The sequence below is a fragment of the Myxocyprinus asiaticus genome, chromosome 31 (assembly GCF_019703515.2).
Source record: "Myxocyprinus asiaticus isolate MX2 ecotype Aquarium Trade chromosome 31, UBuf_Myxa_2, whole genome shotgun sequence".
In the NCBI taxonomy this organism is placed as follows: domain Eukaryota; kingdom Metazoa; phylum Chordata; class Actinopteri; order Cypriniformes; family Catostomidae; genus Myxocyprinus; species Myxocyprinus asiaticus.
The window spans coordinates 14,815,441-15,103,798 of NC_059374.1; the positions used below are offsets into that span (position 1 = coordinate 14,815,441).

The following is a 288,358-nucleotide window of genomic DNA, read 5'->3' on the forward strand; positions in this document are numbered from 1 at the left end:
TATCACGCTGATGCCCAGATGTCTTATCCTTCTGAAACATTTAATGCCTGATCAGCCCACCACTGTTACACACAGGCCAAAAACACATGGCATTGAGTTTGTCATATTAAAGGCTTGTTCATCTGATGCTCTAGATTTTAAAACAAAACTTCTCTGATGGAGAAGTATTTCAGATGAAACAAGATTTCTTGTTTTAACCTGATCTCTTTAGTCAATTCAGGGGAGAATTTTTTTTTTTTAATAAGTCATTAACAAACATATTTCTTGATAGATTAATAATTAATGTACATTCAAATATGAATATAATAATATAACATTTTAATCATCGTGACATTTCTACGGAACCCCTTAGAGGACAGGTCAATAATTTGTTTTCTGTAATAATTCTGCGTGCCCTTGCAATAGATTGCGTTCCCTCGCAATAAGTTTACCATGGTTCTACTAGGCTACAGTAATCATACTTTAACCATGACATTTCTGTGAAACCATAGTGATAATACAGGAAAATGAAAACTATTTTAGCAAAAGTCATAATTTTGTGGTTATTGTGGTTTTACTATACAAATACCATAGTATAAGTATGGTTTTACTATAGTAATATTGCAGTAATAATGAAAAGTAACCAACCATGTTTTTTGGTGGAAACCATGGTTTTAATACAGTATACTGTATCCATATAGTAAACATGGTTTTACTATAGATTAACCATGGTATTTGTAGTAAAACCATAATAACCACAAAATTATGATTTTTATTAACATAGTTTTCTTTTCCTGTATTATTACTATGATTTCACTACGAATATCAAGGTTAAAATATGGTTAATGTGGTAAAACCATGGTAAATGTATTGTGAGGGTGCAAAACTTATTGCAAGGAATGCCAACTTGCGAGGGAATGCAAAACTTATTGCAAGGGAGCGCAAACTATTGCTAGGGCACACAAAACGTACTGTGAGGAAACGCTAAACTTATTGTGATGGGAATGCAAACTATTGCAAGGGAATGCAAAATGATTGCGAGTGCATGCAAAACTTATTGTGAGGGAATGCAAAACTATTGTGAGGGAACGCAAAGCATATTGCGAGGGAACACAAAACTATTTCAGAAAAAAAATTCCCGCCCTGTCTTCTAAGGGGCTCCGTGGAATGCAAACTATTGTGAGGGTACACAAAACTTACTGCGAGGGAACGCAAAACGTATTATAAGGGAACGCAAACAATTGCGAGGGCACACAAAACTTACTGCAAGGGAACGCAAAACTTATTGCGTTGGTAACGCAAAACTTATTGCGATAGGAATGCAAACAATTGCGAGGGCACACAAAACTTACTGCAAGGGAACACAAAACTTATTGCATTGGGAATGCAAAACTTAATGCGTACCTCAGAGCCAGTGTTTACACTCTTAGTGGGTCAACCTACGAATGGCTGAGCAGGGAAGAGCGGGGACGGTTGCAACACTTTTTGCATTTCCTTCAGTTTCTCAGAGACTGTTTGTATTGGAAAGCCAAAATTTTAATACATTAAACCCACATTTCTCAACTACCCACCCACACTGCTGTAACATGCGTACATATGATAATATACATACGATTTATACTTGAATAGACAAAGTAAAATGTTGCAACTGACCCCATAAGAGGGGACGGTTGCAACAGTCCACAGGGACAGTTGCAACATTCATTAAAATGTAATAAAAATAATTCTTTAACATCATTTTGCAATTCCTTTATTTTATTTGTGCACAGACAGGGTCTTCACTAAGTTAAATTAACTGTCTAAAGACAAAGATTAGTAAAAGGAAAAACATATTTTCAAGTAACAAGTAACAACCATGTTTTGGTTCATTTTTACAATAAATTTGAACTACAAAATATTTTTTTAAATCAAAATCGAGACACTGAAATTCACTGAAATACTTTTGTGTACTTCTCTGAACTGTGTGTGTGTGTGTGTGCAGTTAAATTGGCTGTATTAAGACAAAGACTAGTAAAATGAAAAAACATTTTCAAGTAACGAGGAACAACCATGTTTTGGTTAATTATTACTTTTTAGAGTAACTTACACAATACTGGTTATGACAAGCTTTTACATCAATGTTGTCGTAGGGGATAGTTGCAACAGCATGTTGCAACTGTCCCTACACTGACAGCCGTGATAAAACTTGCTATGCTAGCTTGACACAAAAGCCTTGACACATGGTAGCTATGCCTTTTAGAAGCTAAGAAAACACTGATTAAAATGATATGGCTTTAGAATGCTTCACGCAAACAGTTTAGACAGTATGACAAAAACTCTGAGCATGAAAAAAATTACTTTTTTACCTTAAAAAGTATTTTTTGCAGAAGGAATGGTCACATGTGGCTGATTTCTTCCAGAAAGGAGGAGGGGCTAACTGAGCATGTACAGTATGATGTACTCACTCTAGCTCATTCCTGATTGGAGGAATAAGCCATGTTGCAACTGCCCCATGTTGCAACCGTCCCCGCTCTCCCCTAATAGTTTTCTCTGCACATTAAGCTAAGACAGCAGAAAATATTTTAACATTGATAAAATGACACAATTTACTTGAGCATTATATAATGTAATGAGGTTTATTTATGTTAAAGTTATTATGGGTTAACAAAACAGGATTTGGAAGTTCAACTGAGTGAGTTTAACTCCTCAAAAAAAAAAAAAAAAAAAAAGCATATTTAGGCATATAAATATGTTATATATACAGTAGGTAAATTTGTTAGCAAACTAAATGGCTCCAAACTTATTAAAAGGACCATAGACGTGCTATTTTAGGAGAAGATTAAATTAACTCTTCTGTAAATAATGAAGTCTTTTGAAGATTATTAATCTGTTTTTTCTGTCTATATAATCTTTGATGGCGGAGGTACAGTACAGAAAGTGTTTTATCGCAGAAGCCGATGCAAATACAGAGTAAATGCTGGACCTATGCCAGGGCTGAAATGGTTGAGGACACAAGGAGAGGACATTGCTGTGTGTGTGTCTGTGTGTAAAAGCATACAGATATTAACATTCTCTGTGTTAAAACACTGTCTGAGTCTGTCCCTCAAGGACATTGTACCTTGTTACGGTGTAACATAAGGCTGGATGGTAACTTCAGTTACACACTCCTCTGTACTTTTCATTCTCTCTTATGACTTTGTTCATGCTTTTCCCCTTCTTTTTTAAAAAGGACAGGAGTTTTGTAATCCCATGTGGTAGGTTTAATTAACTATACTTTAATCAGACTAAACCTCCCAAATGATTCATATATAAAGTAAATAATGTTTTCTTGTAGGGTGAATCTTTTGAAAACATTAAAAGAATAATTTGAAATGATGCATTGCTTAAATGCCTATTTTAAGATTTTTTGCATTGTGACATTAATATCATGACATTTGTGCACATTTCCCCTCCTAATTGTCATTACCTTAATGCATCTGGATGTTTTACTGTAAAAAGTATTAGTAATCAGAATACATTACTGTCACAGAGCGAGAAAAAAAACTCAAGAGCAGAGGAACCGTTCAAAGAATTTATTTACAATAAATAATAACTTAGGCAGATCTGTGAGCAGTTCTCCATGAAGAGTGTGCCCATCGCGCAGTGAGGAGATCCTCCGCTGAAGATCTGTGTGCGCTGAGAACACACGCACCACACTCCTGACATGTGGGCAGAAACGAGGAATTGAAGATTTGTGAGTGTAGAGAATAAGCGAACAGCAAACTGGAAGGCAACCACACTCCCGACACGCGGGCAGAGACGGGCAACCAAACAGATACACGAGATAGGACCAGCTAGGCAGAGAGAGTGAGGTTAGTTGCTTCTACACACTAACACACATCGACACTAAACACTACAACATTTATTCACTAAACTACATTCAACAATACAGCGCCGAACATGACACACGAGGGGATTAAAATAGGCAGGAACAAACAAGGGACACGTACAGCTCCCTAGCTGAGAGTTGGCATGATCAGCGTTCCCATGGAAACAATCAGGGTTCCCATGGAAATGCTGATTCCGCGCGCCAACGGCACCTGAAACACTTGAGGGAGAAAACGTCAACACAATAGGAACAAAACAAACAGAACATGGAGCATGAGAGTCCGGATCACGGCATAGGCTGACACCGAATCCAGACACCATGCTCCAGACACAAACAAGACCGACCGAAGAGCGCACAGCGGTAACTCACAACCGGATCCATGCGCTCACACAAAGAATGTACACAAAACACAAGACATGAGATGATGATGTCACGATCCCTTCAGATAAAAACCCAACCTGACAGAATAACAGGACCGCAACATCACCGAAGAGCGCACTGCGGTAACTCACACCCGGACCTTTGCGCTCAACACAAAGACAGGACACGAAACACAAGACGGAACATGAGGTGATGATGTCATGGTCCACAAAAACCCAACCTGACAAGGTGACAGGACCGTGACACATAAAATTTTAAAATGTGCATAATCAGATTAGTTACTTTTAACATCATTACATGTAACTTGATTACATTTTTGATCAGCCAACGGCAATAACTAGTGCATCATTTACTGATTATGCTCCTAGATTTTAAAAGAGTGGTCCAAGCCAGAGCCTGAAATATGTGCGACAGGCCTAGCCAGCCCATACATTGAAGACAGTGCAGTTCTGTTCCTCATTTGACCACATACACGGTGGAAAAAAACCGTGTGCAATCTTTGCCTTACAAAAATTACTTTTCAGAAGTAATCTATCCAACACTGATTATAGTTAACATTAGTATATTAGAATGTGTTTTTACTTTCCTTTAAAAAAAATTAGTTCTGGCAAACTTTCTGCAAATTTGCAACACATTTTTATCCCAAGCAAATGAGCTTGCGATTTGCCACAGATTATTGCCAGAAGTTTGTAGCTATTTACCGGTAGTGGTGAACCTGCAGCAAGCCTTTGGCCACTACTGGCAAACACTTCTATGGCAAACTTGTGGCAAAAATGAAGAGTTTTCCACAAAGCTCATTTGCATGTGAAAATAATCAGTGGCATATTTACAGCAAGTTTGCCACAGGGGTTTAACAGAACTCTCAATTTTGTAAGGTTAATTTAACATGAATTAAAGGCAGTACAACTACTACCATAAAATTTGAATGGGAATTGAAACTCTTTGCAGTTTAAATAATAATTAATTAAATTAAATTATTTCTCATTTCATTTGGGATGAAATATGACCTGGACATGTTCTTGAAAGATTCATGAAATTTATTCTTTAAGGTGCATTCCGTAATTTGCGGCTAATTTAAAAAGTTTTACAGATTAACATATGAATTGTGTTTTTGTGAAATGTGATCTGAATGGTGTACACTCACATGAGATGAAGACTGTACTCATAATAGTTTTGTATAAAAAGTGTTTTCACTATACATGGTGTGGGTCACCCCTTCAATGTGTTTTGCCATGTTGGATCACAAGACCCGTGGTGTTTCACTAAACGTCGAAGAAGCGAATCCTCACACTAATTGACTGCCACCTACAGTATGTATAGATACTCTTGATTATGCCTAGAGCAGGGTTGTTTGGTGATGCGAAGAGCAAAATGAACACAGTGGAACATATTTATTATCGTGCTGTAGCAGCGGAGACAACGGGAGATTCAGTATCTGTACTGCCAAAGAAGCAAAAAAGGTCTGAAGCAAGAAGACAGAAAGACCGGCACAGGCAAAAACTAGACTAAACATCGGTACGGCATACACAAGGTGGGAAGATTTGATGACGGAGAAAATCTGAGTAGTGATGCCGATGTTGCTTCTTTTTTGTTGGAAAGGTAAGAAATTATTAATTGTTTAGACCACTCTCCAAAATAGTATCAGTGGAATTTACAGCAGAGACGATCATGCTGATCCACGTCGATAGATGGCAGTACAGCGTCTAACACCACTGTTATATCAGTACTTAAATTACACGAAGAAGAGCAATGCTGATGCTAGCTAGAGAACTAATGAATGCTCCTTTAAATTCAAATTGACTAAACAAAGCAATTTTACTGAGGACAATTATTAACCTTGTGCGACCCCGCGCACACATGCGTGGATGTTGTATTTTGGCTTCGCTATAAGAAAAACAATTTTAATTAATTTAAACTGATCTCAGTTCAGGAGACTCTGTGCTGTCAGTAAAAAGGCTTAAAGTTTTGACGTACAAAACAACATGGCGTGGACCACAGCAGTGTTTGTCTTTGGAAGAAACGCCAACAAAACTACACCTGGTAAGAAACATAATTACGTTTTTACATTTTGAGTCCAGTTCTGTATTCCAGTTTGAGTCTCTAGATTCATTCGATATACCATTTTTTAAATTTGAGTGATTTATTGTGAGTCTCCACCCTGCTAAATACAATGTACTCTAATGTGTACTTTAGCACATTTTTTCCTTAGAAATCCTATATTTACTGTGCATTTTCACATCGAGAAGTAATGTGTTTATCCAAAAGATGATACATTTTGCTTTCAGAGGCTTTATATGGAGTTAGGATGAAAATAAGGTGCATTTCAGACTGTTCTGAGACCAGTGCAGACAGAAAGCACACTGGAGGTTAAGTCATTCACTAAATAGGGAGCAAAGGAGCATCCTATAGCTTTCCTATGAAGCCAAGTGCATTCATTCCTCAAATCTGACCAAAAGTTTAGTTTCAGGCTGCAGATGATGTTTGGACCAATCAACATGTTTGGCAGACATGGGACGATAGTAATCAGTAAATAGATTCAGAATTTATAATGTATAATTTTATTTTAACATGGTTGGCAGCGACTGCACCATGTTGGCCATTATTTTTATCATTTGTAAAAATGAATAACCAACACTCCTGGAAACATTATAAACAGTTTGATAAAAAATATATATATATATACCTATAGCTTAATACTTAGACTTTCTATAGCTTGGAATTATTAAATATTTCACAACTTAGTCCCGCTGTCCACATACAGTATATTGCCATACATTTTTAGGAAAATGATTTGCTCTAGATTTTTTTTTTTTTGTTTTTTTTTATGTTTATTAGGTGCTACTAGTTAAAAATCAAAAAGCAAAATGGATAATGCCTAGAGCAGTCACGCTCAGGTCTCAGGAGGTTAAAACAGTTGTTGAGAGGACTCAAAATTCATACTGAGTCATGTTGTCTTGATTTTTTAGCTTTGCTCAACAATTCCTTTTTTACTATCTAAATGTCTATCTAAATCTATCTATTTTCTATTTTCTATATCTATTTTTAAAACGACTTTTAACTAGGGGGCCTGGGTAGCTCAGTGATTATTGTCGCTGACTACCACCTCTGAAGTCGCAAGTTCGAATTTAAGGTGTGCTGAGTGACTCCAGCCAGGTCTCCTTAGCAACTAAATTGGCCCTGTTGCTAGGGAGAGTAGAATCACACGGGGTAACCTCCTCGTGGTCGTGATTAGTGGTTCTCGCTCTCAGTGGGGCGCGTGGTAAGTTGTGCGTGGATCGTGGAGAGTAGCATGAGCCTCCACATGCTGTGAGTCTCTGCGAGCCACAACGAGCCACATGATAAGATGCATGAATTGACTGTCTCAGAAGCGGAGGCAACTGAGACTTGTCCTCCGCCACCCGGATTGAGGTGAGTAACTGTGCCACCACGAGGACCTACTAAGTAGTGGGAACTGGGCATTCCAAATTGGGAGAAAAGGGGATAATAATAATAATAAACTACTTTTAACTTTCAGACAAGGCTTTTTGAAGCCAACATCAAAGTTCGTTTTGACAAAGTTTACCTACAGTACACTGTAAAAAGATTTCCGTTATTTAAACGGTGAAAGACTGTAAAAATACTACAGTAATAAAACTTGAATTTGGTTAACTGGTAGTTACTTTAAAATATACGGTAAAAACATATAATATTTTTAAAAAGACAATACATGTAATTTTACAGTAATTTTGTACCTTTTTTTGATGTAAAAAAAATTATGATTTTACCATATAATTAACGGTAAAAAATTATATTATGTTTAACAAGAGAGTAAATTTACTTTTTACAGTAAAATATTGTTAAAATTACGGTAAAAAACTATAATTGGTCATTCCCAGACTTCCCTGCATGACCCATCATATTTCATTGTATTTTATGGGAATAGTTATGTTTCTTCTTATTTTTTAATATCAGTTATGTACATTGGGGTGTTCTGTTTTATATTTAATGTAGTTTAGTTAATGTTTACTGCATTATTTATATTTCACATGTGTTACCCTGATGGTGTTTAGTGTTTGTGTGAGTGACACTGAGCACTGTCTCTACATGTTTATTAGTCATTGCTCCAGGAATGGTCTCTGTTGGTGAACTTCATGTCATCATATGCCCTTTTGTAATTACTACTGTGATTAACAATACTTTATAAAGTGAAAAGCAGATTTTTACAGTTTCAGGAGGTTAAAGTATTTAGTTTATATAATTTAATCATATAAAAGGTAATGCACAGTAAAATATACAGGCATCAAAATTACATCCCGTAAAGCTTGAAGTGATCTTACCGTATTTTTTACAGTGAATTTCTGGCAACCACAGCTGCCAGTTTTTTTTACCGTAAATTTAACAGGATTATTATTTTTTTTTAATAATTATTCTAGCTTTATATAAAAAGAATAGAACTCTATAGAGTTATATATATCCTTGTATGACCCTACTGAGTTAGCTAAACGTGTATGTGTGTGTTTGACAACTTTACAGTCAGCTGTTTAAACTTCTGAGGGGGTCTTATCTGGTCTGGACCGTCCAGCTGTCTTTATGTCTCTCTCTCTTGCACACTTCCTCACAATAGCAAAAGTGAGAGAATGAAACACCTCTTTTCTCTTGCACATTTCCCACACTCCATCACCATGTTTTACAGCCACATTCTTTCCTCCTCCCGAACACTTAAGTCCATTTTTAGCTTGACATAATCTGAAATGGTACTTAACTGAATTTATGTCGCTGCCCAGTGCATTAACTTCTCCCGTTTTTGCCTTTACGTTACGGAGAACTTTTTCTGTGTGTGAGTGCACGGAGAAGGAGAGAGAGAGAATGAGAATTTGAAACCCAGACCACGGAGTAGACAGCCTATCAGTATTCAGCGGAGAAAGTGATGATGGAGAGAGAGAAAAACGGAGGAAAGAAAGGAGGGGGTGATGTATCAATATTCCGAGTAGCGTTTGAGGGCAAGAAGAACGAACCGAGCGGAGAAGGAGGGGGTGCGGGTGCGTGCAACAGCCCGAGTGGGTTTGTTAGTGTGTTGAAATTAGATGATATCTGTAGATATACTCTCTCAGATTTTGACTCAAGTATGTGTTTGTCTGAGAGAAGTGTTGCTGAAGGTTAAGAACAAGTCAAATGTGAAGGAATCTTAGCCAAACGCTAGCCATCTCTCTTTTACTCCGTGTGCTAATCAGCATTTGAAAGGCAGCTTTGACAGTGAGAAAGAAAGTGAGGGGCAGCGGGGAGGAGTGAGTGTAAACGAGAAAAAAAAAAAAAAAAAAAAAACGAGAGCGCGAGAGAGGCTGGGGCTGTACAAGCGTTTCTTTTATATTTAGTAGCGATTGGGGAGGAGAGAGAACCGGTGCGCGCGGCTTCCCCAAGAGAAAATGATAGAGAGAGAGAGAGAGAGAGAGAGACAAAGAGAGGGTCGCATCCTTAAACTCGAGTCATATCTAAAGCTATCCTGAGCCGGATTGTCGAAAAGTGAGAGAGGAAGAGAGAGAGAGAGAGAGAGAGAGAGAGAGGGCGCGCGCGCGCGATAGAGAGTGTGGTCACCGCCGCTGCGCGCACACAAACACACGCGCTCTCACACTCTTGTGGCAGCAGACCGCTCTGTTCTTTTGTGCAAGCAGTTGGGATTGTTCTTGGCCCCTTCTGTCACCCCCTGAGTGTGTGTGAGTGTGCTGTGGAGTGAGTGGAGGGGAGGGTCACCGTTCGGTTATCCAGACGGGTCCTGGGGCATCTGAGGAAGAGGAGGAGGGAGTGCACCTGCCCCCGAAAACAGCTGCTCAGAGCTGGACATGCACATCAGGTGAGTCCCGTAACCGGGAAACGCAACTTCCTTCCACTCTGGTTGGTGTTTACAAACACGCGCGCGATGATGACTGCCAATAAATAACTAAACTGATCAACATCCGACAGTTTTAGAAGTCTTTGAACTACAAAGTAGTTTTAACGACATATTTGTGTACTTGAAAGTGATACATATGATTTAGAAGATATTTTCCCGCACAAAGCGGAGTGTTTTCGAAAGGTCCCCCATAAGCTTGTTGAGTTCGCTTCCTGGGAAAGTTTTTGGGAAGGTGGGTAAGCCTCATAAGTGCACTTGTCTTTCTCTCTCAATGTCGGAGGAGGGTTAATCATGCGGACCGCCTCAGCTCGCTCTCAAACATCATCTCTCACTTAATTAGCGGATTTTACAAGAATAGAAGTTTTTGCATTGACAGCGTGGTCTGTGGAAGTTCCTGAATGGTTGAGGGCAGAAAGTCGTGTTCTCTTATCTGATGTCTTTGCATTTAACAGCCTTAAAGTTAATAGCTATTAACTATTTTTTAATCTATTATAATCTATTAATCTATTATATTAGCTGTTAACAATTTGTTAACATAACAACATTAGTTAACATGAACTAACAATGAACAATACTTTTACAGCATTTATTCATCTTGGTTGATGTTAATTTCAACAGTAATACATTTTTAAAATCAAAAGTTAACATTAGTTAATGCACTATGAACTAACATGAACAATGAACATTTGTATTTGTATTAACTAACATTAACAAAGATTAATAAATGCGGTTAAAACGATTCATTGTTAGTTAATTATATCTAATGCATTAATTAATGTTAACGAATGGAACTTTATTGTGTTAATAAGTGTCACCAATATTTCTTGAACAGAACTGGAATTCTGTTTCTGTCTGTTTTTTAAATGAAAGTTTTGCTAAGAAAAAAACACACGCAATGTTTAAACAGATTTCATGGCACTTTTGGAAACATATACCACCTCTATAATATTTTAACCATTGATTTATATATATATATATATATATATATATATAATGATAATAATTTGCTAGCTCTTGTGAACTATTCCTAATTTGTTACACTTATGAGAACATTGTTTGATTATTTTGATATTTGCATACAAAATATTGACAACACTATACATATGCCCACACATATTACTTATTACATGTTAATGTATTTAATTACTATAGTAGTAGCAATATCAAAGTATACTACAAATTACATTAAGTACACGTTGTTTATTACAGTATGTAGTTTATTAGCCTACATTTAGTTGATTGTTTTGGTATTGACATATATATATATATATATATAGGCCACACTTACACTTTAGTGTCCAAGTTATTATATGTAAATATACTTAATTGCCATAGTAGTTTTTACAAGCAGCTCCATAGAATAGTATGTTATTAACACATCAATAGAACAAATTACATTAAGTATCTACATGTATGTTATTAGTGTTCTTAAATCAGTACTTGATGTAATTACACTATAACGAAAGCCTATGTTAAGTGTGACCATAATATACATTTATAATGTGGGTAACACTTTACAATATGGTTCCATTTTTTAACATTAGTTAATACATTAGGAGTCATGAACTAACAATGAACAATATATATTTTTACAGCATTTATTAATCTTTGTTATTGTTAGTTTATAAAAATGCAATTGTTCATGTTAATTACTAACTAATTAATAACTAACTAGTAACCAATGTTAACATATACATCTTTTGATTTTAAAATTGTATTCTTATATGTTGAAATTTACATGAACCAAGATTAATGAATGCTGTAAAAAATTGTTAATTGTTAGTTCATGTTAAATAATGTGGTTAACTCATGTTAATAAATGTAACCTTATTTTAAAGTGTTACCATTATGTGTATTTTTTCTTCTAAATCTCTTAATAAAGAGGAAACTTGTACTATTTAGTCTTACATGCTGGACAATTGGAATTATATAGGAATTATTTTGAAACAGTGAGCCGCTCTCTTTCCTTTCTCACTAAGTCACAGCAGTGTTGAGGGAAATGTTTAAAGTGAGAGAAAAACTTGTTTGGGGACACGTAGTTTTATTTTAGAAGTTTATGTTGAAGTCTGTTTTTCACATATCATAGAAATCTGGAAATCTACTTGTTGCTCAGGAAATGCTTTCAGTGTGGGCAATGGTCAGGTTGATTCAGTCATGTTAATGATAAAATGTTTGACTCGATTAAAACCAGATCATTTAGATGTGATGAAGGACATTTTTAGAGTACCAGACAAACTCTTTTTTTTAAAGTGTAGTACAGCACACACATCCAAAGACTGGATCCGCATAAACATAAGAGATAAGGGACGTCTTTGAAAAGAATGTGAATTTAGAATTGATAGAAGTTATACAGGTATGTATGATGGAGCTCTAGTAGCATAAAACTCATCTCACACACACACACACACACACACACACACTCAGAGTGGGACAGACAGGCCTGGTGACAGACAGTGTCAGCGGGGTGTCAATGAGAAGCTGTTGGTGTCACACTTGGTTGACCTGATCTGTGGTCAGGCTGTCCATTGTAGCCCGTTGTGACTCCTTACATAACCACTTCCTGCCACTCACACCCAGCTCTTCAGGGACACACGCAGATATTTATATACTCAACATACACATACACACAGACACACACACACACACACACACACACACACACACACACACACACACAAACAAACAAACAAACAAACAAAAGCCCTTGTCAATATACAGATCCCTCAGCCATATCCAGCCAAAGAAATGTGATCATATGAACCAATTTTGATCTTAAAAATAATATGATATCAGCCTTGAAAAACACTTAAAAGAGCCGTACGACAGTCATATACAGTCAAAAAAAAAAAAAAAATGTAACACAAATTTATATACATAGTGGGGTCCAAAAGTCTGAGTAGCTAGTGAAAAGGCTTCTATTTTGCATTTTTCTAATTTATTAACATTGTTTTTTCACCAAAAACTATATAAAAAGTACAACAATTTAAGTGAAAAGCTGAACTGACATGAATTTCTGAATTTCTTAGTGTTTTGTATGTCACTTTTGCTTTAATGACAGCATGTACTCAAACTGCATGGACTCACTCCACAAGTTTATGCAAAACCTGATGATCCATGTTATCCAGTAGGGCTGGGTATTGATACAGATTTCCCGAATCAATTTGATTCTGATTCACAAGCTTTTGATTCGATATCATAATGTCCCTTTTGCTTACATACAGTATGAAAGAAATTCTCTCCCAGCTAATGCTGTGAATTATACTGGGGACCTTCTAACTAGGTACATTTTGAAAATTTAAATATGACTAATTATATTTGATTCGTTTTTCATCATTTTGGTCACATTTTGGCTTTTTAAAAATAAACAAATCCATGTATTCAATCAATAAATAAGATATTATATTTCATATATAATTTTTTTGTTACATTATTGTTTAATTGCATAATTTGTACTATTTACAGGTATTTATATTGATTTGTTGAACACGTGCTAAAAACCAGTACTACCTCTTTAAGAAAACCGGCTTGTCTGTAAATTAACACATGTTAACAAGAGAGGATTCAAATGGCTTTATCTCATCTGTGCTGTGTGTGATTAGAATATAATGTTTATTTTTTGTTGTTTTTGATCAACAACTGACCATAGAGAACAGAAAGGATATTACTGTAAAAGAGACATTATTCAATGACAAATCGTTCGCGTGGATCTCGTCTTTGGACATGCAGAACAACTTTTACTCTCAACACACAGTGAAAGGATCTCGCTGCTGAATAATTCACCACTATACTACACAATTACTGGTGAGTGAAATCTAAATATTTACCAGCCAGTTGCCAAATATATAGATTTTAGTCGCATAACGTGAAATTTGGTTGCAAATGCAAGTGATTTCCTCTTATAGTGTAGAGGGTTGCGCATAGAGTCAAATATTGCGATGCATTGGAACATCGATATTTTTACCCACCCGTATTATCCAGCATGATTTGAGAATGTGCTTCAGTGGAAGGAATGCAAGGATATCTGACCTGCTATACAAAGGATTTAACATTATCAATGTCACAAATTTGCTTATTTGATTAGTGACCTAAAATAAATATATACATACAGTATATATAATGAAAAGGAACCATCCAATAGTGTCCTATGTTATTCTCTTTGGCACAGGTGTATTCAATGATACAGGCACATTTAAATGCAAGGATATGGGTGCATAACAGCCGACAGACCCTGGACTTTTCTCTGACATCATCTGCTGGGATGTGTTTGGCTATTTGACCCTGTGTGTGTTTCGTGCCCTGCCTGAGGGGGTAATACTGTGTGTGTTTCAGATATACACGCTGTATTTTTTTACATTTTTTTTATTTTTGCAGTATTCTGTATGCTATAATATCAGCAGTCTCTCGTATTTTGAAATGCTGAAAATGTGTATCGCTATTGCAATGCACTGACTCATGCAGCATTTGGGAGATTTCCAAACATATCCCTTTTTATTGCAGACTATGGTATCTTGGCAAATCTGAGCACAGTTTGTGACGTTGTTGAAGTCTGAAAGTCTAGAGAAGACACATGTGCGATCAATGGGGTGTTTTGCTCAGATGAAAAATCTAAGAAGCAGGAGACTTATGTTGTTTTATGTTACTTGCTGTATAGGAGAAACAATTGAGATACTACAGAGAACTCTACAGAGATTTTTTCTTGCCCTAAAATATATAGGGCAAGGATGTTGGTCTTGGATCAGTCTTTCTTTCCGTGCACATTCAGATTTTTCACTCGTGAATGACAGAACTATGACAAATTTGCAGTGAAGGAATTTGCAATTTTACATTAACTTTTTTTTTTTTTTTTTTTTTGTACATGGTAAGCTTGAAAAACATAATTTCTGGAACATGAGTTGTAGTGATTGAGAAAAGCAGAAAAATTACCGATTAATTGCAGTGAAATCTCATAAGTATTCACAGGAATTCATACATAAAATATGGTTGTTCTAGAAAACGTACATTTTCATAAGTTTGGATACAATATCATCATATAACATACAATATCAACATACTGAACAACTTTCAAGACGAACAAATGTTACAAAACAAATGTTAAATAAACAACGTTTAACTCATTTAATATTTTACAAGCTTTGATGATAATTTAATTCAGCTATACAAGTGCACATGACTTTACTTTTATTAGTCGGATCTGGATTTCATTTATATATAAATATGCCATTCAAAAGGTCTTTTTCGGACAAAGTTTCTCCATCATATAATGATAAAAAAGAGTTCTGCCATGGGATTGAACTTGGTCACTTGTGACCACCTCCTCGCAAAGGTTCCTCAGTAGTGGAATGTGCTTCCAAACCCCACCCGCTCTGTTGAGACCTTGTTAACATTCAAAAAACAGCTGAAGACTTCCATGAGTACTTAATCTGTCCACAAACATAATGGCACTTGTTTTCTATGTTTATAAGAAAAACATCTGTTCCTTTCTTCTGTTCTAACTTCTGTGCTACTCCTGCTATGATTAGAATTTAGCTGTGCGATACGGATATTGTTGGCTTTTGCATGACGAATTGCTTATGTTCCTCATTTTGTAAGTCGCGTTGGATAAAAGTGTGTGCTAAATGACTAAATGTAAATGTTTCGGCAATTTCAGTTCCAAACGAGTCTTTGTAAAAGGATTCGTAAAGATGTTCTAACTCTCTAAATTTGTTCATATGTACAAGGAGTTACATTTTAGATGCTGTCAATATCTTGATATTGTATGTTTGTGTGTCTATCCAAACGTACAAAATGTACGCGTTCACTTAACGTACGAATACCCACAAATACGAATGATATCACCCTGTCTATTTCCTTCTCTTTTGTTCTATCGCTTAGTGCAACTTTGCTATTTAAAGATTTATTTCAAAATCAAACACAGGTTTTTATAAACAAGCAATATTTCGCTTCCTCTGAGAGACAAATGTAACATCTCAGAGGCCAAGATCACTGCTTCTCTATGCTGGTTGGTTGAGCACCCTGTACGCCTATCTTTTTACCTTCCCTATGCAGGTCAGGGGCATGTAGGGTCAGTTTGATCTAATCAAATGGTGTATTGATTCCATTAGATAATTAATGGGCCAGGTGAAGATGTAAAAGGGCTCCAGCTCTGAGGATTGAAGAGGAACCTTGGACTGGGAGAGATGGGGAGGTGCCAAGGTCAGCGGCAAACCACCAGAGTCATGTTTAGCCGGAACACAGGGCGAGAGACAGGTCCAGTTAAATGAGATAGGGAGAGAGAAATGGTTTTGACCAGAGCTGATTTATCAGCATTCAAAGAAAACAAGACAACATCTGACTTCCTAATGCTGTACTTCAAATGTGGAGAGATGTGAAGAGAAATTAGTATTCTGCAGAAACAGCAGCTATATTGCTGGAAAACAACATGTAGTATGTGTGTGTGTGTGATATATATATATATATATATATATATATATATATATATATATATATATATATATATATATATATATATATATACGTAGGTGTGTATATACAAAGATGTTTGATTAATAATTTCAAAAGCAAATATAATTGAATGTTACATGCTATAACATCATTTTTGATAGTAAATAGTACCTTGAAATGATCTTTATACTGTAGGTGCTTCAAAGGCAGAGAGGAGATGAATTATTGACATGTTCCACAACATTATTTGTAGCTGAGTCTGATATCGCATACTGTCTGTATGTACTGCATTTGATGAAGGACAATCATGGTAAAAAAAAAAAAAAAGGTATGCCGAGTATTATGAATAGATTCCGGACATACTTCATCTGGGAATGTAGGCATTGTTGCATGACCTGAATATATGACATAGTAACAATAAGCACCATTTAAGCACAAGGAACAACTTTCTAGGTATATATATCACAGTTGAAAAGAGACGTCCAGTTCGCGGTTCTTGGTTTTGTTTTTTAATTTAGCCTTTGTGATGCCGCCTCAGCTCCCGAGGCATTATGGGATAGTAAAGTGTCCAGTTGAATCGAACTTCAGAATCTCATCAGAAATAGTTGGTCATCCGGGTATTTCTTGTCATACTCACAACCACAACCTCACGATTCATCTTGGTTCAACTACACTAATGCCAACCAGGACAGCTCGAAACCTGAGAGTGGTGGTAGATGACAAGCTCAACCTCACTGCCTACATCTCATCAACCACCCATTCTTGCAGGTTTGCGCTTTACAACATCTGGAAAATTAGACCTTTCCATATTGCGCAGCTCCTGATCCAAGCTCTGGTCATTTCAAGACTGGACTACTGCAATGCTTTGTTGTCAGGCTTCCCAGCTAGCAAGATTTAGCCACTGCAGATGGTCCAGAATGCAGCAGCGCATCTGGACTTCAATCAGCCCACGCCACCCCAATATTGATTTCACTCCACTGGTTACCTGTAGCTGCCCGCATCAAATTCAAAGCTTTGACACTGGCCTTCAGGACAGCCTGTGGAACAGCACCCTCTTACTTCAATTCACTCCTCCATGTCTATGTCCCAACTCGCTCTCTGAGGTCAATGAACGAGTGGCGCCTGGTGGTCCAATCGCATACAGGTACGAAGTCTATTTCATGATCATTCACTTTCTTTCTTCCTCTGTGGTGCAATGAGCTTCCAACCTCCACACAATCTGCTGATACCATCTTAACATTAAAGATCCAGCTGAAAACACATCTGTTCCGAGAGCACTTAACCAATCCACAATAACTGCACTTACTTAATATTTAACTATATATATATATATATATATATATATATATATATATATATATATATATATATATATATATATATAATCATGTCTGTCTCTGTCTTCTACACTAGCTTCTACATTACTCAAGCCACTTTGAGAACTTTGTTGAATATTGTTGACTTTTACGCGATAAATTGCTTGCTATGTTCCTCATTTATATGTTGCTTTGGATAAAAGCATCTGCTAAATGACTGAATCTAAATGTAAATACTGTTTTTGGCATACTATATAGTAGGGAAGTATGCATTATGTATTCAAACGCAGTGCCTGACTGTAATAATCTTTTAACACTTAAATGCATACTTCGGGTCTTTAGAGACCCGGGACCTCATTCCACCACCTACCTCATGCATTTTTTGGAGTTGTGCCCACACCTCTTTAGTATATCTCAGTATATCAACTCTTATAAATAGTGACACACCAAAAATGCCAAAATGGCATTTTATTTTTATTTTTTTAAACTTTTTATTTTTATTTTTTAAAAATTAAACTTTTATTTTTTAAAAATTAAACTTTTATTTTTATTTTTTTATAATAGTTTAAGTACCAAAAGTGTATAGGGTCTCTAGAGACCTGAGGTATGTAAGAGTGTCAGGTTTTTTTGCACTTCCATAAATTATATATTTTTATAATTATTTCATATATTTTTAGTTTACAATCACAGGATATCTATTTCTTTGTGTATTGCAATATAAATTAGTACTAAATTAATACAAAGAAATACTATATCATGTTGACTTTCTGTGCAACAATGAACTATCAACAATGGTGAATTATCAGTATTTTATATGCGATACACATACATAATATATATATATATATATATATATATATATATATATATATAATGTTATTTTTTACTCAATGTGGCACTGATGTTTCAGTGATTGACTTGATTTACCTTTGACATTGCTATTTGACAAAGAAACAACATCGAAGTAAACGTATACCAAGTGTATTATGGAAGCCGAGGAGTGCCAATTAAAAATAGAATAAAGCAATAAATTATCAATCTATTTATTTGAAAATAAAAATGTGAATAAATAAACCAATTTATAAATGGAAAAATAAATAGACACATTTAAATGTGTAAATTAATTTGTTTAAAAATGTAATTATATTTAGTAATAAAACAGCACATTAATGAGTCATTTTTAATGCACCTTTTAAAGTGCATTTAAAAAAAGCATTTGGCAATTGCTTTTCTTCATTCATTTGCCAATTGCTTTTCATGATTGTCTGACTTTTTTTTTTTTTCTTTTTTCAATATCCATTCCATACCTGCTGAAGCTGAGGGGTGCCAATTAAAAAAGAAAGAATCAATATATTAATTAGAAAACAAAAACGTGAATAAATAAACCAATTTATAAATGGACAAATAAATAGACACATTTAAATGTAATTATACTTAACAATTAAATTGTGCATTAATAAATCGTGTATTTAATTCATGTTTAAAATGCAATTAAATATAGCAAGAAAATAGCACATTAATAATTAATTTTTAAGTTTTAAAAAAGCATTTGTCAATTTCTTCATTCATTTGCCAGTTTCTTTTCTTTGTCTATTTGCCAATGGCTTTTCTTTTTCGTTTTTCTTTGGCTTTTCTTTTTTGTTTTACTTTGGCTTCCATTTGACAATCGAGTTTAAAAATACCATTAGACAGTTGACACGTGGGAGCGACCAGTGAACTTTCGACTCAGTTTTAAGACACACACCTTCTCCCACATCCCACTCGAAGGAGATGTAAGACGGTCTGTCATTGGATGGCTATTGATAGAGATTTACGTGGTCTATGAAGCCCGCGCAAAGAAACGGACGCGAGGCGCATCAGAAGTTAATGGTCACTTGTTGCTGCTACAGTTAAATGCAGAGTGCGGTCCTCCCCGAACGTGGACAGTGGTACGTGTCCAGGAAGGGAGCCGGTAACTGTGATGCCATCAACAGAACCGATCCGTGCCACTGACTGAAAGCATGTGGCCACCATGCTCGCGCTACCGAGCAGCTGGAGAAAGACGCCGGACCTCTGGGCTGCAGCGGCCGCTAGATCCTACCTGAAGCAAACGCTTCTCTGTGCGGCCAGACCTTCTCTCATCAGCTCCTATCAAGTGGTGTCACCACGTCCACTTTCAGTGATATCACATTCCACTTAAGACAATTTATGTCCACCTTTTTTATATTTTAAGTAAATTTTTTGTTGAAAGAATTGTGTGAGTATGATCAGGAAAAGGTGGACCAGCTGATACACAGAAGGCGAGCACACTTTGTTGAAAATTGTAGAGCTTAAACTACTGTTGTGTTTTACTTGTTGTCAAGCATTTAAAAACGGTCTCTGGAATGCTAATTTAAAAATATGCTTTTTACACAGTTTTAAGTTTTATAGTAGGTCTGGTAACAATAATTGCAGCAACTGTGCTATTTTGGCAGAAACAATGGTTACCATGGTATGGTTCATTCATTTGTGAATAAAAGTTTCAACAGAACAGAAAAAAAATAAATAAAATCAATATATTTGTCAAGCTGAACATTATTCATCATACTGATGTCTTTCTATTTATTTAGGATTGGACTGTGAAAAATTAAGTGCATAACATACAACAGCAGGCTGCAGAGCGATCGTTTGTAAGCAACACTTTGATAGACAGTACTCACGTATTTCTGCTCATGTTCAATGTTACATCAATTCTTAACTATTTTCCTAACTTGGAAAAACTGCTTTTCGTCTTGTTCTGACAGAATTTTTGTAGCTTCTTCTTAAGCTGCGGATACCACGTGAGGAGTTTGTGTATTATGAGTGACTTATTACTTTGAACTTGCCCATAAAATGCATTGTTGGCCCTCCTCTCCTCACCTTTCTGATCCTTTATATAAAACCAAGACAAACAAATTAATCGTGGAAGTTGTCATCTTTATGCTTGGCTAGTTTTACACGTTAATCGCGGTGTCATGAAAAATCTCCAACTGAGTAACCCGTTGACCGCAGCACCTGATAGTACTCTCAACTTGCCTGATTTCACGGAGAAAGAGAGCGTGCCTATAAAATTATATTGTGGAAAAAAGCCAAAAGACAGTCCTGGCGAGCGCAACAGTGTGAAAGAGTTTTCTGAACAGTTTCAGTTACACTTACTTTAAACTAATATTAAAATGCATTGCGACCCAACATGTATGGCTATGCGATCCAGTTTGGGTTGTGACCCATAGTCAAAGAAATGCTGCTTTAGGCTAAACATTTTCTGAATAAAAATGATAAAAAATCAACAAGTGTTTTACCCCCATTCTTCCCTTTTACTGCTTGAATTGTGTGAAATGAAGCCATGTCACTTAAAAGGTTTAACTTTAATTGAAAGAAAAACAACATTTCTGGTTGTGTAAGTGAACAGCAGGATCACTTGATCAAACTATATAAATAGAAACAGTTTAGTAAAGTTTTATCGAATACCAGTGGTTGTGGATGATCCAGGTACAGTATATGGGGGGTTTGTTTACAAATATGGCTGAGAGAGTGGTCATAGAGTAAAGTCGTATGAAATATATTAATAACTGGAAGGTCTGGCCGCACAGAGAAGCATATGCTTCAGGTAGGATCTAGCAGCTGCTGCCTGGAGGTCTGTCGTCTTTCTCCAGCTGCTGTTGGAGCACGAGCATGTCGGCTGCATGCTTTCTGTCAGTGGCACGGATCAGTTCTGTTGATGGCATCATGGTTACCAGCTCCCTTCCTGGACACGTTCGGGGAGGACCGCACTCGGCATTTAACTGCAGCAGCGACAAGTTACCATTAACTTCTGATGCGCCTCGTGTCCATTTCTTTTGCGTGGGTTTCATAGACCACGTAAACCTTTATCAATAGCTGTCCAATGACAGACCGTCTTACATCTCCTTTGAGTGGGACGTGGGAGAGGGGGTGTATCTTAAAACTGAGTCAAAAGTTCTTTGGTTGCTCCCATGTGTCAACTGTCCAACGGCATTTTTAAATTCAATTGTTAAATGGATAAAGAAAAGCCAAAATAAAACAAAAAAGAAAAGCCATTGGCAAATAGATGAAGAAAAGCAACTGGTAAATGCTTTAAAACGCAATTTAAAAGGTGCATTTAAAAATGACATATTAATGTGCTATTTTATTGTTGCATTTTAAACATGAATTAAATACCTGATTTATTAATGCAAAATTTTATTGTTAAATATAATTACATTTTTAAACGTGAATTAAATAACAACATAAAAGTGTCTATTTATTTGTCCATTTAGAAATTGGGTTATTTATTCACATTTTTATTTTCAAATTAATACATTGATTCATTTATTTTTCAATTGGCACCCCTCGGCTTCAGCAGGTATGGATTGGCTATTGGAAAAAGAAAAGGAAAAGTCAAACAATCATGAAAAGCAATTGCCAAATGAATGAAGAAAAGCAATTGCCTAATTCTTTTTTTAAAATGAACTTTAAAAGGTGCATTAAAAATGACTTATTAATATGCTGTTTTATTGCTAAATATAATTACATTTTGAAACAAAAATTAAATAAACACATTTAATGTGCCTGTTTATTTGTCCATTTCTAAACTGGTTTATATATTCACATTTTTATTTTAAAATTAATAGACTGATCATTTATTCCTTTATTCTTTTTTAATTGGCACTCCTCGGCTTCCATAGTGTAACACATGAACAGTATGATAAGACTATTGTTATTTGGGTGTACTACTGAAATTATGCAAGTTGTGCATCTATTTAGACTCAACTGCTTGGGAAAATACACATAAGCTACACATACATTACACATGTGTAGATTATGTGATATGTGTAGCTCAATATGTGTTTGACAGCCAGTTGCATCTCATGAAATTTCAGTGTGAAAATAATGAATCCCATTCTTGATTTGTACTGATTTGTTACATTATCTCTTTAATAAATGAAAAATAAAACATCACAATATATTAACATATATTGTATTGTTTTCTAATTGTCTTGTACATCCATTTTTGATAGATGTAAGTGCCTGGTCTCTAAAGACCCAAATATTTAAGAGTGTTTGGGAAAACTGCCATGCATTTAAGGGTTAAATGTGATATTCCTCTCTTGAATTCTTGATGACAGTTCTCAAATGTTATTTTAGTGACATATGGCCAAAGCCTATTTTGTCTTTCACTTTGCAACTTTGTCTTTGGCTTGTAAATTTAGGCCGTGGAAAGAGCAGACTCTGTTTGATGTCAAGAAGAAATAGAGGAAACTTGATTTCTTAAACCACAATTAGACCGACCTGTCTGAAATTCCGATTGGCCAACGAATGTCGACATCAGAGTATTTTGGTTGCTTGAGTGTCACTTTTGCAAACCCTTGCATTTATTCTTTACATCAAAATATAAGGCAAAAATTAGAATGCATATATAGGTAAAAAATGTACTCAGGTGAAAATGGAAAGTTTATGCTTTTTAAAACATTTTATTTTTTAAAGGAAAATTAATTACAATTATAATTTTAATTGATATATTTATTTATTAGCACAGTATAATATAATAATTAAATATAATTAAATTATTTTTAATTACATTTTAAAAATAATAATTAAAAAACTATAAATGTTCAAATAGTTCACATGGCCATAGACACACCTTAATTGAGGCAATACTGGAGTGTCAGATGAAAAGACCACTTCATGTAAAAATTATGGTCAAAAAGACATCCGGGTCATCTTTGACCCATATATGCATTTTAGGGATTTATATTCTATACCTTTATATTCTATACCTACTGTGATTGGTGATCGGATATAATGTTTCAGATAGAAAGCTGTGTGTTATGACTGGCCCACCACAGCTTTTGACTGTTTACATTTATTAAGAGAAAGAGGGAAAAGGAGGAGGAATGTGTTAGGAAAGAGAGAAAGTGCCTGATGGTCACATGTAGGAATTGTTTTCTTCTTCTGTCAAAGCCATTCAAAGGTCAAAGTCACCAGAATCACCCTGCATTTAAAAAAATTGAATAATCCAGAATGTTCCAGAGGTCCTTTATGCATCCTCATACCAGTGCATGTGACATTTAAAGCCGAATGGCAGTGTTATATCTGGCCTGAAATGTGGGACCAATAAATGTTGTTTGAGAGAAAGAAGAGAGGGAGTCTGTGTATGTGTGAAAGAGAGTCTGTAATAGACGTGGTGCATTGTCTGCGTGCAGATTGGCTTAAATGTGTTCATTTTCCCCATTTGGTGGCTCCATAGGGAGGGTCGGAGCACACTAACGAACCTCTGACAGCTGGAGGCCCTAATTAACGATCCCCTCTGAAAACAAACAGCCAAAGGCTCGCCAAACACACACTCGGCTCTAGTTTGCTCCCGCACCCTGGCCTGAGCCAATACCCAATGCATTCTTATTAGGGATGGGTCTCGATGGGGTCAGCTAGTAATTCAGCAACGACTAGTCGATTAGCATGTCTACATTTTTTTTTAATGTTTTGATATTTTGATCAAAAATGTCTGTGCTTTAATTTGCATGATGATAGAATGTAGTGCTTAAGCTGTTAGGCTAGTTAATAATAAATAATAAAACTTAAATACTAAAAATTTTATTGTGCATAATAAAACCCTCACGGAAAAGTTGTGTCTTTAAATTCATCCCCTTTAAACGCACTGCTGCTATAACCATACACATTCAGACAGACGTCTTTTGTTATTGCATTGTCTCAGTCTGTTTTTTGAGAGTCCCACCATGAGCACTGTGTTTAAGACAGAGTGTCATTTTAAAAATAGTAAACTTTTGCATTCTGTTCCATTCCATTGCACTCTGTCTAACTGTTTTTAAAAGCAAGAATGCGCCTTATGTAAATGCGGCCCAAGAAACCAGTCTAATTATTCAAGGCTTCCTTAAGACCGATTAGTCCACTACTCAGTGGTGTCATAGTCAATTTTGAAAATATGTCATTTTGCACATTCCTAATTTTTTCTTTAAGAACTTTTGCATTTACAGGCTTACCGTGATTTCACCAAGTAAGACATCCTTGTTGGTCCTGGAACAATATTTCTATCATCCAATCAAATTCTAGCGTTAGGGTTAGGGCAGTGGTTGGGTTTGAACAACATTGATATCAACCTTTTTATTTCTCTCTGGCTTATAGTTGGTAGGGTTGAGGTACAAGAAAGGGTTTGGACTATGTTTTTTGGCAGGAATGTTGTTCCAGGACCAACTAAAGATGTTGGTCCCAGAGCACCTCCAACATCCTTCTTCGTCCTGAAACAACATTCCTATCAACCAATCAAATCTGAGTGATTGGGAGTATGTTACACTTTGCCAGCAATGTACTTGGCAAAACCATGATCGACTTTCTTCACTGTATCATTGATCATCAAGTACATTCATGGATGCAAATCCACAAATGCATGAAACATCCTTGAAGATAAAGTTATTTCTGTGCCACTAAGGGCACCAAACAAGATTGCAAATTCCATTAGTTGGATGACCACAAACTCAAAGACTGGAGAAAGTATTTCAAAATTGAAGTTAGATTTCCTGTAACACTCCAGTACTTCAGAGGAAGACACTGCTCCGATTGATGATCGTCTTTCTCTCCTAGTCTTGAAGAAGATGTGATATTCTTTACTTTGAAGTTGACTTTCGCAGAAGACCGTGACCTTCTTTGATGCCATTGTCAGTTTGCGAAGGGCATGAATACTAATGCACCTTGCAACAAGGTTATGGAGTTAATTGAACAATTATGGTGGACAGGACCTCCATCATGTCTGTGAAGATAGTGAGGATGGTGAGAGAGAGATCCTGCACGCGATTAGATGACTAAAGATAAGCTAAAGACCACGAATCACTATGTGTGTGTGGTAATGTTTTAGCGGGAGAGTTTGCTAATGCTAATTGTGTAGTGTAGCTGTGTTCACACTTTTACATGTGTTCTTCCGATTGCTTGTATGTATCATGCACAATTTAACAGCAATTTAGAATGTGTAATTTTATAACTGAGGGAGCTCAAACAAGTTTATCACAAAAACAAATTTTCAGAGGTTGTTTCTGTTTCATTGCTCAAAAGACCTATGGAGTTCTCAGCAATGTTTCACTGAGATATGCACTATGTTTTCCTAAAATACATTAATGGATAAAATAAAAATAAATGTGAGATTGCTGAAATTTTTTTCTCAGGACAAAAATCTGAGAATCAGGAAACTTGATCTCCTAGATAGCAGTAGCACTGCTATCTATGAGAAGCAATTTCAATATTAAAGAGATCTTGTTTGTGATTTTTCATTCCTATGTGATCTTTGCAACAGTACAGAGAGTCAAAGTCATATGTGGAGACTAACAAGCTTAAACCTCATCTGATACAGTCTCTCAGCTCATGGCTAAGCCATGGTTAGCCATTATGATGTTGGTAGTGCCTGACCCTGAGCTCACATGAAATTAACCTGGGCTTTATACAAGTTCAGTGTCATGTCAGAGGTGCCATCGAACCAATTGATGAATGTGCTGATGTCATCTTGTGTTGTTAGTGGTGTGTGTGTGTGTGTGTGTTTATAGTGCCAGGTCAGGTCAGAAGGGTGGTGTTTGGCTGTGGCATGAAGCCAGTATGACAGTGTTGTGATTTACCCAGAGCTGGCCAGCGGGCATCTCCTGCCTGTGGGTATGGCACCATGCAGCTGGAGGGCACACTGGCCCTTTAAATGTCATAGAGATGTGTCCAGAGCAAGGACTGAAGCCAAATAGACCTGGAAACGTAACAAACTGGACTGAGTTTTTGCATTGTGTGTGTGCATGTATGTGTGTTATTTGTTATTTTGGAATTGCTGTACAGTCACAAGTCCAGTTTAATTTAAAGAGAGAAAGCTGTTGTTTTGGAATACTAATTTAAACTAAACTAGTCAATGCTGTCAAAACTATAATACAGCATTATAGTATACAGTATATTGTAATGCAGTAGTGTTTTTATTCAATAATAGTTGAGGTATTAAAGGTGCTTGCTATGGCAAGTTGTTCCAGAACACAATATTCTAGACTTATAATGTTGACACATGATCATACTCATTAGTCTCCTACCTCTTCTGTTGTCTCTTTCCCTTCTTGTTCAGCTCTTCTGCTGGGGGTCTAGGACTGACATAGCCTCGGCCAATCACAGCCTGAGTTAGAGGTGGCGGCCCGTACAGGGCGTGATGGCGGCCATGCCGTTCGTCAGCGAGGGGAAGTGTGTGAGCGTGGAGTGGGACTTCCTACAGGGGCTCCTCGCCAAACCACCCACCTTACCCTGGTGAGAACAAACACACTTTGCAAACACTCACCTCAATCCAGACTAGGAGACCAGCTAAGACCAGCAAACCAGTTTAGGCTGGTTAAAGCCTTTTCAGCAGGGAGATTTTCATTAAAACATTATTTTTTAAAGCCTTCTTGGTTGCGGAAGTATTTTTCCCATTAATTTTTTCCATAGGGATTTAGTTTAATCCTTCATAAAAGAGTTCTAAGACATGAACCAATCCAAACAGCTCCGAGGTGAATCACAACATTACAAACTGTGATTTGGTGTAAAAAAACTATTTGGAAATCAGACAAAAAGACAAATGTACAAGACCGTGCACTTAACGTCTGAACTACAATCCCATGAAGCGCTGCAAATGACATAATTGAAATAAAAACTATGGAAAAAATATAAAACTATTGATTTTAGGTTGTTGATTATCAGTAAAAATGTATTTATATATTATTGCAAAATATTCCATTATGGGAGTGGATGGCTGCACAGCTCTTTTGGCGCACTTTGCTTGCAGCAATTCTCTAATTGGTGGATCATGGGTATTGTAGTTCTGTAGATTTTAAAAAAAATTGTGAAATAATGCAGACTGATCAACATCAACAGATGCATATACCATTGATTAATAACCTCAGAGCTCATGGTAGGTCTTTCTTTAAAGGTTTATAAAATTATTGTTAAAAATAATTTCGCCTATGGGGAAAATGAATGGGATTTTTACTTCAGGAACCAGACTGTTGCACTCTATTTAGCAGATTTCTTCAGTACCATCCTTCCGCCAAAAGATATAGTTCCTGACATGTTAACCAAGGTTAATAGTTGGCCACTAGGGGTGCTGCACAGTGATATTCACAGGAGCTTCAATGAACAGCTTTTTACCATCATATCTGTTAAAACTATATTTTACGATGGCTGAAACAATTACATTTCTCTTTCAAAAAGCCGTAGGTTTCAATTAGTGGGAGCTTAACTAAGTTTTTGTAGAATTATTAAAGTCTACACAGCTGTGGAGGATATAAAACTAAACCGAATCAATGGCTCTGTATTGACTGAACTCTCCAGGGTCGTCTTAGTACATCGATGAGATGTGCTAGAAGACTTTTTTTACACACTAAGAAATCACACTGGGGTGAAACACCGATCAACAGACTTACAATGACAGATATAGTGATATAGGGTAAGACAAACACACACAAAATCATAAACTATCGTTAAAACGCCAAATCCCATAAGTTTGCAGATTTATACACTTCGTCCCTTAAAACACAGCCCCATCTTGTCTAAACAAATAAATTAGTCTCTTTTCAATTTAAGGAACTGACTCTTTTGTGGAAGCGTTTTGGCAGTTCCCTTCCATTAACTCAGTCCCTCTTTTCACACACACACACATTCTTTCCGAGCCCTCCCTCCCTCGCTCATACCACAGTGCATCTGCAAGATGAATGAGAATCAATGTCACAGACACAGAAAGAGCGAGTGAGAGAGAAAGAGAGAGAAGCGCATTCGGCTCCGTCTTCCAGCGCAGACACAAATTGTGGAGTCGCCGTGACAACATAATTCCACCACTCAGACCCCATTGAGAGCGAGTCGATATCCAATCAGAGCGAAAGCTCCCTGGGCCTGCCTTCGAGACAGCCCCTCCCTCCATTGATCCCTCAATCAAGACTGGGGCGCACCACCCAGGAGGGAGCCTGGGAAAGAAACGGAGCGATTGGATTTGGGGTAGAGAGTGGAGCAGAGTTCTGATGTAAGATCAGGCCTCCCAACAGCTACAGTGAACTAAAAAGCTGATCACAGGTCAGCCATCAAGCCGTGAGATGCTTTGTAGAAATGAACCCAGTGTAGAGGTATAGTTGATAAAGGCAAAAAAGAAATAGGGTGACACTTTGTTGCTTATTGTTGACCTCTAGTGGGGATACTGCTGGCAAAGACACAGAGAGAACATGTAGGGTTCAAAAATCAAAGCACCTTAAAAATGTTTAAGAAATAGTGTAGCAAATATTGGAGGATACGGAGGGTGTTTTGAAGAATCATATTGGTTGAATCGGTAATGAGAAATAAGTACAAACTTGCATGTCTTAGATATTTTTGAATACTTTAAAATGAGGCAGACAAAAGATTGCCTGTTACAACACTGTCAACACATTTTCAGTACAGAACTGCGTTGAATATAGAACATATATGAAAGCTTTAAGCTTATTATTAACATCTTTGCCATCCTGTTTTGTAGAAAATTGAGGGCCATTCATTCTGCGTTCCATTCAAAGTCGGTTGTGGGATATTCCTAATTGATATCTCCGATCTCCGACAATAAAGGCATTCCATTGCCAGATGCTCAGATGACAATGTGTAAGGAAACAAAACTGCAACACTCCCGTTAGCTTAGCAGGGGTTTGACTGTCACCAGAGTTGTCTCCTATTAATCCAATTGATAAACAATGCTCCATTGCTAGCATTTGTGCTACAGGTGTACGATTTTCAAAAGAGAGTACAATTTACCATGTTTTGTAGACCTGTTTCTGCAAACGTTTGTTAAACAAGCTTTATTATCATGCAATGTAGGAACTTTGAATTATTTATAGATATTATTTTATAAAAGGGATTGTTTATCACTTACTTTGTATATCTCCCTGTGTGCCTACATGTGTGTGATGTCACGCACTTGTATATCTCCCTGTGTGCCTACATGTGTGTGATGTCACGCACAGAGTTTTTCCTACTGGGAAGTCTGACTTCAAGTGGCATTTCCTTGCACTTTTCTACTAGGAAGTTGGAAATTCTGACTTTCCGAGTTGAATGGAACGCAGCATTACACTCAATATGTTTACATGCACTTTAAAATTTTTAATCTCAATTAAAGGTCCGTTTACACGACAACGTTTTTAACTGAAAACTTTGTATGCGTTTTGGCTGTTCGTTTACACGACAACGGTGTTTTGGGGCAAACTTTTGAAAATGGGTTTCAAAGTGCAAGTTTTTGAAATGATGGCATTATCGTCTCCATGTAAACATACAAAAACGTGAATTTGTGAAAACGATGACGTCATGCGCACACGTATTACGTATTCAGTCTATAGGCATGAACTTCGCGAATTTCATCCTTACCTCCAGTGTGAACAGACCAACATGAGGTCACCAGTTGGAGTCCTTAAAAAGGTGGCGTGCTTTATAGTCCAGGGTCACTTGTAATATAGCAACCTCATCGTCCATCCAGACAAAACTGCTTGATGCTTTCGCCATCTTCACTGTTGTATTCACCGCTCTGTGGAAGAATGTTGATGTGCGCAGGTGCGTAGTGTTTCTTTACAAAGTGACATCGCCAACTACTGGCCTGGCATGCATAATACAGCGTTTTTAGTCGTTTTCGCAGATCCGTGTGAACGGAGATCATTTTGACAACGTTGTCGTCTATACTGTACCGAAACTTTTCAAAAATGCAAAGGAAAAATGTTTCCGTTTTTAGTACATCGTTGTCGTGTAAACGTACCCTAAAAAATTTAATTACTTTGACGTCAAAATTAGGCACCATGTGGTTCTTCAGAGTAGCAGATTTTAATGGTGGATATAAGATGCACTCTTTTTAAGCATCTTAAAAATATTTGATTTTTGATTAGATCATATTTGGCCTCATCAGTTGCACTTTGTAAATTAAAAACAGACATTTGCGATTTTGTGCGATTCGTAAAAATTTAAAATCAACCAATAGCAGCACTCTCTCGAATGCTCTCATTAAAAACGAAGCTGTATCAGCTTATCATCAATTATTAACACTGCGTCTATGCCTTGACTAGAATGGGAGCGTTTTAGTTTTGTCATGTTGCTCCTTTGCAGTGTATTTACCATCTACGTTGCAAACGAGCAGCACAACATGCAGTTAATTCAAAATAATACAAAAAAGTACTTTTCGCTTTTGGAAATCCAATGACTAATTCTTACTCAATAGCGCATGTTGTATCGACCCAGTACTTTGTAAACACTACTTTGTTTCCATGCGTACTTATAAAAAAATCCTGTGTGCTCTTACTCCCAGAAGTTCCGTAAAGTCAGCCAATCAGATTAGAGCTTTCCAGATCGAGAAAGTACTTTCCAGTTTTGTGTGTAACATGCATCAGACGGTCAGTGAACTGATTGTGGGTGGTCCGTGGACACGTCATCTGAAGCTGAGGCTAAATTACTGTCATAATCACTCATTTCATGTAATTTCTTTCTGTCCTGTCTTACCTCTCCCAGCTTGCAAAACTTGAGGAAGGAGAAGTCACGCAATGCAGCTCGTTCTCGGCGGGGCAAAGAGAACTTTGAGTTCTTTGAGCTGGCGAAGATGCTGCCCCTCCCTGGCGCAATCACCAGCCAGCTAGACAAAGCCTCCATCATCCGCCTCACCATCAGTTACCTGCACATGAGACACTTTGCCAGTCAAGGAGACCCGCCCTGGAGCCCCCTACTGGAAGGAGAGAACAACTGCAACAAGGGTAAACTTGCTCTTGACACTTAGAGAATTAATATGTTCAGAATGGTGTACTATCTACTATTTTTGAAAGCAAGCAGCATGCAGTATGTATAAATTTTTTGCCCACATTCTTTTGACAAATGTGCAGTATACAGCCACAACACTCTAAGAGGTACTGTCTCCCACAATTTCCAGTGTGACGAATGAACTGAAATATCAACCACAATTTGTAAAGTTTCCATACTTTTTTCCCCTCAAATTGGATTAAAAATACAAAATAACCATATTATTTCCAAGGTAATAATTGGACACATTAAGCTGCATGCTAGTATTCCCTCACGAGCATACTGAAGCCATTGTTTCTGCTAAAGGCTTTGAGACTTGTGTATCCCTTCAGTAATCTGATGTATTTCTGAGTAAAAGGGGATATTCAATGAGATAAAATGTAGGGAAGGACTTTTTTCCATTGCCAATTGGTTAGATTGTAAAAAGTGGGCGTTATATACATAAATGGAGCCAGGTGGTTGGAGGCGATGGGTTGAAAAGCAAGAGGGATACATGATATCAACCGAAAAGGAGATTTACACTTTGATCAAAGTTTATGACTTTTTTTTATATTATGGAATAAGGCGCACCACTGTATTAAGAAAGTAAATAGTCAATTTTGATTTCATGTTGACTTTAAAAGAGCAATCCTTACTTATTGTTTACACAGGAAAGGAAATTGTGAGGTCCTCCACTACATGTCACATATTTTGAGGCAGATTTAAATTTGAGGCTTTCATCGACAGCATCAATTCTGACGTCGATTTTTATTTAAGGTGCCATTAACAGAGGAGATGACTTTGAGTGAGCCACAGCGAAACTCAATTAGAACATGACTGTGGCAGACTGTCGATGAATACAAATGTGTTATTAATTTAAATTATGAATTGAAATGGAATAGGCTATTATTGTCTTATAGGTCGCTTGTGTTCGTCGCTTGGGTTCGTCGATTGGGATACTCTCACGTTGAAAATTGCAGAGAAGAATGCAGAGAGAGAGGTCTTAAACATGCACACACACAGCAACATACCGACAACACACACACACAGAGAAAAGTAAATGAGATTGCGCCACAGGAGTAATCACTGGCAGTCATGCGGAATTAAACACTGCTCATCTGAAATAATGCATTTGCTAGTTCACCACCAACTTCCTGCTGCACACCGGGTGTATGGCTATGTTCGGAATTGAGTACTAGCTTACTGCTAAGTATATACTGTATACTGCCTACTATTTTGTTTTATTTTTTTTTATTGTTGTCACATGACCTCACCTTGCATGTTTAATTCAGAGTCTATTCTGAACTTAGACTCTCTGCTATGATGAGGAGCAAAATCCACACACAAAGTCATCATTGGGAGACATATTCCTTTCTTATGTCTCTTTTCTGTCATTTGAGTTTAATTTGAGAGCATGGAATTTGGCTTCTCATATGCAGTCCCTCATTCATTTCATCCTCTGATAGGCTCATCTCAATTGTGAAGTGAACAATAGATCTAACAGCCAATTAGCCGCTGCCTGTGCGTAGGACTGTGTGGAAGCCAGCAGGGATGAACAAAAGAGCCAGAGTCCTCGTCGAAGCTTGTTAACAAGTGGCCAGACCGAGGAAGTCTGGGTCTGAGAGATGGTTCTTTTGTAGGCCGCCTGTGAGCCTCATTACACCTGCTGCATCAAAGCAATTCAGTCCTGTTAAAATACCTGGGTGGATTTCTCTATCTCTTTCTGTTCGCTGTTTTTGTCTGTTTCTCTGTCACGTCTGTCTGTCTCTATAGCTCTTTTTCAAAACGTAGTGAGCTGCCTTGCTGTCTACATATTGAGCTGTCTTTAAACCTCATGATTACTTATTTGGAACACTCTACATAGGCAGCAACTATGAGGGCTACATAAATAGTGCTCACTAGAAAAATTGGTCTGCTTATACAAATTCGGGGTGAAATAGTTCATTTTTTGTTAGACTTTTAATGTTTTTTTTTTTTTTTTTATCTATACCCTTCAGTATTGAATGAAATGTATTTAAGATCCTCACAATGCATTCTGTGATTGCATTTTTCACGAAAGATACATGCGATTCTGCCATAGGAGCCGTTCACAAAGGATGCGTTATTTAGCTAATAACAGCTATATGCAATGCAAGTGGATGATGTGTTTATAGGCTTCTTACTGTAACTCACATACACCAGTGGTAATATAAACACTCATTACGCTTTTCCATTTGTAAATATCCTTATCCCACCTGATCTGATTGGTCCATTAGTTTAAAATTTACATTGATGATTTGACATTATGCTGAATGTCAAAAGTTGAACTATTTATAACTTGACACGGCATCTTTGTACGGATCCCCTTAGAGGACAGGATTATTTTTTTCTGAAATAGTTTTGCGTGCCAATACTATACGTTTTGCATTCCCCAGCAATACATTTACCATGGTTTTACAACAGTAAACATATTTTAACCATGATATTCATAGTGAAACCATAGTAATAATTAGGGCTGGGTAAAAATATTGATTTTCCGATGCATCGCGATCTTCGTTTGAACGATCTCGAAATCGGTTCTTAAATCCCAGGATCGATCTTTTTCTTTATGTGGCAACCCTCTATAATGCAAGTAAATCACCAAATCTCGTGAAATCTGACTAAAATATCTGTGATTGGCCACAGGCTGGTAAATGTTCAGATTTCACTGAGCAGTGATTAAGTAGTGTAGTGAAGAAGAGTCATTCTGTGAGTCCAAAGACAAGATCAAGGGATCATATATCATTGAATAATGTCTCTTTTAATACCCTTTCTGTTTTTTTCACAGTCGATTGTTGGTTAAAAAAGAAGAAACATTTAATTCTAATCACACATGGTGCACTAAAGAAACCACACACGTCTTCTCTCATTATATGCACATACAGGGTGACGCCAGTAGTCTTAAAGAGACAGTACCGATTAAGCACGTGTTATACATATCAAATACTTGTAAATAGTACAAATTATGCAAGTAAACAATACAAATTTAACAAAAATATATATGCAAATAATATATGCAATTTCAAGACATTAATTGATGGAATAGACTGAATTTGACAATTTTCAAAAAGTCAAAAGCTAAAATGTGATCAATTTGATGAAAAACTAATAATAAATTAAAATTTGTAAAATTTATATTTTTGAATTGTACCTAAAAGGTTCCTTTATAATTAAGAGCATTAGTTGAGAGAGAATTTATTTTATATGTAAGCAAAATGGACATTGGAATCTATTCGAATTGTGAGCTTGTGATTCGGAATCTAATCGAATCGGGAAATCTGTTTCAATACTCAGCCCCTCTAATAATACAGAAAAACAAAAACTATGGTCATTTATGGTCATTATGGTTATAAGTTTGTGTACTACTATGGTTTTACTACAAATACCATATGTTTACTGTAGTAAAACCATAGTAACCACAATATTCACCATGGTTAATCTATAGAAAAAAATATGGTTACTATATGGATACAGTAACCATGTCATTGTTACAACAATAATACTATAGTAAAACCATGGTTTCTGCTAAAAAAAAAAAAAAAAAAAAAAAAATATGGTTAGCCTACTACAGTCATTTTTACTATAGTAAAGGTTTTACTATAATAATATTGTAGTGATTACAATATTATTATAGTAAAACCTTTATTTCTGTAGTAAACTATGGTTACTACAGTCTACAATATTACTATAGTAATATAATGGACTCCATACTATACTTTTGCATTTACTGTAGTAAAACCTTAGTAACAATAAAATGATGATTTTTGTTTTTCTTTACAGTTACTATGGTTTCACTACAAATATCATGGTTCAAATATGCTTACTGTAGTAAAACCATGGTAAATGTATTGCTTGGGCATGCAAAACTATGGAGCTAAATTTATGACTAAAGTCTTTGAAGCATAAAAGCATGTTGAATTGCTCTAATCGAAAAAAGAAATGCATTAAATTTACAGTGCTTGCATTTTGGGAGGCTGAAATTTAACATGGTTGTATTTTTAAGCATTGAATATTTCATTTGGAAACATTTCACAACTAATTTCATAAAAATTAAACAATAAATATTCATTTGAAAATACCATCTAGATTTTTCGACAGGTAAATTTCAGCCCATTCTAATTCACTTCCTCAAATTCAGTGGTTCAAATTTGGTCGGAAATTCAACCTTCCACATCCAGGAACTGCAGGAAAAGCAGCAGAGTACCGATGTACAATCTCAACCTGGTGCTATTCGTTCTCACCAGTAGGTGGTGCAGTGCGATCGGGTGTTGACTGCTGAAGACCAAAGCTACAGGGAGAGAGAACAGCCATGTATGTTTTGATAGTTTGTTTTTCAATTTGAAAAGAAAGGAGCAGAAACAAGAAAAAGAGAAAATTAAATTATATATTACAATAAAAATAATAAATGAATGAAAAATTAATTAGGCATAAATCATTAAACAATAGGCCTACCTTTGTACATGAGTTGGTACAAAGTGGCCACATGATATAGTATGAAATTCAGAAGCAATGATGTCGATGTTATACTGTATCTACGGGGAAATTGTCTATCTTGGCATGTCTTCCCACATTCCTTCTCTTTACATACTCTCATCTTCCTCTCTGACACTGAAGAGCGCTGTCACGCGCATATTGTTATGCATTGATGAACAGTTTGGGCGCAAAGCGCAGGTCTCCGCTTAATCAGTTAATGTTTGTGCATTTACCCTATGTTAGTGCTTCCACTGCCCTATTGTGCACATGAAATAGGCCTGCCAACATGTTAACCTCTTTATACTTTTTATATAGTCTTCACATACCCTAGAAGCTTGCACCCCGATGGTTGACCCACAGATGATAAATTAAACATTGCAAACGCACATTTGATGAACAAAGCAGTGATTGCGTAAAAACAGTAGATCGTAGCCTCCAGCATAAAAATAATTACAAAACTATGTATTTAATTATGTAGTTTATTAGTTTAATTATTTAAGAAAATTACTTTCAACATTTCTCAGTGAGCTAAATTACAAGTATTTATAAAGTTATGCACAAATCTATGAATGAGCGACACTATATGGTCAGATTTCAGCACTTCACAATGGACAGCAAAGAAGCAATTAAAAGTGTGTCACGTGTTCGTGTTATGTGTAGGTTTGGGAAATGCACGTGAAAAAGGATAGAACATTCGCAACTTCACATGTAGAGAATGCTCTTAAGAACTAAGACCCATAGTTATCGGAAAAGCATGCTTTCTCATGATCAATGCACTTGGCTGGAAGAGCGCTCTCCATTTCAGTTTTAAGTGCTTAGAAGCAATGGCAGCTTAGAAAGAAATGGCATGCAAAGAAAATAATGCAAAACAACGTACATAAATTAAGAGAAATGTCAAGAGATATAAAGCTCTCGCTCCCTCATTGCACATGCGTTTTGTGCAATCTAGGCAGTGCTTGCGTCGCGGTTTCACCAACTCCATTGCGCCAAGTCACATACACATATTTGTCTTTACTAAAACCATACGTAATTAAACACAAATTTCGTTATCCAAAGTCCAAACTTTTTGGATCTGTTTTACATTACCTCAAGGAGAAGTGCCCTTTCAACACTCTTTAAGATGCTGTTGACCACAGATTTTAAACTGGGCTCACTTTGTTTCTTTAACCGTTGCACTTCATATAGTAGTTAAATACAATCAGCAGAGAGTCAGTTAAATAATAGAAGTCAGTTGAATCATAATTGGTTGTTACATGAGATAAACAAATGATAAAATAAAAACGGCACTTGTGTTTATTGTTGATTTGTCTGTCTTTGATTTGCCTATGAGAAAACCTGATGCAAATTTAGTGCAGCATTTATTTTTATTTGCTGTTTATAGTTTCATTATAATTAAGTGAAATATTTTTGTGTATGGTTTATGATTAGCATTGACGACATGTCACCCATTGAAATTAGTTCATTTTAAAATTGGTTTCATTTTGCAGTTTATTTTAACCGACAAATGTACTTGTGCACTCATATGTTCCCAAGCCCTGGCTTTCAAATAATATCTCTTTATGAGATTTTCGAAGGATCGTGTAGTTTGGGAATTTTAATGACATGTATCTTTTCTTCCTTTTCAGCAATCTGATATGAACTCAGTAAATTGTTGTATGATTGGCTGTGAATAATAAGACTTTCAATGACTGCTGCAGCGGCTCAGAAAAAGATAAAATATTTTACCTTTCGCGGCGCCTGTCGTGAAGAGCTGTGCACATGTGCCTCTCATTGAAAATTAACTAGATACTCGTAAAAGCGAATGTTCTAAAGGCTTGATAATGTGTAACGGCCTTTAGAACGTTAGCTTTGATGTGTCCAGTGTAGACAGCTTCAAGCCATCTTGCATTGCGCACCCGATGTAGACAGCAACATTGATTATGCCAGACAATCGACCAGAAGTCTGAAAAAAGGACAGGCTCTAGTAAAAGAGGATGCGGTCAGCCTATTACTGCTCATATGTGGTTGTTTTTTGTGTGTTGGATGTTAACTATGTCGATAGAGACAAAACGTGATCAATTATCTGCTGAGCGGAACCGATTCGATGAGAAGCACAACATGACCCATTTCAATTCACCAAAACCATATAAATGATCTTATTTGAAATAAAAACAATTGTCTAACTACATTTTCTAACAGGAATATGATTATTATCATGTGAGCTATTTTGTGTGCGACAAAATGAAGTTTATTTTTATTTGCAAACTATTAATAGGCCTATATTCTGGCAGATTTGATTGGGTGGACCAGCTATCAATCTGGGTGGACCAGTGCTGCTCGTCATATAAACATCATTATATTTGTGCATAACTTTATAAACATTTGTAATTTACCTCCCTGGAAATGTTTAAATATATATTCATCCTAATTAATTACATAATTACATTATGTTTTGCAATAGTTTTGTGCAGAACGATTGTGTATTTCTTTTACACAATCAATGCTTCATTCATCAGGTGTGCATTTATGTGCATTTGTAATGTTTAGTTTTCACAAATTGCTCTGTGGGTCGAGATGAAAGCTTCCAGGATCAATGAACACAGTGGAGGCCATATAGTCCTGCCAATGACATTAATAGAATATAACTCACCTTGTTATTGCGGAGCACCAAACAAGGAGACATGTGGAACCTACACTTTAGGGACATTCACCAATAGAGAGGTCTACTCTATACTCCTAGAGGTGATAACAGTGACAGAAATGTGGTGCTGCTCAACACGTGGTGCGTGCGAGAGCACACTTGCGTGTCAGAAAAGAAGAGGAGACGATGAGAAAAGTCATTGACATTTTCTGCTCTCTGATTTTATTTTATCTATTCATCCATTTATTTATATATATATATATATATATATATATATATATATATATATATATATATATATTATTATTATTATTATTATTATTATTATTATTATTATTATTAACCTTGGCTGGGTTTCCCGAAGCACTAAGTAGGACATTAGTAGCACTTAAGTAGTACTTAATCTCTAAGGCGCATTTCCCAAAAGCATTGTTATCTAAGTAGTTCGTAAAAACGTTTGTAAATGAATGCTCTTGAACCGCTCTTAAGTCCATTAAGTAACTTAAACCGCTCTTAAGTCCATTAAGTGCAACTTTTCTGGTGTCTTTCACAGTTTATCAAAGACAAAGACATTTAATACATTTTATTATTTTGATCATTGGAAAGCCATTGTAAATTTTTCAGAGGATAAAATGTTGAAAAAGTCACTATGAAATCAATAGGCAGTCTCCGCGGTCTGTGCATGCAATGTGATGGGTCTAAATTTACAAGACACTTAATACTGTACAACATTATATTAGCCTTCATTGATAGGCATAATTGAAATGGCAATAGAAAGACGATATGTTCTTATTAAACATATTATTTAAGAAGACATGTGAGTAATGTGACCACGCAGTTTAAAACTTAAATAAATATACCTTAATAAATAATTAAAATATGGTTAACAGAGGTGATTAGAGCGAGAGTGTGCAATGAGAGATTCCCTCTCTCTCTTCCTCCTCCTCTTCTTCCTTCCTCCAATGGCTGATTCAAATCGGCTCGCCAATAGACTTTGTACAAGGCAGTAACAAAATGCATGATGCATAATAATGCCTAATTTCTTTAATTAAATTCTGTAATAGTTAGGTAATTCATTTTGGCGCCTTGACAAGGTTACAAACAACTACATGTTTGTCAGTATTTCCACCTTATTTTCATGTTGAGGAGACAAACTCCTGGACATACTGGCCAAAGTGATCAGCACCTTTGGACTGGATAGCTCCCGTAACGTAGCACTTAAGTTCAACTTTATAACCAGCGATATTCGTGCTGGTTTGGGAAACAGGCGTTACTGTATTGTAAAATAACTAGCGACATTAGTTAAGATGATCGTTAAAGCTTAAGTTGCAATGTTATCGGGAAACACAGCCCTTGTCTATTAAGATGCTCTTATCTGTAGGATTACTCCAGAGCACTCGTAAATCTACGAGCATTTTCAAGTACTACTTACATTTTTATGGCTTTGGTAAACAGGAGGCAAAACTAAGATGAATCGTAAGATGTATTCTATGATCTAGGCTTACGATGTTTTTGGGAAACGAGGCCCAGAGCTGCGCAGTGCGCTCACATCTGCAATTAAAAACTTGCGATTAGAAATTTGAACCCATTCACATGTGAGCAATAAGCTTCGTTTCTATCTGGGAAGATCCACAAATGTAGCATATTAACAGCGTTTCAACAAAAAAACTTGTAAAATGCGTCTGATGTCTTCTTTGCTATCGCAAAATCTCGGACACGTCTTCTGGGTGGAGGTAATGTTCCCTCTGCGCTGTATTGAGAGGCAATCAAATAAATGGCTAAATATTCTGTTTGCCCAACAAGTCATGCATGTGAGTCCTTTATCTAGATGTGAGACTTGACGAGAACAAGCTTAAAGATGTTGAACTTTGACACAGTAACAATGAATTCAACATGTTTCTTGTAGAAACACTATGCCATGTGTTCCTCTAATAGACTATTCATAGTAGTTGACAAGTAATGTATAATTAATATAATAACATTATAATGGATATAATGTATAATGAATATTAATAAAAATATTTATTAAAATGGTTGTATTTATTCTTGTAGTGATACTACAAAGCAGGAAATAGGAAAATGCATATGCTTTGTTGTGTTGGAGTTTCAGAAATTACTAGAATTTATCTGAACATGAATATTAATAGTAATACAAGTATGTCATTATTATTTTAAAACGTGGTATGGATATAGAATTGATTATTTTGCACTATTTCGTTTCTGTACTTGTAAAACACTAAACAATTAAGTCAAGAATGTTGGAAGGTGAATTTAATTTGGTCAATGCTAAGGGTTAGTTTCAGTCTCAGATGGCATGAACTCTGCAAGAGATGTCAGAAAATCTATTCTGATTGGCTGGCAGCTCTTATGAGGTGCACAGGTTTTTATCACTTTATCAGATAACAAAGTGTTGTTTAGAAGTTACCAGGCTAGAACAATGAGCACCTCTGTGGAAGAACAATCTAAAACTACTTGACTTTTGATTATATTTGCCAAAGCTTGCAAATAAATAAATTAAAAAGCAGTTAAGAGTACTGCTTTAAAACGATTGTTAAAGCGTTTATTTGAAAGAGTTACCACTTTATTGTATGCCTCATTAAATTATAAAAATAAGTTAAAAAAATAAAAAATAAAATAAAAGAACCGGCCCTGAATCACTGATTGCTGTGTAGGTAGACATAGGCATAATGAAGTAGGGTGACCAGAGTTTATTAAATTAATATGTAAGATGCAATTATTCCATTAATATGATTTGCTGGAACATATTTCTTTTTTTATTTAACACTGTACCATGGTGAAAATTATTTATTTATTTATTTGCGTTTCCTGAACTACATCAATATCTGCGTATTAATGTCCGGTGCTGAAGTAAATAATTCCAAAAAACCAAGGACATCTACACAGTTGAGGATTTTTAAAATCAGAAATGTAATTGACAGGAATAATTTTTTTTTTAATAAAGATTCAAATAAACTTATCTAGGCTAACAGTATATACATTTCTAGAAGATACATATCTGCCTATCTTCATTTGTAAAAGTCAAAGCTCAGTTTTCAGCTTTTCTAATGTTAGATAAAAAAATAAAAATAAAAAAAAAACATGTTCCTGGGATAGCCTCCAGTACCTTCGTTACCTTACATAAGATAAGTGTGAATAAATGAATGAGTAATTTTTACAAAATATAATATGAATGTGTGTATATATATATAGAGAGAGAGAGAGAGAGAGAGAGAGAGAGAGAGAGAGAGAGAGAGAGAGAGAGGCTGGAACTTAAACTTTTATGATCATCTTAACGCCGCTTGTTATTTTACATAGAGAACACCTGTTTCCCAAAACAGTACTTAGATCACTCGTTATAAAGTAGAACTTAAATGCTTCGTTACGGGAGTTGTCTGGTCCAATGCTGAAACCTTGACCAATATGTCCAGGAGTTTGTCTTCTCAACATGACAATAATGCAGAAATACTGACAAGCTTGGAAATTATAAGTAAACTTGTCGAGATGCCAAAAGTTAATGACAATCACAGCATTTAATTAAATTAAATAATAATGACATAGGTAAAATGGGGTTTCAGACTGATGCTCACCTTTATAGAGATTAAAGATAGAAATGCATGCATGTGAATGCATGCAATGTGAATCATAATAAGGGTCTCTAATGTTGCCAAAAGTTTGTTTCTATTGCTGGAAACTGAATGCACATGGAATTGTCATTTTTCTATTTTATAAAATGCATCACATATTTATTTCTTTTCCTAAAGTTTTTGAATCAATGAATTTAAAACCTGGTGTAGTACTTTTTGTCAGTTAGTGCAAATTGTCCCTTCATTTACCTGTGCATTTATCTTCTGGATTTTGGAAAATAATTATGTAACATTCTAAAATAATTTAATCACATTTATGACTAAATAGTAAGCCTAATATTTTGATATATTAACAATCCTACATCATTAATTTGTTTAGGCAAATAAATTCATTATAATGTAATGCGGGGCTAAATAGAAAAGACATTTAGTGCTAAAATTTTTACATTTGTGGATGGCAGTTGTTGTTAAAGTTACAAAAAAATTCACTTCTTTTGTGCTTCAGTTTTTCCTTGGCACACCCAAAGCCTTGTTTCTGGCTATGGCTTTCCAATGATACAAATATATCAATGCAAGTTATTAAATATTCCTTATTTTTTTTTATTAACTGTGAAAATGAGAGAAAGATACATTTAAGTTGCACTAATGACTTTAAAGCGGTTCAAAGCCTTCATTAATTTACAAAGTTTTTACTGTACTACTTTGATGCTTTTTGAGAAACGCTCCATAGAGATTAAGTACTACTTTAGTGATACTAACATTCTACTTAGTGACTCGAGAAACCCAGCCATGGACAAATAAATGAAATGATACAAAAAAGTTTCCAATTCGGGACTGGTCACCCTACTACATTATACGTAATGCCTACCTACACAGCAATCAGCTCTTCAAACATCTGAGTTATGTAATAACCTGGACAATGTATCGCAATCTTTTTATACATTTTTTTAAAAGCCAGTGCATTCCACATGCTGGTCTGCGCTTCACTACAACGTAAATGCATCCGCTCTGCCTGGTCCAGTGGAACGCACTGTGCTCAGCTTCGCCACACCTTTTGATAGAGATTTTGATAGCTGACAGCTAAATAAAACAGGCTGTGTGTCTAAGAAATAGGCTAAGGAATTTTGCGTGCAATTGCAAGCGACATCAATAGGATATTTCTAAAACAGACAACTAATATATCTCTGGCACAAGTAGGTTGCAGAATCCATGCCTACACAGAAGAAAGTTGTCACGAAGCCCTGTCTATAGACCCTTCCCTTACTGGTATGGTTTGTGTGTCAGGCATTCCTTAGTCCGGTTACTTGATGAGAGAGAGATACAGTAATATGTAGTTGCATTAAAAGTTGAGCAGCGGTGGATAATTATTCTGTTGAACAGCATTGAGGAACTGATGATGATGCAGGTTGACCAATCTGTGGAAAGGTGTGTTTCATGCCCACCCACATGTGCAAATCAAATATGTATCTATTTTCTACCCATGAACAATTTTGAAAAACAAACTATCAAAACGTGCACGGCTGTTATCTCTACCTGTAGCTTTGGTCTTCAGCAGTCAACACCCGATCGCATTTCACCACCTACTGGTGAGAACTAATAGCACCAGGTTGAGATTGTGCACCGGTACTCTGCTGCTTTTCCTGCAGTTCCTGGATGTGGAAGGTTGAATTTCCAACCGAATTTGAACCACTGAATTTGAGGAAGTTAATTTTGTTAAGCGAAATAGAATGGGCTGAATTTTGCCTGTCGGAAAATCTAGATGGTATTTTCAAATGAACTGAATATTTTGGAAACGAACTCTGGAAGGTGAATATTTATTGTTTAATTTTTAATAATGAAATTAGTTGTGAAATTTTTCCAAATGAAATATTCAATGCTTAGAAATACAACCATGTTAAATTTCAGCCTGATAATTCACTGCATTTATTTTTTCGATTAGAGCAATTCAACATACTTTTAAGCTTCAAAGACTTTAGTCATGAATTTAGCTCCATACAAAACTATTTCAGAAAAAAAGTTCCTGCTCTGTCCTCTATCTTTGAAATGTGCCACTCATGCACAAGACTCTGAAAAAACAGTAGAGCACACCATAATGGCCAAAGATGTTCTGAAAAATGTGTACGTAGGCCTACATTTATTCTGTTTGGCATTAGAATTTGAAGTAAATTAGAAGTGCACAATTATGCTCCCTACCTTTTGGAGCTTTTGCCTTTAGGAGCGTCCTATGGTGCCAAAAAATGCTGTCTAGGTAGGCAGCTCACTAGGTTTTGGAACAGAGCTTGTGTCTCGCACATACCCACTCTGAAACACAAAGGGTGGAAGAAATTATCCGTGTGATTTGTAATTATAGAAATTAACTATATAACAAGGAGTGCGTAATTACAAGGGTTGTCTAATTGCTATTATTACTGAGGGGAAACAACTCAGAAACAATGAGATGTGTGTTTGTGTGGATAAACACCTGTGAGGAAGTGAATAGCTAGGAAACTATGATATAGGTCTGAATGTGTAGAGATAGACAATGCCAGTGTGTTGATGTTGTAGGCCATTATATAAGTGTGTGTTTGTGTGACCTTCTTTTTTCAAGCAACACAAAAGGAGATGTTAGACAGAATGTTAGCCTCAGTCACCATTCACTTTCATTAAAAAAATTTTACTATGAAAGTGAATAATGACTGAGGCTAGTCTAGCAACTCTTTTTATGTTCCAAAGAGGAAAAGAAGAAATATAGGTTTAGAACAACACAAGGGTGAACAAATGATGACAGAATTAAACATTTTGGTTGAAGTACAATATCCCTTTAATTTCTGTTTTAGAAGAGTTATTTAATTAGTTACATTAGACACCTCATGCTCTACATTTATCTGTAGTATAAAAGTCATGTCCATGAATACCAGCTCATACATAATTAAACTATTAATAAAAACTATCAAGTGACACAGAAAAGGCACGGCGATCTTTACCCACTAATGAAATGATGTACTCTACAGACTCACTAAATTGTGGTATCTTTGTAGGTATCTTTGTGGTCTTGCGGTGCAGATCAGCATCAAGTGTAAGCTTATAGTCAAAGAAAAATAAAAAATTAATATTTTTGTAAAAGCAGTTACATAAATTATTCAGTAAAACATGCTTTTTATTTGAGCTGAAAGTCTAAATCATCCTTTTTGAAATGGCACTGTTCTACACTACAAAATTTTAATCTAAAAACTTCATGTGGTAACATCTAAATTGGTTTCCGCGTGAGGCACTTACAATGGAAGTGAATGGGGCCAATCCGTAAATGTTAAAATACTCACTTCTTTAAAAGTATAGCAACAAGACATAAACAATATGTGTGTTAACATAATTTTAGTGTGATAATATTGCTTACTAACCATTTTAGGTAAAGTTATATCCAATTTTACAACTTTGTTGCCATGAAGATGTAATGTCAACAAACCCTTAAACCCTAAAACGACTGTAAAAATTATGATTTAAACAACTTTACAGCTCAAATAATACACATGTTTCAACAGAAGAATTAATGTGTGCTTTTATAAATTTCACATTTCTGCCTTTAAACCCTCCAAAAATTGGCCTCATTCACTTCTATTGTAAGTGACTCACTGTAACCTCGATTTTTCCTTTTTTAAAGAAAACGAGGGACGAGTCTAAATAAATTTTTGTGGTAATCAACATTATGCCACAAATGCTGTCGATTGAGCTTAACTTGTATTGAACCCAAAATATTTCTTTAAATAAGTATAATTCATGTAATTAAAATGCATTACATTATTTTGGCAGAAGAGTAAAGCTTTGATAAGACAATACAAAAAGTGGCTTCAGAATTCAATATATTATTTATTTCCATATTATTGAACACAAGCCTATCAATGGCCTACAGTCCACAGTGATCCATTTTGCAGTTGAATTCGTCAATCTGGACGCTTTCGGTTGTACTTCAAGCTTGAGTTGCTCCATTGGTAGGAATATTCCTTATTATGGGCAGGGGACATGATTAATTGCATTACGTTTTTTAATACATTATTTTTAATATAATTAATCACTCTGAATTAACCCTTGTGCGTCAATAAAAAGTTACTCAGAGGTCCTTCGAGGACAAAAATGTTTGCATCAAAAAACTCCCATAAAAATATGATATATTAATATTATTTTCCACTTACACTGACTTAGATTTTTTAACCAAAATCAGTCCTGATCATAACTACCAAATATTCATACATTTTCAGGATTTCAACCCTTTAAATGCCAGTTTGTTTATATAATGCCACTGTTGTTTTTTCACACACACACACACACACACACACACACACACACACACACACACACAAATTTCTCAAAACATACATATAAAACACACTCTGACATCCATACCAACACACCCACACAATTTTAGCTGCATCATTTATTCAATTGGCCTGCAGTGCTCTATAATACAGCAAACAGAAAATAGGAAAAAAGCATGTATTTGCTCCATAGGCTAAACATGAGAAAAATGGCACCATCTGGTGGAAAATATTAAAATGTTTAATTTTGAAGCGAAGGCTCCGGAGTGAAATACAATTGAATTCATGATTTTATGCTTTAATGGCACTGGGATCAAATATTGCAGTTTCAATGGGTTTCAATGGGGACATTTTTGTCCTGAAGGTCCTGAGTGTAACTATTTGTGTACACAGTGTACTATAGATGTATTTTAGGAACTGAGGTTGAAATATCAAAATTCCCCCAAATATACACACCTTTGGCAAAATGTATGCCGTTGGCGTTAACACAGCCAAAATAATTGAAAAAACTAAAATGAAAAAGAAAACAAATTCCTGAAGGTCGCACAAGGGTAAAGGGTTAGATAATTTAGAAATAGCTACTACTTTTTACAGTTTAGATGGATGAACTTTTGGTTATGCATTACCAGTGTAATTCCTGTGAGTTTTATGCCTAGTTTTGTCATGTCCTTTGAACGTATGTGAAAGTTACCAGGATTACAATGCATTTCATAAAAAAATTTAAATGACATTGGGAATTAAATAACATTGAAGTCTTGCAGTTTATTCTGGCCAAGAACCCCCAACTTGGACAGGAAGAGATTGTCTGACTGAAATGTAAAGCATCCAACCACAGTTTGTTTTTATGCAACATTTAGAGGCAGGTTAATATAAAAACAATTATAACACAATAGACTGATTTCACTATGAAGTTGGAAGTTGGAGCCACTGTGTGTGTGGGGGGGTGGGGGGGGATATGCCTTTGGCTTTTGTCTGCTTCCCACGTTTCAAAACCAGGACTGAAAAATGAATAGACAGAGGAAAATCAATTGCATGACCTTCACACGGGGCGAGAGTAAAAGAGAGGGAGGAAGAGAGAGGGAACAAGGGATGGGGAGCAGGGGGAGCAGAGGAGTAATGGAGGGACGATGAGGGACAAGAAGAAGAGTAAAATGGCTGTGACATAAAAAAAGTGATACTTTATATCTCTTTATATGCTGTGTGCATGTATGTGTTGTGTGTGTGAGAGTGTGCAGTTGTGCAGGCTCTGCCAGCAGAATGACTGTCTTTATAGATAATGGGGTGATTAAACCTTTTATGTCAGACCGTCAGACCTATGGCCCTTAAAAGGATACATGCACATATATTAGCCCTCAGTGTGTGCGGATCAAGTACAAAACAAGCTATTTTTGCACTGTTCGCTATTAGTGCTGCTTACTCACTATTGAGGCAAGCGTCACTGTTACTATTGCTCATACTTTAGGTACAGGGGACAAATCAACAACCCTAATCATTAAAGGAATAGTTTACCTAAAAATGAAAATTCTGTCTGTACACACCCTCATGTTGTTCCAAACTCATATGACTTTATTTCTTCAGTGGAACACAAAAGTATATGATAAGCAGAATGTTAGAGACTGACAGCCTCGTTAAAGAAAGAAAAAAGATGCAAGCAAAATAAATGGTGACAGAGGTCATACATGCTTGGAACAACATGAGGGTGAGTAAATGATGACAGAATTTTTTATTTTTGTGTGAACTATCCCTTTAAACTTCAGCACTGTTATTGCTACAAACTGTGACATTGATGATTCCTCAAATTGTGTGGCTTGTTGAGGAGAAGTGAGCTATTACTTTTCTAAGTGATCAGAATTACGTTTGTTGCCAAGCGGAAGATAAAGCTGATGAGAAAAAAAACCATAGACTTTGAACATTTTAACTTTGAAAATTTTGAAAATAATAGGAAAGGCCAACTCTGTCAACATATTAGCCGAAATTTAGCATGGGTAAGCACCACTCACATCTTCTGTTGAAAAAGAAAAAATCAGGTTATTAAAGGGATAGTTCACCAAAAAATTAAATTTTAAATAAAATGTTAAATTCTCTCAATGTTTACTCATTCATGCCATCCCAGATGTGTATGACTTTCTTTCTTCTGCTGAACACAAACAAATTTTTTAGGAGAATATTTCAGCTCTGTAGGTCCATACAATGCAAGTGAATGGTGACTAGACCTTTAAAGCTCCAAAAATCACATAAAGGCCACGTAAAAGTAATTCATACGACTCCAGTGGTTTAATCCATGTCTTCAGAAGCGATATGATAAGTGTGGGTGAGAAACAGATAAATATTTATGTTCTTTTGTACTATAAATCTCCACTTTCACTTTCACATTCTTTCCACATTGTGAAAGTGAAAGTGGAGATTTATGGTTTGAGTACTTTTATGCTGCCTTTATATGTGTTTTGGAGCTTCAAAGATCTGGTCACCATTCACTTGCATTGGAAGGACCAACAGAGCTCAGATATATTTCTAAAAATCTTCGTTTGTGTTCTGCAGAAGAAATAAAGTCATACACAGCAGGGATGGCATGAGGGTGAGTAAATGATGAGATCATTTTCATTTTTGGGTGAACTACACCTTTAAGATTTTAAAAAGGACAAAAAGTATCATAGAGGTAGTCCATGTGACTCCACTTGTCCATCATATTCTTTGTCATAAAGCTTTTGTAGGCATACGGTTTTGATGATAAACAACCGGGAAGTAATTTTTCTGTGAAATTTTGACTTCCCAGCAAATTATCAGTGAAAAAGCTTCTCATATTGCTTATGAAAGCACAATGGATATCAAGATTTTCACTGAACAATTATGTATATTTCAGTTCGTTTCTTACCAAAACCTGTCGTATAGCTTAAGAAGACTTGGAATATGACGCACAAGTCACGTTGACCACTATTGGGTCCTTTTTTAAGCTTTAAAGTGAGGCACTATCAACTGCCATTGTATTGAAAAGAAGAACTGCGATAGTCATTAAATCATTTGTGTTTCACACAAGAAAGAAAGTCATATGGGTGTGGAACAAATTATAACAGAATTTTAATTTTTTGGAACAATTCCCTAAATATAACTTTTAACTACAAATATTATCAGCATTGGGTATTGTAGCATGAAATATTGGGGCTATTGTAACTGGTAGAGCAAGGCGCTAGCAATGCCAATGTCAAAGGTTAAAATCCCATGGAATACATGAATACCTTTAATGTTCTTTGCCGCTTTAGATAAGAGAATCTGTGAAATGTTATTTTATTACAGTTTTGAATTTTGAGAAATTAAGAATTTCACACATTTGTTACTGTTTTACTCTCTCTTTCAATCTTTCTTTCTTTCTTTGACACAGTCTTTTGCGTTCTCCTCTCATTCGTTTCTCTTACTCTCCCTCCTGCCAGCTTTCAGTGTCTGTCTCTCTCTCCTAATTTCAAGCATTTAAAGCACTGAGGGCTTTTAAGGGACGTTAATTGCACTCAAATTATGTTCGACCGTGCTAGGAGAGAGGTAACAGCTGAGAGAGGGAGGGAGAGACAGTAGAGTGAAAGGATAATTGCAGCGGAGAGGGACGTTGCGACTGAAGACGTGTTCTCCCTCTCTTTCCATCTGTCTGAGACTCATTCCTCTTGTCTCCATTCGCAAGGTGGGGTGAGGGGGAGCTTTGTCCATAACCCTGTAAACAAGTTGCTTGGTGATCAGCCTACGATTCCCATCAGCCAACTGGATTGAGCAAACTAATGCAGAATAAAAGGCCAACCTTGCAGTTCCCATAGCAACCTTCTAACATCTAAAATGTTGTTGGCTTGAAGGAGGGGGGAGAGGGGAACAAGAAGGAGAAAGACTGAGAGCAAATAAATGAAAGAGAACAGGAGTGAGGAAGAAAGTATTATTACTGTAGTTATTTTGTTCTTTATTGTGGTGGAAGGTTGATGTCAAAAAGATCCTCATAGCTGAGCCATAAGTCAAGCAGTGTCTAATACAACCCAGAAGAAAATTCTCTCATAGATCAGGGGAACTTTGGGTTCATTTAAAATATCAACTTTATATCTGATGTTTCGCCAAAAACAGTTGTTGACATAGTGTTGGACTCTCAGTGTTAACACAGTGTTAGGATTAGGGTTAGGTCAGGGTTAGGTGTTCATGGCTACATGACCTAACCCTAATTTGATCTTGGAAGAATTTGATGACAAACGTTTATATTAAGATCTCTGACTTTTGATTGCAGATTTTGGTATATTGGCAAATGCCCAGAGGACAATGTTATTACTCAGAGGTTGCAGGAGAATGTGGATATCTTAGTTATGTTCCCTTTAAAATATCAACTTTGTCTCAGTTGTTCTCCTAAAATTCCTTTGGAGAAATAAAAACAAAAATAAGTGAGACATTTGCTAACATGCAGTAAGACCAACCTGCTCTCATAGAATTACATTACTTAAACCATATTTTTGCTAAATGATTTTTATGTGGCTTGTTGTACCGCATCAGTTTCCTGGTGAAATAAACATTAGAGGCGCTACAGCAACAATGACTTGTATTCACTTTTTACACAAATCACGAGTAAAACAGCAGATTATCAGTTCATAAACATACTTTTCATCCTGTTCCTTACACAATGCTATCTTATGACATCAAAACTCTTTTACATATAGTGCATGACTTGTATGACGATAAATTTCAACGTTTGCATTACAGAACCAACTGTATCTACAAGCTTGTTTAAGCATCATTAAATTTGACAGAGCGTTGCACTTGCAATGCAAAAAACCGAGGTATGACTCCCGAAGTGCACATGAGTTGAAAGTGCCATAGAAAGACAATAAAATTACGTGGTTGCTTCAGAAATTGTTTTTCATCTGACATTTGCTTTTTATAACACTATCGGTTAGGTTGAAGGTTTAGGGTAAGGAGGTCGGTTTGTTCATTTAAAACTCGATAGAGCACCTCATCTGTTTGGAAGAACATATATCTTTATTTTAGCACCACTCAGTGGACATTTCACCTCAGAACTGCTGTGATACGTGTTATGAGCCATGTAATGACATTTTGCAAAAATTATGCCTCAGTGTAATTTTCATAAGATCAGGCTGATAATATTAAATATAATATTATAATAAAAAAAAAGACAGGAAAAAAGACTTACAACTCTTTTGTATATAAAGTGTAAATTAAATGTCAAACCGTTAAATACACACAGCTAAAGTTTGATTTGCTTTGTCTAATAGATCCTATTTACCCCAAGGCTGAGAAACAACATTGTCATTCTTAACCTCCGCCCTATTGGGCCCGGTTCGATTTTGCATTAGCCTTTACTGTTGTGGCTGACTTTGGGAAATGAGGGGCCTGCCATTGTCCATCCATCAGGGAGTATGGCTCCTGTCAGCTCTACCCTATAGCTGGACTGCATCACTCACAGCCTCTGTGGGAAGACCCTCTGTGTTTGTATGGGGGTGGGGGGTTAACCTATTCAATCCCCAACGTGCATGTGACCCCCAAAGACGAACAACCAGTGCTCTATGTACCATCCCTCCTCACACACACACTCATACACACCACAAGTACTGAGTGGTGATCCCGTCCTCTGCGCCAATCCCCCTTTTCAGGCCTCTGAATGGGGCAGACTCATTGATATTCCTGTGAGGGGACCCCATTTTTATAGCGCCACTGCTTCCTGGAGTGTTTGGTTAGGGTGCAGGGACACATTTGTGCGTGATTGTGTGTTATGGTGTGTTTTCTTTCAAATGTTAAAGGAATTGTTCACCCAAAAAAGAAAATTCTGTCATCATTTACTCACCTTTATGACTTTCTTTCTTCTGTGGAACACAAAGGGAAATGTTTCAAAGAATGTTCACTGTGCTCTTTTCCATACTTAGAAAGTGATTGGGGACTAATCGACAAAAATGACAAAAAGCACCATAAAAGTACCATTAAAGTAGTCCATATGACTTGTTTGCTATATTCCAAACCTTCTGAAGCCATATGTTAGCTTTGTGTGAAGAACAGTCAGAAGTTTAAGTTGGTATTATCTGAAAATCTTTCTCCCTTGTTGCTCTTAAATAACATTTGCACTTCTGCATATTCAAATGTGACAGGTCAAGAAATGGTACGGCAAGTTTAACTGCATTGACGCCATTGGTTCTTGAATATCTCATCGAATTTGACGCACCAATTTTGAATATGCAGAATTGCAATTGAGATTTGAGAGCAACAGTGGAGGGGAAGATTTGTTTAGTAAGTAATGACATAAATTTGCCTGTTCGTCGCACAAAACTATTGAAATGGCTTCAGAAGACTTGAAATATAACACACAAGTCATATGGACTACTTTTTTTGGTCATTTTTATTTTTCTACAGCACGTTCCTTTTAACTTACATTGTATGGAAAAGAGCAGCTCCGACATTCTGGAAAATTTCTATTTTGTATTCCACAGAGAATTTCTTATTTTTGGGTGAACTATTCCTTTCATGCCTGTATGTGTGAGAAGTGAGACAGGAGACTTCTTCCCGAAGGTGTATACTTTGTCAGGTGCACACTTTGGCCAGAAACAGACGCGAGTGTTTGACCAACGTATTGCTAACACGTGGTCCGGCTGAACATACCCAAGTCCAAAACGTGCTCTACACGAGAAGTGATTGCAGACACTTCAAGCTATGCAAGCTCGATTTTTATGCACAGTTGTATTCCAAAATATTTAAGACCACAATTTATAACAACGCATGTAAGTGTTGCATTCTCAACGTTGCCACTTGGGGCGCTATTTGGGTGGACTGTCTGCTTCCATGTTGAGTTTTCTCTTTCAAGTCAACTATTGTAATGACGGAGCAACAGTTTGAAGAGAATGTTACTAAGCAAGTAAGCTAAAGTCAAAATATTTATAGCAATTTACCTGAATAATAACATGCAGTTTTATGGCACAAACTTTTGAAAGTAACTCTATCACCACCTGTAGTACTGAGGTTTGTTACCGACACAGTAACAAACCACAGTTCTCAAGGGGGCAGTAAGTTACATTCAGAAGTCTGTGCCATTAAGCCGGATGTGTTATTATTCAGTAAGTTGCTATAAATATATTGACTTTAACTTATTTTCTTAGCAAGATTGTCTTCAAACTGTTTCTCTGCCATTATAGTAGTTGACTTGAAAGAGAAAACTCACCGCAGAACTGGACATTTCACACTATTGTCGTCCTTTGCGCCCCCCTGAAACAACGCGTACTTGCGTTGGGTTTTGAATTGCGGGTTGACACATTTCGGAATACAACAACGCACAAAATTGAGCTTACATAGCTAGAAGCGTCTGCGTTCATGTACAGTACTTAGGCAGAGTATGGTTCGGACTTTACAGTATATTATGGCGGGAACATTAAAGAGAAGAAACAATAAAGAGGCCTGTGTTCCGTTTAGTAGTAACTCAGAACAATCCTGTCATACTCCTCACAAAACAGTTATTGATTTCTACAAGCATCCCAGCCACACACGCATACACAACCTGCTGTGAGTGCAGGGAATTTCAAAAGGGCTTTCAGAGTGTAAGATCAAGTGAGGCATGTTTGAAATGCACCATGAATGTCATTTCTGTGATTTGTAAATTTGTTTATTTTGTGATGACAAGCGGCCCAGGATGCTATTGTGTCAAGAGGGTGAATTAGCATGTCTCTGTTGGTGTTATCAGGCCAATAAACAGCAGCGGTTCTAACACTTGCTGTCTTTGATAGTTTCTCTGAAACACCAGCGAGGAAGTGGGTGTATTGAAAGCAGTTTAATCCTAGTAGAAATTTCTTTGTCCTGTATTAACCAAATAATGTGACTTTGCTGCCTTCTATGTGTTAAAGGGATAGTTCACCCAGAAATTTCAATTCTCCCATCATTTACCACCCTCATGTCATCCCAGATGTGTAGGACGTTCTTTCTTCTGCTGAACACAAATTAAGGTTTTTAGAAGAATATTTCAGTTCTATAGGTCCTTTCAATGCAAGTGAATGGTGACCTGACCTCTCAAGCTCCAAAAATCCCATAAAGGCATCATAAAAGTAATCCATAAGACTCCAGAGGTTTAATATATGTCTTCTCAAGCGATGTAATCACAATATAAATTTTTGTGTGAACTATCTCTTTAATGAGAATTTAAGATATTATATCTTAAAATATTTTAAAGTTTATGTTAAAGAGGTAGGGGGTTCTTTTTATGGTTATGATCAAATAATATTCACACTATTACTACTTTAATGTACAGTATATGTCTATTTATAGTATGTAGGTTCTTGGTAAATACTTTTTTTTTTTTTTTTTTTTTTTTTGGCCATATCAACAATATTCAATATTGAAAATATTTTTTTAATGATATATATTGATAAAATTCTGAGCCTCTCACCCTAAGAAACTGCTAAAAACAAATCACAAAAAAACTTGAGGCAAAAATGTACTTTATTTCTTGTTTTTCTGATTTGACATTATATACCTCAGGGTGTAAATAAGGTGGCTCTGAAAACCTTTTTTTTTTTTTTAATTTTCAACTGTAACTGAGTAAAATTTTGTGTTGATATGACAAATCAATCAAAAGTTATAGCATTACAAAAATTATTCATCCTAGTGTCCAAAAAAACATCTCCAACTGTCCAAAAGCCTCTCTGAACAAATAAAACATTATAATTGTACATAAGAACTCATTACACATGCAAACACAACAACGACTAAAGGTTTGCATAGCATGCAGACATGATTTTAGTTATGAGATTGCACAGAATGAGTTTTATTCTGTGCCATTTGAGTCATCATTGAGTCTATGTCATGTACTTGGCGCCATCTCCTGGTGGCCATGTGTAACAGTCACTAATCACATGTCTCTCTGCCCAAATATGGATGACTTTTTGCACGGAACTGAACCCAATCCAATTTGATGAGTCTGATGTTTTTACTGATTACAATAATATGTACAATGCAAAATTACTAATAAATTATCAAAACAGAACACTTCTGATTTGTCTGCAAATTTCAAAGCACTTGTTCAGTTTTGGCCATAATGCCTACATGCATTGTGAAGTAGAGCTTCTAAGCTTTCAAATGATACCTCAATGATTATTTTGTGTTGGTCAAGACTGCAGTTATTTATATTTTGTTAATAATTTTATTTTCTTGTGGACCGAAGGGTTAATGTAGATTGTAATGTAATGTAATTTACTCTGTGATAAATTACATAAAGCTAATTGTTCTGTTATAGGAATAAGATCTAAAGACATTTAACTCAAGACATTGAAATGTTTTCATCTGTGCCAATGTCTTGTTTTGGTGTAGTGAGAAGAACAAGTCATTCATTGGTCACAGACATATTTGAGCAGCATCTGGGAGCTCATCTACTACAGGTAAACATACACGGAAGTGTACAGTGTGTATATATATATATATATATATATATATATATATTACATATGTGTAAGTCATTGTTATTAATTCTAGTCATATTATGTGGATATTTTTTGTGGAAATAAATGTCCTGGTTTTATTGTAAAATGATGACTGTTATACTGTTACAGTGTCTAAAAAGTATTTGGATCCTTAAGTCACTCTTAATGTATGAATGTCATTGTAATAATATCAAAATATCAAAATAAAAGATAGCACAAACACATTTTTAAGCAAAACATTTCACAATGATGTTTTTTAGGTTTTAAATGATAAAACAATAGATAAAACAATAGCTATACTTCACAATGAAGACAAAAGTATGGACATTCTGGTTGTCAATGTTAGTGGAACGTGTCCATTGTTAATGTGAAAAACTACACCTTTAGTTACTATGCAATAACAACTGTGAGAACTTGAGGGGAACTGACTTCATACATCTACTAAAAATCACCTTGAGACCAGTTGGTCAAAGTAACTGCAAAGTTAGCGTAATTTTTTACAGATGCCACTTTACACTTCTACAGATGCCGTTTGATATTGTGTTATCTAATGCAATCACATTCATACATTTTTAATTGTGATTTAATTTTACAAATACTTTGTGGGGCCACTGAGAAGTTTAACACTTAATTAGACATTTAAATGTAAGTGTTTTACAGCAGATATTCTCTTGTAGATATTCTCAGCAGATACATTTTTGTAAATGAGCTGTTTAAGCTGATCAATACACTCTATGGGTAATTGACATGAAATACTGTACTTTTGGGATGTTGACATGCTAAACTTCATCAAAAACTATTTTTAAAAGCATTTTGCTAATTATTTTATAATTATTTTAGTGCAGCTTTATTGAGAGACTACATGGAAAATGAGTACTTTTTACTTCATGGTCATAGTCATGGACAGCAGTTACAGAAAGATATACACTTTCCTTTATACAATCATATAAATGAACCTAAATCTTCATTTTGTTAAAAATAAATAAATAAATAAATAAATAAATAAATAAATAAATGTGCCAACTACCCATATGTACTGGAATGTGCCCCCTCTGACCCCAGTGAAAAAATAAAGCTCAAAAAATAAAAAACTGTAAAAGACAGACACAATGCTATTAGAAGGTCACCTTGAGACAAATGTTGGAGAAGAAGTGCACTGATAGAAATCAAATTAACACTTCTGAAAATCCCTATGATTCTATGTCTCGTCCTCTGTCAGTAATAACTAGATAATTGTGCTTTATTTCCACCATTCCACTCTCATTTGCATAGTGAACTCGTCACTTGCATAAATTTCCACCGCTACAACATCAATCAGTTTCAAACAAAGTGCCCACTCCACTTCTCATTCATGCCTGTGTTATTACAATTAATATAATTCTTTAAAGGAGTTTTTTAACAGAGTGGCTGTATAGTTTTCACTTGAATTCATACAGATGGCTATAAAAAGGTTGACAAGGGTTTATTTTAAAGCAAGGTGGATTTGTGTTTTCTCTCAATCAAATCAATCTGATTTTCATCTGGTGTTATTTGGGTGCATTTCTGCTTTGATGCTGTTGTTTATGTAATTAACGTTTAATGATTCACACTGTTTATACTCAAACCTGAATTGTCAGATTTTATTTGCATAGTTACAAGGTAAATAATATTGATTGGAAAAGTACAGAACATGGGGGCACCCAACCTGTTGCCTGTTCATCTGTGTTAATGACACCACGTAAATCTGCTTCTAGTTCACCCAAAAATGAAAATTATGCCGTCAATTAGTCACCCATGTTGTTCCAAACCTGTATGACTTTCTTTCTTTTGCAAAGCACAAAATTTGTTTTAAAGGATGTCCCGTTCGCTAATTTCAGTACAATAGCAGTTTATAGTGACTCACTTTAAAGCTTAAAAAAGGACCTAACAGTGATATAAAAGTAGTCCATTCGACTTGTGCATTATATTCCAAGTCTTCTGAAGACATACGATAGGTTTTTTGGAGAAACAACTAAGCTATTTCACTGCAAATATCTTGACTTTCCGCCATATCTTAATTGTGCGTGTTCATAAATTGACGAAAGCTTGTTCACAAGTGTTTGAGTAAACAAAAAACAGCACAGGTTCTCACTTGAACACATATTGAAATCAGCAAATGGAATGCTCTTTAAAAATTCCTCCTTTTAGGGAGAAAGAAAGTCATACAGGTTTGGAAAGACATGAGGGGGGAGTATATGATGACCGAATATTCATTTTTGCGTGAACTATTCCTTTAAATGTACAGAAAATAATAGCAAAAAGCAATAAAAAAATAAATAAGTAATAAAATAGTAGTAAAATGGTGAAATTAAACCGCAAATTAACGTTTCTGCAACTGTGAAACATTAATGATTATTTAAAGTGGCAAGAATAGTTTAGTTTATGATTGGTTGTATGTTACTAAACAACTCGCTGTAACATTCTGCATTGTTTCACACTGTATATCTTTGCCATTGTAATTTAGAGTTAGAGCCACTTTTGCTGGACCAGGGCTTTATAACCCAGGTTTAAAAGCTGTGTTTTCCCCGTTTCAAAATAACAAACATCACTTAACCCAGGATTAAGTATATTGTGTCAAAAGGCCTTAAATTTTTTTGTTGCTTAGGGTTGCTATGTTTTTTAGTCTTAGTTTGAGGTTTTAGTGGGGTTTTTAATGTGTTTGTGAGCATTTTTGAGAGAGGGAATGTTTTTAAGTAATTTCAGTGTGTTTTTCTCTTTGCAGTCTCTGGATGGATTTGTGTTTGTTGTCAGTCAAGAAGGCAGATTCCTTTATATCTCTGAGACTGTCTCCATCTACCTTGGCCTTTCACAGGTGAGACCTACAGAACATACTTCATCAACGGTCAAGAAGTAAGGTCTTCATCGAATCAATGGTCAAGAAGAAAAGTCGGCATCGAATTCACAGGGTCCCCATGGTCATGTAAAACCTGAAATATCAGGAACTTTAAAATAGCGATTTTCTAGACCTGGGAAAGTCAGAAAAGAGGTAAATCTTAAAGTCATCAAGTGACTTGGAAAAATCATGGAAAAGTCTTATCACAGAAATTAATTGGCCAAAAGGTGCGGGAACCCTGAAATCTGTACATACTATAAAGGGATTTTGGACACAGCTATTGTGGTGTACTGCAAGGTATAAAACACAAAAAAAAATAATTTCCCCATCTCTCTGCCTCTCTTGAGCCTCTCGCCTCTCCAGGTGCTTTCTGTCTGTTGATTGCCTGTGGCCTCTTGTACAGGGAATGTTAAGTCCTGCCATTTCACCCAGATGCATAAATAATAACAGTAATTACTCGCACAGCAATCAAAGCATCGCTCCAGCAAGCCTGGGTCTGTCTCGGGAACAAAAATCGATAGACATTTTAAAAGCCACATTGATTGTGTGGCAAAAAAAAGAATACACACAAACACACACACACACACACACACAAGGGGGGATGGGAGGACAGATAGTGAGTTTAGGAGGGAAAATAGATGTGAATGGGATCGGTTGGTTGAGGAAAAGAAGGGATTGCTCGCAGACAGCGACATATGATGGCCAAGCTTGTGTCTTTGCTGGGGCTGTCCTGCTGTTGTTTTAGAGGTACGCTGGGTAATTTTATTATACCGGATCAATCAACACTGTCGTGGCCTTTACTAAAGACAGCCAAAACAAATGGGCATAAACACAAAACATACTGCTTTTCCTTTAGCACTGGTTTGCTGTCTCCTCGAAAATAAAATTTGCCACCTCCTGCATAAATAACCAGGTATTATCAGAGGTATCCTTTCAAGCCAAAAGAGCGCAAAAGTGCACGCTAAAATTTTTTGCCGTCTTAGTTCCAGAAGTGTTTTTCCCATTAATTTTTTCCATAGGGATTTCATTAAATCCTTCATAAGCCAAGAACTAAACCAACCAGCTCCGAGGTGAATCAAAATTTTACAAACTTTGATTTAAAGCAAAAAAGTATTCAAAAATTGGACAAAAAGACAAAGGTACAAGATTGTGTACTTAATGTCTTCAGTAAGGAAATGAACTACAGTCTCATGTTGCATTGTGAATAATGTAGTTAAATGAAAAATTATGGAAAACTATTGAGTTAAAGTTGTTTAATATAAGTATAGAATCAATATATTTAAACTATATTGCAAAAAATTCAGATATATACAATACAAGTACAAATTAGGCTTTTCAAATTTTCCTGATGATTATCGATATATATGTTGGGATTTTTTTCAGATATAAATTGGGCTGCTTGTTGCACAATAGTCTTTGTCTTTTTAAAAAATATTTCTCAACACAACTTTGGTAAAGTGTAAGCGGCAGGGTAAATTAAAGGGACACCGGACGTGTCTGCTGGACAACATGGCATGTTGTAAAATTTGAAACAATCATTTTCTAGGAAGGTACGTACGCACACACACCGACAACGCTCAGCGTCAAAATTCTGAAGTGCTACGGAGTGCAACTCGCATAGTTTTCCATTAAATACCCAAATTATTATCAAAGGACAAAGATTATTTATTCTAGTCATTACTGGATGATATATTGTGTATATGTATCTTTCATATAGCCTACACAATGTATTTTCAGTCACAAGTATGTCGTTTTGTGGTTTGACCACTTGAATGAAAGACCTATTCAAGGCTACATAGAGAAATTGCATAATAAATGTCACCATTTCTAATCATGCAGATTGCTCAGTTACACCAGTTTCATACACTAACCTGCAAACTCATCGTCACTTTGTTCATTCATGAAAAAATTACAAAAACCTTTGTAACTTTGGACTGCCATCTGCTGCTCCGCATCCACTCATCCTGTGTGTGTGATATCTGTGCCTTTTCTACCTGGCCCGTGAACGGCTTCAGTAAATGCTATATCCCCTCTTGTGGTCTCCCAGTGCTATAACGCCAGACTGTTAAACAGAGGCTAACTGAGTGAATTGGAAAGCATGCAAATAAGGCTTCTAATTTGTAGGGCTTTACTGGTTGTTTAGATCAGTGTTACTATCAGAAATAATTAATAATTATTTATTTAGTTATTAATTAATATTTAAATGAATTAATTGAATCTAACTCATTAAAACCTCATATGGGGCTCCAGTAAATGTAGTGTGCTACGTTTAGGAGCAAGTTTGGTTATTAGCAATAATTAATAATTATCAAAGACAATTATTAATTATTAAAATCAATAGAACATTGATGAGAATCAATGTTAGCTTTTTTAATCCTTTAAATCAACAATTATCAAAGATAATTGTTAATTGTTAACATCGATGAAACATTAATTAAAATTAACCCTAGCTTATTGATCATTCAGATTCAACAATCATCAAAGATAATTATCAATTATCAAAAATCAACAGAATATTAATAAGGATTAACATTGATGGGGCACCACCCTGGAATCAGGGACTAATAACCAGATAGTATAACAGTCACAATATTAGATTGTTTTCTTAGGAAAATCGACATCCGAAGAATATCGATTTTCGGGAAAAAATACAATGAATGAAGGCTTGAATCCGAGCACTGACATCCTGTCAGCATGACACAGGTGTATGCAAAACAAACCAAAACACCTCTCTTTGTAATATAAACAAAGTTTATTTATGCAGTAATATCAATTAATAATTAATACAATGCAGTCAATAAACTTCCGACTTACAACTACAAACTAAACAGTGATATGATTAGATATGGAAACTAAAATAATCCTATAACACATAGGGTGTGTGTGTGACAGTGTGTGTGTATGTGTGTGTGTGTGTGTGTGTGTAAGGAGGGACGCGCACAAAATGCGCGTCTCGTGGAGAGTATGTCACGCGAGACTTCCGGCCAGGGAATATGACCACGAATGGGGCGGAGAGAAACCAGTCAATGGCGTCTACCAGTTACCGCGTGTATCCGCTTGTACAATAGCTTAGGGACAAAGCTGGGCTTTAGCATTAAGCTATCTAGGAGCCAAAAATGTGTGCCAGAATGTTTGTGAGGGGTCGCATGCGTGTGTGTGTGTGTGTGTGTGGTTAGTACGAGTGAGAGAGAAGTGATGGCCCTAAAGCCGATTTCGTGATCTTGGGAGAGAAAGCAGCTGTTAGTTCATCGCTCAGAGACACGGTGGACGGCTCGTAAACAGTCCCACGTTCTTTGACTCTTTAATGGATGAATTCAGTTTACCTGTCTCACCCGCGATGGCGAAATTGCACAACAGTCCAATTTGGTTGGACCACAATACAGCAAAACAAATTCATGATAATTAATACCCTGAGTATTAATAATGAGCGGACATGGCAGTCTGTAAACTGTACAAGCAAAAAAAACCTTGAAACACAAGAATAACACACTATAATATTCTATCTCTGCCCAGACGTAAACCTCTTACTTGAATCGCATGAGGACACAGGTAGAATGTGTTTTCCTCCGTCCTTTAACTCTGACCTGGTTCCTTGAGGCTCGGGTGATGACGGGAGGCCGTTTCCTCACTCTGACGGTGGGCGGTACGGCTGTTGATTCTCGGCGGGCTGGCGGAGAACTCAGAAATGTCGACTTGATTGAAGATGGAAGAGAAATCTTTAATCTCTTCACTTCTGCAGGCAAACGGATGAAGATGAGGATTGCTCAGCGGTCTCCTTCGGATCCTTTGGAGTGTTCGGTTGAACACAGAGTAATCTCAACTCATCCAGCGAGATGGAGATTGTATGGCCACAGTTTCAAGTCGGACGTTACTTCCTTGTGCCACGAGGTTGCACATGAGAGCAGCAATGAGCTGCGTCTACACACGGCGAGCAAAGTTGCTGGAAGCAAATCCCGGAAGCATTTCAGAGGTATTTCAACTCCTGATGATATCATGTTTGAGGGACGTTCTGTTGTGTGCCTCATCCAATAGGAGTTGAGAGTTCGATCCTTTAGTGAGCAAGGCTTCATGGGATTTGTAGTCTGTTTTGGACTCCCTTTGTTTGATTTTGGCACGGTTTTTATCAGTATAATTTACGACTTGGAATGTGGGGGTTTGAGTTAGGTTTTCACGACTGTGTTAGGCCTGCCTTTGTCTTCTATCTGAATACATGAGGTCCAACAAATTCAAATGTCTGCTAATTTTAATCTATCGATGCCTCAAAAATATATTGATAAAATAACGTGCCAATCAATAATCTATATATTATACATTTTATCAAATATATAAGTAGTTTGAGTGTAGGGAGATCGACTGGATTGCGTCATTCACAGTGCAACATGGGAGTTGCTGGAGAGCTCTTTTGCTGCGGTTTGCTTGCTGTGATTTTCTGATTGGTAGATTTCCCCCTCAGGATGATGGATAGTGTAGTTCTTCACCAGGAATTCTGCTATTAATCATGATAACTTCATTTGAAAAAATGAAGTTGAAATAAAGCAGACTGATGGCTTCAACAGAAGCATATACAATACCATCGTTATATATACCATCATATATACCAATATACCATTGATTAACAACCTCGGAGCTCACTTCAGTCTTTTACTATGGACTTCAGAGGAGGAACTGATGTCAACTCCAACTGTAAGACATCGGATACTTCATATGCCACTGCCTTATCCATGGACTTATGATGGACCCCACCGAACCCCACTGAAATGACCTGCCGGTTGAACTATGATGCACCTCATTGATCTCTGCCTGCATCACCTTTGTCTATTGATGGACTACACTCTTGAAATGGAATACATAGACTATCATTTAACTGCCAACAAAAGCATTCATCAGCCAACTAACAAAAGACAAAGCATCTATGTGAACTTCTGCAGTTAATCCAGGATGGACTTCAAAGACATTAGTCATTAATCTTAAAGTTAATAAAAAATCTTTTTTTTAACACTGGCCCTTAACACTTACTTAGTTTACAAATTTAAACCATGACTTGCACTGCACACAAATAACTAATATTGGCATTATATTAATGTTGTTTAGGCAGAGAGGAACTGGACCCTACAGTGAGCCTGGTTTCTCCCAAGGTTATTTTTCTCCATTAACCAACATCTTATGGAGTTTTATGTTCCTTGCCATAGTTGCCTTCAGCTTGCTCTCAGGGGTTCTAAATATAATTAATATTTAATTATTTAATTTTTATACACAATTTACAATCATATTTAATCAAACTACACAATGATGACTCTAAGAATTTATAGATATTACAGTTTCATTTTCTGTTAATGCATGATTTTCTGTAAAGCTGCTTTGAAACTATGTGTGTTGTGAAAAGCACTTTACAAATAAAAATGACTTGACTCATGGTTGGTCTGTCTTTAAATGTTTAAACATTATTGTTAATAATCAATTCCCCTATGGAAAAAAAATGTATAGGATTTTTACTGCCAGAACTACTACTACTACGGTTACACTCAATTAGTTTTCAATATCACTTTAGTACATCCTTAAGCCTGCTTGTGGTTAACACAACAGGTGAGGAGACACTTAAATGTAGCCAAAATATTGATGAAATCTAAATTATTGAAGGATCTCAACACAAGTGAGAGACTGACGACAATGTCATATATGTATTCTATTCTATAATATAGATTTACATATCAGCCTCCCTGGAACATTCCCTCATGGACCACAACTTTATTTAGACCAACTTTATTTAGACCAAAATTATATAAAATATTACATTAGTTTTTTTTTATTTAGTTTTTTAATAGGACTTGAAATAAATCATTACTTCTAATTTGAGAGGCCACAAAATAAAACACAATAGCTCTGTTCCGAAACCTGGTTAGCTGCCTTGCTGTCTACGGCCCATATAGGCTGTAACCTTCCAAGGTAGCATTCTAACTGAGGCCATGTACACACTAATACATTTTCAGTTGGACACACATTGATTTTGCTATGTTTATGCCTCTCATTCACACTGGAATGGCATTTCCCTCCACTGAAACGGAGACTTTCGAAAATGCTTTCAATCACAGCATACTTTGGAAAACAATAATGATAGGAAACTGAAAACTGAGTTTTCAACACAAAATTTATTAGTGTGGATGTGGCCTCAAAAGGAACCTCATTGATTTGGAATAACGTAACTGCCTACCTTTTCGGAAAAGCCTCTGTTTTGGGAGTTCGTCTATAATGCCTTAAAATGCTGACTAAGTAGGCATCTTGCTAGGTTTTGGAACAGAACTAATATCTACATGCAGACATGGACTAGAGGGATGTAAAATGAGAAAATGCATACACTATCAGACAGTTTGGATATACCTGCACATCCCTTATTATTACTATTTTCCACATTTAGAATAATTGTTCAGAGTAGATTACTATCACACTACAGCTGAGGAATAGAGTTAAACTAACAGCTTCAGCATTACTGTTCATTGCTGTAGCAGACACAGGTAATCACATGCCCATCACACTCTCTCTTTCTCTCTCTCACTCCCTCACTCTCTCTCATACACACACATATCCTTGTTTCTCCAATAACTTGTTAGAAACAGCCCAATCTGTCATTACTATTTCTAAAGTGTTGTTTTTCAATTAGTAATGGAGGCTTGGATGCATCTTTCAAACTAGCAACGGCCGATCCTGAATCTGTGGTGTAAGAAAGTAGTTCCACACACAAGTTTTTTGTTTTTTGGGACAGTCAATAGTTTTTCCCTACTTAGTTATTTACTTGTTGAACTGTTGTATCAAAGCAGTATCACACTCGCAATCTTGCTGTATTGTCCATCAACCAGCATTGCTGTGATTACCTGCAGCTGAATCACAGTGGTGCTGATAGATGGACGTACAGCACTCTTAATGCACAATTTTTTTTTAACACACAAACAGTTTTTTGTTTTACCCGTTTGTAATCACTTGACTGTGTTTACATTAATACTGTCTGATGGGCATTTTGACCATGAAGCACACTTGACCATTCGTGCGCACAGCCGTGTGACCGCATTTACCGTGAGGCGCTTCTGATCGCTTCTCAAATCCTCCGGTCGAGCACCGGCTCTTACATAACAATCAGCAGCATTTTGGTGTTAAAGGAGTAACAGGACAGGCACAAAAAAAATGTGTGAGCATTTTAAAGCAGCCGTGTGTCAGTCAAACAGTTTGCGGGTACTGCACTGAATCGGTTCTCGGTACTACTGGTACAGCAGAAAAACTGATATCGGTAGAACTTTTTTTATTTTAGTATTGACTTGGTATCAAAGTACCAGTAATTTTGACCCCTACTCTGGACATTCTCTCAACCAACTTCCTGAGGTGCCACCTAGGATGCTTTTTAAACAGTATTGAAGGAGTTCCCATATATGCTGGACATTTGATGGCATTGTTTTTAATTCATTATTTAAATTAAAATTTAAGTTTTCTAAAGTTAATGGAAATGTGTACGTGCAATTTAAATGTACTTTATCTACAAAATTAATTTCAAGCCTTTAGATCAAAAAGGTTTTTAATATTCTCTCAACAAACTTAATGAGGTGATACCTAAAATGCTGTTTAAACAGTACTGCAGGAGTTCCCATATATTCTTGGCAGTTGTCCCACTTTCTGGTCTCACCTTCACAAAGAAAATTCTTCCATTAAAAAAAAAAATAAATAAAATATACAATTTGGAAGAAATTCTTACATTGGGACTATATTTAACCACAAGAATTTAACCATAAGCCTTTAGATTGAAATGTTTTTTACAGTCATGGGACACATACATTTAGTCAAGTGTCCAAACTTTTGACTGGTACTACCTCCATGGTCCTTCACTCCAGCCTCTGTCTGGGCCTCTTTGAGGTCAACACAAAAGGAAATAAATGAACTGTTAAGCAAGCAGCCCAACTTGTTACCATGTGTCAGAGGTCATGACACCCCAGCTTATGCCACTGTAGATGGACCCATCCACTCTGGTTAATCTTTTTGACCTATTGAAAGACAGTAGGGTTCCTTAGGCAGATTACGTGGGGTCAGGAACCTTGAGATTGAGATGATATGCTTGCTTCCAGGCTGCTTGCCCTACAGAACCCAAAGCTCCTGGCTGAGATGAAGGTCTAGGTGCTTAGCCTCTCATCTCCTCCCATGGCCAAAGCCACACCGTCAGGGAAATGTGGAGGGGTGCATGGGGTGGGAAATTGATCCTAGGCTGCTTAGTATGCAGGCCCATCACCTTTCCTCCTCCCCATCTATTCCTCTGCCTCCTCCTCGTCCTCTTCTCGTGCTCTTCTCCCATCAGTCAGAATCAGACTGAGAGAGTGTTGTGGACAACTGCCTGGACGCCTCATACATATTAAAGCCTAGCTATTATTTATATCATGCCTTTCTCTTGCTCTCTCACAAATTCTCTGTCTCTCTTGCTCTTCTTGACCCTCTTCTTAACACTTACCAACATGCGTTTCTTACCATCTCCTTTCAAAGTCATCTTCTTTTCAGAATCATGTACATGTTGTACCAGTGGTTTAAGTGGAATAATGGATTCCGGACCATTGAATTATTGAACATTTATGCATGTAACCACATTACCACCTCGGACGTGCATTCTTTTTCAATAGTTACAGTAAATTGTCTGTAATACATTTTTTATTTAAAATGTAAAATGTAATTTAAAATGTATAATTTCTATATTTATGTAGCAAAATACTTATTTCACAACTTAAAAGAATATATGTGCAGGGACGTCTTGGAACCCTTACGATTGTTGAATCACTGAACCGTTTTTTATTTAAAATGTAAAATGTAATTTAAAATGTAAAATTTCTATATTTATGTAGCAAAATACTTATTTCACAACTTAAAAGAATATATGTGCAGGGACGTCTTGGAACCCGTACGATTGTTGAATCACTGAACCGTTTCCTAGAACTAGTTCAAAGAAACGAACTGAACAATCTGGTTCACTAAAATAATGCTATTGACTTCCCAAATGCTATTCTTTTCCCCCTCTCTCATGCATTCTTTTTTGCGATTTCAGTACATATACAGTATGTATTCTTACAAACCAAGGAAACTGTCAGATCCTTCTTAATGAGATTTCCCAAAATCTCCCTGTTGCACCTTTGGTTCTTCAGACCCAGCGCTACTTCCAACAAGCTAAACAACCCTCTCTGAGGCATTGTGGACCAGATTAAGTTTGCCAAGCCAGACCACCTGTCTGTTGGATTTACCTCCACCTTTACCTCTCAATTAGTCTACACAGGCTTAAAACCCCAGACTCTTTACAATTCATCCCTCAATTGATCCCCAATTACACAGCTCGGCTCTTTACTCTGGCACTCCATCCCTCTTCTCTCTGCTCTTCCCTCTGTTTGCACCCAACCTGCCTCGCGCACATACTTTAGTGTCCTTGACGGCCAGCGGAAAATCCTTTAAAATCCCTCCGTAAATGGATCTAATCCCATAATAAATGACTGTGTCCCACAGACAAGGGTGTGAGGGAGAATCCAGCCTTTTATCAAGATGGAATGAAATCTGACCCACACAGATTAGTTCTTTATAGTTCCAGGGGTCACAAGAATGCAAATTGTACCTTTTTTCACTCTTACTTTAACCCTAGAATGCATATGTACATTAACTTCACCCCCTTAAAATGAATATGTCTTGTCAAAAAAGAGGTAGTGATGCAAACTCTCTTATAATTAAAAAAAAAAAAAAACAGTAAACTAAATATAAAAAAGTCAGTTCACATGATCGAAAACACCTTAATTGAGAAATACCTGAAAAGACCACTTCATGTAAAAAATATGTCTTAAAAAGATGCTGGATCATTTTTGACCCACATTTGTGTTCTAGGGTTAGACTAGTTAAGTGAAGTATTAAAGAAATAGTTCACACCAAGATGAAAATTCTTATTCGCTCACCCTCATGTTTTTTTAAACCATGTTTTCTTTCTTCCATGTAGCAAGAGACATTTCCAATGTCCATGTTGCTGTTTTTCATACAACCCAAAAGGATGGGGATTGGAACTGTCAAGCTCCTCAAAAAACACCATAAAAGTGTCATAAGAGTTGTCCATAAAAACATTGCTATATTCCAAGTCATTATATGCTGAAAATCTTTCCCTCCGCAGTAGCCCACAAATCTCTCATCACTCTTGCAATTGTAAACATTCAAACTCGTCGCATCCTGATTGGTCATGAGACATGCAAAAACTAATTACGTTTAACGTCATTTCAGTCATGACAACTTCTGGAAAGATTTAGCAAGTTAATGTGGGTATGACATATTGATAGGATATTGATCTTGGCGGACTAGATCTGCTACGCTGCTGCTGCAGAGCAAGTACGGAGACTTGTTACTGCTAGAACACACACAGACATACTAAGTTAAGCATGTGGACATGCTGCTGCTGCACAATTAGAAAAACACAAGACATGCTGCTGTGCAATTAGACATAAATACAATCCCCCAACAAAGCAGGGAAGCCGCACAAATGCATAACACAAACCCCTAAACAAGCAGATCTACTGCCAAGACTTGTGTACTACTGCTGCTCTGAAGAGCCATATGCACAGAGTGTATGCTAGCTAGGTGTGCCTTGGCCTGATGGCCAAAAGACATAACACTAATGAAGTAAAGGGGGGGCTGTCCTTTTCTGCATATCGCAGCACCGTTTTGCGGCCCTCTTCAGCCAGTCGTGGCCCGTTCGGCATAACACACCAGCTCATTTCAGCTTATCGCTGCCCGTTTCGCGGCTGGCTGACCTTTTTGCTTTGCTTTGCTAATTTGGTTGTGTTGTCTACCACTGAGCCACTGTAACCTCCACTTTAGCTGTATTAAAAAGAAGCTTGGAGAATTATTTTGTGTTCCACACAAGAAAAAGACTCGTACATGTTTGGAACAACATGAGAGTGAGTACATGATTACAAAATGTTCCTTTTTGAGTGAACTATTCCTTTAAGAGCATTAATGATTTTCATTGATCTTGTAGTTTCTTTCTGTTGGTGTAATGTTCTTTGCCTTGTGTGGTAGGCCATGGTAGTGTATGTTTTATGAAGCTCACCTGTTCTGAATTTCTTTGACATTTTGTATATTATGTGCAGCAGATATAATATTCAGTGTAGGTCATGGTAAGCTGTAATTAATGTTTTATGTGTAGCTTTGCTTTTATCTCACTCTGATGTTTGCTTCTACCAGTGTAATGTTTTAGAAATGTGTGTGAGTATGAGTGTGTGTACACTTGTGCATTACAAATCTAGGAATAGCTATGGGTGATTTTGTTTTTCAAGGTCTCTCATTGGTTGTTAGCCAGTATGTAATGATCCTATGTCATGTTTCTTACATGTACTGCAGTTCAGCATCCCATGTTACTGATGTTTTATATTGATCTTTGTGTTTATTTATGGTTTTGTGTGTGTGTGTGTGTGTGTATGTTCAGGTTGAGTTAACTGGCAGCAGCGTGTTTGATTACATTCACCCTGCGGATCATGTCGAGATGGCAGAGCGTCTTGGCATTAAGCCACACCTCCGGGCGGAGGCAGGCTGTCAAACGTCCCATGAGAGTGCTTCAAGCTCTGCATCCACATCTTCATTGGCAGGGACTCCAGAACCAGGTAACGTACCATTGAAGTTCAGCAACAACATGTTAAATCAACATGTTATCCTGGGCACAACATGTTAAAGGGGTTATATTATGAGAAATATATTTTTTCTTTACAAATTAATTAGCTAAAAGAGTTTGATGTGCAATTAAATATATTGTAATTTTCAGAACCAGAGGTTGTGCTGCAAATAAATACTATCTGTAACATATACAGTACTGTGCAAAAGTTTTAGGCACTTGTGAAAAACTTTCAAAGTGAGGATTTCTTTTAAAAATAATGACATAAATAGTTTAATCAATTAATCAATTAACATCATACAAAGTCCAGTAAACATAAAAAAAGCTAAATCAATATTTGGTGTGACCACCTTTGCCTTTAAAACAGCACCAATTCTCCTAGGTCACCTGGACACAGTTTTTCTTGGTTGTTGGCAGATAGGGTGTTCCAAGCTTCTTGGAGAATTCACCACAGTTCTTTTATTTATTTAGGCTGTCATAATCACTTCTGTCTCTTTGTGTAATCCCAGACTGACCCAATGTTCAGTGGGGGGCTCTGTGAGGGCCATGCCATCTGTTGCAGGGCTCCCTGTTCTTCTATTCTATTCTGTTCTATTCTATTTGCAAAAGGAATGTTTGGGAGTATAAAATGTATATTTCCTATTGACACACTAAAGTAGCAGATATAAATAACCATCTTAAGACAAATGTTTTTGTGAAACATCTTACATGCCTAAGTACTGTATATTAGACCCCTTTAATAATTATAACATTTGTATCTTTCCTGCATATTCATATACACACGTATTGGTTGCTCTGAGGTATCCAGCAGTTATTTTTTATTGGAATATTGAATCTGTGGACACGTAGTATTATTATTAAACAAGTATTATTAAAATGGTGTATGCCTTCGTCCTGTGTGTGTCTCCACCTTTAGCCCCATCCAGTCCTTGTTCTCCTGTCAGTGAGTTGGCAGAACGTGGCTTTTTCATCCGGATGAAATCCACCCTTACCAAGCGTGGCCTCCACGTAAAATCTTCTGGTTATAAAGTAAGATACTGATATGCAACATACTCGCTCATGAGTGAGACTCTGGCACCAACTCAAGGATTTCGTTGTGTAGTCTTATTGTTGCAGTGGTGGATTGTTCTTTAATAATTAGCTTTTAGCCATTTTCATGAGTGTATTATTGACTGATTAATTTGTGTCATTTCTTTCATAAACTGAATTGCTCATTTAATTCCTTATCAGGTGATTCATGTGACAGGTCGCATTCGCTGTCGTCCTGCCCTGGTGCCTGGCTCCTTCCGTCCTTTGCATCGGCCAATGGGTTTAGTCGCTCTGGCTCACACGCTTCCGCCTTCCATGGTTAATGAGGTCCGCATGGAAAGTCACATGTTTGTGTTCCGAGTCAACATGGACTTACAAGTCACCTACTGTGAGAACAGGTAACTTCTCAGCATGCATTGCAAAAAAAAAAACATTTTATTACGTTATTTCATTTTATTATTTTTCAAAACAACATACATGTACTTGTGAAGATCTAAAGTCTTGTTTTCAAAGAAAACCAACCAAACTGTGTACGGTTTATTTAAAAAGCAAGAAAAAAAACTATTTGCCAATGGCAAAAAACAAAACAAACAAACAAAAAAAACTTAATTTGCAAGTAAAACAGTTATTTTTCTTACTCCATTGTCAAATAGCTTTTCCTTGTCTCAACTACTGAAAAAAGCAAACTGGCCAAATATGATGGCAACTTTACACGCAGTGTTGTAAAGACTGTCACTCTAATAGGAAAATGTGCTTTTGTAGGATTTCAGAGTATATGGACCTCAGTCCAGCAGAGGTGGTTGGACACACCTGCTATCACTTCATCTATGTGGAAGACCTGGACACCATCAGGCAGAGCCATGAAGACTGTAAGCCTTTCAGGATCTCAATTGTGGTCTCTCTCTCTGCCTCCATTCCTTACATAATTATATAAGTAATCCTGGGTTTAATCCTGGGTAGTGGACGACTGATATCGGTTTTTCAGTGTTCGATGTCGGTACCGTTATCTAGCAGGATGGCCGATATAAATGCACATAAACTTATTACAATTTAACAACAGAAAATTAGATGTACAAAAATTCTAAAGTGAAACAAACAATTATTTTATGCAATATTATCGCAAAATGGCCAAATATTGTCCGATTAATCGGCCTAGCCGATATATCGGTCTATCACTACAGTTAAACTGTATACTTGACTGTTGAACCAATCCTAATTTCATGTCTTTCGTATCACTCTGCAGTCACTTTCTTCTCGCATAATACTATAATTTAAACTCAAATCAATATTTCATGTACATTTGTTTATTTATTTGGTAAGTTTCAGTGTTATAAGTTGGATAATGTACAATCAGCTGATCATTAACACAAAATAAAACCCATTCAGGATGATTAAAAACCACTGTTAGGGTTTATTTTACAATAATGACAGATTGACTGTATATAGTCCTAACCTATATTATAGGACCAGAAGGAAATGTGAATATACAGTATATCAAGCGCTTTTGTGAGGGCGGCTGTATAATAGATGGTTAATAGATATGGATAGGGGAAAAACGTAGAGTCTAAATTTTAGGTCATGTTTATACTGTAGAACAGGTGTCTGTCTGTTTAGCCAGTGTTATAGGAAAGCTGAAGACCTTAAAAACTGCTATTTGCATTTTGACAACAGTGCCCCCTAGCCATATAAATAAATTGTGTATCTCACCTCTGCACCCAGGTTTTAGACATTTAGCTGATTTTTAGCTTTCTTAAAGTGGCTTTTGCATTTTCAAACCTAAAATTTTAATATTTACTAACTTTACTAACTCTATATGTGTTTCTTTGTTAATTTGTTCTCCTAGTGCTGCGGAAAGGGCAGGTTGTGACGGGGTATTATCGCTGGTTGCAGAAGAGAGGAGGGTATCTATGGATTCAATCTTGCGCTACTGTGTCCATTAACAACAAAGCACCCCATGAGCGCAATGTCATCTGGGTTAACTATGTGCTCAGGTGAGCTTCATACTGGCCTTTGTGTGGTTTTGTATAAAATTGTTGCGTTAAAGTCCCCATGAAATAGCTTGATGAGCATTGTTTTCTGCCTTGTTGACATCAAGGTTATAATAGTTTAAAAAAATATATTTAGTTTTGAACTTTTTGCTCCAATTTAGTTTAGTTTTTGTTTTGTTTGTTAGTTCTGTTAGTTTTAGTTTAGTTTTATTTTTTAAATATTTTATAGTTTCGTTTTAGTTTTTCATTACATTTAGTTTTTAATTTAGTTTTAGTTTTTATATCAATTGATACATACAGAATGGGGAAAACAGGCATTTGTGCAGTGTGGGTTGTATAGCTGGACACCCAAATGTACAGTTTGTAAATAATACTTATAATGTTAAAAATCTTCATTTTTAATAAGAGAGAGGAAAGCCCATATAATTTCATTACTGATATTACAGTAGAAGAAAAAACATAATTTTGATTTAACTTTACCTCAAAGTCCTCTTTAGTGCATTTGACATGAGAAAGTAAGTCTGGTCACAATTGAAAACTGAACATCAAACAAAACTCTATACCAATTCCAAATTAAATGTGAAACAAATCACTGATTGACGGTGTAAAACAGAATGAGTGAAATGACTGTGTGTGTGTGTGGGGGGGGGAGTCAGAATAAATTACTGGATATTATATTGTTTCTGTTCTCTTTGTTTTAACATCATGCATTGGCAACACAACGAACAGTCATTCCAATAAAGGTTCAAATGTGTCATAATTGAAATCCCAGACACGGCTTGCGCATTTTCTATAGGGTGACCAGATTATGAAAGTCTCAAACTGGGACACCTGGGGGGTTTGCGATACATGCATGCATATATATATATATATATATATATATATATATATATATATATATATATATATATATACAGTACATACATATACATTGTATTAAAATATGTAGCTAAATTCAATATAACATCTTTTAGTATATGAAATGTTATTTTATTTTATTATATATTGTTTCATATGATTTGAACCGCATTTGAGATATTTGTAAAATGTACAGATTCCATGTAGCATATTCTGTCTATATGATATCATATTACATGTGTAATAATGATATGATATTCTACCTGCTTTGCTTTTCTCTATGATGTACTGTAGTGATTCACTCCCGCTCTGCCTTTGCTAATGTAATGAGGGCAATAGGCCATCTTCTAGTGCTATCGCCGCTTAGTGGCATCTTCATGTTAATGTCATTGCGGGTTTAAAGTTTTAAAAACCTATTATTTTTATTTTAGTTTTGTTTTTTCAGAGCCATGAAAATGTATTTTAGTTTTGTTTCAGTTTTTCTAATTATGTTTATTTTTATTTTTATTTCAGTTTATGAAAATGTTTTTTTACATTTAGTTTTCCTTTTAGTTAAAGTTTACAATAATAACCTTGGTTGACATACAGTATATCTTATTGGAACAGGAAGTTTGGGTGTGACAAAGCTTGCACACACGGACTAAAAACCACAAAACTCTAATTTTGATTTTATGGGATCTGTAATGTGCACAAATTCTCCTCAAAGGCCCTCATAAACACTCTTCCTCTCTATCTATCTACGAAAATCTTTTTTCACACAAGCGTGCACATTAAAAGAAGTCAGACAAAAACAGGCCAAAAAATGGCTACATTTCAGTGATAATTGGACTGGTGATATATAATTACACTAAATGGATGTCAAAGTTTTCTGGCTGAATTGTGTTTTAGTTAATTAGCTTTGTAATTACGATAGCTAATTAACTTCTATAGCACCCTGCTGGGCCATGTTCATTGTTGTGTGTGTGTGTGTGTGTAAGAGGTATGTGTGTACCTCTCACCTCTCAGTCATTGCCTGTGAGAAATAAATTCTGTAGTTCTTCCAAAACCATCCAACTACCGTCTAAAGCCAAGGTCACCCTGGGCTTTGAGCTTGCAAAATTACTTTGGACACCGCAACGGACAGGATATGATGTCATGCTTCTGGTTTTTATTAATTAATCACAAATAACAAATAATATTATATTCAAACATTGGGGGGTTGCAGTGCGAAGCATTTACTTGTTTCCATTAATCATGGTATAAATATTGGTAGGGTTACCGCCCCCTGCCCCCCATCCCCCCTGGAATCTACACCCCTTCCTCCACCATCTACATGCGATGCTGCTTTAGAAATTGGCCAAAATTAGGTATCTAAGAAGGCAGGATCATTTTGCTGCCTAACTTTTGGAACAGCTTTTGTTGCAGAGGAGCACTTATGCCTTAAAATGTTATCTAGATTCGCAGCTCACTAGATTTTGGAACAGGGACTATATGGAGTAGAAATACAGGCCAATTTGAAGTTGAACCTCCTTTTGTGTATTCAGCTATAATAAATCATTGGAAAACATTATGTGAAATGGTGTAAAGTTATGGTTAAGTTTCTGTGTAACACTGAAGCAAGGTTTAGCGTTAAGATTGTCAAATGTGTAAAGCTCCCCAAGGAGAGCTGCTCACTCTCTTTTATCTGTATTTTCAGTCGACCAGAGCTGGCAGACATGCCTCTGGACTTATTACAACTCCCAGAAAGCCTGAGGGCAGAGCGGCATCAAGCATGCTCCTCCCCACGCAACACTTCCCCACATGCACAAGGTATGTTCTAATGCTGCATTTCATTCAAACTTAGATGGGTGGAATTTCTAACTTTCGTCTTTGAAAAGTGCAAATAGCTTACCACTTTAAGTCAGACATCAAACTTTGTTGGAAATTCTACACCCAGATTTTGCCCCGATGCAGGTGTATAACGTCGTACAAACTTGGCGAACCCAGGGAGAACATGCACAATTAATGATACATTTTTAGTATATAAAATTAATCAATGAGTCAAAGTTCCTACATAAATTGATAGTAAGGGTGCTTTTACACCAGTACTTTTGGTGCACAGCCAGGTTCGTGCCAGTGTAGTTGGTGTGAACACTGTTTGCTGAACTTGCGTGCACACCCAAGTCTGGTTGAACAGGTGGTCTGGGGTACGGTTTGTGTGGTTTGCTGCTGCTATAAACACAATCCGCACTATTTTGCAGAAGTGAATCGTTATTGATGATGTATAATTTGCATCTTTGCATGCTCCTGGTCGCAATTATTTTGGTAAGGATTTCTCATACCTGCTTGTCTCCAAATAAAGTCTGGTTCACACTGTACGATTTTCGCTGGGATTCTGTGGTCTGAGACAAATTTCGGGAAACCTAAAGGATTTCTGTCATCGTAGGGTGAAATCTTACAACATTTAGTGTGACATGCTCACCGATGGCTGATTAATTGCCCTTACGATGATCTTTAGCCTACGAAGAAGTTCTGACACTGTCAGAAATTTTGGGTCGAAGTCCTGCGGTGTGACCCGACTAATAAAGAACCAATAGAAACACATCGTCTGATAACGCATCAACTACAATCAACAACAATAGAAGGGAAGGAGCACTACTTGGAGCAAGAGAGAGAAATGTTCAGCAAGAAATGTTGGTACTAGCTTGTCTATGTGATATGCCAACACAAATAAGGTGTTGGCTAGCATTATCTTCACATTATGATCATACCATCAAAATTACCTTGAGCTTACGTTGTAGAATGGGCATTCCATGGCGTCTTCTTTTACCCAGCCATGACTTACTCCAAACACTCTGTCTTTTTCTTTTATTGTATTTTTGTTTTCCAGGCAAAATATAACTAAATTAGCGCTATAGCTTGTTTTTGATTGTGCAGCATCATTTTAATGATATAGAAGACAGTTGATGTCACAGTCTGTCTTGGCATATTTGCTGGGATATCATACAGTCTGACATACAGCAATCTTAAAGGACAGAAAAAAATCTTACAGTGTGAACTGGGCTTAAATTGCCTTCAGAGAGCAACTCACAATCTTAACATCTCTTGCAACATATCTACGGGCCCGCGGCAGACAACTGGTAACATTTTTCACATTTTTGCACATCATGTGTATCCGTAGCAGACAAACAAACATGCCGTTCTGTGCATGTAAAGTTTTGGTGGTAAATCCAAAGAGACAGACACCCACTGACCACTTTATTAGGTACACCTGTACACTTACTTATTCATGCAATTATATAATCAGCCAATCGTGTGGCAGCAGTCATGCAGATTACGGGTCAGAAGCTTCAGTTAATGTTCACATCAACCATCAGAATGGGGAAGAAATCTCAGTGATTTCGACCATGGAATGATAGTTTGTGCCAGACGGGCTGGTTTGAGTATTTCTGTAACTGCTGATCTCCTGGGATTCTGATGAACAGCAGTCTCTAGAATTTGCTCAGAATGGTTCAAAAACAAAAACATCTGGTGAGCGGCAGTTCTGCGGACGGAAACGCCCTGTTGATGAGAGAGGTCAGCGGAGAATGGCCAGGTTCAAACTGACAGAAAGGCTACAGTAACTCAGAAAACCACTCTGTACAATTGTAGTGAACAAAATAGCATCTCAGAATGCAGGACATGTCAAACCTTGAGGCGGATGGGCTACAACAGCAGAAGACCACATCGGGTTCCCCTTCTGTCAGCCAAGAACAGAAAGCTGAGTCTGCAGTGGGCACAGGCTCACCAAAACTGGACAGTTAAGGACTGGAAAAGCCTAGTCTGATGAATCTCGATTTCTGCTGAGGTACACAGGTGCACACACTGCAGCCTCAGCTTTCTGTTCTTGGCTGACAGAAGTGGAACCCGACGTGGTCTTCTGCTGTTGTAGTCCATCCGCCTCAATGTTCGACGTGTTGTGCATTTTGAGATGCTGTTCTGCTCACTACAATTGCACAGAAGGCTTACCTGAGTTACCGTAGCCTTTCTGTCAGCTCAAACCAGTCTGACCATTCTCTGTTGGCCTCTTTCATCAACAAGGTGTTTCCGTCCCAAGAACTGCCGCTCACTGGATGTTTTTGGCTCCACTCTGAGTAAACAATAGAGACTGTTGTGCATGAAATCCCAAGAGATCAGCAGTTACAGAAATACCAAAGCACCAAAAATCATGCCACGGTCGACATCACTGAGATCAAATTTTTTCCCCATTCTGATGGTTGATGTTACTAGTTGATGAAGCTTCTGACCCATATCTGAATGATTTTATGCACTGCACTGCTGCCACACGATTGGTCCAAGTGGGAAATACCCTAAGTAAATGCTTGCAGAGGTGTGTAAAACACTATAAACAATTTTATCTGTTGATAATTGTAAATCTGCTAAATAAATATTTCTTTATATCTCATCTTTCGATCATTGGAAAACAGACCACTATATGATCAGAATCAAGAGATACCAACATCAGACTTTGAATGGAACGCAGCATAAACCTCACACAGAATTATCCACATAAATACACCGACTAACTGGATTTTAGTTAAATTAAGTTTCTCAACAGTACCAAACAGTAGTGATATACTTTTTCCAGGTTCAACAGTCACGCAGCCATTGAAAGGCAGTGCAGTTAGGACTGAGCCAGACCGCAAACGGAAGGAACCCTACTCGCACTCTGCTTCCAGCCAATCAGAGGACACCAGGAAGAGATCCCACCATTCCGATCCTGAAAGTGGTCCTCCAGAGCCGAGAAGGCGGTCGGAGGTGTTCCGGCAGAGAGAGGAAAGCCCATCTACCTCCTTGGACCAAGTCAGTGACAGTGAGGTAGAAGAAGAGGAGGAGAGGGAGAACGAGTGGGACCATACTCCGAGCAACAAACGGGTAAAGAGTGAGAATGGGGCATTGAAACAAGGCAATGGTGCCAATGGAGCAGGTGAGATCCATAATGGCCGAGCTGTGATCCAGCATCTAAAGAGCATAGTAACCAGTTCTAGCTCGAGTATCAAGACGGAACAGGAGGTGATGGGGACAAGTATAGGTTCAGGGTCTGGGAGACGCTGGAGCCAACCTCCGCCCAGCTTGCATGCATCCAGTGGAGGAAACAATGGCAGCAGTCCACCTTCCCAGCCCCCAAATTCCACCCCATCTGAAGCTCAACCCAAGGGTCTGTTCAACCCACCATCCCCAACCATGTCTCCACCCATCTCAGCTTCGCCCCTACCTAGAGATGATCGGTCCATTCACGGAGGGTGTGTTCCGGACTTTGAGCTACTCCAGAGACTGACTGCGAGTGGGGCGGCGGGACGTATGCTCTTTCACCCCTTGGCTCTTGGCCCACAGGGGCCTCAGAGTCTCTATGCTCCCAGTACTATTCGTTATGCCCCACCTGAGATGCCTACAGTGCAAGGACACCGCTCAGACCACACTGCCAAAACTCCAGCTTTCTTCCCCCACCTCCAGAGGATCACTTCTCTGCCTCCCTTCAGTGGCTTTTCCCCCACGGAACCGCCCTTTACTCCAAATCTGCCCTTCTGTATGAATGGACTGAGGGGGGCTGCTGGGACAGATGAGGATTGAGAGAGAGAACATAGAGAGAGAGAGAGAGAGAGAAGATAATGAAAAGAGGAGTCAGTGGAAGAGATAAGGAATAGGGCACAATGCTAAAATATTAAAATTAAAATAAAAAAAAAAAGGGACTAAAAGTTTTTCAAACAGTCTTCCCAGTGTCCTTTCCAGTTTCTTCTGTGTAAATTTGTTAGTGTGTCTTCCTCTCTCTGGACAAAACAGTTAAAGCCATACTGAATATATGAAGGACATCAGGCAATGACATGTTAGTGGTCATCAATAGGGCCAAAGGGTCTGAGCATTTGGATGTATGGAGGAGTTTCATCGTGGGCAGGGGGAGAACTAAGAACATTATCCTGTACAGTAAAAATTTAAAGATACTCAAGCCACCATTTGGGGTTCCTCAGCTTCCACACCAGCAGAACCCTCTGAAGAACCTCTGGGCACCCTTTAAAGGAGCATCAGATATTCTATTTATGTACTCTAGGAACTTAAATACATAGCTCAAGCATCTTGAAGCCCTTCCCTTATGATGGGGTTACTGAAGGGACCATTGACAGACCTTAAGAGTTTTTTTATAGTTCTTGCAGGAACTAAGACTAAGTTTCTTAGGGAACTGAAAGGGTGTCTGGAGGATCTCCAAAAGGCTCCACCTGTGAGGCATCTGAGGAACCACAAATGGTGCCTTGAATATCTTTTATTTTTTTACAGAGTGGGCCCACTAAGGTGGCCTACTCATTGGGCAGCGGTCCTGGGAATATGCAAGTACGGACAAAAGCAGCATGGCAGGCAGTTGCCAAAAAAGACATTCCAATGAAAAGATACACAAGAAAGCACAGTCCACAGAGGGATTGTACTAATAATGCGAGTTTAGAACTTTTGAACACTGTAGAATTTTGATTTTTGTAAAAAAAAAAAAAAAAAAAAAGATAATTGTCTTTAAACAAAAGAATCACTTAAAAAATGAGTTATTCAAAGTTCACAGCCATATATAGCAACACTGCATTTGGAGAATACATATGTTCAAAGGCTCCAAAAACCTATGACCCACAAGTATCATAGACTAACTTTCCTATCAAGTAAATTTGGGTCTGTTGGGGGTGGTGGGTGGGTTGGGTAAGTGTGTCTATTTGTCATGTATCATGTCCAAGCACTTATAGTATATTGTTGCATACATGTGGCACTTCATCCATGACCATGCACTCTAGTTCTCCTACTGTATAAAACCACAAGAATTGAGTTTACAGCAGTTGGGTCAAAAACAAGAGATTCTAGCCATGTGCGAGAACATTGTAAGTAATATAAAGGTGAGATATTAAAAATAAAACCCCACTATGTAAAGCTAAGGCACAGGAGCTCTGTTCCAAAACCTAGTGATCTGACAATCTAGAAAACATTTTGAGAACTCGTAGGTCAGTTCCAAACAGTAGCAACAAAATTATGCTGCCTTCTAAGATTGCTTGTTTTGGTCAAATTCTAAAGCCATGGGCATACTTCGGATGACCGCGTTCTGGATCAGATCGTGCCCGATTGACCGCGTTGCCTTTCAAAGTATACTCTTTTGACTGCGAGTGAATACGAACGCGTTTGATGCATGCACACTGCCACTGCTTTGCGATACACTCCACACAATGGCTGGTGGCTGCGCCGACAAAGCCCACAGACTAGGATTTTGCACATATTGAGAAAATCTGGGCTGCATGCCGACAGTCCGCTCAGACTGTGCTGATGATAAAATTTGCTTAACGCATACTATGCATGGAGCGATCAGTAACGCGGAACACCGAAGTATACTTTGGGCTTAAGGCAGCATTGTATGAATCCTTCACAGAGAAGACAACTCCAGAATGCATTTTGATGAACTCTTGTGAAGAAATTCATCCAAAAAAATTAGTATAAATATATTTCATTCAGTACTGTCATTTTTGTGCTGATTATAGTATTATGTTGTTATCTTAGCAACATGCTACCATCCAAGCAAGGCAGCTCACTCAGGGTTTGGAACGGAGTCAGGGTTTAAGACATGGTCTACTTTTAGATGTGTTTTTATAACATTCTTTTGTTTCAGAAACCTTCAACTAAAATAGACCTATTTTGAGTTAAAGTTGTAAGTGCAAAAATCTTTAAAGACTTATTCTTCAAGAATCAGTGGCTAAAGTTCCAGAATTGGCTTCCTCGGACATAAAAATGTAGGTTTGTACCTGGCATGAAATGGTGGTCACTAAAGGACTGCAGAGCTAAGGGATAGTTCATCCAAATATGAAAATTCTGTCGTCAACACAAAAGTAGTTTAGCAAAATGCTGAGGCTGTTTGTTTCCATTTTCCCCATTGTTTTCAAGCGCAAAAAAGGCCAAATGTGTCTACAAACTCAAAAAAGTAGAGAATTTTCATTTTTGAATTTTGAATTCCTTTAAAGGGTCAAGAAACCCCAAAGCACATTTTTTTAGATGTTAACGGATATGTACAGGTTGCACATCATTAAAAACAATTATAGCCTTCGTTATATTTATTGTTAAGGGGAAAGTGGTTATTTTTTCATTTTACTGAGCCATTGCCTTTTTCTGGTTTAAAATCGAAAGTTGAAGCAATGTCACAGAATATAAGGTAATGTGTAAACTCTGAGTTGTGGTTGGAAGTAGAGTACACTAATATGTCATTATTCATAAGAAGGAATGCTTCCATCCAATCACAGTGCTGCCTCAGCCTGATCTCGCATTACAGTGAGAATTCAAACTCATTCACAGACATAACAGACCATGAAAATTATCAAGTTTTGCTAACTAATGAATTCACAATGAAGATAACAGGATTCAATAAACAGTAATTGCATCAATCATGAGGACAAATAAAAGCTTCGCCATTTTCTGGGTCTTTGGTTGTTTGTTTTTGTGTATGTGCGTTTCTCTGCCCATGCAGTATTATCAGATGTAAGTGGTTTTCAGTAGCACTAAATGATATGAGATGATCTTTATTTGTATTTGTGACTTGAGGATGAATGTGTAAATAATTACGAGAGTCAGTCCTATAACATCAGCACATGGTGTTACCTTAACCTTTGCCATCACTGTGACTCTAACTTCTTTATGATGTTTGTGAATATACAGCGCCATGAGCATTACATGAAAATGATACCCTGTAAAGATTATTATGATAATCCAAATTACAACAATAAACTTTATTCCAGTAATGGAGCACTTTTTTATGTCATTTTTGTCATCAGTCTTGTTTTGAAGCCGTTTTTCACACCAGTTGCATGCTTCAAAACTTTCAAACATTTGAAGTCAGTGTATGTCTTGAATAGCGTAAAGGGGATTGCTTTCCGATTTGAAAAGTGAACATTCAAAAGGATTAACAATCAGCTATTATCTTGTGTAAATTTGGCAACCCACAGCGGTCCATGTTAACAAGTTCAAAAGAGGAGGAAAAGAAAGAAAAGATGAAAGATCATGGATTGGATTGATGTGATAAGCTGCTTCTACAACAGCTCCCTCTGGGAGAACATGTAAGCTACCCAACTCTGTCAACTCTTCCTCTGCACTCACAATAAAGCCTTCTGATTGGCGTTCATCATAATTCGTGTACAGATTCATAACTCTCGGCCCGTGTCTTTGAAGCGGAGTCGGTGAGTAGCCCGCTGTCAGATTAATAGGCCGGAGGGTCAAGACAAAGGCAGACGTTGTGATTGAAACGCAGAGCGTGCTGCTGTAAGCGATGGTGTTGTGTTGTTTCAAGAAACCCCAGGGAGGGGCTCTGACATTGAAGACAGGTTTAAACCTGTTTTACATTCAAGTGGCAGGCCTCAGTTCATTAGTGTGAGGATCATTCCCTCTTGACGAGTAAAGGAATTGCATACCAAATAAGCACAGTTGTTGGGGAGAAAAGGCGAATGGCCGGACCGTGTGCGTGCGCATACAATAACTCGGCTGAGACCCAAAGTTTCTCCTCTAAAATATCCTCCACGCTCATCTTAACTGGCATGTAAACAGGAGTCATTTGACTTTTACAGGCAATTGAGGTGATAGAGCAATACAGAAAAAAATTATATATATATTCACGTTTTCAGTGATCTTGTTACAAATTCATCTTTCGACAATGGCAGTTTAATTTTCAGTTTAAAGCTGAAGTGTGTCATTTGTGCACCACCAAACGGAATTGCAAAAATAATCACCAATCTGTTTTCAAACAGATTCCAGAAAACTCACCGTCTATCATTGGCTGTACAAACAGATAGTCCCGCCCCAAACTCATGCCATTAGTCGAACCAGTGTTGCTGTGTCGGGCTGGATGGGATGCTTAAACAGTGTTACACTAAAAGGTGAAATCAACCTAAAAATGGGCTAAAGTTGGGATACATTAAGAAATTTTAACACTGAAAAAATTACACACATCTGCTATAACATACTAGTTCCTACATACATTTATATGATATAAATGCAGGTCTGTGTGATTATGAACTGTTCATGTAACACAGGTGAGAAGTTTAGGTGGTGGAGATCCATGTTTGGGCACTGTGCCCTTTAGCCATTTGGCAGCCCTTGTAGACGCCCTGAATGTGAAACAGAGATGAGCCCACTCGGAGAGAGACAGACAGACCGCGGGCCTACTGCACTGAGACAAGCCCAGAATCAGTAACTAACAAACTGCACCAAAACACCAGACGATGAGGAGGAGCTTTAAAATAGGCAAGAATAGAGAATGTCTGGCATGGTTTCACTTCCCTTCTTTAGCTTGCAGTGTTGGGGAATATAACTAAAAGTAGCAGCGCTAAATACTTTATTTACTCACCCTCATGCCATCTCAGATGTGTATGACTTACTTTTTTCTGTTGAACACAAATGAAGATTTTTAGAAGAATATCTCAGCTCTGTAGGTCCATATACTGCAAGTGAATGGTGGCAAGAACTTTGAAAATCAAAAAAGCACATAAAGGCAGCATAAAAGTAATCCATACGACTCCAGTGTTTAAATCCTTATCTTCAGAAGCGATATGATAGGTGTAGGTGAGAATCAGATCAATATTAAGTATTTTTTTACTCTAAATCTCCACTTTCACTTTTACGTCTAAAAGCCACATGTGGTAACTGTTTAGTTTCACTTTCTTATCTGTAAGTGAAAGTGGAGATTTGTAGTAAAAAAATACTTAAATATGTATTTAACCACTGGAGTCATATGGATGACTTTTATGTTTCCTTTATGTGATTTTTGGCACTACAAATGTCTGATCACCATTCACTTGCATTGTAAGGACCTGCAGAGCTAAAATATAATTCTAAAAATATTTATTTGTTTTCTGCAAAAGAAAGTAAGTCACACATCTGGGATGTTAATCCTTTTTTACTACACTCTCACTTTCACATCTGAAAGTCATATGTGGCACCGGTTTAGTTTCACTTTCACATCTGAAATTGAAAGTGCAGATTTATAGTAAAAAAGGAAGTGTGGACCAATCATTCAAAGTCCATGCTGGATGGAAACATAGCTACTGACACTTTTGTCAACTTGGTTAAAAAGTACAAAAACTTTTTTTTAATTGTTTGGTAAAATAGTTTGGTGTGGTGGAAATTGTGCCACAACTATGGAACTGTCATAATTTTTGGAAAAAAAATATGGACATAATTTTCACACAATACATGAACACTGAAATGGCTTATGTTTATTTCACTCTGTTTTAATTAGCATAGTTTTAAACATGTTATAATTTGTATAATGGATTTTGATAGTTTAATATTGAAACTCTGGGTGTGGGACAAGGCTAAAACAATCAAATCTGTGCACAAAAGTGAATTAAAAAAAAAAAAAAAAGTGAAAAGTACCAAATGAAAAGCAATGATGGTTGAAAAAAACAACCATAAATCACTTGTAAAACCATCTAACATAAATGGTCACATTCAATTTACTTAAGCAAGTATTTATCAATGATTAGTTCTGAACAAAGAAATTAGTTCTGCATGTGTGTCATGAATTTGGCCCATTGCACTTTATTACATCTTTTTTCTAGTTAAAATATTTAGTTAAATACTGCTATTGGTGTTCATCACTTTGTTAGTTAAGGTGTTTTATATAAAAATAACTGAAAAAAATTCAATGAAACAATGGGGGTAGTACATGAACTGAAAATTAGACTGAATGTCTATGGACGAGCACATCTGTGAGGGCTAAAATGTGTTAGAGCGCCACCTACATTTCAGATCAGTATATTATGATGGAGAAAAAAAAAATTCTAGTGCTTGCTGCCATCTAGTGGAATGAAATAAGACTTTTCAAAGTGAGGCAGAGTGAACAGAACTAGAATTACATGTTTACAAAGTTGGGACAAAAAAAAATATATATATATATATATATTACATATATATTTTTCAGAGAACCCCCAAATAAAAAAAAAAAGACTCCAAAAACTAATAAATAATATTGTATGTTCTTTTTGAAAATAATAATAATAATTAAAAAAGATTATATATCGATCTATCTATATATATATATATATATTATTATTATTATTATTATTTTTTTCAAAAATCACATTTTCAATATTATTTATTAGTATTTGGAGTCTTTTTTTATTTGGGGGTTCTCTGAAAAAATTGACCAATTTATATCCACAGTATGTGTGAATGGTGAGCTTTTAAATTTGAGTGTGAAAAATTGCAGGCAGCAGCCCAAAAATTCACCAGAGTATAAGGGGTTAAATACTGCTATTGCTGTTCATCACTTTGTTAGTTAAGGTGTTTTATTAGTTGTATTTTGTTTAAGTTTAATGATGTCACTCTAATTGAGATCCTTATTGTAGAAAAATTCTGCTAGCACACATATCTTCTAATAGGCGCATATATATTCGAGTTAAAATTGAAAATTAGGAGCAGTTTGTCAGCTGTTAACCTCTAAAGTGCACCAACATGACATTTCCACCTTAAGTCATGCCACCTTTAACATCAGACCCTTCTTTCTCTGAAATGGGGGGTGACAAATGTGCTTGCATAGTTGGTCCTGTTGCCCCATTTATGTACATATTTATAGACTCATTATGTACAGTAAATAGCACAGAAGGTCATGCATAAACAAATAGTCTGTAACCTCATGATAATAAACTCTCGCAATCAACGTCCAATGAATGTCATCGGATTAAAAGAGTGCTGGATTTTATAGAATGGTTCTGCATTACACGTTAACATAGAAATACACATGAAAAAAGTCACACATGTGAATGTATGACAGAGGTGCAAGTGTGAACGTCTCTTCAGCCAATCTGACTTTAGATTCAGAAGTCACATGGCACTGACAATCACTTTCCTCTTCACGTCTTCCCAAAGACCCCTGAAATCAAAAGAAAACCTAACAAAATTCTAAATGTGTTTCAGAAAATTTTCAAAACACGACCAGCAACAATACCTTAATCCATTTATATGCCGACAGGTAAGTGCTATAATTTCTCCGAGGATTCGTACAAGGTCTTTGATTACAACAACAGCAACTGTGACAAGAAATCACCAACAACACAAAATCTTTTGGATGAAAATGATTACAATATGTAATCAAATAAATAAGCAGACCTTTGAAAATGTACAAACAGAAGTGGAACGACTAATGAAAGAACCGATGCGCATGTTTCAGAGTCCCCGCAGGCTCGCACGCATACAGATCAACACAGCTGTCGGTTTACGATGAATCCCACTCTCCAGAGACTCCACCTGCCCTTGATATCTGACACAACTTGCACTCATGCTTTGTTTTTTAACTTTGTACTATTTAACCAACTTTTTGTTACTGCAATTGCACAGTTGTAATTCATTAACCCCTAACAGTTAACAAAATAGCACAAAATGATGCATTTGTATCTGTCGTTGGAAGGATCTTAAAGGAATGTTCCAGGTTCACAACAATTTAATTTAATATTTTTTACATCAAAAAATAACTGACATCCCCCATTTATAAAAAAAAAGAAGAAAAAAAAATCATGGTTACGGTAAGGCACTTACAATGGAAGTGAATGGGGTTTAAAAAATGCCCTTTTAATATCTTTTTTTGTTGGCTTTTACGTTTAACAGCAGGATGAGTACAAATTATAATCCATGGTAATCCACAATATGTCACAGATCTTAATCCGTTTTGAACAAGGAACATTCCACCACTAACAGGTTTTCAACAATAGCAGATAGGACAAATGATTATTCAATAATGCAACTGACAACAATTTAATTAGGAAAAGGTCATTTTACAAGATTGAACTATTCCTACTTGTATTCTAACAATTTTTGTATTGGTTTAAAAAGGAAAACTAGCCAGCATGGATAAGTCATACATTTCACAGAACTGATTAAACGTAAACATGCACAGGAGTACAAACACTCCAGACAGATGCTCCCATACAGTGAATCAGTGTATCTCAAAAAAAAGGTTCACTAATATCTGGACTTTGGATTCATTCATGAAAAATGAGCAAAGATTGTTATGGATTGGTACCTCTGTTGAGAGAAAACTATAAGTTAGGACATTAAGATGTCTAGAAGTCTATTCGAAGCAAAGTTCAATGGAGAATGCCATCTCTTCCAATTAAATATGGAAGGCATGATTGTACAGAGTTCGACTGCGTCCACTAGCGCAGAAAATCAGAACTGAATTGTGACAGACATGAGGTAATTATAAAAAATATTTTTTTTAAACTCAACCTGATCAGGGTGTAAAGGGATGAAAAATAGTTCGCTTGGAACCATTATACAGAAATGCTGGTTGAATAAACAAGTTCTATGTGAGAAACGTGTGCAAGGCCACGTCCTCACTAATCCACACGTCCACAAAAACTCTCAAGTGTCCTAACGTCATTGTTTTACAAAGTATGCTGTACTAGAGAGCTTTTTCGAAAACCTTCATTTTCTGGGTGAGAGACATAAATGTAGCAAAATCAATGCCTTTTCAAACTAAAGTGTATTAGTGTGGACGACGTGGCCTAAGATTATAAAAGTGATTATGTCAGAACTGTTAGTTGTGGAGCATTTCACTAAATAAAATCTGTGAACTTACTCAGTAGTTTTGTCTTGTTTTCCAATAAAAATATGTACATTTTTTTAAAACAAGATAAATGTATTTTGTTTTCAGAAAATTCAGTTAGTTTTTTGTACCCCACTGGCAAAGTGTTTTGAACTTTAGTGAGGTTTAGTCTTAAAGGGATAGATCACCAAAAAAAATGAACACAAACAAAGATTTTTGAAGAATATCTCATCTCTGTAGGTCCATACAATGCAAGTGAATGGGGACCAGAATTTGAAGGACCGGAAAGCATATAAAGACAGCGTAAAAGTAATCCATTCCATCTGAGTGGTTAAATCCATATCTTCAGAACCAATATATTAGGTGTGGGTGAAAAACAGATCAATATTTAACTATGTAAAATTGAATTCTCCTCCCTGCGCAGTAGGTGGCAATATGCATGAAAAATGCCAATCGCCAAAAACAAAAGAATAATGTGGAAGTTTCTCACCCACACCTATCATATCACTTCTGAAGACATAGATTTAACCACTGGAGTCATATGTGTAACTTTTGTGCTGCATTTATGTGCTTTTTGGACCTTCAAAGTTCTGGTCACCATTCACTTGCATTGTATGGGCCTACAGAGCTGAGACATTTTTCTAAAAATCTTTGTGTTCTGCAGAAGTAAGTCACACATCTGGGATGGCACGAGGGTGAGTAAATGATGAGAGAGTTTAAATTTTTGAGTGAACTATCCCTTTAAAATAAAAAAAATAAATAAAAACTAAAGTCTGCCAGTGGGGTTAGAAAAAAGAATTACTGAATTCAAGATAAATTCTCTTTTATTCTAAACAAGTCTTATTACCTTTTCTTTGCTATAATTTTAAGTCTTGTTAAATTTTAAGTAAAAGTAGGCTAAAAGAAAGCAAATGTATCTTGTTTAAAGAATGTTAAGATATTTTTACTGAAAAATAAGACAAAAACACTGATAAAGGAATTTTTTTTGTGTGTGCAATTTTACATTTACACTCTTTTGTTTTCATGTTCCTGCATTCATATCCTACAAAAAAAAAGTAATGTTACAAAGGACAAATGTGCACTTATGGCTCTGACCCTTTTGTGGCCAGAGAGACAGCCCATATTTAAGAGTATAACAAACACCAATACTCACTCGACCGAATAAATCAAGCATTAGAGTACTGCGAAACAATGTTGGTAGAAGCCGCCACTCTACACTGACCTGAAGGCAGTTTTTGCTTTTCTATTAAAGGAACGGTTCACATTTACACATTTACCCTAATACTGTTTCAAATCTGTGTGACTAACTTTCTTCTGTGGAACACTCAAGGCTTTCACTGTATGATAAAAAAGATGCTATGAAAGTGAATGGTGACTGAGGCTACTATCTAACATTTCCTTTTGTATTCTACTGATGAAAGAAAGTCATACAGGTTTTGAAACAACATAAGTGCATGATGGCAGAATTTTCATTTATGGGTGAACTGTTCCTTTAAAGCAGTTTAAACAGCTTATGAATAAAGAGGTCTGGTCCTTGGTCAGAGTACAAAGGTTATTTCAACTTAGATTCTCCTCTTCTCTCACTTCTCTTGGCCTTTATTTTCAGCACCACGTCTCTCGCGTCGCGCCCTGCAGTCGGCACACTCCCCAGCGTCATCTCCTCCACGCTCGTCTTCATCGTCGTGAATAATCTCCACCTCCAGGCGGCCGATGTAGAGTGATACCGCACACAGCCAGAAGAGGGCAGCGCTGGACACCACAGCCGTGTGAAGCAGCACAGCGGGCAGCGAGAGCAGCATGATCCTCCGTAGGGTCAGAAGACTGCCAATGTATGACGCGCCACCGAACGACACGCACACTCCTCCCAGGATGAAGAACGCTAGGAGAGGAGAGGAAGTGATCACTCAGGACTGTTGAGTTTGTTTTTCAAATGGAGGCTTTTAAAACACTGATCACACATGAAAGAAAGAGCTGAGAGGGAACTTTGGAGCTAATATAGGGACTAAATGTTTTTTGAAAAATAAAAGAAAAAGAAAAAATAGTGCTGTTGAAGTTAACGCGTTACCGCAAAATTAGATAACGCCACTACTTTAACGGCATTAACACGTAATATGACCCTTTGAATAAACTGTAGTTCATGAGAAGCAGGTGAATTTGAGCAAACGCCGCTAATGTCACATGCATTGACCGTCGGGAAAACAGATGGTGGGGGACATTATGCTGAGACCTGCGGCAAGAATTTTATCAGTGTAGCACAGCAGTAGAACATGCCCGCAAAGCACAGATAGAGCTCCTAACATTGTAACATCGTTGTAGCGGCAAGACAGCAGCCATTTGAGCACCTGCCTTACACTGTGAGGCGCGTTACGAAAGTTGCGAGGCGCGATGCGAGCGCAAAATGAAAGTGTGAGCGCGAGGCGATTGTGTGGTCCTTGAATAACGTTTAATGTGCCAGTAAAGGCAGCCGGTGGAGTTTCTGGTGCCTCCCTAGGGAGTTGGTGACTTACGTAGACTAGGTAATATGCGTATAGGGAGCGGCGGTTCTGATTACCAGATAACGGAAACCCTGCTGCTGTCTCCAAGGTTCTGTCACAGTGTCTCTGTTTGATAGTGCACTAGCAATTGCAGAAGTTGGAGACATTGCTGGAACCCTGCAGGTAATCTACGCTGTCATTAACCCATTTAATCCTACTGGTTACAATTGTGACCGGGGTCTAAAAGGAGTTTTTGATGTATTTTGCACAGAGTTGTCAATTGTAAATGACAGTGCAGACTTTTTTGCATGTCTGTCAAAACTCCATAAAAAGAAGCAAATAAATCCTGTCATAATACACTTACAACTACCATATTTTGTACATAATTTGAACTGAGTTCAGCTCTGTTAGTGGGGTAGGTTTTGTGTGGATGACTGAAAAATACATCTGGATGAAGCATATTTTGTCCACTCATGTTTATAAAGATATTGCGATTAATCGCGCTTAATTTTTATTTTTTTTTTTTTTTATGTGCGATTAATCGCGATTAATTACAAAAAAAATGTGTGTGATTAATCGCGATTAAATATTTCAATCATTTGACAGCCCTAAAAAAAGTAATTTTAATCTCTTTTCAACTAGGCTGCTTACAAGTCCTCAGTTTCAAGTCTTATTTTCTTTTTTCAACAAATATTCTATTTAAAGTTTCAAATTTTTTTTTTTTTTTTACCCAAGTCTCAGGTTTTAAAAATTAAAGTTTTATTTTCAGTAAGCAAATATTTTTCCTGTAACATTGTTTTTCAGATAACAATTTTAATACTTTCACTTTTTTTTTCCTCTAGAAAAATGTTGCCCCTATGTTGATGTGAATAGTAATTAGCCAGATAACTTCACCCATCTATGATGAAACATGGCCGCAGGGTGGCAAACAAGAATAGATGGTACAATTTATACTGTAAAAAATTATTTTACCTTTTAGTTATCATAACTTAAAATCTAGAGTTAAAATAACAGCCCTGGATTGATCTTGAGATACCTCAATTATCCAAGATTTTGTTGGATAAACTTGTGATAAATTATTGAACTAAGTAAAACTATTCAGCTGAAATAAAAAATATAAGTCAAGAGAACTACGCACATCACACTCACGTAATCGGATTCCCAACATGCACTGCGGCATGAATAAACTATGCAAATTGCAGTTTAACTGTCTTTTTTTTTTATTATTGTTCAGTGCTTTTATATATGCTGTAGTTTGTTGTCATTTTCAGTTATTTGTCATGTAGCAATAATTCAAAGCTCATATTTTCATCAAAAAACTCGGATCTAAATACAAGAAAAGGGATCCGAAGTTTGTCTCTGATCAACAACTGGCCATTTACCATCAAATGGCAGTTTATTATACCTCTGACAATGGGTATCAATATTATTAACTTATAATATAAGTAACTGAACTTGATTGAAATAAGTATGTCAAGTTTAATCAAAAAAGACTTTAAGCTCATATAAGAATTTATATTGATTTAAGTCATCTCTATGTTCCGTTTAAACAACTTTCGCTCATAAGTTGACACAACTTAAAATTTTAAGGCACACGAGCACTTACTTTTTCAAGTTGATACAACAAGATTTTTTTTTGTGTACAAACAACATATCAGCCAATTAAATTATTTGACATAGGCTAATCATTTGATATGTAGTTTGCGAGTTAATCCGAACCTTTACCCTCTTGCTAGTTTTCTAACTTCGTAATATTACAAAGGTGGGTGACATCATCTAGCTAATTACTATTCAGATGCCACGCCCAGTTTTCATATCCACACCCCCATTTCAAAATAGCAAAAAAGTAAAATTATTTTTTTTATTTTTTTATTTATATTTAAAATTGTAACCTGAAAAATTATGTTTGCTTACTGAAAATAACTTGACATTTGAAACCTGAGACTTGGTGCTAAAAAGAAAAATTAAAAAAGATTTGATGCAGTAAAAAAAAAGAAAGGAAACTTAAAGGGGTCATGACATATTCTTTTGTTATATACATATATAATTCTATTATCTTCCCTGAGGTCCACTGATCATTTTAGTAGAGTTTTTTTTTTTTTTTTTTTTGCACCAAAACAGTCCTTATTAGGGATGGGCATTTTAGTCATTTTGTCTACTCGAGTACTCGTCGAGTACTTGAGGGGCAATGACATGTTCATAACTTTATATTTATAATAGCAACATGTCTGACAAACGTCTATAGCTGCTGCATTGTGTCTTGTTGTTCCAGTGTATTGTCTATTCATTATTATAGGCTGTTATAAAATAATCTGTTACAAAATGTACAAAAGATTGCATAATCAAAACATAACGCATCATATTTTGTCTTTATGTGAAGATTCTCTGCCAAACGCAATAAAAGAATGTGCACAATGCGCGTCTGTCTGTTCATCCTTCAGGTTACCGTAGTAATTTTAGTAAGCGCACACCAGATTTTTTAGAGACTGTCTGAATCGTCTATTTTCAAAATCGCATTTGGCATATGAGGAGACGCCATAACCATCGCATTTTTAATATGAGTGTTAAGTTGAAGTTCAGTTTTGAAGATGCTGCGTTCTGTTCCATTCAGCTGCGCTCTGTCAAAGTGTTTGAAACACTCACCTGCTGTATATGCGCTGCTTCAGCCCGTTGAGTCCACTGCCATACTGCCTGGTGTGTGTGTGTGTGTGTGTGTGTGTGTGTGTGTGTGTGTGTGTGTGCGTGCGTGCGTCCAAGTTTTCGCTCTTGTGGGGAAAGCCTTGATGCTCCGTATTGTGTTTGCTGTGATTCATGAAGTGTTCCATTCAACTCGGAGAGTCGGAATTTCCACCTTTCAACTGGGGAAAGTGCAACGGAATGACACATTATATCGGACATCTAACTTGGAAACTCGTGCGGAAATCTTCATTCATTTTGTCGAGAGGCAGGTGTGTGATACATCACGCAAACATGACGCCACCCAGGGAAGGGAGGTTTACAGTCAGTGACAAACATTCACTTTTATTAAATAATATCCATTAACAAGTCAAAGTTCTTACATTAAATGATAATAAAACGTGTTTAGCAAATGTTTTGCAGAGGCAGGTGTTCAAAACATGGTTAATTACACTTTTCATTATCATAACAATAGCATTGCAGCGTCGTATATCAGTTTGGTTGCTATGAGACGTCTCTGATAATCAGTGTACCCCTCAAAATCACAACGTAATCAGTCTCAAAATTAAAAATAAGCTCCCTCTTTGAGATGTTTGTGTTTAGTTGTCAGGTAATTGTCACTGAATTTCGAATTAAGTGAAAAGTCATATCATGCATGATCACTATCGATCATCGTTTTCATGATTGATCATTGCTGCCACGTCCGAGTACCCGAGTACACAACTACTCGTGCCCATCCCTAGTCCTTATTTAGAAATATATGATAATTTCTATCCTGTCTCTGGCTCTCTGTCTGTAACGCTTGGTTTTGGCCTTAGCACCTCCTTTTACTTCAATGAAAACGATCATTGGCTAACAACGTGCAGCCCCTTGAATACAGCCATATTTGAAACTCAGTCGGAAGAGAATGAACAAGCTCCACAACATTATAAAACTAAATTTCAGGGTTTACACATAACGGACATTCAGCACATTGCATCAGAATATATTAAACTGCTCACTTACTATAAGCACAGCAGCGCCATAAACTATCAAATAGTCATGACATATGAAATATTCAGAGCAGTTCTCGCAGTAGAGAACGAGGCGTTTTTGCACCTTGGATTTAATAAATGCTTTTATTGGGGATTAAATTTTGAGTTCTGAAATTTACAACATGTTTTAATACGTAGTAGAATGACCTCTTATATGTCAAAATATCAAGGAAAATTTGATTCCTCATGACATGACCCCTGTAAATCATGAGACTTGTAACTGAAAAGAGAGCACTTTCATTCACATCTCTTTTTTTTTTTTTTACAGATTCAAATGACTTTTCAGTTCAAACTTCTTTAGATAATGCAAGAAAATAAGGAGAGCAAAAAGAATTGCCAGAAGAAAAACATAGGGGGAAAGAGTAGAAAGAAAGAAATAAGTACCATATCCCGCCTCTCTGCCCACATCACTCTGTACAAAGGCAATAACTCCAATGCCTGTCGCCAGCAAACCATTCCGGAACCAGGACAAAAATCCTGCAATAAAAACAAACCATATTTGCTTAGATTCATTGCATAGACAAGATGAAGCATGAAAGGAATGATCTGGGTTCAATACAAATTCAGGCAGTGAGTAAAAACAAACAAAATCGCGTTTACAGTAATACACTTACAATGGAAGTCTATGGGGAAAGGCGTTCCGGATGGTTAAAAGCAGAAATGTGCAGCTCTTATTTTTGTTGAAGCGCTTATATTAATTCTCTGTACCAAAAAAAAAAGATATTTGAGTTACAAAATTGTCTGAATCTTCATTTTAGTGATTGGACTACAAAGAATGAAAACGAAATTTTTTTTTTTTTTTTTTTGTAGAACGTAACCGAAAACCGGAACAAAGTGATTTTCAATTGTTCCGGAGTGAAAACTTTATTTTTAAATGCTGGTTATAACTGGTTAATTTTGTTCCGATATTTTTTTTTCATGAAACTAAAGGTCAAAGGGTTTATCTCAGTACATTATTTAACTACACCACTTCATGTTGCCCAAAATATATGAAATATGTGCTTTGATCCTTAAGGAAACTGCTGAATCACACATTTCTTTGTTTAATTGCCCATTGTGGATGCCACATTCTCTAAATGAAGAACTTTTTAACAGCTATCTTCACTGAATAATTGTTAGATATGATGCATTAATACAGATTTGATGCTGCCGGGTTTTGACTCAGAAGCAGATCTGTAATAAAAATTATTCTTAACTTTTAATTAACTGCTTATTATGATTTCTATGCTGACAAATCCACCACACCAGGAAAAAATGGCTTATTTTGGGCTTGTTAGATCACTGATCTAATTTGTGATTCATTAATCCATATTGTTTATCATCTCACCTGTTTCATGAGACTTCCGCAGCATCTAGAAAGATCACAAAATATAATCAGAAGGTTTTAAGACAGACGTAGATGTTGTTTGGACATGGCGCCACGGTAATGACCTAAATAACATGGTATAAAAATATGTTTATAATTCAACAGCATGGTATAAAATCAAACTACCATGGTGTTACCATCTGATACCATTTCTGTACCATGTACCACCACAGAGCAAATATAAGGGAAATATACATAGTACATACATATCCATTTGTTAAGACACATTTTAAAAATAAGTTTCTTTTCATTCTCTCTAAAGAGTATGTATTTGTTTACCAGCGCGTCGGCTTTATCTAGTTCAGTGAGGAAGTGTTGCTCCGGTACTCGTGTCCGGCTCAGCGAGTTTTTCTCCGCCGCACGCCGCACACTCCCCCGGTGAACCGACCGCGCTGGAGCCGACACATACTGCAGAACCGGCCGCCGCACAACAACCTGAGCGAACGGAGAAACGAGTCGAGACAACCGCCTACCCGTTAACCAAATGATAGAAGCCATTTCTATTAACACGACATGTAAACGGCCTCTGAACTCTCACACTGCAGACGAGTGTGTATAAAGACTGTGCTGTGTGTTCACATGACTGAATGTGAACTCAAGTGGCGCCATCTATGATGTCGTCCTCGTGTGTCTTCAGTTCAATTTTAAATGGTCTGACAGTTTTGTTACATTTAAAAAAATGTCTTTGTCACATACTGCTACATTTTCAACAAGAAATATAAGCCTATGTCATTTTAAATATGTATCTTTGCAAATTCTTGGGAGTGATTCGGTTCCCAGTGTGTCCACCAGATGGCGCCAAAACGCAATAAAGCTGATGTAGGTTTGTTGACGTCAGGTTGTGAAAAATATCAGTTAGGCAGCTACTTTCTATGGAAACAAGCGGAATTAAAGTACAGCTCTTATCTTCTTGAATGGGGGAAAGAACAAAATCTTAAAAACGGTTGGTCAAGATTACGATGAAAGGACACATTTCAAATCAGCAGTGAAATCTGACAAACATACATTTATAAATTGCGCTTCTTAAGCTCAGATCACGCTAAAACGTAATTTTTCAGGCTGGTCTAGCTAATGCGCATGCGTGTTCTAGAGTTGATTGACAGGCGATGTCTGTAATCTGTAAACGTGCTGTAAAAGGTGATTGGCTCTTTTCCCTGTAAGGCGGGACTTTCTTTTCAACATCGGCCATATTAGGCTTTAAATTTCTCTCGTTCATTTTAATACAAGTGTTCCATCTGGGGATAGCCTAAATAGTCTCTGAAAATATGTATTATACTCAGGGTTGGGAGGGTTACTTTTGAAATGTATTCCACTACAGATTACAGAATACGTGCTGTAAAATGTAATTTGATTACTCAAGGATCGCATCATTTATATGTATAAATGTTTTTCATCTGAAAGGACTAAATATTAAATTAAACAAAATGCAAAGTAATCTCTTCAGTAATCAAAATACTTTTTGAATGTAACTGTATTATAATTACCAATGATTTAAACTGTATCTGTAGTGGAATACAGTTACTTATATTTTGTATTTTAAATACGTAATCCCGTTACATGTATTCCGTTACTCCCCAACCCTGATCATACTAACCATAAATTCCACCAAAATACCAGTTGTTGTTACTAAAATTAAAATAAAATGGTAACACTTTACAACGAGGCAGTACCATAGCAAGAAATTCTGGGCCCCCTGACAATATATTGCTCTGGGGCACATACCTATTAAAAAAATACAGTTTTGTATTTGTTGTGGGCCCTTCTGGACCTTTGGGCCCATAGAATCATTACCACCTTTCACCCCACTAGCTACGGCCCTGCAACAAGGTTCCATTTGTTAACATAAGTTAACAACATTAGTTAACATTAACTAACAATGATCAATACTTTTACATACCGTTCATACCGTTCATGTGTTACACTTGCTGTAGTTTACTTCAGTGTTGTTTCTACATCAGCTAGCAATGTCAAATGTAAATCAAATCAATCACTGAAACATGAGCACCACCTTGAGTAAGAAATAGCATGTATAATATGTACTGTATGTGTACACGACACGTATATATGGAATACTGATAATTCATTGTCACACAGAAACTCAACATGATGTAGTAGTCATTTGTATAAATATAGTAGCCTACTCATTTTGTATTGTAATAAACAAAAAATATATACATTTGTGCTCAAAAGTTTGCATACCCTTGGAGAATTGATCATATATTTACCATTTTTAAAGAAAACATGAGTGAGCAGGCAAAACAAATTTTTTTTATTTCTAATGGGATTCATATTTAACTGTAGGTTATAACAGAATGGCACAATCATAAAACAAAACATGGCAACAATGAAAAAAATGAAATGACCCCTGTTCAAAAGTCTGCATACCCTTAGTTCTTAATACTGTGTATTGCCCCCTTTAGCATCAATGACAGCGTGCAGTCTTTTGTAATAGTTGTCTATGAGGCCCCAAATTCTTGCAGGTGGTATAGCTGCCCATTCGTCTTGGCAAAATGCCTCCAGGTCATGCAAAGTCTTTGGTCGTCTTGCATGAACCGCACGTTTGAGATCTTCCCAGAGTGGCTCGATGATATTAAGGTCAGGAGACTGTGATGGCCACTCCAGAACCTTCATCTTTTTCTGCTGTAACCACTGGAGGGTCAACTTGGCCTTGTGCTTAGGGTCATTGTCATACTGGAAAGTCCAAGAGCATCCCATTCGCAGCTTTCGTGCAGAAGAATGCAAATTGTCTGCCAGTATTTTCTGATAACATGCTGCATTCACCTTGCCATCAATTTTCACAAGATTCCCCGTGACTTTAGAGCTCACACACCCCCAAATCATCAATGAGCCACCACCATGCTTCACAGTGGGGATGGTATTCTTTTCACTATAGGCCTTGTTGACCCCTCTCCAAACATAGTGCTTATGGTTGTGACCATAAAGCTTTATTTTGGTCTCGTCACTCCAAATTACAGTGTGCCAGAAGCTGTGAGGCGTGTCAAGGTGTTGTCGGGCACATTGTAACCGGGCTTTTTTGTGGCATTGGTGCAGTAAAGGCAGCTCATTTTTGACGATCAAGTATCGTTGTATTGTGCTCCTTGAAACAACCACACCGTCTTTTTCCAGAGCAGCCTGTATTTCTCCTGAGGTTACCTGTGGGTTTTTCTTTGTATCCCGAACAATTCTTCTGGCAGTTGTGGCTGAAATCTTTCTTGGTCTACCTGAACTTGGCTTGGTATCAAGAGATTTTCCACTTCTTAATAAGTGATTGAACAGTACTGACTGGCATTTTCAAGGCTTTGGATATCTTTTTATATCCTTTTCCATCTTTATTTAGTTCCATTACCTTGTTACGCAGATCTTTTGACAGTTCTTTTCTGCTCCTCATGGCTCAGTATCTAGCCTGCTCAGTGCATCCACGTGAGAGCTAACAAACTCATTGACTATTTATACACAGACACTAATTGCAATTTAAAAAGCCACAGGTGTGGGAAATTAACCTTTAATTGCCATTTAAACCTGTGTGTGTCACCTTGTGTGTCTGTAAAAAGGCCAAACATTCAAGGGTATGTCAACTTTTATAGATATGAAATAATCATAAAAATATGATTTATGGAAGGGGGAAAAAACGACACTTACATATCTATGGTCTTTAATGGCCCTATACACTTTTGGTAAGCAAGCAGTTATAAAAAAAAAATATTATTATTATTATTATTATTATTTTTTACACTATTCAGAAGGGAAAGTTGAGGAATACTAAAGAGGTGTGGGCGTAACAGGAAAGACGGGACAGTGTGTGTGTGTGTGTTTGTGTGTGTTTATATGTACTGTATGTGTGTGAGGAATTGCCTTTGATATAAAGAGTCACAAAGCTTTGAGTCTCTGGGTTGTCACACAATGATGCAATCCCTTCACGTTGACAGCAGACTTTTATTTAAAAGTTTATTTAAAACACCTTATAAATGATAAGCACTCCCGAGGTTTCTTTTGCTGACTTCTTTCCAAAGTATGTTTATAGCCATTATGTGAACAAATGTTTGTGTTTATTTGTAGATTATACAATGGCCCCAAACATTTTAAGTTATCTAAGCCACACTTAAAAATTACTGTATTTCATTGCAATAGGAAACAAAGTATCAAACCAAGTGGCACATGGAAACAACTGGTGCTTGACTCAAAAGAAGTTTTCTCAAAACTAACTTCACTTTTCCTAGCCATTTCTGTCATAACTTTTAATCAGCTGGTCCCAAAGGGATTTTTAGTGGATGTACGAAGTTAATTTTAACCATATACCACTAACATTTGAAATACCACATCCAGAAAGTGTCCACATTATTTTTACAGGCCTGGAAATATGTTACAACAATGCTTGCCTTTTTATTTGAGTTAATGTTTTCTCTCCAGGCATGTTGAAACAACTAATTCTTACATATAAACTCTTGCAACTTACATATAAACATCATGTATGAGACAAAATGGTCAGCTGAGAAACATCCAAACCCCAAGAGCAAAGAGCAGCTTGCACACACACACACACACACACACACACACACACACACACACAGAGAGAGAGAGAGAGAGAGAGAGAGAGAGAGAGAGAGAGAGAGAGAGAGAGAGAGAGAGTGTGGACTCAGCACTCAGCACTCCATCAGTGCTTGGACCGGATAAGGTTAAACACATACCAGGACTGATATCTCTCCTGCAGCTGAGTAACTCAAAACTAGACTGATATAGAACCGGCTTTCTGTTTGAAAATACAAGCACTTATCAACTGAAGCATCGTTTTTCAATGTTATCAATCCATTGTACTAGTTAAAAGATAAGCAGTACCCTGTAGTTTTGTAGTAGTAATAGTTAATATTAGGTAATAATAGTTAAAGGTGCACTTAGTAATATTTTTCCTCATTAAAAAAATTTGCAAAGCAATTTTAAAACATATAGGTGGCTAAAGAGGCGGTCACACTAGGCTTTGAGCACGCAAAATTATTTCGGACAACGCAACGGACCAGGATAAGATGTCATGCGGAAGGACTTCTGGTGTAAGTAAATAATAAACAAATAACAAATAATATTACACTTAAAATGTTAATATATATTGTCTACTCACTTTCCTGCAACAATAAAATATGCAGCTTTGAAAATGTATTATTTTATTGAGTCAAGAGGTTAAGGTGTGATGTCCTGATCTTCTATTGGTCACACGTCCTCTCGTCATATGGTTTTGCAGGTCAGATTTCGCCAATCTTGAACACTTTTACGCAGCGGAGGACAAAATTTCTTATGTTTTCGACATTTTCGATGAGCTTGTGTTTTCGGTCTCGCACATTCGGATGCATTTGAATGGTAGCCATTTTCAACAGACATGGATCGGGGGAGGGTTCCTGGGCCGGTGCGAATTCTGGAACTGTTCCACACGTTTCCACCGCAGAAAAGACATGGCCACTACAAATTACACCCCCCTTTAAATAACCAGCGAAATGCTTGAGTCTTGCAACAGTTGGATGTCAGAATCATAAATATTTTGTGTTTGAGTCCTGCAGCAACCCTACACTTACCCGTATGCCTAAACCTAACCCTAACCACAAAGATTAAAAAATAAAAAAAGTTCGTAAAATGATTAACCCTTGTGCGTCAATAAATAAAGTTACTCAGAGGTCCTTCGAGGACAAAAATGTCTGCGTCAAAAAACTGCCATAATAATATTATATATTAATATTATTTTACACATTCAATTAGTTAATTTTTTTACACACTCTAACATCCATACCAATACACCCACACAATTTTAGCTGCATACAATTTTTAATTGGCCTGCAGTGCTCTATAATACAGCAAACAAATATAATAGAATTCATGATTTTATGCTTTAATGGCACTGGGATAAAATATTGCAGTTTTAATGGGTTTCAATAGGGACATTTTTGTCCTGAAGGTCCTGAGTGTAAATATTTTGTGTACACAGTGTATTATAGATGTATTTTAGGAAATGAGGTTGAAATATCAAAATTCCCCCCAAAATACACACCTTTGGCAAAATGTATGCCGTTGGCATTAACACAGCCAAAATTATCGAAAAAACAAAAATGAAAAAGACAAAAATGTCCCAAAATGTCCCAAAGGGTTAAATATACAGCAACCTTTTTTAAAATATACAGCAAAGTTCTAGTCAATACAATCATACTGCCGTGTCACTAGGTGGCGACCGTGATTAGAAATGTTATGAAAATTAAGAGGAGAATAAGCCAGCGGTATACTAAGCTAACAGGCTAACTGGCTAGCTCGTGAGCTTACTGGAGAAAACAGAACAGATAGATGTTTAATTTCACAATTTACATATATCTTTGGTTTAATAATATGATATGTGACATATAATTTTAAAGTAATTTTTTGTTATATTTTCACAGTTAAGACAGCTTAAATTATGAAGCAATTGCATTGGATTTTAATTGTTCTTTTTGCCAATAGAATCACTTTATTATCCAAGGGGGGTGTTACTTAGAGTGGGCGTGTCATGTCGTGGGTGTTTCTTGTCATCTTGCGGGACACAAACAGATACACTTGGAAAAACTGGTTCCGCACTGGCCCCAATAGCTTGCTGATCTCTTAGCAGGAACCAATTACACCAGGGTGCGGAGGGCGGGATACTGTTTTGTCACCAGATGAAGTTTTATAAAAAAACAACAATTTGGCTAGCTTCTGTCTGCAGCAAGGAGTACTTCTTTACTCTATAACAACAATAAAAATGACATCAAAAGCATTCAGGAAACGCGGAGGTAATGAGCACTCTACTTGCTAATGGTCTTCTATGGAGATAAACTAGAGATCGCAAAGGAAAAAAGAGTCTATGATGACATACAGCAAGAAATGATGCACACCGCCTTCAATCGGACGATTGACCAAAACATAAAAAATTGAAAAAAATGTAAAAGAGAGTACAGAGACCATGGGAGTTATTGGAGCGCAAAGTGTAGTGTGACCGCCCCTTTAAGAGAGATGGGTCCCCTGGCAAATGCACTGCACGGTTTAATCGGCTAGCGCCGTTTCGACACACTTTTGGAGTATTTGGCTTTTCGTGTTTCACGTGCGCAGTAGAAAATGACAGTGCCTAATAATAAAAGTTGGACAAGCATCTGATTCTTGATTGTTTCGTGCTCCGATGGGGGGAGAGTGGCCCACTACTCAACCCAAAACTCGACTGACCGGTCCACTTCTCGACCGGCCCACCTGGGAATGTCCCAATGGCCAATTAAGTGCTCTTTAACTACTATGTACTTAAGCATTTGCTACAATGTACTTATTATGTAAATACGTGTAATTACATCTGTAGTTACACTGTTTACCTTACCCCTAAACCCAACCCTAATCTAAACCCTAACCCTAAACCTACCTGTACCTCAACCTCAGTAGCAGCAAATGTGAGTGTAGGCGGTTTTGATCGGAAAAATGGCTCTGGCTTTTTTGCAACACAAATCTCTCAAAACATTTGACAAGCTAATCTGTTTTGATCCAGTCATTTTACCACTTTGATTAACAATCGTATATAATGAGTTTTGTCTTTTAACATTATATATATATATATATATATATATATATATATATATATATACACACACACACACAATAGTTAGTTCCAGTCCTCGAATCTGATTGGACAAGAGATGTTCAATGAGTACTTATGGTCTCACACCATCAGCACTCGGACGCTTCACTGTGTGTATCACTCTGCTTGTGTTCGTGCCATTCCAAACTAAAGTGTAAGAGCAGTGCAGATGTGTTAAGAGCCATCTGTCTCTTTACATTTAATTTTGTGACATTACATATTTTAGCCAGCAGGTGGAGGCAAAAGACCATTTTTGTGTGTAGTATGAGCCAGTTGGTGACGTGAAGTGAGTCAACATCACTCAGTGTTTATGTTCAACAGTGCTCCTTGATCGCTCGTATTACTACTACACTACTAAAGCTAGGAAATAGCTTTAAACAGCTTTATACTAACAACTTCAGCATTGAGGCTCATCACAGCTGAGAGACACAACAGACTGATAAATTACATAAACTCAAGGCACTTGCTTACCTCTTACCAGATTTTCCACCTTGGAGAGGACAAAATGGCAGAGGAGATTGCGGTTTCTATAGTGAAAGATTCTTGAACACCAGCTACTGTGAAATAGAGAGGTATACCCCCGTTCAGACGGCTATTTTTCCAGTGAGAAAATAGGATACATTTCACCAGAATGACATTATATTCAGAAAGCTGACAAACAGACTACAGCATCATCAACAGGTGATTGCGCACGCTCCATCTCTCTCTCTCTCTCTCTCTCTCTCTCTCTCTCTCACACACACACACACACACACACACACACACATCCTCGTTTCTCCAATAACATTTTAGAAACAGCCCAAGCTGTGATACTAGTAGTTCTGTGAAGTGTTTTTGAGAGGCTTGGATGCATCATTTGGTTTGAACGAGCAACGGCAGATTCTGATCCATCGCGTAAGAAAGTAGTTCCAAGCACAAATGTGTTTTTTGTGACCATACTCAGTTTTTCCTTATTTTTTTAAATGTACTTGTTCACTGAACTGTTGTATATAAGCAATATCACACGAGCAAAAGTGCTATATGGCCCTAAATCAGCACTGCTGTGATTACCTACAGCACTCAACCTGCAGCTGAATCACAGCAGTGCTGATGTAGGGTCATGTCGCACTCTTGCTCACTGCTGTGATATAAATATATAATTAATTGCACTGAATTAATGCGTTAAATCAACAGTCCTAAAAATCAGACACAAAAAATGGGCCATATGAAATGGTGCCATTTGTGTGCTATACTGTACGTACCCCTATGACTACTGATATAATTAACAGAATACTAAAATTTAGGCACATTATGTTATAGATTTAACTCTTTAGTGTTTATTTCAAATTAACTATTAAAATATATATATTTTAAAACAAAATAATCAGAGTGTCAGCCATTTTGCCTGGTCCCTGTCATTACAATAAGGCCTACATGATGGTGCCGAGGATGGCCGCCTTGGTGTGGAACGCTTCTATTTTTTTGTTGTTTTTGTTTGTTTGTCCTGTGTTTAGTAATCTTTTTTTGTATTAGATTGCACTACGTATGTGTATGTGTGTATGTATGTATGTATGTGTGTGTCTGTGTGTGTATGTACCTATGTGTATAACTATTTTTTATTATTATCTATGTCTTGCTGCTGTTTTTGTATTGTTGTACACTGGAAGCTCCTGTCACCAAGACAAATTCCTTGTATGAGTAAGCATACCTGGCAATAAAGCTGATTCTGATTCTGAATTAAAAGGGCTATAGGTCTTAAGAACAAAATATTTAAACCGGTTTTAAAAGCTAAATTATATGTTTTTTTTTTTTTCTCAATTCTAACCAATGAGTTATTAGAAGGCATACCAAAGCATACAACCTGAGTTTACTCACTCTTTGACTATTACAGCCCTTGTACTTCAGGCCTGAGGTGCAAAATATAAGTTTGTGAAAGTTCAGCAGTAACCTTTTCAAATAAAAGGCTAAAATTCACTTTATTCACTTTTCTATTCAGATATTTTCTGGTACACATGGCAAGGTTTCCTAAAAACCATCCAACGTATATCAAAGTAAGAGAAAAAGGACATATAGGTCAGTTGTACAAAATCTGACACATTTTAATTAAATACTGCAAAACTCAGAAAGGTTAAGCAAACATCTTTTTTGTTATCAGTAGATTTAGGTTTCATATTGTTACACGGCACAATGCATTTTCTTTCCATAGCTTTTGTTTCATTCGCTCTCATTCAAACATCACTCATTCTATGATAAAGTGCTTTACAGGTCACTTCTCTGGCAACCTTTATGGCACCCAAACACAGAACAGGTCATTACTACTGTATACTCTCCATCTGTTATGGTATGCTTGGAGAATAATTGTCCAGTTGTTTTCTTTTTGAATAAAAGCATAATCTTCTGCTCTGTGCCGTTTCATTGCGTTAAGTCTTATCTACTGTGGCTTTGTTCGGAACAGCATACTAGCATACTGTTTTTACAATTTCAAATGCAGTATATAGTATGTATACTTTGCATTGCATAGGATTACCTACATTTGCAGTGTGTCGAATGAACCGTAAGTAATATCAGCCACAATTTTTAAAAATCTTTTTTTTTACTTACGTTTGATCATACTGAGCATTTTTTAAAAAATCCAAAACTGTATTTAAAAAATGCAAAAATTAACCATTTTTATTTCCGAGATGATATTAAATATGCACGTAATGAGGGATATCCTTTCGGCATACCTCTGTTTGAAATATTTATCTTTGCACAATGCCTCCTGTTTAACATACTATTTAAAAAAAATAATAACTAGCCGTGTATACAGTGCAGTGTGCTAGTATTCTATTCCAAACATAGCCCTTTAAAATATCGAACCTGCAATGCCCTCTGGAGAGTTGTAGGCACAAGGGTAGTGCACAAATGGACACCTGGTAGAATGAGTTTGTTGTATTGCCCGGGTCACCTAATAAGAAACGTTGCCATAATCTGTAAAGAGCCCTATATTCATCCATTTTGATGTATAGCGCCTCTCTGAGGTGAAAAGGAGATTGTCAGCTCTCCCTTTCATAAGTGCATCCCTATACACAATGAAAAACTCTTTAAAGCCGAGCTAGCATGCAGCAGTATTACACTCTATATATGTAGTATAGAGAAACATTGTTACAGGCAGAGCTAAGCAATAAAGAGAGGCTAAGAAACAGTTTTACATTATTTCACAAACACACGCATGATAAAAAATGGTCACAATCACCCTGTTTTGAACTTTGTGCTACACAACATACATCCTGCAGATTGTAAATTAAGGAGCGGCAATGGGCTTCAATTAGCTATCGGATGAAAACTGATGGGGCGAACTCACTAAACAGTTGCGGCACTGTGGTGTGTGGTATTTCGTCACACAATTTTAAAATATAGTTCACCCAAAAATGAAAATTCTGTCATCATGCACGCACCCAACATGATCACACTGCAAATCGACATGCTGCTTTCAAATGTTCATGTACCCTGAATTCGACCCCATTCTGCCAAATTACTGACAAATGGCATCCCCCATCAGAAATTTTTGCATCTATTCAAATATGTTTACGGCCAGGTCGCCATAGTCTTCTACTGACATCACGTTGCATTTTCACTCTGAAATTACATTTTTACTCCACTTGCATTTAGGTTTAGGGTTAGGGTTTTGGTTAGGGGGTAGAGTTAATAAATATTCATCGCTTTTGACTGTATGACAATTTATAAATAAAGATACAACTCGCTTTTGGTGCCCCTCTGTGGACATTTCACCTCACAAAATCCGGCTTCGTCCACTGGGGGCAGTGTTTTGAATTTTAACCAGCTGTTGCCAAATTCACAGTGATTAGTCTGACTCACCCTAATGTTGTTCCAAACCTGTTGGACTTTATTCTGTGGTGCACAAAAGAAGATGTCAGACAGAATGTTAGCCTTAGTCACCATTCACTTTTTATTTTGTGGATTAAAGATGCAATGAACGTGAATGGTGACTTAGGCTAAACTACTGATGGTAACATATTTTGGGATGAACTATCAATTTAACCATCTATTTGTACAAATACAGTGCTGCTCCGTGTATATCTAATTAATTATTATTTATTTCTCGGCAGAAACGCCTCTCTTCTATGCAAATTAGGCTCATCGCAGATTGCGCAACATTCACAAACGTCAGTGCTATTTTTCTGCCGCACTTATTGTGACGTTATCCCTGGCCACAGAAAGCAGGCGTTATTTTTTTGTAATTGTGTTTTAAAGTTAAGTTAGTATACATTTTGGAGCGATCATGGCAGCAGTAATTTATCAAATGATGATCAAATGATGTGTGGTGTAGTCATGTGCCTTTTGGCAATTTAAAAAGCTGATTCAAATATCTGGATCACAGTGGTAGAGTGACGCTGTACAGTCCCAGTAAAGCTGTAGTCTTCTGTATCCTCCACAACCTATCACTCAGAACCGATCTGCAAGATCGAGAATTGCATTGTGCAAATTGCATTCCGCATTAATTTTGTGGGCGTGTTTGTGGCATCAACTGATATGCATAATTTATTAAGCAAAGCAGACTGCACTTACAGATGCTATTCATTTTTAGTGAATTCACCACTGAAGTTTTCCTATTTCTCAGGCCCCAAAACAGGCAATCATTATGGATTACGATCACTTCTGAAATGTTCTGTACAATGTTATTGTTTATTATTTTATGTTATTATTCATATTTTATATTTATAATTTGTTTATGTTACTATTAATAGGTAATTATTCATGACCTATTGAGAACTCAGTGTTAAAGTAACAGCTCACGCAAAAATGAAAATTCTGTCATCATTTACTTCTCATGTCGTTCCAAACCCGTACGACTTTCTTTTGGTGGAACACAAAAGGAGATGTTAGGCAGAATGTTAGCCTCAGTCACCACTTCATTATATGAAAAAAAAGATACAATGAAAGTGAATGGTGACTGAGGACATCTCCTTTTGTGTTCCACAGAAGAAAGAAAGATTTGGAACAACGTGTGTGTGAGTAAATGAGTAAATGACAGAATTGTCATTTTTGGGTGAAATATCCCTTAAAGCTGGCTGCACATTCACAGAGTTAAACAGGATATGACACGTTGAGTCTTCCAGTCTCACCTCCTCATTTCCTGTCAATCTGAGTTAGCTCAAAGGCCACTGGAAAAGCTCATCTAACCCACTTACTCACAGGGGAGTACATTTGTGAAAAGCAAGGGTGAGCTTGGATATTTTAATTCTTATTACAGAAAATACAGCAATTACTCAATACAGTAACTTGGGTCCCTTCTTATTCTGTTACATTTCTGCTGTTGACTTTCCACAGGGTGAGAAAAATCAGCAATTCCCACCAGCCTTTCAGAGTCGTGACCATCCCAAGTTTGACAGACACCTCTGTTAGTGGTCTTCATTCAAAAACAGTCTTTTGTGCACTCAGAGGACCAATCAAATCAAAGGAGATGTCTCCAATTGGGTGTTTGATGCCACAAAGGCATGTTTGTTGTGCTTCCTGCATCTCCTCTTGAAACGGCCAATCACGTAGCTGCATAGGTTGGCATACACAAGAACAGGATGCACTTGAGTGCTCCCTCAGCTGGCTGCGATTCAGGTCATGTTGCTCTGAGTGACAGGCACTTGAACTCCTTTCTGTCCAGTAGCTGTGAAGAACAAAGTGGTATTCAAGGCAAAACAATTATTTAACATCACTGAATCAACCTGAATACATTAGGCTACATTAGTAAAACTAACTTTAGAGGTTAGTTCAGGTAGAAATAGCAACTTAGGGTAACAATTGCAGGTAACATTGGCAAAGTTGTTCTTAAAAATAAGTTGCTAATGATGGGAATCGCAAGGAATTTAACGATTCTGGTTATAATTCTGATTTATTTCACTTAATAATCCTGCCCCCCAAACTAAACAAAATAATAAACAAAAACTGCAATATTTGGTTACATTTATTACAGAACTCTCTTCTGAATATCTATCTTCTACTACACATTTTCATATGAACAACCAGTCAGAAATTACACTAAAGTAACTCTCATGAAAGTTAAGTACCCAGCTAAAATTTAAGACAGTCTCTCATTAAAAACAAATTCAGCTCATTAGAGTCAATCGTTTGTGACTCAGACTACACTGGTCACACATTATGTTTGTTTTTACATGCAACCAGCAAGGACAATTCAAATGAAACACCAAATTGTCTTTTTATTGTCTTTGTGTTATTTCACAGCACTCAGTACTTCTTTCATTACAATCAATTCAGACTGCATGCTCACATCTCAGCTTCTCACATTATACCAGCTTCCGATTTTTTAGACTCAAAATCTAATTTAAACCCTGAAATAAACAGGACCTTTTAGAATTCTGAAAAATGTCAAACAAAGTAACTGTATGATGTCAAAAAGAAAATATTTTTAAGATTCTGCACTTTTTCTTGGTCACTAATCAGATTTAAGCAAAAAAAAAAAAAAAAAAAATATCACATTAAAGGGATAGTTCACCCAAAAATGAACATTCTCTCATCATTTCCTCACCCTCATGCCATCCCAGATGTGTATGACTTTCTTTCTTCTGCAGAACACAAATTAAGATTTTTAGAAGAATATCTTAATGCAAGTGAATGGTGACCAAAACTTTAAAGACCCAAAAAGCACATAAAGACAGCATAAAACTATTCCATAAGACTCCAGTGGTTTAATCAATGTCTTCTGAAGCGATCAACTGGTTTTGGGTGAGAACAGACTAAAATATAACTCCTTTTTCACTGTACATCTTAACATTGCAGTTTCTTGGCATGATCATGATTTCAAGCTCGATTATACTTCTTAGTGCTTGAAGCATGCCCAGAGCGCTAGATGACACTATAGGAAGCATAATTGAGCTTAAAAACCTCATGATCGCCAAGGAGACTGCAGATGTCAAGATTTATAGTGAAACATTTTTTATTCATCTATTATTGATTAGATCGCTTCAGAAGACATGGATTAAACTACTGAAGTCTTATGGGTTATTTTTATGCTGCCCTTATGTGCTTTTTGGAGCTTCAAAGTTTTGGTCACCATTCACTTGCATTATATTGACCTACAGAGCTATTCTTCTGAGATATTCTTCTAAAAATCTTCGTTTTCATTCTGCAGAAGAAAGAAAGTCATACACATCTTGGATGGCATGAGTGTGAGTAAATGAGAGAATTTTGTTTTGGGGGGTGAACTATTCCTTTATTTCATGGTCAGATTTTCTGGCTTCTATTAAAGCACACAAGATGATATTTTAAGATTTATTTATTTTTCTCCCCTTTTTTCTCCCCAATTTGGAATGCCCCGAGGTCCTCGTGGTGGTGTAGTGACTCACCTCAATCCGGGTGGCGGAGGACGAATACGCACATCTTATCACATGGCTTGTTGAGCGCTTTACCACGGAGACATAGCGCGTGTGGAGGCTTCACGCTATTCTCCACGTCAACCACGCACAACTCACCACGTGCCCCACCGAGAGCGAGAACCACATTATAGGGACCACGAAGAAGTTACCCCATGTGACTCTACCCTTCCTAGCAACCGGGCCAATTTGGTTGCTTAGGAGACCTGGCTGGAGTCACTCAGTATTTGAAGCATTTTTTAAATCATTCTGGATAGCATGGATCATCAGGTTTTGAACAGCTCGAGTACATGCTGTCATACCAAATACTAAGAAATTCTGAAACTTATTTAATTCAAATTTTCAATTGAACTGTTATGCTGATAATACATTTTGTGATAAAAATGCTGCAAATAGCACCGCAAAAACTGTGCAAGAGTTTTTTATTTAATTTGAGAGGTACAAAACTCACCCAGTCTGTACTTCTCCTTGGCTTCTGCTCGCTCTTTTGCATCAAAGTACCAAACAGTGATAGCGTAGCTGTGACAAGAGACACACAAACAAATTCAATACCAGTTGAGAGAAGACAGTTGACTACCATGTGCAAATCTGATAAGAAGAGAAGAACACAATTGGGGATTATTTTAAAAGGAGTTAGTGATGTGTGGAGTCTTCTGGGTATTTAAAGATCCAGAGATTAAAGCACAGAAAGGGTTAATGGGCATAATATACTTTTCATTTCAAACCTATATGATTTTCTTTCTTCCGTGGAACACGAGGAGAAATTATGAAGAGTATTGACGGCACTGAGTGCTCAGTCAGTCCCTAACATTCAGCCAAACATTTCTTAGTGTGTTCTACATAAAAAAGCCATACAAGTTTGAAACAACGCGAGGGTAAGTCAGTGATGACAGAATTTTCATTTTGGGTGAACGCTCCCTTTAAGACAATATTAGCTGATCTCCGCAGATCGCTGAGCCACTTAGCTTGTCTTTATTTGTTTATTCCTGCCACTCTCCTTCCGGCACGAGTGCACCAAATGAAACGGTGGCTGCTAGCACTCAGGAAACACGTCTTTCCTGTGCCCCACCTCGCCCCCCAGCTGTGACAGGGGTTGATAAACACAGGAGACACCTACCATTATCCTAAATGTAGCATATAATGTAAAACCTAAATGTAAATGTAAAAACAGCTCTTTTTTATTGTTTAACAAAGAGCTAAAAACACAGATAAAGGGTTTAATGTGTTTAACAAAACTTATTTCAATACAGACACTCTTCCTGAGGAAGACCAGCAGAAGGTGTGGCACTTACAGAGCAGGATCAAATAAAACCTAAATAGTGTTTGTAGCGGTGTGAGAACAATGGTGGTGGACGACTGAGGGAAGGGAGGTGAAATGAGTGCATAAGTGTGTACATGAGTGTTGGAGTGTTTATGTATGCGTGTGTTTGGACTGATCACAGTTTAATAGATGAGGAGCTCGCATGAGAAGGAAACATGTAGGAGTGAGGTTAGCAGAAACCCTCGAGTACAAAGGTAATCAACTTTAGAAGCCAAGAAGGCCACATTCAAACAAAAACAGATGCAAGCCGTGCAATTATTGAGTGGGCTTTAAAAGTCCATTTTGAAAATCTTGGATTTCAAATCAAATTTAAACCTGGAAATAAACAGTAGTTTATTATTAATAGTATAAAAAAAAATCACGCAAAAACAATGCTGTCGAAATTAAAATGTTAATGCAGGCGATTAATTACAAATAATTCATGCATTAATTAACCCTTTAGCTCGGATGGGCCTGTCGGCATGTGTAATTAGTTCATATGTACCATTATTATGTTTTCTTTGTTTGGAGACATTTTTGGACACATGGAGACGTTTTTGGACACTAGGATAAAGCTATAACTTTTGATTGCTTTGTCATATCAACACAAACTTTTCTCAGATACAGCTGACTTCACTGATTGGGAACAAAACAAAAGCAGTTTTTCAGCCAGAGATGTATAATGTCATATAAGAAAAAAAAAAAAAAGTTAATGTTTGGCTCAGGGTTTTTTTGTTGTTGTTTTTTTCAGCAGTTTCTCAGAGAGTATCAGAATGTATAATGCATAATCTATATCATTAATATATATTTTTTAAAGTTCTCTTTAAAATGATACCAAACACTTGACCCTTCTTGTTTTTTTGTTGAGTTATAAGCCTTTAATTTTGGGTATGCCACTGAAAAAGGAAATCTTTAAAAACATATGTCTTCAAAAGACTTGGAATATGACACACAAGTTGCATGGACTATTTTATGATACTTTTGGGGGGGTGGTTTTCACCCTTTTTCACCCAATTTGGAATGCCCAATTCCCAATGCGCTTTTAAGTCCTTGTAGTCGCGTAGTGATTCGCCTCAATCCGGGTGGTGGAGGACGAATCGCATCTGCCTCTGCGTCTGAGACCGTCAACCCACGCATCTTATCACGTGGCTTGTTGAGCGTGTTGCCACGGAGACAAAGCGTGTGTGGAGGCTTCACGCCATCCACCGCGGCATCCATGCTCAACTCACCACGCACCCCACCGAGAACCAACCACATTATAGTGACCATGAGGAGGTTACCCCATGTGACTCTACCCTCCCTAGCAACCGGGCCAATTTGGTTACTTAGGAGACTTGACTGGAGTCACTCAGCACGCCCTGGGATTCGAACTAGTGAATTCCAGGGGTGGTAGCCAGTGTCTTTTACCACTGAGCTACCCAGGCCCCCCTTTGGGTGCTTTTTTAAACTTTAAACTGAGTCACTATCAACTGCCATTGTATTAAAAAGACAGACCAGCACATTCATTTACATTTTTCCTTTTGTGTTCTGCAGAAGAAAGAAAGTCATACGGGTTTGGAATGACATTAGGGTGAGTAAATATGACAGAATTTTCAATTTTGGATGAACCATTCCTTTAAATCGACAAGTTGCACCACTGGAAACAGTAAATAACCTACAGTTCAATCATGACAACTCTTGAAAAGATTTAGCGGGTGAATGTTGGTATGACATAATGACAGGATATTGGTCTTGACAGGATATTGGTGGACTAGATCTGCTACGCTGCTGCTGTAGAGCAAGTACGGAGATTTGCTACTGCTAGAACATACACAGACATACTGAGTTAAGCATGTGGACATGCTGCAGCACAATCAGATATAAATGCAATCCCCCTGTAGCAGATCTAGACGTGTGGAGCTGGGGAGGTGGAGGGTTTCAGAGAAAACTCTCTTAGCGTGCTGCAGTGAAACTGGCTTACTTGCAAACTGAGCACATTTAAATGTTAGGCAAAGAGAGAGTACATAAGTTCATTGGCTACCCGATTACATATCAAACGACCTATCAACTTACACCATGTGAGCCGACTGGCTTGACATATCACATGTGAGTGAGCTGATTGAGAGTTTCATGCCTGAACTTAGTCATTTACGCTGTGTCATAACCAGACGATGGTGAGCGTGTTTGTTGTGAAGTAAAATGCTAATTCAGACCTGCAGAAACAGGAAAACTCACCGTGTTGCAAAAGCTGGTTTCACCTCATGTGGGTTCCGGCGGTCTGACCAGAAAATGAGCAGACGGTCAAATAGAGGCTCAATGTTAGCCACAACACTACGACCCTCAGGGTAGATCTGTAATAAACCTCCATTAACCTGTGCAAATACACACACAGACAGACTGATAAGATAAGGTCTGGCTTACATGTGGAAAGTACACACAGAAGTTCATTATGTCACACTTGAATAATCTAAAAACTGAATAATCAAGTGAATTGAGGGTAAATTTCATACCTTCACATCCCAGTCTTTGTTCAGATAGTAGATGCAGGTTATGCACCGTCCATCGCCGTTAGGATTGTCCACATGCCGCACATATCCTGTTCCCTTACCAGGATAACACGCCACCATAGCCTTGGGGGCCAGAAAAGAGAGGTGGTTTAAGAAACACAGGATTCATAAGAGAGTTTACATTTGACACCACACTGACATTCACTTAGGCCCTTTTAACACCTGGTATAAATCATCCATCCAGGGTGATCCGGTAACACAAAAAATTCTGAAGTGGCCAGAGACACATATCACACTGCCATATCATATCTGTAGTGTAAACTAGCATTATCCAGAGTACCGATACTTTTTTTTTAGTGTTACGACACTGGCTTTGACGTCACGATGACAAATGGCATTGGCTCTTGCCTATCACAAGCTCAAGCTCAGATGTATCTTTTGAATGTGAAGTGACCGGTAGAGCTCCTAGCTAGGATCAGGATGTCACTGCATTCACAGAGGGAAAATATTTTTAGCGATTAAAACCTTCAGTTTCACTCTGTTTCTTACACAAGGCTATTGTATGCTTTAGAATAGTACACTGCCTGACCAAAAGTCACTGTTTGGATTTAAATAAGCAGATACTTAAGAGCCTATGATAGAATCATTATTGCAGTGATTAATATGTTTCAGCTGACAACAGTTCTTTTAACCCTAACTGATGCAGTGTGTAGCTTCTCATTTCTTAAACAATCTTGTCGGAAGATGTATCGTGTGTTCGTGGAAAAGATGTTACTGTGTTTCAGAAGGGGCAAATTATTGGCCTGCATCAAGCAAAGAAAACAACTAAGGAGATTGCTGAAATCACTGGAATTGGGTTAAGAACTGTCCAACGCATTATTAAAACCTGGAAGGACTGTGGTGAACTGTCAGCTTCCCTGAAGAAATGTGGTCGGAAAAAAATCTCGAATGATCATGATCAGAGATCACTAAAACACTTGGTGAAGTCACATCGTAAAAATAGTGAAAGTAAGAGCATTTCCACATGCACAATGTGATGAGATCTTACAGGATTGGGACTAAACAGCTGTGTGACCACAAGAAAGCCATTTGTTATTGAGGCTAATCGGAAAAAATTACTTCAATTTGCAAGTGAGCATAAAGATTGGACTGTGGAGCAATGGAAAAAGATCATGTGGTCTGATGAGACAAGATTATTCTCCTATTCCAAATCAATGGCCGTGTCAGGGTAAGAAGGGAAGCACATGAAACGATGCATCCATCATGCAAAGTTCTAGGGCTGCCCCCTGATAGTCGACCAAAGGTTAGTCCATGAGAAGAGCCTTGGTCGACCAAGTTTTGATTGGTCGGTTGGTCGCAGAATAAACTCCACATAAAAACGACGAACACCGGTATTAGCGCTGGCTGGACGCTAGGTGGTACTATGGGGTAATTTTGTTAAGCAGGGTTAGGGTTAAGCTTACACAATAAAGCAAGACACCTTGATTTCAAACTTAGAACTTTACTGTTTATTTATTTTAACAAAAAATTCAAATGAAACTTGAAAAAAAAATAAGTGCAATTAAAAGTGCAATTAAAATGTGTGTTGTTCAGCTTTTTGAAAGATGGTTTTACAACAGTTGACAACATCTCTCTGGCAAAGAACCTACTTCATCTGTGCATTCTCTGCCGGTCAGGTATTTCATTATCCGTGAAAATACATCATGTGTGTGAATAAATTCGTTCTGTTTCCTCCTTCACGATATATATATATATATATATATATATATCGCAATATCCAATTACAATATCCAATTACATCGGCAACCCATGGTTGATAATAAATTTGATAATAATAGCTTAATAATAATAATAATTTAATACATGGGAAAATGAGCCAAATATCGTCTTGGCATCGTCAAAGGCATCAGCTACTGGCGATCATTCTGCCTAACCCTAATGTGCATTTCTCATAAATTAACAAAATGTTCAGACAGTCTCCTTGCTGGTTTTTCCGACATATTCAGAATCATTACCGCTTTTGCCGGTGTCGCTGAGGCTCGCTTCGTGCGTGTGCTTGTAAAATGTATATTTTAAAGGCTCATTATTACAGTTTAGAATTTCTCTATAATGTAGAACAGTGTTAGCAATGTTACTTATAACATTCTTTCTCAGCCCTGGAACTCATTTTCTGATGCCCCCCCCCCCCAAAATATAGTCAAGTAATTAAATTAATATCATAAATATGCAACTAGTTAACTAATGGCTTAAATTAACTCCTACTAGTCGACTAGGAAAGTCTTTGGTCGGGGGCAGCCCTACAAAGTTCCCACTGTACAAGCCTCTGGAGGCAGTGTTATGATCTGAGTTTGATTCATTTGGTCAGGTCTAGGCTCAGCAACATTATGCGGCAATAAAATTAAGTCAGCTGACTACCTGAATGTACTGAATGACCAGGTTATCCCATCAATGGATTTTTTTCTTCCCTGATGGCACGGGCATATTCCAGGACGACAATGCCAAGATTCATCGGGCTCAAATTGTGAAAGAGTGGTTCAGGGAGCATGATGAATCATTTTCACACATGAATTGGCCACCACAGAGTCCTGACCTTAACCTATTTTAAAGTCTTTGGGATGTGCTGGAGAAGACTTTACGGAGTGGGTCGACTTTCCCATCATCAATACAAGATCTCGGCCAAAAATTAATGCAACTCTGGATGGAAGTAAATGTTGTGACGTTGCATAAGGTTGTCGAAACAATGCCACATTAAACGTGCCATAATCAAAGCTAAAGGCGGTCCAATGAAATATTAGAGTATGCGACTTTTTTGTTTTTTTGGCCAAGCAGTGTACTATAGTGCCTTTGTATCATTTGTTTTAAAAATAAATTATTGTGACTGTGTATTTTATCTGCTTATTGTGTTAAGAATTGGTTAGATTTAGGTATAGAGGTGGGGTCGGGTGCTCATAAATATCTATATAATAATGTAATGTAAACCAAAATATTGTGACTAAATTTACCCATTTGTTACATGTTTTATAATGTAACAAATAATAATAGATAATTGGTTAGGTTTAGGAATGGGGTTGGGTTAGGAGATCTACATGATTGCAATATCCAAAGATTGAAAGTGAAGCCTTCCTTATAAAGCTGCCGTGGTCTTACCTGCCGCTTGCGTCGGAACGGATGCTAAAGGTGCTCTCGGCGTGAAGATTTAAGTGCTGCTGACTACCACCCCTGGAGTCACGAGTTTGAATCCAGGGTGTGCTGAGTGACTCCAGCCAGGTCTCCTAAGCAACCAAATTGGCCCGGTTGCTAGGGAGGGTAGAGTCACATGGGGTAACCACCTTGTGGTCGCGATTAGTGGTTCTCGCTCTCAATGGGGCGCGTGGTAATTTGTGCGTGGATCGCGGAGAGTAGCATGAGCCTCCAATGCTGTGAGTCTTGGCGGTGTCATGCACAACGAGCCATGTGATAAGATGAGCGGATTGACGATCTCAGAAGCGGAGGCCACCCGGATTGAGGTGAGTAACCGCACCACCACAAGGACCTACTAAGTAGTGGGAATTGGGCATTCCAAATTGGAAGAAAAAAAAAAGATTTAAGTGCTGGGCTCTTGCACAAGCGGCTGTATTTAACGCCTTGGGAGTAAGAATGGGTTTCAACATGCAGAAACACACTGATGTAAAGTGATGTGTGTGTAGTCACAAAATCAGTTGCTGGCCCTTTAAGAGATTTACAGCCAGCTTTGGTGTCAGAATGATAAAGCGTTTCTGTGGCACCTGCCAAAGTACACGCAGGCCTGCACTTTAAAATAGCACACACTGTGTGGCGTGTTTGCATAGAGCGGTCACTCTGTCTGACCGCCTGCAGGCTTTTGCATCAATAAGCTTTGACCTGTCATCTTCAAATGACAGTGCTGTTTATGAGGGTGACCACATGCCTGTTACTCACCCAGCTCTGACTTATAATATTAAAGTTTAACTCATGCACAGCCACAGTGATGAACACGTCAACCATTCATGCCAAGCTGGAAAGAGCTTCTTTTAACAGACCAAAACTTGACACAGTCTAAAATAAAACTCAACAATAAGGATAGCCTCTGGGAAGTTGACAGCACTATCACTTGCACTATTGGACCAGTGCTATGTTGACACTACATTTTATATTAGGTTATCTAGCTGCTTGACATAGATAAAGTTTTGTTAAAATTTAAAGACTTATTTGTGATATGGACTGAAAATACAAATCAATAATGTTAATGTGTACTACCATTTGCTATTGAATTCTACCTTAGTTAGATTATAATTTTTTTTAAACCTTGAAGTTTAATGAAAACTACACTGGCGGCCAAAAGTTTGGAATAATGTACAGATTTGCCGTTTCGGAAGGAAATTGGTACTTTAATTCACCAAAGTGGCATTCAACTAATCAGAAAGTATAGTCAGAACATTACTGATGTAAAAAACAGTACAATCACTATTTGAAAAAAGTCATTTTTGATCAAATCTAGACAGGCCCCATTTCCAGCAGCCATCACTCCGACACCTTATCCTTGAATAATCAAGCTAAATTGCTAATTTGGTACTAGAAAATCACTTGCCACTATATCAAACACTGCTGAAAGCTATTTGGTTTGTTAAATGAAGCTTAACGTTGTCTTTGTGTTTGTTTTTGAGTTGCCACAGTATGCAATAGACTGGCATGTCTTAAGGTCAATATTAGATCAAAAATGGCAAAAAAGAAACAGCTTTCTCTAGAAACTTGTCAGTTAATCATTGTTTTGAGGAATGAAGGCAATACAATGCTTGAAATTGCCAAAAAACTGAAGATTTCATACAAAGGTGTACACTATAAAGGTGTACGCAAAAAAAACTGAATATTTTAACATGTAAATATTTAAATAATAATTTAAATTATGAAGTTCTTTGAGTCAAAATATAAAGTAAACATATTTATGATTGTGTTTTAATGTACCATGTACCATGGTTAATCGCAATTCACAGAAATCTGTGCAATTAGATAAAAAAATGTAACCGATTCATAGCCCTAATTTTTACACATAAAAGTATGCTGCTAAAAATAACTAGGCTAGCTATTATACTTGTGTCAGGGCCAATGAATATGTTGACAGAGTGAGCCACAATGTCTGAATTTTCTGAATTAAAAATCATTCTGACATTTATAATGGGGTATAAAGTAAAAAATGGCAAAGTGGTACAACCGTTCTTAGACAAAAAAGTTTAAAAAGTCTAAATATTTCAAAAGTTTTGAAATTCTAGAATATAAAAGTTTTAAAATATACTAATTTTTGATAAACTTTTGTTCACAGTGTAAATTCACTCAAAAGTCAGTGTGGTGTCACCAATATGCAGAAGGTCTTTTGTTGTCATGTGACAAAAAACAGGAAATGATATATCATAAGAGTACCCAACACATGACTGTCGAAGTCAAAGCCAATACATTTCTTAAAAATCATGACATGTTTATGCTATAGACCAAGAAACCTTTCCTTCCAAGTTTTAATAAAAAAAACCAAAAAAATGTTCAAAAACATTTTAATTTAAAAATAATGATTTGTTTTGGAAAATACATTATTGACATTTTTAGTCATTAAATAAAAATTTTGATGAAAATGGTTTAAAAGAATTTCAAAAACATATATGAACCCAACATGAATACAGATAAAAATAAAAATAAAAATAAAAATGAAATTTTTTCTTTTTATAGAAACGTATTATATTAATCTGTCTATAGCCTTGTCACTGTCCCATTTTGTCTTTGGCCTTGTCGACACTAACACGTTTTTGGGTTGGAAACGCATTGAATTTGCAACTCAGTTCATTTGCCTCTCATTCACACTGGAGAGACGCTTTTAATCAAATATGTATTAGTGTGGACATGGCCTTTGTGTTCAACTCTGTATTGGCACACATGTTTGTTTCAGCAGGAATGTGAGTCATCAGGGTCTGCTGTTAGCCGACAGGCTCTGTGATACGGTCAGCACTTTATCAAGCCTTAGAGAGAAAACTCTCCCTCTGACCCTTATCTTAGCCTTTATCACTGGAGTGCAGTATAGCAGTAAACACAACGTGTGTCACATGGATTAAACACAGGCACATGGAGCATAAGCACGACAGACAGCGGAAGCAGCGCATACGTCACACCTATCTGTCGCAGCCCTGCACGCACTCCAGCATGCTGAAGAGAGCGGCTCAAGTTCTGCTGTTATTTACAAAAGGTTTGCTTGACGATCCGCAGCTATTTCTATTCGTACACAGCCAAAACACACCATGATTTTGTTACAGGAAAAGTACACCCAAAAATTACAATTCTGTCATTATTTACTAACTCTAATGTTACTCCAAACCCATGACTTTCTTTTTTTTGTGGAATACAAAAGGTGATTTTGAATTTTTTTTGCCATAATATAAGCGAATATTGACTTTGGTCTGTCAAGCTCGAAAAAAATGCAAATGCTGTAGAACCACAGTAAAAGTAATCAAATCAAAACATTAATAAAAGTGCTTAAGTTAAATGTGGTGCCAACGTTGATAACATAAAACCTCACTGGTTGTCATCTAGTGTCATGACCAAACATCATGACGTCATGTTGCACACATTTGGTAACAAGATGCGATGAGAACCAATAGGGTTTGGTGTTATTGATGTATTCCTTCAAACTGGTTTAGGTACTTTTGACTTGATTTAAGAGGGAATAACATCTTACATTTTGTTCTATTCATCACACAAAGTGATCGTCTCACTTCAAAAGACTTGGAGTGCATGAGTTATATTGATTACTTTTACTGTGGGTTTATGGTATTTTTCTGTCTTCTGTCTTCGACACTTACAGGTTTCCCTCAGATGGAGAATGAAAACAGAGCGTGAAAGTTTCAGCGACTGTACAAAATGCATGAACTTTAAATGAGGTAAGTACTGAGGCTTTATACGATTGGTTGTGTGTTGCTAAACAACTTTCTGAAACAATCTAACCCTACATCCTTTCACATTATATTGTGTATTCACTTTCGTTGTATGGAAAAAAAGATACAATAAAATCGAATGGTGACTGAGTTTGTCAGTCTCTAACATTCTGCCAAACATCTCCTTTTGTGTTGGACAGAAAAAAGGAAGTCATAATGGTTTGGAATGACATGAGGGTGTGTAAATAATGATAGAGTTTTTATTTTTGGGTGAACTATCCCTTTAAGCTGGATTTTGCAGCAGATTCCCATCCAAAACAAGCCAGTCATAGACTTTAATTGGCCTTTGACTTGGCTGAAGCCAAGCGGTCAAACTCCTCTCATTAGAGAACAGAAGACATGACCTCCACTAGTAGACTGAAGAGTTCACAGGACACCAACTGTGACACCCAAACAGAACAGATTCTCAATTACCCAAGTACAGAGGAACAAAAATCAAAGTGGGCACAAGAGTGCAAATACACAAAGCTAAATACTGGTACAAGTTGTTGTTGTTTTTCCCCATTTCTCTATTTCTCCCCCAGAATCAAAAAAGTGTGTTGTGCTTCTTTTTGTGCTTTTTTTCTATAAGCCATCCATGTTATCACCAATTTTGAGGTGTAACAAATAAAAAGTAGTGAACGCTACTAACTTAATTTGTAACATTCTTAACATTTTTCATTTTTTGCCGTTTTCAAAATAGTGCATATTGTACTGCAACAAATTCTTTGTCCAAGAAATGTAGTACCTGTCATTTGACAGTTATACTGTATATTTAAAAAAGAAACTACTTCAAGTTTCAAAGTAGCTTCCCCACCACAGGTCATCACAGTATATGGCCAGATGGCTTTTTGTCTTCAGGTAATTAACCTTTAATTTATTCCTGTTGGTCCTTTATAATCTGAGGGGTTTCCTCCTGAATATCCTTTATGAACCAATCATAAAACCAGCATATGTTGTGTTTTTAATACTGGTCCACAACATGGGATGCTGGTGTTCTGGACACTTCCTTTGATTAACCAGCATTAGCTGATCGACCAGTTTCACCAGCTAAGATGAACAACATGGTTATGCTGGTCCACCAACATAAACATGCACAAACCTGCATAAACCAGCTGTGACGAGGAGGAGGGCGTGGCCGGGTCGTGATGATGCACGGGCAGCGCTGAATCAGCTGATCAGCGGGAGAGCAAGACGCATGCGGCCGCGTTGCATGTGTGTCTGTGTTTGTTTACGTTTGTTTTAAGTTTGACATTAAAACTTTATGTTTACTGTACAGCCGGTTCCCGCCTCCTCCTTGCCCATCCTTTACCTGTTACACCAGCCTAGACCAGAATGGGAAATGCATGCTGATAAAGCTAGTCTAGTTAAGCAGGAAGAACAAACATGTACAAACCCCACACACAAGTCTTAGCTAACACAATACGTACAATGCCCATCAAGAATCGGGCCGGATTCAAAGCCTTTTTCATCATGTGATCTCGGAGAGCATTATCTGAGACACCCACAAAGCTTATGGCAGTTCACCATATATCATGGTCTTAATGACTGTAATTAACCACAATTAACAGGGCATCATGGCATGAAAAAGACTTAGCCTCCATGAGATCTTAGATCCTTGATTATTTGAAACAATCACCCAGCCTTAATTTCAAATCTATGGGGATATTTAGACTTGGGCTGCAACTAATGGTTATTTTGATAATTGACTAATCTAATGATTATTAGAACGATTATTCGACTATTCGGTCGATTATTGCAACGATTAATCATTAGCTCTTAACCGACTATTCAGCTTGTGCCCGAGTTAAAAGGTTGTATTAAACGTGCTTACTAACAATAAAGAGTACAGAATCATCTTTTAAAAATACATCTAAATGACATTCGCTGAATTAAAGGGAAACATTTTTTTTTCGTTTAATTCAGTAAAATATTCACTGCAAAAAATCCTATTGTTATCAAGTGTTTTTGTCTTGTTTTCCATTTAAAATTGTCTAAAAATCCTTAAAACAAGATACATTTACTTGAGAAGCAACATATAAAATAATAAGAATTGCTTTCAGTGAATGAATCTTGAATATAAGTGTATTTTGTATATGTGTATTTTTCACGTTTACAGTATACTTCGGCCAGTGCATCAAAAACAAAATAAACTTATATTCAAAATATATTCTCTGAAAGCGCTGCAAACTTATATGCTGCTTCTCAGGTGAATGCATCTTTTTTTTTTTTCAAGGATTTTTAGATCATTTAAAATATTTGAATTTTTCATAATATATTTAACATTCTCATATAACAATTGTTCTACTGCAGTATAGCTCCTAAAGTAAATGTATGTTGTTTTAAAGGAGTTTTAGATATTTTTATTGGAAAACTAGCCAAAACAAAAACAAATCAAAACGTCTCGGTCACGAATGTAACCTCGGTTGCCTGAGAAATTTCGTCATGCTGACGCATATGGGAAATCCTTTTCCGACAACCTAGTTTAAACCCTTCTACAATATCGCCAATCCTAAGATTGGCTATGGTGTTTAAGCCCCTCCCTTTTAGGCGCTGTCTGGTATATAAGCGGGCACGCGAACACCATTCCTCAGAATTGTCTGACTGAGGGACAAAAAGCTCATCGCTCGCACCTCAAAAAACTCTGAGTCTGTAGTGCGGCCAGCTTACGCAATGTCTCGTTCCCTTCATCTCAGGAAATCGAGTGTTCCCTTACGATTCAGTTCGCTCAACATTGCGTCATGCTGATGCATATGGGAAAATGAGTCCCATCACGCCACACGACATAACCCTCCCAGAGAGGGATACCGAAGCATAATACTCAAAAGAACATAATGCACAGTCCTGAGGGACAGCGACTGACATGAGTATGCCACAAGTGAATAACCCTCATGGTGAGCCAGGAGGGGAACACTTAGAATGGATATATGAACTATAGTCATATAGTAAGAATTAACCCCTTCACGAACCCAGTCAACGGAAATTTTATTAATAATGAAAGTGCTCGGGACTTTATGGAAAATTACAACGGTCTGAATGCAGACGGGTGTGCAAATTGACAGGGGAGCCGTACTTAAAAAGGGCAGAAGTAATGTTCAGACAAAGAAACAGCAATCTCACGAGCCATCACGTAATAATCTAGCTGCAGCGAGTGTGCACGCAAGGGAAGAGCGTGCCTGCCACAGAGTGTGCATCAGCCGGGTGCAGTTTCAATCTCTCTCCCCTTAGATCGGTTCTCTTCACACGACTCATAGAAGCAGCACTGACCGCACAGAGAAATGCCAGTTTCGGAGTTTATATTTATTTACATGATAGGCTTCCTTATTATTTAAAATGTAATAAAGGATGCATTAAAGATATAACGCCGTGGTGTTTCCTTTAAAGATGCTCGACACGCAAGTTTTGCTTAAGTGGAACAGCAACTCCTGCTCCGCTTCATTTCACAACAAGAGCGCTTCTGTATTTACTTATTTCGTATTTTTGTATAATTCTCTCATACTTTGCGATCTACATCACCTGAAGCTGTTTGGAAAGTTTGGAGTGCGTGTGCGAGTTGTCGTCCTTCTCTCCTCAATCAGGCGCAAGCTGAAATGCTCCTCTCGTGCCATCATTAGAGTTTCATATGATCTCATGTTACGTTAAATGAGATCAAACGACTATTCAACAACGAATTTTACATGAAAAGTGTAAAGGTGCTCATATGTAAACTTTATTTCTCTCAAATGGAACTACGTCAGCATAGGGAAGATTGGGAGCCCCAGTATTCACAAGTCAGCAAGCAATCATGGATGAGAAACAAGGATGGAGCAACTACAAAACTCAAAAACTGATTGGCAATTGCCATATGAGCCAAAGAGAGTGTTTAAGAGAAACTCTCTCAAATGTATAAAAACAAAATGGAAGTGAACTTTAATGTGGCCAAGTGTAACTGGAATGTGCAATCAGATTAATCAAGACACATGTAGTGACTAATTGTAAATTGGTCCTAAGACAGCAACAATTTATGAGAATTAGTCTTTCAAATAAGAAAATATGATGCTTCAAAAAGAAAATGTATGCTACAAAACAATTGATGTGAGACCCTGATATTATTTTGTTGTTATAGGGTTACAATGCAACAACTCCTTAAAACGATTTTGTTTGATTATGTAACATCCATTCATGCCTTGATTGCCAGGTAGATATTGAGCACAGGGTGTGCTGAGATAAAAGAGTGTAAACCTTGATAATGAGAAAACAGACGATAAGGACATAGGGGTTAAAATCAAATCAAATCATAAATTCTCATTCATGTGCTTAACAATAACACCGAAAAGCATGATGAATTGCAAAATGTAGGTCATGACGTTTCTTTTAATGTTTGTAAAATGTTAGTAAAACAAAACTGAGTCTTATAATCCAAAAATGTGTCTTCAATTGGTTGAATTTTCACACCTGTCTAAATTGATTTGTTTGGACATGCGCGGATATAAATAAATGTTCAGTTAGGGTGGAAATTCTAAATAAGATGTTTATATGATCCAAACCTCTCATAAATACAGGCATATTCTAGCTTTCTTATTCAGATTTCTAGAAACCATTTGCACAGTACGTGTGGACTGTCTGTGTGCAGCCCCGTTTTTCTAGACCCGTGGACAGTCCAAGCCTGTGCGTGTCATTTGCACATGCGCCTGCCGTTGACTACTAATGATTATCATAAAGCAGTTGTAGTACACAAGCATCCATATAGGCTTGCGGTTAAAGGAATACATACATATATATGGTATATATACCAGCATGCGTAAAAATGAAATACACCCTAGCCTTTAGCCAATCAAAGGGCCTCATTCATGATACATGACCGGAACAAATTTTTGTGTCAATTATTCGTAAAGCTGGGCTTCGTAAAGTATATTTTTTCCCAACTCTGCTTATTTCCAGCAGAAGTTCTTGACATGGGTTTTATCGAAAAAAATTAAAAAATAATAATGCCCTCTAATGTGACTGGCAGGATTTGTTTTATTTGTATTTTATATAAAAAAAACTTATTCAATTATCTATTATATAGAATTCATAATTTAGCATAGGCATCGGTAAATTGCGTTCAGTTGACATATGGTCAGTGGTAAACCATAAATGAACATCGCGGGCAGGTGCATAACAATACAACGGGGAAAAAAGCACGCACACTTTGTATAGCTTTTAATATGTAATATCTTACAGCGTTTTGGTCAAAGAACTTCTTCAGGCATTCTATACATTTCTTTGAAGATTGTTCCTGTTGCAACGGAAGTATATCACTGTACAATCTTGGATTTACTCGAGAAGTTGGCGATGCGCTCAACTGAACCAGAGAAGGTAAATGGTGGTGGACATACTCCTGTCGGCATGAACTGATTTTTTTTTATACTAAAGCTTCATGTCAAACCATTTTCATTGACTTCTTGGTTTTAATTCACAAAAGAACCTGTGATAACATCAAAAGCATGTGATAACGGTATGTTCCTCACTTTCTTTTTAGATGCGAGTATTTGCTAAATCAATATTTTACGATGTGAATGCACTCCATTAAAAACAAAAAACAACTTTTATTACTGTTGGCATATATGTTAAAAAAGCTTCATATTCTCATTTACTAGCGAGTCTTAAGTCTTCCTTATATGACATTTCATGGGCGTGGATTATGATAATTATCAATGAATGTGCATGCGCGCTCTATTTACGATAGTTTGGAAATCACTAACATACGCAAGTTGTACTAACAAATCTGGGGAATAGCAAGCGTTCTTGAATTTTTACGCAGAAATTACACCTAATTCTTTGGTATATTTACAACATTTTCATGAGTGAGGCCCAATGTGTGTACTACATTTTTGTCTTGCGTTTAAACTGTCTCAGACATTTAAAGGTAAATTGTCTCACTGAGGTGCGCTACGAGTTAAGCCCTCTAATTGTGCTGCAGCAAAAACCACCAAGTCTGCCAAGACCAAACCTACTAACTTGTTATAAACCATTAATACCTTAAAATTCATTCAGAGAGTTGTCATGACTGAAACTGTGTTCAACAGAAACAATTCTACCTTAAGCTACCTTAAGGGCTAAAACTGATGTGTGGGAAGGTTTATGGGTGTATATGTCCTTGTGTGCGCATTTACATGCTATTCTGTGTGATTTCAGATTACAATCTTCACGTTGCCTCTGTCCTGAAATCTGTCTGTATAATACAGTATACATTCAGTAATCCAGAAAAATTTCCATATGAATTGTGTGTCAATGTTTTGAGTGGAGGGAAATGTTAAGATGGTCTACAGTAAAAAAAAAACATCATACTCTATATGTACAAAGCAGTCAGAAATAATTCAGACTTCTTCATTTTTTTCACATTTTGTCATGTTGCAACCTTATGCTAAAATGCTTTAAAAAAAAAAAAAAAAAAATTACAAAATCACACCAATCTACACTCCATTCCCCATAATGACAAAGTCACAACCAGATTTTTGATAACTTTTTTATAAAAAAGCAAATTTATAAAAAAAATACAAATAAAAAACCCTGAAATATCACACTGACATAAGTATTCAGATCCTTTGCTATGACACTTGAAATTTAACTCAGGTGCATCCCGTTTCTCTGCATCATCTTTGAGATATTTCTACGCTTTGACTAGAGTCCACCTGTGGCAAAGACTGGAGTCCACCTGTGGCAAATTCAATTGACTGGACATGATTTGGAAAGGCACACACCTGTCTATATTAGGTCTCACAGCTGAAAATGCATATCAGAGCAAAAACCAAGCCATGAGGTCAAAGGAACTGCCTGCAGAGCTCAGAGACAGGATTGTGTCGAGTCACAGATCTGGGGAAGGCTACAAAAACATTTCGGCTGCATTGAAGGTTCCCAAGAGCACAGTGGCCTCCATAATTCTTAAACGGAAGACGTTTCGGACAACCAGGACTCTTCCTAGAGCTGGCCACCTGGCCAAACTGAGCAATCAGCGGAGAAGGGCCTTGGTAAGAGAGGTGACCAAGAACCCGATGGTCACTCTGGTTGAGCTCCAGAGATCATGTGTAGAGATTGGAGAAACCTTTAGATGGACAACCATCACTGCAACACTCCACCGATCAGACCTTTATGGCAGAGTGGCCAGACGGAAGCCTCTCCTCAGTGCAAGACACATAAAAAAGCACCTAAAGGACAAGAAACAAGATTCTCTGGTCTGATAAAACAAAGATTGAACTGTTCCAATATGTCTGGAGGAAACCAGGCACCGCTCATCACCTGCGCAACACCATCCCAACGGTGAAGCATGGTGGTGGTAGCATCATGCTGTGGGGGTGTTTTTCAGCGGCAGGGACTGCGGGACTGGTCAGGGTTGAAGGAAAGCTGAACGCAGCAAAATACAGATATATCCTTAATGAAAACCTGGTCCAGAGCACTCAGGACCTCAGATTGGACCAAGGGACACCTTCCAGCAGGACAATGACCCTAAGCACATAGCCAAGACAACGCAAGAGTGGCTTACAGACAACTCTGTGAATGTCCTTGAGTGGCCCAGCCAGAGCCCGGACTTGAACCCAATCGAACATCTCTGGAGAGACCTGAAAATGGCTGTCCACCGACGGTCCCCATCCAACCTGACAGAGCTTGAGAGGATCTTCAGAGAAGAATGGCAGAAAATCCCCAAATCCAGGAATGCAAAGCTTGTCGCATCATACCCAAAAAGACTTGAGGCTGTAATTGCTGTCAAAGGTGCTTCATCTAAGTACTTAATTTAGGGTCTGAATACTTGTCAATGTGATATTTCAGTTTTTTCTTTTTAATAAATTTGCAAAGTTATCAAAAATCTGGTTTTTGCTTTGTCATTATGGGGCATGGAGTGAAGATTGACGTGAAAAAAATAATAATTTAAAGCATTTTAGAATAAGGCTGCAACATAACAAAATGTGAAGAAAAAAAATGAAGAGGTCTGAATACTTTCTGAATTCCCTGAACTGTACCACTGCACTGCAGAGGAAAAGAACAAGTTTAGCTGCTGTTAGGATGCTGATATAACATTTCCTCTGTACACCTCTCTTTTATTGTATAATCTAATTGTTCCTTCTACTCAGATAAGCCACTGCCAAGGACTTCGTAGCTTAAAGGTGATGTCTGTAATGTTTTCAGTGTTAAAATACTTTCTCCTATCCCAATTTGATCCACAGAGGCAACTATAAGTAAGTCATTTGTAAGTTGATTTCCTGGAAAGGTGTAACACTGTGGCTCTGTGGTGCAATTGTAACCATATAAAACACACAATGTGTCACCTACTTATGTCAAACACCACTTTAATTAAATCATTGAAATGAATTCAGACACAACAGTATCTCCAACTACAATTTTACATTTTCTGAAGAAAATCTGAATGGTCCTTGCCCTTGCAAAGATCGCAGCCACTTTGCAAGGATGTTGTGGGCAATGCTATGCGGTTACTAAGGTCAGTTGAGCCCACCCCAATTTTTTATGCTTTTCTGGTCCCTAAACATTACTCGGCTCCCTCCTTCTGAAGTTTAATACTAAGCAGACTACTGTAAAAATATTACATTCACTACACATTATTGCTCCTACCCCAATTAATTTGACCTTATGTAAGTAACTTGAGTGCGGATGTCTATTTAAATAGAAGTCTATTTTATGTGCTAGTATCTCCTTTTATAAAATGCATGCAGATTTTACAGTAATCTATTAGTCTATATGAGCTCTGCCAGGTAATGGTTTGTTTGGCTGTATATAGATGGTTGTTGCGGGAGCCTGTTACTCTGGGTGCGCATGCTGTCCTCTGGGAGGGGCATGTGAGGTCTACTGCAGACACTACTGCCATGTGGCCGGTGCAGCTAAATGCTGGTACTCGATGTTCCCTCATTTTTATCCTTCGTTTATCTGCAACTGTCCATGTGGATGCGCAACATATTAGAGACTGAATGATACGTATTTGGACAAGGACGAAACCACGGACTTCAACCAAAAGCACTGGTTTCAACAGAGACAGATAGGGAGCGTGCGATAACTGGGCATGGGTACCGTGTCTTGTTTCCAGGACAACGGCAGTGGAAATATTTTGGCCAGCTAAAAAGTGAGGGGTCTGTGATAAGGCATGGAGAGGAGAACGAGAGGAAAAAAGAACAAGAAAGAAAGGAAGGAGTGATCAGGGTCAATCAGTGCTACGCTAATTACTATCTATCTATCTATCTGTCTGTCTATCTAACTGTATGTCTGTCTGTCTGTCTATATGTCTGTCTAAATCATAAGCTACATGGTCTGAGATGAAAGCAGTACTGAGAAGGCAAATTTAAGACTGATACTGGATTTAACCATTGCTCAGAAAGTCCTCACTGCAGATTAAAAACTATTCACTGCAGAGAGACGTGAGTCCAGTGACTGCAGTCTGACTGATCTGACCCACTGAACAGAAGACTCATGCGGGTCGTGGCCACTCCATACTGAATTACTCTCCCGAATGAGCTGAAGTCAACATGCTGACACTGTCGTCAGATCCACAGGAAGGTCATTCAGCTCAGGTTTCTAATGGCAACAGCAATGAACAGACTGTGATCACAAGGAAAGTCCACGTGTCTCTGAGATGTTAATGCATATGTCTTCACATTCATTACTCAGGCATATAACGCTCAAACAACAGCTCTAAAACTTTTAAATATTCAGAAATAGAGACTCAATATTTAGATAACAAAAGGTATAAAAGATACACGATAGATGTTGTATTTCACCAAAATCTATCGTTTGCCTTGTGTAGGCTTGGAATATGATCCATAAGTGACATGGACTACTTTTATGATACTTTTGGGTACTTTTTTAAGCTTTACATTGAGATGTTATCAACTGCTACTGTATTGAAGAGACAGACCAAGATATTCATTAAAAAAATCTCCTTCTGTGTTCTGCAATAGAAAGAAAATCAGAGTACATGTAAATACGGGTTTAGAACAACTAGTGAGGGTGACAGAATTTTCACTTTTGGGTGAACTATTCCTTAAAAAAAATAATAATTGAAATACGAAAAAAGTTTTTTGAAACTCAAGAAACAGAAGATTAAATCTGTCTAATTTGCGTCTGGAAAATGCCATAGCCTGAAGATCATATAACAGGACATACCATTGGACACTGGTTAGTCCTGGCAAGCTCAAATAACCAGACCTGCGTCATAGGGGCAGTTTCACTCTGACGCTTGTAACAGGCTGACATGACTGATGCAACACTGAGGGCATACGGGACGATGACTCCATCGAGGCACAATGTTCAATCTTCTCTGCCAAGCTAATTGAGCAACAGAATAAATTCTCAAGTGTCTGTGATGTCAGAAAGTCAGAATTAAACTATTTTTAACCTATATAAAATTTAAAACAATTCAAACAGATTTCTTTATAAGATCAAGGGCCTATTTTTAACCCTCATTTTCTGCAGAGATTGACTTTACCGATTAACTTAAATATAATTTTGAAATTAACCTCTTATTAACTTCAGGAAAAACAAAGTTTTTTTATTCATGTTTTATACATCCCCAAAGATAACATAATGTATATAAGATATGTATAATATAGGGATGGGATATTTAACATGTTCATTTCTGCGATTAATAGTTGACTGTTTAAATCGTAATTTTGATTAATGCAGTATCCATTTTTTTTTTTTCACTTCCTGTAACTTCACTAATGTTATTCCCCACTTCATGTAGCTAAAATTGGCATATAAAAATTTTCAGGAGGTACACGCTCAACTCAAGTACACATCCTTGCACAGAAACTGATTGTGTGGAGCAATGCACGCTTATTTATGACATGCAATGCATATCCTGGGCATAATAAACACAGGTGCAGATTTACTGTATGGAGAATGGAGACTTCACCAGCAAGTGGTGAGCCAAGTGTGGGAGAGATAAGGGCAAGCTGCTGTATCTCTTTGCATCATCCAAAAACACCCACACACTGTCATCTGAACCAATGTCAAAAAGCAAAACCACGCAAGAGAGACCCAGCGTGTGCATTATTAGACTGAATGGCGGCCAGAGAAAATAATAGTTTTGAGATTTTAAACTTCAGCAAATTAAACTTCAGCATATATATGTATGTATAGTGTCTAATAATGCATTGGCAATGTACACTTAAGTTTCTCTTGCCAGTAAAGCTTGATATAAATTGAATCTGCCCATATGATACATTTATTAAAAAAGTCCACTGGAAAACACCAGAAGATTTTCTAACTAACCAATAACTAACCAATTTCTTGCAAGTTCTTTGAGACACAGTAAAAAGTAAATATATTTTTTGATAATTTTTTTTAATGTTTTTTGTAATGTACCATGATTAATCGCGATTCACAGCCCTAGTATAATATGTAACATTTTCATGGAGAACGGTTGAAGTGCTTTATCAAGTGGAAATTTATTTTATAATCAGTCTTCAAAAGAGTATTAACCTGATCCTTTGATGTAAAGTAATTTTTTAAAGCTATTAAAACAGCCTAGGGCTTTCTCAGACCCCAAACAGAAAATGTTTTTTTGGTTAAAAATTAACAAATTGCCATTATTAAGTACATAAGAGTACATAAACAATCAGTGTTTAAAACAATGTCCTTACCTTACCACGATTCACTGCTGTAAGCCCATAAAAATGATTTGTATTTTGAGCTATATTTGGTGCACTCATCTTAATGCACCAGTGTATTTCTTCTCTATATTTCTGAGGTGACATTTTGAAATTATAATAAAATGTATTATTCAAATAATGGATTATCACCTGTAGGTAATGTATTCATCTTATTAATTATTGTTATTGATTACATCAGTACTGTTTGTGGTCAGATGAGGACACTATGCGCCTGTGATCTTTCTCTAAATGCAGCACAGTTTGGATGGGAGAGTTTTGTGATATTAAATAAATAATTATATAAAATATAATATACACTTGTTCAAGTGTAGTTTTTCCCTGTTGGCAGTTCATTATGAACATATTAAACATGTCAAATAGAATGAAGATTTATTGTATTACTGTAATATACCATGAATGAAACCACAACATGCCGTATGTACAGATACAAATTAAAGCTGTTATTATTATTATAATCATAATCATTATTTTCCAAAGTGTGTGTAAGATGAAAATACACATGGAAAGTACACATGTGACTAACTTGTTTCTGCGATAGCTCCGCAGCAATCTCCAATTCACAGAGTATATTACATAAGTGTTGCTCACCCTTTTTCGATCTCTCATTTCTAATATTGTTGCACTTACATCCGCTATTTTAGTGAATGAGGGGATATGGGGCAATTTCGGACACAGCAATGGTCTATTTGTAGTAAATTGCCATTGTTATTTTTACCATATGAAAGAGATACATTTTTGAACAAAGCATTATCACATTGGCATATTACCATTGTGATAACTTATGGCATATGAAGGCATATTATTACATCAAAAGAATATGAACATGTTTAGTCATGTTTTTTATTTTTTTATTGAATACGGTTGACTGTCTATTGAAGCTGGTTTGCACCACAGTTGATTAAAAAGTGATTTTGTAATCATAATAATGAGAATGTTTCTCATTGTAATGAGATACTAAGTCATTATTATGAAACCATTTCTTAGTGTTTTGAGATACGGTACTAACTTTGTCTACAAAATTTATTTTTTATCAACTTTTATCACCAAATTTGTCTCCATGTCTCACTTATGGAAGTCATTTGTCTTTTTACCCTTTAATATGTTCAAAGCTCAAATTAATAATGCGCTGAAGCATCATTTAGTAAGTTTACATTTAATGGAGAGCAAAATATTGAGTTAGGAGCATGATTTTCGGAATCAACTAATCTACCGCTGGTCATTTACATCTGGTGCAAAATGGAAGAAGGTTTCCAGTTAACATGAAAACCAGTTGAACTGTACACTTGGCCATCTTGATTTGTTTGACCTGAATGAGCAATTGGCGGAAATAACCTGCAGCAGTGAACTGGTCTGGCCAGACTCAGTTCATCATTGGGTGCGAACACATCAAACTTTACTGGCTGTGAAAACCAGCAGGCGGGGCTCATTCTACTACACAGAAAACGCCGTAAAAGGTGCCGCTTTTGTGCAACCAAAAACAGCGTTTTTTTTTACAGCGTCATATGCCAAGCCAAACAGCGTAAAAAGCGGCGCTTTTCACATACACTAAACGTCGTCCAATATGGCATTTGAGACTATTTTTGTGTGTTTTTTACGCCGTTTGAAATTACCACAGTGTATTTTATGGCTTAATGGTTGTTTAGATTTCCGCAAAATACGCCGTTTTAGATGTACACACATTAAAACTATCGTGTAATTCTGAGACTCGTGGCTTGCCGTAGTTTAACATGCATGCGCTCTCTTAAATGTTCCCTCATTAATTTGCCTTTAGAGATGAAGTGCGGAATGAAACGTAGTTAAACGTTAGTTAAACCCCGTTTACACACATGGCTGAGAATCATGAGCTCAGTATCCAAAATGTAAATATGCATTTTAATAGGTAATATTTCAAAACGTAAACATTAATTCGACACGATAATGGCCTTTGATATGAAAAGAAGCAAAATCACTCTGGTTATTATTTTCAGAGCTGTTCAGGTGCAGGGTGAAGATGACTATTTAAAACAGTCTACTTTATATCATCCTCATTACGCACCTGTTGCATGTCTCATTTCTGGACTGTACTGGTATTTTCTTTCTGTGCTTTGTGTTTCAGTCAGTGTTGGTCTTGTTTGGGTTGTCTAATTTCATGTTTATATCCACATTCTTAATTCACAGATTAGGCCCAAAAGTCGACAGAACAGATATAGACATACTATTGTAGTATTACGGTTCAACTGCCTTATCAGCTGAGGCTGTACAATATAATAAAAAAATAATAAAGTCTTCTATTGAACTCGTATCAGCCATAACACGAATTTCACCTCTTAAATTGATGTGTAGTACAATACAAACATTAATATTAGATAAAACACTTGAATAATCATATTAAAATATACTGCTGGCGATTGAGGTCCCCTGTTATGTCTGTAAAAGTGCTTTGAGTGTAGTTTCAGAAAAGTGCTATAAGTGTAAAATTCATTCAAAATATGTAAATAGGAGTGTTTTATGTCTTCATCGAAGCAAGTAATACTTCAGTTTTAAATGTTTAATTGTATAACATAATATCAACATGAAAATAGCAGGTTATGACTCCAGCTATGAATATCACCCAATCATGATCAGATACAGGCGATGTCCAGGTAAGCTTAAATCATGAGATTCATCCGCCAGAAAAGCAGTGCCGAAACACGACTGACGTAAAGTGTTCTTCAGCAAATTGCTTGCAATTTTAAGTTTTAACCACAGATGTCGCTAAAGTGCACAAAGTTACTAGCGCAGCTTTAAGATTATTATTATTTTTAAATACTTATATGTTTGAATAATAGGTTACGCCAACATGATTTATATAGCAAATTCATTTGCCGAGTACAACTTTGTGTTTTTGATATGGTACATGATCAGTTGCTTTGCATGTCAAGTTTTGATTAGGTTTTACAATCCCACTATACAAGCATACGCACACACATTACTAACAAGCACTGCATTTTAGTGGCAGTAAGAATGCATTGTTTGTGTACAGGATACAGATCCAAGATTGACAGAGCTCTTTTTTTTAAGAAAAGAGATTACCATACAAAAAGTCAACATCTTGGGTATCTCGTCTGATAAACCTAACCACAACTTCCTGCATGTAGCTTTGCATTGCTGGTGACAGTGCATACAAAGTTTGCCCATGAACCTCTACTGGTGAATGACTCAGATACTAATGTACTAAAATACTTACTATGATAGTCCGAACAAAAAGACTCTATATTAATTCACCTAAAAATAAAAATTCTGTCGTCATTTACACATGTCATTCCAAACAATAATAACTTACATTCTTCCACGGAAGACAAAAGAGAAAATTCTGAAGAATGTTGATGCTGCTTCTTTTCGTTAACATTCGGCCTAATATCTCCTTTTGTGCTCCAAGGAAGAAAGAACATCATATGTTTTTGCAACCTCATGAGGGTGAGTAAATTACGTCAGAATTTTTTTTTTTTTGGGTGAACTATTCCAAAATCTGATTACAAATGTGCCATCTCGTCAGTTCTCACTCACCTTGGTGCGGCCGTTGATGACATAGTCACCCAGCTGTCCATTGGCTGCACTACGCATTATGGCCTCATCAATGTGAGCCATGAGGCCGCCGATATTTTCACAGCCCGGCTCATTGCCTTCAACCCAGGCTATCTGGTCTCCACGGATGTTCTTGGAGGGGATGCTCTTTTGGCTCACCAGCTGGCCGCCTCGAAACTTCCCACTGCGATTCAGAGTCTCCACTTCCTCCAGAACCTTATCCCCAAGTCGAGACCCCAGGAAGCCATCTTTAACACAAATGCCATAAAACTTCATACAGGGCACTAAGTACTGCTGAGCCATGTGCTCTGGAGACCAACCTGCACTGATGGTCATGGACTGCACCTCAGCCTGCTTGGCCTGCCCTGGTGCATGGTTCATTGCAACTTTATGCCCACTGTGGTGAACCCAACCAGAAGAGGATATGGGGCTCGTCACACTGCAGTTTTTGTGTTGGTGATTGGCTGCAAGGGGCGCAATCGTCCATGTGCTTTTGCTAGTGTCTGTTTTGGGGTCTGTTTCAAGCCTCCTCCTTTTGCATTCAAGCTGAGGGTAAGCAGTTTCCGGTACATGGGATGTTTCCGAAGTACCGCTGGATCCGGCCCCCATTCCAGGACCGCCACCAATGGCCCCGAACCCTGAGTCACGGTTTTCCTCATCTCTTCTCCTCTGATGCTGGAGGTGTCTGAATCTAACATCTCCACAAGGTCTTTTCCCAGGCAATAGAGTCCTGTCTGCATGTCCCATGTGTGTGGGACCCCCATTGGGGGTTTCCACCAGTCCATTCAGATGTGAATACCCGCTGTGCTTCTGCACTGGAACATCATGATAACTTCCTTCAGTAGTAGCGGCCTTGGACACTCGTCCTTCGCCATTATACAACGGCAACCCGCTTTTAGACTCGTTCTTCAGAACCGTAATACCGGATTCCGATCTGGACGCCTGACCTGCCAGCAGCTCCTCCGCCGTGGTCGCGTTCAGACCCATTTTACTCACCGCATGAGTCTCACAACAGCCATGCGTGACTCTCTCTGGCGCTGGACAGATATTCTCGGTTCTGTGTGCTTTTAAAAGGTCCGTATTTTCCAGCCTCTCCATGTCATCTCGTCTACCCCTGGATGCGCACGTAGCTCACGTCCAATCCTCATTTTCTGCAAAATCCTCTCTGCACATGCCTGCCTGGCGGCGCTGTTATCACAAACCTCCAAAAACTGTACTTATTAAGTACTAACACGGTCCTTTTCCTCGGTGTATTAGTTGTTAAATACTAGATTTAAGTATCTATCAATTATGCATAGCTGTTTGTTTCCAGGGCACTGGTTTATGAATGCCTAAAGACAAAGAGTAACAACGAACGTGTGAGAAAAATCCCTTAAAAGACAACACATCCACACAACAAATCTGCCCTCGTTATTCCGTTGTACTTTTTTAATGATATAATTTTATGGAAAATGTAATCGAATTTAAATTAAACTGGCTAGTTTAGTAGTAATGAAACTAAACTAATTCGTTTATCTCCGGAGCAAAGTCCAGAAAGCCCCTACACTTGTTTGACCTACAATAAAGAGATTAAATAAGACTGTTTGCGTGTGTTTCAAACAGCAACAATGAAAGTGTATGTCAAACATTTCTTATAACTGTCAACCAAATAAAAACTGTACACACCTTCGGGCGAAATACTCGACAAAAAAAAAAAAAATATGTCTGTTGTATTAAATATGTATTTAATTTCGTCTAATTTCGTCTATTTTTCAAGCACATACCAAAATAATGACAACTGGTGACAACTTTTAAACCCAAAAAGTTATCTACGAAAAGTACATGACAAAACGCTCTGAAATGTAGGTTTTACAAAAGTAAATAAACAGTTTTTATTTAGTGAAGTACAGCTAATATACTGAGATAATGAACAATCCCTCACGCAATTTGTTGGGAAATAACCCATGTCGTTTTAAATATCAATCAAAAGGCTATAATACCATGTATACTGGAAACTATAGCCTGATTTGTCTGTTTATAAAACATAAACCCAAACCTATACTACGGAGACTTAAATATTGGCATATTAGTCTGCTTACCTCTGTGTGGTAAAGTCACTGTAAATGAATGACCAGCCGCGATTAAACTGAATTTCCGAGGATCTCTTGCCCATATAATACACATAATTAAAACAACGTTTTCACAGGAAAAACTCTCATTTTTGCGGCGACAATCGTTGCTAAACAAAAATTAAACGCTTCGTATCTGTACTAACAGCGAGAGGGTGGCATCCTACTATGACCACGGCTTAGCTTATGAATATAAATAAACAATGCTCCTGAAGAGTCCAATCACGTAACCTAATTAATATTAATGAATCAGCGCTCGCCATAGTAGGATTAGTTGGAAAGCTTCCGGGTATGAGAGCGAGCCCTTCCCTCTCCCTCTCGCGCTCTCTCCATAAGCGCCTCTGTCACTCACACGTGCGCATATTCGTGTCACGTGGCCCTGCGCTCACAACAATAATAAAGTAACAGTCACGCAAGATGTGGACATGTAAATGTATGTAATAATTCCGCCTAATCTGTATAGAGAGGTAATATGTTATAACAATTTATTCTGAATTGTTTACCTCTAAAATAATGAAATTATTAACCGTTAGCAGAATAATTTTAAAGGGTTAATTAACCTCAAAATCTAATAATTCTGTCGTCATTTACTCACCTGTAAGACTGTTTTTCTTCTATGAAGCACAAAAGGAGATTTTGGTTAGAATGTTAGGGACTGACAGCCTCAGTCACCATTCATTTGCATTGTATGGAAAAAAAAGATGCAATGGAAGTGAATGGTGACTAAGGAATATTCGGTAGCCTATAAATATCAACAAACTCTGAAGACTTCTGAGGCTCCAGTCTGGATTCCTGTGAGGTAACTGCTGCTGGCATTTTCCTTTAGGTGGACTAGATGAGACCAGATAACCTCTCTCATGCACAGGGTCAGTCGAACACGTCGAGTTCAGGTCACAAATGACAGGCATGCAATCAAAGAATGTGGATTGGCTAGTATGTACGGTGTATCACAATCATTGTTAATTAATATCCATAAGAAGATACAGATTCCTGCGTCTAACTTTTGGAATATCTTCAGCGTCAGAAGTATTTCAAAAAGCCGTTGCACAGATGATTGAATATCTGGATGGTGTGATCAATATTGCAGATGATCTGTTAGTGTGGGGAGAAACCATACAAGAACATGATCACAGACTAAAAAAACTCATGCAGAGAGCAAGAGAATACAATCTTAAGATGAATAAACCAAAATGCCAGATCCGAACATCACAGATCAAGTACATTGGTCATGTACTCACAGCCGATGGGCTCAAACCAGATGATGAAAAAGTAAGAGCTGTAGTCAAATAATCACCACCAGAAGACAAGTGCTACAGAGATTTTTGGGTATGCTGCAGTATCTTGCCAAGTTCATTCCCAATTTGTCAGAAGTAAGTGCACCACTCAGAAAGCTGCTTGAAAATGACACTGAATGTCACTGGGGACGTGAACAAGAGAAAAGCTGAAAACACTGGCAACCAACGCACCAACACTAAAGTACTATGATGTCAACAAACCCCTAAATCTGTCTGTAGATGTTAGCTCTGAAGAAATAGGAGCAGTCTTACTGCAAGATCAAAGACCAGTAGCCTACGAATCACTTGCACGCACAGATTACCAAAGTAGGTGTGCTCAAATTGAAAAAGAGCTACTTGCCATTGTCTACGGATGTGAGAAGTTTCATCAGTATGTATACAGCACAGAGATTCAAGTAGAAAGTGATCACAAACCACTTGAGAGAATCCTCAAAAAGCCACTCCATCAAACTCCTTCTAGACTCCAGAGGATGTTGCTTAGACTTCAGAAATACAGTCGTAATTGTCATATACAAGCCAGGCAAAGAAATGAACATCGCTGATGCATTAAGTTGTGCGTACCTAAATGACCATATAGAAGATCTGCTCGAAGAGGAGTTAGAGGTTAACTGGATCACGCCTCAGCGCCCATCTCAGAAAAGAAACTACAGTTGTTCAGGAAAGCTACAGCAGAAGATCCTGAAATGCAAATGCTGAGAGATATCACCATGAGTGTATGGCCTCTTGAAAAAAAGTGCTGTTCCCAAAGAAATTCACACATATTGGACATTCAAAGAAATCATTTATACACAAGGGCTGATGTTTAAAGCTGCAAAACACATCGTACCATATCAACTGAGACAAGAAATGTTGAACAAAGTCCATGAATCACACCTCGACATTGTGAAATGGAAAGAAAGAGCTAGAGACACCATCTACTGGCCAGGTATGTCAACTCAGATAGAGAACATTGTATCTCAGTGTGCTATATGCAACGCTCACAGAAATAGCCACCCATGAGAACCATTCATACAGCACACATTGTCAGGGTGACCATGGGCAAAGATTGGTACTTATATTCCATCACAACGGATCTGAGTACTTACTCAGTGTAGATTATTACTCCGAGTTTCCAGAAATTGCAAAACTGAGTGAAACCACAATTCGAGGTGTCATTGTAGCCATGAAGTCCCTGTTTACTAGACATGGCATACCAGATGTCATCATAACTGACAGTGGACCACAGTATGCAAGTATGGAGTTCAAGTGTTTCACAGAGAACTGGGAATTTGAGCACAAAATTTCCAGTCCAAGATTTGCTCAATCCAATAGACAAGCTGAAAGAACTGTTCAAACAATCAAGAACATGCTCACAAAGGTACAAGGTGAGAATGGAGATCCATATATTGCATTTCTGGAATATCGAAACGCACCACTAGATGGTATTGGACTATCACCAGCACAGTTTCTAATGGGACGAAGACTAAGTCAAAACTGCCAACTTCTACCACCTTGTTGACTCCTGTTGGATATGGACAAGTTCATGAGAAACTAAAATCAAGACAGTCAAAACAAAAGTTGTATTATGAGAGGCAAACAAGACAACTGCCAGATATACTTCCAGGAGACAAAGTCACAATACAACAAGGACAAGTGTGGAATCCAGCAATTGTCCTGAACATGAACAGCCAAGATCATTCATTGTTTGCACACCAGATGGAAGAAACTTCAGAAGAAACAGAAAGCATTTGTTGAAGACAAGTGAGCAGGAGTTTCCACCATCAAACAGACAGACATCAATACTGACACAAGCACTAACAAAACACAAGAAAACGGCAATGATCAGTCAGTACCTGCAGTGGTAACTCACATGCAGGGGCGTAGTTTTCAGGGGGGCTGATCAAATCAAGCAAGTACAACATAAGTGTAATTCATGTGTTGTGAATCTGTAATGTCATATTAACACAAAGTAAATGTGGTCTGTATTCTTCTGAATTCCTTTTTTCCACGCTTACACTTTTGGTACTGTTTTTGCACCTAAACATGGCCAAAAACATTGCAAACCTGCAATCAGCAATATGCAAGCAAAGAAAGGGTGTCATGAACAGCAAAACGGATTGACCGCATAGAATCAGTCTGTATGTGTAAAATAAACTACTGCAAAAATGCAAATAATTTAGGCACTATTTTACCTTCATACTCTCCAACATTACAATTATGCCTGGATGCAAAAGTTTTTAACAAGACAAATAATTAACTCACATAAGTCAAGAACAAAATATCTTCCTCATTTAGACTCTGTAATCATCGAAATAACAGCTGCCAGAGTATTTGAAGATGACTCATCCATATATCATGTCTGAAAAACAACCACTTGTATAACATCTGCAAGTTAATCTCTTACGAATGAGTCAGCTGCTTTTTAAACTTAACAAGAAACAACTTTATCAATAACACACACATATTTTGACCATTCCACCAAAGTAAGGAAAGCATAAAAGAACCAATAAAATGTTGTGTTCATTGCAATCACTGAATGTTTTAACCGTCACACCGGTAATTCCTACCCCCTCCTTAAGAATTTCCGAGTTCAATACAAGGTAAGGTCAATCAACAGCATTTGTGGCATAATGTTGATTACCACAAAAGTTCATTTCGAATGGTACCTCCTTAAAAAAAAAAAAAAAAAAAAAAAAAAAAAAAAAGCAAAAATCTGTGTTCCAGTGAGGCACTTACAATGGAAGTCATTGAGACCAATCCGTAAACATACTCACTGTTTCAAAAGTAAAGCTACAAGACATAAACAGTATGTGTGATAACATGATTTTAGTATGATAAAAATCACTTACGAACCTTTTCTGTGTAAAGTTATATCTAATTTAATACCTTTGTTGCCATGACGACACAACACTGTTAACCCTAAAACCAAAAACAAAAACAATGATATAAACAACCTTACAGCTCAAATAATACACTCGTTTTAACAGAAGAATTAATGTATTATAGTGGTTTTATAAAATTATATGCTTCACATTTCTGCCTTTAAACACTAAAAAAAATTGGCCCCATTCACTTCCATTATATCATTGTAACCTCGATTTTTGCTTTTATTACAGAAAAGGAGGGACGTGTCGAAATTATTATTTGTGGTAATGAACATTATTCCACAAATGCTGTCAACTGAGATTAACTTGTATTGAACCCAGAATATTCTTTTAAGCATAATTTCTAGCGTGCCAGTTTAAACATTGAGTGATTACACTGAACTTGACATTTTATTTGTTCGTTAATGCTTTTGTTACTTTGGTGGAATGGGCACAAAAAAAAAAAAATATGTGTTTGTTATAGATAAAGTAATTTCTTGTAATGTTTGTTCATGCTAATAATAGCAGAGTTATTAGACAATATAGCCATGGGTAAAGCAGAAAGATAGGACAAGGACATTAATATTATTAATAGAGTATGGCTTGTTTGTCTGCTGTCTGACCCATGTCTTCATGCTGTTTTTATAGCAGGATAACATAGTAACCAACGCCAAGGTCATCACTGTTTCGCAGCTGGGATGAAGGTCCTCAACATGCATCACTCTGAAGAGTGCTGGACTGCACGTATACATTTTCTTTCTCTTTAAAGCTGATCTGTATAATTTTCTCGATGTAAAAATGAGTTATTGTATCCCATCTTAAAATGCAGAGTCAACTATAGGTAAACCATTTGTAGGTTGATTTCACCCATAAGTGTAAAGGCCGCAATATACTTCATACGAAATTGAAAAATGAACTGGTGTGACATCATTTAGAACAAAATCTGGCCAATAAGAAGGTGTTTTTGCATAAACACCTGCTAAACACCTTCTTACTACCATTGGTCCATGTCATCAGTTGGTTTGACCTAGAACTCCACCTACCTTGACAGCGACAGCTAATTCTGTTTACATTGTTCAGTCAGTCAAGATCTGTCAACATGAACTCACCGGTGTGCAGAGTTATTAACAAGCTGGTATAGATTTACTTACATCTGTACGATCTTTTGCTCAGAGACATTTTCCAAGACCATGTCATGCGATTTCTTTTGTTTTGTTTAATTAGTCCACAAAAGAAGTTAAATCTACTATAATACTCTTAAGTGCCCATTCACTCATGTGCCATCTGCAGCGAAAGCTATTCACACATCTACCCAAAATAAGATATGCCTCTATCACCATACTTTGTCTGTATTTTGCTCATTAACACTCATCACATAACACTCAACACTCATCATATAACACTCATAAAATTTTAGACACTCATCTTTGCAGTAGTATCAGTGTTATCTGCAAATGCAATCGGTGCATATAATTGCAGCGTACAGCATGTTAGCGCATTAGTGTCCTGAATTCAGAATGTAAATATGACAAATTAAAAATGTTCTACTGCATATATGTTACTTTAAATCATCATCTAGTGATTAAAACCATAGATATCTATACGTAGATGTCTTATTAGCAGCTAGATACGTCTCCGCGTCCAGCATATTGGAACAGTCAGGAGCCGTTTGTTTACACATGACTGTAAATTGATAAATATAGTCTGCAAAAGTCTATTGTCTTTTCCAGCCAACTTTCAGATTATCTGATTTTCCATAAACATTGGACAATATTTTAGATGATATAAAAAAATCCTGACTTCACTTCTAAAACAGGTCCCCCGCCCCCGCCCCCGCCCCCCCGTAATATTCTGCAAATAAAGTCCTCTACAAATGAATATATCATGGCAAACATACTGAAAATTAGCACCCAGTTAGTCAGTTAATTACATAATGAACTGTTTCCACAAAAAAAGCAGTTTATGTAGCGGTCTGAGGCTTCTTCTCCATTCACTTACATTTAAACAGCTCTCCTTGTTGACTGTTCCAAGATGGTGCCACGGTTGACGTATTCGAAACAGCCGAATGAGGTATCTACATATGTATATCTATGGTTAAAACAGCTTCTTTTTCTGACCTTGTGTGAATTCTACTCATAGAATGAGGCATAAAGTCATTGATAACACATTTTAATGTCACATTAGTTAAGGTTTTACTGCGAGTCCTCATATTTAAATGCTCCTCTAAATGCCTCCCACAGCGGTGTAGCAGGTGTCTAAATGTTCGCAAACAGTATACCACTGCTCAGCTGTTTAGAACTTCTTTTTACATCTGAACGAAGAACAAAGAAGAACTTCTCCATAAGAACTGTATATCAGGGCTTTAACACTGTGGCTCTGTGGTGCTATTAAAAGCATTTCTCTGTTTGTTTGAGCGGCACATCCAGCCCGACACAGCAACACTGGCTCAACCAATGGCGTAATGACTGTTTGTACAACCAATGAAAAAATTTATTTTCTGAAATCTGTTTGAAAATAGTAATTTTTTTATTTTTTATCCCCTTTTCTCCCAATTTGGCATGCCCAATTTGCACTACTAAGTAGGTCCTCATGGAGGCACGGTTACTTACCTCAATCCCGGTTGGCGGAGGACAAGTCTCTGAGATTGTCAATCCACGCATCTTATCACGTGGCTCGCTGTGCATGACACCGCGGAGACTCACAGCATGTGGAGGCTCATGCTACTCTCCGCGATCTACGCACAACTTACCATGCGCCCCACTGAGAGCGAGTACCCCTAATCGCGACCACGAAGAGGTTACCTCATGTGACTCTACCCTCCCTAGCAACCGGGCCAATTTGGTTGCTAAGGAGAACTGGTTGGAGTCTCTCAGCACATTCTGGATTCGAACTCACGACTCCAGGGGTGGTAGTCAGCGTCAATACTTGCTGAGCTACCCAGGCCCCTGAAAACAGTAATTTTTAAAAGTGCACAGAAATGACACTACAGCTTTAACACTCATTTGGAATTTAGTATACATTTTATTAATGTTTGTAATTATCATGGAGCATTAAACAAAATATGTCACTGCTCAGTAATGTGGTTGTGCAGAGACATTTTTAACAGTTGAAAAAATGTTGTTTAAAATCCATTTGGCTTTCTTTTGTTTTACAGACCACAAAAGGAGATGTTAGGCAGGATGCTCATACTGCTCTTTTCCATACAATGAAAGTGAATAGTGACTATGCCCATCAAGCTCCACAAGCCAGATCTCATCTGTGATTTTTTTACATGGTAAATATCAGAAAAATATCCATGAAAAAATCTATATTTTTGAAGAAGCCTTTACAATCATTAGTGCTGTTACCCTGATACACCTACCTTTAATTACAGATTGTGAAATACAACGTAATAAAGAGTATGCCAGCAAATGGTAGAAATATATATTTAATTCTACAGTTATTTAGCATGGGCTATTAAGTAATTATATGTATCTTCAGATGTCTGCTGATGTCATGTAATCCTTTTAGAGCAAGTGAGCACAGTATTTTCATTCTGAGAGTATAGCTGGTATGTGTGCAGGGTAAGGCAAGTGTATGGAATTACAGTTCCGGGTAATGTAGTGCCAGAGACATTTACTGACATGGTTCAGTTTCAGTTTACAGTTGAGCGTGCATTATTGGAATGACGAATGAAATACATTAGCTACAAACAATGAAAGTCGTGACCTTGTACATGAACTAACTTAATAATACATGACAATATAAACAAATCTGTTTATCACAAAATTGTTATTATAATGTTTTTTTTTGTTTTGTTTTTTTACATGTATAAATGTTAAAAATGAAATATATACAGAACAGAATTCAGAACACTTGTTCTTGACCTAAATTTTGAAATAAATGCTCTCTCTGAAATGTGTGTGCGAAAAAGATTGAAGTGTGTACATGCTTGCTGTTAAATCAACAGAAGGGAAATTCCTTCTAAAATGTACTCTTCCCTGCCCATTTTATCAATATTTCATCAATATATACAGAGTATATCATATAGCCACAAGAGGGAAGTATTAAGTTAACATTAAATGCATACAGCCTGCAGGATGCTTTTGACTGATCTTATTTTCTCCCTGGAAGAGCAAAGAGTGGATACTGATTGAGTTTGTACGACATCTTCATCTGATTAATTCCTTTTTAAGATACAATAGTAAATATCTCCAAAAATCAAAAAGTATGTCATTTTCATTACATTCATTTATCAGGGGTATGACTAGCTCTTTTAATAGGATATGTGAGATTTGACTCTTAGCCTCTGGCCCTCTGGCTCTGTCACCTAAATTTTGGGGGAGAAGCGTAAAATATTTATTACACTAAATATAAAGCGACTGTTGACATCTTTATTTAACAGATATATTCAGAATATTGCAATGCTGTATTAACTGTTATGCTTGTGCACAGTATTTGTAAGTTTAGGTCAAATACTGCGAATATGTTTAAAATTAGTTTTGAGTACATTTTAAGTGATCATACATTGGTTTTAGTGTCATCAGAACCTAGGGTGACCAGACGATGTAGAAGGCACAAATTAAATGTATTAACTGGTCCTATAATGTAGCTAGCTAATAAAGGCCCTAAACACGGACTTTTTGGTCCTAAATGTAATAACATTTGGTCCTAAATGCTATAGCTAACTTTTGGTCATAAATAAAGACTCTAAATGCAATAACTTTTGGCCCTATATACTATTTAATAAAGGCCCAAAACATAAATACATTTAGTCCTAAATATAGTTAAGAGGTTTAAATGTAATGACTTTTGCTCGTAAATATAATAAAAATCCTTAATAAATAATAATAATAAAAAAATAAATAATTATAATAAAAAACATCTAAATGTTCTAAATGTAATAAATGCTCTAAACACTTTTGTTCCTTAATTTTTTGAATGTCACCTTGGACTTACACTGACACGTAATGGCGTGGACGCAGCATCATTCTAACTAAGTGTAGGTTTACATGACAACGATGTACTAAAAATGGAAACGTTTTTTCCTTTGCGTTTTTGAAAAGTTTCACGTACAGACGACAACATTGTTAAAACTATCCCCGTACACAAGGATCCGCAAAAACGACTAAAAACGCAGTATTATGCATGCCAGGCCAGTAGTTGGCGATGTCACTTTGTAAAGAAACACTACGCGCCTGCGCACATAAGCGTTCTTCCACAGAGCGGTGAATACAAACAATGAAGATGGCGATCGCTGGTCGTAGTAGTGATGCAGTAAATCTACACTTTGCTGGAGAAGCATCAATAAATTCAATCTTGAGCAGCACAAACACAGTCCTGTAGTTCGCCATTGTAGTTTTTAATGTCTCGCCCATTGTTTTGAAGTACTCGCGCGCATGCCTATAGGCTGAACACGTAATACGCGTGCGCCTGACGTCATCGTTTTCACAAATTCGCATTTTTGTATGTTTACACAGAGACAATAATGGCATCGTTTTCAAAAACTTGCACTTTAAAACCCGTTTTCAAAAGTTTGTGTTTTCAGGCCCCAAAACGCCGTTGTCGTATAAATGAACAGCCAAAACGCACAAAAAGTTTTCAGTTTTTAGTTGAAAATGTTGTTGTGTAAACGGCCCCTAAAGCAATAGTTTTTAGTTACCGACGCCATTGAATTTCAGTATTCACAGTCAGCCGAATTAATTTAATTTACTGAGATTAAGCGAGTAGTATTTGGCTGGTCATGTGATTCTAAAGGGGGTCGCACACCAGACGCGTCTAGCGGATGACATGACGTGTTCTAAAATTCAAAACTGTTGTTGTTCTATGAATGTATGCACATGGCCGGCGCCGCTCGCCGTCTGTCAGTGGCACCCACCTATGACTCCGGAGGTTGTTCAAATTTCTGCCGCGCCACGGAGCACAACTCTCATATTTTCCATTAAGTTCGACCCAAATCATTATCAATGGAAGAAGGGAAAAACTTGGTAATTGTAATGAGTAATGTCTGCCACCTGAACCGCATCGACGTGCCCTGTGTTTGATACCTGTGCCGTGTCCTTTTCTCGTCTGGTGTATGACTGCTTAACATGGCAGCCCCCATGAGGGGACCCTCTCCATGTAGAATTAAAGAGCTTTTCCCAATTTTTTCCCAATTTTAAAAGTTTTACTCCTAAAGAAACAAATTGCAATTTTGAAACATACGTATAAAATCATGACCACTCACATTAAATTGAAGACTCCAGTCATATCAGAAACCTTATAAAAGCTGTTTTATTCTAACATGGAGAGGGTCCCCTCATGGTGGTTGCCATGTTAGAATCACATGACCTGCCGAATACTACACGCCTAATCTCAGTAACCGCCCTGTTATTGGACATTTTCACTCATATCACTTTCACTCGTGTGTAAAAAATAATTAAGGCTGACTGTAAAAAGTTAATTTCTATAATGGCATCGGTAACTGAAAACTTTATTGTTTTTAAGTCCAAGATGACAAATTCAAAAAATGACTGAGTGCACCTTTAAGTGTCCACAAAATTCACACATATTACCACAGTTTTTTTTTTTTTTTTTTTTTCAGATTTGTGGGTCAGCTAGAAACCTAAGGTCAGTTATAGATCAGGTATTGTAGGAGGCATTGCTTTACTTACTGCCTATTGTTTAATATATTGGATGTTTTCATGTAATTTTGTTGTTGCACACTGGGTGGCGTTTGACATGACGTGTGGTATTTAGGTGAGCACATGGGAAGAGGAAGTTAAAGTAAGTATTGTTTAATGTAGCCATTATGGCCCATATTAAAGGGATAGTTCACACAAAAATCAAACTCTGTCTTCATTCACTCACACGGGTTTAGCCCTAAAAGTGGTTAGTATTTGAAATAGCTGGGCAATTCTTGATTCACTGGCAAGACAATTGCCTAAAAAACAACTTAAAGCTGTGCAATGACTATTTGACAAGGTAAGAAATGTGAGATAATGGCATGACCCACCCAGTTTCCAAATCCCACGGGATTTGTATAGAATAAACAGTGTAGAACGTAAAATCCAAAATTTGCAACATATTACAATGACTGCATCATTCAGCAGAGGGCAGACTGATACAAAGAATAACAGATAATGTTGACTTAAAAGGCAGCACTGACCTGCAGCGTGCATGCAAATAGGATTTTGAAGGAGAACAACTGCTTGTGTATGATATGTGCATGTATGTGCAGTGTTTGTTTGTGAAGTAGTTCAGGTGTGTGACAGAATGATAGAAATAGTTATCTATTCAGAATTTTGAGAATTCTGGTTTTACAAGAAGATGCTTCTCTGCTTTGCTGCCCTTATTGAGGAAATGCACAGTATTTCAGCAAACCCCCACAGCAAAAGCCCTATAAGCAGATTACAGATTCCATTCATATTTATCCGTGCAAAATGGCACATCTTCAAAAGAATCAATTTCATAAGTATTTGTTGTATGTAGGATATTCGTAAACCAGTACAAACAATACAAATGGCAATCCTTTAACGATATCTATAGGGAACGTCACTTTTAACTACCTTCCTATACATGCATTTAACGCTAAATACAGTATTTTAGTTGACAATCATAAATGAATCGCCATTTTTTAAAATGGGACTTTAATCTTAAACCCAGGCAATCTAATAGGCTGAAATATACAGAGTTATACATTTCTGAATGTAGTGGATCAACATATTAAAGGGGGGAAAAAGCAAAAAACAAAAACAACCTGTTATAGTTTTATAAAATACAGAACAATCTGTCAGACCTTTAATACTAAACTCTGGAAGTATGTTTATGGACTTTGCATCCAAAAAAGACGAACAAGACCAGGCAGGCCAAGGATAACCATGAAAGTTCACAAGTTTTAATTAATTTAAGTCACAAGTCTAAAAAAACAGCAAAATGCTACAAAACTAATAGTTGTTTTTAAGATCCTTTCAGTTAAAATGTATAGTTCACCCAAAATGAAAATGCTCTCATCATTTACTCACCCTCATGCCATCCCAGATGTATATGACTTTCTTTCTTCTGCTGAACACAAACAAAGATTTTTAGAAGAATATTTCAGCTCTGTAGGTCCATACAATGCAAGTGAATGGTGACCAGAACTTTGAAGCTCCAACAGGCAAAAAAGACAGAATAAACGTATTCCATAAGACTTCAGTGGTATAATCCATGTCTTTAGAAGAGATATGATAGGTATGGATGAGAAACAGATCAATATTTAAGTCCTTTTTTTTTTTTTTACCATGAACTCTCCTCCCTGCCAGTAGGTGGCGATTTGCACAAAGAATGTGAATCAACAAAAACAAAAGAAGAAGAATGTGAAAGTGGAGATTAGCAGTAAAATTTGACTTAAATATGAATCTGTTTTTCACCCACAATCATATTGCTTCTGAAGACATGGATTTAACCACTAGAGATGTATGGATTACTTTTATGCTGCCTTTATATCCTTTTGGAGCTTCAAATTTTTGGTACCCATTCACTTGCATTCTGAGGACTTATAGCGCTAAAATGTTCTTCTAAATATGTTCATTTGTGTTCAGCAGAAGAAAGCAAGTCATAAACATCTGGGATGGCATGAGGGTGAGTAGATGAAGATAAAATTTTCATTTTTGGGTGAACTATTCCTTTAATGATCCTTACCAAGCCAAAAGCTGCATGGCTATCATATTATGTTTTAAAGCAATGGCATTTCATCATGAGTACAGGCAGTTAGCCACACCTTCATTCTTCAAGTCAATAAGCTGTACTATCTGATAAAGAAGGAAGTGAGGAAATTCCTCAAACAAATTCCCCCAAATTCCACCAATTCCAAAACTTGTTTGGGACAAACAGCACAGAACATCAAAGCAAAGTAAGTTAGGAAGGCTTATCAAATAATTACCAGCAAAGGAAATCAGTTATACTGTATTTTGCTACCTGCATTGCAGGTTTTTATTTAATTTTATTTAATTTATTTATTTTTTTAACAAAAGTTACAGTATATGTTGTAAATTATGACTGTTATGAATTATGTAAATAATCTAGTTTCAAATGGGTGTATGAAAAGTTTTAACAGGTGTTTTTTTCTTCAGTTTGTGTACTTCTGAAATCACTGAAATGATCAACTGAACATGAGAGAGAGTGTGTGTTGTGTGTATTAAACAAGATATTATTCAGTTCATGAATGAATAATTTTTTAATGACTCTTATGTTATACTTGTTCGCTTCCACAGTTTTGGTTGGGATTTTTTTTGCAAATCAAATGCAAATTTTTGCCACGATTTCTCACCGCAATTAACATTTTGAATATAAACAATGGATTCATACGAAGCCATTCTCACCTGGAGCGAACATTCGCGTGCAGACAAAACTAGTTTTAAATTTTTTTTTACAGTGAGTGTGTACATTTTTTTTCTTTACCCAATGATAAAATGCCCTGACCAAATTTTTTTTTAGCTTTGTATCACATTGGAGCCCAAAACCAATGCAAAAGCACAGAAAGCTGTTTTGACCACCGAGATTAAACTCTGAAGTAACTAAGGAAGAAATCCTGAACCAGCAGTGAGGATGTGTTCATTTGCATAAAATTCCTTAAAAACTGAAAAAAAAAAATAAAAAAAAAAAAATAATAATAATAATAATAATAATAATCTCATATGGGTTCTCTTAAAATGTGATTAATATGGCTGCATCACTTGCATTCCATTTAAAAAATAAACTCAATGATCTTACGTGGATTGTCTACATTATATATTCCATATTGCTGCATTTTTGGTATTTTTATTTAATCTTATGTGAGTTCTCTTATATCTCTTATATAATATATATATACACTACTGGTCCAAAGTTTTGAAACACTTGACCGAAATGTTTCTCATGATCTTAAAAATCTTTTGATCTGAAGGCGTATGCTTAAATGTTTGAAATTAGTTTTGTAGACAAAATATAATTGTGCCACCATATAAATTTATTTTATTATAAAACTAAAATTTAATTTAAAAAAAATAAAAACGTTTTGAAATGGATGACTTGGACCAAATAATAAAGAAAAGCAGCCAATAAGTGCCCAACATAGATGGGAACTCCTTCAATACTGTTTAAAAAGCATCTCAGGGTGATACCTCAAGAAGTTGATTGAGAAAATGTCAAGAGTACACGTCTGCAAATTCTAGGCAAAGGGTGACTACTTTGAAGATGCTAAAATATAACACAGTTTTGATTTATTTTGGATTTTGTTTAGTCACAACATAATTCCCATAGTTCCATTTATGTTATTCCATAGTTTTAATGACTACTATTACTCTAAAATGTGAAAAAAAAATAAATAAATAAAATAAAATAAAATAAAATAAAAAATAATATATATATATATATATATATATAAAATAATAATATTAATACTATTGCTGTGACCTGCAGTGCACTCTATATGACACTCACCTGCCACTTTTTTAGGTACACCTATACGTCTACTTATTCATGCGGTTATCTAATCAGCCAATCATGTGGCCGCAGTGTATAAAATCATCCAGATATGGATCAGGAGCTTCAGTTAGCATCAGAATGGGGAAAAAATTTGATCTCAGTGATGTCGACAGTGGCATGATTGTTGGTGCCAGACGGGGTCGTTTGAGTATTTCTGTAACTGCTGATCTCCTGGGATTTTCACACACAACAATCTCTAGAGTGTAAACAGAATGGTGCGAAAAACAAAAAACATCCAGTGAGCAGCAGTTCTGTAGGCGAAAACGGCTTGTTAATGAGAGAGGTCAACAGAGAATGGCCAGACTGGTCCAAGCTGACAGAAAGGTTACAGTAACCCAAATAAACACGCTTTACAACAGTGCTATGCAGAAAAGTATTTCTGAACACACAACACTTCAAACATTGTGGCAGATGGGCTACAGTAGCAGAAGACCCCCTCCGGGTACCACCACTAAACATCGCCTGGTCTGACAAATCTGGATTTCTGCTGAGGTACACAAATGGTAGGCCCACTGCAGACTCAGTTTTCTGTTCTTGGCTGACAGAAGTTGAACCCGACGTGCTCTTCTGCTGTTGTAGCCCATCCGCCTCAAGGTTTGACATGTTGTGCTTTCTGAGATCCGATTTGGTTCACTACAATTGTACAGAGTGGTTATCTGAGTTACCGTAACCTTTCTGTTAGCTCAAACCAGCCTGGCCATTTTCCGTTGACCTCTCTCATCAACAAGGCATTTTTGTCCGCAGAACTGCTGCTCACTGGATGTTTTTTGTTTTTGGCACAATTCTGAGTAAATTCTATTTAGATTGTTGTGCGTGAAAATCCCAGGAGATCAGCAGATACAGAAATACTCAAACCAGCCCGTCTGGCACCAACAATCATGCCACGGTCAAAATCACTGAGATCACATTTTCCCCATTCTGATGGTTGATGTGAACATTAACTGAAGCTCCTGACCCATATCTGCATGATTTTATACATTACACTGCTGCCACACGATTGGCTGATTAGATAATCGCATGAATAAGTAGATGTACAGGTGTTCCTAAAATGGCCGGTGAGTGTATGCCATTGTATCAAAGTGCCTTTGTATACCAAAAACGTGGTAAAATTTGTGTTTTACTGTGTGGATTATATAGACTCTTGGAGCGTTTAAATGTTGTCATGTTTAATTCGTAGCAAATGTATAATACAAGTAGATGTGTATGGCAATAAGATACAATCAGGATTGTTCCAGTTGATAACATGTTTAACCGTAACTCACTTGCTTGTCTTTCGTATTGTGATTCTATGGTTGTTTAATATTGAACTTGTTAAGAATTCTTCTTTTCGTCCTTGATGGGCGAAGGGCAGACCATCTTAAAAATTGTTTTGCGCCACCTACTGTACTGGGGTAAAGTTGCTTGTCGATTAACGGCACCTATTTTAAAGGTGTGAATGTGCTAACAGTGATCGTTTGCCTCGGTTTTTAATGTGAAAGGGCCGTTAGTCTGCAATTCGTTTTGCATGATCGTGTCGCTCTTTGGTGTGCAAAGTACTTTACTCATAACACATTAAAAAGGCTCAATTGTCCCCACCTATTGCCGTAAAGAAGTCATTTGCAGAAAATGAATCTGTGAATGATGAACAGATTCAAAAGATTTGAGTTAGTGGGATGAATCAAAAACCCCACCACTATTAAACATATGAAATGCTGCTACACCATAACTGACTTTATACATTTACATTTAGTAATTCAGCAGACACTTTTTTTCCAAAGCTACTTACAAATCAGGAACATATCAAAGCAACTTGTCGTACAAAAGTCAACAATATCTGCAGTATCGCACTGCCAAGTGGCTGGAGTAGTATAGAAGCTAGCGTAGAAGAAGGAGACAGACAGGATTTCTTTAAAAAAATATTGTTAAATATTAAGTAAGTGCAATTAGTGTCGATTGGTTAAGTGCCTACAATAATAGAGCCTGCAAAGTAATTCACAACTCTTCTAGATGTGGTCACGTGTGTGAATGTGTGTGTGTGTGTGTGTATAATGAAACCATCATCTTCCATGTCCATCATCCTTCTTTATTTATCATTTTAACTCTACTTGTGCCTTAATCTCTCTTTTGACCGCAAGACAAAAGCACTCAAAGCTTGTTGTATTTGGATTAAGGTTCTCTTTAAAATTCCTTAAATTTGACTAAGACCTATAAGTCAGACTAATAGTATAAAATGATTAAAGAGTCTTAATCCAAAAGTCTGGCTTTCTACAGTAGTACATTCTCTGTGTCTTCTTGGAGTGATTAAATCAAATAATTCTAAAGAAACAACAGTTTATATTCCAAGGTTTGTCTAGTGACCAATATTTTTCCAAATTTCATTGAGCTGCTGTAGTGTGACACCCACTATATACGTATGAATATACTGTATAAATATACTGTATAAATATACTGTATAAATATATATATATATATATATATATATATATATATATATATATATATATATATACTGTATGTGTGTGTGTGTGTGTGTGTGTGTGTTTGTGAATTGAAATATTAATTGGATGACCATCTTAGTAATAACACTTCCAGAATGCGGACAGTTGGCATGTATTTAAGGCAACGTCCACACTAATACGTTTTCATTTTAAAACGCATCTTTTTCTCTATGTTTTGGCCTTTTGTCCACACTGAGACAGCGTTTTCGACAGCAAAAACTAAGCTTTTCGAAAATGCTCCCTCAAGTGGATAAATGTCTTCATGTTGTAGTGTGAACAGGGAAAACAGAGATATCTGAAAACAATGACGTATTTGTTGTCATGTGACGCAGTCATGTGATCTATTCAACCCAAAGCAATCAAGATGGCATTGTTCAAGATTATGTTGCAGCTGCGTTGTTGCGCCTGTTATTCACATTGATAGCATTGTTAAAGATAAATGTTACTTTGTACAACCTTCACATTGCATCCCTTCAAATGTGACGGGAAGTTTACTCTGAATTGCTGTCCAGCGACAGAACACAAGGACAATTGCGTTTCAGACCATACATGGAATGCCGATTTTTCACATGCACAGTAGTGGGATTTAAGAGTTTTCATAAGTTTTTAGTGTGGATGACCAACTTTTGGAAAACGCTTGAAACCGGCAGTGTGGACAGAGAGCGTTTTGTAAATGAAAACGCCTTTTTCCAATGTATCCAGGTTAATATTGATGTAGCCTATGATGTAATCAACATGGTCAAATACCCAGCACAAGTGCTGGGTAGTAACAGATTACATGCAATCTGGATTATGTAATCAGATTACAAAAACCAAGTACTTGTAATTGGATTAAATTAAATTTTAAAATACTCATAATCGGACTACAGTTACTTTTTATGGATTACATGATTACATATTAAGAAGGCAACAGCAGTAAATTGTTAATGAAATAATGAATCATATTAGATTACCCCAAAAATGTAATCTACAAGATTACATTACTGATTGCATTTTTTGTCCTGAAAAATCAGTACCTGATTACAATTCACAAGTAATCCGCCCAGCACTGCCCAGCACTGTATACAAGCTGAGTCTAAACGGACACATATGGACTTACCGATTTTAACTGGCTTACTGCTTCTGATATCCACATATTGCAATGAATATGATTGCTTTTGTGTTTTTTTTTTGTTTTTTTTTTCATTTCACAGGCTGAACCTAGCTATTTACTATAGTTTTCATTTCTCTTTTTCTTCTAGACAACACTTGGGGGCTTTTATTCTCAGAGCATAAAACCCACAGATTATTGCCCACATAAAAGGCAATGGCTTAGTCAGTGAAATTTGGTTCAATTTTATATTCTCTGTGGGTTTTAATGGAGGGTTAACTGGTGCATGTTCTCATGGGACAGAACAGTGGAGCATGTTCCCCCACAGCAAGTCTCACACAGAAGTTTCAGACAGACTGACCCTTGCTATGACCCTCTGACTGTTACGCTTCCCACATTCTAACAGTCCTCTTTTCCTCTCTCTTCCTACATCTTTAAATTAAAACCTTTCAGTTATTACCCATATTTCTAGTCATGTGCTGTATAAAGCTCTCACTTGTTTCTAAATACTAAGGGGCAAAATTCACTGAACAGTAGTGCCACTTTTGTGTGTACATAAATCTTTACACAAGATCTCACTGAGGTCATTTCATACAATCTTAAAAGCAACAATTAAAGAACAGAAAAAAATTGCACAGTTTACACCCTGGTTTAGCCTGTGAGTTCCCTTTGCTTAGGCTTGCAGGCCTTTATACATCAGTTGTGCTAGTATTAGTCTAGGATTAGCACTGGAAACTGGGCCACTTGCTCGAGTAGCAACAGTGGCATTCACATCTGACCTGGCACCTTGAATAAGGGGATTAAAGTTCCAGGAGCGACATAGAGATACCATCACTCTCTCCTACATTATATCTGTATTATTGTTCTCCTGGGGAACTATCAAAGGCTTATCAGGGTTTATACAGTTAGTCTCTTGCACACATCGCTTTATACTAACAAATCTAATTGTTGTGCTTTCCATGGGCCGCAAAGAGAACTTGATTCATAGTTAGATTTGAACAACAATAGCTAACAGTTTGATCAGACTGCCTTCAATCTGTCATTATCAGAGAGTAAAGGCGCTAATATACTAGAAGCAAAATAGAAGAATGGGTGTTTCAAACTAAATCTGGACAAAAAGAAGATGTTTTTACAGTTTGTTGCAGTGGTTCGAAACAGCTCCCCAGCGCAAAATTTCAGGAAAACTTAATACCAGCTGTTAAACACCTTACTGCCATTGGTTCACTGTCCCTGTGCTCCACGTACTTTGCAAACATCTTTTTCTGGTTGATTTTTGTTCACATGGTCAAGATCAGTCAGTATTTACACACTGGAATGCAGAGTTGCTGAGCTGGTGCAAACTTACCTACATCTGTATGATCGTTTGCGTAAAGACATTTTCCAAGACCATGTCGTGATTTTATTTTTTTATTTTATTTTTTTTAAGGACTATAAAAGTCTATAAAATACAAAAGCAGATGATAACTGGTTCATATTATGGACGTGTACTGTGTGTTACCGCATTAGGGCCATGAATGCAGAATGTAGACATAACAAATTACACATTATTTACTGCATATATATAACTTGAAATCATCATCGAGTGGTTAAAACAGCTTCTTTTAAGGCTCTCATGTGTAGGGGTAGCTCAGTGGTAAAAGACGCTGGCTATCAACCCTGGTGTTCGCTAGTTCGCTAGTTCGCTAGTTTGAATCCCAGGGCATGCTGAGTGACTCCAGCCAGGTCTCCTAAGCAACCAAATTGGCCTGGTTGCTAGGGAGGGTAGAGTCACATGGGGTAACCTCCTCGTGGTCACTATAATGTGGTTCGTTCTCGGTGGGGCGCGTGGTGAGTTCAGCGCGGATGCGGTGGATGGCGTGAAGCCTCCACACGCGCTAGGTCTCAGTGGCAACGCGCTCAACAAGCCACGTGATAAGATGCGCGGGTTGATGGTCTCAGATGCGGAGGCAACTGGGATTCATCCTCCGCCACCCAGATTGAGGCAAATCACTACGCGGTCATGAGGACTTAAAAAGCGCACTGGGAATTGGGCATTCCAAATTGGGTGTAAAAAAAAAAAAAAAAAAAAAAACGATCTCATGTGTATTCTGTTCATAGAATGAAGCATGTTGTAATTGAGAAAATTGTTATCAATCGGATTGCTATTCTATTAGATATGCACATTCCTTTTAAACATGGCCATATAAATGTGACTCTAAACAGATATAAATCAGATCTACTTTTCCCATGCTATATACATAAATAACAGAATTCACTTCTTTCAGACTTATGTCACAGGAAAATGTATGTAAAATACTCTGTGCTTTACGAATTTCCGTACTGCCCCCACTGGCAGAAGCTGGAACTACAGTCATGCGTATGCGCAACAGTACTGAGACCAAAACTGCATTCTTTCGATTACTTTTTTAAATGGATGTGACAAGAAAGACATAGCACATCTGATTTTTCGGAAATATTTATGTAGTAATTTCATTAATATAGTTCTTAACCTAAACCCTAACAGTACTGAGAGACCAAAATGCATTCACCTACTTTTTTGCAAATGTAGTATCTCGTTACCCGGAGATCAAAAGAGATGTGACGAAAGCACACTGTGGGCAGTTTTTGGGATATGAACATTCGTCGCACAATGGCACTTGTATGGCTGAATTCGGACATTGGGTCTAGTCTCGCATAGCCAGACCTATGACTACAGCGTAGGTCTGGGTTCTATAGCAGCTTCATTTGGCCAGGAACTGCCCATTTAGACAGGAAAAGCCATCTAACTGACATGTTAAGTGACCAATCATAGTCGGCTTTGTCATTATGGGGTGTTTAGGGGCGGGGTTATTGGAGATGTTTCATACCATAATAAAAGACCGACATGGGGGAATAAATCATTTATGTAATGACACATGAGTCTTCACGAGCGTTTGCATAAAAAAACACATGGTAGAATAGCAGAAAATGTGTAGAGAGTCTAAGATAAAAACGGTGTGAGTGCGTCTACTCGTGGAATTGATTGAGATTTGATTGAGAAAGCGTTTTCCAGTTTTGTGTGCTATACTGTATGCATCAGATGGTTAGAGAACGGACTATGGTCAGTCCGCGGGCGTGCCTTCAGAGGCTGAGACACTGGGTCTGAATTTATATAAAAAAAAATACACCTAGTACACCGATTTCCTTGTGATCATGTTGCTCCTGTGATAATGCTAATGACAGACTGCGTGGCTCCACAGTAGTTAGGTTTACATTTTGGGACCTGAACAACCAGATATATTTACAAGTAGCCGAGTCACGTTCTGTATTTTGTGTGATCGGATTGCTATCTGTCTCGAAAGCATCTTGGTGGGCATTTATACATAATCTTTTCATAATCGTTTAGCTGTCCAACAGGTAAAAACAAACTGTAAATGCCCCCTAGCTGGCTGAGTTAGATAAAGTTCCCAGTGGTCCGGGAAAAATTAATGGTGCCAAGTAATTTACAAATGCTACAAAGTGTTGTGCAAGAACCAAAAGTCCAGCAGCGTGAACGACATGAACATCATCATCAGTCAACAGAAAGGTCAGTAATTGAACAACTCTTTAGGAATTTAATCAAAGCAGTAGGAGGCGTTCTCTCAAACGAAATTATAGCATTGATGCCCTGACAGTGCTCCCAAAGCTGTTTTACTTGCTTTACAAACTAAATAATGACTCGCCAGTTTTTCCAAAAGCCAAGCAATTGTCTCTGTAGTTTAGCAAGGTCAGAGCTGACCACCTGTGGATTTCTTGGGAGCACAGACAGCCTAGTTCTTCATTTTACTGCATATCCCCAGGGCTGCAGAAAAAATACACAACAAATGAAATCAGAGCATCTCCCTAAGATAATGTTTTTTTAAGCTTTTGACTTTATTAGCTGCAGCATTAGGTGTTTTAGTCATAGCATTATAGATGTTACTGTACTTTTATACAAATGGTGTTTCATAAGGTTCCCATGACCTGAATGCTTGGGTTTAGTGTGGGCAGAAATCAGACCATGGAACTGAGACAATATGATGAATCCCAACCAGATAGAAACTGGAATGTCTGGGAAAATTGGTAACTCTGTCCATGTCAGACATATTATACATTAATGTAATTATGAAAAAAAAACAAAAAAAAACATTAAGATGACTACACAATTCATGTTTTTCATTACTATGCTTCAGTAATCTATTAATGTAATTACACTGTACCGTAGGCTTCAGCTATATTCAGAATAGCATAATATCTCTGCAGTATATATATATATATGTAAACAGTATACAGTATATGTATGCATAAAATACCTCACTGGTTCTCATCGTGTTTTATGACCAAAGGTCATGAGGTTGCACGTTTGGTCACAAGACGCAATGAAAGCTAACTGGACCCTACTTACACACAACGTGATGAGGTAATTTGACAATGTAACATACTGTTGTTTAAAATGTTAAGCATTACAAAATGCGTATTATTTCACTTACTATCACTTACTAAAAAGGACACTTACGATGTGCACTGTTGTACACTGAATATTTTGGCTAGTAGCAAGTAGCCAAAATGTAGGGTATTTCATGCACAGAGTAAATGTTCATACTTGGCACAGTATACATACTATGTACTGCATAAACAGTAGGTTCCAAACATAGCCATTTATTTATAATGGATGGATTTATGGATTTGTAGAAAAATATGTACTGTAAGTTCAATAGAGAAGACTGTTTTCATAAACTTTCAATCCAAACACTCGATTGCAAGTAATTACGACCTGTTGAGTAGAAACAAATGGAGACATGCACTAAGGTGACATTAGGACTACAGGGGCAGCTGAGATCCATGGAAACAGGTCACTATAGCTACCAGAGGTGGTTATGGCAGCCAGACTCATTAATCCCTGCAAGTGGATGCAGCGTAAGGAGCCAAACCATGGGAACACAGTTAGCATCATGACTTGATGCAACTCAATAAAACAGACATTTTAATGCCTTGATTGTTGTGATATATCAAAGTTTTTTTTTAAATAGATCAACCTAACCATCCCATTGATTTTGTTACTTTGATCATTAAAGAAATTGTGAGAAACTGAATTCTATGAACACTGCCACAGCGGATGGCTAATATATAATAATATGATATATATCATTATTAACATAACATGTATGATGGTATGTATTGTATTGTTTGTATGTTAATGCCCAGAATGCAGAAAAAGCCTTTAAGTTAAAGGTCATACAGTGTCACTATATTGATTTCCTGACACATCCCATCAGTCTCAGGGGAGTGGGAAGATGGAAGTGATAATGCAAATCGAACGGGATGAAGGAAAGAGGGGGAGGGAATGGGAGAGTCTATGGATCTTCAGAAATGTATAAATATGTGGGAAGCAGTGGAATATTGGGACTGGTGGAATGTTTTCTATGAGTATGGGTCCAGGAATATCTTGGAATTTCCTCTTATGATTAGCAGTTTTAATAATAGCAGTCAGCAGCAGGATGTCAGAGTGTGTGTGTGTTTGTGTTTTTATTTAAATATTAAGCTTCGGAAATAATAAGGCAGTTCCACTGGTATTCGTCTTAAAGGGAAAAGGTCTGGAAAAGTCCTTTGATGAACAATAGGTTGTGAAATTTAGCAGAAGATTTTTAGACTTTTATAAAAATTATCATCTTGCAAATTCTATTGAATTAAATTCACTTTTGATATAATACATACAGTAATACTTTGGGGGGGGTTTGATTGATGGCTGAGTGTTTGGAGGTGAATAGTGCACATGACAAGTGAGCAATTCACATGTCTTTTGTGTGTGTTATTGAGTGCATGATTAGAGACATTGAAATGTATATGTTTACTGTTCTGCAGAGCCATGTATAATGTCATGCAGCTGGTGTGTACAGTAGTCAGATAAAAGGGCAGTAATGGTGCACATACTGGACCCTGTTTTAAGAACACTAGCATAAGTGCAGCGCTATGCTTTAATTCATAAGCTCAAAGTCAATGGGCATGGTCATGAAGTTTTGGTATTTTCATACAAGCATGTGCATAGTCTAAGCGCAAGTGGGTTTTGCGAAATTGCACGGGCAAAGCGCTAATGGGCTGGGTCAAGTGCAATTTAATTCTGATATTGTTCTCCGGCACAACTGCGTCCTATTGTATAGTCCATTTCCTGCCAAGCACCAGTGATATAATCAAAGACAGCACATTCATAAGAAGTTGGCAGTGTAAATGGACTGTATGCAATGAATTAGAAGAATAGAAATATAGACTCACGTTCTTTTGTACATTTACTGTGTCCTTGTTGAATGTCAGGCATATTCTATGACAGTGATGCTCCTTTTATACGCATGGAAAATGTGGTTCTCATCAGGATTTGTAGGCTCTGTTAAATTACATAGAATGTAAGTATTATTAATCATTTTCATCTACTGACAGACAAATCATGGCTAGTATTAATAGTGATTGTATCAGTACACACTTCAATTCTACCAGTCGACATTGATTTTGAAAAATGTAATTCATTTATTGAAACACGAAAAAATATAATACAAAATATTTCTAAATTCAAATTACACTTCAAACGAAATTAAAATATAATCAAAATAATGAAGTGGTCTAATAAATCATACCAAATCCAAACATTTTCCTCTATCAAACTTCTTCCACTGGCCCCTTTTGCAGTGACTTAAAATCAATCTAGGCCAAGAGGTGGAAAAATAACAATAGAAATGAGATCATAAATACAGTTGTAAATATAAAAATAAATACAGCTGCAAGCAGCAATGATTGGGGCCAAGCCAGTTATACCGGGTATCAAATCAGGGTTCACCCAGTCCTTTGAACTGAAGACCAGCTCTAACCACTGCGCCACACAATCGACAAGTCTAACTGATGTCAAAGATAAATTCTTGGTTTAGAGTATACAACAATTTCTGAGAAAATAGTTACAGCTTAGATTTTTTTTTAAAAATTGAGGCAGGAATTACGCAATAAAGCACAGTCTGCATTGTAGTAAGCACAATATGAAAACTCAGAGATCAACAGAAGTACAAATTTTAAAAACTGCTCTTTCCTGGACACATCCTTTTGACCTGTATTCCAATGTGTTAACCACTGGGCCACTCAGCTGACAGTTCAAAAGTGCCAAAGAGACATTCCAAGCTGAGAGCAGCAAGCAATGATACATTAAAAGTTTTGTTTAAATTGAGTAAGCATTGTCTCAAAACTGCTTAGGTACACTCGTGACATGATGTCAAAGACCCCTTTCAATTTTCATTCAAATCAGACCATATTAAATATACATTACCTTTCATAAAACTCAAAATGGCAGGGACGTTATATTGCTGATGTTGGAAAATTGTTGAAATACTCATGACCCAAGGAATCCAAAGACACCAAACTCATAATTTTAGGACAAATGGTTCAAAAGTTACAGGAAAAATTAGCCAATTTTGATATTTCTTGACCCATAGGTGGCACTGTCACCAAACTTTGCATGTTACCTCGAAATACGGTCCTGATGAAGCATGCCAAATTTCGTTTCAATAGGACAAAGCTTTGCCGAGATACAGCCTCAAATCCATTTTCACGTTGACCTCGTTAACTTGGAGTTGGCATAATTTCTGAATGGTAGCACTAATTAAAATGGACATTATTTTGAGCCATCGTTTGAACAAATTGAACAAAGTTTGAAGGATGTGAAAAGTTTAAACTGTAAATGTCATAATGCAAGATGGCGGCCACTGTAATGGGCAGAGTTTTAATGTAATTAAATTTGAATCAACAGTAGGAGAATAATCAGACAAAAAAAGAATGGTGTCAGGACAGACCATCAAAAGATACACAGAAAAGAAAAGTGCATTTTTGAACTGGTGGTGGCGCTATAGAATATGACCTAGAGAACAAAAATTTGGAAAGGTGCTATTCATGCCCACCCCTATCAGTGTGCCAAATTTAATCTTTTTCCTATGTAAGGTTCATAGGGCTGTCATAGACTCCCAGCCAGAAGAATAATAATAATACTAATGGATAGAATAGGGGCTTCGCACCTTCAGTACTTGGCCCCTAATAATAATAATTGAAAAACAAACCATGACCTATTTATACTTTAACACAAATCTTATACATTTTTGTTTCATAAAACGGCTTTTGTCAGGGACATAATTTGATGTTACACTATATTTTCAGGGTTTGGACATTAACTTTATTACCATCTGCTGGTGGAATCTCCAAACTGCAAATTCAGGAATTGAATTTGGACTTTGGGCTGAGATAAGATCTGCTTTTGAAACATCTTAGCGCAATTAACAATTTTTTTAGGAAAATAGCAATTTGGGATTTGGGACCAATTCATTACCATACAATACACCCACAGTTTGCATGCATACACTCACAGATAAAGCAAACACTCCCATCCATGGCCACTTGCGTTTGGCACTGGCATGAAAATTGTGCATAGAATTAGCACTTTCACGAAAGTATGTTTAGAGTCGGTTATACCTCAACTTGATGCATGGAAACTTTTGTCATGGTTTGTAACATACAAGATGTCTCTATCACAAATGTAAAATAAACACAGCAATATTTTGAATTATAGAATGAGTACAACAGAAGTGTCACTATTTAACAGCAGGGATTAAAAGGAATATTTCAGGTTAAATACAAATTAAAATATATCAACATCTGTGGCATGCACTTGATTACCACAGAATTTTTTTTTTACTTTAACTCATCCCACAGTTTGTATATATATTTAGTAATAATAACTTTCCTTTTCATTTTCATTCATCCCAGTGACATTAAAGATTTGAGCCGACAGATGGCAACTAAAATCTTGTGCGTGCTATGAGCGAGTTTAGCTGACGTTGACAAACTGTGTCAGTCAGTGCGTGAGTCATCAGGAATTGTCTCTCATTCCATGATCATTTGGATTACTACTACACTACAGCTGAGAAATAGAGTTAAACTAACAGTTTCAGCATTACTGCTGATCACAGCTGAGAGTCACAACAGACGGATTAATCAAACACTGGGCGCCTACATGATTCCGAGTTGGGAGAAGACGTAAACTTTCAACATGGCGGAGAAGAGAACGCTTTCTGTGTCAGTGTCAAACTAAGAGAATATACAAGAATGAAACTGGCAACCTCCATGTTTTCTCTCCGACAACAAAACACTTGAATGTGAGGGAAATACTCATGGGATAATTCTGATAGCATGTATGGCAGCATCACTCCACGATCAGAGCAGATTACTATTACAATACAGCTGAGGAATAGAGTTAAACTAACAGCTTCAGCATAACTGTTCATCACTGCAACAGATGCAGGTAATCACACACTCAGTTTCTCTCTCTCTCTCTCTCTCTCTCACTCTATCTCTCTCTCATACTCATACATGTCCTTGTTACTCCAATAACTTGTTAGAAACACGAAAAAAACTTTTGAACTAGCAATGGCAGATCCTGAATCCTTGGCGAGAAAGAAAGTAGTTCCATACACAAGAGTGTTTTTTGGGACAGTTCTTAGCTTTTCCCAACTTATTCATTTACTTGTTCGTTGAACTGTTGTATAAAAGCAGTATCACACTCACATTTGTGCCGTCTTGTCCATCTATCAGCACAGCTCTGATTACCTATGGCTGAAATCACAGCTGTGCTGAAAGCTGGACATACAGCACTCTTACATTGTGCAAAACTAGATCTTAATGTGTATTTAACCCAAATTTATTCCTTTCCTTTAAACTATGACTAATTTCGCATTCACAGTTTACAGTATATGACAATAAATAAATCTTACTGTTGCGGTTTTATAAGCTTCTATTTTATTCTATTCCATTCCAATCTATTCTATTCAATTCTATTCTATTCAAATGCACATTTTTTCATCCTTTCATATCATTAACGCACAGTCATTTCACTGCCTTTGTACTCAAGTGAACCACTGTGTATGTGACAAATAAAACTTTGAAACCAAAAGACAACACATTTCTCGCTTTACTATTGTCTCTGTCCAGATCTCTGATCTGATCAGATTTATAGTGCCTTAAATTAAGTCACATCATTGTAATTTAGTCAAAGTAAAGCAATATCTTTCTCCAAGTCATCCGATACCTGTTATGGGTGCTTCGCATTTGCTTGTGGCTTTATTCAGTTAGTCCAGTTGAGGCATTTCTAGGAGTGACTTGACTTTACAGACTTTTCACTTGCTTGTCATACCAAAAAGACCATAGACTGGTAAACCTGACATTTTTTAGAAATCATTAAAAAAAATAAACTAAACTAAATACATGCCTAACCCCCAGCTCTCCTCAATGTTTTCTTATAATTTTTAATCTTAACTTCATGTAGTCCGGGGGGTGGGGGGGGGGTGGGTTCTCAGGCTCGAGCCCCTCTTTTACGGACAGCAAGCCAAATGTGTTTCCCCTTAACAGTTTGTTTACAATTTCCACTTCAAGGACTAGGTTGACATGCGAACTCATGAAACTAAACTAAACTATAATAAAACTAAGGTCTACGGGTGTTAAAATATGATACTGCGTGAGGAGGGCTGAGGTATGAAAGGGTGGGCGTGTTTTTCTCAGCCAATCATATTACTTGTTTTGTCGCCCAGTAACACAGCAGCAGTCATATATTCCTCTGTGACTTCCTCTGGAAAGATTGTGTTCCTTAGATCCATGTGCTTTTACAGATCTGCTTCCCTCTAACACAAATTGCATGTGCTTTCTGGCATTAGTTTTGAGTTCTCTGTGAGCTTGGCAGATCTCTCTGGGCTAATGCTGGGATGATGAAAGATACACTTGGAGCCTGGATATCCACTTTGTGTGGAAAAGAGAGAGAGACAGAGAAGGTCTTTAGGTTCTAAGAAAAGTTGAGAGCACTGTCACAGAACAAAAAGGAAAGAGTGAGTTTTTTTTTTTTAGTATAACATAGCCGTGCTATTCAGAACAACAGCACTCTTGCCTGTGTGATATTGCTTAATTATACAACAGATCAACAAACAAGTAAATAATATTGAATAACTTCTGTTTCAGACAAATATTGGCCAGTTAGTTTGTGCATTTCTTCTACATCAGTGAAAATAGTTCCAAAGGCGAAAACATCAAGCAAAGCCTGCTTTCTACTCTCATAATTTGGTTTCAAACTAGTGGTGTTTCATTTGTGTGTTTTTTTTTTTTACACAAATCTTTCAAGTAAACAAATCACACTTGTTAAATCCATTGTTTCTGTCATGAACGACTTTTTAATGAATCAGTTCAGTCAATGATTCAATTACTAACTAGTAACATAAAAGACGCTCAATTTTCACCACCTACCAAGGTAAGATGTAATCTGCAGATATGGTCACTGAACAAATGAAGTGAATCTTTTTGGTGAACAGATTCAAAAGACAGGAGACACTGGGATGAATCAAAATCCCCACCACTATTTGGACCATCACGAACACAGACAATCGGATTGATACAAACAGAGAAGCGTCCAAGTGCTAATATACTAGATATCTTGGAACACAGCTTGGCCAATAAAATTCAAGGACCTGAACGAACTGTTGTATAAAAATGCATGAATGTCATTGCATTAAATGTGCTCTCAGTAATTTGTTCCTCATTAAAAGAGTTTAGTTCCTAAAAACATGTTTTGCAATATACAGTATGTAGGTAATCATGACCTCTCACATTAAAATGAAGACTCCAGTCATATCAGTAACATTATAAAAGCTGTTTTATTCTACATGGAGAGGGTCCGCACATGGGGGCTGCCATGTTTGAATCACATGACCAGTCAAATACTACTCAATCTCAGTAACCGTCCTGTTATTTGACACTTCCACTCACTGATTAAAGTTATCATGGCTGACTGGGAATATTACATTTCTACAATGGCAACTGAAAACTGTTGATTTTAAATGGTGCTGCATCCAAGCCGCTAGGTGTCAGTGTAAGTCCAGGATGACACAAAGACAAAAGTTGTTGAGAGCACCTTTAAATAACCAACTGCCATTTATTTTAAATATATGTTTGTTAGGTTTTCAAAACAACAGGCATACAGTTTGAAATTAAGACAAATCCTATGTGGACACTTTTTGGTTTTCAAACTTAGAGGAACATGTCCATATAATGTGATGAACTACACCTGTGATATGTGGTTCCTCTGTTAGTGCACAAAAATGTGAACTGTCAACATAACTTTTTCATACTCTAAAAATAACAATGGGACCAGTTGTTTTAAAAAGGTCTAGCTTCATTTGTTTATATGTAGATGCCACTTGGTGCAATATTTTATAATGTAATGCAATGAAATTCATACTCAAATGTCAAAATACTGTATATGTAATGTACAGTATATTGCAGATGTACCTGTGGTATCAGGTTTGAGCCACAGACAAGCATGCTGTAGATGTCATGCAGAGGGCTCAAATTGCTCTGCTTTGAATTGACTGAGGAAAGATCAATGACATTCCTTCATGGATGTTGAGTCTACATGCAGAGAATTTCAAATAAGCCCACATGACATAACCTGTGCAACCTTTAATGATGCCTAGAAAGTGGGATATGCATATAAAATGCATTATCTTAATCTTACATAAGTGAGATGATGAAAATTGGTTTCTAGTTAAATAAATGTAAAAATATATAAATGAACATGGCAAATCTGCATTAGTTTCTGTCCTTGGTATTGACAGACACAATTCACACATGCTCTACATCCAGTGTTGGGCAATAACAGTCTACTTGTGATCTTGATTCATTTATTAGATTACAAAAACCAAGAAATTGTAATGAGTTTACATTACATTTGAAAATGTGCATCATAAGATTAGTTACTTTTGATTGATTACATGATTACATATTGATTACATTACCTTTCAACCAACAACAATCTTAGATTGAAATAGCTAATGTTTGATTTGATTGAAGTGTTGGTTACATAGTACATTTAATATTAAAGATTGGATTTTCATCAAAACATGCAATGAGTGTAATCCAAACATAAAAGATTACATTAATCTAAAAGATTACATTACTGATTATAATTTTAGTCATTTAATTTGTAATAAGTACCTGATTACATTTCAGAAGTAATCTACATCAAGTGACAGAACCGTTTAGATTTGGCAGCGCATCTCTTATAACAAAGTGAGGAATTGTGTGACCTTCATCAGGTCATTCATCCTGACAGCCTGCAGTAAAAGTGAGAAAAGTGGAGCGAGAGGAAGTGAAGTGGGGGTGTAAGACAGACCAGAATTAAATACAGCTGTAGCCAAAGGCTATTTTTATCAGCAGTAAGGAGATGGCTAGACAGTGGCGTGTGTGTGGGACAAGAACAGTCCTTACTAATCAACATACCTACGTAGATACTTTTTTTAGTTCTTGTGCAGTGCATCGAAATACTTCTGTGCAAAAGCCATTTTGAAAAGTTTTTATTTATTTATATTAATTTAATTAATGAATATATAATTTACAATAAAAAATATAAAATAAAATATACGTATTATTTATTGTAATATATGTATTTATTAATTATATTTATTCTATATTTTATTTTAACTTTGCCCAGTGATTATCATCAAAAAGAGCTTTATCTACGTTTTTTTTTACTATATCTGATAAGGCAACTAGACAAACAAGTGACAACATACAGTACCTTACATATGCATTTCCAATAGACCTTACACTTTGGTCACTAATAGAAAACTAGCAGAGAAATGAACAACAACAAAGATTAAACTATATACACTTATTAAAAAAGGAGCCACTGACATTTGCCAGTAACTTATCTGCCTATGTCAGCTTTTCATTCTTAAGTTAAGCATGAACCAGGCCAAAACAAGACACACACAAACACACACACACACACACACACACATGTTGGTCTACCTATCGTTATGAGGACTTTCCATAGACATAATGATTTTTATACTGTATGAACTATAGATTCTATCCCCTAACCCTAACCCTACCCCTAAACCTAACCCTCACAGAAACCTTTTTGCATTTTTACATTTTAAAAAAACATCATTTAGTATGATTTATAAGTGATTTAAATTATGGGGACACTAGAAATGTCCTCATAAACCACATTTATAGAATAATACCCTTGTAATTACCAGTTTGTAACCTAAAAAAAATATCCTCGTAAACCACTTAAACCTGCCCACACACACACACACACACACACACACACCCTCTGGCACAAACAGACCACCAAAACATGTACTTTACCAGATGGTTTATAATGATCTGAAAACACACGTAGGTATCATCTCACTACAGGAGAGAAATGAAAATCAGTCCTGCAAAACAACTGGGCCTTATCTGGTTTAGTTTCTTCCCGCTCATATTAGTATTCATTTGATTAACACCACAAAAACAACTGAAGACCATAAGGATGTTGTCTCTGTTTCCTTCTAAAAACACACTTGCTGGACAGTTTCTACATTTCTAGTATCAGTTGGAGTTTCTGGTAATTAACTCTGCCCTTCCTGTCCTTGCATTATGAAATAACTCAAAATCCAGACATTTTTTAATTTTAGACACATATTCAACTGGCCTTCTGTAGAAGTCAAATACATACACATGCCAGGGTGCGAGGTAGTCGGGTTACAGCGTGTACATTTCTTGGGCGGCGTGCTGTTCAACCACAGCTCATACGAGATTAAACTGGATTTAGGCGACTGCAGCACCTCTCATGTGGGTAATATACCACATATTGAGTGAAGCTGCAAACTTTATCAGAAACCAAACAGCTGTAGATGTGATTACATTAATGGATTTCACATTAAAGGGTGTCTACAAACATGCCATACATTTAAATCACATTGAATTTATTGTGTTTGGACACATAACAGTTGTCACTAAGGGCTACATCTCAGTTAAGAGTTAAAAGTCCAGTTACACAAATGCATTTTCTCTAGCAGTGTCTTAAAGGGATAGTTCACCCCAAAATTAAAATGTTATCATCATTTACTCACCCGCACGCCATCCCAGATATGTATGACTTTCTTTCTTTAACAGAACACAAATGAAGATTTTTAGAAGAATATTTAAGCTCTGTAGGTCAATATAATGCAAGTGAATGGTGACCAAACCTTTGAAGGTCCAAAAAGCACATAAAGGCAGCAAAAAAGTAATCCATATGACTCCAGTGGTTTAATACATGTCTTCAGAAGTGATCCAATTGGTTTTGGGTGAGAACAGACCAAAATATAACTAATTTTTCAGATCTGCAGTCTCCTTGTGATCATTATATCAAGCTTGTTTACACTTCCTAGTGCTTAATGCTTGCGGTAAGAAATGTAATCAAGCTTGAAATAATGATTATGCCTAGAGACTGCAGATGTACAGTAAAAAAACCATTATATTTTGGTCTGTTCTCACCCAAAACCGATGGGATTAAACCACTGGAGTTATATGGGTTACTTTTATGTTGCCTTTATGTGCTTTTTGGAGCTTCAAAGTTTTGGTCAGCATTCACTTGCATTGTATGGACCTGCAGAACTTAGATACTGTATTTTACTAAAAATCTTTGTTTGTATTCAGCAGAAGAAAGTAAGTTATACACATCTGGGATGGCATGAGTGTGAATTTTTTTGGGTGAACTATCCCTTTAAATTAGAATTCTAATTTTGAAGAACCAAACTCAAATTCCAATAATCCATATTTTTGCTATAGCTGTTGGGTAACCAAGTGAACGCGATAAAACCACACTGGCACATATTCAGGCAAGGGTCAGCTATATAATGAAGATAGATGTTAACTGAAAGTTTGAACTATGTTCATATATACATAATGCATAATAATATAGGACATAATGACTATAAATGGTAGGCCAGGGCAAACTGTCACATTTTATTGCGGCATGTTGTCACGAGTTTGAATTGTTATACATTTATAGCTTAACGTGTTGATTACAAAATTTGTTGGCTAATACAATAGTTTGTTGTTATATTGTACAAAACATTTATTGGTTTTTCATGATGTTTTGCATTTCACCATTTTTTCAGTTTTGCTGAATAGCCTTTAATGGGCAGTTTAATGGCAATTCAATGTGACAACTCACACACATTAGCCACAAACACTGAAATGTTTTTATTTTGTGGTGAAGTAAATATAGCAGAAAAGATTAAGTACTTTCTACATTAAAACAGTTAGTTTAAGCGTGAACTTGGAAATATTAAATAAATTCTACATTCAAACATATTAAAAATTAATGCTCTAGCTTGTAAATAAATATTATTTATGACTATTTTTCTTTTAATTTACATGGTGTTATCACATATTCAAGTAGTAAACTTTGTCTTATTTATTTGCTTATTTGAGTCAATTTCAGTGGTAAATAAATAAGTACATTTTATTTAACTTTTCAAAGCTGGTATTTCACGCATGCTCCGGGCTTGAATAATTGATGAGCTTGCATGGATTCACTGTTTGCAAGTTTATTTACACCATTTTATTGTTAATTTTAGTTGTTACGTTTGGTAAATTCTTGTTTTTTTATTTTATTGTATTTGCACAACAAAAGAAATAAGAAAACTAATTAAAACCAATAAATTATAACATTGTGCAGGAGAGGTTTGAAGACAAAATGGCTTATAAGATACCTCCCCTATAAAAAATAAAATAAAAAAAACAATAAACGTACAAAATATTAAAACAAAAATGTGCTTCTTCAAAGTTTCAGGTCTAAGCAGCAATACAAAGATGATAGAAGTACCATTTACACAAAAGTTTACAGTTTGAGATCTAAGCAGAAATACAACATATATAATAAAACATAATACAAAATTATATTGAAGTACAAACTCCAAAATTGAAATCCATAACAATGAAATCCATAAACATTTTATGAATCCTTGTTAATTAGAGTCCTTTTCAGATGTTTTTTAAAGAAAGATAATGTAGATGCAGATTGTAAAGGTGAGGGTAGATTGTTCCAAAAAGAAGGTCCTCTGTATTTCAGTGAATATTGATTTAGGGAAGTCCAACAGTACGGAAGATGTAAGTCCTTAGAGTGTCTTGTGAAATAACAGTTAATGTCAGAGGAGAAAATAATTTTTTTTTGAAAAACACTAGGCAAATCATGAGATAGTTTTACATATTTATACATGAAAACCCAAGTTTGGTATAAATTCACATTAAAAATTGATAGTAGTTTATATTTTCTGAATAGAGGAATAGATGAGTCGCATCTTTTGGCAAAACTAATCATTCTCAAAAATTTCTGTTGGATTAGGATAATCTTATTAAGGTAAGTATAATCATATCATTTGATTTTTTTTATATTAAGAGAATGTTTGTTCATCTGAAACCATTTGGAGACAAATGATAGCTCCTCATTTACTTCTCAAAACAGTGTAATAAAGTTTTCATGTGAAGCAACAAGACATGTGTCTTGAGCAAATAAAAGAGGAAGTACATTATTACAGACCCTAGGTAGGTCATTCATATAAATCAAAAACAATAGAGGTCCAAGGATGGATCCCTGAGGAACTCCACAAAGTAGCTTAGCTCTATTTGAGTTGTGCTTATTAATAGATACATACTGTTCTCGATCCTTTATATAATCAACCAGCAATTTAAGAGCAACATCATGAAAGCCATATATTTGTAGTTAATTTTCTACTCAAAATTACCTGTTAATGATCAAAAAAATGATCTTTTGATTGTTACCATCATGGTGTTTTGTGCAAGTGTTGAGCTCTGTGTGTGCTGCTCTTGATCTTGTATCGATTGCTGGTAATGCTGGATGATGTTGTCTCATAGACTACATAGCATGCATTAAGTTTCCCTGTGGCCGGCTTCCGCATGTTCTATATGATTAAAAATTTTACTAAGTTTAAGTACTATGTATAACATATGTTTTGCCTGTACTTGCTTGTTTTGATTACTGGGTGGGGGGGTTACCGTGGCACTGGACCCACTCCACCGTCCCCTTTGGCAGCCGGGAGACAAACTGCTTCAGCACCATGAGGTTGATGACATCATCACGTCGCTCTCCTCCCCGTCAGCCTCAGCCACCCCTGCTCAGCAGGTCGGCTCAACTGGAGCATGTCTGTGCTAAATCTCAGTTCTGTAATAAGCTCCATTCCGAATTGTTTCAATGTCAAATGTGCTGAAAGAATGGAGGAGATGTCCATTGATTCACCTCAGTAATGGTGACTCAGCAATTTACACCGTCTGCCTTCAGCTAGAAGCCCAATTCCACACAGGGGACTGTTTGCATGGATAGACATTTACATTTGCTTTTATTCATTTAACAGATGCTTTTATCCACATTAGAATAAAACAAGCAGGAAAGATTATTATTACAAAATTACAATACAAGTCATGCGACCATACCAAATTTCAATAACTTTCACATTTTGTTCTACAAGATAAATCTTAAAAGTCCATTTTAAAGCTGCTGGGTTTTTTTACAATGTAGTTGCAAACAAATTGACAAGCAAATAAGACAACTTTAGTCAGAAGCGCCATTTGACATCATTCAAATGGATATATACAATATATGCTAGTATATAATACAGAATGTTACCTTATTTTTCGCTTTTCATTGTCTGTTTTTAGACCAAACACAAGCATTTTGTGTTTTCATTTTTTATGTTTGAAGAAAATGAAATTGTCCTTATGAGTCATGGTGCCATTATGTTTCGTTTACATTTGAACATGACTTAGACCCTATGATTGACTGGAACCTTTTGAGTACTAGAATAGTACAATGCTCTATTTAAAATCACATGATTCTATGATGTACTGCATTCTTAAGCACATATAGTCTTCACAACAACATTCAAAACATGCTGTCCAGGGAACATGTTGCCACATCTCCATACATAATTAGTCCTTTTTGCTTTGGCATACATTTGTAGTGTAGTTCTCTCAGTTGCTATCTAATAATAATAATAATTAATAATTGTATTTATTTATCACACATTTTCACATATACAGTGAAATTCTTTTTTTCACATATCCCAGCTAAGCTGGGGTCAGAGTGCAGGGTCAGCCATGATATGGCACCCCTGGAGCAGATAGGGTCAAAGGCCTTGCTCAAGGGCCCAACAGTGGCATCTTGGTGGTGCTGGGGCTTGAACCCCCAACCTTCTGATCAGTAACCCAGAGCCTTAACCGTTGAGCCACAACTGCCCCTATCTTGTACCTTTATACAGAGGAATAGTCCAGGAGAACAAAAAGAATGATGCCAGGTTTTAGAGATAAATGTACAGTATCTGGTTCTCCACCGATGCCATTCTGCTGCTTTAATTCACAAATTCTGTGCCAGGACCTGCTTTCCCATGACATGAAAACCTGCTGTATTGTGTGGCGCTTTCTTCCTTTGACTGTTGTAATAGGCCATGTGACTCTCAGGTCATTTTACCCTGTACAATCTGTTTTGCTAGTGTGGTACCTAATGGCAGCATATGTAAGATGAAAACGGTCCACGGACATGCACGAACATATAATTCTGGCACATTTTAACAGACTAAAATATAATAATAATGGTTATATGAGGGTCATTCTACAATTGCTGTGACAGGTGCTGTTGCTTAATTACAGATGGCAAACTGCACAATTCATATACACTCACTGAGCACTTTATTAGGAACACTATGGTCCTATAAAGTGCCCGACGTGGTATTCAGCTGTTGTGGCCCATCCGCCTCAAGGTTCAACATGTTGTGCATTCTGAAATGCTATTCTGCTCACTAAAATTGTACAGAGTTTTTGTATGGTTATCTGAGTTACCGTAGCCTTTCTGTCAGCTCGAACCAGTCTGGCCATTCTCCGTTGACCTCTCTCATTAATAAGGTGTTTTCATCTGCAGAACTTCCACTCACTGGATGTTTTTTTTGTTTTTGGCACCATTCTGAGTAAACTCTAGAGACTGTTGTGTGTGAAAATCCCAGGAGATCAGCAGTTACAGAAATACTCAAACCAGCCCGTCTGGCACCAACAATCATGCCAGGGTCGAAATCACTGACATCACATTTTTTCTCCATTCTGATGGTTAATGTGAACATTAACTGAAGCTCCTGACTCGTATCTGCATCATTGTATGCATTGCACTGCTGCCACATGATTGGCTGATTAGAAAATCACATGAATAATTAGGCAAGGCAATGCAAGTTTATTTATATAGCACATTTAATACACAATGGCAATTTAAAGTACTTTACATAAACAGGGTCTGATTAAACCGTTTGACCAAGCTGTCCATTTGCGGGTGGTACACGCCTGTCCAAATCGATTTAATCCCCAATAATTTGTACAACTCGTGTAGTGTACGTGACATGAAATTAGTGCCTTGATCAGTGAGGATTGCTTTCGGAATCCCCACTCGGAAGATGATTCTTAAGAGTGCCTCCGCAACACTACGTGCTGAGATGTTGCGCAGAGGCACTGCTTCCGGATGTTGCATAGTCCACCAGAACCGACACAAAGTGATGCCCATGTGCCATCTGCTCTAATGGCCCGACGAGGTCCATGGCAATTCTTTCGAAGGGGACCTCAATCATAGGAAGCAGACGCAAAGGTGCTCTTGGGGTGGGAGGTGGATTCACCAGTTGACATTCATGGCATACTGCACACCATCTGCGAACATCCCCGTGAATACTTGGCCAATAGAAATGAGCCATTAGACGGTTTAGTGACCCGCCATCGGATTATAATGATCCATCTGGAATAACATTTTCCGAGACTTCCCCCTCCCTTATGTCATTCTGACGCAGAGCTGATGTAGACGGCCCAGGCTCCGCCTCTCCAGCCAGTGAAACACACCGAGACACTTTGTTACAGGACCCATCCACACAAATTTCCCTCAATAAAGCAGTAAATGCCAGCCAATTTGTACCCAAAATTAGTGGATGAGTGAAGCGGGGACTAACCGCAGCCTCGAAGATATGCTTTTGTCCCCGAAATTTAATGACGACCATCACTAAAGGGTAATCATGAATATCCCCATGCACACACCTCACCTTCACCCACCTACCTGTATCCAAAGCCTCGGACTGAATCAAGCTTTGGTGAAGGGAGGTTTGATTACAACCAGAATCCACCAAGGCTTGATATGTACCCCCCTTTATACGCACAGGTATCCAGTACACTCCTACTCGATCGGGGGCGGCCCGTGGTGTGTCGGGGACCTGGACCAATGTCTCCACCTCCCTCTTGGGGCATCGATCCTGGAAATGCCCAGGACCCCAGCAACACCAGCAGACCGGCCCAGACTTCACGCCGACACAGGGGCAGTGGATTCACCAGCCTGTGGGGAAGAGAGGAGAGGGTTAGGGGAAGAAATTCCCCATTTCTGGGGAACAGGAACAGGATGAGAGGAAGGGGGGGGAGGAAGAGGGAGGGAGAGAGAGAGAGAGAGAGAAAAGGGCTCACCGGCCACCGGATACGCCGCTAGATGTTCCTCAGCCAATTGGATCGCCGGACAGTGGCACTGGACCCACTCCACCCTCCCCTTCGGCAGCCGGGAGACAAACTGCTTCAGCACCATGAGGTTGATGATGTCATCGCATTGCTCTCCTCAGCCAGCACCCACCGCCGGCAGGTGTCATGGAGCTGTTGTGCAGAAGTGAACAGGCGGCCAACCTCGCTCAGCGTCAGGGAGCGGAACCGCTGGCAGTGCTCTTCTGGACTGTGGCAACCTGTTGCAGGATGGCTTTCTTCAGATGGGGGTAGTCCAGGAGACTGGCGACCGGCAGTAGTTGTGCCGCTAGCTGGGCTTCCCCGGTGAGCAGCGGCAGGAGGTGAACATCCCATTGCACCTGTGGCCATCTTAGGGCTTTGGCTGTGTGCACAAACAGCTCCAGGTAGGCCTCTGGGTCGTCCTGAACCCCAATTTTAGCAAGCCTCACATGGGGGTTTGCTGCTGCCAGGGTCGCGGCAGATGCCCCCTCCTGGGGTAACAAACTCCGCAAGACCCACCAGTCCACCTGTTGGGCCTGAAGGAGCATCTCGAAGTGTTGTTGCTGCTCCTTCTGCAGCTTTGTGAGGGCCTGGTGGATGCCGGCGAGGGTTCTGAAGACTACTTCCAGCGGCGAGGACTCCATAGCAGCGTATCCTTCCTCCTTCCCAGGTTTCGGCATCAGTGTGACAAAGTTCTTAACTCTCTTGACAAGGAGGAAGCAGAAGTTTTTAGTTTTTATTTCGCACACTATTTTACTGCAATGCACACACTAATGGCTTTTCAGCACAGGCGCACACACAGCCAACTTCGTGTGTCGTTCTCTCTCCCCCCTCTTGGTCTGGACTGCCCCTTTTTATCCCTCTCCACTGTCACTGCAAAACACAAACAGCTGTTAGAGATAACACCCACAATTGGGACTCCTTACCGCTCTCATCTCCCGATCTCGCTCTCCATTCACAAATCAGCACTCGACCACGCCCCCACATCCACAATCATTAACGCATATTATGTTCCATGCCAGCATTTTGATTTTGTGATGAATTTTTCGTCTGTCTGTTACTGGATCTAATTACCTTTAATTAGATGTACACGTATCAAAATGACCATGCCAACCAATACATTTTCATTTACTTTGACTTTGTAAAAAATATGAAAGAAGACATAGATTAATATAGCACAGTAAGTTTAATGAATGATTAATCAAAGTGTTTAGATGGAAATGCCACTGCAATTGTACAATGACCCAGCAAGATCAAAGAAGTACAATAAGATGATATTGCAGTGGCATAGAAAACCCTTCAACATCCTTCATGAATGCAATATACGGTTAATAAACACATGGGATTTTTCAGCTCTACTCTACAATCCCTTTGTGTCTGAATGTAATAAGCCCCAGACAGAGCAGGTTTTCTCTAGGAGGTCACTTTATGGAGCCAAGCAGAGCAGCAATGTTTATTCAAGAGCATCAAGGTCACAAGGTCGTGGCATCTGTGACACATACAGAGGAAAGAGCTGGTGTGTGAGCAAATGCTGTGTTTTTAGAGCGGAGGCCCCCTGCTTCGAGAGATCCTCACACCATCCCCTCTCGCTGTATGGATTTTCGGTACTCAAATCTCTCTCTCAGACCAGCACAAATCTCTGGAATGTTGTGCTTCTGTTAAATATGGTTCACATGGTTCAGTACAGAAAAGATTAACCTTATGAAAGCAGACCCTTGGGTTTCAAAAGGGGACCCATGATGGGTGCACCAGCACTGTTTGTTGAGCGTGGACTGCTCTTATTAATATAAAAGCGTTTCCCATAATGCGTTACATGGAAAAATAAAACCTGTTTAAAGAAAATGAGGGGCTATGTTTATTGAGAATAAACTAACTGGAATTACTCTGGCTCCATGCGAAGCTCTCAGCCTTCAAAATATTTGAGTACTCACAGTGCTACGACAAAAACGAAGACCAGATTTCTGCTAACAATGAGATATTGTCATTTTTTTCTGCTATAACATTTCTTGGCAAAAAACATAACATAGTTTTTCCTGGTTGTCTGGAGGTTGGGTCAGGTTTTCTTTTAAGACTGGGCTGACTTTTTCTCTTTTTTTCACAATCATAATACAAAGGGGCACCTGATACCATAATCACATTTATAAAAGACATTCTGAAGGACTCAAAGATAGATTCAAAGTAGTTATGACTCATATTGTCAGTGTGTTGGAACATCCCCATCATAACCAAAAAATGATGAAACATGTCACCATTCATTATTACACCATTCATTATTACATGCTCTCTGGAATACTTGATTCTAATTGGTTAGTCAGAGCATTTAGTAATAAAATATTTCGGAATACTGACCGTTGGCAATGGCAACACTATGAAACTGACCACTCGTACGAGAAATCTGTTTCCTACTACAGTACAGTACCTTAGCTCTGGCACTTTCATAGTCATATTCTCGGCTAAATTATGTCTCGTTGATGTTGAATATAAAAGAAAATATTGTAAAAGAACCTAGATAAAGTGCATGAGTTCCTCTTGCATTTACATTCATACATTTAGACCCCCCCCCCTTAACAAAAAAGAATACAACATACAGTAAGTGATACTTTGAATAGTGATAATGAGAAGGCAGTGGCATGAGAGGTGCCACAATACAAAATTTCAAAATTGCTCAGAATGAATAATTCAGGCAAGTATGATTAATTACTTTTTCAGAACTAACTTCTCTTTTCTTTACCTAGCCATTTTTTTAAAGTTCATTTTTAGTGGATATACAGGTGCATCTCAATAAATTAGAATGTCGTGGAAAAGTTCATTTATTTCAGTAATTCAACTCAAATTGTGAAACTCGTGTATTAAATAAATTCAATGCACACAGACTGAAGTAGTTTAAGTCTTTGGTTCTTTTAATTGTGATGATTTTGGCTCACATTTAACAAAAACCCACCAATTCACTATCTCAAAAAATTAGAATATGGTGACATGCCAATCAGCTAATCAACTCAAAACACCTGCAAAGGTTTCCTGAGCCTTCAAAATGGTCTCTCAGTTTGGTTCACTAGGCTACACAATCATGGGGAAGACAGTTGTCTGACAGTTGTCCAGAAGACAATCATTGACACCCTTCACAAGGAGGGTAAGCCACAAACATTCATTGCCAAAGAAGCTGGCTGTTCACAGAGTGCTGTATCCAAGCATGTAAACAGAAAGTTGAGTGGAAGGAAAAAGTGTGGAAGAAAAGATGCACAACCAACCGAGAGAACCGCAGCCTTATGAGGATTGTCAAGCAAAATCGATTCAAGAATTTGGGTGAACTTCACAAGGAATGGACTGAGGCTGGGGTCAAGGCATCAACCACACACAGACATGTCAAGGAATTTGGCTACAGTTGTTGTATTCCTCTTGTTAAGCCACTCCTGAACCACAGACAACATCAGGGGCGTCTTACCTGGGCTAAGGAGAAGAAGAACTGGACTGTTGCCCAGTGTTCCAAAGTCCTCTTTTCAGATGAGAGCAAGTTTTGTATTTCATTTGGAAACCAAGGTCCTAGAGTCTGGAGGAAGGGTGGAGAAGCTCATAGCCCAAGTTGCTTGAAGTCCAGTGTTAAGTTTCCACAGTCTGTGATGATTTGGGGTGCAATGTCATCCGCTGGTGTTGGTCCATTGTGTTTTTTGAAAACCAAAGTCACTGCACCCATTTACCAAGAAATTTTGGAGCACTTCATGCTTCCTTCTGCTGACCAGCTTTTTAAAGATGCTGATTTCATTTTCCAGCAGGATTTGGCACCTGCCCACACTGCCAAAAGCACCAAAAGTTGGTTAAATGACCATGGTGTTGGTGTGCTTGACTGGCCAGCAAACTCACCAGACCTGAACCCCATAGAGAATCTATGGGGTATTGTCAAGAGGAAAATGAGAAACAAGAGACCAAAAAATTCAGATGAGCTGAAGGCCACTGTCAAAGAAACCTGGGCTTCCATACCACCTCAGCAGTGCCACAAACTGATCACCTCCATGCCATGCCGAATTGAGGCAGTAATTAAAGCAAAAGTAGCCCCTACCAAGTATTGAGTACATATACAGTAAATGAACATACTTTCCAGAAGGCCAACAATTCACTAAAAATGTTTTTTTATTGGTCTTATGATGTATTCTAATTTTTTGAGATAGTGAATTGGTGGGTTTTTGTTAAATGTGAGCCAAAATCATCACAATTAAAAGAACCAAAGACTTAAACTACTTCAGTCTGTGTGCATTGAATTTATTTAATACACGAGTTTCACAATTTGAGTTGAATTACTAAAATAAATGAACTTTTCCACGACATTCTAATTTATTGAGATGCACCTGTAAGTCAATTCCCCTCAAGTTCACACAGGTGTCCTAGCAAAGTAACCACAAGTGTAGTGCATCGCATAAACTATGGACATGTTACATTTCACATTCAGAAAGTGTCCATATACTTTTCATGTTAAATTTGAACAATATAGTCTGTAAGTTACTTTATAATTTATTTATTTATTGTTATTTGGTTTTGTTTTTTACTTATCTTTGCTTTTAAAACTTCCTTTAAACTAAATGTAACTTAATTCAATAAAATTCATCAGTTTTTATAAGTTTTAAGAGTCCAAATAATTATTTGGGCCATTGTTTACTATACATAGGCTACTATAAGCTATCTACTATACACCAATGAGCCAAAACATTATGACCACCTGCCTAATATGCTGTTGGTCCTCCTCCTGCCACCAAAACAGCACCAATCTGCCGAGGCATGGACTCTACAAGACCCCGATGGTGTCCTGTGGTATCTGACACCAAGACATCCTGCAAGTCCTGTAAGTTGCAAGGTGGAGCTGCCGTGGATCTGACTTGTTGGTCCAGAACATCCCACAGATGCTCATTCGGACTGAGATCAGAGGAATTTGGAGGCCAGGGCAAAACACTGATCTCTTCATCAAGTTCCTCAAACCATTCCCAAACAATGTGTGCTGTGTGGCAGGGTGCATTATCTTGCTGAAAGAGGCCACTGCCATCAGGGAACTGCCATGAAGGGGTGTACCTGGTCTGCAACGATGTTTATGTAGGTGGCACGTGTAAAATTGATGTCCACATGAATGGCCAGACCCAGTGTTTCCCAGCAGAACATTGCCCAGAGCATCACACTTCCTCCACCTGTTTGTCGTCTTCCCACAGTGCATCCTGGTGCCATCACTTCCTAAGGTAAACGGCACACACGTACATGGCCGTCCACGTGATGTAAAAGAAAATGGGACTCATTGGACCAGACGACCTACTTCCACTGCTCCAAGGTCCAGTTCTGACGCTCGCGTGCCCATTTTAGACGCTTTCGACAGTGGTCACCATGGGCACTCTGACCGGTCTGCGGCTACGCAGCCCCATATGCAGCTATGCACTGTATGTTGTGAAACATTCCTCCCGTAACCAACATTAACATTTTCTGTGACTGGTTTGGACCAGACGGGATACCCTTCGTTGCCCTCGTGCATCGATGAGTCTTGGGCGCCCAACACCCTGTTGCCGGTTTGTGGTCTGTACCTCTTCAGTCCACTGTCGGTATGTACTCACCACTGCTGACCGGGAGCACCCCACAAGCCTTGCCATTTCAGAGATGCTCTGACCCAGTTGTCTGGTCATAACAATTTTGCCCTTGTCAAAGTCGCTCAGGTCTTTACTCCTGCATGCAACATGTTGACTGCGAGAACTGATTGTTCACTTACCATCTAATCTACCCAGACCTTGATATGTGGGCTTGTTAGGAGATGATCAGCGTTATTTGCTTCACCTGTAAGTCGTCATAATGTTTTGGCTCATCAGTGTATATACTATATATAGCATATCTAAATGCCAAAACCTTTTTGCTAGGTATCAAGAGGATATTAGAGATAGAGAAGTAACATCTATCTTTTCCATACACCAATGTTCACTATACTAAAAAAAAAAAAAAAAATACAAATAAAAATAAAAAATAGGAAGATTTACTTTCTTTTTATTTTGCAAGTTTTTGCACACACTTCTTAAAGTAAATTTAACAGCTGTGAAAATAAGTAAAATCTACTCAGTTTATTTAAGTAAATTACTACAAAGATGTGAGAAAATCTAACTAGATCATTTTACATAAAATTGATCAAAAGCTATGAGTAAATCCATCTTGATTGTATAACACAAAATTATTTATGTAAGAAAATCTACTCATTTTATTTCAGTTAATCAATCAAAAGTTATGAGTAAATCTAACGTTATATAACATTAAATTAATTAGAAGTTATACGTAAATCAAATTTGATCATTTTAAGTATAATTTATTAAATGTTATGAGTAAATATATTTTAATCAAATGTATTCAAAGTTATTCTTGGATCACCACACGACGATCGAGGCACTAATTTCACCAACAAACCTGTCCATCTGGTTGATGCCACCATCTTTGATTGTTCTTTCACGCATGCGTCCTAAAGATTAATAGGAATCCTCATAAATTCTACAATGTTTTTCTGAATTGTTAAGAAGAAATCAGTGTAAATGTAAAAAACACTTTCGAATGTAATATTTACCTCTCTGTTTCTACATGCATACATTAAATACATGTTTAGTTTTTACTTAATATTTTTAAATTCACAAACTAACTTGTTCTATGTAGAAAAACAAGTTTTTTTGTTAATTTGTATATTTACTACCCCACAAAATATCCCCCCCATGTATGTGCAACTCAGCCTTGGATCAATTTGCATGACGCTCCGCCCAATGACGTTGTGGTCAGAACTCTAACGTATTTTCCGCGTGTTTACGCACAGTCAGTCATCATTTCCAGGCTGCCACTTACACAGGAGAGCTCAGACAATCAGCACAAACTTACCAAAGACTCATAAAGCTTTTACATTCTCTCGTTCGTCTTCAGTAGTCCTTCTGATCACACAATGGCAGAAGAAAATATTTGCATTGAAGTTGGAAAGGCTTCCAATGGTGAAGCGCACCTGGATGACCCGACCCTCGCCAATGGCTTGAGCGACCACAAGAAAAGTGAACCGGAGACTACCGCGCAGAGGTTGAAACGGATTGCCATGGCTAACCTGCTGGTCATCCTGACAGTGTCTGCTGTCATCATCGGCGTTTTCATCGGGCTCGGCGTGCGGAGCGCCGGACTCAGCCGAACGCAGATCATCTACTTCGGATTCCCCGGCGAGCTCCTGATCCGCCTGCTCAAGATGATCATCATTCCCCTGGTGGTCTGCAGTCTGGTGTCAGGGGCGGCCAGCATTGACCCCAAAGCCCTGGGCAAGTTAGGCGGCTGGGCGATGCTCTTCTTTCTGGTGACCACTCTGATCTCCTCTGCTATCGGCGTTATCATGGCTTTCATCATACAGCCCGGTTCAAGTGACGGGAACTCCATATCCCAACTCAACACACTGGACGATAGCAATGTTCCCCAAGCTAAAGAAGTCATAGATTCGTTTTTAGACTTAATAAGGTGAGTCATAAATACCCCAACATGTGGTCTAAGTTATTCCTTTTTTCGTGCTGCCTGATGCGAAAGTTACGCCAGCTTATGAACATGTATTCACAATATGTAGGGTGATTCGGATTCGCGCCGCCACGTTTTTAACGCTTTTATACTGTTAACTGCAATAAACGCACTGGCACTGTCAGAGTCGATGCTGAATCCACCTTTTTTACGTACAAACAAACAGTCAAAAAGGTTGTCATATTACTCGATTATTAGTTTAATCCAAAATAAAATACCGGCCAACTATCCAGGTCTGGAAAGCAGATGTGTTGAAGGGCTTGTGGGATTACTTAATACATATAAAAAAACGAGCGGATTGATGATAGTTAAATGCAGTCATTTTATAATCATTTTGTAAATTGTATTAGTGCTGTTAGGCCTCTAAAATGTGCAGTAGTTCAGTGGTCGAGGAACTAAACACAGTCCGAAAATATCAACCGGTTTTCCCGGAAGGAATCGACTCCAAAGCTGGATCGATTCTCGATTCCCAACGCCTCAGAATCGATTCGTTTTGGAATCGGTTCCTTGGGTGTAGGTCAGTTTTTCAGGGTGCTGTGTAAACGCATGCGTGAAATGGTGACACTCGGGTAAGCGTGACGTTGACAGCATGTGCTGTAAGCAGACACTTAAATTGCATCAGCTGCACGCGGCGGGTTGACGTGCACGATCCGGTCTGAAGAGGATGGTCAGACAAGGGTTTGAATGTGCTTAGTGAACAGCAAGTGCTGCTATTTAAACAAGACACCCAGAAAAGTGAGGGAGAAGTTATTTACGACTTTTTAGGGGTGGGTGGTGGTCTGTTGCATGAGATAAGATGAGATGTATGCCTAAATGGTAATTAATCTTGAAAAGCTAATAAAAGAGTAGTTTCTATAGATTTTTTTTTATTTTTTTATATATTAACAGGCAAGTATCCCTGACATCTAACAAGAAGACCTAAAACTGTCTGTTTATGGAATGGGTAAAAGGGTCAAATATCACCACTTGTTTCTGAGAATGAGGGGAGAACATTCTGTTCTTGGTTGCCCTTCAAAACAACAACAACTAGAAAACATGTTTACACAGACATAAATGCACGTTCCTGCCTCTATCCAAGGTTTTCAGCGCTTGATTGCAGACTAGACATGTACTGGTAATGGTTTAAGCTGCTTAACACAAGAACAAATTCAGTCCCAAGTGACCCAGGAACTACACCACTAAATCCTGTTTTATAATGGCCTTGAGACCTTTTATTAGACTAATATGGTATAATTTGAAAGTTGAATACAGTTTTAACTACTTTTAGCAGTAGCTAGTTAACCACTAAAATTACTTGTTTGTTTTTTTCTTAAAGGAAACGTTCACCCAAAAATGAAAATTCTCTCATCATTTACTCACCCTCATGATATCCCAGATGTGTATGACTTACTTTCTTCTGCAGAACACAAAACAAAGGTCCATACAATGCAAGTGAATGGTGACCAAAACTTTGAAGCTCCAAAAAGTACGGCATAAAAATAATCCATACAACTCCATTTGTTTAATCCAAGTCTTCAGAAGCAATCTAATCGGTTTTGCGTAAAAACAGACCACAATAAAACTCTTTTTCACTATAAATCTTGACATCAGTCTCCATGGCGATCATGATTTCAAACTCAATTACACTCTCTAGCGCCATCTCTGCGCATGCATCAAGCACTAGAAAGTGTAATCAAGTTTGAAAACATGACTGTGACTAGAGACTGCAAGGGCAAGATGTACAATGAAAAATTTATATTTTTGGTCTGTTCTCTTGCAAAACCAATTAGATCTCTTCAGAAGACATGGATTAAACCACTGGAGTCGTATGGATTACTTTTATGATGCCTTTATGTGCTTTTTGGAGCTAGAAAGTGTTGGTCACCATTCACTTGCACTGTATGGACCTACTGAGCTGAGATATTCTTCTGAATATAGCTGAAACATCTTTGTGTTCTGCAGAAGAAAGTAAGTCACACACTTGGGATGGCATGAGGGTGAGTAATTAAGAGAATTGTTATTTTTGGGTGCACTATATGGGATCAAAATCCCGCCAAAACTATTGCGGTCACGGTTCCAAAAATAATATAATAATAATTTTAATATATATATATATATATATATATATATATATATATGCAGCATATTGTAAATGTTTATATATTTTTTTTTATTCATGCTTGTTATTTTTTGATCTGCGGTAATTAATTTGATCTGCGCTTATTTATTTTTGCGCTTATTTTTTAATCTGCACTTATTTTTTGATTCACACTTATTTTGATTCACGTGTATTATTTTTGGATCCGTGACTGCAGTAGATTTGGCGGGATTTTGATCACATAGAACTGTCCCTGTAAATTTGAACAAATTTTGTTTTTTTATAACCACCCGGGTCACAGCAATTTTAGTTTCCACAAAATATGTGATTTTTCTGGTCAGTTGGTGCGTCATAACCAGTTCTCCAGAATCCAGAAGTAGATCATTATCACAATTCGTAGGCAGGCTTTTTTTTAAATGTAGTTTTCGTCTTTGTGTTTCATACCCTGGGTGGTTTTGTAGTTTTCTGTGATCACACTCTTAATTTAAAGCTGAACTGGAACATTTGTAGCCTTTGCCTTGTCTGGCCACATCTCCAGGGGAAGTCAGTGAGCCATGTGCAAACGCCTGCAGACACGCATGCATAGAATTAGTGTTAATTAGGCAGCTTATGTGGCTCGTGTCATTCATCAAAGGCTTCTCTCTCTCTCTCTCTCTCTCACACACACTCACTCACGGGTCATTATTTGTCTTCGTTTAACTAAATGCTTCCATAAAGCTGCAAGGACTGTCACGGATCCTTTCTAATTTCACTCTCTATAAAACACATAGTTGGACAGCCTTTCTATAGAGGGTCAACAAACAGCGGGTGCTGGCATATAGGTCAGTAGCATATAGGTTTTTAAATAGGCACATGTTTTGCTGGCCTACGCTAAATTTTGTTATCTGCTGTTTCATTGTGAAACAAGCCCCCTTCTCCCATTTTATTGCGAAACATAACATATGTATACTTTTGTTTTTCCGTGTATTGTTATGTCTCTCAGACTGTCGAGCGCACTAGCCTTTTTTAAGTACACTCTTTTGGCCATGAGCTCGTTAGGGGTGGTAAATCACAAGTTTCATCACGATACAATCTTATATTGATTCTCTTAGCCAGCGATCCGATGTTTGCCAATACCTCAAAGTCTACCACGACACTATTTCTATTAGATTCATTAAATAATATGTGCTTATTTTACACAATTTGTTACATTTCTATTAAAGGGATAGTTCAACCAAAAATGAAAATTCTCATTTACTCACCCTCATGCCATCAAAGATGTGTATGACTTTATTTCTTCTGCTGAACACAAAGAATTTTAGAAGGATATCTCAAATAAACTTCCAAAACTTTGAAGCTCAATAAGCACATAAAGGCAGCATAAAAGTAATCCATATGACTCCAGTGGTTAAATCCAAATCTTCAGAAGTGATATGATATGAAGTGAGAAACAGATAAATATCTTTGTCCTTTTTTACCATAAATATCCCCTTTCACATTCTTCTTTTGTTTTTGGCGATTCACATTCTTTGTGCATATCGCCACCTACTGGGCAGGGAGGACAATTTACATTAAAAAAGGCACAATTCGAAGAGGATGTGCACTTTTACGGAAATTAGAACAAACGTAGGCATGCACAGGTTGTCGTGTGTTTCTGGGCTGCGCGTACTGTGCTAATGATGAAACTTGTGTGGCACGCACAAAACCAAAGTATACTTTGGCCTTAAGCCACACATTTTTCCTTTGCAAATACAGTGTTTTTGTGTAAACCCACTTTTTGAAATACATTTGAGAGACACTTTCTGTTGTTTGCCAACAAAGCGAGACATTGAGAAGACTTGTAATAAAGCATTAATTAAGGTGTAGAGTGCCATAGTCACTTGTACCCAAAATAAATTCTTGCACGTCCTGTTTGACGTGTCTTGAAGAGCAGGAACTTCTGTCATGACTCAAGTGGAATGTCAAGTGGAATGTACAAAGTCACTTGATCATTAAACATCTACACATTTGTTCTTCCATGACGTTTGTAAACAGAATTATAAATGCAGAAAGTGCCTTGCCCAGCCAGCATGCTGAAACTTTATTGCTTTGATTGTCATTAACCAGATTTTTCAGTGGCATAGATTGGTTTCACCAGTGCTGTTATGGTTACTTGGTTCTTTGTTGGGTCAGCAACACATGAAATCATATTTGCGTATCTAGAAGCATCTGCGTTCATGTACTCGCAGAGTATTTTTCAGCCTTTAAAGTTCAATGTAAAATCTGGGTCCAAAAGCAAACCAGTCGTGCAGAACTGCTTTAAAATGTCGTGAAATAACTGGCCCTGGTTGACTTCTTTGAATGTTCAGACGAAGGAGAATTTGAGAAGTAGAACCCTGGCATCGACGTGGGTGTTTGGTACTCCTCTCCCAGTTTTCCAGTTTCATCTTGCTATGATGTTAATATGATTAGTCTCTCCTCAAACATTCTTTGCTGCTTTAGTTGTCAGCAGAAGATTACAGCAATTTATTGGCGGGCTCGCTTTGGGCAAGGAAGTCCGATTAGTTATTGGTGGTTGTGCAATTTTTGGAAATGTGATTCAAGCACAGCTGTTTTTGCTGTTCCACTGGAAAAAGACACTGTATTATAATTTTTAGGTAATCGTACTAGGGATTATCATTCCATCAGAGTGAAGTCTTCCTCTTTAAGTGGAAGATATTAAGGTCAGGGATGCTGAAATATTACAAAGTAAAATTCAGTGTTGTTCATTAATCCCCATCACCAGGCAGGTCCTGGTGTGCTCTAGTTCCTCTCCATTTGAGGGAACAGGGTTAAAGGGGTAGGAGGTTGTGTAGGGATGTGTGGAATTGGGATTAGTGGAGGGATATAATCAGACTAAATTTGCCAAGTTATTTCCACACGAGGCACCTCGTTAGGCCAGGTTGCTCAGGGATTGGCTGATTGGGACTGTAAGGATTTTTATTGCAAGTAGGATTAATGTATAAGAATGTATAAGGACAAGAATTGGATCTTTGTTCTCCCAGTTCCTTGTTTGTGGCATTGGCATGTCATCATGCCAGCAGCCATATCACCCTGTAGCTCAAGACCGGTTGCCCACTGAAGCTAAGTAGGGTTGAGCCTGGTCAGTACCTGGGTGGGAGACCTCCTGGAAAAACCTAAAGTTGCTGCTGGAAGAGGTATTATGGAGCTCTGCAGGGTGTGCTCACCCTGTGGTCTGTGTGTGTCCTAATGCCCCATTATAGTGACGGGGACACTATACTGTAAAAAGGCACTGTCCTTCGGATGAGACGTTAAATCGTGGTCCTGACTCTCTGTGGTCATTCAAAATCCCAGGGCACTTCTCGTAAAAGAGTAGGGGTGTAACCCCGGTGTCCTGGCCAAATTCCCCCCATTGCCCTTGTCAATCATGGCCTCCTAATAATCCCCATCCATTAATTGGCTCTATAACTCTACCCTCTTCTCTCCACCAATAGCTGGTGTGTGGCGAGCGTACTGGCACACTATGGCTGCCGTCGCATCATCATGGTGGATGCTGCACACTGGTGGTGGTTGAGGGGAGTTCCCTGTGTAAAGCATTTTGAGTGTAGTGTCAGAAAAAGCACTATATAAATGTAACGTTCATTCATAATGAGATTAAAACTTCAACTTCTTGAATTTAACCTTAAGGCCAGGCTTAGTTTGAAATAATGTACTTGTGCAAGTGCTTGAAAAAATGTGCTTGTAAAAATGTTCAGATACACAAAAAAAAAAAAAAAAAAAAAAAAACATAATTTCAAATAATCACTTTGGGTTACTTAGTGACCTGCTTTTCCGGAAATGAAAAGCTACAATCAAAATCACACAGAAACAGAAAGGGCTTCACCTCAAAAGTTATGTAAAAAAGTTTAGTTATGTAATATTGATTGTAATACTACTACTATTAATAATAATAAAAAGTCAATAGTAATTATATTTAAGCAATATATCTGTCATGCTCTGTTATGCAGCACATTATTTGACAAAAATAATACAATATTATGTTGAAATGTAAGTTTTAATGAATTCATTTATTTAGACACCATTTTGATAATAAAATATAAATATACAGTTTTTTTTCCTTATCAGTTTATATATCAGCAAGTACTGAAAAGGAATGATCAGTATTCGACTCCTTATCAAAAAAATGGTATCAGGACATCCCTAGATTTAATGTCCCCATTTCTACCTGGTATTACGATGTGTTTTGGGTGATCGGACACATCGCTGTTTACACCTGGTCACTTAATTGAATTATGTGTTCGAATTTGGAGGGCAAGGTCTCTGTTTATGACGACATGCATCAGTCACTATGTCAGTGTGTTACTGCATGATATTAAATCTGAAAAGACAAAGAAAGCACGAAAAAGATAACGGTGTGCTGTTTCTCCCAGCTCTCGTGATTATGTATGTATCAGCTTTTTTAATTTTCCGATCGAACGGTTATTCCTTTTAAAGCCGCTCGTAAACGACAAAGTTTAAACTCTTGTTTTAGCGCAGCGGTTGATTGACATGTGAGGGGTGGCGCTTCACTGCTGCCAAGATGTATACAGGACAGATTACTGTTTACACCTCAAATGCGATGTGGACACATGCATTTTTGACCACATTCTTTTGTGGTTTTTGTGATCCGATCAAGAAACATTTTAGACCATGTTTTGACCTGTATTTAGGGCTGACCACATGTGATCGGAAGCCTGTTGCGATTGTGGTTATTTGAGATGATCGCAATTATTATACACTTCAAAATCACATTTTACTGTCCAAATAAGGGAATTATAAGCGAATGTACAGTATAAATGCCATGAACGGCACACTTGTGTGGAAATCTTATATATCCCTATTGTATTATATGATTCCAAATATCATTCGTTTAATGGCAAATTCAAACTTGTTGCGTCAAAATGTTTCAACTTCAAAAAAAATTAAAATCCAGTGATTTTGTGTGATTTATGGCCTGATACTAACAGCTGAATGTCTCTTTTGAAAATCTATCAGATGTATAACAACTCCTCATCTGTGTCTTGCAGAAACATCTTCCCCTCTAACCTGGTAGCAGCTGCCTTTCAGTCGGTGGGTGCTATTTGAGATTTTCAAAGCTTTACTTAACATTAAAAGAAGTAAATGGGCTTGATGTGTGTGGGATTTTTAGATTTCCAGTCATAACATTCTTCTCTATCACAGTATGCCACTGGTTACAAGTTTGTGAAGAATGACACCAACTCGACCAACATCTCTTTGGAAAAGGTGCCATATCCAAAATAACATTTATTTCATCATTAAAACTTTATCATTAGAATTTGGAAGTTAATATAAATAGTTATCTGTGGATATAGATCATTAAGTTTGTTTTGTCTGTGTGTGTGTGTAGGTTCCAGTTGGCTTAGATGTTGATGGCATGAACATCCTGGGACTTATTGTGTTTGCCATGGTATTTGGAGTGGCCTTGAGGAAACTTGGAGAGGAAGGAGAGATCCTTATTAAGTTCTTCAACTCTTTCAACGAGGCCACCATGGTTTTGGTCTCCTGGATCATGTGGTAAGGGAACGAAATACACTCACTCTGTCAGTACGTTCACGTGCACTTTAAAAGTCGATTTCATTCAGACTTATACAGTAGTAAACACTTTAGTCCGGCTGAAATCGTCGACTTTTGTGAAGTCTGACTAACGAATCTAAATAATGCGATTGTAGCTCGGCATCGTCCGACATTTATACACGTTAATCTGACCACAGCTGGCCTCAGAGATGACACGCGATGTGTAATACTGGCACTTCTTCAGCAGACGTCCTTCCTTCAAGTATTTAATTACTCAATGTGTCATGTATACTTGGACAGACTGATGAAGACGAGCTCGACTTCACAAAAACCTGCTTTAGCTCGATTATAACTGCACGTAATCATAATTGATATTTGTTGATGTTCGTTCCATTGAAATTCAGATTTTGCATACTGATTTGTAGAGATTTGTAACTTTGCTTTTCATTCTTTGTATCTGTTCATTTTTGGTTTCTTTGTCTCACTTGCCATATCTATGTATCCATTTCTCTTCCTGCCTGAAGGTATGCACCATTGGGTATCATGTTCCTGGTTGCCAGTAAGATTGTGGAAATGGAGGATGTGGGGTTGTTGTTTGCCAGCTTGGGGAAGTACATTGTCTGCTGCGTGATTGGCCATGCTATCCACGGCTTGCTGGTCTTGCCGCTAATTTATTTCGTGATCACTCGGAAGAACCCTTACACGTTCCTGCTGGGATTGGTCACAGCTCTAGCTACCGCCTTTGGTACCTCATCTAGGTAAATCAGTCCCAAAAGTATCAGTCTTTGCTCAGTGGTTAACTTTGATAGCCCCAATTTTGTAACTTGAATCTGAGGATTGAATAGAAACACATTGCCTGTATAATTAGGCAAAAGCAAGCGTTAAATAACCATCAGCTATTCTGATCAGCTCTGCCACATTGCCCCTAATGATGAAGTGTGTGGAGGAGAACAATGGTGTGTCCAAACACATTAGCCGTTTCATCCTGCCCATCGGAGCTACAGTCAACATGGATGGAGCCGCCTGTTTCCAATGTGTAGCTGCAGTCTTCATCGCTCAACTTAACAAAATCCCTCTGAACTTCGTCCAGGTCATCACCATCCTGTGAGTTCATTGGTTGCCTATAACCCACCTCCATACTTTCCCTTTTCTGGTTGAAGTGACCTGCAGATTACTTATTGGGCTGACTTTTTTCATTTCCAACATTTTTCAGAGTGACTGCTACGGCGTCCAGTGTCGGAGCTGCTGGTATCCCTGCTGGAGGAGTGCTGACGCTTGCCATAATATTGGAAGCAGTAGGTCTTCCCACCAACGACATCTCCCTCATCCTGGCTGTGGACTGGCTAGTGTGAGTTAATGGTTTTGATGCTTTTTTAGAGTATGGTGTGTGAAAGCTTTAGTTTTGTTGGGAAGAGAAGTTTGTTTGGTTAATCTGTTTGTCATTCTTACTCTGATATTGAGTTTTAATATGTGGTCTTCCAATAAATGCCATCTGGTAGGTCTCTAAAGAATTTAACCTAACAATGGCTTCACAACACTGTACATTCAACAGGAAAATTACAGTGATATTTGGTTAAGATTTAGAGTTTTTACATAATAGCACATTTAATTGACACATTGCATTTTAAGCTAAATTATTCCTCATAATAATAATAATAATAATAATAGTTTTATTATTATTACTATTATTTTTTATTTATTTACTGTTAGTTTATATTTCTGTAAAATAAAATCAGACACTTGAACAAAAATAATTGGTATCGGACATAAATTTGATCGATCTCTGATAAATCTTTAGATATTTGGATGAGGTGAACAAGAACTAATTTAGTGCTTTTTAAGTCCTCGTGGTCGTGTAGTGATTCGCCTCAGTCTGGGTGGCAGAGGACGAATCCCAGTTGCCTCTGCGTCTGAGACCGTCAACCCACGCATCTTATCACGTGGCTTGTTGAGTGCGTTGCCACGGAAACATAGCGTGTGTGGAGGCTTCACGCCAGCCACTGCGGCAACCACACTCAACTCACCACGTGCCCCACCAAGAACGAACCACATTATAGTGACCACGAGGAGTTTACCCCATGTGACTCTACCCTCCCTAGCAACCGGGCCAATTTGGTTGCTTAGGTTGCCTGGCTGGAGTCACTCAGCACGCCCTGGGATTCGAACTAGCGAGCTAGCGAACTCCAGTGTATTTTACCACTGAGCTACCCAGGCCCCCGATATTTAAGAATTTTAACAGCAAAATTAATACATTTTCTTTTTCGTCTTTTAGTGACCGTACTTGTACCGTCATCAATGTTGAAGGCGACGCCTATGGAGCAGGTCTACTGCAATACTTTGTGGATCGCACAGCCAGCAAAAATGAGCAGACGGAGCTCAAAAAGGTGCAGGTGGAGGAGGAAGACACCATGTCAAAGCCAGAAAGTTCTCCGCTTATCGAGAAACGGGGGAACATTGAGTTGGAGGCGATCGCCGGACCTAAACCTTGTGAAAAAGAGTCCGTCATGTAGGCTTGCACAGGTTTTGAACAAACTTTCCTTCCCTACCTGCCAAAAATCCTGCAATCACCCTCTGCAACTACACCAAGGCTATTGGGGAGATGCAGGTTTAGTTTAGGACAAGACTAAGACTACATCCTTCTGACCTTCCTCTATGCCCAACTCTTTATGAAAGGACTCTGCAGAAGCACATGCACAGATATTTAGATAGAGGACCTTGGAAAATGCTTGAACAATTATTTATTAGATGCTGATCAGATAGTTTGGAAATTGTAATATCTTTTTATTTTGTATTTTATTTTGTCTTTTTAAGCCTTTTTTCGTTCGTTTTACTCCTTTATATATATACAAAATCTTTCTGGGTGCAGACAGCTCAGTCAGGCCTTCAAAAGACTAGGTTGTTTTGTTTTAAATTGCTTTTGTTTTGTTTTTTGTTCGTTTCGTGATGTTTCTTTTTTTTTTCTGTTTTGTTTTGTTGTTTTGTTCTCCGTTTTGTTATTGTTTTTTTTGTTTGATTATACCCCTTAGCTCCCAATTAAAATGCTCAGAATTCTCTCCGCACCGTTTTCACTCAAAATAAGTCCCTCAAAAGCCAAAACAAAACCTCTGTGCATCCTTCACTGTCTTTAAACACACCAAATACGTTTTTTTAGTAGCATGATGTTTCATTATACTGCATTGAAATACCTCATTTATGGAGACCTGACTCCCTTAAAACACACAACCACAGGCTTCTCAAATGTTGGTCCATCTAGCAGGCCGAGATATCTTTAGATCACTTGCTGTTAGAAGAGGCCTAAGAGGGTTCGAAACGTGAACTTTGACCTTAGCTGCTAAAAGACTGTTTAGTACTTTCAAGTTTCTTCTTTGTCTTAATGCAGATAGCATTACTTTTTAGGGTCAAGTTGCGCTCAGAAGGTCAGACAGGGCAAGCACAATAAAACATGGGTCACGTGCAAAGTACGCCTTGTGTTTCAGGGCTGTTTGGATAAGGTTGTGGAAACCACAGTGTAGCCTGCAGATGATAGAGGGTACACTATGCGCTGTTCTGCAGGTTGATAAGCAACTATCTTTTGTCGAGAGGTACAAACAGCTCAATTTTGAAAAAGACAATGCCTGAATGATCAGTTTCAGAGGAAAGCCATAGATGTGTGCATAAAAACAGGATGGAACTGAGATTTGAACAGTTGTGGTGTAAATAAACTAGAATAAAGCCAGGCAACTAGATGCTATTTAATATTTTTATATTTTGTCTAGTGTTGGCTTAGAATTTATTATAAAAAATCAAGCTGTTGCATATGCAGTTCTTTTTAAAAGAAAAAAATAACATATCCCCTATTTGTAAAATAGACTCTAATCCTGAGATCTTGTAACAAAAGATATTGAACAGCCTGTTGAGTGCTATTTTTTTCTCTGTACAGTATGTTATTGCAGAGGAGCACATATGTCTGACATTTCAGCGTTCATTTTATAAGGTGGAATGGTGTAAAATATGTTCTGTGAACATTTACTGGATGACTGTTTTAACTGTGCAACTAGTAGTTGGACTGGATTACTTATTCACCTATTTTACAGAGATGCTTTGTAAATGTATCATTTAAAAACGCAATTTGTGATTTATGTCTCTATTGTGTTGACCAAATATGTCACTCATTTAATGATACCAGTATGGAGAAACACTACTTAGAAACCCATTTTTGCAGAAGTCATCAACAGTTTGTCTGCTAGTGAGCGATTAAAACAGACCAAACCAGAAAACTTTTTCTCTCCGTTTAAATTTTTTGACCCGTTTATGGAGGGATGGGAGGGAATTGGTGCTCATAATCTGCACTATTAACACTTGCATTTCCATTCTCAGTTTGTGCTCAAGATCTATTATTTCCAATCACAGGATTTGTTTGTAACTGACATCACTCCTTAAAATATGTAGTTAAAATGTATTTAATGAGACCATAGTAAGCAAAACACTGCAATGGCTTATCATTCCAGGTCGTGTTTGTGTATCTGCCCCATTGATGTGCATATGTGTCTGTGTGTGAGTTCTAAGGATGATTACGTCATAAATGGCTGCTTGATTTCATCAATGGAGCCAAAGATTACTGTTAAGAAAACCATTGAATGTACTCCACACTGACTACAGAATAAAATCTTAAATCAAGTTTGGCATATTCTCATTCTTATGAGTTCAAAAAATAAAAGGAGATATATATGTGGGTGGGAAAAGATTTTGCTATTAAATGTCTAATATATATATATATATATATATTTTTTTTTTTTAATAGGGTTAGATTATTTTTGTTTTTTGAAGTTGCCTTTGTCAAACATTAAGAACACATTTAGGCCTATCATGATACATTTCCCCCCCTCATTAGCTATCCAACAGGTGTTTATTAATGACTTTTTAGGTTTTATTCAGTCAGAATGATACTTGTGTATATACAATTCTTGAACGCATTCCTAATGCACTGAAAAAGCCGTTACGTATATTTGTAAATACAAACATCATTTTTAAGATGTTATGCATTTTAATGTAAGAGGCTTTTAAGATCTGATTAGTAACAATATTATATAAAACAAACTGGGTAACATTTCAGAAATCAGCATGTTTGAAGGGTCAGCACATCTGAGGGCTCCAAAGCTTATTGCACCACCTTGTGGTTTATGAAACATTTGGAAGTTACTATCAGTGCTTGCCTGCAACATATGCATTTTTCTAAAATGAACTATCAAAATACAACTCATTCTGTGTGGTTGTTTATTTGCAGACAATTGAGATAGACTGACACATGTTAAGAAACAAGATATTTGGTTTGTCACATGGTTAGTTTGATAGTTTTTTCAAAGTTTAAGTATTTCAAGAACCGAATCAGATTATTAATTTATAACGTATGAACTTGTATTACATTAAACACATGTAATAATATGTGTAACTTAACCAAACAATAAACAAAAAAACAGCTTTATCAACATTTCCATTGAAACAAAAGCCCTCAATGTAAACGAATACTCAATATGGGGACACTTAAAACATTAAACATATTGAATGTATGAGGTTATTATGGTGGAACATACTTTACATTTAAATAAAAATAAAACAGAAAAAGAACAGAGGGAAAGACCATTTACTAGACAATGTTTGGACAGTATTCAGTCAAAATAACTAACACAAAATTACTTGTGCACATATCAATCAGTAAAGTGAATGTGTGCCTAAACAGTAGCTTCTTTTCAATAGCATGTGTAACAGTTTCCTTCCAGTCAGAACCATAATACCATTTTATCTTAAAAACAAAACATGAAAGTCAGAGTGACCTTACTTGACATCAGAATCCACCAATGTCATGACACATGAAAAAAAAATCCAATATGGTGGTATAATAATGACCATTACGCCAGTGGAGTTGAAAAGCAGTTGAGTCCTTTTAAAGTTCATGTTTCAATGAGTTTGTCTGGGTTTGTTTATTAAATGAGTCACATGAGCACATATGATCATAAATCAACAACTTGTCCTCTGAATAAATGCACTTTGAGTTCTACCGTCAACTGCAGATTTCCAAACGCAAGCACTTAATTATTTTGAAGTGATGCAATGATGCAGGCTCTTTCAAATTGTGGCATTGATCACCATTCAATAAAAAAAAAAAATGCTAACTTTCTTTTCAATAAAACTGCTATAGAAAATGTGGATGTTAATACACAGTAGGTGTATTAATGCAAAAGCTTTGATCTTTCAAGTCATTGTGCCACTCCTCAGACGTTGCAGTGTCAAACATTACATGGACTTACTAAATAATCTTTGACTTTATCAGCCTGTTCACATGCTGTATATTTAGTCATGATTACCCAAACCAAACACACACAAATAAATACAATTGCCAAGAAATACTGACATTCGAGTGTTCAGATATGGTCTGAGACCTATCTTGTAGTGATTTTCTACAAAGTTTAAAAGAATTCAGAAGTCAGAAATTCAGTGAAGTGTGATTGTAGCACACCTTCAACATTACTGCTTGCTACGATCCTAACGTGCGACTTCTGTCCAGCCTTTTCTTGGCAGGGTTGGGATACTGAGGGTTTTTAATAACTCCTTCCCCAAACTTGAGTTCCAAGAAGTCACGGTAGTTGTTAGGACCATAAGCAGTGATGCCGGCGAATGGCACTGGCACCAGAGGTTGCAAGAAGTGCTCTGGGAACTCCACGTCTTGCTTGTGCTCAGTCCAAGTGTCCCTGGTCATGACACCATTTCGGGGATAGAAGGGCCACAAGTCCACATGCAGATGGTTAGCTTCACTGTACTGAATTCGGTAGAAATCGGCCTCTACCGCTCGCTCCCATAAGTAGCCGTTAGCATCGACCAGCGATCCAGAGTCCAGGTTTTTAAGGTAGTCGCAATTCGGAACATCTTCCAGGTAGATGCCCAAATCCACATCATAATCCCAGGGAATTATGACTTGATGTCGTGCGGCTCCCAGCAAAGAACCCCCTTCCAGCCAGTAACGCACACCTGAGCTCTCCAAGATGTTGATAACATATGTAGTGGTCTCTCCAAGGGCACGCAAGCAACAAGGTGGAGTCCAGCGCTCTAGATAAAGGTATTCAGGAGTGTCATCACGCACTGTTCCAAAGCATCGCGGCGTCTCCTTGCTGCAACCAAACCACTGATCTCGGCCATCAGGCAGCACAATGCGCTTTATGCCAAAACTGTGCATTAGGTGATTGGTGGCATCTTTTAAGCGACTGTCCGCCTTCCACTGGTTATGTGCCGAGCTAAACAGCGGGCGATGACTAGCCGAGAACGAAGGTCCTTCAAGAAGCTTGACCTTCCAGCCCCGCAGTGACGTCTGTACAAACAAGGAAGACATCACGGGGCGCCCTAATGGAACCGAGAGATTGAAGAGGTCCTCGGTACGGATAAGAACTACAGCGTCACCCTGCAGGGCTGTGCAGACCCTATCACTGCTCCCCGAGGCTGCAGGGGTGTATGTGGCCGTCCATTCCCGAAGATTAACTCGCAGTTGCAGGCACTGCACTGCCGAGCGGGCCAGCACAGGGGCAGCAACCAGCCGAACTGGCCCGCCACCCTCCCCTTCTAGCTCCAAGATAAGCCGCTCCACTTGTCGGCCATGGTCCAGCTCCAGACCATCTGGAACCAACAAAGCAAACTCTGTCTGCACATTGAACTCAGGCCGGTGAGTTTGTGGAGGCTGATCAGGGCTCGGGGACAACACCAGGAGACGAGCTCCCTCTGGAAGATCCAGAGGAGGGTACGGTGGAGTGACGGACACTGCAAGGAAGGGCACCTCTGGTCTCTGGCGCAAAAAGGAGCGTGCCACATCAACAACATAGTTCTCAAAGTCTTCAAACTCGCGAACAAGGATTGTCACCCGGGGTCCACGCAAGTTGACATCAAGGGCGCCAACTTTAATGCCGCCAACCATATTTCCACCTAACAGACTACCCATAGCTCCAAGTCCTGAAACAGGCAGAGAAGCTTTCTTTAAGCCCTTCCCTTGTTCTCGACTCTTCTCTATCATCTGCTGCTGGGCCCGTGACACATAATATAGGATGAGCAAGTTCAAAACGATTGCTCCAGATAACAGAGCCTGGCAAAAACTGATACGCCAGGAATAAATCAAGGTGGAAAGTGAATGGGAAGTGAATATTGTTATGTAGTGGCTTCATTTCAGATTAGCCACTGCTGTTATCCTCCTGTGTCAGTGGATTCCATCCAGGAAAAATCTTGACAGGCAGATTCAATTTTCGATCTGATTTCCTAGTCCAGTTCATTACAGTCCGTTAAATGCTGAAACATTAAGAAAAACAACAACAACAACAACAACAAAACATGTTAACAATCTTAACTGGAGGTCTTCAAAGTCCAAAAATTCAGAAAAGGATGTGTTTTGGGAGTTTGTGCTTCTAAAGGCCAATTACTCCAAGCAATCACTACCTCTTAAGTCTAGCCAACAAAGATGACCTAAAAAGGTATGGAAATGTTTAATACTTCTGTCCCAATTAGAGATGCGCTCTTGATAACCTACATTCATATATTTGAGCACGTCTAATTTGATCCGTCGTGTCAGTGCCTCCAAAAATAGAACAAGCATGCAAAGTTAAACCCCAAAAATGACAACAATGACTGCCGCAAATGTTAATAATAAGCCTTGCTTTGTATGAAAGTATTAATATTTACACTGAATCGCGATTTTACGCATCGTCATCATGCAAAACGGTATGATTCACTAATCTGAAAACTAACATTTTACGGTTGATTCTGTATGTCCCTCATCAGCAGATCGTTTACTGCTTGCACACTATTCTTGCCATTTCCCCCATGCTGCTTCGGAAATGAGCAAAGGAAACTGGAGAACAGAGCACAATGTAGCAGGAAGCTCGCGCTACTGGGTCACATCGTACAATCCCATAGTAATTGAGCAAGTGGTTTGAGTGGCAATGAGCGTGAATCAGGGTTAAAAAATAGGCGTGGTTTAGCGGCCAGTACGCTGTCTCTAATAATTGGTCAGACATAATAGGTCTACGTAATATTTTTCGGTTTTGTCATAATTTACCTCTAAGTGTCGTAATTTAGATTTATTTTTCCCCAGAGCGCTGCAGCAGGCGAATTTCCTAAACATAGTATGACGGTGGACGATTCATTAATATTCATGAAGAAAGCGCATTAATATGAGTCAGAAAAGCGCTACCTGGTTGGTCAGTAAAAGCCTAACACTACCTTTAAATCAACCTCTAAAATTTCACCGACCAATCAGGTCATGCGTTCGGAATGCTCACGTGAAATATGTAACATTTCTCACCGCTGGTCAGGATGGACCAATCACAGTCGGTTGTGATTATTAGATCCGTTTGTATGTATATATATATATATATATATATATATATATATATATATATATATATATATATATATATATATATATATGAGAAATTGCTGAAGCGAATTTCCAGCTTTACGACCGAAATAAAACTATGAAATGATTCGATTTTAAAGATTATACTTTTTGTGTACAAATATCTTCAGTAAGACAAAAACTTGCCCGAGATTTGAGTGTAGCGTAAGGGAGTATTCGGCTTTCTGAGCCGCGACGCGCCCCCTTCAGGAAGACAACTTTAAGTCCCATAGGGAACAGTTGTAAGCCAGTAGCATTTTCAGCGGATCACTATTTGGCACCCTTCTGTGTGAGTACTCGCCTATCTGTATAGAAGGAAAACGGGAGAGGGTTTCGGTGGAGACTGCAAGTAACGGGGTGGCTTATACTTGAAATTCTCGCTGTTTTTTCCACCTCCTGGCTCCGGCGACAGCTCGAACGCTCTGATGGAGGGGGAAAGATCCGGCGGGGTGGCGGGCGGAACGAATCAAAGCCCTGCAGGAAGCGGATCGGGGCGCAATCCGAACGGCCCGAAGGCTGTGATCGGTCCCGCTCCCACCGCAGCAGCCTCCGCAGCAGCCGGGGCGATGTCTGGATACTCCCAGCCACGGGATCCACAGGACGGGGAAGCGGGCCTCTCGCTGCCCGGGATCTTACACTTTATCCAGTATGAATGGAGTCGCTTCCATGCCGAGAAATACCGTTGGGAAGCCGAACGAGACGAGCTGAGGGTAAACAGGGTTTCCTTTAATCTCTCTTGTTTTGGTCTCTTTAAGACGAGTTCCTTAAAGAAGAGTGCACTATTGCCTGTTGTTATTATTAATATTCGGGATTAAATTGGGCTGCTGTATTAATCTGATGTGAAGTGAAATAGTAACAGTGTGAAATAGTGTCTTTTTGTTGGATGTCCATACTTACTACCTTAGTGATTTAAATGGGGGTCCAACTCTACTGGCTGTAGATTTATTGCACGGTCGAGTATAGGAATTTTTATCATTATACTCGACCCGATTCACTTCACTAGACTCCATTTTTTCTATTATTGTCTTTAAAATAGTGCATTATTGCATCGTTATCATCCCTAGCATTACATACAGGACAATAGAATCATAGTAACGTGATTCTAGAAGTCTGGACGACGTTTATTGGAAATTTGAATTTCAAATGAACGTTCTATTAATTGACTTTGGCGTCACGTGACCCGTTGACCACTACTGTAATTGAGTTCTGCTTGTAAATGGTAAGCGCTTCTGTCAAAAGACATGACGTAATGCAATGACGTCCCGATGGAGTAATAAAGCAAGTGCTTTTTTTCAATCCCTCAGGGAGCCAATCTGTGTTTATATCATATTTCGATCCCCAAGGCTCTCTTTAGTGCTATCACAATAGCGGATGTCATAGCAATTTCATCATTTAGCCTAGTGCTGGTGTTTTCACTAGCATCTATTGCATTGCAATGTACAGTGGCCCCAACATTTTGACACGTGAGGGACGATTAAGAATTCATTGTATTAGATACAAAATATCAAACTAAGTGGCATTTCTTAAAAAAAAAAAAAAAAAAAAAAAAAAAGGGTATCACAAGCACACCTTTTAAACAACATTTAATACAAATTTAAATTATAAATAATATATATATATATATAATGTTCAAAATTAAGATGAGTATTGGCACACTTTCTGGTAGTCAAACGTTAGTGGAACATGTACATACTAGTTAATGTGCTGAACTACACCTGTAGTGTCTGCACGGACACTAAAAATGACCTTATGACCAGTTGGTTAAATGTATCCGCAAAAATGGCTCAGAAAAAGTTAGTTCTGAGAAAAACATAATTTGCTTGCAGATGCCACTTGGTTTGATTATTTTGTTATCTAATGCAGTGAAATTCATACATTAAAGGGATAGTTCACTCAAAAATGAAAGTTCTCTAATCATTTAGTCACCTCATGACATCCCAGATGTGTATGACTTTCTTCTGCTGAACACAAAGAAGAATATATCAGCTCTGTAGGTCCATAAATGCAAGTGAACGGTGACCAAAACTTTGAAGCTCCAAAAAGTACATAAAGGCACCATGAAAGTAATCCATATGATTCCAGTGGTTTAATCAATGTATTCTGAAGCGATCCAGTCGATTTTGGGTGAGAAAATATCAAAATATATCTCCTTTTTCTTGACATCAGCAGTCTCCTTGGCAATAATTTTTTCAAGCTCGATTACACTTCCTATAGCACCATCTAGCTCTGCGCATGCGTCAGACGCTAGGAAGAGTAATCGAGCTTGAAATCATGATCGTTCCTAGAGACTGCAGTGTCAAGATGTATGGTGAAAAATGAGTTACATTTTGGTCTTATCTGTCCCAAAACCGTTTGGATTGCTTCTGAAGACATGGATCAAACCACTGGAGTTTTATGGATTACTTTTATGCTGACTTTGTGTGCTTTTTGGAGCTTCAAAGTTTTGGTCACCATTCACTTGCATCGTATGGACCTACAGAGGGATGGAATGAGGTGGTGAGTAAATGATGAGAGAATTTCATTTTTGGGTGAACTGTTCCTTTAAGGCTGGCTTAAATGTCCATGAGTAATGCATATATTTTCAAAAATATAAAACCTGGCACATTAAATCTATTTCAAGAACATATTGGAAAGGGGAGAAAAAAAATGTCTGACCTAGAATTGGAGATTAGCCCCCAAGAAATTTGCTTAGACCGTCTTTTTGAGTCTGGAGTCCACTTGCTCAGTTAGCAGCAGATCTTGGCCTAGGAAAAGCTTTGCAATTAAGTGACCCCATTCAAACAGCGCCTGTGAATTACATAAGGAGTTGCCTGCGGCTCTCATGAACGACTTGTGTCTGTTCTTATGCCAGGCCTCTTCTGGACATGCCTGTGGAAATGTGCTTCAAGGACCAACTGCTATGTTTTCCATGTGGCACACACACACACACATACACACATTTCTGACTTGGCCTATAAAAAGGATGGTAAGGGACAGTTGTAGTGACAGTAGCTCGCCTATTCCGTTTTTATGTGGAACACCTGTGCCATTGTGTTTCCCTTGTGACAGGCAGGACAGGATTACTCAGGTATGACATTCTCTGAAGTGCAGCTGGTTTACAGAGGAACATAGTTTGATAGGAGTGCCTGATCTTTATGTTGAGCTTCTATTGATGTTTAATGAGCTACACAAAATGTTATAATTAAGCAATAGTAAGGGATCGTGACTGTAGTCCTGACTAAAGGGTGTTGTAAGGCACAATGCACCGTGCACCGTATCTATAAATATTTATAATATAGCATGGCCTCGAGTTCCTTATTGCTTGGTTACTGCGTAATTAACATTTTAAGAACACATTAAAAAGTTATTTTATAAAGCGAATTCGTTAAATGGTTAATTCACCAAAAATGAAAATAGGAATTATTAATTCACCCTCATGTCGTTCCAGACCTGTATGAGTTTCTTGTGTGGAACACGAAATGAGATGTTAGGCAAAATATTAGGGGCTGACAGCCACTTAAAATAATTGTTTGTGTTCCTTGGAAGAAATAACTGTTAGAATGAGTAAAATAGGACACACTTTTTATTTTTGAATGGACTATTGCTTTTAACCTCCTGGGACCTGAGCGTGACTGCTGTGTGCATTTTCCATTCCCCTTTTTGATTTGTAACTAGAAACACCTAATAAACATGCAAAAAATTTAGAGCTATCAGAATTAACGCGTTAACGCGTTTACAATTTTAAAATCTTAACGCGTTAATTTTTCTTAATCGCGAATTAACGCATTTACCGTTAACACAGCATAAACAGTGGTGTGAAGGGCGGAACCTTTGTAATGTGTCCGCCCGGAGTCATTACACTGATGCACACACCACAAACACCCACATACCAGAGCCCTTCTACCAATGGAAGCCTACAAGCTTAGCATTAAATAGCGTAACGCGGCGGTCCCATAGACATTCCATGGGTGGTACCAACACGCTAGTTGACCGGAATAGAGCTGCGGAGGTTGTTATCTAAGTAAATAAAATAATCTTTACACACACACATCAGCACTTCCATGATAAAATGATGGAGAAAGGACCTCGTAATGCTATTTGCTGTACAAAACAAGCCCAGATGGGATAGAAATCAAGTATTTTTTCAGACTATGTAAGGTGCATTTTAATTACCACAGAAGCACGTCAAGTCTTAACTATCACCAAAACGCAGAATGCGATGTTTTTGTTTGCAAGCGCTCGTCATGTGGATTTCAAAGCAATGATTACGCCCTGATGTGAATCATGAACGCAGCTTCAAGATTGCTGTAGGAAAACGAATAGCCACAGTCTGCCGGCTGATTAATATTTTGGAGGATGAGAATTTAAGGGATTTAATGCGCATTGCAATAAATATGCAACCTATGTGGAGACTAGTTCTTTCAATTAGTCAAACTCCCTCTTAGACTTTGGGAAACGTTTAATGTTACTTGAATTGGGGATATTTTAATGCATTGTCTTTATATTGTGGGAGGTTTTGTTTGGAAAATGTTAATAAAGCATTATTTTACTACATATTGTTTTGTTTTCTTTCCTAAGATGGAAATAAATGCATTCTGACAAGAAGTAAATATAGTGTCAAATTTCAGCACTTTTAAAATCTGTGATTAATCGCGATTAACTACAGAGAATTATGTGATTAATCGCAATTTTAAAAAATAAATAAATCGACGGACGGCATGATTTTTTATTTTTTATTTAGACCAAATTGTTTTCCTAAAAATTTATGATCACATATGTGGACTGCGGGACTAAGTTCTGGAATTTTTAAAATAATGCCAAGCTATAGAAAGTCCGATTTGATTTATTTTGATCAAATTGTTTATTATGTTTCCAGGAGTGTTGGTTATTCATGTTTTTGAGACATTACATCCATTACATCAGAAATTAGCTTGAAAAAAATTCTAATTCAAAGTAATGGCCAGCATCATCCAATCACTGACAACCATGTTAAAATAATATTTTGAAAAATAAAAAAATTCTAATCTTTGTACTGATTACCATTGTCCCACGTCTGCCAAACATTTTGAGTGGTCCAAACATCATCTGCAGCCTGAAACTGAACTTTTGATAGGAGGTTTGGATTGAATGCACTTAGCTGCATAGAGAGCTATAGGATGTTCCCTTGCTCCCTATTTAGTGAATGACTTAACCTCCAGTGTAATGTCTGCATTGGTTTCAGGACAGTTTGAAATGCACCTTATTTTCACCTTATTAACTCCATATAAAGCAATATTGTCCAGCTTTTGAATGCATCCATTGATTCTCATTGTGATAATGCAGAGTAAATATAGGATATTTTAACAGAAACTGAGCATACAGTCCACGTATGTGGTCATTGTGTTTAACAGTGTGCATTCGCGATTAATTGCTATAATTTAAAAAATGGCATATTGGATGAAACTAGAGACTCTAATCTTTTGACTCAATCAGGTTTCAATGGAAAAACATAATTATGTTTCTTACTAGATGTAGTTTTGTCAGTGTTTCAACCAAAGACAAGCTCCGCTGTTATCGGCGCCATGTCGTTTGGTCACATGACTCTGTATGTGGAAAGTTTATCCCTTTACTGACAGCCCAGAGTCTCCTGAACTGAAATCAGGCAGTTTAAATGAAATTAAATTATGCGATGCGTGTAGCGAAACCAAAATGCAACGTCCCCGCATGTGGACGTGGGGTCACACAGGGTTAATGCCATGCCATCCCTCTGCTAGAAGCTCCCTGACATGTAAACAAAAGATAAAATTGGTGGTGCACAGTGATGTACACAGTAGCTAGGTGAACAGGTGTTTAGCTGTTACTATATTGTGTATTTTAGCAAACTGAATTGCTACATTGAACAATCAGCATTCAGGACTGGAACTTATCTGTTTTATAATTAGCCTTGTGTGGTCAATAAAGATTTATAAAGCAATATTTTGCCATAATTAGTTTGCCATAATTAAGGCTCTTGCATCATTTTATAGTCAGATTCTGCTCTGCCACATTAAGAAAAAGAAATAGAATTTATGTGTGTTGTTATTCTTCACATGAGAGAGACACATTATCAAACAACAGGTAACCTCACCATGTCAACTCCTTAAAAGTCAATATAGACATAGTCATCCTGTTCTGCTTTTAAAAGCATCTCACTAATAGATCTTAGAATTAAGAACGAAAACATACCAGTAACATTTAAAAATGGAAAAGTTCACAGAGTAAATACTCTTAAAAAGACTTGTCCCAGAAACAGTCTGCTGCTCTACTTGTTGGAGTGAGTCTCAAAGGAGAGTTTAAAGGAGAGAGAGAGAGAGAGAGAGTTTATATTTGCCCTTGACCTGTTCTCACCCATAGGAAGTCACGAGATGATAAATGTGTCAGTCCTATGTGTGTATTTGTGACAACCAGAATCACCATTTTTTTCAATTGAACTTCTTTTCATTTTCTTTTGATTTATACTCATTTTATCTGCATAGAGTAAGCAGTTGAAACAAAGAATCGGTTGAAGGATACAAATATTTGAATGTTAATTTTCACTAATTATGATTAAATATTGTCATTAGAATATTAAGCTCAGACATATTAAAGGTGCTGTAAGCGATTTCAGCTGTTTTACTTCCTTGAGACTGAGCTGTTGGATTAGCCACGCCTCCTCTTTCCAAAACCCTGAACTCCAAAGATACCAAAAATGAGCTTTACTGAGAGCCGAAACGGTTGTTTAAAACAACAGCAGCAAAATAGCACCCTCAACTGACAACTGTTATTAGCAACATGGCATAAAAGTGCATCATGCCTCAATAATTTGCTGCAACTACTATAATATGAAAATGCGCAAAACGATTGACAGGCAGAAAGCGTCATTGTCCGCGGAACACAGACACATTTTTGTTTGCTGTTTACAGAGTCTAGAGCTGTCACTGAGACTGATGAGATATCTCCGGTCATTTATTTCATTAATATCTTTCAGGGAGTAGAACATTTTTTTTGCATACATTTCCTTGAAAAAAATCGCTTACAGCACCTTTAAGGCTGTCAAATAAAAATGTGAATATTTGTAGAATTTCAGATAAAAATGCACATTCCAATGCTAAAATGCATTCGAATTTTGGATTCGTGCCAAGCGCTGACCATAACTTAATGGGCCATAATCGTTTCAGACTGATCGCATTCTTGGGCTAAAAAAAGATGCAGCGTAACAAATAAAACAGAACACGGGTGTCTTGAGATGTGTTTGAAAGGCTAATTTTCTTTTGAAATTAACATGCCGTCTAAAAACAAAACGCAGCACCCCTGTGCGAAACGCTGAAAAAAAAGGTGAGACAGCACAACAGTCAAAGACGTCCGTCTAGTGCGTGTGTTTGGAGTGAATGGCCCCTTGGTGTTGTGTGTTGCTCTCTTAGGTACATACAGCTGTGTTTAGTGAAAAACACTGTGTATTATGAAGCTTGAGTCTGTGGTACTCCAGTATAGGCTACTGTACACTAAGTTTACATAGAACCATCTATTTAAGCATTTCTTTTCTCGTTTTACTTTTTTACTTAAGATTTAAGAATATGTACTGGCTAAATCTTTTTACTTTATCATTTTATTTATTTTTGTAAACAGCAAATTATGTTCTTTGCAGTTTAGTTTAAATGAATACATTGCGTCCTCTTTAAAAATCAGATGTCTCACAGCTACATTTTCCCCTACCTGAAATAATGTCTTTAAAATTCTAATTTAATAAGAATTTTGTTAATATTTAAAGGGATAGTTCACCCTAAAATAAAAATCTTCTCATCAATTACTCACCCTCTTGCCATCCCAATATTGTATGACTTTCTTATGCTGAACACAAACAAAGATTTTTAGTAGAATATCTCAGCTCTGTAGGTCCTTTTAATGAACGTGAATGGTGGCCAGAGCTTTGAAGGTCCAAAAAGCACATAAAGGCAGCATAAAAGTAATCCATATGACTCCAGTGGTTAAATCCATGTCTTCAAAAAGAGATATGATTGGTGTGGTTGAGAAAAAGGTCAATATTTAAGTCCTTTTTTACTATAATTCTCCTCCCTGCCCAGTTGGTGGCGATATGCTCAATGAATGCGAATCACCAAAAACAAAAGAAGATTGTGAAAGTGAAAGTGGAGATTTATAGTAAAAAAGGACTTCAATATTGATCTGTTTCTCACACACACTTATCAAAATGCATCTGAATATATGGATTTATGCTGTGTTTATATGCTTTTTGGACCTTCAAAGTTGTGGCCACCTTTCACTTCCATTGTAAGCTGAGATATTTTTCTTAAAATCTGCATTTGTGTTCAGCAGAAGAAAGAAATACATACACATCTGGGATGGCATGAGGGTGAGAGAATTTTCATTTTTTGTGTGAACTATCACTTTAAGTGAAAAATTCTAATTGAGTTTTTCGGTCCTGTTGATTAGCCCTAAGGCGTGTTACTGTTTTTTAATAGGTGAATTGGAATAGTGTTTCTAAATGTTCCATTTGCTAAACAGTCTATTTCCTTGAAGGACGATGATGTCATATTCACAGCCTTTGTTTGACGAGCATCCCAGCATCAAAGGTTTAAAGCATAGGCAATTACTTTCTTTTGTGAAAATGCCATCAAAGTGCTCTAAAGACCTGCCATAACAGGTTTCCTGCCTACACCATGGCAACCACAGTGGAGCCGGTCTCCATGAAGACCTGTGCCAACTTGTCATGTTTTACTTTCTCTTGCAAGTCAGCCTTAGAGACAGGGAGTGATTTGGAAACAAATGTTATCTGTTGTTATCTGTTATCTGTCTCTTCTTGATTTTAGGAGGAAAGCATTCTGTACTTTAAGTTAACGACTTCCACTAAACATAAATACCTAATTTTTTAACAATGAAATCATGATAACAGGCTTGAGTTATATGACTCATTTTTAATATGTAGTATTACTAAAAACATTATAAAATTATATAACTATGTATATAATTTTGTAACTAATTTTGTAAATATTAATTTTTAATATATTAAATATTAAAAAGAATGATAGTTGTTCAGTATACACATTCAAAATATAAATAATGTTTGTAATTTTTTTTTTTTTTTTTTTTTTTTTTTTGTGGTACACTGTTTGTGTGTAGGTGTGTGCCATGGAGAAGTGAAAATGAGGATATGATTCTGCAAACCTGTGTGCTGGCAACACTTTTAGGTTGTAAAGTAGCACTTTTGTTTAGTAGATGACAAACTTGTTCACACACTCTGGCCACACAGCAGTACCATGGTACCATAGCCGCATGGACATGGTTGCATGGGAATAACATGTTTTTTGGACATGCACTGGAAAAGTCATGATCAATTATTGACTTTTTCTTTTTTTTATTTAGTAAAAACCAACCACCCTAAAAACAAGATAATTTTACTTTAAAGATATTTTGAATTTGTCCTCAAGAGAATATATCTTGGCAGAAAAGTGTATTTTGTCTTACTGCACTGGCATATTTTTTTTTTTTTACTTAAAATAAATGAAAAGATCTGTTAGTGCAGTAAGACAAAATACACTTATTTTCAAGATATATTCTCTGAAAATGTTCAAAATATCTTTCATGTAAAATGATCTTGTTTTAGGCATTTTAGATAATTTTCTGGAAAACAAGTAATAGACTAATTAAAAACTCATTAAGAACTCCTTTTTGCAGTGTGGACCATCTAAATACCATGGTATTCTTTTAAATGCCTTGGTGTGCCATGTTAATACCTTAGTAAATTAATATGGTAATCATTGGATACCATTATATACTGTATATTCAAATACTATGTTATTACCCTGATATCATCGATGTACTTTTCTTGTAAGGGTTGTAGGAAAAGAGAACAGAGATACTGAGTCAAAGCTAATGGAAAAAAAAAACTGTTTGTAATTTAGCACTTCTCATTGATGTGGGTTGTTCAGTGGCCTCAAGGAGGCGTTAGAGGCCCATTGTTATTTATTTATCTCCTTTTTCTCTCTCTCTTCACATCCACGACTGAGTGGGAAATGAGCGGTTTGTGGTTTGACCCTCTTTATAGTTTCTCTGCCGTCAACATATTTGATTTTCACGACTCTGGTCAGACATCGGTCAGCAGCAGTCTGAAATAAATACTGTGTAAGTGGAGGCCTGTAGTTAACTCTTGTCATCAGTGGTGGTACAGTCAGTGAGCTTCAGGATATAAAACCTTTTTAATTTGCTCTCAAATGTATTTTGTTTTAAATCTGTACCATATTTGATAAATCTCTCTTTCTCTGTCTTTTGTCTGTATGTGTCTCAGGCTCAGGTGGCATTTCTGCAGGGCGAGAGGAAAGGTCAGGAAAACATGAAGCAGGATCTGGTTCGACGAATCAAGATGCTGGAATACGCGCTGAAACAGGAGAGGTGAGCACGCACAAGCTTTTTACTTGAGGGAAGCACAAGATAATGTGAAAGATAATGCTACCCTGAAGCACTTTTTTAAGTAAGTGAACCCCTGGGCTAATGACGTCAACAAAAGCTAATTCGAGTCAGAAGTTGGCAAATCTGCCATCCAATTAATGAAATGAGATCGGAGGTGTGGGTTAGTGTTACTTTGAGTTATAAAAAGCACACAAACATTTCGAGTTTGCTATTCACAAGAAACATCTGCTGAAGTGGACCATGCCTCACCAATAAGAAATCTCAGATAACCTATGATCAAGAATGGTTGCTTTGCATAAAGCTGGAAAGGGTTACAATGTTAACTCAAAGAGCTTAGATATTCATCTGTCCACAGTTAGACAAATTGTCTATAAATGGAGACGATTTAGTACTGTGGTTACTCTCACTTTAAGTGGCTGTCCAGCCCAGATGACTTGAAGGGCACACCGCAGAATGCTCAATGAGGTAAAAAAGAACCCTTGAGTGACAGCTAAAGACTTGAAGGAATTATTGGAACTGTTAACATCTCTGTTCATGAGTCTACTATACGGAAAACATTAAACTGGCATGGTGTCCATGGCAAGACACCACGAAGGAAGCCGCTGCTTTCCAACAAAAACATTCACACCTGAGGTTTTCCAAAAGACCACCTTGACCCTCCACAACGCTACTGGGAAAATGTTTTGAGGACTGATGAAACTAAGGTTGAATTGTTTGGGAAGAACATGTGGTGTACAAAGGGCACCGCGTACTAACATGAAAACATCATCCCAGCTGTGAAGTACGGTGGAGGCAGTATCATGATTTGGGGCTGCTTCGGGGCCTGGACCGCTTGCCATTTTTGAGGCAAAAATGTATTCCCAAGTTTATCAAGGTATCCTACAGGATAATGTCAGGGTGGCTGTGTGCCAGCTGAAGCTCAATAGAACTTGGGTGATGTAGCAGGACAATGACCCTAAACATTGAAGTAAATCCACTACAGAAAGGATAGAAAAAAAAAAAGAAAATCCACCTTTTGGAGTGGCCCAGTCAGAGCCCAGACCTTAACCCAATAGAGATGCTGTGGAATGACCTCGAGAGATGTTTACACCAGACACCCTAAAAATATGGCTGAGCTGGAGCAGTTCTGGAAGAAAGAATGGTCCAAAATTCCTTCTACCGGAAATGCTTGGTTGAGGCTATTGCTGCCAAAGGAGGATCGACTAGTTATTAAATCCAAGGGTTCACTTACTTTTTCCACAGCACTGTGAATGTTTAATTGGATGTGTTCAATAATGAGATAAAATACTATAATTGTTTGTGTGTTGTTAGCTTAGACGCATTGTGTTTGTCTATACTTGTGACTTTGAAGATGAGATCACCTTTTATGACCAATTTATGCAGAAAACCAGCTAATTCCAAAGGGTTCACATAGTTTTTCTTGCCACTGTATGTGCAGTTATATTAAAATGTACTTTTGAAGTGATTACAGGTAAAATAGGCATTGATGTGTTGTTGTGGAGGCGGTCAGATGCAAATGTCTACCACAGTGTGACATCACAATGTAAAGAACAAGTCGGTTTCAACATATACTCTTTTTGCAGTAAGGAGGAAGTTTTGAGTTCTGAAACTTGCAGTATGATTTTATAGTACAATGACCTCTTATGTCAAAAGATCAAGGAAAATTTGATTCTTCATGTCATGACCCCTTTAATTAGTCCCATCCCCAAACCTCTTCTTTCAACAAGAAATGCATCAACTCTAGGGCTGAAACGATTAGTCGATGTTAAAAAAAAATTGTCATCAAAAATGTTCGTTGTCAAATAGTCGTTTGATCTCATTTAACGTAACATGAGATCACATTAAACTCTAATGATGACGCGCGAGAGCAGCACTGCAGCTCGCGCCTGACTGAGGAGAGGAAGAATTACACAGCTCACAGTTCAGATGCACTCTAAACTTTCCAAACAGCTTCAGGTGATGCTGCCGCTCCGCTGAAGCAAAACTTGAGTGTCGAGCGTCTTTAAAGGAAACACCCCGACGTTACATCTTTAATACAGTTATATTTATTGCGTTATAGCTTTATTAAAGTTCAAATAATAAGGAAGCAGGTTATGTAAATAAATACAAACTCTGAATCTGGCATTTCTCTGTGCGGTCATCGCCTCTTCTATGAGTTGCCCAGTGTTGCCCAGGCTGAAATCTGTATCTTGACTTATTTAAGTCTATGCTCCCAGTCTCTTCATTTTGAGATCTTAGGAAATTTGCAAGCAGTTGCTATCATTTATATTCTGGTGTTTCTTATTGTATTTTATTTTATTTTTTATCTCAGGGCCAAACATCAGAAGCTAAAAAGCGGCACTGACCAGAGTCTTGGAGAGAAGAAACCAGAGACAGAGGCTGAACCACGTAATAACCTACTAAAAAGCCATCATTCACACTGTATCAGATATATGAAATCTGATCCATATTAGTCATGTCTTGTTTTATGCAGGGTTTTAATGGAAAACCTGGACATATCAGGGAATTTTAAAACTGTGATTTCCAGGCCTAAAAAAGTCTGGAAATGAATACAAATATTTTAACGTCATCAAAAAGAGACTTCTGTAGTAAATCTAACATCTACTAGTTGTACTTCGATTTAAAATATTACATTGGCTAGAAATAGAGAGCCACAGTCTGGTTCTGAACTCACATAAATGTTTTAATAGGCAAATAGATTTTTAACAGTAACTTATAAACGTATAAAGACAGACCTACCATAAGCGCCAAGATTGTAAATTGATGGTAGATGCTTCGGCTGAATCCATCAGTCCTCGTTATTTCATCTTCTTTAAAAAAAACTCTGGATTTTACTAGGGGTTTTTATAATGGTAGTTTTGGATTTATGAGTAAAATAAGGTCTGTGGTAAACCCAAAAATGAAAATTCTCTCATCATTTACTCACTCTCATGCCATCCCAGATATGTATGACTTTCTTTCTTCTGCTGAACACAAACGAAGATTTTTAGAAGAATGGTGACCAGACCAAGCTCAAAAATCATATGATGGCAGCTAAAAGTAATCCAAATACAACAAAAGTTGCTAAATATGGACTACGATAGATTTCTTTTTCGTCAGGCACGCACATGATTGTTGTAGTTCTAGTCCTTATTAAGCAGCTTGTTAGATTGTTTAAAACACGGTATCTTCAAAATTCACATTTGAGGAATGACTGTGTACAATTTATGTTGTAGAACAAAACATTGAAGTATCTTTAAGTAATGTTTACCACAGACATTATTTTACTCATAAATTGAAGAAACCCATTCTAAAAACCAATAGAAAATTCCAGACGGAATCCATTAGCCTTTCGGGTGTGGCTACAAATTGATGTCATGGCTTAACAGCTCTAGAGGAATTACTGGTTAAGAACTACACTTCCCATGAATCCTGAAGAGGACCACAGTTGGAGAACTGAGGTCAACAAAGTGTACCAAAAGAGCTGTGTATCGACCACACATTTCCACGACACAAACGGTGTATATATTTTTATATTTCTGAATAAAATTAAAATATATTGTTATACACTTATAATCAGTAATGTTCATTGTTTTTAATTAAATTACATCATTCGCAATGCTTCAAAGGATATTAGTTCATGCCCTCATAAAAGACGTCAAAGGTGCACGCAGTAACTTTTTGGTTTGTGTCATCCTGGACTTACATTTCTTTTTCTCCCCAATTTGGAATGCCCAATTCCCAATGTGCTCTAGGTCCTCGTGGTGGCGTAGTGACTCGCCTCATTCCGGGTGGCGGAGGACGAATCTCAGTTGCCTCCGCGTCCGAGACCGTCAATCCGCGCATCTTATCACGTGGCTTGTTGAGCGCGTTACCGTGGAGACATAGTGAGAACCACATTATAGCTGCCACGAGGAGGTTACCCCATGTGACTCTATCCTCCCTAGCAACTAGGCCAATTTGGTTGCTTAGGAGACCTGGCTGGAGTCACTCAGCACGCCCTGGATTCGAACTCACGACTCCAAGGGTGGTAGTCAGCATCTTTACTCGCTGAGCTACCCAGGCCCCCATCTTGGACTTACATTGACACCTAGTGGATTGGATGCAGCATCATTCAAAATCAATAGCTTTTAGTTTCAGATGCCATTGTAAAAATGTACTATTCACAGTCAGTAAGGATTACTTTAATCAAGCAACAGGGTGTTTACTGCACACGAGTGTATTCGGCTGGCCATGTGATTCTAACATGGCAGCCCCCATGAGGGGACCCTCTCTATGTAGAATAAAACTGCTTTTATAATGTTAATGACTAGAATTTTCATCTCATGTGAGTGGTTATTATTTTATATATATATTATTTCAAAATTACACTTAATTTCTTTAGGAGTAAAACTTTGAGGAAAAAATTACCATGTGCACCTTTAAGTATTCAGTCTTGTACCTTTGTCTTTTTGTCAGATTTTCAAATACTTTTTTGCTTCAAATCAAAATTAGTAATGGTGAGCTTCACCTCGGAGCTGGTTGGTTTGGTTCATGGCTTACAACTTTTTTTTTTTTTTTAAAGGAATTTATGAAATCCCTATGATAAAAATGAATGGGAAAAGTATTTCCAGAACCAAGATGGCTGAAAAAGTAGCCACTGTTGCACTCTATTGCTCTTTTTGAGTGTAATCTTTATAAAAGAATTTTTTTAAATCCTTATCCATCAATCGTGAACGACTGGATAAGTCTTGGAAATTCATTAGTCAAAAGGTGTAGGAAACCTGTTTATAAGAACAAGTGTGTATCTTGTGTATTAGCTATATGTTTTCTTTGGGTTTAGTGACACCATTCTTTGCTTCTCACAGTACCCAATGGGCCTGCAGATTCAGACTCTGAGCCAACCAATCAGATGCCTTGGAAAGAAGGGCGTCAATTATTGCGCAAGTTAGCATGCTTTGTATTCTTTAATCCTACCTGCAAACTCAACTTTACATATTAAAATATGCTGACCCTGTGCATGTGTGTGTGTACATGAGCAGGTACCTGGAAGAGGTGGGTTACTCTGACACCATCCTGGACATGCGCTCCAAACGTGTTCGTTCCCTGCTGGGACGCAACAGCCCAGAGGCTAATGGACCTCCTCCCAGTGAACCGCCTGCAGAACCAGAACCACCCCACAGTGGAGGAGAATCACTACTAGTACGCCAGATAGAAGAACAGATCAAACGGTTAGAACAACACAGACAAGATATTTATGTCATCTAAATAAGGCCCAGTATAAAAATGCAGAATCTGTATTCAAAAGCCAGCTGAGTTTGTGTAATTTTGTTTAATGCATGTCTTATCCTCTGTTTTGAACATGTTTTTTAGGCGTGCTGGGAAAGAGAGTTCTAAAGAACGGATGGGTAGCTCTGTGCTAGATAAAATTCCCTTCCTCCGTGGCTGTGAGGACGATGATGAGGATGACAGTGATGAAGAGGAAGATTTCCAGGGCATGACTACAGATTGCATCGATGGACACCGCAAAAACAAGAAGTCCAGGGGCAAGGTCGGTTGTTTATTTACAGATAAGGCCCTCATGCACAGATCCTGTTTTGTTGCTTACAGAATGAATTCCTCCACATGATCATATGTTGTGTGTTGGGCAAGTTACTTTAAAACTGTAGCTTGCCAAGCTACAAGCTACACATAATTTAAAAGTAGTTCAGGTAGTTCAACTACAGTCAAGCTACCCTATTGAAAAGTAGTTAGCCTCACTAAAAGTTACTAACAAAAAACTAAATACATTCAAGCTATTTAAGTTAGAGGTCGACTTATAGTGGAGTTTGCCGATACGATAACTAAGGTGGTGAAAAAGGTAGATAACCGATTGTTTTTCAAATTGATTTATAGAATTATTTATAAAAAGTTTCTTAGTCTTTCCTTACTGTGACGGCCACAGACACAGAGGCTACAAGAGTCCAAAATAAATACATTACCAGATGTAGTTAATTGTTCAACAAAAACACACCGCTGACTCATATTTTGAAATGATGGAGACTTGGCTCCCTTACAATGTTGTGTTAAGTAATAACCAATTAAGCTTTTTATAGCTTATATATTCACCAGATGAAGGGGTTTGTGTATATATACTTGACCAGATGAGGAATAAGGTTTATTATTATTCACAAGATATGAAGTTCGAGACAAGATTTAAGTGCTGATGTGGCACGTATAGTCGCATTTTTTGTTCCATGTCCTTGCTTCAATTTAGATACTTGATTATCTAATCAAAATAACAAAATATGCATTGAAGTGAGGATAAAAATAGGGATAAATATTGTAAATGATGTTAGATTGAGGAAAACTATTGGCAACTATCGGCAAATATATTTGCTGATAACTGATAGTGTTCTAAAAAGCAACTATCGGCACCGATTAATCAGTAAAACCGATATATCGGTCTACCTCTAATTTAAGTTGAAATAGGCTTTAAAATAATTCATTTATAATTTAATCATATAAGTATATATCTGGCTAAAAAGCATTGAGGGTTTTGAGTGAATGAATCTTGATTAGGGTGACGGCATAAAACTTGAAAAAATAGATTTACTCAATGCATAAAAAAACAAAAAACATCTGAATATAACTTCCCTTACAAACATCTAGAGTTCCTGGCATATTCACTACTGATAATTTTCACATGCAAATGAGCTTTCACGGCAAACGTTCATCAAATTGTCTATTGTTGACAAAGGTTGCCGGCGAAGAGCTGCAAACTTCTGGCGAGCAGAAAATTTGCGGCAAGTCTGCGGTAAGTTTAAGGCTAGTTTAGATACTTTGTAAGGGTTAGTCCACGTCCACACCAATACATTTTTTTGAAAACACATTGATTTCGCTATGTTTATGACTCTCATCCACACTGGAATACCGTTTTCCTCTACCGAAAATGGAGAGTTTCGAAAACGCTCTCTACTACTGCGCACTTTGGAAAACGAAATGGAGATGGAGTTTTCAAATGAAAGCTAGGTCAAATGAATTTATTTTTATATAGCACATTTAAAACAACACGAGTGCTGACCAAAGTGTTGCACATCAGGCATAACAGCAAATAAAATACATTTAATGGTAACTTAAATATGTTAAAAATAAAAATATAAACAAATAATTACACTATTAGAAACCAAACCAGATGGAACTTAACCAGAAAATAGGCAACTAAACATTGAGAAAAAAGGCCAAAGGCCAGAGCAGATTATAGATAAGCCTGAGAGAAAAAGTTTTAAGGGATGATTTAAATGAGTTTATTGTAGGTGAGAATCTGATAGAAAGGGGCAAACTATTCCAAAGTCTTGGTGCCATTACAGAAAAGGCTCTATCGCCTTTGGTTTTTAATCGTGACTGAAGAATGGATAGTAACAGCTGAGAAGAGGATCTGAGAGTTCGCTGAGAGGAGCGAAGGCAGATGAGATCTTACATTTATATGGGGGCGAGTCCATGCAAACAGTAAAATCTTAAAATCAATTCTGTATTTCACAGGCAACCAGTGGAGTGAGGCCAAAACTGGTGATACATTCTCTCTCCTTTTGGTCCCAGTCAAAAAGTGAGCCACAGCATTCTATACATGTTCCAAGCGTGAGAGTGAAGACTGGCTAATTCCGGCATACAGGATATTGCAATAATCAAGCCTTGATGTAATAAAAGCATGGATAACAGTCTCAAGATCTTTGAATGTGAGAGAGTTTTTAGCTTGCGAATTCCCCTTAGCTGGTAAAAACTATTTTTGACAACATTATTTATTTGTCAAATTTTAATTCTGAATCAAAAATTACCCCAAATTTTTGACTTTAGTAAGAATGTTGGCTTGTAGGGGGCCCAATCTACTGCTAAAGCTATCTAACAGATGTGAAGGACCAAACAGGAGTCTTTTTCTCATTTAGTTGGAGGACATTTTTATCCATCCAGCTTTTAATGTCACTTAAACAGTCTATAAGAGGAGCCAACAAATTGATGCCAGATTTTAATGCGAGGTAAAGCTGTGTATCGTCTGCATAGCAGTGGTAGGAAACCTTGTGATGCTCAAGAATGGAGCGAAGCGGGAGTAAGTATAAAGAAAATAAGATCGGACCCAGAATGGAGCCTTGTGGCACTCCACAGGTGATGGGAAATGTGGTCGATGTGAACTCTCCAATTTTCAAAGAAAAACTCCTATTTGTGAGATATGACAAAAACCAGTCTAGTGCAGCATCATGGATGCCGACCTCATATTTAAGTCTATTTAGGAGGATATGGTGATCAATGGTGTCAAAAGCAGTGCTGAAGTCCAACAGTAGAAGGGTGGCACAATTTCCAGAATCTACAGCTAATAAAAGATAACTCACTGCTTTTAGGAGGGCAGACTCTGTACTGTGTTTAGCTTTAAAGCCCAGTTGAAAGGGGTCCAAGATATTGTTACAAACTAAGTAAGGGGAAAGCTGAGATAATACAACCTTCTCCAATACTTCTGATAGAAATGGCAATTTTGAGATAGGTCTGTAATATTTGGGATCAGTGGGATCAAGATTATATTTTTTTAAGCACTGGCTGAACTAAAGCATGTTTAAAGCATAATGGAACAGCACTGTTTTCTAAGCAGCTATTGATGATGGAAAGTACACAAGGGAAACAGTGTCCAGTACATCTTTGAACAAATTAGTAGGAATTGCATCAAGAGAGCAGATGGATGGTTTCATGTGAGAGATAATATCTAACAGATCAAAATGAGATATGGGCTGAAATTTGAAAAGATGAGGACAAGTGGTTGAGATATATGAATTCTGACCTGAAACAGAAGAAATCTGTGATCTGATACCAGTGATTTTATGTATAAAGTAGTTACAAATCTTCTCACAATACTCCGAACTTGGATCAGGGCCTGCTACTGTGATAGGGCTTAGCACAGAGTTTAAAGTGGAGAACAGAAACTTAGGGTTGTGGGAATTTTTAAAATTTAAATGTAAAATTAAATTAGAAAAGTATTTTGATTTTTGCAAAGAAACAGCTTCCTGGTATTTAGACAGGCTATTTTGCAAGAGTTGGGTCCTTTTTCCATTTTCTTTCTACCTTTCAACATTCCTTCCTTAAGGCAGGGGTGTCACTGTTAAACCAGCGCTGTTTTTTAAGTTTGGGTTTCTTAGTTTTTAGTGGAGCGACTAAATTTAGAATGACTGTATAAGAGGTAGTAAAACTGTTAACCAACTCTTCGGTATCCAGGCTAAGTGATATCGGTACAGTAAGATTAACCAGAGAAGTTTGAAAAGCATCCTTAAACTGTACAACAATAGAGGGGTTAATAGGGCGGGAAAGGTTACTACAAAGCTGATTAGGTGGACCATGGCAGGGAAACATGCAGTCAAGCACAACAGGCCAATAATCAGACAGACAGTCATCACCTAAATCAGTATTCCAAACAGGAAAGCCTGATGGGAAGACAAGATCGAGTGTGTGACCAAGCTTGTGTGTAGCACCTTGGTCACACCTTGGGTCTCCGACAAGAGGCTTTGAAGGACAACATGCGACGCCCCCACCCCGACTAGATGTTCTGGGACAGCTAAAATAGTCACAGTTTACAGGGGAAATTTCAGAAAGAGGGCCTAGCCCATTAAGCATGAGCCAGGTTTCAGTGATGAATAGAAAGTCCAACTTGCTAGATGAGAAAAAGTCATTAAGAAGAAATGTTTTGTTCGATATTTATCTCGCGTTTATCAATGCTGTTTTTATTGGCAATGTTCTGTTCTCTCGCAGTAAGGGACTGCGCAATTAGGCCTGATTATTGTGAATGTTGCCTTAGTCCAAAACTTTAATAAACATCAGTATTTAGCTAAATATTTTGCGCTGTAAAAATGGCGCTCAGGGACTGTCCAAGACTTTTAACTGGCTCATGTACAAACGATCTAATTCCCTAAATAAATACTACAAATGAGAGAGATAGGAAGTTTAAGAAGAGGGTGTATTATTATTGGCTATAAAAACAGTAAAACAGCTTTTTGTCACATTACAGAGCTAATATCTCACTACTGAAAAATGGAGTTACTGATGTGTTGTTTGTATGCATGCAGATGGGTGGAGAGCCAATGACCACAGATCTTGACCCTGAGGATGACGACGATGAAGACGACTCGGAGGACGCTCTGGGCGAGTTTGATTTCTTGGGCTCGGGAGAGGAGGGAGAAGGGGCGGGAGAGGCCCGTATCTCTGGAGACGGACGGGAATTGGGTACGGAAGACCGTATGGCTCAAATGGTTCTTACTATATGTATTAAACATGCACTCAGTCATTGCATGAATGTGCACATGTCGATCGGCTAAGCCTTTTACGACCTTACACCGATAAAGGAAAGCCTTTTAATGCGTTTGCATGACCACACATGTTGTCGGCTTATTAAGCATAATCGTTGTAAGAACGTGCATGTAATCATTCTTACATCGATTATGCTTAATAAGTCGACAATTTGCAAACGCATTAAACGGCTTTCCTTTATCGGTGTAAGGTCATAAACGGCTGAAGAATAAACCGATCGACACGGGTAGATTTTTGCCCAAAACCCTGATTTCGCGTTGCATGTAAACGGCATTACCGGTGTTCTCACCGGCTTATCCAATGTGCGTAATAGTTGTGTGCGTTACTCTTCACGGTTTGATGTCAGAAGCAGAGAATAACTATTATTTGAAGTCTCATGTAAGGGCGGTTTTCTTGCATTGTCGGATTTATAAATGAAGATGATTTTGGGGAGTTTTTTCTAGTGGTGTGGATGCAGCATGACGCAAATGTGATTGTGTTTGGTTTAGAGTTGCGCTATATACCGGTACTAACGAAATATTGCAATACCAAAAATGTAAAAATGGTACGATATCATCTTGTTGATTAGTTCGGTACCGTAATCCAGTATAGTGCTATTGGCAAAATTTTAAGGGATTTGACATTTTTTAAATGAAATGAAAATTTGACAATTCACCAAATTCGGCCAAGTGTCATCAGCAGAAGGGTGTCATTTTATTAAATAATATACAGTCTGCATGCGCTGCGTGCTTCAGAATGAATGAGAGGTGCTGCTGTGCTCTCTGTCATACTTCACATACACACACAAACACACAGATGCACACAGATCCCGCGTGATGCTCAATGCAGTTAGTGCTTGAGCAGTTTTGAACACTTCAATGAATTTCTTCTCCAGTGAAATTTCAGATCGTGAGTATTTTAGTATTTCATTTGGAATGCGGAGCTTTTTAAAAACTACCATCAAAACACACAGACGGAACTCAAATGTCCAACAAAATAAAAGTTTTGCCAAAATAAAAGTTCTGTTTAACTGAATGCGTGAAATGGTAATCAGACTGGTAATCAGATTTTTTTTCATTAATGTTTTCATTTATACTGTGAAGCTCTGTTGTGTAGCATTTTATTTGACCAAAAATTAAATTGAAATTTTTTCGTTTTATTTTCATATTTTCATTTGATTCAAGTTTTATGTGTTCCTTTGTTGAAACACTGTTTTGATCAAATATGGAATCCAGGAAAATTCAAATGGAAAACAGAATTTTGTAACTGCAAGACTTACGCAGTTCTTTTAATCAAGTTCTTTTCTGCGTGATTTAATCAGTAATTTGAGGCTATTGATGTGCTGCCTAAGGATCGATTTAGTATCGATAATGAGGTATCAGGGATGGTATCGTACCAAAGCCAAAAATTGGTATCGAGCAACCCTAGTTTGGTTACCAACGGCATTGTAAAATTGCTTTATTCGCAGTCAGCCATGATTAATGTATTCAGCGAGCGAAAGTGTCTAATAACAGATTGATCGTTATAAAGCGAGCAGAATTGTTTTTCTTTCAGGCTACTGATATTACTGGAATCTTTATCTTATGCGAGTGTAAATATTTGAAACATATTTTTAAAAAAATACTATTAATTTCATTTTTTTTAATGAGGACCAAATTGAGTCCATCTTTTAAATTAAATTTTTTGTCAATTTCGGTTGGAAAAAAGTATTACTAAGCAAGTTGTCTCTCATAAGTGTGTTTATGAAAATAGATGTGAGAGTTTCCCTTTATCGTCATGCTGTGACCACTCATTGTTTACTTTTAATTTGCTTTTGTTTTTAACTTCCTGTTGATAAAATCTTTTGACGGGGTTGCCATTTGGTTCTAACGTCACTACACGCTTGTCTGTTTCCCTGATATTTTCTTGACCTCTTCCAGACATGTAATCAGAGCACAGAATGAATGACTGGCAGCAGCCAATATTGAGATATGTCTGTTGGTATGTTTACTACTCTCGCTTCCTCTGCTCAGGTTCAGAGAACCGCCGGAACAAGTTGCAGGGCATAATGTCGGATTTCCCTCCCAAACCCACTTCACCGACTTCTATACCAGGCCAGGCGCGCTCCAGTGAGGGTAAGATTCTCTGAATGCATGGCTGTATCCCAGTCTGAGCCCTTTTCATCATAAAAGATCACACAGTACTTAGCAGTGATAGCTGTTTTATGACAACCATCTAGTTCGGTGTAAAACTTTTAAAAGATTATAGTGTACCTATACCTATAGTGGACCTCATATGCCCTATGTTATAGTACATCTGTACTGAATATGCCAATTTCAGTGTGTAAAGTAAGAGTAATTACTCTAATAGTGTGTATATCTGTACTCTAGGGGGCGCACTAGGCTTCTCGTCTGACGTCTTCATACTAGATGCAGTTGGAGGAGGGGATATGAACCTTGGAGAGCTGGCTGACCTTACTGTTGCCAATGACAATGACCTCACCATTGACGTTAGTGTTATAAGTACTTTTTCCTTCCCAACTGCTGTTTGAGAGTGTGTTTGTGGATTAGAATGTGTGTGCTTTAGCATTGTAAACAGGATATGTTCAGATATCATACTATCATACTACTCCCTCTTTCTACAGTATATGCTGTAGTATGTATACTGTTTATAGTGTATGCATTTTCTGTATGCATTGAATTCTTGGATGATCCACTACATTTGTCAAAATTTCTTCTCTTCTCAGTTGCAGGAAAGTCGCGAGGAGTTCAAGAAGACGTGGAACCCTCGCTTCACACTGCGAAGCCACTTTGACGCCATCCGAGCGTTGACCTTTCACCCCAATCAGGCCGTGCTGCTGACTGCCTCTGAGGACGGGACGCTCAAGCTGTGGAACCTTAACAAGGCCATGCACTCCAAAAAGTATGAGCCACATTCCAAGCCTTCATCTTTCCTTCAGAACAAGATAAAACACACAAACATTACTGAAAAGATCCATATGTATGGTGATCACAGTATGCAAATAATAATTGTGTTAGAATAGGCATCTTGTGATGTATTTTTAGAAATATTGATGTGTGAATTATTCTTAGTTCTTTTCTTGTTTTGTTAACATGGATCCCTGTCTGGTTTCTGCTGTTTCAGAAATGCAGCGCTGGACGTTGAGCCCATTTATACATTCAGAGCACATAGGTGAGTGGGACTGGTTTGTTCTGAGGTCCAGTTAAAAAATAAATAGCATGACATCATGAGATTTTAGTTCATTCCCTTATTAAAGATGTTAAAAGCACAGTTTTGTACCTTTTTGTATGATATTCAAATAATCTTAATCTAATTTTCCCATTAAATCAAAGCTTGTAGTCTTGTTATTCACTCCCAAGCTGGTTGGTTAGATTCATGGCTTAGAAATCCTTTATGAATTGATGATTTTATGAAATCCCAATGGGAAAAATGAATGGGAAAAATACTCCTGGAACAAGACGGCTGAAAAAGTGTGCGGGCACTATTGCTTTCTATTGAGTTTGACGTTAACATGCTGTTAAGCTAATGACACAGTATCATGGTATATGAATATGGTAATCAAACAGTGGTATTTCCATGTGATTTTTATACCATGGTACTCCACTGCATTTTTTGTAAAAGTTTTAAGTGGTGGTATTTTAATGTGTTTTGTGTGTGTTTTAGTGGTGCTGTTCTGTCTCTGGCCATGGGGATGGAAGGGGAGTCGTGCTTTAGCGGTGGTCTGGATGGAACTGTGCGTGGCTGGAAGATTCCAGATCTTAATGTGGATCCCTACGACAACTATGGCAAGTGTACCAAAAAGTGCACCTGCGAGTTGGCTTTTTTTTTACACTTTATTTTTTTTGTAATGTGGAAACACTCCTTTCAGGTCATTCCAGAAATGATGATGTCAGCTGTGCGTCTCGTGTGATTGGTGATTGCATTTGACGCGTAATGTCATGTCGATGATGATTACCAGCAACCATCTATTCAAATTAAACAACACTATACATTTAGCTGCTTATTGAGGTGTTTCTGTAAAATGATATGTGCATTTAGAATCTTCACTGCAAGAAAATCTTATCAATCAGTATTTTATTAGTTTAGTTTTCCAGTGAAAATATCTAGACATCCTTTAAACAAGATCCATTTACCTAAGAAGAAAAATGACAAGATTTTAAAGGGTTATTTCACCCAAAAATGAAAATTCTCTCGTCATTTACTCACCCTCATGCCTTCCCAGATGTGTATGACTTTCTTTCTTCTGCTGAATACAAATGAAGATTTAGAAGGATATCTCAGCTCTGTTGGTCCATACAATGCAAGTGAATGGTGGCCAGAACTTGAAGGTCCAAAAAGCATATAAAAGCAGCATAGAAGTAATGCATACGACTCCTGTGGTAAAATCCATGTATTCTGAAGCGATATAATGGGTGTGGGTGAAACACAGATCAATATTTAAGTTCTTTTTTACTATAAGTTCTCCTCCCTGCCCAGTAGGTGGCAATATGCATGAAGAATATGAATCTGCAAAAAACAAAAAAAAAAGAAGAATGTGGCAGTGAAAGCGGAGCTTTATAGTATAAAAGGACTTGAATATTTATCTGTTTCTCACCCACACCTCTCATATAACTTCTGAAAACATGGATTAAACCACTGGAGTCGGATAAATTACTATTACGCTGCCTTTATGTACTTTTTGGAGCTTCAAGTCCTGGCTACCATTCACTTGCATTGAATAGGCATACAGTAGCTGAGATATTTTTGATCTTTGTGTTCAGCAGAAGAAAGAAAGTCATACACATCTGGGATGACATGAGAGTGAGTAAATGATAAGTTAATTTTTTATTTTTGGGTGAACATTTGCTTTAAGTAGTTTTTGTATAGAAACATAACCGAATTTAGTGAGGTTTATGCTTAAAAATAAAGAAAATTGGGAATGGAACTAAACTTGTTTTGTCTATGTATTTATGTTTTTCTTCCACCAGTGGGAAAAATATTTGTCTTGTTTTGTCTAACTAAATTTTATCTAAGATTTCTCTCAAAATAAGACTAATAAATTGTCATTTTGTTTCTCAAGTAAATGTATCTTATTTTAAGGATGTTTTGCATATATATATATATATATATATAATTTATTTTTGTATTATTATTATTTTTAATTTAAATTTTTTACCAGAAATTAATACAAAAATACTGATCAAGGAAATTATATTTTGCAGTGATAAACTCCTAAGTTTGGGAGCTTGCACTTTTTATTACAATCCACTAGAGGCTGCTCTGTTTATAAACAAATTAACAGGAGACTTTGGACTGGAAGTGAATGTGTTTGGGTGTGTATAAACAGATCCGGGTGTAGAGAGCAGTGCGCTGTCCGGTCACGAGGATGCAGTGTGGGGTTTGGCTTACTCCTCCAGCCTGAAGCGTTTGGCCTCGTGCTCAGCCGATGGCACTGTGCGGATCTGGGACCCCCACAGTTCCTCACCATGTGTCTCTGTCTTCAACAAGGAGAAAGGTGAGGTGTAGAGAGAAATTAGTCTTTTGAGAAAGGATTTAGAGAAGTATAATGATTCGAATGACTGAAATACTTGTCTATCTAACTCTCTCATGTTCTCAGAACACGGCACTCCCACCTCAGTTGCCTTTGTAAACACTGACCCGTCTCAGGTCGTGGTGTCCTTTGATGGGGGCGAGACTCTGCTTTATGACCTCAACACAGAGCAAAGCATCATAGTCCTGGAGACCCAGGCTAAGGATGGTAAGCACCAGTTTATAGAGAAATTAGTGTCCAGCAAAATGTACATTTAAATCCACAAAACGTTTTCTATTAAGAAGGGTGTTTTCCAAGGCTAGCATTACTTTTACTAATGCTCACACCTGAGCCCCAGTCACACTAAACTTCGGGCTCCATTCACTCCCATTCAGATGCATCAGAATGCGGAGATCAGTAATGCAAGCTCATCTGAAGAAATATCGCATTTTAGTTGTCGACAAAAGTTCAGTTTTGGTGAACTCTGTTCTGTGAATCTGTATGACGAAAAGACGTGTGACCAATAGAAGATCAAAACGTCATGCACTGACCTCTTGGCTTAATACCAAGAAGGGTTGTTATATCAGGTGTTGCACCATAAGATGTCATATGTCATTACATATGCCACCCTTTCACATTTTATGCTGTTTTTATGCTGAAAAACTATGGCGAAACATCCATTGCAGAAGTCTCACGCATGGTGAACCTATGCAAGTTTGTGTTGTGATTATGATAACCAATGTGGACGTGCTTGCAAAAGTTACTGCAGAATAAAAGTGTGTGAACAAAGCCTTGTATGATGATATACCATAATATATTTTGTTTGTATTTTCTGGCCTCCTGCAGGCAGTGAATTGATTAACCGTGTGGTCAGCCATCCGTTACAACCGATTTCCATAACAGCCCACGAGAATCGCACCATCCGCTTCCTGGACAACAAAACAGGTGTGTGTGTGTGTGTGTATTTGTGTGTCAAGAGCTTGTAGCAATTTTGAGGGATATCCAAGGCCAGTAATAACACCACTTATTTTCCCACTGTGCACCGTTTGAACTGTAAATACACCAGCAAAGCCATTTGACCCCAACCGTGCAGTCACAATGGATCGCTCAAAGCAGTTATAATAGCACCGCCGTATAAAAAGCCTCAATCGAATGTGTGCCAGTCATCAAGCTTTACTCACCAGTTTATATAGAAAAAGCACTTGCTATAAAAGTGAATAGCATTCTTGGTGTGAAAGATTAGCTGCTGTAGAAAAGACACTTCTGAAAAGTGGCGTGTCAGCAATGGAATTAGATGGAATTCTTGCCCTCAGTCAAACCTAGTCATATTTGAATGTACACAACTGCAAATGAGATTTAAGAGCTGCAGCATCAAACAAAATTATAAAACAAATTTATATATACTGTGTATATACAGTTGTGCTCAAAAGTTTGCATACCCTTGGAGAATTGATCATATATTTACCATTTTTAAAGAAAACATGAGTGAGCAGGCAAAACACATTTCTTTTATTTCTTATGGGATTCATATTTAACTGTAGGTTATAACAGAATGGCACAATCATAAAACAAAACGTGGCAACAAAGAAAAAAATGTAATGACCCCTGTTCAAAAGTCTGCATACCCTTAGTTCTTAATACTGTGTATTGCCCCCTTTAGCATCAATGACAGCGTGCAGTCTTTTGTAATAGTTGTCTATGAGGCCCCAAATTCTTGCAGGTGCCCATTCGTCTTGGAAAAATGCCTCCAGGTCATGCAAAGTCTTTGGCTGTCTTGCATGAACCGCACGTTTGAGATCTTACCAGAGTGGCTCGATGATATTAAGGTCAGGAGACTGTGATGGCCACTCCAGAACCTTCACCTTTTTCTGCTGTAACCACTGGAGGGTCAACTTGGCCTTGTGCTTAGGGTCATTGTCGTGCTGGAAAGTCCAAGAGCGTCCTATGCGCAGCTTTTGTGCAGAAGAATGCAAATTGTCTGCCAGTATTTTCTGATAACATGCTGCATTCATCTTGCCCTCAATTTTCACAAGATTCTCCGTGCTTTTAGAGCTCACACACCCCCAAATCATCAATGAGCCACCACCATGCTTCACAGTGGGGATGGTATTCTTTTCACTATAGGCCTTGTTGACCCCTCTCCAAACATAGCGCTTATGGTTGTGACCATAAAGCTCTATTTTGGTCTCGTCACTCCAAATTACAGTGTGCCAGAAGCTGTGAGGCATGTCAAGGTGTTGTCGGGCATATTGTAACCGGGCTTTTTTGTGGCATTGGCTTCTTTCTGGCAACTTGACCATGCAGCTAATTTTTGTTCAAGGATCGTCGTATTGTGCTCCTTGAAACAACCACACCGTCTTTTTCCAGAGCAGCCTGTATTTCTCCTGAGGTTACCTGTGGGTTTTTCTTTGTTTATCAAGAGATCCCTGAATTTTCCACTTCTTAATAAGTGATTGAACAGTACTGACTGGCATTTTCAAGGCTTTGGATATCTTTTTATATCCTTTTCCATCTTTATAAAGTTCCATTACCTTGTTACGCAGGTCTTTTGACAAGTACAATCGTTCTTTTCTGCTCCCCATGGCTCAGTATCTAGCCTGCTCAGTGCATTTACATTTATGCATTTGGCAGACGCTTTTACCCAAAGCGACTTACAGTGCACTTATTACAGGGACAGTCCCCCCGGAGCAACCTGGAGTTAAGTGGCACAATGGTGGTGGCTGTGGGGATCGAACCAACAACCTTCTGATTACCAGTTATGTGCATTAGCCCACTACGCCACCACCACTCACACTGCAATTTAAAAAACCACAGGTGTGGGAAATTAACCTTTAATTGCCATTTAAACCTGTGTGTGTCACCTTGTGTGTCTGTAACAAGGCCAAACATTCAAGGGTATGTAAACATTTGATCAGGGCCATTTGGGTGATTTCTGTTATCATTATGATTTAAAAAGGAGCCAAACAACTATGTGATAATAAATGGCTTCATATGATCACTAAACTTAAATAAAAGACAGTTTTTTTGCATGATCAGTCATATTTTCAAAATCAGTGCCAACATTTCACAGTTTCTGCCAGTGTATGCAAACTTTTGAGCACAACTGTGTGTGTGTGTGTATATATATATATATATATATATATATATATATATATATATATATATATATATACACAGTGGTGTGAAAAAGTGTTTGCCCCCTTCCTGATTTCTTATTTTTTTGCATGTTTGTCACACTTAAATGTTTCAGATCATCAAACAAGTTTAAATATTAGTCAAAGATAACACAAGTAAACACAAAATGCAGTTTTTAAATGAAGGTTGTTATTATTAAGGGAAAACAAAATCCAAACCTACATGGCCCTGTGTGAAAAAGTGTTTGCCCCACCTGTTAAAACATAACTTAACTGTGGTTTATCACACCTGAGTTCAGTTTCTCTAGCCACACCCAGGCCTGATTACTGCCACACCTGTTCTCAATCAAGAAATCACTTAAATAGGACCTGCCTGACAAAGTGAAGTAGACCAAAAGATCTTCAAATGCTAGACATCATGCAAAGAACTCTGATACAAAGAAATTCAGGAACAAATGAGAAAGAAAATAATTGAGATCTATCAGTCTGGAAAAGGTTATAAAGCCATTTCTAAAGCTTTGGGACTCCAGAGAACCACAGTGAGAGCCATTATCCACAAATGGCGAAAACATGGAACAGTGGTGAACCTTCCCAGGAGTGGCCGGCCAACCAAAATTACCCCAAGAGCGCAGCGACGACTCATCCAAGAGGTCACAAAAGACCCCACAACAACATCCAAAGAACTGCAGGCCTCATTTGCCTCAGTTAAGGTCAGTGTTCATGACTCCACCATAAGAAAGAGACTGGGCAAAAATGGGCTGCATGGCAGAGTTCCAAGACGAAAACCACTGCTGAGCAAAAAGAACATTAAGGCTCATCTCATTTTTGCCAGAAAACATCTTGATGATCCCCAAGACTTTTGGGAAAATACTCTGTGGACTGACGAGACAAAAGCTGAACTTTTTGGAAGGCGTGTGTCCCATTACATCTGGCGTAAAAGTAACACCGCATTTCAGAAAAAGAACATCATACCAACAGTAAAATATGGTGGTGGCAGTGTGATGGTCTGGGGCTGTTTTGCTGCTTCAGGACCTGGAAGACTTGCTGTGATAAATGGAACCATGAATTCTGCTGTCTACCAAAAACTCCTGAAGGAGAATGTCCGGCCATCTGTTCGTGACCTCAAGCTGAAACGAACTTGGGTTCTGCAGCAGGACAATGATCCAAAACACACCAGCAAGTCCACCTCTGAATGGCTGAAGAAAAACAAAATGAAGACTTTGGAGTGGCCTAGTCAAAGTCCTGACCTGAATCCTATTGAGATGCTGTGACATGACCTTAAAAAGGCAGTTCATGCTCGAAAACCCTCCAATGTGGCTGAATTACAACAATTCTGCAAAAATGAGTGGGCCAAAATTCCTCCACAGCGCTGTAAAAGACTCATTGCAAGTTATCGCAAACGCTTGATTGCAGTTGTTGCTGCTAAGGGTGGCCCAACCAGTTATTAGGTTTAGGGGCAATCACTTTTTCACACAGGGCCATGTAGGTTTGGATTTTGTTTTCCCTTAATAATAACAACCTTCATTTAAAAACTGCATTTTGTGTTTACTTGTGTTATCTTTGACTAATATTTAAACTTGATGATCTGAAACATTTAAGTGTGACAAACATGCAAAAAAATAAGAAATCAGGAAGGGGGCAAACACTTTTTCACACCACTGTATATATATATATATATATATATATATATATGCACACACATTCTACCGGTCAAAAGTTTTGAAACACTTGACTGAAATGTTTCTCATGATCTTAAAAATATTTTGATCTGAAGGCGTATGCTTAAATGTTTGAAATTAGTTTTGTAGACAAAAGTATAATTGTGCCACCATATTAATTTATTTCATTATAAAACAAACATTTTATTTAAAAAAATTTTTTTTTGAAATTGATGACTTGGACCAAATAATAAAGAAAAGCAGCCAATAAGTGCCCAACATATAGATGGGAACTCCTTCAATACTGTTTAAAAAGCATCTCAGGGTGATACCTCAAGAAGTTGGTTGAGAAAATGTCAAGAATACATGTCTGCAAATTCTAGGCAAAGGGTGACTACTTTGAAGATGCTAAAATATAACACAGTTTTGATTTATTTTGGATTTTGTTTAGTAATAACATCATTCCCATAGTTCTATTTATGTTATTCCATAGTTTTGATGACTTTACTATTATTCTAAAAGGTGAAAAAAAAAAATATATATAATAAAGAATAAGTGTTTCAAAACCTTTGACCAGTAGTGTGTGTGTACACATATATAAATATATATATATATATATATATATATATATATAAAATATGTATGTGTGTGTGTGTGTGTGTATATATATATATATATATTTATATATGTGTACACACACACACAGGCGACTAAAGTTTGGAATAATGTACAGATTTTGCTCTTATGGAAAGAAATTGGTACTTTTATTCACCAAAGTTGCATTCAGCTGATCACCATGTTTACAATTACTATTACAATTAAAAAAAAAAAAAAAAAAAAAAGAACTACTTCAAAGAGTTCTCATCAAAAAATCCTCCACGTGCAGCAATGACAGCTTTGCAGATCCTTGGCATTCTAGCTGTCAGTTTCTCCAGATACTCAGGTGACATTTCACCCCACACTTCCTGTAGCGCTTTCCATATATGTGGCTGTCTTGTTGGCACTTCTCACGCACCTTACAGTCGAGCTGATCCCACAAAAGCTCAATGGGGTTAAGATCCATAACACTCTTTTCCAATTATCTGTTGTTCAGTGTCTGTGTTTCTTTGCCCACTCTAACCTTTTCTTTTTGTTCTCTGTTTCAAAAGTGGCTTTTTCTTTGCAATTCTTCCCATAAGACCTGCACCCCTGAGTCTTCTCATTACTGTTGTACATGAAACTGGTGTTGAGCGGGTAGAATTCAATGAAGCTGTCAGCTGAAGACATGTGAGGCGTCTATTTCTCAAACTAGAGACTCTGATGTACTTATCCTCTTGTTTAGTTGTACATCTGACCTTCCACATCTCTTTCTGTCCTTGTTAGAGCCAGTTGTCCTTTGTCTTTGAAGACTGTAGTGTACACGTTTATAAGGAATATTCAGTTTTTTTAGCAATTTCAAACATTGTATAGCCTTCATTCCTCAATACAATGATTGACTGACGAGTTTCTAGAGAAAGCTGTTTCACTTTTGACCTAATATTGACCTTAAGACATGCCAGTCTATTGCATACTGTGGTATCTCAAAAACAATCACAAAGACAACGTTAAGCTTCATTTAACAAACCAAATAGCTTTCAGCTGTGTTTGATATAATGGCAAGTGATTTTCTAGGATCAAATTAGCAATTTAGCATGATTACTCAAGATGAGGTGTTGGAGTGATGGCTGCTGGAAATGGGGCCTGTCTAGATTTGATCAAAAATTACTTTTTTTTTTTCAAATAGTGATGGTGCTGTTTTTTTACATCAGTAAAAATATATATACATATAATACATATAGCCGCAAGTGGCAATTATAAAAATAGGCAAATTTATAAGAAGAGATGTTGTGGATACGGTTGTTTTGATGTCAAATTTCATCTTTTTTTTTATCACAGTTGCACAATAAGATTAAAGTTATAAAGCCCCCTTGTATCGGAAATAGATAACATTTGGCATGTGCCTTCAGGATGGCCACGTTTACATGCAACCAAATAATCAGTTTAGAATCCGACTGATATCTCAGTCGGATTGAAAAGCCTTCTTGTAAACACAAAAATGAACCGATTGAGCTGGATCCAAATTAAATTTCCAACCGATTGAAGGGGGTGGTGTAGACCTAAAATAATCTGATTAAGAGAAAAATATTAGCCATGTAAACCTTTGAATCTGACTACTTTCTCAATCGTATTCTAAAATACAGAGTGCTCATGCGCAGAGATGTGGTGCGTATGTATGTTTATACATGATACTCTTCGTGGGAACCTAATTTATGCAAATCAGTGACAAAAAGCATTATTAAGGGTTTGCGGCCTCGCACTGAATTTACTGCAGGGCACATACAGTTGAAGTCAGAATTTTACATACACCTTAGCCAAATACATTTAAACTCAGTTTATCACAATTCCTGACATTTAATCGTAGAAAACATTCCCTGTCTTAGGTCAGTTAGGATCACTACTTTATTTTAAGAAGGTGAAATGTCAGAATAATAGTAGAGAGAATGCTTTATTTCACCTTATAATACTTTCATCAAATTCCCAGTGGGTCAGAAGTTTACATACACTTTGTTAGTATTTGGTAGCATTGCCTATAAATTGTTTAACTTGGGTCAAACATTTGGGGTAGCCTTCCAAAAGCTTCTCACAATAAGTTGCTGGAAGTTTGGCCCATTCCTCCAGACAGAACTGGTGTAACTGAGTCAGGTTTGTAGGCCTCCTTGCTCACGCACACTTTTTCATTTCTGCCCACAAATTTTCTCTCGGATTAAGGTCAGGGCTTTATGATGGCCACTCTAGTACCTTGAATTTGTTGTCCTTAAGCCATTTTGCCACAAATTTGAGTTATGCTTGGGGTCATTGTCAATATGGAAGACCCATTTGCAATCGAGCTTTAACTTCCTGGCTGATGTCTTGAGATTTTGCTTCAGTATATCCACATAATTTTCCTTCCTCATGATGCCATCTATTTTGTGAAGTGCACCAGTCCCTCCTGCAGCAAAGCACCCCCACAACATGATGCTGCCACCCCCATGCTTCACAGTTGGGATGCTGTTCTTTGGCTTGCAAGCCTCACCTTTTTTCCTTCATACATAATGATGATCATTATGGTCAAACAGTTCAATTTTTGTTTCATCAGACCAGAGGTAAAAAGTAAGATCTTTGTCCCCATGTGCACTTGCAAACTGTAGTCTGGCTTTTTTATGGTGGTTTTGGAGCAGTGGCTGAGCAGTCTTTCAGGTTATGTTGATATAGGACTCGTTTTACTGTGGATATAGATACTTGTCTACCTGTTTCCTCCAGCATTTTCACAAGGTCCTTTGCTGTGGTTCAGGGATTGATTTGCACTTTTCGCACCAAACTACGTTCATCTCTAGGGGACAGAATGCGTCTCCTTCCTGAGCGGTATGATGGCTGCGTGGTCCCATGGTGTTTATACTTGCGTACTATTGTTTATACAGATGAACACGGTACCTTCAGGCATTTGGAAATTGCTCCCAAGGATGATGCAGACTTGTGGAGGTCCACCATTTTTTTCTGAGGACTTAGCTGATTTATTTTTATTTTCCCATGATTTCAAGCAAAGAGGCATTGAGTTTGAAGGTAGGTCTTAAAATACATCCACAGGTACACCTATAATGCAGTACACACATCAGAAGCTAGTTGTTCATTTTCTGGAAGTTTCCAAGCTGCTTAAAGCACAGTCAACTGTATGTTCTTTCATGACATCACATAAAGCAAAAAAGAATGTTGTGTCACTCTTAATAGGGACTTTAAGAAGCAGGTGAGGTTATGGCATTCTGTGTTCCATTGCGTGTATGCAACATCACTCACTTCCTGATGTCAAAACCATAATTTCTAAAGCATTTCTTCTTTGCCATAGCGATAGTCGATTGTACTTGACAGATTAGGAAAGTATATGTTAGAATATGTTTTTGAAGAGATGATTCAAAGTGAACAGAGTAAATAGCCTAAACATCCTTCTCAAAACGTATGTTAAATTATACACGGTTATAGGCTTTGAATAAAAAAACCTACAAAATATTGATAGACTATTAATAATAATAATATCAAGGTTTTAGATATAGGCTATTTATATCATACAAGAGTAAAACTCTTCTTCTGACAGTTATTTAACACTGCAAGCATCGCTTCACTTGTTGTTTTAAATAGCCTACCTTTTTTTCTTGAATGAATAAATGCTCTGTTCCGCCGTCATTATTGCTTAGTAAATTTTGCGTAGCGTCCCGTCCGCAGCTGCTGCTTAAAGTCCCTTTTTATTTTGTTTCCAATCCACATCTGTAAACTCCTTTAAGGACAACTCTCACCCACCTGTCTTTACTTCATACTCGCATCCAGAGATGCCTGCAGTTATATTTGAGGAGGAATGGTAAACTCAGACATGGTATTAGATGCTGCTTCTAATTCTTTGTTTGCAGAGTAGAGTGAGTAACATAAGAAGAAAGCAAAAACGCCAATTACGGACTTTGGTGCCATTCTCACTTTCTCAGCTTTTCTCCTTTTCTTCAGAAAGCAACGACTGACGCTCTTCGCATGCGCAGAAGTTTGCTTCGGAATACATGTAATGCACGCGTAAATGAATCACGTTCCTTTGTATCGGATTGCAAAGTTTTGGGGACATATAAACAGTACATTCGGAATGTGCAATCAGATTGAATTTATTCGGATTGATGAAAATTAATGCATGTAAACATAGCGATTGTTGACTTGTCCATATATGCTTAGTTTTTTTTTTTTTTTTGGATGTTGAGCCGATACAGGTGCACCTATATTGCAGTACACATATCAGAAGCTGAGCCAATACAGGTGTGGCCCATAATTAGTTATTATGGGCCACACCCAAAAACGTAATTGCTCGTATCTTATAAAAAATGAAATGAATCAAATATATTTACATAACTTTTTGTTAGCAGCACCTTTAGATGAAACATACCAAATTTCATGTGAATCCAACAAACAGCCTAGGACAAGTTCGAAAAAATATGTTTTTTAATAAAATCAAAGTGTTATAAACTTTCAGATTGGGGGCACACAATTTTTTATTCTAGCCCTTACTGTTTTGGAGTTATTAGTGTAAATGTAAATGAATGTATTATAGCATCATCTTTTTCAAAATCTTTAAAATTATATCGATATTTATCATAAAAATTATATCGATGATAAACTTTTGAGTAATTTTCGATATATAGCCTATGTTCTACATCTAGATGATCAGATCAGGCTCGTGCCTCTAAAAACGCAAGCAGTTAAGCAAAGTTATACACACAACTAGCTAACTGAATCACAGTCATAAAATCAGCCGTTAGGTAGATAGCCGCTAGCTAGTTATCCAGCTAATATGATTTTGTTGTGTAAGACAGCATTGACAATGCAATACAGCTATCGACTGAACACAACAGCAACTCTGACATCAACACCATTGCTGTTTATTTGTGTACTATTTAGCTAAATGTTTTTTCATGATCCATAGCACAAATAGTTTCTTCTTGTGATGTTTACTGGCAGTTGGGAATCCAGTTTATGGTGCATTACCGCCACCTACTGAGCTGGAGTATAGCGCGTCACAAGAAAGTCTTTCAGTGGAGTCAAATGTCTACTGAAGATGATGAAATTGGTGAAATTTCATCAAAAAGAGGCCACACACCTTATGCAGGATTAAATCCTAAACGGAGTATACAGTACAGAGTAAAGGTATCTTACCCTCTGGAGTTTACTTGTAAACAAACAAGTTATATTTACATTCATTCTTGAGGTCTAACAAACAGATGGAATGCGTTTCCTTCCCTATTAATGGTATGATAAATATCATTATCGAATGATATGAAAAGCAATATTGTGATAATTGTTTTGGCCATGTCGCCAAGACCTATGTATGTATATGCCAAATTTCATAATGATCGGCTGTTTACAATTTAAGTTATTAGCTGTTGAAATTTGAAAATCATGATTTGTCCAATATTAATTTTAAGGATATACACTGATGAGCCAAAACACTACGACCACCTGCCTAATATGCTGTTGGTCCTCCGCGTGCCGCCAAAACATGGACTCTGCAAGACCCCTGAAGGTGTCCTGTGGTATCTGGCACCAAGACATTAGCAGCAGATCCTTCAAGTCCTGTAAGTTGCGAGGTGGAGCCACCGTGGATTGGACTTGTTGGTCCAGCACATCCCACAGATGCTCAATCAGAGGCCACTGAGATCTGGGGAATTTGGAGGTCAGGGCAACACCTTGAACTCTTCATCATATTCCTCAAATCATTCCCGAGCATGTGTGTACTGTGGCAGGGCGCATTTATCTTACTGAAAGAGGCCGCTACCATCAGGGAATACCATTGCCATGAAGGGGTGTACCTGATCTGCAACAATGTTTAGGTAGGTGGCATGTGTCAAATTGATGTCCACATGAATGGCAGGACTCAGGGTTTCCCAATAGAACATTGCCCAGAGCATCACACTCCCTCCACCGGCTTGTCGTCTTCCCCCAGTGCATCCTGGTGCCATCACTTCCCTGGGAAAACGCTGCACACATACAGGGCCGTCCACATGATGTAAAAGAAACGGGACTCGTCGACCAGGCGAACTTCTTCCAAGATGCTTTTGATGATGGACAGGGGTCGTCATGGGCACTCTGACTGGTCTGCGGCTACGCATCCCCATAAGCAGCAGGATGCGATGCACTGTGTGTTGTGACACATTCTTCAAGTAACCATCATTAACATTTTCTGTGACTTGTGCCACAGTAGACCTTTTGTCAGTTCAGACCAGACGGGATAGCCCTTGCGCATCGATGAGCCTTAGGCGCCCAACACCCTGTCGCTGGTTTGTGGTTTGTCCCTCCTTGGACCACTGTCGGTAGGTACTCACCACTGCTGACCGGGAGCACCTCACAAGCCTTGCCGTTTCAGAGATGCTTTGACCCAGTCATCTGGTCATAACAATTTGGCCCTTGTCAAAGTCGCTCAGGTCTTTACTCCTGCCCATTTCTCCTGCATTCAACACGTTGACAATAAAGTGGGACATATACATTTAATTTGGCTTCACCGAAGGAATCGGAGGAAAAATTATTTAGATTCTTGCCCTTACGGTTCCGGAGATATTTGTGGAAACGTAAATGTACTAATTATGGCGCCACCAAGAATAAGACAGTGTATGTATCTCTGAGAAAGTATTTTAACATAGAAAAAAATTATTTCACCTTTAATGTTTTTCCTTCTCTCTGTCTCACTGTGGCCACAGGGAAAGTGATTCATTCCATGGTAGCTCACCTGGATGCTGTAACCTGTCTCACCACAGACCCTAAAGGCACTTACCTCATCTCTGGCAGTAAGTAAATATACACACGCAAGCATTCTCAAGTGTATGATATCAGAGAGCTAAACAACAAGCCAAATGAAAACCTTCAGAGTCAATGGAAACCATTCTCACAGAATTTATATGTTAGCTAGCAGTTACAATTGTGCTCTCTGTATCTATACCTTGTGGTCATTCTCTCCCTCAGGTCATGACTGCTCTGTGCGCTTATGGATGCTGGACAATCGCACGTGTGTGCAGGAGATCACGGCACACAGAAAGAAACATGATGAGGCCATCCATGACGTGGCCTTCCACCCCTCGCAGCCCTTCATCGCCAGCGCTGGGGCTGATGCACTTGCCAAGATCTTCATCTGATTTCCTCACCGGTAAACACACAATTTAGCAGTTGTTAGTATTTGTATGTGCATCCGGATGTGAACTTACATGTAATATCTGCATCATTGAGCTTATTTCTCTCTTTCCAGGGGAGCCACCCTCACTACTGGGCCAAAAGAGGGAAACACCGAATATCCAACAATGTGCACACACACACACTCACACTAACTCTGAAAGGAACACGTCATTTCCTGTGTAAAAGGCACAGAACTCAATAACCTATAATCCTTTTATCAATGCCTCACACATTGTGATATGAATTGTACTGCTTTTAATACTAATCATTTTGCTGCTCTTGTCCTGATTTCATTGTTAGACAACACTACTAAATCAAATTTCTTATTTTTTTTAACTCTGCACAGTGTGGAGAGGTAGATGTCCACTCTGTTGACAGATGGACACAGGCAAACACACACACCTTAACACAACACACACCCTAGAGTTTAATTTCATGCATGGTTTAGGTTGAGGATTTGAAGGCTCTCGGTTTATCAAGACATTACCTAAGCCTGCACATTTTCTTAATGTAAATTGCATTAGCCCTAATCTGTGAATTAATGTCCTCGCGTAACTGTTGCCTAGTAACGTGGGGCATTTGATGCATTTCATTCCAAAGACTGCTTTAGACGAGTTTCTTTATTTAGCATTTGCATTTTAGCTGCGAAGTAAAACAGCTTTACCTTTAGCCTCACAGCTAAGAGCCTTAGCATTTCATAATCACTTTCTTGCATTTCATTTGTATATCATGAACTAAAACAAAACACATGAACCTGCATGTGTGCATTTGTGACGGTGTCCGCACAAACCTTTTTTATTCACTGTCATCGTTCAAACCCGGTCAGGTGGCGTTGTCCATAATACTTAACTGACTGTCAAGTAGTGTATTTATTCTAGTGTTTGGTCGAAAGAACTTTTCTGGAAGATCTTCAGTTGGGAGCACAAGAGTTCAAACTCTTTCTGTATATAAACAGAATGTGCTGTACATAGCACACTGTATCACAATCTTGGTGCTAAGATCTCCTCTGAATCAGGGACCTGTTCATGTTGCGGGTCAAAAAGCATTGAATCTCAGTTGACGCCTGCCGTTCCTCTGAGTCATCGGTTCTTTGGCACTTCAGAGTTATAGCCAATGTGTCAAGAGTTTCAGAATTCTGAAGTGGTTTTGTCAGGGTATTTTTAAAGACGATAAATTCCAACAAAGCAGATGATCTCTTGAGGATCTTTGGTTGCCGCCAAAGAAAATTGCAACTAATTACAAATTCCAGTGTTTTTACAAATCGTATGACAAATTCCAGTGTACAGCTGTATTGTAAAATCAGTATCCTGTAACTGCAGAGCTCTTGGATGTCTATTATCTCAAGACCTTAGTCTTTCCTCTTTTGCTAAGAAGTGGACTATGAGTGATCCAGGAATTTGAAAGGTGTATAGTGTGAGGTTTGTCTCGGTTGAGGGTTTTCTGGGTGAACTGGCTAAAAGCAAAGCTCCATTGGGCACTTTGAGTGAAGAAAAAGACAGTGCCCCCAGCTTTCTGTTGATTAACCAAGGGATGCAGGCACAATACCGAAACTGGAGGGATACAAATTGGAAAAGTCCATTTGATGCTACTTATGGCTTTAGCCAAGGCGAGATGGAAGGTGATATAGGGTATTCTGAGTAAAATGGCTCGAAACAAAGGTCAGATGGGCTATTTAAATACAGAGAAAGTAGTGCTCCCAGCCTTCTGTTGACTAACAGAGGAATCAAGATGTAACACTGGAAACCGGAGGGGTACGACTTTGAAAAGTCTGTTGGATTCGCCTTGTGGCTTGTGCCAAGGCAAGATGGATGATTCAGGGTATTTGGGGTAAAATGGCTTCAACAAAGCTCAGATAAGTGAAAATAAAAGCAGTGCGGCTTGCTTTCTGTAGACTATTCAAAGGATCAAGATGCAACATTGAAACTGGAGGGAGATGATTTCCAAAGTCTGCTTGATGGACCTTGGGGCTTTAGTCAAGGTGCAATGGAAGGTGAGTTGGAGCCAGATCTGATGTTCAGTTCCCTTGATTCCAACCCTGAATTCTAGAGAGCAAAGGTCACATCACATTTTCAGGTTTCCGTTCTGCAAGGTTTATTTTTGTCTTTTACTGGTTTTCTGTGGTTGTAGATGGATTGCCAGAAGGCAGGTCAGAATTGGTGGAAAGACTGATGGTTCAAGGGCCATAAAATCACTCAAGCATAATGGAGACATTTCAGTTCTTAACGAGACCACCTCCACCTAGAGTCGCCCCATCCAACACGGAAAATGAGCCTTTCCACTTGGGGCGTGTGGTGTCTAGTGAGAAAATCAGGTTCGATTTGCAAGTTTGTAAATCTACAAAACCTCTCAGAGTGGTTTAAAGCAATAGTTCACCATGAAATAATAATGCAACATTTCACTTTTGGGTGAACTATTCCTTTAATTGGACATGGGTATGTCTTTTGTTTTCCTTGTACAATACTGAGAACACATGTTCATTTTGGGGTACTCACCCAGTCAATGAATGTCACACATAACCATTCAGTAGAATAACATAATCCTTTGCTGCTTACCTCTTTTCCTGTTAACTTCGCACCGCACACTAACGGTTAGCTTTATGCTACACTGCATCCATTTATTGCTGCATCGTTACGTTCTCTTCCAAAGACTGCCGATTGCATGGGTGTTTAGATGAGTCCTGCTGTCTCTTTTGTACACCAGTTTTTCCACACCTCTGATGCAGTATGAGTCTTTAAACTATGACAAAACACATTCCTTACTGAGAGAGGACGAATCGGTGTAAAAAGAACGAAACCGAACGTTTATATGTTTGACAATCTGCCAATGCAAAATGTATGTTTCCCATTTTTTCACTTATTTGCTTTTCTTTACTAGACATATTATCATTTTGATTACTAGGAATAAGGTGTAAGAAGACAGTAGTACCTTTTTTGCTAGGCTTAAGGCTTGCTTGTGATTTGTGAAAAAGCCTAAAAAAACAGAAAATCATATGGAAATTTTAAGGAAAAAATTGTCAGTCCACAGCCAAGGTAAAAGGACTTTTTGTTATGTGTTTTTATTTTTTAATAGCAATTTATCACTGTGTGATATTTTGTACATCATATTAAGCTGTATTAAAACAATATCCTCTAACTACAAGGGATAAAACGACCAGCCTTTTATTTATTTTGTTTTATTATACATATATTTGAACGGCTTTCTAGCTCCTATCAGATTACATCTTTTCCTTATTCTTGTTTTTTTTTTTTTTTTTTTTTTTTACTTTGCAGGTCTTGTTGTATGTCATGAAAAACAAAAAACGACTTAATAAAAACATGGTTTTGTACAGACATTTAATTCTTGTCTCATCCCAATTTGTCAGAGAAAGAGTTTACGAGCTAGTTCAATAATTGTGACCTCTTTTATATAATTTGGATTGGTGATGTGTTTATTTAAGGTCTAATAGAATGAGTTAAAGAGAATCCAAATAATTAGGGATAATGAGATCACATTTTCTTGATATTTTGAAATAAAAATAGTTTAATGTAAACATACTGTAGGTTTCAGAAGTCCAAACTTTCCAAGAAGGTCATCTATTGAAACTAAGTTGCACAATGGCTTGTTCTGAAGTTCCACAAATTTCTGATGTCTGATGAATCCATTAACACATTTGCATGTCAACAATGCCTATTCGTCCCGTCCAGTCGCAGACTCTCTCTATGAGGTAATAAGTAGGAAATTTATTCCTAAACCATTGAGAAACTAATGATGAGTTTTGAAGGACTCAAACATTAGGACACTTTTTTTATTTTAATAAGTTCCCCAATCATTTAAGGCTGATTTTAAAGACCCCATGATATCAAACTTAGTGTTTTGAGTTTTTTTTTTTTTTTCATGTCTTTTAGCTTTGAGGGAATTTACATGATAGAGTACACCTAAATGTTGTCAAAAACATTTAGCAGAAATAAACATTTAAAATGTAATCTTTGCCTTTCAGGAAAATGGACCAAAAATATTAAGGACTGATCTTGCTCACATGGACATATATATACGTTTTTGTCCAATAAAATGCTCTCTAGAATGAGAATTTCCCTTCCCTTAAAACCACCACCCAGTGATTACAATAGCAAGGAGCAAATCCTGGTTTGTGGCTTTGATGTAAACAATGCTATTGGCTCCTTTAAAAAAACCAAAATACTGTAAATACTTCTATATGACCCACCCAAACTCCCTGTTTCAATAGGGAATACATAAAACCAGGAGAGAAAAAAAGAAACTGCCATTTCATGGGGTTTTCAGTTTGTGCAGTGAATTTCGGCATGTATTTTTAACCTGTCACCATGTAATGTAGACTTAGCAGGCTGTTATTAAAGAATGGGGCAGTTTAAAACTATATCAGATCCACAGCCCGTAAGTAACCTAACCTATTTTGGTGTACCACTAACACAAACATTTTGAAGGTCTCCTTTATCTAACACACCTAATTCTACTGATTAGCTAATTAGTAGAGTGCTTCATGATCTGAACTGTGTGTGTCAAATAAGGTAGACGTCAAAAATGTGAGTGTTAAGCTGCGCTCTCACTTCAGGACTGTCAAATTACTTGAATCACTGTATTTCTCACTTTATACAACAAGGTTTCTTGTCATCTGTTGTCGTCTTGTCATAGCAGCGCACATCCTACACAATAGATCACAGACGAGGTACAAAAATGAGAAGATCTTTGGCCAAGAGGCATCCCGGACCAACATCGGTAAAAACATTTCCCACATAATTTCACACTGGAAATTAGAGCGATCAAGGATTTTTCCGGAGAGTAACAGTTTTTTGTCAGAAAAACAAAAGAGGAGATGAAAAAAAATATGGCACAAATAATGACTAGGAAGCTGTCTGTGTCTGTTTTGGGAAAGAAAGTTGGCAGTAACTAAAACAGCACAACATCAAGCATAGTGCTCGGACCATTTATTTATTTGTTAAAAATTCATTCCTGTTAGTTTATAACAATAAAACGCAATTATGATCAAATTTGTGGCTTTTCTTGTACAAAGACGCATGATAAGATGTGAATGGTTGGAGCAGCTCGCTGTAGTCGCTGCATCGCTCACACTACAAGATTTTGCAATAATATCAAGCATGCTTGAAAATATTGCAGTGGACTTCCGGTTGAGCAATGTAAGAGGTAGATGCTCGAGAGGATCGCTCCTGCAATTTTTGCTGATTTTGTGCACTATATTATATATATTTATCGGCAACTAGACAAAAGGTGTTGCAAGCAGACCCCAACGTCGACTTTGATGGAAAAAGTCAATATCCAGGCAAACACGACACGCAAAAATGAAAATGTTAGCGCCTCATCGGCCGAGGTGTTCACAATCGCCACTCTTGTCGAAGAAATAAAAGACGACCCTGGACACCTCACTGGAGAAGTCACTTGTGCCTATTCGATCATCTCTGGAGTTGATTAATACAGTTTTAGAGTCACATAACGAGAAATTACGACTATAGAAACCACACTCTCCAACCACAGTGATGAGCTGATCGAGTTAACATCAAAGCTAACCACGCTCCACAAGGAAAATGCAGCTCTAGCATCCAAGGTGGATAACTTCGAAAACCCGTCTAGACATCAAAATCAAAGGATTCACGGCTTACCGGAGGGTATCGAAGGAAGCTCTCCAACCACCTATATGTCACAGGTTCTCTGCAAATTTATGGGCAACGAAATGTTCCCGAATCCACCAGAGTTAGACAGAGTGCATGAAACACTCGCTCCCAAACCTGCAAAAGACAAGCATCCTTGGGCTATGATTGTCAGATTCCACCGCTTCCAGGAAAAAGAGCGCGCGCTTCGCTGGGCAAGAGAACATCATGACATTACTTTCCAAGGCAGAAAGATTCTGTTTTTCCCGGATATCAGCACAAGCTTGATGCAACTGCGAGCTGCTTTTCGAGATATTAAGACTAAACTCTACAAGGCGGGAATCACTTTTGCTCTGCTACATCCAGCTCGTCCCCACATCACAATTGACAGTAAAAACAACTTCTTCGACACTCCTTCAGAGGCTGAGAGTTTCTTTCAGCAAAAATGTAAAACCTGAAAATTTTTGACATATTATCGCTCTTCAAAGACATTTAAAGAACAAATGTGCCTTGTAACTTAGTTGATTTTCATATTATATTTATATGTATAATATGTGCATAGATCATATTGTTAAAATACATAATTCACAATGATGGGTTTTCTACTGTTTGCACTTGTTTACTTGTAGGTCGACCGATCTACACGCTATTTGCTATTATCATACAATTTATTTAATCAGATGTGCCTCTGAATATTGTAATTTTCATATGCAGTCTAGCTGCTAAAGGGTTCATAATTCATGTTGCTCTAACATACAATTTAAAATACGTTTCACTTACTTAAAAAATAGTTTTGTTTCACCTTAATGGGGACTTTCCTCCCGTGAATGTTTGTGTAGTTTTGGATGTTGCTTTGGTTGTTGGAAGTCTTACCTATTAGTTTTGAAGACCTGCCGCTCGCTTCTAAGGAAAGTCAGGCATAAGACCTCCAAGTTCATGAAGATTGTTGGTATGTTGTTGGAACAATGTTTTTTTTTTTTTTTTTTTTTGTATGGGGTAGGTTTTTGTTAAAACCTTAGCCATTTTTTTTACATTTATATTTGGTTTACTCACAACGCTGTGAAATATGCCCATGTTATTTTGATTAATGTTAATACTCTGTGGATGCATACCCTTATTTTATTAGTTTTCAAGAGGACCTATGGCTGAGGGGGATAATTTTAATAAAATTCATGGCCTTCCCCTTAACTTTATCACTTGGAACATGAGAGGCTTAAATGGTCCGGTCAAAAAGTCAAGGGTATTTCAGCATCTTATACTTCTAAAAGCTGATGTTGGATTCCTTCAGGCAATGCATCTAAAGAGGAGTGATCATAGAAGACTGAAGCACCCATGGGTTGGGCAAGTCTTTCACTTATCTTTACACCTACTTTGATTAGGTCTTATCGCAATGGATGCTACATCACTGTGACAGGTAGGCTCTTTCAAAAGCCAGTTACTTTAGTTAATGTCTATGCTCCAAACTGTGATGATGATAACTGTGTCATGAATGCCCAATTAGATCAAACAACAGAGCTATGGCACTCTCGAAGATGGCCACAATTCTCACATCACACAGGATCGTGGTTGCTTTGATCCTTGGAGATTTTTGCACCCAAATACTAAAGGTTACTCGTTTTTCTCCCACTTTCATAGCGTCTTTTCAAGATTCGATCATTTTTTAATTGATAAAGCATTACTGCCCTCTGTACAATCCTCTGAGTATTCAGCAATAGTTATATCAGATAATTCTCCCTTATTGCTTACATTTTCCTTTACATTTTGCACATAGTTGCCAATTCATATTGGAGGCTTAAAACAGCAGTACTTTCAAGTACAGATTTTTGCAGTATATTAGCACAGTTAAGTGAAATTTTTATACAAACCAATAAATCAGACACAACAACCCCATCTCTGCTTTGGGAAATTTTAAAAGCAGTCCTGAGGGAAAAATTATTTCCTATGGTGCTTTCTGCAATAAACAGCATAAGAAGACACAAGAAGAGTTGACCAAAGAAATCTCAGAAATTGATCAACAATATTTTACAGCTCCTTCATCTGACCTCTATCTGAAAAGAATTGAGCTTTGAACTCAGTTCGATATTATCTCCACGGGTAAAGCAGAACAATTAATATTAAGATCAAAAGGAAAGTTTTACGAATATGGTGAGAAAGCAAGTCACCTCCTGGACTTTCAGCTAAAAAGCCAGTCAGCATCGCAACATATAACAGAAATTTATAATCAGTCAAATAACCTCACAACATGCCCATCTGAATTTAATGCAGCTTTTAAATTGTATTTCTCTACACTTTATACGTATAACTATCCAAAAAAACTCCTCCATGGATGTTTTTTTAAGTGAAATAAAATTTCCAACAACAGATGAAAGCATCAACATAAATTTAGAAGCACCAGTAACTCTCGAGGAAATTAGTGAATGTATCAGCTCAATGAAAAATAATAAAACACCTGGACCAGATGGCTATAATTTGGAATACTATAAGAAATTCTCAAAGCAGCTAACTCTGTTATTATTAGATATGTATAACCATTCATTATCTGTTGGCAATCTCCCCCAAACTCTAACTCAGGCTTTTATTTCTGTAATATTAAAGAAGGATAAAACCCTGGCTGAATGCAGTTCATGTAGGCCAATTTCACTTCTGAACACAGATGTTAAAATATTAGCTAAAGCGCTAGCAAGACGACTCGATTCATGTCTTCCGTTAATAATCTCTGTAGATCAGACAGGCTTTATTAAGAGCAGGCATCTATTTTCAAATGTACGTCATTTGCTAAACATAATTTTCACTGAATCGACATCCACAGTTCCTAAAGTTGTGCTTTCCCTCGATGCTGAAAAAGCGTTTGATAGGGTTGAGTGGGAATATCTATTTAAAGTATCTCACGGGTTCATCTTCTTTATGCCTCCCCAAATGCCAGCATTTGCACAAATAACCAACACTCAACATACTTCCCACTCTCCCGTGGAACACGTCAACTCTCTCCCCTGTTATTTGCTTTGGTGATTGAACCTTTATCAATAGCCCTGAAAAACTCAACACATTTACAAGGTATACACAGAGGAGGCATCGAGAATCGTGTCTCTTTACATGCGGATGATCTCCTACTTTATATAACTGATCCTTTAACTTGTATTAATAAGATAATTGGCATATTAGATGGCTTTGGCTCATTTTCAGGCTATAAAATTCATTTTTATAAACGTGAATGCTTCCCACTTAACTCTTCAGCTAGACAAATCACACAAGGACAACTACCCTTCTGTCTGTCCCCCTCAGGTTTCCATTACTTAGGAATTAATATTGGCCACTCATTATGCGTCATTCATAAAAATAACTTTGAAACCCTAGTTGGTCAGATCAAGTCAGACCTACAGAGGTGGTCTCAGCTGCCACTGTCAATAGCGGGTAGAGTTCAATCAATAAAGATGAATATACTGCCAAGATTTGTATTCCTTTTTCAGTGCCTTCCGTTTTTTCTAACAAAATCCTTTTTTAAACTGTGTGATAAGATAATGTTTTAATTTATATGGTCAGGTAAACTGGCAAGAATTTAAAAAGCAGCTTTTTATGCAACTAGACAAGATAGTGGACTGGGTTTACCTCACCTTATTAGTTATTATTGGGCGGCCAAACTACAGAAAATACTTCTGTGGATAAATGACCCCGAATTAGAATGGTGTAAGCTACAGGAGTTCTCTTGTAACACATGCTCTCTTCCTGCACGTGCTTTCTCACCCTTACCCCTATCTGCGTCAAATTATACATCAAATACAGTTGTGCTATCTACTCTGAAAATATGGTCACTATTTCGCAAACATTTCAAACTGCATAATCTTTTACTTTCTGGACCAATATGTAACAACCACTTTTTTGCCACCTAAACTTGACTCTGCTTAAAGTTATTGGAAAAATAAAGGTATTGTATATTTTAAATACTTGTTCCTTGAAGAAACCTTTCCTTGTTTTGAGAAAGTGGCAGTAAATTATAGTCTACCTCGCAATCACTTCTTTCATTATATGTGAATATCAAAATCTGTTGAATGATATCCTAGAAATACCAAAGAAAACGCTAGGCTTGACATCCAAATTATAAAACTGTATTCTGAGGAATGAACCTTCACCATTGACGGGAATTAGACATGAATAGGAAACTGAATTGATTGAATGTTGTTTTTCAAGATGCCTGGTGGTATAGAACTAAATTTCAGGTACATTTTTATTCTTCCTGTGCTCATCTGGGCTTTATACAATTTAAAGTGTTGCACAGGATTCACTTATGCAAAGCCAAATTGGCAAAATATTTTCCAGGTATTGATGAAAATTGTAATCGATGTGCCTCCACCCCAGCCAGTCTTACTCATACCTTTTGGTCATGTTCTAAATTGAAAGGATTTTGGAAAAACTTTTTAAAATTATGTCAGTCGCACTAGACATTAATATAGAGCACAGCCCACAAATAGCCATATTTGAGGTGTCACAGTATTACCTTGAATTATCTAACAAAAAACTAAATGTCCTGTCCTTTGCATCTTTGATTGCCTGTAGACACATACATTTAGAATGGAATTCTCCTAATCCTCCAGATGAACAGTCCTGGCTAACTGACCTAATGTCATTCCTTAAACTGGAAAAAATAAAATTTGCATTAAGAGGGAAATCAAAAATGTTTTATACAACATGACAACACATCCTCTCATATTTTGACCAATACCAACCCTTCCAACCTAAACAGAATGCATTCAGACCCCTGACCTTGGATCGAATGCTTTGATTTGATCTAATATACCAGCATGTGCAACTCAAGACAGCTCAAGACTGGCTCAGATTGTGTCACTGAACTGCTCTTACTTAATGAGCATCGCTGACTGTAGCAAGCACCGATTTGGCTATGATCCGGGGGTTTTGTCAAAGACCTCGGAAATCTGTCTGTGACAGCAAAAACCAACCAAAAATCGTGTAATGAGAGCAAAGCTTTAGTGGTACTCCTGGATTGAGGATTGAGAAAATCTGACCTAACTCCTTTCACATGTGATTTGGTTAGCCAAACATAACATTAGGGGCAGTGGTGGCTCAGCAGTTAAGGCTCTGGGTTACTGATCAGAAGGTCAGGGGTTCAGGCCCCAGCACCGCCAAGATGCCACTGTTGGGCCCTTGAGCAAGGCCCTTGACCCTATCTGCTTCAGGGGTGCCATATCATGGCTGACCCTGCACTCTGACCCCAGCTTGGCTGGGATATGTGAAAAAAAGAATTTCACTGTATATGTGCAAATGTATAATGTGTGATAGATAAATAAAATTATAATTAATTATTATAACAGAGGGCGTTAACATAAGTCTTAAATGCACAGCATCAAAAAAAAAAAAAAAATACAAATAAATACCTTTAATAGTAAAGGTAAGTGAGAGGTCAATTAAAATTAAATTGACTGTTTATTAAAATGTTAAAAATGTATGACATGACCCCTTTAAACTGGCTTGAGTTGAGTTTTGTATTTCAAGTCACCTGACTCACCTGAGCAAATTGTTTCTGTTTTTTTCACGAAACATTTCTTTCTGAAGCCCTCAGTGTACTGCCTGTAAATAAATATTAAAATGAATATCTAATTTTGCAGGAAAAATAAATATGAAAAAAACATATCACTTCAGTTAGCAAACCCATTTAATTTAGTTATTGGTTTTTAGCTCTCAAATATTTGCATTGTTTGTGAGTGGACACTCCCTTCATCCATTCAAGAGGAAACAATGGAAACCTCCCACCTTGTTTCTTTACATTAGGCTGGCTTCAGGACAACATGTGGGCTGAACATGTAGGCATGTTCACACACCACAGGTCAGGTATGTGTTTATCATGTGGGACATTAAGATACAGATTGGGAAGAGAGAGAGAGAGAGAAGGGACTGGGAAAGGAGCATAAGTGTGGGGCCCCAGGCAAAAAGAGGATGACAAAATTGTTCCAGGGTGGGAATTAGTTAACAAGGCAAACAGTTACACAAAGAGAGAGAGAGAGAGAGAGAGAGGGAGGGAGGGAGGGAGGGAGGGAGAAAGGGGTATGTGGGAGGAGACAGAAATGGAGTATGATCTCAGTGTTTTCCTTTACAGCTCTGATTGGCCAAGAGAGCTGTCAGTCACACCACTTCCTCCTGGCCTCTGGGAGGTTCAGACAGTAGGGAGGTGGAGGCAGGGGGCGGAGGGAGTGTCCTTTGTAGTTTTCTAACTGAGACACAGCAGACACTGCTCAACACCGACAATAAACTGAAACACAGTCTGACTTGCAAAGCAAGCCTAACCAGGAGCTTTCTCTCTCTCTGGCTTGTTTTCTGTACTTTGAAGTCATCTTGGACAGATTTTGGCTCAGCTTTTCCTCCTTTGTCACGGTTTCATTCTTAACTTCACTGTGTTTCTTTCAAGTTTGGACGTTTTCCTCTTTAAAGCTTCTTTGGAGTCCTGCGAGAACAGGAAGCAGGAGGAGGAGGTTGAGTAGGAGGGGGCGAGACGCTCTTAGTTTGAAAGCCAAACTTATCTGCCTTTCTCACCTGCTCCTTCTCTGGAATGTAAGCCACATAGAGTTGCTTTCCGTGAAAGAGAGGGCGAGAAGAAAGAAGAGCCACTTCCTGTAAAGGGATCCATTTTGTTTCAGCTATAAAGGACAAGGGACACTCAACAGGTACAGCCACTATTGATGAGTGAGTGTGTGTACTGGTGTGTGTAGGTGTGTTGTTACCTCACACAACTTAGTCTTACCTCTCTCTGGGCTATCTTTGACTCCAGCATGGCCAACGTCAGTCCCTTCATGTCTCCGGGACCCATGTCCCAAGTCTTCTTCCCCCCAGGTGGGCCGTCCCCACTTGGGTCAGTGGTGATGCAGCAAGGGACACCGGTCTCTGTCCCTGTAACCCCTGGGTTCCCACCAGTGGACATGGGGGTGGCCCCAGGGTCCGGAGGAGCTCCGGGTATCCCATCCGCACCCCCGGCATCAGCCGGTGTCTCTTTCATCATACAGATTGGTCTGACTAGAGAGTCGGTGCTTCTACCCCAGACTGCAGACTTGGCTTACATCAAACAGATTGCATGCTCAATTGTGGATCAGAAGGTAAGCACCACCCAATACGTTGTGCCGAGAGTTGTGATGTTGTATGCACTACCACTTTTGCACAGCAAGAACGGAAGTTAAGAAGTTTTGAAGAAGAAAGCTTGCCCTCAGATTTAGAGTTGTTGTATTAGGTTTACCAGATTACAGAGTGTAAGTCATGGTCTATTGCAGTTTACTTTAGGAAGTTCAGTGTGAAAATTATTATTCCAGAGTTGGGTTTACCTTTGGGTCAGAGTGAGCTTCAATTCACTGTGACATCAAAGATCCTTTACAACATTTTAAAACCTCACAAGCTCTTTATTTGATAGTTGATCATTTGAATAGAGTGAGAGGGATTTCCTTTAATGCCACTGTCTCCAGTCTTTGACACTCTAAGCTGCCATTAATGCTTCTGTAACTCTCACATGCATTGAAAACACAGTTATGCAATGAATGCAGACCGTGCCGCGGTATATGGCAATTCTTAGCCCAGGGTCAGAATTTCCTCCTGCAAAAAATCACTGCAAGACACTGATTTGTGAACTTAAGGAACTGATATGTGAGTCATGGAAAAGTTAGATGGGTATAAAACTACACATACTGTATATGATAAGAGTCCAAAGCATTGAGCATGTTTACATGCATGTTCCTACACCGATTATGCTTAATAAGCCAACAACATGCAATGTCATTTAAAGGCCTTAAACAGTTTTCCTTTACTGGAGTAAGGAATAAATGGTTTAAGCAAAAAACAAATGGCACACATAGATTTTTTTAAACAAACATATAAAATTATCGGCGTATTGCTGTGCAACCTCAACTGGGCCATTGTATCAGAATTTACATGGTCAGTGAGGCTGAATTTAGCTCATAATGGTAAATTTAGATGCATTTATGGCCTATTCTGCCACAAAATGTCTAGAACCTATTTCCACCCTATTGGGACAAGAAACAGGCCAGCATTTCACAGCCCTCCTTACCTCTAATCTGCATTAGAACCAAACAGCTGAGATTTTATCAGCCAGTCAGGCTGTGAAGTTATTCATTTATCAGATTTCCATGCTCTGGGCAATGGCCAGGGCTAGCTTTAAAAGGTTCATTGGGAAAGGGTTTTTCCAGGAAGCATTTGTAGAACATCACTACATCAGAAATCATGTTTTGTACAAAATCCCTTAGAACAGAGCATTGCAATCACAGTTTGGTCCTCAAGCTTTAGTTTTGTTTTCCTCATGAAGATGAATGCCTTTAACTGTTGCAAAACTTGCCTTGGAAGGGGACTTGCTTACAGGACCTGTTTTTAAGCTATTCTGTAGAAGACCTTATTTGGACCTTAAATGGAAACACTGATCAAAAACGATTACTTTTCCCTTCACTGTGCAAATCAGTTGATTGCAACAAGTCCTCTATTGTTTACTATAGATTGCGAGATTTGTGAGTTTGGGTTTTGGCTCTTGCTTTCCCTCTTTCTCTTTCTTTCCTTCATCTCTCCTTGGCTTTAGGCAGAGTGAGTCACTGTGTTCCCTCTCTGTTTATTCAAATGGCTATTTATTCCATAGACACTTTTTTCCATTCATTTGGAGGTAATGTGGCAGCTGCACTCAAATCCTCCCCCCTACACTTAATTTATGCTCTTCTATGCCCAGTTTTCCTGTCCCTCGAGTCCTACCCATTAGGAAAGAGGCTGTTCTGCAAAACTGTTCAAACATCTTCAGTGTCCCCAAAGCCTTTGGAGACTTAAGTCAGAATTAAAAATGTATCAATTTCATTACATTAGATAACAAAATATTAAACCAAGTGGCATCTCAAACAAATAATACTTGACCTTTTCTTAACTTTTCCGAGACATGTTTGCAATTACTTTTAGTCAACTGGTGTCAAAATTATTTGTAGTGGATGTACGAATTCACTTCCCCTCAAGTGTCCTAGCAGAGTAACCACATATAGTTAATCACCTTAACTTTGGACACATTTCACTGAGTTTGACCACCAGTGTTCAAATAGTTTTTGTCTTAATTTTTAACAATATAATGTATTTATTGTAATTATTTTTTTTTTAAATGAATGCCATTTGGTTTGATATTTTATTATAAAATGCAATCAAATTTTAATGTGTGGCTTAAGAGTCCAAATGCTTTTTGGGGCCACTGTATGCAAGGCATAAATAAAACATTTGCAAAGTACAAGGCAAGGACGGTCTCCATTGATTGGGCTGCCCTGCCTATTTCCCCGGCTGGCCCAGCACATAAGCAGTCTATTGTCCATGGAATAAAGAGGAGGAAAGGAAGCCTGTTTCCTCCCAAAGTGGGAGGCCATGGTGTTCCTCCGCCTCTGAACCGCTCACTGGGGTTTCCTTCAGGAGTCTGTTTTCTGCATGCAGGTTTAGAGACAATGCAGTGACTTTCCGTATATCTGAACATCTCCATCCAACACACCTTGCCATCGCCTATTTCTATTTGATGAGATTAAAGGAAAGACACTTTTTCTAGCACCTTTTCTGACAGATATTCATTAAAAATCTCCAAAGGTTGTTATACTATACCAAACTGAAAAACTGTTAAAAGATATATTTGCATATTTTGATTGAACTCGCAATCGATTTTAACCTCATCTGAATGAGCTTCTCTCATGCACTCTGTGGCGCTATCAAAACATTGCTTTCTTTGAGCATCACGACCAGCCCGACATGGCAACATTGGCTCAACCAATGGCGTGAGTTTGGAGCAAGAGTGTTTGGGATTTTTCATTTTTTATTTTTGCTGTTTCGTTTGGCAATGTGAGTGTTGCAGAAATGGCATACTTTGTTAAAAGTCTGTCTGAATTAATTAACCTTTTCGCACGAGAGATTCTCCTGTACTGATGGATCCCCCGGCATGAGTTCTTTAAAGTGCACTGTAATTCAAAAAATCTCACATTATACTTAACAGCAGATGAACTGGAGAATAGATTATATATTATTAAACCTATAATGTGATTTTTAGATGTTTATAATGATTGATTATGATAGATAAGATGCGATTGCGAACGTGATTATTTGGCTATGCGTGCCACCATATTGTTTACATTGCAATGCAGCATGGTATTCTGAGTTCATCAAGCATAGAAAGTTCTAAAAACCAAAAGCTTTAAACTTTAATTTAATGATTGTTTGAATGTTTGTGGAACAGTTAAATGATGGGCAAGGAGGAGGGGGAACTGGCTGAACAATAAACATAAACTTTAATGATATAAATGAACTTAAAACAACATAAAACATAAGGACACAGACACACATGCAAAACGGCCACGTACATCTCTCTCTCTCTCTCGAACCGGCATCTCCAGCTGCCCCTTATCTCACTCTCCTGCTGATCAGCTGATTCAGCGCCAGCCCTGCTCCATCACAGCTGGCCACGCCCTCCTCCTTGTCACACTCCTCCCCCGTCTGATTCAGGCCGGGGCGCCAAATGTCTGACTAACTCCTCTCCGTCTCCGGTGGGGAGACGCTGCCCTTCCGGCCGTTCTGTCAGCAGGTGGCCCACCCCACCTCCTGTGAACCTGGAGGGAGAGTTGAGGGGAGGCATGGGGAGAGGGAAAGGGGCGAGCGGAGAAACACAAAGAGAGGAGAGAACTTGCTCGCCGGCTCCCGGACGCGCTGTTGCCCGGTCCTCAACTGCTCCTCCCCCGGTGGACAGCAGTGAGTCCTACGGCCCCTGGCAGATGGAACCGCTCCTTGCCTTCTCGGTAGATGGTAGTGACCCCTCTGTCCCCAGGCAGACGGCCGCGGCTGCTCCCCTGGCGGATGGCAGCGGTGAGGACTCTGCGACAGTGCATCCCTCCTCCTTCCCGGGTTTCGGCACCACTGTAACAGTTAAAGGATGGGCAAGGAGGAGGCGGGAACCAGCTGAACAATAAACATAAACTTTAATGATATAAATGAACTTAAAACAACATAAAACATAAGGACACAGACACACATGCAATGTGGTCGTGTTCTTCTCTCTCTCTCTCTCGAACCGGCGTCTCCAGCTGCCCCTTATCTCGCTCTCCTGCTGATTCAGCGCCGGCCGTGCTCCATCATGACCTGGCCATGCCCTCCTCCTCATCACAGTTTGTAACATTAAAAAAAAAGATATTGTGATGCTGAAAAGACTATTTGAGCAGCCAGTTCATTATGACAACCGCTTCAGTCCCTCTTTGCTGGAAAACAGCAGGACAATTGCAGATCACACTTTGATTACACCTCTGAGACCAGCCTAGTGTAATCACACTTGTTATTGTACGTGTGAAAGGGCTAACTATTTTGTCACATAATCTCACAATTACATTGACAAGAATGTGTGGGTCGAAATGTGCTTTGAGTCTTGTCTCTGTTTTAGTTATTCAGTTTCTATCTCGCTGCCTCCAGACAGATTTTTGCATAATGTGTTAAGAGGAGTTTAGAATGTGGTTAGCAAAAAAATGTAGGTGTCTAAATAGTGACTAGCTGAAATAAAACAAATGATAAGGGGTGATGGTAAGAAAAGAATGTATGCGTTCCTTTATCTGTCGCCGTGGAGGACTACATTCTTTGGAACGCCTGAATCACCCTAAAATCTGCTGTTTACCAATCTCTGGACTTATATTCTTTTTCCTAAGGTGTTAATATTAGAAAAGAGACCAGTTTTGTGACAAAATTGAATTTAGTTTCATGCAAATGAACAGCGACATGATGCATGAACTACCAATGGCAGTGCAGACAATAATGAAGCTCACCTAATGCAACTGGAAACAGCAGGCAATTAGGAAGCTACTAGCAACCAACAGTGAAGCGACGTGGCAACCTCCATTGATTTAACTGCTGTCGGTGTGAATGCCTTTGAGCCTGTTTATACTAAATGGAAGAAAGTTAAACAGTACAAAAATGTGTGTATGCAGAATGAGTATTACCTGTGCATGGGAGGTTCTATTGTAACAGCAGGATTCAAAGGCACTGGACAGCTAACTATGGCAAAATGAGGTCATGGGCAACTCAGCTCCATTCCAAACCTCCTGATAAAAGAGGTCGGATATCAGAGGGTGTTTCCCCAATCCTGAGGAAAGAGGAGCTTTAAGGACATTCATATGGAAATGTCACGTCATAAAATGTCATTTAATCAGTGCTTTTTTTCAGTTAGTGCTTTTTTTTCAGTTTTTTGCTTAACATGCTTAAAATTAAATAAATCTACTTGAAAAGCAAAATTTCATGGGATATTTATAGAGTATATCTTGAATTAAGTTTAATTTTCTTACACCAATGGCAAATAGTCTTTGTAATGTTTTAAGCAGAAATCTAGTTTTATGTTTAACACGAGAAAAGAAAATTTGCCCAATTTAAAACAATTATTGTCTGAAAACAATTCTTATTACATTAAACAGTTTTGCTTCTCAAGTAAATTTATCTTGTTTTAAGAATGTTTAGATTTTTTCACAAGAATCTGTGACAAACACTTAAGAAAATTATTTTACTGTGCATGAGCTGGCATAAAATCACTAATCATTTGTTTCCTGTATTACTGTGCTGTACTGCATACACTGTCTGGTATCTGGGGGAATCACAGGTAAATTCTGCACTGTACAGCTCATGTGTACTGTAGTCCTCACACTCTTGTTCATTTGCATGGCTGCGGAGAGTCTTTGCATGAGAGAACCGTATTTCCTGGCTAATTTACTGCTTTGCACTGGTAACTATTTGACTATTCAAAACACATGTTCGCATGAGAGGCTATCAGCAGGAAGCGAATCACAAAGTGTGAGAAGAGAAATGACAAGACAGGCGATCTGAAGCATTACGTTTTGTTAGGTTCATTTTCATATTAGCTGATCTGAGAGCAGTTGAAGATTTAGATAAGAGTTGCTGGCACAAGATCTTTCACTTGACTTAAAGTAAGCTTTGTGTTTGATCTGATCAGATGGACAGTATGCTAATATAATAGCTTTATGGCTTTCTGTATTGTTTTTAACAATTATTTTTATTATTATTATTATTATTATTATTTTTTTGTCAAATATACGTAGAATAGAGATTGTAGACAACAAATTCGATTTTTAAATATAACTAAACTGAAATAATAAAAAAAATGTTGCTAAACAAAAAAGCAACCTTTTTTATTTTAAATATTTGTTAAATATAAAAAAATTAAATAAACATATATATATATATATATATATATATATATATATATATATATATATATATATATATATATATATTTTTTTTTTTTTTTTTTTTTTTTTTTTTTTAAAGCAATCTTATTCAAGTAGAAAAAGAAATAAACACACATTTAGTTTCTCCATGCAAAAGTCACTGCCACAATGCATAGGATTGAGTTAAGAGTGGCATATACTGTGTTACTATGCAGTTGCAAGTGCAATCTGGTTGTGTCCTGGGGTGTTGCTGTGTAGTTGCAAGTGGGTTCTTGGTAGCTGCTATTTTGTCATTTTATGGTCTGCCAGGTGAAAAGTTTACTACCTCTCTTAAATAAGCTGCATAATTTGAAGCACAATTGATGTCCATTACACAAGCATTTAGGACAAGTTGCATGCCAAAGTTAATACATAGGGTTGAGGAGCTGTTCAAATAACATTACATGTCACATGCAATTGCCAATGAAATGTAGAACTGGCATCATAATATTTGGAATGTTCCCAGAATTTAACTGACAGTCACTAATAATTGTTACTTTAGTGGAATCTATGGTAACCATGGTACATTTTTGCATAAGAAACAAAATAAAAAAGTAAACAAGCAATATGTTGGAACCACAAACAGGAGGATGTGAGGAAATAGACAGCAAACAGACTGGAGAGAAAGAGTTGTTGTAATATAAGGCATATTGCCTATACTTAAGTAATAACATCAGATTTCGACCCTGCGTTTTGATATGCATATATGTCCCTTCTAACACACACACACACACACACACAGAGCTGTTTATAAGCCTTTAATTCCATCGTTGGCAAATCTTTTGGTTGCAGAATGTGTTTTTCAATGCCATGGTATGAGTAAATCGGTATGTAATTAATCTCATTAGGATTATATTCTTTTCAGACCAACCATGGTTCAAAATTGGTTTCTTTGAAAGAATGGAGATTTTGGTGGGATGGGGTGTCAGACTGGTGTGTGCCTGGATTGAGTGCAATATAGGACAGTGTGAGCATAAGGCGTGGGTGTGGTGTGCATGCGAATTTGGAGAAGGCGGAGCAGTGTATGTTTTTGTGTGCATGCACTACAGTAAGAACAGAGGTTTGTGTGTGTGCATGTGTTTCCAAGCCGGTTCACAGCAGAAAGAGGTGGGTTACCACAGTGGGTAAACACGTGATCTCAGGATGAGGAGAGAAGTGTGGTTCCTCTCACGCTGCCAGTGTTCAATTTCTGAGCTCCCTGTTTCTCTCTGTCACACTCTTCCACTTATAAAAAAGTACCATGTTATTTGGACATAGTACCACAATAACACAATGTTTTTGGACATTTAACATGGTAATACCTTGTTTTTAGACATGCAAGGTGGTAATACCATGTTTTTTTATACATAACATGGTAAAACCATGTTTTCAGACATGTAACATGGTAATACCATGTTTTAGACATGTACCATGGTAATACCATGTTTTTGTGACCTGTTACACAGTAAAACCATGTTTTTAGACATGTTACATAGTAATAGTATGCTATTTTAGATGTACTATGGTAATACCATGTTTTTAGTTATGTACAATGGTAATACCATGTTTGTAGACATGTTACATGGTAATACCATGTTTTTAGACATGTTACATAGTGAATCCATGTTTTGTAGACATTCACTATGATAATACCATGTTTTTAGTTATGTACTATGGTAATAACATGTTTTCAGACAGGTGACATGGTATTACCATGTTTTTAGACATGTAATATAGTAATTCCACTTTTTTTAGACATGTACCATAGCAATACCATGTTTTAGACATGTAACATGGTAATACCATGTTCTTATCAAACATGTAACATAGTAATACCATGCTTTTTAGACATGTGCTATGGTAACACCATGTTTATAGACTTGTAACATCGTAAAACCATGTTTTTTGGACATGAACTATTGTAATGCCATGGTTTTAGGCATAAAAGTATTACCATGGTACTTTAGACAAGTAATATGGCAATACCATGTTGGTAGACATGTACCATGCCATGGTAATACCATGTTTTTAGACATGTACCAACAGTACCATGGTAATGTTAAGGTTTTTGGACATGTAATATGGTAACATTTCTATCAACAAATATGGTAAATATGGTATACCATTTTTGTAGATGTGTACCATGGTAATATCATGGAATTCTTATCATTTCCAAGGTACACAATTATGGTTATCATTCATTACTATGATATATTTCAAAATTCTATGTTATTACAATCTGATGCCACCACTGTACTGTGGAATGTTCACAATAATTATTTTGTAAGGTTCATCTTTGATGCATCTTCTACATCCTCTTCAAGAAGTAAAGTTCTGGTTTTGACTGGGGGCCCTGGGGATCACTGTGGCATTCCTATTGGCTTACCTGCCCCATCGTCCTGACGCCTGGGCCACAAAAGCCTATTTCAGCACGGTGGAGCACACACTCCATAAAGTCCCTTTGCCGAGTCCCCTCCTCCCCCTTCTCCCCTGTGTTTGCCAGCCATGCCTCTCGTGTTACCATTCGCTTGAATAAAAAAGGACTTCTTTGTTTTCAGAGCCCTTGCCTCAGCCCCCGGGCAGCACACAGAAAGTAAGCTTGTGTGTGACAGACTCCCTCAAACATCATTAATCCAGAGGGCCTAATAAAATCACCGTGTTTGTGTTTGTCTGCAGTGTGCATGAGTTTTACATCTAAGCCAACATGTTGAAGTCTGGAGGCAGACAGTTTCAATCCTATTTTCAGACACCGTTGTTTTGCTCTCTTTGCTGAAACTCATTTTGACAACATGTTTAGCACGTGCAGGCAAAATTTATAATTGCCTCAATTTTAAAGGAATGCTAAATACAACTTAAGCTCTCTTAAACAGAATCTGTTGCATGCTGTCTATTACCACAGTTGGTAAAAACTAACAAAAATGTGTTTACAGCGTACTATTTGCTAAAGCCCTTTATATATATATATGTTTTGTTTTGTTTCCAGTAAGGACTACTTTTCCAGACAAAAAAACTTCCTGTGGGTGGAGTTTGCTCCATGGAAAAAGTGCTTTATGGATAGTTACGTCATGTCCCTTTTTGTTATCATTGAGCATATTGTTAACCCAGAATATTCCTTGCAAAGCAGGTTTCTGTTTAACTATAAACATCAGTGGCGGGCTGTGCATTTAAAGTCTAGGCCTTCAGTGTGATTCATGCCATTAAGAAAACACAGTTTCACAATGAATAAGACACCCTATGCCTTTGGGCATCATACATTATGTCGCAGCTAACTAATAATACCAGTTGACATTTTAAAAACACGTCCACGCACGAAAGCCAGAACTTGAAATGACACTTAATGCTCAAGCAAGCCTAATTTTAACTGCAGTTAATTTTTTAAATGAACGTCTCCCGAACAGACATTCAAAAAGAGACATGGCCCAGGACATTTTCCGAAATGTTGCGCATAGCAATAAGGCCAAAAATTAAATAAATAAAAATAAAAATTGCACAGGTTATCCATTCTAATATTACTTATTTTAAGTTATTAATGTGATATTTGTTGTGCTATATTTGTTGAGCATAAAATACTATTGCAGCAGTGTGACATAGCACTGTTGTTTGAGGTATCATTGGTATTTGTACCTGTTCTGCAGGCTGCCATGCACTACATAGCATGCCCAGCCAGGTGTGGAATGTTAATTTGATCTTTGCACTGTTTTCCATGACAGACATTCACCTTTGTTACTCATAGGCCTATGTGTGCAACCTTCTCATGACTCAAGGGAAAGCTGTCTTCACAACACAGATATGATATACAGATAATAGCATGGGGCTGATACAGGAGCATTACACAAAGAAATAGACTTAGTTCCTCCACAAGTGTTTTCCTCCCCACTCTGAATGTGATGTAGATACAAACGGGATGTTAGCCTCTTCACCCAGAGATTCTACCAAAGCATCGCAGAAGTTTCCTAAGTCTGACAGGCTTCCTGATGTCTTGGTCCAAAGCAGAAGGGTAGAACGGTCCAACCATAGTCCATTGTTGCTTTGCCTCTTTACATTAGCTTGAAATAAACTAAATGCTTTCCCTGATGAAAAGACCCGCTTAGACCAGCATGTATTTCCAAACTGGCTTGGTTTTTACTTGTTTTTACAAAAAGTAAAACAAGTGGGATGCAGGAGTTCAGCCATAGTTTCTCCTAGACTCTAGGAAAATGGAAACTGCACTCGTTAAGCCATTTCATAGGGTTTTTTATTTGTGTATACCAGCTAAATGTTTGTTTTATCAGACACATTTTATTTTAGGTATCTTTAACTACGTACTTAACTAATGTACTTAAGTATATGAAACGGTATGCTTATTATGTTTATATATGTTGTTGCATTGTACTTACATTTAATGTACCTTCATTTAATTACATCTGTAGTTACACTGTTAACCTTACCCCTAATCCTAAACCTAACCCTGACCCTAACCCCTACTCCTAAACCTACACGTAGCTCAACCTCAGTAGCAGCAAATAAGAGTTTTGCAGTACATTATGTAGTTACACAATAACTACATTGTATTGTATGTATTTTAATGTTGGTACATAGTAGTTAAAGACACCTAATATAAAGTGGGACTGTTTTATGTACTGTGTCGGTGTACACTTGCAAATATGACCTCAAAACTAATAGAAATAGACTAAAAGCTAAAACTTTAAAATAAATCTTTCCGCTTTTGTCCCCTTACCAGGAGGGTACTTATTATCTAGTTTCATTTGGCAGGTCAGCTCCTTAGCTAGCTGTTTAGAGTTGAAGTACATTAATTTCTTGCATTTCAAAGTACGCTGCAGGGGGTTATATAAGTGGAACAGGGTGGATAAACAGAAGAATAAAGTTAACACATGTGAGCAAAATGGATAGAATAGTGTATTTTTATCTTTTAGCCTTTTGTACTCCTTATGAACTCAATGTATTTGTTGGTGTGAATCAGCTACTGACATCATCACTTACTAAAGCGTCATCTCTGTTGATGGGAAGTTCTCATTCACTTCTGTCAATCAGGTTGTAGGACTGTGCCTCAGGGAAAAAAAACTGTTGGTATTTCTGATATTTCTCTCAGCTCTGAGGCACTATGACATCGCATGCTCTAAAATAGCCTGAGTCGCAAAAAGCATTTGTTCCATCACGCACAAACACAAAGGCCTGAGAAATTCCCAAATGGAGGCAAGCAGTTTTTGGGTGCTAATGAGTGTAGCATGTTGACGTATTTACACCGCAATCGCCATGGAAGCATTTCATTAAACTCCAATATCTGGTAAAAACCCTAGAAAGTTTTTAAGCTCTTTTAGCTTGATAACGGAAGAATATTTCTAAGGTGATGACAGTGAAAGTCTTACAAAGTTGTGGCCATGGGTGTTGCCTCAAATATTATTTATATTACATCATTTTAAAGATTTTAAAAAGCCTTTTAATCAGAGACCTTCAGAGTCCTGTTTGCATCTTATTACAAACATTTGCATACCTGACCTCCAATTTCTGCAAACATAAAGTCGGCCACAGTCCAATGTCTGACTTGTTTTCATAATTATAAGGTCACATTGGAACGAATGCTTATGAAATTAGAGAACTGTTTTTTAAAAAGGGCCATCTGTGTGGAATTGTACAGTGTGTGTATAAGCCATTCTTATTGGAAACTGCTATGTTGAGAACAACCGAGCATTGTTCCTAATATTCATTCAGTCCTATTCGCCACTTTACACAATAATCTGCTCTTGCTTCATATATACTGCTCAAAGCTTCTATGAGTAGACCTTTCTTCCAAAAGAATGATACATTTCACCTTATAGGAATAGTTCACCCAGAAATAAAAATGCTTGTAAATGTAGTTACTTATGTTATGCAAATGTTAAAATGTATCGCCTTACAAAAAGTACACTATAGTAAAAGTGTTTTGATAAAATAGCATTGTGTGAGGAACAGGGCAAAAAGTAATTGTTATTGAACTGATAATCTGCCGTTTTAATCGTGATTTGTGTGAAAGTGAATACAAGTCAACCTTAACTTATATTACAGACTCACCTACATTTACTCACTTAATACAATGTGATTAACATGCGTGGTAGCTTGTCTCAAAGAGTGTTGGACTTTGGACTTGGAAGACCGCAGTTCGAAACCAATCAAGCATGCAAGCTGAAACGTGAGAAACCAGTCAAGCATGTAAGCTGACACGTGAGACAAGAGTATCTTTGAAGCGACACAAGATGACGTGGTTGATTTAGAAAATGTTTTTTATTTCTCATTTTGTTTTTGGACCCTATCGGTTAGGTTTAGGCTTTGGTTAAGGATGCATGCTTTGTTTCTATCTCTCATTTCATTTTAAATCACTATTGGTTAGGTTTAGGTTAACGTTTTAGTTTAGGGAGGTATGTTTTACTCATTAAAAACACTATCTAACATTCACCTTTAAAAACCTTGTCAGATTACGACACCATTTCACTCGCTTTTGGCTCCCCCCACTGGACATTTCACTGGGAAACTGCAACGTGTAATAAGGCACGAAATTTCGTTTTGCAAAAATGTTGCCATGGTCACGTAATTTTCATGAGACCAGGCTGATAAAATCATTGTTGTTGTAGCATCTCTAGCGTCTTCACCAGGAAACTGCCGCAATCCGTACAACGAGCTGCATAAAACCCTTTTTCAAAATGTAGGTATAGCAATGTGATTCTATGAGACCAGGTTGTAAATGTCACATAGAGTAGATAAAATACCATGGTTAGAATATCACTGACATTCAGTGTAGAATAGCATTACACAAAATCAGGGTCAGCAGATATGATTTAATCTGTGTTGCTTGTTTATTTGCTTTATATTGGTCAGTTGTAGTAATTATTGCTCTGCAAATAGTAGCTATGATGGTTATATTGCTATCTGAGGAGGTCATATCAGAGCTTCTGGTGTGATCTGATCTTCTGTCACTGATTATATTAAGGCTGTATAGTCATTGATGACAGTGTAACAAAACATAGATATGCACAGTGCATCAGTGACCACAAGCTATTATGTGGTAGGTCCACCATTTGTGAAGATATGTCTTTGCGTTTTGGTAAACTGAAAGATAGTATTGAAAAAAAAAGAACATTTCAACATCTTCACATCATAAATGTACTTACTTCAGATTAAGTTGCTTGTGGCATCTTTAGCTGGGGGTGCACAGTTCTCTCTTTTGTTTAGGCAATTTAAAAGATAAAACTACACCACTGAAAAGAGAGATCTTGCTTTATTGGTTAAAAGGACTTGATACACAAAAGATGTCTGTTAAATACTTGACCTCATCTGGGGTGAGGTTGTGAACTCAAAGCCATATTTAGGACTTTGTGAGCTAGCAAGTTTCACATAAAAAGTATTTCTGACTAATGCTGGGCAATATATATTGAATATTAATGATATATCTGCAATGACTTTGTTGGTGACATAGCATTAAGCAACACTGCAAATAGATAAATAATTTAAATTTTTTCATTGTTAATATTCTCTTATCCTAGTTTTTTTTTAATATGCAGAGTCAACTATAATTACTAACCATATGTAAGTTGATTTTACTTAAAAGTGTAACATTGTGGCTCTGTGGTGGTATAATTATTATTTTTTTGGCTTTGTTTGAGCGGCCTGACCAGGGGAGCGTTTCCCGTACAACTACCTAACTCACTGCTTAACCACCATAGTATGATGCATCGTTGGAGAAATTAACTGGCTAGTCAGGACTGTTTCCCGAAACTGTAGTAACTGTTGCACATCCATCATTCGAACCACTTTGGTTCAACAATATAAAGCTGTCCTTAATGACGTTACACACAGGGTGGAGTAATAATTTCTGAAGATATCAAATTATAATAGCTCATTTACACGTACTTCACAAAGCCGTTTAATGCATGAAAGCTGTTGAAGACATAAAGCTGCCTACACTTTGTAAATGCAACAGATAAATTGCGCTGCAATAGTGGAGTTTCCCTTTATATCAGTGTAAAGGGGGTACAAGGGAAAGGAGGAGGCGAGAACCGGCTTAACAATATAAATAATATTTAATTAAATAAAAAGACACAATCACACATACAAGGCAGCTGCCCATAATTCTCTCTCTCTCGAGCTGCCATCTCCGGTTGCCTTTATCCCTTGCTCGCCTCATCAGGCTGATTGGGGTCTGGTCGTCCGTCATTCCGCCCGGCCCCGCCCTCCTCCACGCTACACTCCTCCCTGCGTTGCCTCAGGCAGGGGAGCCCCCGGCATGACGTACATCCCCCCCTCCTCTCTGGGGTGGGGGGCGTGCCTTGTGCCCCGCCTGCCGGCAGGTCATCACCCGCCTTTCTCGACCTGAGAGGAGACAGGAGGGGAAAACAAAACAAAACAAACAAACAAACAAACAAACAAACAAAAAAAGGCGAGGGAAAGGCCAACACAGAGCAACAGCGTGAGAGAGAGAGGAGAGAGAGAAAAAGCTCACTCACCGATTCTCTGATGTGCTGTCACGTGGTCCCCGATAACTTCTCCACCCTCTCAGACAGCTGCTCCTCCCTGGGCGGACCGGAGTTAAACCTCTGCCCCTCTGCTTTTCTGGCAGCACGTGGGGACACTCCTCTGCCCCTGGCAGCGACTACTCCATCCCCCGGCGGATGGCAGTGGTGCTCCGCTAGGTGGACAGCAGTGTCAAGGACTCTACGATGGTCATCCCTCCTCCCTCCCGGGTTTCAGCACCAATGTAACAAGTTCTTAGTTCCAGGCAAGGGAGGAGTCAGGAGACAACGATGCAGGTTCAAGGTCAAACTTTTTATTGTCTTTCTGCCTTGTGTACACAATCGACGGTAACCGTTGATACCAAAGAAATAGAAAAAACTGAGAAGCACTATAAACATAAACAAACACACTATTTCTCTCTCTCTCCGAGTACGGGCTGTCGTGCTTGGTGAACACCCCCTCTGATGCTTCGGCGTGCCGCCAGCTGCGCCTCCCCGGAGAGCAGGGGCAACAGGCGGGCCGCCCACTGATCGGACAGGGGCGTATCGGATACCGGTAAGAGTAAAAGGGGATACACATCAAGCTTTGGTGGATACAGGTTGTTCTCAAACCTTGATTCACCAACGCTTGGTGCAAGGCGGGGCATTGGATAAAAATTAACTGGTGAGGGTGAGGTGTGTGCATGGTGACATTCACAAGTATCCGGTGGTTACTATTGAGATACGATTCAGGGGAAAAAGACACACACACACACACATACAGGGTAGCTACCCAAAATTCTCTCTCTCTTGAGCTGCCGTTTTCGTTCGCCTTTATACCTCGCTCGCCTCATCAGGCTGATTGGGGTCCAGGCGGAATTCCGCCCAGCCCCGCCCTCCTCCGCGCTACAATGAGACTTTAGTGTTCCCCAGACGTACTTCAAAATCCAATAAGAACTTTACTTATGCGTTAACATGGACTCATAAGCTGTGTTCACCACGTGTGTTAAAGCGTTTTCTCTTAACAGCCTTTAATCCCTAAAATGGCTGCATTTGCGTCTATGTGATATTTCAGAATGGTGCTTTCTGCTAAACCCCAGAATAAGCAGTTTTCTTAAGTGCATGTAAACGAGGACAAAGTCTTGTCTGAATGAAATATATATACTGTATACATGGAATAAAATATATAGAAGTCTCAGCGAAGTCAAATGATGTCCACACAGCAAACTAACAAGAAACTATTCTTCTTACCACAGGTAAAGAGCTGTAGTTCCAACTACACAACTTTGAGATGCTGTTTGCGAATGTTCATAGGAACTACGGTTTTGGGAAACACCAAATTGTTGAACTAAGTTGATAACGATGGAACTTGCGACCATAGTTGACTAACGATGCTTTTGGGAAACGCACCCCAGCTCACACAGCAAAATTGGCTCGACCAGTGGTGTGAGTTTGTGGCAGGTCAATCTTTCGAACAACCAATGGAAGATGGGAAGTTTTCTGGAATCTGTTGAAAGAAGTTATTATTTTTGTACGGAGGCAAACACTTCAGCTTTAAGACTTAAGTTGCAAAAAATATGTTAGAGTTGGTAAGTCGGATCACTTTCCGTGAATCAGTTCAAACGTTTCGATTCAACGAGTAAGTACTCTGATTCAACTATATGCTTGCTTCATCACTCAAAAAGTGTATGGAAATCCCCCAGTGGTATTTTACAACGTATTAAATTGTTTAAGTAAACAATGTATGTTGGTAAATATTGCTGTTTATGTATTGTTGTATTGGTGCATGCAAATGAAAATAATTCATCAACAGTGTTATAATTTTTTCATCTACTGTATATTGCCCAGCCCTTGTTCTGGCCATAGAAAGTCACATAAACTAAATGTGTGTGTATTGTATACATTATATATACATACATGAAAGGAAGTGGTGGTAATAATGAAAAGCAGAACTCTCAAGTCTATTCGTTCATGTTTCGCACTTCTCTGTTGCTATTTTTAATTCAGATTATCATGCTCTCATAGTTCTCATTTTGGCTAACCCAGTCGTTTTTACAAGGAGCATCACCTTTCTCTTTTTAATAGAAAAAAAATATTCAGAACTCTGCAAATATGCTAATATGAATTATTCTCAATGAAAACATAAAAAGCATAAAAGGCTACAGTAGTCTCTTTTATCCTCTTCATGTTGCCATGGCACTTTTGAAAGTGTCCTCTCTGGTTGCATATTGTCACTAAATGCTATAAAGCAGGTCTTTGAGTTTAAGTCAGAGTCAGTTCAATGGGCATTTCAATTACAGTTAGCTGATGTTTGGAAAGCACACAGAGTGCAGTCTTAGGAAAAAGCTATTTCTCTTTCCATTATTAAGGAGTTTGTTTGGTAAGGACAAGGCTTTGACATGTTGGAATAATAACAGTGTCTTTGCGTTGTAATGTGGACAGGGAAAACAGAGATATTTGAAAACTATGACGTATTTGTTGTCATGTGACGCAGTCATGTGATCCATTCAACCCAAAACAATCAAGATGTTGGCCCATGTTGTAGCAGTGTTGTTGTGCCTGCTTTTCAATTTGATAGTGTTGTTAAAGATAAATGTCCGGCGGCGGAACACAAGGACAGTTGTGTTTCAGTTTTACTGTCAAGAACTTCAAAGTGAGCTACTGTATTGTGGCAATTGCTATGTTTATGTTAGCCTACTTGGTAATGGTAGCTTACTAGCTGTAGCTTCACAGTAATAGTTTGGCCATCATTTTTTAATGCTTGGGAGAAGCTGATTCCAGATTAGTTTAAACACCCATGGCTCACTGGGGATCACCTTTTATTGGCACTTGATAAGTAATTTAAGAAGGGAAACCACAGATCACACATGGAAGAGCAAACAAATGTCACTCACTATTATTAGCATGAGGATTTGTGTCAACCTGCTCATGTCTGCTGAGACAAAACATGGTCAAAGTCCTGAAGGGTGTTATGACGGGTATTTGTGTAGACTGCCACTGTGTTGTCTTAGGTACAGAGAAGAGAAAACCTTGCCCGCCTAAGCTGGTTTGCTGTTTTAAGATAGTCTTAGCTGGTTTAAGTTGGTCTGCCAGCCTGGCCAAGCAGGTCTCCCAGCCTGACCAGCTGAAAAGTGCCAAAAAAAATAAAAAAAATAAAAAGAGAAGAGATGACATGGTGGACATGGTGGCTTCCATAATTCATCAGAGTCATAATGGGCGCAGCAGCCTGAGACCATGCGGGAAACACAATCCTAGTCAACACAAAGCACTCTTAGAAACACTGTGCTGTCTCCAAGCAAAGACCATGAAATGGCAGATATGATTGCACCAGCATCTATTGTGTGACCTGTGCAAACATGCATAGGAACAAATGGAGATGCATATGTAGCCAAGCAATATGTGGCCGACAGTTCGGCCTATGTTGCATTCGAATTCTTACTTTTTTCTGAATAAACACTTCTTTTTGGAATCAGTTTAGTTGATAATTAAAATATGCATTGGTTGGCATTGATATAGTTAACCATTGTCTGAACTGGTGCTGCACCGTTCAACTTTGTCAATAAGTTATAAGCCACGTCCAGACTAATCTGTTTAAGTTGGGAAACTCTGTTTTCAGTTTTCTAATGTCATTGTTGTCCAAAGTATGTGGTAATGGAGAGCATTTTCGAAATGCTCAGTTTTCGTTTTCGAGGAAAACACTATTCTAGTGTGGATGAGAGGTGTAAAAGTAATAATAAATGCATTTTCAAACTAAAACGTATTAGTGTGGATGTGGCCATAGTCTTACTAACATTTGCTAGACTTTTGACAATTGGCATAAAGTCTGGTCCACTTTTGTAGCTTATTCGAGCAAAGAACCTTCCTTACAAAAAAATCTAAACTAGCCGCAAACTTGCCGCAAATTTGCCGCTCATTATTTTCACATGCAAATTAGCTTTTGATTTGCCGCAAGTGTTTGCCAGAAGTTTGCAGCTCTTCTCTTAGTGGTGAACCTCTGGCAAATCTCTGACAACACCGGAGAGTTTTGACGCAAGTTTGCTGCAAAGCTCATTTGCATGTGAAAATGATCAGTGGCGAATTTGCGGCGAGTTTGTGGCAAATTTACCATGAACTCTCGATTTTCTTAAGGGCTTTCTTAGACACGAAGATACTGTCTGACCAACATACAGTATAAAGCAACCGACCACAGTTTGTTTTGTTTTTATATGCAGTTTAGGGTCAGGTTTTAGTGATGATAGTCTGTGACTAGGGTTGCCAACTGTCCCCTGTAATAAGGAATCGTCCCCTATTTGAGGGAACAATCCATACAGGACACATTTTGTCCCATATTTTAGCATCTCACACCCAATCTGCTGAGAATGTTTCAAAAACCAGAAGAAATGTACATAAAACACACACTTTTCATGAAAGTTGTGTGAGATATTGGCTGTTGAACATCACATGGCTGGGGGAAAGATCAGTGAAAATAAGTGCATGTTTTCTGCCGTGTTTCAGTCAGAAGCAGCAGAATTTTGTCAAACATAGCATTCTAGCTCATGATAATTTTTCTCACCATTATGATTACAAAAACACCAGTAATATGTCAGCGCTCATTCTGCAAGAAAGACTCAGCTAAATGACAATGAGAAAAACATTAGCATTTTAAGTACAAAAGTACAATACAATACAGGTTTATTTTAAGAGCATAGAGCTATGCATTATGTCATATGTGCAAAGTCAGTGGGCATGGCCATGAAGTTTTAACATTTTCATGCAAGCATGCTTTAAGTCTAGGTGCGAGTGGGATGTAAAATTGCGTGCTCAAACCACTAATGGGCTGGGTCAAGTGCAATTTAATTCAGAGGTTTTTGTCCAGTTCTTGCACAGTCTGCATCCTATATATATATATTATATTATATATTCCATTTCCTGTCAAGCAACGCCAGTGTGAAGTCAGCCCATTCGTAAGAATTTTGGTAGTGTTAATGGGCTGTATGTAATGCATTAGAAGAATAGAAATACGGACCAATTGACTCTTACGGTTTTTTGTGCAATAACTTCGTCCTTGTTGTAAACTTTCGACATAGCGCATGGTCATTGCGCGTTGTGCAGTGCCTAGCGCGCTCATTACAATAGAGCCCTTAATGTGATTTTCTTACATTTCCCTTGTGATAAATACACTATTTCATGTTAAGCGTTTTCTCTCCAATAAAATTCCATTATAATGCATGGTTGCCTTAAACCGTACTAACACTTGTACTGAGACAATGGGCCTGGAAAGCCAAATAAGTTTTTTTTTTTAGTGATAAACACTACTGTCTATAAACTGATGAGCCCAATTTGAAACAGATAGCTGGTTTGTTAAGCTTTAAAACCAGAAATAGCTTGAGCTTTATTATGAGAAAGCTTGACAGAAAAATATTATCTTTCTCCATTTATTGCAGCTTTATTATTTTAGCATAAAGTAGTGTTTAATAAAAGTGAATATTGATAGAAATTTGGTTCTTTCTGGTTGTTGTATTAAAGCGGTTTTCATTTAAAGCGTGTTAGGAACCGTTCACACCGAACGCTTTTTTGCACCTGTCTGTGCCTTTTTGCAATTGTTTTCCTTTGTAAACAAGCTCTAGGTGGACCTCTTTAACCATTGCGCAGCATCTCATGCTGGAGCCCCGCTGAAAAGAAAAGAGTCCCGTATTTAAAGCTGGAATGTTCCTTATTTGGCTTTTAGAAAGTTGGCAACTGGCTGGAAAACACTGCAATAAGTGTAGACTAAAATAAGAATTTCTGTTCAACTAAATTACCCAAATTCAGCCATGAAACTCTATGTGGTGCAAGCTGATAGGTTCTTGAGCTCATTATCTGTTAGCCAATCGGCTCGCTCACATGTAAAATGTTAAGCCAAACGACTCGCATGGTGTAAGCTAATTGGTCCTATGACATGTAACCGGGTAGCCAGTAATCTTGCATCTATCTTTTTGTGTAACATTTAAATGACCCAGTTTTTAAGTTAAACTGGTTTCAATGCAATGCGCTGAGAGAGTTTTTCTCTGAAAAGCTATTTGCTCAGGTGGTTTACTGGGGATTTCCTTTTATCAGCTTGCATGATAAGGTCTGCTTTTGGCCATGACACATAGAAGCGCGTCAAGGTAAGTTGTAGCCAAATCTGTCTGCCACGCATCGCTATCTTAGGTCATTCGATTAAATAAATCCACACATAGCTAGTCTAAGTGACCTGGTTCAGGTACACATTATGAATTGGCACACCAAGCTAGCATACACTCGCTGCGCATGGCTCTTCGGAGCAGCAGCAGTACACAAGTCTTGGTGATAGATATGCTTTATTGGGGGTTTGTTTATGTTTGTGTTATGAGTCTTGTACAACTTGCTTTGTTGGAGGACTCTTTGTAATGTCTGTTTGTGCAGCAGCATGTTCATATATGGTCGATGCAGCATGTCTTGCATTTTGTCTAATTGTGTAGCAGCAGCATCATGTTGCGCTTGTTTAGAGGCTGTGGTCAAAAGATGCGGTAGCAGGCTGGGTGTGGACTCTGGCAGAGACCCAAGCCACTGGAAATAGAAAAGACGGAGGGTTGGTGACTTTCTTGTGGAAGCTTGCGGGAGAGGGAGTATTTCTGGTGGAAGGCAGGGACCTGGGTTCCTCTGAGGTAGAGGTTGACCAGCTGTGCTCTGAGGGGAACTTATGGGAATCTTTAGGTGGTTGTGGAAGCGGGAAAACAGGAACTGGGTGGAAAGGTGTTGTTTGGGGTTTGCATGGAGTGTAAAGTGTCGTAATTCTGTGTGTTCTGTCTCTTGATTTGTCTCAGTTTGTCTCTTCCTGTCTTCCGCAACTGTGGGGAGCTTTGAAGCTTGTGTTTGCTCTTATGTTGTTCTCTGGGTTTTGCTTTCTCACAGTCACACCCAATGTTCCCTCTAAACTGTGCACATACGTGGCTGTACACTTCTGATGTTGCTCCCATGCAGAAGGCAGACTCAAAAATATATGATGAAAAAGCTAGTTATTTCTAGTTATAACTAGTGTTTCAATTTACATATCACAGTGGTTAAGTTAATGCAATTTAATTCAGAGGTTCTTTTCCAGTTATTGCTCCTTTTGCATCCTATATACAATATTCCATTCCTTGTTAAGCAACGCTGATATAAATTAAGACAGCCCATTCATAGGAATTGGAGAATAGAAATATGGACTTATTTTTGTGTTGTTTTTGTGCATTAATTGAGTTAACTGAACTGAGTTTAGATTTTGCACTGAGAATATACGTGGTTCTTAGATGTTCTCTGTGCAATTACCTATTTCTCATCAAGGACTCGAATCCTAAAGAGCACGGCAGACGACATTTGAGCCGGATAGTCTATGTTAAATAATCTATGCCGAATAGTATATGTCATAGACGCATCACAAAATGTCGTGCTTGCTTCAGCAATTGCGTTTTTCATCTCACACTTGATTTTATGACACTATTGGTTAGGTTTAAAGTTTAGGGTAGGTAGGTAGATTTTGTTGATTTAATAAAATAAATAAAAACTCATCTGTTTGGGAGAACATTAAACTCACTTTTAGCACCACACAGTGGACATTTCACCTCAAAACTGACGGAATACATGTAAGAAGCCACCTAATATCATTTTGCAAAAATGTCACCACAGTTTTGTAATTTTCATGAAATCAGGCTGCTGAAATCCTATGTGGAAACACGCAGCGCTGTTTAATTCACGAACAGTACAGAGATTTCAAATTCTTTTAATCATTCATATTTCATTTTCATATAATACATGTAAGTTTTTATATAATAAATACATGAATCTACTATCAATCTACATCATATATATATATATAATAATATAATTTAAACTACAGGCATATATGTATATCTAATATATATTTATTTATTTATTTATTTTTTTCTGCTCAGGTGAAGAAAAGAGTCTGCCTAATAGAAATAGGTTTTGCTCATCAAGAACAAAAACTAGGGAATATTACTCACAGCCCTTGCTCTCTCACTGTGAATGATTTTCCATGCTTGTATCACTACATCAGCTCATTCTTCATTAGCATGTCAATGAATGGAAAATCCCAGTTACCCACCAAAACTCTTTAGGAAAAGACTTGAATGTGGGACCACTATGCCATTCTGGTTGAACCTTAATCTTGGTTTCACTTATTAACCGGATTCTCAATGGATGAATGTCTTTATGAATGTCTGATTGTGTGTGAGTTGGTTTGACGAGTGCAGTTTTCTTTCCTGTGTTTATGCATTTCCAATTGAAACAGGGGGCAGGATTTTTAGAAAGTCTTGTCCTCTTTTTAAAAAAAATAAAGGTAATGCTTTAGATTACAGCCCGCAATTTACAGCGTAAGTACGCTAAATTTACAGCGTACCTTTTTGTAATAATAGTGTATCTATAAATTACTTACGTGTAGGTATAAGGGAACAATATGCAAAGTCTGGAGAATAAAGGGGTAACAACCTGGAAAATGACAAATAATTTATACTGTAAGTATATTATAAATAAGGGGTAACTATTCTAATATTACGTTGTATGTATGACCTACTATGCTAAACAACATGGAAAATTAACAGTTATTTGTACTGTAAGTATTTTATAACTAAGGTGTAACTATTCTAATATTACATGGTATGTATGACCTACTATGCTAAACAACAATCTTACGTTTGCGAGCAATTTAGCAAGAATATACACTGTGTACCTTTTTGTAATAATATATAGGTATTATATTATAATATATCTATATCTATATCTATATCTATCTATCATCTATCTATCTATCTATCTATCTATCTATCTATATCTATATCTATATCTATATATATACACACACACAGGTTTGGGAGGGTTACTTCTGAAATGTATTCCACTACAGATTACACAATACATGCTGTAAAATGTAATTTGTAACGTATTCCGTTAGATTACTCAAGGTCAGTAACGTATTCTAAATACTTTGGATTACTTCTTCAGCACTGGTAGATTTTTTTTTTTCACTTGTTTTGACTATAAAAACTCTGCCAGTACAGTAAGACAAAATACACATGTTAAAAATACATTCTCTGAAAAACATAAATATCTTATGCAGTGTTGTTTCTAAAACAAGATAAATCAAATTGATCTTGTTTTAAGGATTTTTTTATATTTTTACAGGAAAACAATACAAAAATTATTATCAAGAATACGATTTTTGCCCTAATGTCAAAGGTCTTACTAGAAAAAAAGAAATTATGATCTAATGTGAATTTTCTTGATAAAAAAAAATGATCGTGCCTGGTAACGTGCATGTAAAATGGCTAGAAATAGCATTTTAGCTTAGCATAAACCTGACAATTTACACAAGGCTTATTTCTATTTCTACTGCTCCAAACTTACTTCAGACTTACTTCTCTGTCTGCTCGTATGAATGTAACACATCATAAGAAAATGTTTCACTGCTGTTCAAATGCACTTTGGATCGAATCATTTATATGTATAAATGTTTTACATCTGAAAGGACTAAATATTAAATGAAAAAATGACAATAAAATGCAAAGTAATCTCTTCAGTAATCAAAATACTTTTTGAATGTAACTTTATTCTAATTACCAATGATTTCAATTGTAACTGTAGTGGAATACAGTTACTTATATTTTGTATTTTAAATACGTAATCCCGTTACATGTATTCCGTTACTCCCCAACCCTGTGTGTACATACATATATATATATATATATGGGCCTAGGTATTTTTTTTAACCATGGGGTACATATTCTATTATTACAGGATACATGATGGAGATTACTGAACAACAAATCTTGAAATTTAGGGAAATGAGTTAATGAGTTTCTGCTATGATTTTATTTAGAATTTTCAATGTAGGCTACTTACCTTATGAAAGTGTATTGCATACAGTCCATCTCAGCTGCGAGTCATGCCAAAATAGCAGAAGAGTAGAGGATTTAGTTGGGTCGTTAAGCAAAATTAAAACAAGGCAAGGCAACTATGAGAACTATTGCAAAAAAATGTCTGTAGTTACTGTGTAAATATACAATTTTTCCTTGTTGTTACAATGCAAGTCCAGCTTGTTACCCCCTTTTTCCATGTAGTTATAGGGTAAGTGCAACATTTGCGGGCTGTAAATTGAAGTGGTGCTTGTTCCCTTATACCTACAAGTACGTACTGTGTAGTTACACTATTAATACAAAAAAGATACGCTGTAAATTCGGTGTACTTACACTGTAAATTGCAGGCTGTAATCTAAAGTGTTACCAAAATAAAATAATAACTAATAGCCTTTAGTATATGTCACAGCCATGAATCATGATTTGCTACTTGCTAGAGCAAGTCAGAGGGAGGTGGTATTAGGGGGAGGGTCATTGTCATTCTGAAGAGCATTTGATTGGACAAAATGAGTAAGCGCAGTGTGAGTCATTAATATTTTGGCCCATTTTCCTGGAAAAGAGAGAGAGAGACTGTACATTTTAAATATAAATATCTGCTGAAAGTGCAATTTGTCAATATATAGAAGTATACTAGCATATAACTTAAAAGCTAACATGAAAAGACACAAACTCTTAATTTTCTGATAGTCTTTAAAGCTGTACTGGAATATCATTCCGGGTTTCGCAGTGCCAAATGTACACCAAAGACACACAAGACAATGGGCCTATTGCAAGAGTCTGGTTTAGTATGCTACTTTTGTGATGGACTCCAAGTTATATGACATGCACTGAATGGAGCACCATAAAGTATTCAAGACATCTGCTCTACCGATAAGTCCCTATGAATTTGACTGACATTATCAACCCTTTGTCTCACACTCTTTTGACCTGCTGTATGGAGGGGATGTATCTTTTTTCTTCCTTGTTGTTCCCTCATCCTTTATACTATATGTAACACTGCACCTTCATCATGCTATTGAGCGTGCCCAGATTTCTCATTTCAAAAGACTGCCCAGGTTGGCTAATGCAGATGGGTAGTCATCTTATGCCAGGTGGCTAGTTCAGTGCCAAGTGGGATTTTGCTGTACAATGATTGGCAGGCGACGACTGTGATGCAGAAGTGCTCGGGTATTACACCTGAGTGGGTCTGAGGGTTATATCTCAGCACGGTCACAGCTGTCAGCTTAAAATGGAAGCAATCAACTGAATCCACCACGGCAGCTCCCTTGCTAATTATTGCAAATGGTTTCCGGCTAACACCCCATCGGAATCCCCCTGCAAGCTCTTCATCAAAAGTTGGTGCACTGTGACTTCTGCATGTGTATAGACCTAATAATTGAAAGCGTCTTGAAAACATCTTGAGTACATCTTAGTTTTGATAGTGTAATGAGTTAGGGTTAGGTTAGCATCAAGTTTGAGTTTTTAAAACTATATATATATATATGTGTATATATATATATATATATATATATATATATATATATATATATATATATATATATATATATATATATATATATATATATATATATATATATATATATATATATATATATATATATATATAACAAATCTTTTCACTCAAATTAAGGAAAAACAATGTGTTTTATGGAGGCCTTTAGCCCCTGCAAAAGGGGGCTTTTTTACTCCAAATACCATTCTTTAAATTATTTGACAGTTATTAAAAAAAATGTTGTCTCAAAATAAATGTAATGGTTTCAGGGATTCTCATTAGTTACCTAAATTTGCACAAAAAAAAAAAAAATAAATAAAAATAAATAAATTATTAAATATTAGATCAAATTACCTCAAAGTTAAACTTTAGACACTGCATGCAATGATCTAATGAATCAGGAATATTGTTTCTGTGTATAATGACAAACAGGTGTTAAAGAAAGGACTGTGGTAGTTTTAGTTGCTGTTTAGTGTTTTTGGAGAAAATAAAATCAAAAGTGCCTTTAACCCTGGGGGGCCTTTAGCCCTGTTGTACCCTATACATATATATACAGTACATATTTCATATATACTGTCTTACATGCTGAGTAAGACTTCTATATAAATTCTCTCTTCACAATTGAAATGAAAGCAACACTTACTTATGTGCTGCAGGTTTGCTGTCCTATACAGTTGGTGCTTCCCCATCCTACAACCACAGCCTCTTTGCAAAGTCTGCATTACATTTGTGACATGTTCACAAAACAATTCACGCTGAAATGTACCACACAAACTGTTATGGTCAGACAGTAATGATTAGGGACCTTAAAGAAACAATACAACATTTTGGCACTCTTTCTCCATATTTAGGTCCTGTGTAATATGTCTGACATCAAAAAGTTGTGAAAGTTCATAAAGAGACATTTTTAAAGTTTGGTTTTAAAGGTGCACTAAATAAAAGTTTTGTTTATATTCACTAAACAACTAGCAAAGTGGATGCAGCATCCTGCAAAAACAGAAGTTCTCAGTCACTGATGTCATAGTAAAAAGCACTATTTGCAGTCAACCATGATTACGTTTACATGGACACCAGAAGAAGCTTATTGCGAAAAATTGGCACTGCCGTTTACATACATTGTATAAGCGTGTATTCTTTATTCCCATATACATGCGGCTCGGTCAGTAAGCAGCTTTCTCCACAGAAACGTAATTTCCCTGTGATGCTTGTGTTAATAACAAACATGGTATCAGAGGAAGACTTTGTTATTATATTCTCTGTTTCTTCTGAGATATTCCAGAGCTGTTGGTCTGTCGCGTCCTGCTACGGAATTGCGCTGCAATAGTGGGGTTTCCCTCTTATGTAAAATTCCGGGATTCCCCCAACGTAAGAGCGCATATACGCAAACGTGAGGGACAGTCGATATTTTATATTGCTGTGTATAGTTTATAGTGTATGTGCTTTTCCCACTGTATTCCCAGAAATGTTTAATTCTTTCAGCTGTGTTGACTTGTTGTTGGTCTCCATATGACGTTTTTTATCTGGTCTGTTCTCTCACATGCGCACTCCTTAAAAATCTGTAAGAATGGCACTTATGCGTTTACATGACCACATAAACTGTGTTCTCCAGGAGAAACCTAGGTGTGTTAAACTGCTTTCTATTAATCCCTTAAATAGTACAAGGAAATCAGCGTTCTCGTTTAAATGACGTTTCAGGTGCCGCTTTCAGCTAAAACCCTGGAATAAACCGTTTTCTTAAGTGCATGTAAACATGGTCCATTATTAATTTATTCTGTTAGTAAAAGCATCCAATAATATTGGATTACTGAGATATTAAGCGAATAATATTTGGCATTTAATGTGATCTCAACATATCATCTCATGAATGTGCTCTCAGCATTATATTTAGAAATAAGAAGCTTTTTCTCTAAAAGTGATATGACTCTGTACATTATTTAAACATTGTTTTCAAAAATACTATACTGTTATTACAATTTCTTTCTGTTTAAAAGTTTAGCAATCAGCAAAAAATGTACTGAGTGCACCTTTAATGGATGTTCCTTTTGGACTGGTGAGGATGTTCTAAGTTCTGAAAGGTACAGTATGTTTACATAGTTTAACATACTCTATATCTAAAAGGAAATCTCTTCATAATATGACCCCTTAAAACAACATTATAATTCATTCAGAAATCAAATGGTAGCTCTCGACACATAAATGCTACAAAAATTAAAAGCTTCTCTGCAACAACAACAGGAAATATTCAACATGCAGCTGGTAGAAAGCAACCTTGCAAAAAATTTAGAGGTGTTCCCTAGTGGGTACACCTGCATGAGTGCTACTATTCTCTACACCATCAGGAAGTCTTGCATATGGCTCTTCATTAACATGACTGCAATCCCCAGCAACTTGCCTCCGAGTTGGATTTTCCATATTTGCCCATGAGCCACAAATCTAAGAAGGATGTTATGGTTGTGATGAGCTGCTGTAGTGTGGTGAAGATGTTGACAACAGAAAAAGAGAAATATAATATTAGAGTAGTGCAGTGAATATGTAAATGAGTAGTTGCTGTATAATGTGTCCCGGTTTAAATGATCCTGCAGTGTAACAATTGAATTTTAAAAGTGCATGCATAATAATTATAAAAGAATTGCAAAATGCTCTGAGTTTAGAATGGAGTACAGCATGTCACACCACAGGACATGTCAACATCTGAAAAGTATTTAATGTCAACTACCCATGTGCTATAAATGGGGCTTAAAGTTGAAAATAGGGATATTTTATTAGATTAAAGAGATTTTATGTTTTGTTTTTCTGATTCTGACTGATGAAGGGTTCTCACTGTCTATCTGTCTCTCTTTGTGCAGTTTCCTGAGTGTGGTTTTTATGGGATCTATGACAAGATCCTCCTCTTCAAGCATGACACCGGCAGCAATAACATCCTGCAGCTGGTCAAGGCAGTGTCCGACATCCAGGAGGGAGATCTGGTGGAAGTTGTTTTGTCCGGTGAGTCGCTGAAAACACAAGCCTATCAGCATGAGTTCTGAGCTCAATAGAACCTTTTCACATGTTCCCCTTAATATCTCACACAGAACTAGCAATGCCAAAGGCCCATTCTGGCAAGTTTGGTCCTTTTTTTCGGGTGGAGCAACTCAGACAAGATTCAATTATTTGTGTGGGTGCCGTTATTGTGGCCTGATGTTCGAGTAAAAGTGGAAGATCAAATGTAGTCAGATGAGGGTAGAGCCAATAATCAACTGTGTAATCAACACAGAAGTGTTCGGAGAGGATGTTGAAGTAACAGATTTGATGTTTGCGGTTGGGAGATATCATGATTATCCTCACTACAAGTGAACCCATATTTTCTTTCTCACCTTGCATAGTTTGTGGTGTTCAGGGATGAGGGAATGTCAAGACACCTTTGTTAGCACCTGGCTAATTTAGCCAAAATTTGCTCCAAATTTCTACCAAATGACAGATAAATTTGCTCCAAAATACAGTAGAGTGTGCTTTGACGCACCTTTGACGTCAATAGCAAAAGATATTGGAAGTCTTTCCTACTCCCTTTAAAAGTAGATGCTAAATCTGCTCGATTATAGCCAATGGTTAACAGTGTTTTATTAGCATTTAGCTTTGTTTTTTCACCAGCTGTCCGCAACTCTATTAGAACTGAGCGATGACTCATTTTTGGATCGTGACACACCAGTTGAGAACCACTGCTCTAAGCAACATCTTGCTTTGTTCAATATTGATTGACATTGTTGGGTGATTGATATAAATCTGAACTATTAGCACTAAGTTTATGACGTTATCTTTGTCCTTGTCTCCTGACCTCAGTTTATGATCGTTCTTTATGTGTTTCAGCGGCTGCCACGTTTGAGGACTTCCAGATTCGTCCACACACGCTAAACGTGCACTCGTATCGTGCACCAGCCTTCTGCGATCACTGTGGCGAGATGCTTTTCGGACTGGTGCGTCAAGGGCTCAAATGCGATGGTGAGGACAGACATGCCATTATCTTTCTCTTCAGAATTTGGTGTTGTATTTATCATTCTATTTTTCAATTATAGCTACAACCCCAATTCTGAAAGTTGGGACAGTATGAAAAATACTAATAAAAACAAAATGGAGTGATTTGTAAATTATATTCACCCTTTGCTATATTGAAAGCACTAAAACTAAACATTATATGATGCTTTACCTTGTGAATTTCATTGTTTTTTTTAAATGTACAGTAATTTCAAATCAGATGATTGCAACACACTCAACAAAGGTTGGGACAGTCGAGAGTTTACCACTGTGAAACACCACCATTTCTTCTAATAACACTTATTAAGCATTGAGGCACTGAAGACACAAGTTTGTTAAGTTTAAATAATGGAATTTTCCCCCATTCACCCATTATGCAGGTCTTCAGTTACGGTCTTTCTTGCCGTATTGTGCGCTTCATAATGCACCACACATTCTAAATTGGAGATGGTCAGGACTGCAGGCAGGCCAATCTAGCACCTGCACTCTCTGCTTATTCGACCAGTATGTGGTTTGAAGTTGTCCTGCTGAATATTCTGGGACATCCCTGGAAAAGACAGTGCTGGGTGGCAGTATATGCTGCTCCAAAATTTTTACATATCTGTCTGCATTAATGGTGTCCTCACAGATGTGCGAGTTACCCATGCCATGAGCAATGACATACCCCTGGCCCATACAGACACTGACTTTTGGACCTGATGCTGATAACAGCTTGGATGGTCCTCTTCCTCTTTGGCCCGGAGAACATGATGGCTGTGCTTTTCAAAAACTATTTGAAATATGGACTCATCGTACCAACAGACATGGTTCCACTGTTCTACTTTCCATCTAAGATGAGACTTAGAGTTGATGTATGGCTTCTGCTTTGCATAGTAAAGTCTTAACTTGGTGAATGGGTTTAACAAAGGTTCACTAAAATAATCCCAAGCCTATGTTCATGATATCCATTACAGATGAATTATGTATTTTAAGGCAGTGATGTCTGAGGGATCAGAGATCACGCGCATTCAGAAGTGGTTTTCATCTTGCCCTTTACGCACTGACATTTGACCATATTCCTTGAATCTTTTAACTATATTGTGCACTGTAGAGGGTGAAATGCCCAATATCCTTCCAATTTGTCTTTGGGGAACATTGTTCTCAATGTGCTGGATTATTTGCTGAAGCATCTGTTGGCAAATTGACAAGTCTCGAATGATCCTTGCTCTTGAAGGACAAGGCTGTTTTTGGAGGCTCCTTATATACAATGACACGATTGCCTCACCTGTTTAACATCTCCTGTTTCACATTGCCTTGTTATTTCAACTCGTCAAATTGTTATTAGTCTTAAATAGCCCCTGTCTCAACTTTTATGGAGCATGTTGCAATCATCTAATTTAAAATTACTGTACATACATTTTTTTTTATTCACAAGGTAAAACATCATATAATGTAGTTGTAGTGTTTTCAATTTAGCAAAGGGTGAATATAATTTACAAATCACTACTTTTAGTTTGTATTAGCATTTTTCATACTGTCACAACTTTTTTGGAATTGGGGTTGTAAAGTCAAAATGTGTTAGTGATTTCCCATGACCCCATGTGACTGTTTCCCAGACGTTCAGCAGGAAAATGATTTTTTACAAGCTCAGTTAAAAATCTGTCCCTCTTCACTATGTAAAAAATGTCCAAGTATGATATATTTTCAGTTTCCTTTTACTCTCTCACTGTATTAATTTGCTCTCTCACTGTCTCCCCCTGCAGGCTGTGGGTTGAATTACCACAAACGCTGTGCCTTTAGCATTCCCAACAACTGCAGTGGGGCGAGAAAGCGACGCCTGTCGACCACGTCTCTCACCAGCAGTCAGTCTCTGCGCCTGTCTACCACCGAGTCACTCAGCAGCCTCAACAGCAGTGTGACATCTGAGGATGCCAGCCTTGTCCGACCGCACACCCATGCGGTACAGAGCACGCTAACAATCATACACTGAAACTTTCACCCATACTGTCCAACCCAATAAAGCACACAATAACACAGAATGTTAGACTGACCTGGAATATACTTCACATTAAGAAAATAAATTGGGTCAATTTTGATTTCATGTGGACTTTTAAAAAATAGATAACTATTTCATTCTGAGTTTGTGTGTCCTAGTGTATAAAAATATCTGGGTTGTTAACCAGAAAGGTGAAGGCTCAAAATCTGTAAGGGACTATCATGAACCATCACCATTGTACCCTTAAAGGGAAAGATCACCCAAATGTTTTTTTTAAATTACTTACTCATCCTAATGTTGCTCCAAAGAGGACTGTCAAATCAAAAATGGCAACTTACACAGGTTTGACATCATGATGTTGGTCACAAGACAAGCAAGAACCTGATGAGGTTTGATGTTACTGCCGGCCAACCTGTAGCTGTCATATTTGATTTGGGCACCGCAGTTCAATGATTTGATTTGAGAGTAAATAACGACTTAAATTTTAGTCTGTTTATCAAACTGATTGAATGGCTTCAAAAGACTTAGAATATAGTATGAGTTTTATCGACTATTTCTTTTTCTTTTTTTCTTTTCTTTCTCTGTTTGGAGCTTGACAGTCTGGAGCCACTATTCACTTCCATTATATGGCAAGAAGCCATTTGGGGACTTCATTTTGTTTTCCTTTTATGCTCCGAGGGAGAAAGATAATCATATGGGTTTGGAGTGATATGAGGGTGTGTAAAAAAATGAAGAACTATTTCTTTAAGGAGCTTAACACCTTGTTGCTTGGTAAATAACTATTTACTGGACTTACTAGCTGTATTTAAGTGCTGCATGTTGCTCTATCTACAGCCCCGCACGCCCAGCGAGGCCAGGCGCTATTACACCGGACGGCCTGTCAAACTGGACAAGATGCTCATGACCAAAGTGAAGGTCCCGCACACGTTTGCCGTTCACTCTTACACACGTCCCACTGTGTGCCAGTACTGCAAGAGACTGTTGAGAGGACTCTTCCGCCAGGGACTCCAGTGCAAAGGTCTGAAACTACTGCTTAAAAAGTTGTCCTGAAGTGAATCCAGCATTTACCTGAAAAATTATCATACATATTACATTTATTTAAAAACATCATATTACTGAATATTTATATTTGATTATACCAATGGGTTATTCCTTATAATGTAGTACCTTTTAAACTTTGAATATGCTTGTGTTGTAATCAGTGTTTGATTTAATCCAATTACAGCGTAATTAGTTACTGTAATTGAATTACTTTTTTAGTAAAAAAAAAAAATACATTTGTGTAATGCATTACATTTTAAATTCTTATGGGTCTTATGGTAATTTTAATAAGTAATAATATGTAATTCGTAGTGGATAATTATGTTTAAGTAACTTAACCAAACACTGGTTGCAATTTATGAAAGTATTATCAGTTCTGTAATTGTATCTAACACGATTCAAT

At 37.6% G+C, this 288,358-nt stretch overlaps 7 protein-coding genes and 2 long non-coding RNA genes across 15 annotated transcripts in view; 5 read left to right on the top strand and 4 right to left on the bottom strand.

Moving 5' to 3' along the window:
- Positions 1-9,582: 9,582 nt before the first annotated feature.
- Positions 9,583-80,853, top strand: LOC127421885 (neuronal PAS domain-containing protein 1-like). 2 transcript variants are annotated; one of them, XM_051665084.1, is made up of 12 exons: positions 9,583-10,034; positions 26,919-27,094; positions 31,322-31,560; positions 55,879-55,946; positions 58,729-58,818; positions 70,307-70,481; positions 71,406-71,518; positions 71,720-71,916; positions 72,281-72,387; positions 73,362-73,509; positions 76,040-76,152; positions 78,950-80,853. In XM_051665084.1, exons 2-12 carry the CDS (start codon positions 27,000-27,002, stop codon positions 79,930-79,932), a joined length of 2,328 nt encoding a protein of 775 aa, XP_051521044.1. In that variant the 5' UTR covers positions 9,583-10,034; positions 26,919-26,999; the 3' UTR covers positions 79,933-80,853. The 2 variants fall into 2 exon arrangements, with proteins under 2 accessions (XP_051521044.1, XP_051521045.1); XM_051665085.1 differs by lacking the exon at positions 9,583-10,034 and adding an exon at positions 10,284-10,305.
- A 7,247-nt stretch (positions 80,854-88,100) lies between these two features.
- Positions 88,101-97,017, bottom strand: LOC127421911 (transmembrane protein 160-like). 2 transcript variants are annotated; one of them, XM_051665130.1, is made up of 5 exons: positions 96,733-97,017; positions 96,415-96,439; positions 95,472-95,564; positions 94,021-94,235; positions 90,636-90,782 (listed from the first exon to the last, which is right to left on the bottom strand). In XM_051665130.1, the coding sequence occupies exons 1-5, from the start codon at positions 96,949-96,951 to the stop codon at positions 90,717-90,719; spliced, it is 618 nt and encodes a 205-aa protein (XP_051521090.1). In that variant the 5' UTR covers positions 96,952-97,017; the 3' UTR covers positions 90,636-90,716. The 2 variants fall into 2 exon arrangements, with proteins under 2 accessions (XP_051521089.1, XP_051521090.1); XM_051665129.1 differs by lacking the exon at positions 94,021-94,235 and having other exon boundaries at positions 88,101-90,782; positions 96,733-97,012.
- A 9,092-nt stretch (positions 97,018-106,109) lies between these two features.
- On the bottom strand, positions 106,110-139,704 carry LOC127421895 (prolyl hydroxylase EGLN2-like). 2 transcript variants are annotated; one of them, XM_051665102.1, is made up of 7 exons: positions 139,411-139,704; positions 137,653-138,663; positions 137,315-137,580; positions 115,210-115,329; positions 114,935-115,071; positions 111,872-111,939; positions 106,110-109,697 (listed from the first exon to the last, which is right to left on the bottom strand). In XM_051665102.1, exons 2-7 carry the CDS (start codon positions 138,428-138,430, stop codon positions 109,645-109,647), a joined length of 1,422 nt encoding a protein of 473 aa, XP_051521062.1. In that variant the 5' UTR covers positions 138,431-138,663; positions 139,411-139,704; the 3' UTR covers positions 106,110-109,644. The 2 variants fall into 2 exon arrangements, with proteins under 2 accessions (XP_051521062.1, XP_051521061.1); XM_051665101.1 differs by having other exon boundaries at positions 137,315-138,663; positions 139,411-139,702.
- On the top strand, positions 121,287-147,728 carry LOC127421918 (uncharacterized). Of its 2 annotated transcripts, XR_007894115.1 has the most exons (4): positions 121,287-121,429; positions 122,045-122,120; positions 144,227-144,322; positions 146,733-147,728. It is a non-coding gene; the product is annotated as an uncharacterized LOC127421918 (long non-coding RNA). The 2 variants fall into 2 exon arrangements; XR_007894114.1 differs by having other exon boundaries at positions 144,227-147,728.
- Positions 147,729-175,983: 28,255 nt separating this feature from the next.
- On the bottom strand, positions 175,984-185,978 carry LOC127421920 (uncharacterized). Its single transcript, XR_007894116.1, has 3 exons — positions 185,858-185,978; positions 178,961-179,860; positions 175,984-178,835 (listed from the first exon to the last, which is right to left on the bottom strand). It is a non-coding gene; the product is annotated as an uncharacterized LOC127421920 (long non-coding RNA).
- slc1a5 (solute carrier family 1 member 5) lies at positions 185,773-198,788 on the top strand. Its single transcript, XM_051665099.1, has 8 exons — positions 185,773-186,469; positions 193,625-193,667; positions 193,779-193,841; positions 193,966-194,132; positions 194,657-194,890; positions 195,042-195,236; positions 195,346-195,480; positions 196,405-198,788. Exons 1-8 carry the CDS (start codon positions 185,919-185,921, stop codon positions 196,640-196,642), a joined length of 1,626 nt encoding a protein of 541 aa, XP_051521059.1. The 5' UTR covers positions 185,773-185,918; the 3' UTR covers positions 196,643-198,788.
- A 224-nt stretch (positions 198,789-199,012) lies between these two features.
- Positions 199,013-202,966, bottom strand: LOC127422115 (ribitol 5-phosphate transferase FKRP-like). Its single transcript, XM_051665475.1, has 2 exons — positions 202,935-202,966; positions 199,013-202,306 (listed from the first exon to the last, which is right to left on the bottom strand). Exons 1-2 carry the CDS (start codon positions 202,964-202,966, stop codon positions 200,644-200,646), a joined length of 1,695 nt encoding a protein of 564 aa, XP_051521435.1. The 3' UTR covers positions 199,013-200,643.
- An 858-nt stretch (positions 202,967-203,824) lies between these two features.
- Positions 203,825-245,590, top strand: strn4 (striatin, calmodulin binding protein 4). Its single transcript, XM_051665086.1, has 18 exons — positions 203,825-204,248; positions 213,815-213,918; positions 216,248-216,324; positions 218,763-218,841; positions 218,937-219,125; positions 219,268-219,445; positions 223,974-224,130; positions 226,206-226,307; positions 226,563-226,681; positions 226,919-227,094; positions 227,317-227,364; positions 227,857-227,978; positions 229,520-229,687; positions 229,790-229,930; positions 230,549-230,647; positions 241,769-241,855; positions 242,031-242,211; positions 242,311-245,590. The coding sequence occupies exons 1-17, from the start codon at positions 203,964-203,966 to the stop codon at positions 242,198-242,200; spliced, it is 2,301 nt and encodes a 766-aa protein (XP_051521046.1). The 5' UTR covers positions 203,825-203,963; the 3' UTR covers positions 242,201-242,211; positions 242,311-245,590.
- An 8,310-nt stretch (positions 245,591-253,900) lies between these two features.
- The window catches only part of prkd2 (protein kinase D2), a 66,527-nt gene continuing 32,069 nt past the window's right edge, over positions 253,901-288,358 (top strand). The window contains exons 1-6 of one of the 3 annotated variants that reach the window (XM_051665082.1): positions 253,901-254,526; positions 254,631-254,952; positions 283,778-283,916; positions 284,775-284,906; positions 286,682-286,878; positions 287,749-287,932. In XM_051665082.1, coding sequence (XP_051521042.1) covers positions 254,632-254,952; positions 283,778-283,916; positions 284,775-284,906; positions 286,682-286,878; positions 287,749-287,932 — 973 coding nt within the window. In that variant the 5' untranslated portion in view covers positions 253,901-254,526; position 254,631. Of the gene's footprint in view, positions 254,953-269,855; positions 270,127-283,777; positions 283,917-284,774; positions 284,907-286,681; positions 286,879-287,748; positions 287,933-288,358 lie in introns of those variants that run through there. The other 2 variants (XM_051665081.1, XM_051665083.1) reach the window with 2 other exon arrangements.

Bases quoted from the DNA above. Each gene is read 5' to 3' on its own strand.
- slc1a5 (XM_051665099.1), top strand. From the start codon at position 185,919: ATGGCAGAAGAAAATATTTGCATTGAAGTTGGAAAGGCTTCCAATGGT. The intron at 195,237-195,345 runs GTGAGTTCATTG...AACATTTTTCAG, and splicing joins GTCCAGGTCATCACCATCCT to AGTGACTGCTACGGCGTCCA. The intron at 195,481-196,404 runs GTGAGTTAATGG...TTCGTCTTTTAG, and splicing joins CTGGCTGTGGACTGGCTAGT to TGACCGTACTTGTACCGTCA.
- LOC127421911 (XM_051665129.1), bottom strand. From the start codon at position 96,951: ATGGCTTCTATCATTTGGTTAACGGGTAGGCGGTTGTCTCGACTCGTT. The intron at 96,440-96,732 runs GTAAACAAATAC...TGATCTTTCTAG, and splicing joins TAGATAAAGCCGACGCGCTG to ATGCTGCGGAAGTCTCATGA. The intron at 95,565-96,414 runs GTGAGATGATAA...TTTTTATTGCAG, and splicing joins GCGGAAGTCTCATGAAACAG to GATTTTTGTCCTGGTTCCGG.
- LOC127421895 (XM_051665101.1), bottom strand. From the start codon at position 138,430: ATGGAGAGGCTGGAAAATACGGACCTTTTAAAAGCACACAGAACCGAG. The intron at 115,072-115,209 runs GTATGAAATTTA...GTATTTGCACAG, and splicing joins ACAAAGACTGGGATGTGAAG to GTTAATGGAGGTTTATTACA. The intron at 111,940-114,934 runs GTGAGTTTTCCT...CTCTTGTCACAG, and splicing joins AAACCAGCTTTTGCAACACG to CTACGCTATCACTGTTTGGT.
- strn4 (XM_051665086.1), top strand. From the start codon at position 203,964: ATGGAGGGGGAAAGATCCGGCGGGGTGGCGGGCGGAACGAATCAAAGC. The intron at 219,446-223,973 runs GTCGGTTGTTTA...GTATGCATGCAG, and splicing joins ACAAGAAGTCCAGGGGCAAG to ATGGGTGGAGAGCCAATGAC. The intron at 227,365-227,856 runs GTGAGTGGGACT...TGTGTGTTTTAG, and splicing joins TATACATTCAGAGCACATAG to TGGTGCTGTTCTGTCTCTGG.
- LOC127421885 (XM_051665084.1), top strand. From the start codon at position 27,000: ATGGCGGCCATGCCGTTCGTCAGCGAGGGGAAGTGTGTGAGCGTGGAG. The intron at 55,947-58,728 runs GTAAACATACAC...TTCTCTTTGCAG, and splicing joins TGGGAGCTCATCTACTACAG to TCTCTGGATGGATTTGTGTT. The intron at 71,917-72,280 runs GTAACTTCTCAG...GTGCTTTTGTAG, and splicing joins GTCACCTACTGTGAGAACAG to GATTTCAGAGTATATGGACC.
- LOC127422115 (XM_051665475.1), bottom strand. From the start codon at position 202,966: ATGGGGGAAATGGCAAGAATAGTGTGCAAGCA. The intron at 202,307-202,934 runs GTAAACGATCTG...TCTGAAATGAAG, and splicing joins GCAAGAATAGTGTGCAAGCA to CCACTACATAACAATATTCA.